Source organism: Phlebotomus papatasi, chromosome 1, assembly GCF_024763615.1.
Source record: "Phlebotomus papatasi isolate M1 chromosome 1, Ppap_2.1, whole genome shotgun sequence".
Lineage (NCBI taxonomy): Eukaryota > Metazoa > Arthropoda > Insecta > Diptera > Psychodidae > Phlebotomus > Phlebotomus papatasi.
In genome coordinates, this window is record NC_077222.1 from 31,778,137 (window position 1) to 32,066,494 (window position 288,358).

Genomic DNA, 288,358 nt, shown 5'->3' on the forward strand with positions numbered 1-288,358 from the left:
AGATCTTAATACATATCGCTCCTTGGAAATTACAAGGGGCCATCTCAATCTGAGTCATTTTTCAGGAGACAGCATGAAAGATTCAACTTTGTATAAATAATTATCTTAATTAAGTATGTGAATAAAAACAATTTAGTTCTTTTCTATTTGTATGAGCATTATTATGCCCAACGCACAATAACTTTTGTTTAGTAAACATGTTTTTGACATTTCAATAAGAGTGAGTGAGATCTAGATCTAGTCATCTCGCTCATTCTCATGGGAAATTTTGAAAACATGTTTACAAACAAAAGTTATTGTGCGCTGGTCATTATAAACATCAAAACATACATATTTTTACCTTTCAAAATATGTTTTTTTATGAGTTTGCTTTTTGTCATTCTAAATGACAAAGGATCAACTTGCTTGAGTTAGTCCCTTGTTTCACAAAAATTTGAACGATAAATCTATTTTGTGCCCCTTGACTTCAAACAAAACCGCGCAAGCAATCATAAAGAATAAAATTTTGAAAAACTTTTCTAATAACGAAATTTATTGACTCATGTCATCTGAAATTTTATTAAATTCTCTGTCTGAGTGCATTGAAATCTCAAAATCGCCAAAAAGTGAATTGGCCCCTTGTAATTTCCAAGGAGCGATATTTAAAGTGATTATTTTTTTTTGTTCGAAGAAAGTATTTCAAAATTGAGGACTAATAAGTGGTTCACTGCAGTACTTCGTTACAGCATTCCGCAAATGGCGGGAAATCTTCAGCTCATAGTTCTTGATATGAAAAAAAAAAAATTAAAAAAAAAATTGAATTTTCATGGGTGTTCTTCATAGTTAAACCAAGAAAAACCGGAGAAAACGATAAAATTAGATAGTTTTTAATGACTTTAAAAAAGCATATTTTGGAGCAAAATTTTGACTTTAGCATGCTGTAAAACTTTCCAAAAAAAAAAAAATTAAAAACCATTTAGGTTCTAAATGAGAATTTAATTCTGTAGGGAAAAAGTACTAAATTTATTTAAATTCGTCCATAAGTTTTATAAACCTCAAACTTCATAGAGAGAGCAGTACCTATATATAATCTCTCGGTTGTTTCACCCCCCAAAATTTAATTTTCCAGTCCCCGTCTCCGGACACCACTCTTCTCAACATAACGTAATCTCCGCGTTTCGAACGATTTTTAAGAAATGTTGTTCCGCTCTTTGTCCATCCGCTCGACTGTCGCCAGCTCTAGAGGCCAAACGGTTAGAGATAGCTACTTGGAAGGGTCGGGAACCCCTCATAAGTCGATCCAGAGATTGTTAACATACCCCTCATTTTCATTCTCGAAAACGCTATTGTGATTTTTTCAATTTTGTATATATACGTTTTATAGGTCGCCTAAGCGGACATTTCGTTCATATACGAAAATACCGTTGAATCATTCCTAATAACAGTTTTTTGAGGACAAAAGTTAAAAGGGTTTTGGAGACCGTTTTTCTTAACCGAATGAGTTCATGTTGGGCACGTTGGAAAGGTCTTAAATTTTCCTATCGATTATGCAACCGATTATTATCGATTATTCCACCGATTTCAATCAGTTATGGATCGATAAGTAATTTTTATTCGAAATTCAATTATATTACTCCTAATCTATTTTGGGGAAAATGTTTTGACTGATTTATAAATCGATTCAAATCGGTTGTGAACCGGTAAACTTAATAAGAAATTGCCCAACTGGAAAGAAAACTCTCCGAAATGCTTAAAATCATGAAGACTACTCTATTCCTTATGAATTAAATAATAAATAACTTTAACAAAGTTAAGTAGTCAAAGTCACTAGTACGAGCATTTTGCAAAGCTTGGGATGCTTTACCACTCTTTGCTATCTTTTCCGCAAATTCGAACAAATTGTGTTTGCCTTAAAGTTTGCAAATCTGTTCGGCGTTACTTTGCTCTCATCTCTGAATCTTTGAAGAAAAAAATACTTTGAATTGACTTAGATGTTTTTAGATAGTTCATCTATCAATTTAAAAAATAAAAAGTACAGTCGAGTTCCTCAAATTTGAACGACAGTTGAGTTCAAAATGTAAAATTTGAGGTTATATGAATAAGGTTTTGCGTGGAGACTGAATTAGAACTATTTTTCTCTGGTGTTTCTTCATTATTATCTTATTATATTAACTTTCGCAACAAATTCCATATATTTCAAAACAAATTACATTGATATATTCTCTAAAGTTATTTATCTTATTTTAGGGAAAGTGCAGTTCACAAGAATTCCGTTACGCCTTTGAAAATATTGTTCAAATTTGGGGAACTCTACTGTATGGATTTCTTTTAATGTTGTAATTAGGGAAACCCCCTTAAGTGTTATACTTGTTGTAGAAAAATATATTTTTCAAAAAAATAACAAGATTTTTTTTATAAAAATTTGAAATGAATGGATTTTTTACTAATATAATTTTTTTATTAACTTCGAGCTAATTTTTTTAATTAATAATGGACAAATTTATTTCTTTTTTTTTGATTCAATTCACAACTACCAATTGCACGATATAGCAATTTAAAAAAGTTTTTTCTTTTATAAATAAACAAAATAAAACCGATGTTCTTCTAAAATTTTTTTCAAATGAGTTTATGGATTTTATGAGATCGTTTAATGAACAAGAAGAACAAGAAGGATATTAAATATCTTTAAATTCGAACAAAATAATCTTTCGAGATAAATTCGTCATTCATTATGCTAAAAAGTTATTTAAAATTTTTGGGAGGTCCGTGGTGTAATTGGTAAGAGCGTCCGGCTCTTTGGCGGTGTGGTCCCCGACTCGACAGACACAGTTGTGAGTTCGAATCCCGCCCGGTGCAAATGACTGAAGCGTCTGAATGGACATTTTTCATGAAATATTGTAAACTGAATAAACAATTTGTAAAGTGAACAACGTACATAATGGCAAAAATAGCCCAGTACATAAAAATAAATAAAAAAAAATAATATTTAAAATTTGCTAAAAAAAATTTAAACTAACCTCAAATTGGGTTCGCGAGCTCTGTAGCAGTACTTCATTTGGTCCACTCGAGGCACTGGTCGATGTTGAATGTCTTTAAAATCGTAATCCTCTTCGCAATTTCGCAATAATTGCAATGCATCTTTTATCTGTGGACAATCTTCATCCTCATGTTCATGATGCAAGTTCATTGATCTGTTTTTCTTTCGTCTGCCCCTAAGGATGATACGCTTTGCAGGCGAGGTACGAGAGCAAATTGTGGTGATACTGGTATCACTATGACTTAATTGGTCACCACTGAAAGTTCCATTGCAACAAAATGTGAATGACCCAGATTGGTTGCTGCTCATTAACTGGGAATTTAGTGAATTTTCACCATCATCTGACCCAATGGAATTGATTGGGCGGGCGCTTACGATGGCTTCAACAGGGTATCCCATTTGACCATCTGGATGGACATTCAGGGAGAACTTTACTTGTTTCATACCGCAGACGTCATTGGAACTATGAGAACAAATTGTGAATGGCTCGGAGTTGCTGTTCATTAACTCAGGATTGTCTGAATTCTTGAATTCATGTGAAGACATTGAGTATGTCTTGAAGTTAATTTTGGGGATATTGAGTGAGTCAGGGGATTGTGATTCCATCTTGGAGTGGGTGGCGAAGGAACCTCCAGGGCATCCCAATTGACCATCCGGGCGAGTTATGTGGGATAATTTAACAGTATCACCGTTCTTGATGGCACATCCTGTTAAATTAATGAGTCCACCTACGCATTTATGGTGAGAATTGATCAAATTACCATCTTGAACATATTCAGGAATTCCATCTTCGGTTACAGCAAAGTACAAATCATCCTTCTCAATGCTATCAATCCCATTATCAGCACTTCCTCCGCCATTCCCATTTGACACTCTGGTCACGGTGAATCCTAATTTAAAGTGACCTATCGTAAGTTCATGTCCCACAATCGGAAGTGTGCATGTGAAATTTTTACTGGTAAAATCTTCTTGGGAAATTTCTTCGCTCAATTCTGCAGACCATGAAAGAAAACTCTCACCAAGTATTCTGCCATGTTTGCTGAATTTAAACACAACGGGATGTTCCAACAAGAATTCCTTGTCCTTTTCTTCAAGCTCTATTTGGAAATCGAAATTTTCATGCAAATTTCCCAAATCACTTTCAAGAATTTGCCGAATTACAGATTTTTCACAAAAACCAACGTCCACTTGAAGCAAATCATCTGATTGTGGTGAATCCTTAATGATTCCTTCAGAACAGTCCGAAATAGTGAAGAAGAAGTTTACGGTCATGGATGAAGGAAATATCTGCGTTTCTCGTCCCGATACTGAATAACTTCGTCTCAAGTAAAATAAAATAATTTAAAAGCTTCTGCGATAAAACGCATAATTTTTAACGAAAAAAAAATCTATCAAGAAATTTTGTATACTGAAATTCCCACACTGATCCTGCTAATGTTACATTCTCAAATACTAGGCCTTTTTGCCAAGTTATCCTGAATGTAGGGCCTTTGTCAGACCAAAGTGACAAATAATGTCTCCCTATAGATAAAATCTCAATATTAAATCTCATGCAAATTCCCTTCTTTGCCAACAAAACACACATTTTCTTCCCAAAATTCTTTTCCATTCAAGGTTATTCTGCCATTTAAATAGGAATTTGGTGTGTTTTTTCTCGTGTAAGCCATCCTTAACTCCTTTACTCTTTCATCACATTCGATGCGAATGGAAAAATCTATCCTAACCACATTTATTCAATTTTTTCCATATTACTAACAATATGAAGAAGAAATGAAGTTTATTCCACATGTGATTTTTGTACGAGGTACATTGTAAGCCTACCTATGTAAAAAGCTTGTTTTACCTTATGCGACATGTGATTCTTTCTTGGAAATCCACATTGTAAGCCACTTCAGGTGTAATACTTCGAGTGGCAGCTGTTTATAGACATTTCATTGATGGATTTTCAAGTAAATCCTATTACTGAAAAAAGGTTTGAAAGCAATTATGTTTGTTCAGGAATGATTAGTTCTTGGTACATCGCTTTAGTCAGTTCTTTGAACAAAATTTGACGATATATGAAACGAAATTTTGGTTTCCAAATAAAAGCTGAACTCAAGAGTCTGATAACATGAGCCCATCTTAGTATTCCTCCTCATCCTCCATGCTTTCATAGATATTTGAATTCAATAGATTTATGAAAATGATCACACAGTACGACTGCAACAGTGTGAATGCATAAAAATTGAAAACATTATTAAGGGGGGAGTGTCAATTAAAAGTCAAAAGTTGTCTATATTCCTTATTGTGTAAATCGATAAATAAACTATCTAAGAATATACCATAAATATTTCAGAAGCTTATTCAAAGTATTTTCGAAGATACAGAGCCGAATGCAAATGAGAGCAGAGCAGATTTGCATGCGCTCTATAGCACATCCTAAACTTTGAGGCGTGTTTTTACGACTTTTCATTTTTGAAATTTTAGAGAATTGCGGGAAAGATTAATAAGAAACTTGTGTACCGAATGAAATGAATAAAAGCTTATTCTCTCCAGCATTAAATTTTCTTCTAGTTGAACTAAACGAATTGTTGAAAACCGTTTATTCAATCTTTACCGTGGTATCACTAGAGAATTTTACATTAAAATTTTAATGTGATTCACATTAATTGTTGTTGATATGTGTCCTAATGTGCAATTTTCGTCAAGAGCTTTGAGAAATCGATTCATTTAGTAATAAAAAAGTGGACTCGAGTCACAAAAATTGGTTTAAATAGATTAAAATAACATAAATACGATTGATAATTAATGAGCAAATTAATGAGAATTGAGCAAATTTATGAGCAAAATTTGCTCATTAAATTTTCATCAGATACTACTTTATTGCAGTCATTCGGGTAGTTTCTGTGCCACAATTTTCTCACCAATTTATTCGTGATTAAATTGTGATAAAAAGTAGTGCTAATACCTACTATTTATCGCGCACGAGATGGAGAAAGGACAAAATACCTTAGAAAAGATCGGTGCATAGGATAAGTAAGAAAAAAGCTAAACAAAAATATGTTCGATGTACATTTTATATTCCTTTATAAACTTCTAGGATTTTGTGGTCAAATGAGATGGTGGCCGAATTAATTGAGGCTCTGCATCAGGAATCCGTCATTTGGGACTACAACTGCCGGGAATACAAAAATAGAGACAGCCGATCTGATGGTTTTCAGGCCGTTTGCGACAAATTGAGTCACCAATCCCTGGAACACACACTTCAGTCGGGATTTGGGTGATATTGGCTCCCTCATTTTCGTAGTCTTCTTTTGAAAATAAAGCCCTACGATTTGAAGCAGCGCTTTAAATTCCTCCGAAGTCATCCGGAGAAAACTATTATGTCCAAAAAAATCGCCCCAGAGATTTTCAACGACACCATATGAAGATCGCGTTAGGAGCCAATCTCTCGCCTACAACCTCCTTCTTCTCGCTTAGTGGGTCCTTTTGCACGACATAAAAGTAGCGTACAGGAGGAAAACTTCCTCTTCTTCACTAAAATCACACATTTTCGCTCAAACGACTGAAATACTTTAAAAACAAAAACATTCATCTGACAACCCGTGTGTCATCGTGACATTGAGCAATTCTAGAAATGTGTCCTGACTAAATCAGCGATTTCGAGAGGTTCTAGAAGTTTTAATGAGCAATTTTTCACTTTAACTTTAATGTGAAATGTTCTAGTGTGATAACTCCGTTACAGTATGTTAAAGTCAAAATTTTGTCCCAAAAATGCATCTTAAAAAAAAAAACCTTTAAAAAAGTTCCGAGTTCACGAGCTTCTTCAAGTTTTCTTAGTTTAACTATGAAAAACACTAATTAAAATTGAATTCTTTCTCAGACGATAATTACGAGTTGCACATTTTCTGCAAAATTGTGAGTACTGCGACGAGACAATCCATTACACTACGAATTATTCCGCCATTTTGTAATATACTTTCTCGGCATGTCTTCTTAAAAGAAGACATGCCAAAGCGTTCCAGCTTTGCGGAGTTCTCGAACTCACGAGAAAGAACTCTTCGTGTACTATCTATTCGGATAGTTTTTGGGTGCATACCGGTTTACTACCGATTAAATTCATTCATAAATTTAAAAATAAAAACTATTCCTAAATAAAGCATAGGTAAAGAAAAACGCATTTTAAATATTTTTGCATGAGTAACAAACATACGGACCAATAAAAATGTAAATTCGAGAAAGGTATATTATTTATATACGGGCATTAAGTATATCAACTTATGACCGATTAAGTACGGTTGTAGCCTGGTTGGAAATTGCAAGATCTTTCAAAAAATCCAAATTTAAGCAAATCGGTTGTTAAATAAGCTCTTTAAATTTAAAGTGGTTAAACTTCGACCTTAGAAAATTCGATATCGAAATGTTTTTCGAACATAGGTGTCTAAGAACGAAATATTCACATTGACTAGCTTTACAACATATTGGATAATAAAAAAAATTCTAGGAGCAGTATTCGAAATAAACCAGATAATCAAAGTTTTAGAACCGAAAAAAGGGTGGTAAGCAAGAAGGAAAGAAGCCTGTCCTAGATAATATTGATTTATGGGGGGGCGGTTTGTCGATATCTCTTACCGTTTGGCCTCTAGCCGCATTACAAGTTAAAATAAGTGAATTACATAACTAATCTCTCTTTGAGTTTGAGCAGCAAAAGGGGTGGCAAAGCATTCGAGGCTTTGCGAGCTGCTCGAAAACTCTTGTGAAGGAGTGCTGCAAATATATTCACTTTTGAAAATTTTTTGGATGCATAACAATTTAATAAAGTTTAAAATTTGGCTACAAATCAACATAAAAGCATTTAGAAAATAAAATTGTGCCGATATTGCAGCGATTCATTACCGATTGGGACCGATGCATTTGGCTTTAGATTTTCAATACCTTTCAAAAAATCCAAATTTGACTAAATTTGACCAAATCTTTTAAAAATTAGGCCCTCCAAGGTACTTGACCTTTGACGTTGGAGTAATTCAAGATCGTGATTTAACCAATGAAAGGTGTCTCTGAATGAATGTTCAGTTGGACTAACTCAAAGCATATCCAAAAATCATTGAAAAAGCTTGGACTAATTTTCAAAAAAAGTTTAAAAAAAAATCAAAAGAAAGAGATTAGTCTCAAGGTAGTATCGTTTTAGTAGGGGCCATAGAAGACGGAAAGTCGATATCTCTCTTACCGTCTAGAAGCCAAAAACGTGAAAAGCAATGGTGGTCGTAGCAGTTAAAAAACTTCAGTGTTCTATTGGTCTTTTTTTAAATCGAGAAATAAAAAAAGACATCGAAAATAAATTTTTAAACCTGAATTGTAGAGTACCAAAGATAGTTGAATTTGATTGCGCAGTTAGTTATTTTCAGAAGCGAGGAAGTTATAATATACTCAATAAATACGAGATCGATCTGAGATGTTTCACTAAACTGCAACATCTCAATAGCTGTGATTCTGAAAGAATTACAGCCGAAAACCAGGAAGATACTTGCGTCACATTGATGGGGTCTGCCGAGAACTAGAAAACTGAGGACATCAGTGGATATGAAAGTGAAAAGGGATAAGGCATCATCATGCCTTTGCACCACTCTATATGATAAAGGACATAAATTGTGGCTTTGTTATCAAAGGCACCACGTGTGCTGCAGGTAAATATTTTATCGGTCATTAGCTTTCCAGGGTATCCTCGTAAACTCACTCAGGGGTGAATGTTCCAAATGGCGACAGACATAAGGGCATCCACAGGAGCCACTCCCTGTGAATTAGCGTGTTAATCCCGTTTTGACTTTATGTTTACCAAATATGCTACATCTTCAACCTCTTCAACCCTAGAAATCACGCAAAATTATACCCTTACATATCCTTTTTGCGAAGAATATTGTAGAACAACAACATTATGCAGATATAAGCAAATTCTCATGAAATCCTAACTACCAGACTTTGAAACTTCCAACAAGTTCTTTTTTTCATTTCTCGCACCAGACAGATTATTTACCGGAGGAAATGTTTGGAAATTTGAGTGATTCTTCTCAGAATGAAAGGATCTTTCTGAAAGTCTTTCGAATTGCTTAATGAAAAATCTTCTTAGATACTTAAATCCTTTAATTCTCGAGACAGCCCAGTCATTGATTAAAATTAATGAAGATTGAAAAGTTGCAGAAATAAAAGGATTTTTAATTCAAAAGTTTAACAGTTTGATGGTGATTTTTAAGTTTTAATTACTCTGAGCTCAAATTAAAAAGGTGTTTTTTGTAAGTCCTGTAAATTTCACGAGATAAAATCATTATCCAAGTTTTCAGCACGGGAAGAGCAAATACTTGAAAGATAATTGTTCTTTTAAATTAAAGTCAATGTTCCGATTACTTGGTAAATACTCTTCAAGTACAGGAAGTTCACGTGGTGCCAAAAAGCCGGTATTTAATATGATGCCATCACGTCACCCGCGTCACCTAAATTAGAGGCAGAGCAGTTATTTTCATACAGATATTGGGCTCACTCACTGGTTTAAATATGGTTTGAACAAGAAAAGTTAGAAAAAAGTAAACGTTAATAAATACCACGTGCAAGATGAAAATATTTAAACAGTGAATTTGAATTTTACTTTTCAATTAAAAATATAAAAAATATAAGAGATAAAATCTTTATATTTTGAAATAACAATTTTGCAAAAACAAAATAAATACCTATCTAAGAAATCCAAGATGTAATCAGACAAATGTCTTAAAGGTCATTAAATTTAAATTCTTTATATTTATGCCATTACAGGTACCTACCATTTATTAATATAGTGTAACTCTCAAAGAAAATAATTTGTCACCCAAAGTTCAAAACGGGAAAGAGGATGAAGGAAAATATTATCAAAAATGACGCGATATCAAACTTTCCAAGTGTAAAATCGTCCACACACATTGCATAACTTTTGGCGAAGCGAAACAAGTGCATTTAAAGACATTTCTTTCTCTGTCATCGACATAAGCCATGACAGACACGTCAAGCTATATTCCCACGTTATTTAACGTATAAAGGAAATAAAAATCCTTAATCGGTACCTGTTCGGATATCAGTTCCGCAGAAATTATTTAATTAAAAATTGTCTAGTTTGTGTATGATATATCAAGCCGTGTGTATAGGGTCCCGGTCAAAATTCCGAAAGTCACCGGTGGCAGCCAAAATCCCGAAAGCCAAAATCCCGAATTCTTAAAAGTGTCATAGCTACTCCCACAATTGCACTCGCGCTTTCTGGAGGCAAAGGGAAATATTCTGTGTCTTGGGAAATTATTCTAAACATTTTCCTCCATATAATTTCATCCCTTTCAGAATTTTGAAAATTCGGAATTTTGTCTTTCGGCATTTTGGCTTCCGGGATTTTGGCTGCCACTGGTGTGTATGATATACGATATAGCTGATATACGGATATTCGTATATCGTATATCGGGTTTTTATCTACCGCGAGTTGGGAGGATCTGCTATGTCTATTTGCAGACCGCCCAGGAACGCTTGCCCCGAAAGTGTGGATGCATTTTCCGTGCCTCCGGAGTTTTTGGGAAGAACCAGTGCATTTTTTTTCCATTTTATTCCATTTTAAAATGTCTTTTTCTAAACATTCAGTTGTTGTTCAGAATTTTGATTATTAAACTCAGCATCTTAATACTTGGTTCATTTTTTTGGAAAATTTGTTGACAGACCTCAAACCGAAGTTTATTCAGTCAAAAACAAAAAATAATTGAACTTTATAAAATGATCTATCTCATTTTCAATTTAATTTTATAATTTAATTTAAAGTCTTATCATTATTAACGTAGATGCTGGTGACTTTGCCACTCTGCTTTTCATAAGCATTTCTTTAATTCTAAGTTACTTGTGTATGACGTTTACCGTTCTGTATACGGATATGGTAGACAGGATAGGTGTCGACCATTCTTAAGTGCTAGAATTAAGGCAAGGCTTTTAAACAGCAGGAAGACAAAATTATCCGTGTAGAGGTACTTGTATTGGAGTCCTGATAAACTTCAAAATCGGATAAATAATAATAACACTGGCACAACATTCCATAAAGGAACTAGGCCTTCCCTGTAAGAGGAGTTCGAAACATGCATTATTTTTTTCATATACACTGAAAAAAAGAGGGTGCGATTAACTTTTTTTCCTCATAACTTTAACACTTTTTAGGTGTAAAAATATATCAACATTTTTTAATGTTAATTTTACGCCTTTTTTATGGTAAAATTAACATGAAAAAGGGTAACTTTAACCCCCAATACACCTAAAAAGGGTTAATATTTACACCGATTTCGGATCAATACTGCAGGGTAAAACTAACATTTCCGGAATGTTATTTTAACTATTTCGGATTTCTCTCATTCAGTGTAGAAGAATGGAGTTTCCTGTTCCATATTCCAAGGAATCAAGAGCATTAAAGCTCACTGGATGCAACTCGATTATCTTTAATGCCAGAAAAAATCCTGGTGACCCAAAGGGAATTCGAACCCGGAGCACTTGCATTTTATGTAAAGCGATCACTTTATAAAATTTAATAATTTAATGATAATTTAAAAAATATTCATTCTTTGTCAATTTATCATACAATAAAAGCATCGCAAATACCCAGCTTTTCCGTATATATTTATTCAGTCAAAGGAACTTCAAGTGTGGCAAGAACTTAATAATATGGAAATAAGACGATCCCAACTGGGTCTTTTCTCAAGGAACACTCAAGCATTGACGTAGATGAGTGAAATGTGCATAAAACACCAATAAATTGTCTCTTTTACTGCTGTTCATGTCGTACTTAGTGCTACAAGATGTTTTCAGAGGAAGCTCCTGGGTTTAGCAGTGAGAGGGAAGCCTTCAGTCATTTTGTCTTCTTTCCAGTTTTAAGATGAAAAAGGATTGTGAATCGCGAAGTGACAAATTGCTATTTAATTAATTAAAATGAGTGACACAGTGGTTCAGACTTAGATGCCAAAAAGAGAGTCGCTAAATTAATTTGCTTCCATTCTAATTACCCACCCGCATGATAGTCTGGTATCTAAGAAGAATATGCAAGAAATTATTGAAAAAACAAGAACAAATCTCCGCAGAAACTTGAAATTTTCTCCATGCTTAACTAAGAGTTCAATTACATGAAACACATATCTTAAGTTTAATGAAGTTCTTTGCTAATTAATTGCATAAAATAACAAGGGGCACGTCAATGACGTAAATTGTGCTGGAGTATCATGATAGTTAATAATATATTTATTAGTTTATTTTTACATAATGAGCATATTTATCGATTTGTATGGTACATTATTATAAAATTTAATTCTGTCAAATTTGTTGTAGGGTTACATCTAAATCTGTTGTATCTGTTTTTGATAACTATTCTAGAAATTATACAGTTACAATTTTCGTTGAAAAAATTGTTTTCTTCGTATGCACATATAAAATACTAGTCGTTAATTAAAAAAAAATGATATTACATTGGCCATTGCCTCTGCAGGGGGCGTGGCCTAATTTTTTCTGTACGTTGCGTAGAGTATTTATGAAGTTATAATATACTAAGGTGGGGTAATTGGATCGTTTTCTGAAGAGTGCTACTTACACGCTCATTCAGAAACATAATATAAAAAAAATTATCAAAAATATTAAAGAAAATTTATAAAATAATGATAATACTGAAATAAGTCAGCATGCACTAACTGGGTCGCCTTTTCGCTAATTCACTTTTAATTAAACCTTTGGATTTAAAATACTTTTTTTCACAAGGAAAAAAACAATAAATGTTTTCAATCAACCAGCTGTCATTAGCGAAAATATCACTGCTGGAAAATTTTTAGTGCAGAACCCAGCTGGTACAAGATTGAAATGAGTCGATTACACTCACTTATTTAATGGATAAAAATATTATTTTTGCTTTTTCTCAAACTTGAATAGTTATATTATGTTACTGTAGTGACTATATTACGGAAATAAAAATAAAAATATTATTTTAAGTGGATTAGTCATAAACGATCCAGATAGCGAAGCGCCCGGATTAGCACAGTGTAAACTTCTGCAAATTATTATTATTATTATTTTTGATTAAGAGGGTTAAGAAGTAAAGTATTTATTGTTCTATGAATAAACAATTATTCTATTAATTTTATTTTTTTCGTTATTGACTTTATATCTATTATAGGGTGTCCCATAAATTACGCAAGATTTAAATGAAATAAAAAATACATTTTTTTCAATTACATTTTTTTATAAATTGAAAAATAAAGTTCATAAGATAGGGTTTGTGTATTGAATATCGCATCAAATAATTAACCTCCATAGCTCTTCTGGCATATGAATCTTTTCGTCGTCGAAGGTTTCCCTGACATTTTTCCACAAATGTGCCTAAATTTCGATGATGCAGTATTAAAACCTCTCTTTTAATGCACGTAGGTGGATGTAGGCCTGTTGACTTAGACTTGTGACTTCGAATAACCGAATAAAAAAAATGTAATGGTCTAGAATTACATGATCTAAGGGACCAATTCTAATCACCAATAGAGAAAATTACAATCAGGAAATGTCTTATGCAGGAATCACATTATTTCATAGGCTATATGACATGCCACACTATCATGCTAAAGCCACATGTCCTCAATATTAATGAATTATCATAATTAATTAATTTATTATTGAACAAATCCTCCAATTTAGGCTTCATAAACTTGGTCATCATGTCGCGATATCGAACGCCAGTAACAGTAACGCTTGATCACCTTTATTTTCAGATAATACACTGCTTCAATATTATTAATCATTTGAAGGGCTTGTTCTTGGATGGTAAGTGTATTTAGCCTCCAAAATTGATTGATTTCTGTGAATTTTTCAATGCGACTCTTCATAGTTGACGAAGTTAAATCAATTTTCTGACTAATTCTCGAACCAAATTATTTAATTATTTTTAAAATATTTTTTTAAGAACAAAAAAGCGTAATCTATAAACTAATCTATAAACTGTCACGTAGTATTTTTATTATTCGTTGCGGAGCTTTATTTCAGAATGTATAATCTCCTAATAAAATAGCATAGAGCCTCAGTGGATCAGTTGGTAGAGTAGTGGCTCTATGACTGTGAGGTCTCGGGTTCGAAACTCGGCAGCTGCAGATTTTTCAGCAGCCGTATCGAATTAGTCCAGTGAATGGATGAAAAAGTAATGCCTAATGCATTGACAATGAACTGCCTAAACAAGAGAGGCTGGTACAGAAACGATTTCGGCATAAAGAGATCTGTCGATACAAATACACATTCACTGCAACTGATCCAACCAAGGCTAGTCTGCCGCAATATAGAAACGGCACTGTGTATGTACCTCAGGCATATAGAAGCCGAGATATGGAGCTGGAGGACCGCCTTGGGACTTAAGATATAATGGAATAATGAGGAGTGCATTATGGGCCCAAATAAGTGGCCTAAATGCAGCGGAACCGATAAAGGTTTAAGCCGACCCATAGACAAATCTTAATCTTAATAAAATAGCATAAGATAAAATTAAATTAAGCAATATTAAATTTGTAACATTTTTCTGATTTTAAATTACTTTGAAAATCCTTTTTTTTATTTTTGTGAAAATTAGACAATAAAGTGATAATTGTTTTTTTTTATTTGTAAAAGGGATGGGGATATGTGTTAATAATTAAATTTTATTTGTTGCCATTTTCAACCATTGGAATTGACGGAAATTTACTGGTAGATTCACAATGCAATTATATACTATTGCCATATTGGAGAGTGCTATTAATTCAGGCCAGTTGATGAAAAATTGCTCATAATAAATCTCTTTGATTTTTTCATTCACTTTGATGAGTCACAAACAGCACTGAATTAATTATTTTACCCACAGAAGTGCTGGCAGTGAAATGTGACGAATATTTTGTTTTGGTAAATTGAAAATATGGAATGAGAATCAGTTTTAATCACTGAATAGGGCTAAAAGTTGTAGAAAAATTTATGCTGTGGATAAGGATTGGTCAGGAATTTTAGTGGAAAGGGGACAAAACTTTCTCAGGAAGGATGACAATCTCGCAGAAATGGAAAAAGTAGGTACAGTGGAGGGGCTCCAATTGTGTTCCCGGACTTATTTTCTATTCATCCCACTCCTTGACATTCGGTCAAGTGATCGTCTATCGTGGAATTTTCCTGGATTTCACACCGCACAGATAATTGGAAAACTTCGACTTATAGACTGAAAGTGGCACTCGCTCCTATATGCATAATTCACGGATGAAAACTTTGATAGGCAGATAAGGAGAATCAGGGTGTTGCCCAAGGAATGAGGAATGAGAAATAAATGAATAATTTATCACAATCTCTATTCCTCAACTGTAAGTAATATAGCAATGAAAGCAGCTTGATGGAAACAAACACCTTTTGGAAAATTTGATTTTTCATCATTTAACTTTTTCCTGCGACACATAATACAAAAATTCTTGATTGTATTATTTTCTCATTTATTTTCAGACACAGTCTGACTGGGCTATTTGCTAGATTTTACCAAAAAGTCACTCTCTAATATTGATGCTGGGGACAAAATAGTAAGACAAAATTAAATTCGTACGATTTGGCTCACATATTAATTTAGACATTCGTAGAATACTTCTAACACTAATTTAATCAAATATCATGCAAATTTAATTTTCACTTTGTCGTATTGAAATGAAATAGATTAATACTGGTAAAACCTAGAGATAAGCTCTAGTTGACTTGTGAGAAGTGTGATTTTTTCTCATTTGAAATCCAATTTTGGAGTCTAAGTCTAAGATTTTCCATAAGACCTTTCCCCAATAGCTTTTTTGTTTGTTTTCAAAACTTATGTGCTGGACAGACTTATGACTTAATCCGAGAGACGGCTTAACGTAATAAAATCAAAATACTGATTAGACTACATTCGCATCAGTTTCTCACTAAGTCATCTCTCAGTTTAAGCTATAAGTTTGTCTAGGGCATTAGACATTTTTCTCTTAAGTTCCGTTTAAACCAGCGTTCTCGTCTAAATAGAATAAAAATGAATTTAGGGTCGAAGGAACACCTCTTCGACAGAGAATCCCTATTGACACTTTTGTCAAAATCCTGAAATTTATTTAAAGTATCTAATAAAATGTAAATAATATGACGTTTTTTCCTTAGCTTACGTTTTCTAATAAGGATAGGTGTTCAAATTTCGTATTCCAAATAGTACAGAGTAGGATATCGATAAGTCCTGACAAGACTTCTTAAAGTGTCAATAGGTGTGGCTTGTTGAATCACCTGTGGCTTGTGGAAATTTTAGTGGAAATTGTAATTCAGAATATCCGTCCAAGTGGTATGTTTAATCTTTGACTTTGTCCCAATTATTCATTATTTTAAAATTAGTAAGGAATTTGATTAAAGATAACTAATTAATATAAAAATAAATTATATAAATGATTTGATCAAGTGACTTTAATATAGCCTATATTAGGAAGTATACAAAGCGCTATACTAAATTTTAAAATAATTTTCTGAATTTTTAAAGTTTTTGAATGCCTAAAAATCAAAATATAAAAAGGTGTCTCAGATATGCCAGCTCTCCCTTACTAGATTTCTCCTCAGGCAAATCATTCTTCCCGCAGTGTCTTTTTAAAGTCTTTATAACCTTAAGTGAGCATAGATATCCCTCAAAGTTTCCCCAGATACTAATCTCAGTGTCTGGGAATTTCAAAAATGTAAAAGAATTGGGGACTTTTGCTTGTCAATAAGATTTCCAGTCGCAATTCCCTACATTCTTCGACATTTATTTTGGGTCTTACTGAGAGATGTTTTTTTTCCCGCGTTACTTTCATATTTTTAATGAATAGCTTTTATTCTGATCAGGCATTAGCATTTTATGGAGTAATCCCTATGGTACTAGAACTTCGCTTAAGTACCACAGATGCCCTGAAAATTTATGCAATATGGCTTTGACACCTTCTTCAAAGACTAATATTTACTGAAGAAGGTTCTCCTTTGAATACTAAAGGAGTCAGTTGCCCCCTAAACCTAGACTTAAGGTATTTTGCCGAATATGTTTATGCAGGGAATCAATAGAAGGGTTAGTGAGTTAACCGTGAGTACCAGATCGGATGATAGGCGCTTATCATCAGTTAATCTTATCTGCTTATTGTGCTAATAAGTCTTTAATTTCTAAAATCGACTTATCAGGCTGACGATGATTGACAAACAGGTAGACTCAAGACTCAACTCTCCGATATCTGGATGATAAGAGATGAAAATGATCGGTAAAATTACATAAAGGGAAATTTTTAATGAATATCTCAAGTATTTGATAGCTGTTATTCGGAACTCAGAGAATCGTGTGTATGTGGTCCTTACTATCCATTTGGTTTAGCTAAAATTTCCAGGAGCATCGAACAAAAATTCTTTGAAGAAAAACAATTAAAAAACAATATAAAAAATTCGGTGATAAATATGTACTATACTACCATTGATATTATTAAACGACCCATAGGGTAAAGGCTCATAATTTTGTCCAGTTTCTTATTTTGGACACTTTGAGGATAAAATTGGACACTAAAAATAAATTGATTGAAATTATGGATTTTTATTCCAATATCTCAATATTTGTTCTTTTTGTAAGATTTTGACACTAAATACGTTAAATTTTGAATATGATTTGATTTAAAATTGCTTTGTTGAAAATTCAGTATGAGCAATTGCTTACGAGAAATATGACAGAACTTCGTGTTTACTTCAGTCTTATTTAGCTGTGGTGAAGTACTAACAATGTTTCTTCGGTTTTTTTGGGTGATATTATTGAATATTCATTGAATATTGTGTTGATTCACGTTATTGGTGATTTGTACATTTGACCTGAAGTGAGATTTGCATTGTAAATTAGATTTTTCGTGTGAAAAATGGGAAATTTTCTAAGAGGTTCACCAGTGAGGTGATACTCCTTATCTTGGACAGGTGTCTTTCTCTCAAAATTTCGTGAATTTTTTTTTTGTGATGACTAGGTTGGACAAATGCCTGTAGAAACAAAGGATCATCATCTCTACGAAAGAGATGTAGCAAGAATGCCTTGAAAGGCTCCCGGAAAGGCCAGGGAATGAGCGGATCCGCACGTACTTGGAGTACCGAAGTCAACTCATGAATGATATGGAAAGTTTCCGGGCTTCTTGTGACATTCTACGTTTCCCTTACATGAACAGGAAGAGGACTTGGTAAGATTGGTTTATGAAATGAAGAACAATGGGAATCCTGTTGAGGCGGATTAGCTGTCCAAATCTACAGCCAAGTTGTCCAAATTAATAACCACGTTGTCCAAAATTTGAGTCAAATTCACCTCTACATATCAATTCATTTTTAAACATATTAAAACTAATTTTAGTAAAAATGAGATGATAAATAGCTTGCCAAGTTTCTAAACAACCAAAGAGAGTAACAAAAGAAAGTCAATTAGTATCGAAAATATCGCACTTCAAACTTGGAACATCGATGCTTATAAGCAGACTGGACAAAATTATGAGCCTTTACCCTACCACTTCTGATTTTAAGATGTCTACACATTGGGAGCAATTTTCATCAAAAATCGCATTTTTGATGAAAATTGTTTACACTGCTGTAGGTGAAAACGTTAAAATTCTGTCAAAAATGTGATTTTTGACAAAAATGATTCCCAATGTGTAGAGGCCTTTATAGAAGTAAGCACGGAATAGAGTTTATAATCGAAAATCAGTCTTTTGGAAATATCATCTTATAGGATTGAGTTGAAGTATACTGAAATTCGATATATTTTACTCCTCGGCTTCTAGAGTAGTAGCAAACCGACGGAAAACCGAATTCAAAAATTTTATCTAAATAGTATTAGTCCATCACGGCGAAACCAGTCAAATGAACAGCTCGATCTGAGCACTTTGAGATACAAAGCCAGTCTTTTACAGATTCCATTTTGATTTCATGCAAGCGCCTGGCAAGTTGGCCTTTTTATATGGAGCTATTTGAAGCCAATTCCTAAATTGATCTCGGACTCAGCTCACAGTCCTCCAAGGAAAAAATTTATTTAAACAAAAATTTAGTATATTTATCCCTCGATACGGAAAGTTATAGTGTAATACGGAAAACTTCTCACTTTTTAAATATTTAGCATAACAATCACGAGTGCAGAAAAATTCCCATACGCATTTGTATGTGAAAGTAAGAAATTGGCTTCAACTTTGAAGGCCACTCGCTGGAGACTAGATTTCATGCAATAAACAAGAATGGCTTTTCATACTAAAGATGGTGGTGTCTTACTATATGATAGTAAATTTTATTAGTTGGATATTTTTGCAATCAGAAATATTCAAAAAATATACTCTAAAGGTATGAGCTCAATCCGAGACGAAGTTATTAAACAGAAGCTGTTGCTACGAAATAATCACAACTAATTGAAGTCGTAAATTAGGTGTCTCAAAGAGAACAAAGAGTGTGTAGACTAAAGTTCAAAGAACGCTCGTTTTAGGATACATGCAAATTGTTATAAACTTTATTGTTAATGGTAATATAAGTGAGATAATTTGACTGAAATGGATGAAAATCCCTTACTAAATGGAAAACCTCTCTATCCAATCACATTAATATCCCTTATCTTAGCACTGTCCAACTCTGTTTGCGAATGTGCGCAATGGGAAAAGTCCTAACGTCTCTGATGGACCATTTTCAAGAATATAATTCCGTGCCAGTGACTCTGCCGAAATAATTGGCAATTTTTGCCCTCAGACAGAAAGGTGTCACTCTTTTCTCCTCACCCCAGGGTATACTTTTGTCGACAACCTGAAGAAGCAACAAAATCGATGGACAAGGTGGTAGGTTGACTTGGTGGTGCTTTTGGTGCTCAACCTAGGTGTTAACAGAATAATTTAATGATAATTCAACGTGATGATGAGATGTGAAAATATTTGCTCTTTGGGCCTCTGTTGACAGTGTCAGTGGGTGATGGGAAAGAGGGTCAACATGAGACATGGGACCTATATAAGTTACATGATAAAATATCCGTGACATGGAACGCTAAGGAGGAATGACTCCGTAAATACACTGAAATATCAACTGTTTATCTTTGTGAATGGCTTGTACTAAAAATATTTGTTCAACTTATCAATATCAATGATGCGAAGGTAAAAGGTCATCCTTGGGGATTTCTTATACTGGACTGAACCCATATCCTTATATAAATCCACTTAAATTGTATTATATGAAAGCCAGAGACTCCTTGTAGGGGAAGATAGGATAGTTCGGAAAAGGCCAGGTTTGATTTACTCATACATTTGCGTTGAAGTAGATGAATTAAAACCAAGCGCCTGGCAAGTTGGCCTTTTTATATGGAGTTATTTGAAAAAAACATAAATTTAAATCTAAGTATGAGAAAGTGGCTTCAAATTTCAAGCAACTTGCCGGGGGCTAGATTAAAACCCTTTTGTCAAAAAAAGGATTTCAGCTCTTGCATACAAAAATTCTTAAGCAATGTTTTTAAATAGTAGCACGCTTTAATGCCATCTGAATTATATAAAAATTTTCATTGGAATTTGAAAACTGCAATAGAAAGGAGTATAATTAATAATTACATTATCATATCAACTGTCAAAATTTCAAATTCATAATCATAAATACGATTATAGCACCTTGTATCTGAACCAAATTTTTAACAATATTATTTTAAAACGGATTTTGCCGCTAAAAACGACAATGTACTTTTGGCCTTTCTTCTGGAATAAAATCTGTCTAACTAATCTATCTATATTACTAAAATCATATAACAAAATGCTTACAGAACAAAGGTTTACTTAAGATTTATTACACCGTATTCGAGGATTTTTAAAATTTTGCCATTCAGTCCTCTCTCCAAAACTACAAAATTCAATTCTGTTGTCTGTTGTTATTATTAAAAATTTAACTTAAATTTTCTTCTCATTATAAAAAGAATGATTATTATTTCTTCATGAAACTTTTCTGCAGACTAATTCAAAATTCATGGAAACTACCCCAACCTCCCCTATTTTATTCGTGTCCTACCGCTCTTTCTTACAATCTTGGGATAAAGAAGTGCGTCCAGGAAGACAATTGCTATATTTTATGAAGCATTAATTTATAATTTTAGGACATATACATCACTGAGATTTACAACCTCGGCAAAAAGCAACTGACATAATCAAAAGTCCATAAATATTCACTTACACCCATTGGGATAATTGTATTTGCTTAACGTACAATAAAATAATAATGATACAAAACTGACAGAATCATTGCTACATAACTTTATGTGCTCGGAAAATGAAGTTTAACACACTCTCTGTCACAAAATTTCGCACTATAATAAAGTGAGGGAGTGCAAACAGTCTATTTAATTATTCATTTTCGAGGTGGGGACTTGTCTCTGATATTTGTTTTATTATTTGCTCGAGTCATTAATCAAATTTGTATGACGATCACTGGCGCTAAATTTCCTGTCTCACAATTCCCTTCATTTTGGCATTTTAGACTTTGAAGCAATTTCCCAAATCAAATTTACCGCGCAGTACTTTCTTGACAGAACAACTTTAAGCTCTTCAAGTAAATTTGTAAGATTTTGTATAAAATTTAAATTTATTGGCTCTGCTTTAGCCTTTAGACCAGAAAAAATATCGTGAAATAAAAGTTTCTCATCATATTGTATACCTATGTATTTCTGTCGTTTTCACACTGAAATCTAAATTGAATTTAGGCAACGTTCAAGAGATGAAAAATAGATATTTGCTTGTGCTTGCATTGTACATTAGATACACTGAGAAAAAAAGAGGGTGCGATTAACTTTTTTCCTCAAAACTTTAACACTTTTTAGGTGTAAAAATATATCAACATTTTTTAATGTTCATTTTACACCTTTTTAAGGGCAAAATTAACATGAAAAAGGGTAACTTTAATCCCTAATACACCTGAAAAGGGTAATATTTACACCGATTTTGGATCAATACTGCAGGGTAAAATTAACATTTCCGGAATGTTATTTTAACTTTTTCGGATTTCTCTCAGTGTAGAAATGAATGATCATTTTTGATTTCATAAAACTTTCCCGGTCTAAAATGTAGGTCAGAGGCTTAGATGCTGGAATTTTGATCGGAATAATCCTGTTTTATTATATCATTTATTAATTGATTTAAAAAATGCCCGTGCATCATAAAACTAAATGCTAAGGATTTAAGAGTTTTCATGGCTCTAGCATGCCTTTTATTCAGAAAAAAATCCTGAAAATAAAATTCAGATCCGTTTCTATCGCAAACGAATTTGATATGTATCTCTCTTTTTGGAACTCAAATTGGATTTAACAAAATTGAATGTATTGTGATGTTCAAAAGAAAAAGAAGACTGCAAAAAGAGTGGGATAACATATTCATAACGTTTGAGAAAGAACAGTCTGTGAATTTTGACTTCATAAAATTTTACTAATCTAAAGAGTGTACTGGAACGTTTACCACTTTAACACCTTTTGGTATCTAGTCTTTAACCAATTTTAATTTAAGATGAGTTTAAATGGTCACACATCATGTAAAATGTTTTCTTAACTTTTTATGACTAACGCTAGAGAATCTAAATTCAAAAATTCAGAACCTATAAATTTAGAAATTAAAATTTGGAAAAATCTTGTATCGGTGTTGGCCAAAATCTTGAAAGCCAAAATCCCGAAAACCGAAATCCTGAAATCCAAAATCCCTAAAGCCAAGATCCTGAAAAGCATAATTCCGAATGTCATAAACCCGAAAGCCAAAATCCCGAAAGCTGAAAGAAGAGACAAAATTCCGATCCCAAAAGCTAAAATTCAGAATGGGCCAAAATCCCGACTAGCCTTAACCCTGAAATGCCGAAATCCTGAACGCCAAATCACGAAAGCCGAAGTTGCGAAAGTAAACATCGTGAAAATCAAAATCCTGAAAGTCAAAATTCCGAAGAGACAAAATCTCGGATAGGTCGAAATCTCGGATAGTTCGAAATCCCGAAGAGACAAAACTTCAGATGTGTCCAAATGCCGAACATCCGAAGTCCTGCTTGGACCAAAATCCCAAAAAGTCAAATTTGCGAAAATCCAAAATCTCGAAAGCCGAAATATCGAACACCAAAGTCTCGAAAACCAAAATCTCGAACGGCAACATCACAAAAGCCAGACTCTCGAACGTTAAAATCACGAAAGCCAAAACTCCGAATGGTCAAAATCCTGAAAAAGATGAAATTATACGGAGGATAATGTATAGAACGATTTCACAAAACATAGAAAATTTCCCTTTGCCTCCAGCAATCCCGGCTGCAATTTTGGAAGTAGCTATGACATTTTTTAGAGTTATGGATTTTAGCTTTCGGTATTTTAATTTTCAGAATTGTGGCCCATTTAAGATTTTGGTTCTTCGGGATTTCGACCCATTTGGGATTTCAGCTTTCAGAATTTTGGCGTTCTTGATTTTGACTTTCGGGATTTTGACTTTCGGGATTTTGACCTTCGAGATTTAGACAGGGTCCCTTCTTTTATACTTCTGGTCTTATTATAGATTCTTCTCCATTTCCTTTGGAAAATGATGTGCTCAGAGTATTCTTCTTTGACCCTTATCTTCCGATTCATCATCATCTCAACTTCGAAAAGTTTTCTTAATTCCTCATTGACCTTTTTAAATAATTCAACAGAAATATTCATTTTGGAAAATTTCTCAATTGATTAGATGAAAAAAGAACAATTTGCAAAGTATAATAGTCTCATATCGAAATCATTTTCTCAGATCTACAATAATCAGATACATATATTTTATTACTAAAAATGTTTAAATTTCTACTAAAATTTTTCAATAAAATATTATTGAATAACAACAGCATTAAAATTTACGGATGAACTCTTATAAATTTTTCCTAAACTTGAGAAAATGCTCAGAACATTTTTGCATAATTTTATATAATAACTTATGAAAGTTCGAAAATAAAAACTTTGGTGAAACTTTGAGAAAGAAAAATAAAGAAAACATTTGATACTCTCGGACTTAAGGGACTATTACAGGTTGCCAGTTTGCGTCGTTTTCAGCATATATCTTGAAATTGTAGAGAGAATAAAATTAATTAATAAACTTTTCTGGTTCCAAAGATATTTTCCATGGTGAATATTTTCACAATGGCGTTATTAATTGAAAGAAAGGACAAAAAAAATATCAAATGAGAATGAGGGAATGAGGAATTTAATTAACTTTTAAAGACAATGTAATCAAGACCGTGTTTAATAGGGGTTTGTGGGACATGGGAGTCAATGTCAAATGTCTTTCAAGTCATTTACTCTACACACCGCGACAAATAACGAAGGATTCAGCCAGGAGATTTACCTGAAGGGCTGATGATTCACCTTGGATTAGCTCGTGATGATGAAGAATCATCTTTGTCATCATTTGCTAACAGGTTTTGGACTAGGGATTATAAACATAAAGGAGCGTTGTCCTATGATTGATAGACATGTGTCCGCCTTCTCACCTCACCATTGATCCCTTTTGACAGGATATTTCATCTCCGTGGCTCCTAATTAAATCCCGTCGTCAGGTAAAGGAATGTCATCAAAATAATTGGAACAGTTTTTGAACACAATATCTGAATTGTCAGCGAGAAAAAGTTAGTGAAATGTGACAAATCCCAAAGAATTGGAGAAATTTCATCAGGATAGATTTTAAAGGATTCAAAAATTGGCAATTCCCAGTAACGAAATATCCCTTTTGGTGATTGTTTTTCTATCAAACAAAAAATCCAATTTCCATATCAATTTCTTGGGTCACAGAAAGGGTTATTCAGTCACTGTATAACATTGCCCATTTTCAATTCTAATTCATAATTCCAACAGAAGCTTCTCAGGAAAGGAAGACATTTCTATCTTATAACCACCAATGAGTATGCAAAGTATCACTTTTATGTTGATTTTATTGTAAATTCACCCATGAAGTGACATTTTATACATTCTCTGTATTTTTTTTTTTTTTAGATTTTTTACGAATGCCTTAACAATGCCAAATTGTCGCGATAACGCTAGTAAAATTTGACTTGTGACAGAATATAAAAAGGGATTTATTCGTGATACTTCTTGAGATATCCTCTGATCTTAAATCAACTATAAAAGGGAAATTTTATTGTATTATGTAGAAGAACATCGCGGTGTACTTGAAACATAAGGATATATGATTTTTTATGTTATCATAGGAATTTTACTGCAAAATTAAAAACAAAATATCTTAATATCTGAGAGAAAAAAACAGAACAAGGCTCATTGACATTTATTTTAATTAATTGTTATATCCTAAATTTTATTCCGTGGTTTCGTATTCGGTTACTGTTTTATTTATCTTTGAGGTATTGAAGGGACTCAAGCGGTACACACAGAAAAATGGAAAATTCTTAAACAGAAACACCCAGGAATTTAATTTCAAATCCCATTCAATAAATGCCAATGCCCTAATCCTAAATCCTTAATCATTAATTTTAATTTTAATTTGCAAATCTCAAGACATTTTTCATGTTTCAGCTAATTCTGCACTTAAACTCTCGATCTCTTAGCGTCAAAGAGATAGGGATTTTAGGTCATTTCATTGGCAAAAAGCTCCTGAATTTAAACGCCTCTTCACTGAGAGAAATCCGAAAAAGTTAAAATAACATTCCGGAAATGTTAATTTTACTCTGCAGTATTGATCCGAAATCGGTGTAAATATTACCCTTTTTAGGTGTATTGGGAGTTCAAGTTCATCTTTTTCATGTTAATTTTACCCTTAGAAAGGTGTAAAATTAACATTAAAAAATGTTGATATATTTTTACACCTAAAAAGTGTTAAAGTTATGAGGAAAAAAAAGTTAATCGCACCCTCTTTTTTCTCAGTGTTGGATTCACGTCTAATTTAACTTCCCGGAGTCTTACAATATTCTTAAATTTAGAGTCAAAATTTTTCTGTGTGTAAGGCATGTTCACTATTAGGCTGTTAAAGGTTCATACCCTTACCTTCAACTTAAAAGTCTAGTCCTAAGCACAAGGAACATTGGCTCCATTCAGTAATAACCTTTCGAAGAGACAAAGCCACTCCAAAGCCAAGCCAAACCCATTCGAAAATCTACCGGAAGCCTAAAGTGCAAGTTCACGTACTCGTCGCTTTAGCGCTGATTGTTCTGCCAGTTCGAATTTCGATATTCTTGACACTTCAATCGACAACAATGTCAACAACAGTGTGCAAAGTTTGCTGCAAAAAGTGAATTTTTGTGTAGTTTTGTGGAAATTCAGGATGGCAGAACGTCTTAATTGCACTTTCACTCAAATAGATGTGCTTTTTAGGAACTTGCTCATTTTTGTGTAACTCGTCGGTTTAAACGTTCGAACTTCCAACGGGTTTTTAGGTAAGTTCTCTCTGATTTACCTTTGAATCGGTAAAGGTAAAACCTCTACCGGAGAGAGCTCTCAAATCGGGAAGGTTATTACTGAACGAGAGGATTGTGTACCAAATCAGTCTCTAGAGCCGTATACACACCGAACAATTAAAAAAAAACCTTTTTTAAAAAAAATTTCCCCAATCATTGTAGGCAGAAACGTCACTTTTTTTTTAAAGGACAATTTCTGGCGAAAATTGCTTCTAGTGTGTCGACGCCATAAGAATTCGAGATAAAACCAGAGCCTTTAGTAGCGGAACCATACGATTTTCGTGGACGTCCGGCCGACCGATTTCCGGTTTCGGCGCGGTTTCCGGCAAGGGTTAAATATCGGGTGGACGACATCCGGTGGTAATGTCAGATCCATGCCCCCATCCCCCTTCCGCCATTTTGGAATACCCACAAATTTTGTTTTTTTAATAGCTCAGCCCCTATGGCATGGATCGGGCTCAAATTTTAGTATGTTATAGCTGGATCTAAGAGCTTTCGATTAAAAACAAAAGCCCTCGCGACCCTCTGACCCGAGCTAGATTTTAGTTTTATTATTTTTAGTATTTTTTTTAGTATTTATTATTTTTTTAGCTAAATTTTATCTATTTCGACCGACAAGGACAGTTAACTCGACGCGTTTCTTTACCCCAAAAAATTCAACTTACAATCGAATTTTCAGGCATTGCGAGTTGCAAGCACCCCGAGTTGCACGCATTCCGAGGTCACCTATAAAGAATCTCAGCTACGATAAGCTTATCTGGGCTTGTCACTGGTTTTCAACCATCAATCACCGGCTTCTTGCAGATCTGCAGCAGTTCCAGCCTCTGAGGTCGTCGTCTCTATCATCTATTCATCTCCAGTTGAATTGAATTGATGGTTACATTACAATACCACGGTTTTCGTAATGAACGTTTAAACCGTTTAAACCAGAGGCGTGCAAGAACCGTTAAAATCGAATAAACGTCAAATGAAACTTGTACGCCAATGGTCAAAACGCTACTATAACTAACTTATTTTGACGTTAATTCGGTTTCAACGGTTTTTGCACACCTCTGGTTTAAACTGTGGTTTGTCTGAATACGATATTCGATGTAAACTGGTATCATCACTGACTGAGCCATAGGCCGGCTTCAGACTAGAGCTTTAGCCCAGTTCCCGAATGTCTCAAAATCTCAAATTGCGAGCAATATTATTGCTTTTTAAGAGCCTAATAGGTCATTAGTCATTAATAATCCAATCCTAAGTTAATTTTTTCAAAAAATCGTATTTGATAAAAAGTTATGCCATATAGCTAAACCTTAGGTCTGAAGCCCGTAATAGATTCTTCTCAAAAGACGGGTGTGAGACCTAAGATTTAAGATGATGTGAGACCTAAGATTGGCGTCCTTGGGTTCTAGGATAATCAATTACCGCTTTTAGGAGCCCAAAACACGGTTTTGATTATTTTATGAAAACGGACTCCAACAAGATTTGTAAAATTCTGACTCCCATTTTCACTTCCAATTTATTAACACAACTGCTTTTAAGCTAGTGCTCTTGAAAGTAATTTTGACAAATATAAGGTTCTAAAGAATTTTATATTTGAGTAATATCGGCCATTGTAGTCTTATGGCCTGCCTCTACACATTCCAGAAAATTACGTCCATATTTGACAGTTTTTCTCACACATGCATAGGCAATTTGCTTCAATATGGACATAAATTTCTTTAGTGTCGAGAGGCTATTAAGGTTGGTGAGCAATCTCACCCATTGTAAATTTTAATAAGGCAAAAGAAGAACATTGAAATTTTCAGATGAAAATCCTTATGAAAAATAATGTAGTTCTTTTTTAAGATTGCAGCATTTGTATTAGGGTAAGTGTACCAAATTCCGTCCAGCTTGCAATTTCGGCCACATTTTTTGTTCCCCGAATTTCCATGAACTTTTAGATTTTACGTAGTCTATACAATGCAAAAAATAACAAAAAATGTAGCTTCGACAAATGAGATGACGTGAAAAAGATATTGGAAGAATTCCCGAAGGGCAAGGAACTATGAGAATGTAGGTGGCCGAAATAGGGTAACAAAGCTATGTCTATATTTTTATTCATTTTAAAATGTATTAAGAACGATTTTAGAGTAAATAAAGACGGTAAACTCCTTACAAGGCTCCAAGCAACACACTTTCAGAAGAAGGAATAAAAAAATCAATTTGTATTTAAAATATTACATTTCAAACTTGAGACTTTGACGCTTGCATGCAACTATGCCAAAATTTGGCACACTTACCCTAAATATTTTTAAAGTGAGAAATGATGAATAAAACTTATCACTAAAATAGCTTGATTTGATTCAAGTCTGTCGTGTTGAAGTCTTCGTTCAAGCTCCCTTTTGAAATGATAGCCCTCTAGAATTGTTTTATAGCAATGAAGATGGGAGAATATAGTGTTAACTTGATGAACACTAACGTAATCTTATAGCCCGAGAATTCCACATATCACAAAATTGAATTAGGCTTCACTTGACCATAGGCATTAAATTTAGTTGAGGCGGTACAGTTTCAAAATCACTCTGTCTTAAGGATGATAAAATAAATATAGGATTAGGGGAAGGCTTTCAGGCTTTGCACACACTCTGGCTTCGAACCCTTCATTTCTTTTTCAATATCCCTTTAGTGAATCTGACCTTTGGTATTATATTGTAATAGCTAGTGATAAATTCCTGAAAAAAAAATGGTCAGATTCATTAAAGGGATATGGGAAAAATATAAAGTGTTCGAAGCCTGAAAGCCTTCATCTAGTGTAATTTCATTACTGTCATTATACGGTATAATATTAATTCAAAATTGAATATTAGTTTCTCTGAAGTCAATCCTGGCTAAATCAATAATCGTATGCTTGAGAGAGTCTCAATGAAACGTTTACTAACTATGCAGCCTCTTTGAAGCCTCATCTTAATTCGATCAATTGCAGCTGCATACATTAACAGCATCAATTGATGCTTTATGATTTCCTGCAAGTCAATCGCACTATTTGACCTTAATGGGGTTACCCATGTGTGGATCAAATGAATAAGAGAATAAGTGAAGAATTGATTCAAATATTGTCTGGCAGGAGGAAGACTCTGAAGCAGTGATTCTTAGGTCACCTCACGCAACATCTAGGCACCTGTGGAGCTTCATGAGTTACGTGGGGGGGCATCATTGATGATTTTGGTGGGGAATCGTATGAGAAATTGCATGTGACTTTCCCCAACTCCAGAGGGGAACTTTGTGCTTCTGCGCGAAGATGATGTTCGAAAGTTGGCTCAATTCTATGAAGACGAAAGGATGCCCGCCAAATACTGGCTTCCAACGTCTTCAGTACTCAACAAATATTTCTGCCGACAGTTGTGAAATACCACACCACGGATACTAAGCCACAGATAGCTTACATTTTGGACAATTCGGGAGTTAGAGTGGTCAGTGATTGTTCTTATAGGAAATTGTTCAGTGATATAAATTCATTAGATTTGGAATGATTTTTGTGAAGTGTCGAGATGGCCTATAATTTTTAAAATAAAAATTGAATTCTCAAGAAAGAAAAAAAAGATTAAATTGTATTCTCACTGGGAGTGTGACCTCGGCAAAAAGTTCTTTCTCAAAAGAATATTTAAGTGCGGGTTAAAAATTGAATTGTGTAAGATAATTGCGTTTCTCAATTCAACCCTATTAACGTGCACTCTCACTACCTTGTCTTCAACCGGATATTTAATTTCTTACGTGCCGTACAGAGAGTCTGCTTAGCATATTTATGCTTCAAAGTTGACTCTCCTGTCTCTCCATGCTTCCGGTGGACGTTTATCAAATCAATGGATCAATTAGTGTTCAAAAACCCGACTATTCTCTATCAACAAATTGGCTCACTTTCCGCCCAATGAAACCTTTCCGAGCAATGTATTTTTCACCACAACTTGTCCTTAGCCAAACATAAAAATGTACACTGCTAAAAAAGAATCACAATAGTTGGATTTTTTCTGCAACACGATAATTACTGAAATTATTTATTACACTCAGAAATGTTTCCAATTACACTTCGAAGAGTGTTGGTATTGTAATCGAGGGTTTAAACTAACCCTATTTTCTAATTTACACAATGGGTTCAGTGGTAAAATGTTTTGTAATATCAAGCAAGTGACTTGATTCCAATTTTTTTAAAGTCACCAGACATTTTCTGGAAATAAAGGAAATTATGTTGGATATGCATTGCTTTTAACGCAACTGTACCAAATTCCGGACAGATTTCAACATCGGACACTCGTTATATTTCTCTAACTTGCATAATTTTTTCGTTCTACGAATGGGATGCTGTGGAAAGGCCATGAATGTGTTCAGAATTGGCAAAGAAACTTTAAGAAGCCTTGTGTCCGATATTTTGCACAAAGTAATATTTAAATTTTATTCATTTTTAAATGTATTTAAAAAAATGACAAGAAAACAAAAATGATAAAGTGCCCTATAAGGCTCCAAAAAATACTCCAAAAAAAGAAGTGACAAAAGATTTCAATTTGTACTAAAAATATGACGATTCACATTCAGAACGCTGTTAATTATATGCAACTTGTCCGAAATTTGGCACAGTTCCCTTAAATGGCTACGGAGATTGACAAAAAAATAAAATTGGAAAAATCCAAGAAAACCTCGATGTTTTTGGAAATATTTTGCTGCATAATTTCTATTATTATGATATTTTCCCAAGGATAATTCTGAATAACAATCTCCAGAATAAACGATATGTCTCCCACAATAATAATTATCTTGATCAACATTTTCAGTTCAACAACGTTCCAAAAAAAACCGTTTCAACTAAATTGTGAAAATATTTTTGATATATCAAGAGTGTAATATTACTTGCATTCGATTGTGAGGCATTAAATTTTTCATGCTCATATTATGTTTTACATAACTGAGTTGATAAACGTGCCTCAAGACACTGTATCATGAAATAGTGCGTACTTTTACTATTTTCGTGGAAATATCTTGGGATTCTACATTGATTAAAATATTTTGCAGAACATTTTCATCTATTGAGAAGTTAGTAAAAGTTTGTACTTTGTAAAACAAAAATCGTTATGTTTAGAAATTTGTTCGCAAAGTTTTGCCAGATAAATAATAATATACAAACAAATGACAAATTTAACAAAATCACATTTTTTATTTATGAACAATGTTTGTGAAAAAATTACAAACTTTTACGAACGTGTTAGAGGGTTATTCAACTCACGAAAATTCGATAAAGTTTTACAAAATTCTCAAAGATTCACGAGATATTGTGAAAAATATTGTTTTACGTAGGGTCGAATGAACACATTTTCGACAGGGAACCCTTATTGACACATTTGTCAAAATGTTGAAATTTATTGAAAGTATCTAATAAATGTAAATTAATATAACGTTTTTTCCTTAGTCTACGTTTCCTGATAAGGATAGATGTTCAAATTTCGTATTCCAAATGATACAGAATGGGGTGTCAATAGGTCCTGACACGAGTTCTTAAAGTGTCAATAGGTGTTCCTTTCACCCTAGTGTGATTTAAAAAAAAAAGCTTTACAGCCCAAAGCATGTCCTAAACAGATTTAGTGAATAAATTAAACGACGATGGTCAGTATTTACAATAAAATGTTATTCTGGAACATAGTAAAAGAGGTAAAAATTACACAAAGGTATTACACAATACTTATGCATTACACAAAAATTACACAATAATCGGACAAAGTCAAATCCGTCATAATTCAACGCTTTTTTTAACTGTGTAAAACATTCCACTCTTCGTCATGCTGTGCGATAACAAGAACCTATACGCATATTAATTAATAATTAGAATGGTGTGTTACAAAAAAAATGTCTATAGGATATCTCTCCATCGTGCACACTTCAATGGATTATGCTGTGTATATTGTCCGATTAGCCAAACAACAGAGCAAGTTAATTGGATCCCAAAGTGCGACACACATTTTCCCCACGGTTAATCTCAGGCCTTAGAACCAGGTTGAAAATACACCTGGAAAATTGTCAAGTCTGTATTGTGGGTTGTAGAGGGAGGTATTATGAAAATTTTAAAGGTGTACGGCCTTGGTTTTAATATACGTCAACCCCAAATACTATGGCCTTCCTCATCAGGGTCAATTCAGTACCACGGATGAATGGATGCGTTTGGGCTATTTAAGCAGTCATCCCCATTCTCCTTCTCTCCACCTCAAAAGTTGTCAGAGTTTGCCATTAAATTTACAGGTGTCGATCCCTCAAAGGGTGCACCTTTACACAAAAAGCTCCAAGGTGGAAACTTTAAAACAACCCCCATACATTGGTTCGTTCACCAAATTGCGCTACTTCAGCAATGCTCAGGGGCTTTTTCGCAGTCTCACATAAAAAAAAAAGAACCACCTCGCACAATTTACGCTCAACTTTTCCATCCAGCCAAAACATTTTCCCACAGAGTGTGGAGTAAAAATCGCACGGATTGTTTTCGTGGTCCTGAGGGGCTCATAAATCTTCACCCAAGACGATCATTTTGGTAGTTTTCAATCTTCAAAATGTTTCTGTCGGTTTTGATTTTTCCACAAGGGACGAATAACTATTCCATTGCAGTGTACTTCTTGACCTCAAGTGATTTAGAGAATGTTGAAAAGTTTGACTAGAGAGAGAGTATTTATTGATTTTATCCACACTTATCCTAATTTCTTACATCAAACCTTGTTATTTTAACCGTATACAGTAATTTAAAATTGTTTTATAGATGGGAAATGTTCCCAAAAATAAAACTTTCTGAAATAACCAAACTGGTAATTACAAGATAGTTTGTTTTGAAAAATTTCCTTACAAAGTACCAATTAACTATTTTATATTGTTTTAAAGACACGGAGAAAGAGAAAGTGAGTAACAACTTAATCTATATTTGAATATTACGTTTCTCATAATTCCAAGTAAAGGATGTGAGTCATTCATTGATTATAATATTAACAAAGTTAGTTTGTGACTTAAAATGAACAAAGTTGATGAAGAGATAGCAAAATATACAAAAGTTGATGAGAACTTAAAAAAAATGGGAAATCTCGATAAATACATAATAGTAGGTTAAGTGTGCCAAATTCCGGCCAGCTTGCAATTCCGGCCCCAATTTTTTATTCCTCGAATTTTCATGATTTTTTTAGTTTTTACATACTCTAGAGATTATACAATGCAAAAGAATAACAAAAAATGTAGCTTTGACAAACGAGATGACGTGTAAAAGACATTGGAAGAATTTCCGAAGGGCAAGGAATTATAAGAATGAAGGTGGCCGAAATAGGGCACCAAAGCTATGTCTACATTTTTATTCATTTTAAAATGTATTAAGAACGATTTTAAAGTAAATAAAGACGATAAACTGTCTACAAGGTTCTAAGCAAAACTCCTAAAATAGAAGAAATGAAAAAAAAAATCAATTTCTATGAAAGATATTACATTTCAAAGATGAGACTTTGGCGCTTGCATGCAACTATGCCGAAATTTGGCACACTTACCCTATCTGGAAAAGTCCCAGGATATGCGAATTGCTCGAACTCGTCACTGAGATGCTATACCTCAAAAGTTCTTTTGCATTATTTACCGTTTACCGGTTCTCAGCCGATTTGAACCGATTCATAAATCACTCAAAACATTGCCCAAATTACTTGAAAGTAATGTAATTGGATTTCGGATAATAATCAGTTATCGGTTACGAACCGGTCCATTACCGGTTGATAACCAATTGCAACCGGTTCAGTTTTCACGACCTTTCCAACAAGTTCACACATAATATCATTCGATTGTAAAATACTCTCTCTAGAGCCTTTTTAACCTTTGACCTTGCAAAACCGCTATTATGAATGATTCAACGGAAATTTCGTACAAGGCCGAAATGTCTGGCTTAGTAATCTCTAAAATATATCCAAAAATGAATTAAATCGCATAGCATAGGGTAGTTCTGCCAAATTCCGGCCTGCTTGCAATTCCGGCCACCTTTTGTGTTCCTCAAATTTCCACAAATTTTTAGTTTTTACATACTCTAGAAATTATACAATGTAAAAGAATAACAAAAAATGTAGCTTTGACAAACGAGACGACGTGAAAAAGATATTGGAAGAATTCCCGAAGGGCAAGGAATTATGAGAATGAAGGTGGCCGAAATAGGGTATTAAAGCTATGTCTACATTTTTATTCATTTTAAAATGTATTAAGAATGATTTTAGAGCAAATAAAGACGGTAAACTGTCTACAAGGTTCCAAGCAACACTCCTTAAGAAGAAGGAATAAAAAAAATCAATTTGTATTAAAAATATTACATTTCAAACTTCAGACTTTGACGCTTACATGCAACTATGCCGGAATTTGGCACACTTACCCTATTCTCGAATGATTCCAAAAAGAAAACATGATATTGGTAGGGTAGCGGAGGTGTGGATAGAGAATGTGGATGGAGTCTAAGTCGCTATCTTGGCCTCTAGATCTATTAATAATTTTGTTTATTTAAATCTTAAAAACAGATAAAAAAAATTAAATTTCTAAATTGCAGTTTTTTTTTAAATCTTTCTATGTTTGCCCAATGGAGAATGACGACTAAACATTTATTAATTTATTTCATATGTGTCTTTTTTTAGAGTGTAAAATGTAAAAAATCGAATGGTTTTACCTATTAACTTTTTTCCAATTTTAATTTATAAATTTTCATGAAAAATAATCAAGTAAGATAATTCCTTAAAATTTTCCCAGAAAAAGTTAAATTGTAAATTCCTGTAATCGAATCCTTTCAATTACTTATGCAGAAATACGTAAACATCCCAATATAATTTTCAAGCTGTGAATTGTAAAATTACAAACTTATGTACAATACACCCTTCTTATTAAATATTAACCTCTTGTGTCCCCAGAAAAGTCGAGGAAAACTAGCAAAGTGTCACGAATTGGTGTTCACAAATTCGCATTAAAAATTCAATTGGCGAATAAGTGAAAGGGAAAAACTTTATATTAATAAAGTTAAATCAATAGAAAAGTTTGTGATATTATGCTGTGTCACACCCTCATAACCACTGGCGCTAATACTTAAATATTCATTGTTTAAAGTTAACAGAGAAAAGAAATAATTGAGGAACTTCGCGGTTAGATTGCGAACTTTTAGTCTTAAGAAAAGTGTTATACGGGTTTGAAACTGGAGGTTAGGCCCATTTTCCAAATGTTTTGGAATTATATACAAGCAATTTTAGTGTTTTTTTTTAATCTAAGGGGATTTATTAGCGATTAATATTTAATCTTAAGTTAAAATTTTTACAAAAATCTTAACTGATAAGAAATTAGAGTTTGTCAGAGAATCTCAATTTTTGCATCACGAGACCCGAAAAACCCAAGAATTGCATCGCGAACAAATGGGAATCAATCACCCTTTGCCTTATGTACAAATCTTTTATTGGGTTTGCCGAATTATATAATAGAGAAGTTAAACGGTGGCAGATAATAACTTCAGTTTCGTACTCTGAAAGGATTATTTCACATTTTAAATGGAAGAACAGTTTTTGGACAAAGTTTTGATACCCAGGATTATGAATAATTTATTTAAGATTTAGTTATTAGGTTTTATTCGTCAATAAACAAATCCTAGAACCGCTAATATAATTTAAAATATTTGTACCAATTCTAAGTCAGAGTACTCAATGGGTCAAGTGGTAGAGCACTCGCTCTATGATGCAAGTGTGTCGGGTTTGAATCTCCTTTTGGTCACCAGGAATTTTTTTTTGGCGTTAAAGGTGTTCGGATTGTATCAGATTAAGAGCTTCACTGCTCTTAAATCTACGCAACATGGGACTGCGACAATCTCATCCCGCATAAGAACAAATAATAATTCATGTCTAGAAAATCCCCTTGCGGGAAAGCCTAGTTACTTCATGAATGTTGTGCCGGAATTATTATTTATTAATTCAAAACTTTGCAAAATTAAGTTTTCTGGATTTTGAGAGCTCATATCCGGGCTTGGCACTCTCATTAGAAAATCGATTTCGGAATCTGAGGTAAGAACATTTCTAGTTCTCGTCTCAACTGCGTGGTGGCTTAAGTATCTTCTTATCGAATTTCGAAGTTTCAAAAGTTTCAAAACCACGAGCTTCAAAAGCAGAGAGGTAACGAGCTTAATAAACAGTGAATCTAGTAATTTCTAACTTTACCCTATAAATATTTTAGAAATATTGCACCGTGAATCAAACCAATTTTCTCATTAATTCTTGAACGATCTTAGCGAGGATTATGAAGTATGTATTTTTATATAGATTTTAATGAAAAATTGCGAAACACTTCAAAATGATAAATCAATTGGTTTTAGGAAATACTTGTCATTGACTATATTTACAACTGAAGTTTAAACAATCCGAAGATCGGTTTCGAAAGCCAAGGAAAAAACTTTACTTCTTTTGTCGTCTGCAGGGTGGTAGAAGTATTTCTTGTTCGAATATCGAAATATCTCAAGCGAGAAAATATATCTGTTTTCGCTTTGTTGTGGGGAAAATCAAAGCAATAAAATTCATTTTTAATATAATATTCCTCTCTCAATCACTGAGATCACTGACGAATTACTTTTAACAGTTTCTTAATGAGATATCTCATAATTTTTTCTTACCTTATGCAAAAATTTAGTTTGAAAATTCGAATTTAATTTTGAATTCTATGAACAGCAACGACTTTTTGTGAAAATAGAATTCTATCTATTTACCTTTTATCCAAGATACTTTTGGAAATGTAAATGTTTTATTTATGTCGTATGTAAAAATTAATCATCGGTACCCTTACTCAAAAGTGACAGTCGTCACACTTGTTGAGGAAATCAAAACGACGTAGCTTTAAATATTTCTGTCCCATTATTAAATTACTTCATTCACCTGTGGAGTTTAAAAAATCCAAAACCGATTTCGAAAACAAAAGGAAAAAAAAGCATTTTGCTTCTCGTTTCACCCGATGGTGGCTGAAGTATTTTCGGTTAGAATTCTTCAAAGTGTCTCGAAAGATAAAATGTATCTGCTTTTGCTTTATTGTTGAGAAAATCAAAGGTACAAGGCTCTTTTCCATTATATAAATCTCCTCAAAATCATTTTTATCGTTCATAAATTTTCTCTACCATGTGCGAAAATTTAATTTGAAAATTCAAAGTGAGATTGAATTCTTCGCACATCAAGAACATTTTGTGCAAAAAGAATTCTATTTACTTTTTAGCCAAGGGATCCCCAAAGAGCATTTTCTGACCAATTCGAAAATTTGACTAAATATTGCCGAAATACGCTCGACAGATTCAGAGATTTCGATATAATTTCGACGATTTGGTCAAGTTTTGCTTATTGAGCGACTTTTGGAGAATTAAACTCGAGCTGTGAATGGTAAAAATCCATTCACAATCACTAAGCATGTCCTCCCAGCGAGCACAATTAGCTGAAAAGGTAGCGTTTTCAGCATATTCAGCGTTCAGCAGTTCTCGAACAAAAAATGCTAACCAAATATATGAAATTGGCACTGCCTGGCGAGTTTCGTTTAAAGGTTATCAGAATTTAGCTGAAAATACAAATATTTTCAGCTGAATTGAAATCGGTTAGCATTTGGTGCTCGCTGGGCTCTGATTGCTTATTGTTCGAAAACTTGAAAATTTATTTGAATTTTTCGAACATAAATGACATTTTCTATAAATAGAGAATTATTTATCTTTACGCTTAGACACTTTTGGAGAATCAGTGGGTGACTTCACTGATTATCTTGTAAACGATTTTAAATATGAAGGAGCACCCAAAGCCACGAAATTTGGGACATTCTTTATGCAGATTTTCAAGACCAAAAATTCTAAAATGCCCTGAGTATTTTTTGTTTCTTTGGGTCCCGATCGAAATCCCGAACGCCAAAATCCCGAAAGCCAAAATCTCGAATTCTTAAAAGTATTATGGCTACTCTCGTGCTTGCTAGAGGCAAAGGGAAATCTTCTGTGTCTTACTGTGTTATCACACTTGCACATTAAAATTTTAATATGATTCACATTAATTGTCGCTGGTGAGAGTCCAAATGTGTAATTTGTGTGTTTGAATCATTTTATATTCAAAATTTGATCTATTTGTTGATAAAAAGGTAGACTTGGCCTGCAAAATATGATATAAATTGATTTATAGCATTAATGCGAAAACTTAATGCGATTTTCTCTTTAATTTTTTAATGTGAAAATTATTTATGCTTTAGGTAAATTTAAACTTATTTTTGCAGGTCAAGTCCACTTCTTTATCAAGAAATAGAAAAACCTCAAGTATTAAGTGACTCAAAGACACAAATAACATATTTGGATGCTCACAAGCGACAATTAATGTGAATCACATTAAAATTTTAATGTGCAAGTGTGATAACGCCGTTAGGAAAATATTTTAAACATTTTCCTCCATACAATTTAATCCCTTTCAGGATTTTGAAAATTCGGGATTTTGCCTTTCGGGATTTTGGCTTTCGCGATTTTGGCCTTTTCGGGATTTTGGCGTTCGGGATTTTGGCGTTCGGGATTTTGGCTTTCGGGATTTTGGCTTTCGGGATTTTGGCTTTCGGGATTTTGGCTGCCACCGGTTTCTTTGATATATCAGTTCATTGATTTCGAAATCAGTGTAAGTGTACTACTGTTGAAATCACATACGCTTTGTCACCCCTAATTATATGCATATTATACAATAATTTATTGATATATTAAATTTACGTGCAATGTTTAATAATAATAAATTAATTCACAGAAGAAGGATAATGAATATTGCTGAAATTAATATGTGGAAAATAATTGGTAATCAATTTGCATATGGATTTAATCAGTCACATAAAAATTATCCCGTATGATAAATTTATGATTCTTTATTACTGATATGAGCTATAAATTAATTGTGTTGAGCATTTCAAATAAGGTTCAAGAACAGATCGATTGTGACATTTTTTAATGCTTGGGTGAAATCAAGTTCAAGTTCAGGAGGAAGACGTTGGCAAAGGGATTGATAAACCCTCTCATTTGATGTTGGAGTGTCAGAAAAATTCACTGACACGAGTGGGTGGTGTCGGGTTGAGTGATAAAACCGTGAAATATTCACATTCTTCATTTCAACAGACTTCTTCAGTCTTCTCCTTGAGTATTCTTCGTAAAAGAACGCAGAACAATTGCCGTAAACACCAAAGTTGTATGTTCTAATTTTTACTCTATGTATTTGGATCGTTTCGATGAGAACCGAAAAATACACAATTGAGGTAAAATTTGTATGAGTGGAATAGCATGAGGAAACATTTGGCCATCCGAATATTTTTGGGATTTTATCTATTTATTTATCTCTGTCCATTATATCGATGTTTTACTTGCAATCTATATGTAAACATTTGAGAATTTCTCATCCAGAAGTCTTTAGAATGGTTCTCTAAAGACAAATAAGTGCTATTTTGGATTTGGATTAGATTTTATTCGTCAATAAACAAATCATTGGTTGTATGTTCTAGCTTTCCAATTTAGTTTTCTGAAAAAAAAATGTTAAGTTCTCTCTGATCTCCAAGCTTATCGCAAAATAAAATCATTGAAATTCAATGTTGTTTATTTCTCTTGACTGGTTAATCAGTGGACAAAGTTACTAGACATGCTTTAATGCGAAAAAATAAACTCAATTGATGAAAGATTGATTTGCAACACATGTGATTGGAATTTAATGGAAATTGTGAATTATTATTGTGTTGGCGATGTTTATTTATCATTGACTCAATTTCAAATTAATTGTATTTTCCAAAATTTGATTTATTTTTTCACCCACACTTTTCACGGCTGACGGGCGAAATAAATCGTTCATCCACTAAATTTTCACACATTTCCCGCAGTGGGAAAATTTACAAGAAGCCTATGCTCTCTGTGCTCCAAGTCAGTTATTAATTTCCGGCCATAAGAATTTCATTAAACACTCCCCATATCTGCACCACGGGAAATTGGATAAGATTTTTATAGCATGAGTGGATGCTTGAGACAAGAGGAACATTTTTTCCCAATGCCCCTCAAAGTATCTTTTTTCTGCAACCGGACTTTTTATAAATAGAAAAAAAAATTGCTGTAGCACAAGAGAATTGTGTTGGTATATATCCGCAAAATTTAAAACTATTTGGATTCCTTTTTATGTTGTACAATAAACATAAATTTCGTAATGAAATAACGTAAATTTAGCAGCAAAAATTGCATGAACTTGAAGAAATAAAACACAAGAAGAGTATACATATGTTATTCGACACTTAATCTTAAACTAACAATAAAATAAACTATTTAAATATAGAATTTTATCTGTTGATCGTTCCATCGTATTACCCCATACTCTATCGTTGGTAAAGGTGAGACCATATAAACAATACTTCGTGGAATGCTCGAACATGCGAGCTTAATGCTATGCCCTGTAAAATGGTTTCGTATTATTTACTTGTGTGAATAAAATGGACGAATGGACGACACTAGACTTGCGAAAAGAGTCCAAAAAAATCTTCCAGCATCGATTACGAGACCAAGAGGTAGACCACCGAAAAGATGGTACGAGTCTTGGACATCAGAATCACAACTCCGGCTGATGCTCAGTACCATGGCACCTTCAAACACTCAATCACGATAAATAATCCGTAGCCCTACTGTGGGAAAAACAGGCATTTGCCTAATTAAAGTAGAAGAAGAAGAAGAAGAAGTGAATAAAATTGTTTAGCTTATGACTAAAGAATTATCTTCGAAAATTCGAATATTTCCTCTCCTTTTTCTCATTTTTTGGTTACCAAATTAATTTCAGGATCAAAATTCAATATCTGAAGTAGTTTTGGCTATATTCTGGCAGATTTGATTAATAGATTTTCCTTAAAAAACGAAATCTACGATTTCTAGCCACAAATAAATGAAGTATTCATTATAAAGGGTCAATTATAAAATAATGAATTATCTTTGAATGTTAAGCATATAATAATATTGTGATCAATTTTGACTGATTGATTTACTGACCAAAAGTGGAATATTCTGTCAGTTATTTCACATTTTATACTCATATAATTTTCACTTTCTAAGGTAAAGTGCCCTCAGTCGACCAGTTTCTCGACTCAACCGATTGAGTTATTTATTCAATTATTTATATTTGCTATAATAATTTAGCGTATGATCTAAGATTAATAGGACAATTATTCCATAAATAATAAGAACTAGTGACAATTTCAAAGAAATTTACCATCAAACATTCAGAAATTGATCCACCGGCACCAGTCGAGTTGAGTCGAGAAACCGGTCGAGTGAGAGCATTTTACCCTAGGTACCCGACTAATGGATGCAAATATTGTGGTTATGTTTTTCTGAAATATCAAATTCTTCTATCTTGTTCTATCCTATATTTAACAAGTATCTATCCCATTCTCTGGTTTAGTTTTGTCTTTTCGCCATCAGATGTCAGTACTTTCGCTCAAAAGACTTCTTAATTAAGTACTTAATAAGGACTTATTTTATGCACTTTTACTAAGCTATCATTTAAGAGCATAATTAATGAAAGTATTGAGCTAGTAACAGCTTACTTTCTGTTAGCCGGGTATTTTAAGCAATTTTTTCTAAATCATATGGTCATAATACTGGAATAAATATTTTTGTTAAATTTTTAAATTTTTATTTTAATTATGTAGTCGAGATTTTCCACCTGATAGCGAAATAGAGCCCGGCTGGTGGATTCCCTTCCCTGTTCGCGGGAAATTCATAATTCCCGCCTCTCGCTCCAAGCAATGCCTTTTACCGGTGGTATAGTTCTGTTGCCCGCCGTGTGGGGGATTGTCTGACAGGCGACACTGTCAGTCAGTCGGTAACATGGCCTGGAAGAGTTCGGATGGGGGCACAGAGCTGGGTCGCTGCCGGGCAATTGGCCGCGATAAGCCTTGGTCTCCTTAAGGAATCTTTCAGGGCTAAAGCCCGACTACAATTATAATAAAATTTAATATTAAATTATAATTTAATAATAATTTATTAACATACATTTTTATGGTTTTCAATACTTCTTTTTGTCCTCATGGCCCTTTAATCTCCTTGCTTAGGTGTTAGGCCTTAGGCTTATTTTGACCGATATCGTGTCCAATAAAATACAGTAGACTCTCACTCAATCGGCTCTTTTTCAATCGGGCGTCAAATTTTGTTGACAATTTTCACGCTTAATTATGAAGCTAATTAGCTCAAATTCGCTGTAGTTCTTCCTGTTTTATCGTGAATCTTTATAATTGAGCGCTTTTTGTGGAATTTACAAAGGCTTTGACGCCCAATTCTATCGCTAAACCGGATGACATTTCGCCCCATATTCCCGATTGAGAGAGAGTCTACTGTACTTAAAAAGGATCAAACTGTGAATAACTTTAAAAGATAAATGACCAATAAATAACGGAAACGGACTACAAGGCACTTAAAATCCACTCATATGAGAGAATATAGCCAGACTACTCAGTTTTCAATGCTATGAATACTTATTTACCACGAAAAGAGGTTAAGTTATTTTATTATTAAATTTGTCAAAAGGATATTTTACCATTAAAAAAATGTTCGAAAATTTATTTGTCAAATTGTTAAACAACATCTTTTTGATTAAATTCTAACTGATCAATTAACAGTAAAAAAAAACAAATTTAGTGAACATGAAATTAAATTTCATGTTCTTTGGCAAAGGGATAATTTAAGAGGTTTTTATTTTACCTGGGAACCGTCTTAGATGTTAATTAAATTAGGCAAAATCTTTTTGGTCAGTAAAAAAATTCAAATTTGTCAATAAAAAATAAAATATAGGTCAGTAAAAATCAAATTCTGTCAGTAAAAAATAAAATATGGTCAGTAAAAAATTAAATTTGGTCAGTAATAAATAAAATTTGGTCAGTAATATAATAAATAAAATTTGGTCAGTAAAAAATAAAATTTGGTCAGTAATAAATAAAATTTGGTCAGTAATATAATAAATAAAATTTGGTCAGTAAAAAATCAAATTCGGTCAGAGAAAAGTCAAATTTGGTCGGTAAAAAGTCAAATTTGCTCAGTAATTTTTTTTAAATCAGTAAAATGTAAAATTTAATCAGTGGAAAATTAAATATGATCAGTGAATAATAATTTAGTCAATAAAAAACTAAAAGGAAATCAATAAAAGTTAAAACTTTGCATATCCGGATAAAAAGTATTGCGCATTTCGTATTGCGGAAACTTCGTATTTTAGTACATTTCGTATTTTACCATTTCGTATTTCATATTTCGTCTTTCCTAAGTTTTGTACAAAAATTAAGCAGATTCTACTGATAATTTTCTAAAGCACAGAAAATTTCCCTTTGCCTCAACAGGTGCTACTGATATCTTCCCAAAACACATAAAATTTCCCTTTGCCTCAACAGGCGATACAGATAACTTCTCAAAGCACAGAAAATTTCCCTTTGCCTCAATAGGCGGTACAAATCACTTCCCAAAGCACGGAAAATTTCCCTTTGCCTCAACAGGCGATACAGACAACTTCCCGAAGCACAGAAAATTTGATGTTTTACTGACCAGGTTCTTTATTTTTTACTAACCATTTTTAATATTTTACCGATCAAATTTCATTTTTTACTGATCAATATTGTTTTTTCTCTGACCAAATTTTATTTTTTTACTGACCAAATTCAACTTTTTACCGACCGAGTTTGACTTTTCTCCGACCGAAATCGATTTTTTACTGACCAAATTTGATTTTTTACTGACCAAAATATACGCTGATAAAATTTGATTTTTTTACTGACCACATTCTTTATTTTTTACCTACCACATTTTATTTTTTACTGACCGTATTTTATTTTTTACTGACCGTATTTGACTTTTTACTAACCATATTTATTTTTTACTGACCAAATTTTTGTTTTTTACTGACCAAAAAGTCGCAGCCATTAAATTATACTGATCTTACCTGTAATTTAGATTATGACCAAAATGTAATATTTTACAGACCAAATTTAATTGTTCATTGATTGAAATTGATATTATCTTGCGGACAAATTTTAATTTTTACTGTTTGTTTGTTTTTGCCAATTTTTAAAGGACCTATAAGTTGGTTATTGGTTACGTTATAAACCATTTCGTTCAAATTACACCAAAATATAAACCAGGATTACATTACAATATAAAATATAAATCTTGTTAGAATTATCATTTAAATTACTTGTTATTGAAGGCCTATAAATAAACGTCCTAATTACTGAGCTTAGAATTAGTAAAATCGTGTAACTTCTAATTTATTAGCGCGTCTTATAATTTGCAAAATCGTTAGGGTTATATCGATTGATTAAGGTTTAAAATGATTTTATCCTTGTGTGTTATTTCTGAAACAGTTGCTTGAATATGAGTTACTTAGAGATATTTTAAGTTAATCGCAATGATTCCATTGTGGCTACGAATTTGATTAATAATCCCATTAAATCTAATTAGAATACTGTATTTTCTAATTAAATTATTCCCCTGTAAAAAAGTTCATTTATATAAATTCAATGCTAATTTATTAATTGAAAATGGTTATGTCAAATGTCAAAATCTGTAATCGGTTCATTACTGATTTATCACCGGTTCATAACTGGTTTAGACTAGTCAGTCTGTAACGGAATTCTGAGTACTTTCAAGTAAAATGAAAGTCGCCCAATTCGGCTGGGAATAATCCTTTCAGAAATGCTTAATCCTCGACTTAAAAAAATTACTAAGAATAAATGGGTCAATGTATATCTTTGGACAAAATGTCCATTTGGATAACCTGTCTGTCTAGCCTGTCTAAAAGGAGTAGAAGAAAATAAAGTGATTACTAGTAGATGAATTCAGTAACAGTATGACAATGTCATATGACAAATTTTAACATTTTCATTGAGTAAATTCGGGAAAACTATTCAAAAGTGCGATTCATATGAATCATTCAGAGCTTCATAGAGCTCCTTGTCATGGTCGTTCAGTGCTCACCGGCCTTTAACATTATCCTGCTCCCGAATTTAACCATGAAAATTTGTCATATGACATTGTCAAATTGTTAAAGAATTCTCTGATAGGACTAACTTGTAGAGAGCTTTTCGCAAACATTAACTTGAAGTCCTTAACTTTATTTATGTTGTCAATAAGTTAGTCAATAAAAATAATTGAAAAAACGAAGGACAGTGACAAAGTTAAAAAGGATAAGTATTTATTATAACTCATAATCGATGGATTATACATACTACTTTCCCAGTTTTTGGATTCGAGCAATAACAAGGGGCGTGTGCTTAAAAAATTGTTGAGTCATTTCATTGTTTATTTTGTAAGAAATCTCGGCAATTATGCTCCAATTAGCAGAGGATTACTAAAATTGCTATATCAGACAGGATATTTTATGAAGCCTATAAAAATGTTATCACATCCAATCATCAACTGTGCTAGAAACATAATTTATATAGAATTTTTTTTTCAATAAAAGACGCTGGAATTTTGATGTTCCTTCGTCTGGAATTTATTTGGAATTTCGGAATGTTTTTTTATGGGAGTTCTAGAAGATATTCACAACAATCACTTATTAAATGTTTCTAAGAGTTCCAGTTATGTAATGTGAAATGAATCTATTTTAAGTTCTTTTACTTTCAGTATTTGCTTAAGCAAAGAAAACCAATATCAAGATTTCACTCAACGCAAAAGATTAATGACAATACAAAAGGAAAATTATATGGAATAAATTTTGAATACAAATAACTTAATCTGCACGAAATCTTCCGGTAAATCTGAAATGTTTGCCTCTTGTTGCGTTATGTTAAGCACATCAGTGTTCATTAATTTCTCCTATTTCCTGCAACCCTCTATGTCAAGGACAACTGCTTTGTGAGGTAAAACTCATAAAATGCTCTTATACTTCTCTAGGACATAATTTTTCATTCACGCAAATTACAATTTTATTGCGTGTTCTTCTTATTTTCTTGCTTTAACATTTCTTTGTTCCTTTTCACGCCGATATTTTCCTTCCATCCTAAAAAGAAATCCAACCCCAAGAGGAAATTGCTCGGTGGGATTTGATGGGAAAAGTGAGAAAATTTCTGTGATAATTTGTGTAATAATGTAATACAAAACTTTCTTTTTTTCTTCCAAAAGTTCCAACATCGTGGACAAGAGAATCGATGAATTGTGTATTTGTAGTGCTTAATAAATGGTATTAAAACACGAAAGTGCGTAAGAAGGTGAACAAGACGTCATCTCAGTTGTAAATCAACCGAAAGGTGGGGGTGTTGAAATGCACGGAAAAGCTCTGTGGTGATCCAAGGTGAAGATTGTAGGGAGCTCACGAGGAGTATGTGGTTGAATGTTGAGAAAATGCGAAGGAGATTGTTTTAACGGCTGGGCCATAGTGTGAGAAAGGATCACGTTCCGCTAGGAAGAAAATTGATTAGCTGTCGGAGAGTGTCTCCTTATCATCTTGGGCGGGTTGAACAAGGACACAAAGGCGAGAAACAAGACACCAAAATGGGCTATATCTACTCAACAGCGGACTATCTCAACATCTCTGGATTGTACGAATACGATTCATCCTTCTATACAGACCGTGGCAATGACTCTTACTACGAGTATACCAATTTCAGTAGTCTACCACCTCACCTGGGAAACCATACGTGAGTCATTTTATTGTTTCTTGTCCTATTTGTCACTGTGTCATCATTATTCTTCATGGAAATGTGCCAAGAGTAATTGAATTTTATTGATAAATGAAGATTCCTTCAAATTAAAATACACAGTACTGAAATCTGGAATTTAAAATTAAATTTAAATCAATAGCGGAGGAAAGCTTTTACAAGGTTGAGCACTTCGCAAAATTTCCTTCACCATTGGTTTTCAGAATGATCCGGTTAATTTCTAATTTAAACTTTGCATAGAATTACCCATAAAATTCAATTAGCAGTAAATTATCGATTTACGATTGAATTGAAAGTGATTCAAATTGCTTCACTGAGAAAAAACGGGGGTGCGATTAACTTTTTTCCTCATAACTTTAACACCTTTTAGGTGTAAAAATATATCAACATTTTTCAATGTTAATTTTACACCTTGTTAAGGGTAAAATTAACATGAAAGAAGGGTAACTTTAACCCGTAATACATTTAAAAAGCATAATATTTACACCGATTTCGGATCAATACTGCAGGGTAAAATAAACATTTCTGAAATGTTATTTTAACTTTTTCGGATTTCTCTCACTCAGTATTTTAATTTTAATATCTTTTACGTAAATTGTGTCTTATGTTTTGAACTTGAAAAGGCGTGTAAAAATTATTAGGGTCATTTATTGGCCAATATGAAGAGTTATTTATGACGAATTCTATTTCCCATAGGATACTTTTTTAAGAAAATCGAGACACCTGTCACATTTCGTTTTATTTTCGGAATTTTATTTGTGTTAACTGTAAAGTGAACCTGCAAAAGTTTAAATAAGTACTAAAAACCCTAAAAACTAAGGTAATAATTTAAATTCTACATAAAACTATAAATTCTGATATCATGGTAGTTTGAAAAATATTATATGAGAGTTGGTCAGTCATAAAACAAAACTTATAAACTGTAATTTACTAAAAGTCATATTTGTGCTGCTAATGGAAAAATTTAGAAGTTATTAGCCATCTTAAAATTTTCGGTTTGACTGACATAAAAGAATTTTAGAATTTATTTCTAGTTTTTGACTGACCAAAATTTAATTTCTTATGGATCACTGTTGAGTCATTTATCTACCTACAGATAGACTTGATTTTTTTCACTCAAAGAATTGCTAATTTCCTAACCAAAACTTTTTATAGAAAAGCTTGCTAGAAAAGGTATTCGTAGAGCAAGCCCTATCTATAGGGTAACGTGTGGTATTTCAGGACACTTTTTAGCACTTTCAAATTTTAACCAGCTTAATGACCTCTCAAATTATTTTTTTTCTTTGTTGATACAAGTATTTATATTTCTTATTCTATCCAGAATAAGATTCTTACCGAAAAATGTTGAAAAATGCATAATTTTTTTATTCAAAATAGCAAAAAATGTAAAGAAAAGAACGGTGTATTTTGGGACAATTGGGTATTTCGGGACAGACAAAAATCGCTATTAAGCAAACAAATGTCACTGAGCTTGACTATTTACCTTAAAGTAGAAGGTCTAAATTTCACTCTTTCATAAAAATTTTGTTTAAATTTCACTTGTAAAGTGGCTTAAATCGAAAGAAAAACTCAGCACTGTTTGTGTTGACATCTGCAAAAGACCACACTGAAGGTTTTGTAAAAAGTGGAATGTGATACAGTGCTGTCTCTCTATATGCACATTCTCTATATGCACAGCTTTTGTGTCGGTTGCATTCAAAATCAATTTGTTTACATTTTGACAAAGTAATAAAGACAATTATTTTCTTGGTAACTAATTTTTCTTGTTTTTAATTTTCTTAATTTTATTTTTTCTGTCTCATATTATATTTAAAATAACACGGGAAATTCTAGAACAATAAAAAAATGATAATTTATTAAATGAAAGAAAAAAACAGTTGGGAATTTCAAAAAAAGTTGTGCATATGCAGAGAGAGAACTGTCAAAAAAAGTACCCAAACTGTGCATATAGCGAGACAGCACTGTACTTACAATTCGCGCGCATTTCACACTTTAAATTAAATAAAATTTCAGAAGTTTTATGTTTATCTGATGCGTAAAGAGCTTAAAATTTCATATAAAAATAATAAGAAAACAAATATTTTTAGAATTTTTGATGGGTCCAGAAATTCCCATTATGTCCCGAAAAGCACATTGTCCAGGAATACTACACGTTACCCTATACAATTAAACGTCTTTCCCCTCTCAGGAGTAACTATCAAAAAAGTAGAAATCTTCGTTTTCAAGATTTAATAAGGAAAATTTTTTAAATGTTAGGTTAGTACGTAAAGCACAAAAACTATTTCCATGATTAAAAAAAAATCCGTAGAGTTTAAACAACTGTATCGCCGAATTAAATTGACCCGAAGGATTCGTGTTATAATTTTCTTTCAAATTTTAGTAAGTTAAAGTTGAGACAACGCTACGTGCGAGTTGAATTATTTAAACGGATATCAGTGTATAGGGGAAGGCTTTGATGTTTCGCACACAAAAATAATGATGTTCAAGTTTAGTGATTTTTCTGACCAAACTAAAATGTGACTAAAACACTTCAAGCGAGAAGATCGTATAAGTTCCACCAATCCTCTACGAAGCCGGATATGCTCAAAAACAACTTTGAATGCACACCATTGAAGATTCCAATGTCCCCTTCCTCTAGCTACAGGAATTGGGATTTAGCACCGAGATTGAGGTTCGGGGGGTGAACAAGCCAAAATTTTCACAAAACAGTCTCTCACGGACAATATTTTTTTTCAAAGATGCTCAAAAAACCAGTTGTAAGCTGTGTGAGCTTATTGTAGATGTGATTCTGTCATTGCACATTCAGTTTGTGAAAGCTTGAAAAATATTTTTATATCAAAGAAATGCAAAATTGTTTTTACAATTATTCCACTTCGTCCTATTTGAGTCAAATTACGTCTTTTTTACCCACTTTAAGGTTCTTAAGTTTTAAGATTAAGATTAAGATTAAGATTTGTCTATGGGTCGGTTATATTCCTTGCGGAATCGCTGCACCCAGGCCACTTATTTGGGCCCATTATGCACTCCCCATTCTCCTGTTCTATCTTAACCCCCAAGGTGAGTAACCTGCTCCATATCACAGTGCTCTGTGTGCGTTCTGATTCTGATACACACAGTACCGCTTTATATCACGGTAAACCAACCTTGGTTTGTGGATCTGGGCGGGCAGTGAATGAGTATTTGTATTCGACTGAACTCTGCATGTCGAAACTTATTTCCTATACCAACCTCTCTTTTTAGGCGGTTCATCGTCAATGCATTGGCATTACGTTTCCATTCATTCACTGGATGAATTCGAGACTATTAGGGGAATGTAGGCATGGTTCGCACAGAGTGAACCTTCAAACAACGTAAATTTTCTCTTTATTTGTAAAGAGCTAGTTCGTCATTTCTTGGTCATAAGATAGATCATTATTAAGTTCATGAAACGATATGAGAAATGGTAAGTCAGCTCTTTGCAAACAAAGAGAAAATTCGCATCGTTTGAAGGTTCACTCTGTGCGAACCATGCCTACATTCCCCTACAGCATCTGAAAAATCTGCAGCTGCCTAGTCTCGAACCCTAGACCTCACAGTCATAGAGCCACTGCTCTATCCACTGATCCACTGAGGCCCCTTCTTAAGTTTTACTTTTTACTGAAGGAGAAAATCGGAAACTGTTTATATTATTGAGCAATAATTAGGTTTTATCCGTTATTAAAATATATCTTTTAATTAAACTTAATTAAATTTAAGGCAATGTTTAACACTTTAAGGACGAGTGGGACACTGGTGTCCTAAAAACAAACACAAATTTTTTAACTATAGAAAATTTTTTTGTCCTCTAAATAAGCAGAAAAAATCGTTTTTGGAACACCGGTGTCCTATTCGTTCTTAAAGGCTTAGGACAATACATAAATTGGTTGAACCGTGAACCAGATTGTGAACCAGTAACCATAATAAAATCGAAAACACTTTGGTTAATCCTCGAACTCGTAAATGCGATTCTTTTTCCTGTAAGCAACGTTCTTTATACAAATCGCTACTTGTAAAAATCAAGGGATCAACTAATCTTTTTTAGGAGTTCGAGATTTTAATGTAGGTACTTAGAAAGAGAATTTGATAAATTTTCTTGGTAATATAAGTCACTATTTATTCTAAAATCTTTATTTCAAGATTTTCCTCTTTCTTGATTTATTGCGCAATTTGTTTGAAGTAAATGGGCAGAAAAAAAGATTTATCGTTCATATTTTTGCGAAACAGGGGACTAAACTTATACATATACAAGTTGATCCCTTGTTTTTCTTATTCCAGAAAAATTTGCCCGTCACTTAGAATAACATGGAATCAATTCATAAAAAAAACGGTTACAATATCTTAAATATGTAAAAACGAAAGTTTCAATGTTTATATTAATGCTTAGACAAGTAGAAATGATATAAAAAGCTTTTGTTCAGATGATAATGTGAGATGATTATTTCTATGTGTTCTTTTGAACAATGGCTTAGGATGAATTGACCCCTTGTAATTTCAAAACAGCGAAACAATGAATTTTTAATTATAGGGTGGAGTAACCACTTATCGCCACTTTTAGGGAAAAACTGAAATTAATTTAATTATAATTTTTAAACCCTTATTATAAAGTAACTCAAATTTGACACAAAGTTACTTATATATGTTGTCTATAGATATATCAAACTAAAAGTCCCGCAATTTAACGGTGGATTACTTAAAAAAATATATTTTTATTTAAAATTAAAAAATAACCACTTCTCGCCACCTACTTGAAGAGGCCCAAACTCCATTATTTTGGACAATATTAATAAAAACTATATTCAGCGTTGCTTTTTCGTCCTGATATCCTTTTTATTACTCATATTATATGATTTTTCTTCGATTTAACTATAGGTGGCGCGAAGTGGGTCACTGGCGAGAAGTGGTGACACCACCCTACAGTAATTGTTATGGAAAACAAAAATAAAATCAGAAGTTTAAGCATTAAGCATGATAGCTTTCCCATCCCATCTCTTCTTATTACACATAGAGGGTGAACATTTATAAATATTTTTCGGATCTCCTAGCACACTGAATCCATATCTTGAATTGTTTAAATTCTTTATTTAAGCCATATAAACGATTACCATTGTTGAGACATTTAAAACCGCTATTTATAATGATTTTTTCTACTTGCAAAGAACGTTATTTAATTATATAATTCCACTCTTTATTCTATTGTTCATTTCTTTCTCACTCCTTAACTTATCAACATTTTTATTTATATTCCCTGAAAGCTTAATTAAAATAACCCCATTCTTCACTTTTTTTTTTATAATTGACCTTGCTCTTGGTCCTCTGGTATTGTTGAAGCCACATAGAAAATATTTCATGAAATAAAAAGTATTTTCCTCACATACTTATGAATTTTGACGCAAAAGAAAAAGAGCGGTCGGAAAAGCCCCAGCGACAAAAATGGAAGGTGAAAGTGAGAGAAAATTTATCTGATTTTCGTACACAAAAAGAGCTTGTGCAAAAATTTAGGTGTTTCTAAAAAAGAGTTGACATCAACAAAAACACCTCAAGCTTAGGGGATTTTCTTTCGTTTCTAGTCATATTATGCCCATTTTCAGAAATAGCCGACGGAAAATATGAAATGCATAGCTCAAGATTTTGAGAAGCCCATTGTAATGTTTCCACAGTCAAATGTCCATTAAACTGAAAGTGGTATGTGAATAGAATGTTAAATGAAGATATTTTCCTAGGATTCACGTCAACACTTCAATAACTTCATTGAGACTCTATTTGGAGTGTTTTATGATAGATATATGCGAGGTTTTTCTAATAGAAAAAGCAGAGAAGAAAAAGGGAAAGCTATTAGAAATCACAAATTGGCTTATGTGAATTAAATGTTTCATCTCCAAGGGAATTTATCGCCTATTTTGTCTCAATTTCTCAATCATGTAACAATAAGTGGATTTAATGTCTGATACTTTTGCAAATAATTGCCGATGAAATTGTGGAATTTAATGCAGTAATATGCTGGATTTACCTAAAGTAGATTTGATTCAGAATGTTAACCCGAAAAATGTTAAATTTGGAAATAAATAGAATTATCTTATTTTAGGGCTTGACCTTCTAAGTAAGCTACACTCATAAATAATATTTTAAGTTAATTCTCAACTGAATAGTTGTAGACAATTAAATTTAAAATGTAAAGGAAAACGTGCAATCTTCAGACGACTCAAACTTCGAACAACTCAATTTTTTCTATATTCTTTAATATATTTAATTCACGTTTTTTTTTCAGAAAATATGAGGCATTTACCGCTTTAAAATATAATATCATAACGGATCAAATTTATTAAAAACATATTGAAAAATTATTTTAAATAAATGGTTTGAGTACAGAAGACCAAAAATGAATTATTCGAAGCTTCAGTCATCCGAAGCTAACGTGCTTTCCTGTACGCTTCTGTAACAATTTTATTATTAAAATCCTACAAATCTGTCTAAGAAAACCATTATAAGATTTTGTTTTCTAGCGGGGCTCGAACTGTTGTGTTCAATAAAAATATAGGCCACGCCCCCTTAACATTAAACCTACGGACCGTTTTTGATCGCTTTTCCTAGCGCACTCGCTCTCAAATGACAGACCGCGGTAGGTAGGAAACTCAACAATTTTTTCTTAAAAAAGAGGAAAAAATTAAAATGTAAACACTGAAAAATATATTAGGGGAATGTTGGCATGGTTTGCACAGAGTGAACCTTCAAACAACGCAAATTTTCTCTTTGTTTGCAAAGAGCTAGTTCGTCATTTCTTAGCCATAAGATAGATAATTATTAAGCTAATGAGACGAGATGAGAAATGGTAAGTCAGCATATTTTACGAAATTCATAAAATTTGATAGCGACATTGTACCGTTTAAATATGTGTTAATTTTAAAAAGTTTTTAAACCGAGCCATTTGATCGATCTTCGTTAGTGCTAATTAAATTTGTAAATTTCCACATTTTATGGAAAAAAAAACTTCAATATCGTGCATTTGCGACGATATTATTTATTCCTTAGCCATTCATGGTAGTACTAATTATTTCTTTTCGTTTTTCCTGCATAAAAATTAATTTTATTGCATACGTGACAAAAAATGGAACTTTGAAGAATTCGGAACTCTAGGGGGTATAAACTGGTTTGTCGTTCACGGTTCATCTTGACTGCCAATCGGTGCACTAAGAGAAATCCGAAAAAGTTAAATTAACATTCCGGAAATGTTAATTTTACCCTGCAGTATTTATCCGAAATCGATGTAAATAATACCCTTTTTAGGTGTATTAGGGGTTAAAGTTATCCTTTTTTCATGTTAATTTTACCCATTTTACCCTTAAAAAGGTGTAAAATTAACATTAAAAAATGTTGATATATTTTTACACCTAAAAAGTGTTAATGTTATGAGAAAAAAATATTAATCGCACCCTCTTTTTTTCTCAGTGTGGGATCATGGAGACTGATCTCTGGAGCAGCGCGATCTTGGAGTCTGATTAGCGAGATTTGCCGATCTGTCATTTACGACTCAAAAATGACTGGTTTATGGTGTACAAGAAATGGTTAAAAAAATTACTCCTAATTGGAATCTTAAAAATTAGTCGTATTAGCGTTGAATTTTGGTCACAGCATTACTCAAGATTGAATTAATAATATAATCGGTATTTTACGGATTTAAAATTTACTCTGCCATGCAGTAACAAAAACGACTCCGAACAACGGTATTTTTCTGTGCAAAAAATGGCGCGACAAAAACAATGCATTTGGCGTCCTTCTCTACCGCATATGTACGAAATCGACATACGCACTTTGAATGAAGTCGTCAGGTACACTTCACAACTTTGTATTGAACTATCACCGTAGACAGTATTTTCTCAACAATTCTTCACATTTCTTAAATTTATCTAACTTTTCTCTAACTCACTACTCACATTTGCAAAGATTTTTTCCGTTCGACTATTGCTGAAAGAGACATCCGACATGTCGAAAATTTTCCAACTGGATGGCAACTCTCAAAAAAAAAAACTTTTAAAATTTTCACTAAATAGGTCTTTTCGACACAAAATTTTAATCACAGAATACTCCAGAAACTGGAGCAAACTCGTGAGCCACAAATTTTCATTTTCCAAAAAAATTTTCCGTGTATTTATAATGCATAACACTGCCTAAATTTCGTTTAATTTTTGTCGACACTGTCTTTTTATGAATCACAATACACTTCTCTACCGGAGAAGCTTTTGCTCCCAATGTACAGTATAATATTATTGAGAAAACATGCGAAAATATCAAATACTTTGCGAATTCACTGCACTTAGTAATTCTATTTGCCATTTGACAAGTGAAATTTCCCCTCAGATATACCCAGTGAGGGGAAATTATTTTATAGGGACACTGCAAGTCACTGGAAGTAGGCGTCATATTTTAGTCGTGGGCGGGTAATCTCAGAGTTATTATGACACCAAATGTCTTCCGTAATTACCGTCATATTATTCCCCACTTTCCGTCATTCGACTCTCTGACGACCGTTATAGGACCCGTTTTTGGAATCCAGGATACATACATCCAACGGTAATCTTACTCCAAATTGCTGTTTGGGGCTGGCAAGGGGGCCTCAGTGGATCAGTGGATAGAGCAGTGGCTCTGTGACTGTGAGGTCGAGGATTCGAGACTAGGCAGCTGCAGATTTTTCAGCTGCTGTAATAGTCTCGAATTCGTCCAGTGAATGAATGGAAAAGTAATGTCAATACATTGACAATGAACCGCCTAAAAAAAAAGAGAGGTTGGTATAGGAAATAAGTTTCGACATGCAGAGTTCAGTCGAATACAAATACTCATTCACTGCCCAGATCCACAAACCAAGGTTGGTTTACCGTAATATAAAGCGGTACTGTGTAAATCAGAACGCACACAGAGCACTGTGATATGGAGCAGGTTACTCGCCTTGGGGGTTAAGATAGAACAGGAGAATGGGGAGTGCATAATGGGCCCAAATAAGTGGCCTGGGTGCAGCGGTTCCGCAAGGAATATAACCGACCCATAGACAAATCTTAAATCTTAATCTCTTGGGGCTGGCAATCTTATCCAGCCCCTGGGCATGGTTTATTCGTTTAAGGGCAAGTTTCTTCAGGTTTAACACTTAATTAAAATTAAAAGTGGGCCTTATCCTGGGAGTACCACAAAATTAGCTTTTTTCGGATTTTGTTTAAATTAATTCACTTTATTCATTGTGATTTATTTTCATTTATTCTTTTCCACTACTCTGAAAAAAATGTTTTGTTAAACGAACAAATGGATTTTGTTGAAATTTTGTCAAAAGGATGTTATTTACCAATTTGACAAAAAATTTTCTTGCATTTTATATGGAAAAACATCCTTTTGACAAACTTTTAACAAGATCCAGTTGACCGCCGATTTGACAAAACTTTTTCATATTGTGTATAGAAGAATATCCTTTTTACAAACTTGTCTTGTTAATTTGACAAAACATTTTTTTCAGAGTAGGAGACTGAAATCAGACTAACTCCGAAAGACTAAGACAATTTTTCAACCCTGTTACATTTCATCATTAATAAATTGTTAATCTGCATATATCATAATTATTCGAATTAGATCTAATCTTCAATGTATTTTTCCCATTTTTTATTTTAATACACAACTATTATAAATATAAAAATTTGTATCATTTAAGCTAATTTTGAAAGTAAAGAGCCCCAAAATGTGCTTCCTTTCTACTTCGAGGTGTTTCAGGTAACTTCCGTTTTTCGGTATGTTTACAATAACTGAGATTTTTGGATCATACTTACACAATTTATAGACAATTTGAAATTGTATTTTAGCTCCAATAAAGCCCAAATTGACAGAATTTTAATGGTTTTCAACAACCATTAAATTGAATATTCGATGAGATACTCAACAATACCCATTACATGCCAAAGGCTTAATAAATCATTTAATTTGAAATTATTTATTCAGAAATTCTAAATTATTCGAAGATATACTTTGATACCGTGTTCTGAATAAGAAAGGGAATTTAATATGAAAATTATATTTGAAATATATTAATATGAATTTATATATTATGAATTTTAAAACTTTAACAATTTTTTGTTGATATCATCTCTGTGAATTTCATAACTATATTCTCATTTATTTAAACTTATATTTTATTTAATTTGCATCTACTTTATTTAACATTTTGTAAAAGTTTGTTTAAAATCCGATTAGTATCTATTTAAATGTAAATTACGGTCTATTCAAATCAATCGATTGAAAACCTGAACTTCTGATGGACATTTTGCCAATACCATACTCCTAGTAGATAAAACCACAAAATCGAATTTCAAGCCGTGATATTCAAAAGCATTTCTGCATCCAACTTATATTATACACAAATGCTATATACAAATTCACGCTCAATTTCCATCGAGACAGTGAGAAATGGGTAGCTTGAAAATGCAAAGGTGGCGAAAGTTTGTGTGAAAGTTGTTGAAGATGGGAATTTTGGGAAAAGTTCTTGGAGAAATTTTACTTTAACACTTCCATTAGAAACACGAGACAGATTGCAAGTAATTGAGTATGGAAATTCCACAAGTTTCCCCAGAATTTCCTTCCTGTCAAAAATTATTTCACAATTTGAGTCATAATAATTCATTACACTTATTATGTACCTTAAGTGCTGTGGAAATTGCCATATATAATGCCAATCTTTAGAATTTTCTACTTGTTGAATAATTCAAATTTAGTGGAAATTTCTAATCTGGGAAGCCTATAGGGGAAACATACTTCGCACTTACTCTGATTTCGGACAAGTCATATTTTTTTCCATAGTCGTTTAATTAATCTGTAGCCGAATTTTACAATATCAAATTTGAGAATGGGATTTTCAAATTTGAGAATCCTATTCTCAAACTCAAACTACTCAGAATACTCACATTGATTTGAGAACGTTTTGTTTGGAAAATCGCACGCAAATCGCACAATAAGATGCTCAATCATATTGCAATATTCATAAAAAATAATAAATAGCATCATTTTAGATGTTTTTGAACATATTTGTTTTTAGTAAATGTGAAAGATGAAAAGGTTCAGTTTCCTCAATTATCAAACTCAAACTTTTTTGCTCAAACTCACACAATTTTACTCACATTGAGTTGAAACTCAACTCACATTGGAGACGCTCAGAGCAAGACTGGTCTCCATTGTATGCCATTCCCTATTAAAACGGTCTACTTTTGCTCTGAGCATCTCATTGTGCAAGTTGCATGCGATTTTTCGAACAAAACGTTCTCAAATCAATGTGAGTATTCTGAGTAGTGTGAGTTTGAGAATAGGATTCTCAAATTTGAAAATCCCATTCTCAAATTTGATATTGTAAAATTCGGCTACTGACCTATTTTTTCAGGAAATGTGTGACTTGTCTAGCTATTAAAATATATTGTGATAGGTTAGATTCATTAAAGAAATATGGGAAAAACAAAAAAAAACGAAATGTTCGAAGCTAGAGTGCATGCGAAGCCTGAAAGCCTTCTACTAGTTCTTTAAAAATTTTCATTTAAGCAAGAGAAAGTTTTATTTAAATCGATCACTCAGAATAAGAAACGAATAACTCGCAAAGGGAAATTTTACAGAATGATTTGAAGCTGAGATTTTACATGAAAAGTATAGGAGATTTAAAATCCCTGTAACTTTGAAAAAAATTATTTGTCTAGTAATTCACAGGGAAGGTCGAGAATATAAAGAAGTATTCAAAAATCGAGTTGATCGATTTATATTCCGAGTCGTCAATATACAAAATTTCAATTTTAAAGAATTTCGGACAAATTCTTTAAAATTCAAAATGTAAATTGAAAATGTTTAAAATTCAATTCTTATAGCGCTGGTACACCTTTTCAGTTGAGTGAATTTCAACTGATTGAAATTTTACCTCTTACTCTTTCCAGAGTGAAATCAGATATAAGGTGTCGTTTTCTGTCAAATGAAATTTAAAATTGAAATTGAAATTCAATTTCGAATTTAATTTTCATTTGACAGAAAGAGACACATATATCTTATTTCAGTTTGAAAAAGTCAGAGGTAAAATTTCATTCGGGTGCAATTCACTCAATTGAAAAGGTGTGCCAGTGCCATTAAAATTGAAATGTTTAAAAAATCTGCATAACTTTCTGACTGCTCTAATTCTTTTAGTACATTTCATTTGCTTTAGTCCCTTTCTAAAAATTCTATTTTGTTTAAGGTTAGACTGACAGAAAAATCAGATTTAATATTAAACACATTCACCCATTCGCATATATAACATTATACGTATAATACGGAATTTAAATAGGTTTGGATCATTAATTTCGAAGGCTTTTTAGTTACATTAGTTCTTCAATGACGTAGGAAAAGAGAATAAGCAGAGTTAGAAATAGATATAGTTGCCTTATTCTGACTTTGCCGAAAGTTATACAAAAATTGTGTTCAAAATTATGCATGAAAAGTTTGCATCCTTTTTTATTGCTCGAACTCAAAGAAAGAGTAGTCATATAACCGACTTTTGCAACCTGTCACCGTCCTGAAGCTTAAACGGTAAATGATATCAAGTTCCGGTCTTCTGGGACCCCAACAAAAAAGAAGTATCTCCAGACATTTTTTTTTTCTTTTTCTCACCCCCTCCAAAACCATGTTTTTTGGTAAATTTCGAAAACGGTCCTTAAAATTTCTTTTATTTTTGGATATGTTTTGAGGGTAATCCAGGCGACCATTTCGTAAAAATATATCCATGACCTAAAAAAATCACCAATTTGAATTTTAGTCATGCAATTTCCAATCCGATTGCATCGATCGTAAACGGTAATGAATCAGTTAAGTACCAGTAAATGACCAATCTTTTTTTTTTAATGTGTGTATTCTTTTTTCCGTTCGTAAACTTGTAAGCCATCTAGAGGTTTAACAGTTAGAGATATGAACATTAAGTCTTCGGTGACCCGTAATAAGTCGAAACAAGGATCATTATTATGATTTTTATTTTCTCCCTCCCAGCCGCCACCAACCTCACCAAAATTATGTTTATTTTAACTTTTTTCGAAAATAGCTCCTACGATATCTTTTATTTTTGGATATCTTTTGGAGGTGGTCCAAGTGAACATTTCGTCCAAATATACATACAGTGGCGACAATATAAATAGCACACCCTATAAGAAGTGATAGTTTTCGGCTTCTACCCAGCGAGCACAGTTAGCAGAATAAAATAGGATTTTCAGCATTTTTTTGCTGAATCGGTCTGCTGGCCAATCAGCAGCTCTCGAACAAAAAGTGCTAAGCAAATACATAAAAATGGCACTGTTTAGCGCTCGCAGTGGATGATGGCAGAACTAAACACTGTCGGCAGATGACGCTGGAAACGTGGAAACCATTGAGCAGATTTTCTCTTTCATTTTTTTTTCTTTTTCTCTCAAAATGAACTTGGAATTTCCCCTGAAATTATTTATCAATTTGGGGGATATTATAATCACGATTTTTATTACTTATATTATTATAGGAATTATGCTGCGGTATGCTGCCTATAGAGAATGGTCAAATAAGAGTATTAAACATACTCCCGACCAAAAATGTTGCATTTTTTAGTGAATTGCGTCATTATTTTCCCGTGAAAAAAAAATATTTTTTTCTGAGGAAATATTCAGTCGGGGGTTATAAAATTATTCATTATTTATGAAAAATTTGTTTTTTCTTTTGCAAAAAGCATATTTTCCTTAATTTTCGCAATTAAATATTGGCATCTTTCCTGGAACAGCCATTGATGTATTATGCTCACAGTCGGTCACAACTATTGTAATTGATCTTGAAACAGGATTTTTCTACTTTTTTAACTTTTTATGGTAAATAAAGTTGCAGATGCATTTAAAAAAATCCATTTAAAAGTTGTGAGTCCCCCACTTAACTCTTTCGCCTCTTTTGGGACTCTGAGTACACAAAGCAGCATATGAATACTTTGTGGAAAACAATGTTTTTTTTTTATTATTCAGAACTGATAAAAATCCTATTCTTGTGAATGATTACAAACTATAAGGATGTCTAAATGTAAAATATTTTTTTGTAGGACCTCAATTAATTTCTGAGCAAAGATATTTTTGATTTAAAAAAAAAGTGAAATTGGCTTACAGTATATGCTGCGGTCCGGAAAGAGTTAATGAGTTCAATAATGCCTTTTAAAAATACTACAAAAAAATTTCTATGGATACTACAAAATAAAATATAATTGTTTTATCACAATTTAAGTTGAAAAATTTACATAAAAGCGTTTTTGTTTGTTGCAGCAAATGCGGAAAATATATTTTTTTATGTTATAAAATGTTTTATATTTTACAAGTGAAATAAATGTATGATCCGTGCACGATGCATATGCATAATGTATAAGGTAAGAGAAGTATACATCGGCCATGTACCTTGTATCGGCCAGCTTGCAGAAGATATCGGCCACCAAGATAAAAATGAATATTTAAAAATTACTAACTACGTTTTACCAATTATCTAATACAAAATATATTACGTTTGTTCATATATGATCTTCTGAATTAAGTTTTTCGTCGACTTTTTAACAAAATATAATTATTCATCTAATTAATTGAATCACTGTGTCAGAGTCTTAATCAAAAAGTAGCCATTTCTCAAATTCTTATGATTTTATAGTAGAATTTCAGTGACACAAAATAAGGAATTATACCTTATTTAAATTATTTACGAAAATGTCTGAATAAAAAAAATACTACTCAATTATTCTACTTTTAGTATCAGAACACTTTTTAATTGTCTCGCTACGCATAATTTGAATTAATTTGTTAATTGAGAGGAAGTATGTTTTGTTCCAAGTACAGAGCTCACCGGCCATTTTTCATCGCATTTCGATGTCATGTTCGCGAGCAGTTGAGGTTATGTCAGTAATGTTTTTGTTGTGAAAAAGGATTTCCTCAGTGTGAATTTCGCATTTTATCAATGTTAAACATCTTGAAGGAGGTCTTTTAAAAACTGCAATATCAGAGAAAAGTTTGAAAAATGTGCTGGATGTCATGACGGCACGAGAATCTTCTTGAAAATGACTGCAAAGTATGGAGTGTCCAGAATGATCCTGAATGATAAACTTTCCGGAAGGCATTCAAAAGGGAAATCACTGGTAAGCTTGTACTACGTAAGCTTGTGAACCGGAGGATCGTGAATCAAGCCGAAACTGGATTTCTTATCCTTAAGTCCGAGCTCCAGGATTGGATCAAAAATATGGTGAAAATGAAAAGATGCAGACAACCTTCACCAAAAATCTCCCTGGAAAGTGTTAAAAAGTGGTCCTGATGGTTGGGTTCTGGTAAGGGATGGATGTCAGAGGGTGTTTCTTCGAGTACAACGTAATCAATTAGAAAGATATTCAAATTTATGATATTTTTTTTGGGTTTTATTTTCCGGCCGATGCCTGCTACACTCCTGGCCGATATCTTCCTCATCTGCTTTTATATGGCCGATGCAATATGCGCAGTGCATGATTGCAATTTTACCATTTTTTTAACTAATTTCTCTAAATAGTAAGAAATCAAATGTTGATATATAGATAAATGTAATACTGGAGTTCCAATTGGCATATTTTAGAATGTCAAAAACTGGTTTAGATCATTTATTTTAAGCGAATTATGGAGTATTTTTCTTAACTGGCCGATACATACCTCCCGTACCTTATGCTGCACTTTTCTATTTATAAATTTTCGATTATAAATTTTCTAAAGCGCATTTTTACGCAAAAAACTACTTTTATTATCGTGGTAAAATAACAAACCAACAATTATCGTTTTTTTAATACTGTACGTATTCTTTTTTAAATGAAAAATTTATTCAATTTGATGATTCATTTTTTAAATTAAAATGATATGCATTTATATTTTTTAGAAGAGAGTTTTTAAATACCTTTAAAGTCAGGAAAATATGCTAATTTGTTGGAAATCATTTCAAATAATTTTGAGTAGACTGTGTATACCATTAAATAAAAATTATAGAGGCTCTAAATTCTATATGTTCTTGATCTTCTTGGTATTTCCATGAGGTTCCGAAGTTTTTTCAATATTTCTCGAATTTAGAATTCATTAAATATCAAAATATCTTGAGAATTCCCAAGAATTTCTTGGGTTATTAATTTTCTAAAATCACAGCGGACAAGAATTCTTGGCAATGCAATTTTAATTTAGGTGTAGTATATTTTTTTATAAATGAATTCACAATATTTTTTGATAAAATTAGACAAAAAAAAATTAAATTTATTGGTCGGAAAAGGTTTAAGAATACATATTATTCAAAATATATTATAAATATGATTTTTTAAAATTTTTGTGAATTTTAAATTTTTTTCTTTATTTTTTAATGTCAAATGTGGTTATTGTAAGAATCATAAAATTGTAATAACGGAAAAGGTTAACCTTAGCTTCTACTCAACTCAGCAAAGACAAAAACCAAGTGCATTAAAGTCTCTCACTCGATTGGGGAAAAAGAATAACTTTGACTAATTGCCACTACGATCGCTAGTGTAACTTCGAGGTCAGCAGAGCTCAGCTGAAAAAATATATGTTTTCAGCTGATTTGAAAAAGCTTAGCATTTGGTGCTCGCTGGGTACTGCAATTAACAACTTACGAATTCTATTTGAAAATTAAATTTGGATTAATTAGTACTTAGTTAAGTAACTTTTGGAAAAAATGAGCGCTTGACAGCGAAGGATCATTAAGTAAATCAGGATTCGACACTACTCTAATGTGATTATATTTCATGTAGTATGGATATCTATTTAAAACTATTCCAAATTAGTCACATTCGAGAGGTTTATCTTGAGGTAAATCTTGTCCTTTAAATTCAACAGGATTGAGGTCCTTAGACCGTCCTGGCCATTCCAGAAGGTCTATTTTGTTCTTATTGAACCACTTTTAAAAACTCTTGGCAGTGTGTTTGGGATCATTAGCTTGATTAAAACATAAAAACCAAAAGCAAGTCGCTTTCGATTTTGAAGTACATGTCTTGTCCAAAAATATCCTCGTAAACAAATTGGTTTATATTGGGTGATATTCCATATACAGGCCATAATCCACTTCACAAAAAGTAACCCCATATTAAAAAATTACCACCGCTAAGTTTTCCGTTCTTAGTTATGTATCAAGGACAAAATTCTTGACCTTTGGGACATCTAATATTTTATTATGTCATATCCCGTGATATTAAACAAGAATACATCGGTTCAACGAATATTTTTTTTTTCAGAATTACAGGTCCTTCTCCATATGCTATTTAACAAAAATCAAACATCAGGTACGGTTTCGTTTAAATACTAACTCAGTACGTCTGGCAACACTTCTAAATTGGGTATTTTTACATAATTGGCTTTTAGTAGTGCTCACATCAGTTACTTTTACAAATTTTGCTCAATTTGTTTCTTTACTTTTGGAACAGCGGCAAATAAATGCAGGTTTACTATAAGAGAATGGCAGAATCTTCTCTAGAAATTGTCATTATTTCTCGAAATTTTTCATGTTTTTGCGTGATTTGTAAGTTAGATTATAAAAAAAATTATTGAATTAATGGTTCTCTTCCCTGAACAATGTAATTTGCAAAAAAATTGTTAGTTATCCTGAACTCTTTTACGTAAAGCCTATAAATCTGCGCCAAAGGCTCTATTTACATGATTTTTAGTTCTCATAATTTTAGTTTACGAAAATTTGCGGCATTAATGCCTATAAATGATCAAAAATAAATAAATATCACGAATTTTAAATTAAAAGTTAATTTCAGGTAATATTCTCAAAGAAAATGAAAGTGTGCTATTTAAATTGGCCGCACGAACTATACCTAAACTCATTAAATGCCAAAAACACATGGTTTCAACTAATACAAATATTAAGTAATTTTCATTTTTATTTATAATGGGTATTATATTATCTAAAAAATAAAGAATAATCAGGTATAAAGATTGGTATTGTATCATAAAACATCAAAATAGGAAAATCGCTGAAGGTATGCTATTTATCTTGTCGCCACATGATCTAAAAAAATCACCATCTTGAATTTTTGTAAGTAAAAGTTCAACTGGTTTGAATCGGTTAAATATTTGAGAATGGCTTATCTTTCTCGTGTTTACGTTTTTTCTTTGTCCGTATACTTGTAAGTCATGCCAGAACATTCTAAAATGATCATTTCTTTACCAATTTTTAATTTTGAAATGTTTTTATGATTTATAAATCATACGAGAAAGTAATTCACGGAGAGCTCTATCTCGTGAGTTCGAGTACTCCACAAAGCTGGGACGCATCAACTTCTCTTTTTTTTATAATTTCGATTTAATTAAACAATAAAACATATTTGTGGAAATATGACTAAATATCCAGTTAGAATTTATCATTCATTCTATATCAATTAGGGTTTGATTAAAAATGTCATTAAATGAGGTAAATTGTGGACATTGGCAAATATTTGTTCAGTTTCTGTTGGCAAAATTGCTAGTGGACTATTTTAACATTAGCGTACGTATTCAATTTATATTCAAAACTGTATTGATTACTGGTTACTAAATGTAAAGAACCATTTTGTGGCTTCAATTGAAATTCGTTTTGGCATTTTGGGAACTAACGTGAATAATAGGGAATCGTAAACAAGAATTCTAAGCACTGAAATTACTGTCAATTTGAGATAATATTTCAATAGGGAAACCACAAATTTGCTATCCATTTGTAATATAATTTAAATATTTCAATTTTATCACTGTAAATAGTCCTCTGCATTTCAAATCTAACGCAAACATTGAATTAAATTTTGATAAGTAGGGTTTTTGCAATTTTTAGGACTAAAGAGCTTTTTAAAAAAGACTTCGAACTGAATAGAATTTTATATACCGTCGAGACTGCATAAATGAATTTTAATACAACAATAAAATGTTCAAAATATTCATGGGTCAGGTGTAAAAATATAATCAGTAATTTGAGAGGTATTTCCTAAAAAAAAACCTACCCTGGGTTTGTATAAATTTAATAAGAAAAATACCTAATAAAATATGGATATAAAGTTAAAGTAATTCGTCTGCCGGTGAAAGTGTCTGATGAGATACTCCTCAATTTTCGTGAATGCCGAAGAAGAAAAAGCGAGAGTGAGGAAGTTGATTGTGAAAGTCATAAAAAAATCGTGTGATGAATTTTTCTAGACGAAAATGATGCAGAAAGAGGAGAGACTCTGATAAGGATGAATAATGATAGTTAATAATTTATCAGTGGATTGCTGTGCACCAGCTGAGATGTTCACTTGGAGGCACAACTTGATTGTTGAGGCAGAGAGTGTGAGAAATTGGACAATTAAATTGCAATAAAAGAGAAGACAAAAAAGGCAAATTGGCTAATCGACTGTTCTTTGTCGCTAAGAAATTGCTGCTCTGTATCCAAGATCCACCCACGCATTATTTATGGAAGTGGTTCTAGAGACCACGAATTACTTACGAATTTACTTTCTAGATGAAAAATTGGAATATTCATTAATAATTTCATAATTTTGGTTATTTTTCGGGTTAATGATTATTGTAGTGAGCATTATAAAGCTCATAAAGTAAATAATATAAATTGAAATTTTTGAATAGTTTTCTCGAATTTACTACACAAAACTTTTAAACTTTTCCTACCTCATATTGCCATACTGTTATAGAATTTTTCTGCGGGACACATTTAATAAAAAGAAAGGCTAATTTAAGAGGTCTCTTGTCAATTGCACAGTCATGTGTCGAATGACCGAAAAGCCAGACTAGTTGATAACGGATGGAACTAGGGTTGGGGGGTCTTCTTGTGAGAATCTTCTATAAGTCAGTGGAACCGAAATATGGCCCCTATTATTTTTATTTTCTTTCTTATTATTGAGAAAGTATCTTGAAGAAAATATCTTGGTCAATCAATATTAGTATAGTATGGTCGAAGTAACACCTATTTGGTATGAAATACTTGTTGATAATTTTGTTATAATATTAAGATTTTTAACTTATCCTATAAAATGCAAATATTAATATGAAGTACTTTCTTAAATCTACCTTTTCTGTTAAAGAGAGATGCTCTAATTTCATTTCGTTTAATGATACTGAAAGGGTGTCAAAATAGGTCACGACAGATGTTCTTAAAATTCCAATACGTGCTCCTTTTGGTGCGGGTCTGAATCTCAAAAGCAATAAATTAGTAAAAACCCCGAAAAATCAAAATCCATAAAAACCAAAATCCCAAAAAGCCAAAATCCTGAAATCCAACCTGAAAGCCAAAATCTCGAATGCCAAAATCACGAAAGGGCTAAAATTCCGTAATAGAAATATCCGAATGGTCAAAATCGTGAAAGGGACGAAATTATAGAGAGCTTAATGTACGGAATAATTTCTCAAAACACAGAAAATTTCCACTGGTCCCCAGCAAGCTTGGGTGTAATCGTGGAATAAGCTATGATGCTTTTAAGAATTCGAAATTTTCATTTTCGGAATTTCGATTTATTCAAAATTTTGGCCTATTCTGGATTTCTACATAATAAAGATTTTAACTTTTCAGGTTTTTGGCCATCGAGATTTAGCTTTCTAAGATTTCGGCAAATTCGAATTTTTGGGCTTTTAGGAATTTTGATTTTCTATATTTAGACCGGGACCAGTTCCTTTCAACACAAAACAAAAAGGTTTATTTGTCTGATAAATTATAAACCGATTAAGACTCCTTCTTGGCTGCTGATATCAACCAATTTTGTCTTTATATCCCCTTGATTTCTATCTGACTATTTTTTGGTATTCATATACATGACAATATGGCTATGAAAGATTCTTTAATTTTACTTTTTAATATCAGAGGTATTTTTTCCGAAAAAATCCCACATTTATATCAACATTAACCAATTTATATCAATATAAATTCTAATTTCTTTTTTCTAATTAATTAATTTATTTATTTATTTACTTTATTTCATATATTTAAAAAGTGGAACTGCCTTTGAAACTGTGCGTCTCTTATAGAAGCATAATCACAGGCAAGAGGTTTATGCGTCCACCGCTGTCTTAACGTTAGTGACCAAGGTGACCAACCTACCCCGGCGCCAAAAGCTGGAAATGCTTCGCTATCAATAAAATTTCTGTTACTGATCGATTTAAAATTATTTGAGAAACTACTAATCTTGCGTGTTTATTCATTTCTAATACTAATATATGTATGATTGCTAGTAAATTTCGAAAATTTTCAAGGAATTACATCTAGATAAGTATAAACGCTTTATTTATTTTTTAAATAATTAATAACAACAAAATTACATTAAACGACAAACACTAAAAGTCGAACATAAAATAAATGCCGAACAGCTAACTAAGCTAATTAATTAATTCAGCTAATTAATATAAGTGTGGGAATGAATTTGGAATTTGGAATGATTTAACTGGGAACGTAGTACCCGATCAGTAGAACAAATAACATTATAGAGTTCTGTTCAAGGGAGGAGACGTGATGAAATTACATAGTACTGAATTAAACCATTTATTAAATTAAAAGGAGAGTTTTCCCTCGATATCCTCCTTTCCCAAATCCTACATGGGGGCTCAACCGGGATGGAGAGGAAATATTGATGGGAAAGACGAAGAATGTTGAGCATTGAAGAAGCTGACGAAAAACGTTGTAAGAAGAATTGAAGACGAAAGACGGTGCAAAAAGCACAAATAAGTGTTTTAGTGAATAAAAACCCCAAAAACGACGAAGGACGAAAGACGGTAACGGCGCAAAGTTGCATAAGACGACGGCAATAGTTGCATAAGACGAGAGCAACCATTGCATAACGACGAAGGACGGCAATTGTTGCATAACGACGAAGGACGGCAACACTGCAAAAGACGACGAAAATGGCATCTGTTGAAGAATTGCTGGAGAATTTCACCAAGAAAGGCTTGATGACGGAGTGCGCAAAGAGGAATTTGGATTGTGAAGGCACTAAAGAGGAGCTAGCACAGCGTATTGTGCAATTTGATGACGATGCAAATGAAACGCAAAGTGAGAGTGCAAGTGGTTGCAGAACCGATGTTGATGATGTTCCAGCAACAACTATTCCTAATGTTCTTGCTTCAAATGTTGGTTAAGGACAAGGATGGAGACGAAACTCCAAATATGGAAAATACGAAGGAAAAAATCTTTGATGATGACAATTGGATTATGCAGATTCGATGTGACGAATATGTGAATGATAAGGAGAAATTGGTTGATGAAGATGAAGCTAAAGATGTCTACGACGAGTATGAAGATGAAACTAATAAGACGGAAATGAAGATACAGCTGAAGACGAAACAGCGAAAGAATGGAGAAACTTTGAATATTTCAAGAAGGAAGGACACAAAACAAGTAATCTACCGAAAGGACACAAGACCGTTAAACATTACCAAAATGGACAGAAGACGAAAGAAGAAGTGGGGAGTGATCTTTTCTTGCTTGGGAATTGCTGTAACACCATGCAACGCTGGAGACTCGATGATTGCTCTTGATGATGACAAAAGTTTAATGAGGATTGACTCTGAAGTTGTCCGGGGGTCAACTTATTGTCAGGAAGGGCCGTGTGGGAATGAATTTGGAATTTGGAATGATTTAACTGGGAACGTAGTACCCGATCAGTAGAACAAATAACATTATAGAGTTCTGTTCAAGGGAGGAGACGTGATGAAATTACATAGTACTGAATTAAACCATTTATTAAATTAAAAGGAGAGTTTTCCCTCGATATCCTCCTTTCCCAAATCCTACATAAGCTAAAATTTATATTGAAAGAGTAAGTGCAACACTGAGCAAAGGGGTTAGATTGTGTGCAAAGTACGCATTACCTAGGGAGAACTGGGGCAGTAGTAGACATGGAGAAATTTCATTCACTGCGATTTTTTAAATTGAATTTTAGATTTCATGCGACGAGATTGATATGAATTCGTTGATGCTATAGGAATCCTTGTCCACTGAAGGAGTGGTTGATAAGGGTCGAAGTGGTGTAGATGTAAAAAATCAGTGTTTACAACTACCCCATGTTTACTACTACCCCAGTTTTCCGTAATCGTAAGTTGATTATGATGTTTAACAGGTAATTGCAGTAATTTTATAAAATCTGTTAGATAAATTGCCATTTATAGTACGTAATCCTCAGTCAAAATTTTCTTAAAAGACTTGTCTATTAAGAAATAAAAGAAGTTGAACCTGATATGGATTAACTTTAGGTTTGAAGACTGTTTGACCACTAATTAAAAAGAGGAAGTAATAACAAAAACAAAAATCTGTGGTTAGATTTTTAGAATGGCCTAGAAGTTGAACACTTATGTCTTAGACACACTTACGACTTATGCCGATAGACGGGTTATCGCACATATAATCAAAACAAGCCGTTTCTAGGCTTAAGCCGAGAGACAGATGAGTTAGAAACTGATGTAAATGTAATCTGATCTTTATTTGGATTATAATTACTTAAAGCCGCCTCTCGGCTTAAATCGTAAGTGTGTCTAAGGGCCTTGACATACCTGAGGATTAGCCTAGAGACAGCTTAGTGTAATTATATTCGAAATAATGGTTATATTTCACTTTCATCATCTTCCACTCAGTCGTCTCTCGGCTTAAGTCGTAAGTGTGTCTAGGGCATAAGGCATATAAGACATAAGGCATAAGGCACCTAGAGTATGTCTAATCGGAAATATAGTCAATGTGGGCTTTACCTGTGTAAGAATAATTCCCGTAAGAAGAAATCCCAATAAGCCAGAGTTAAACACCCCTCGGTGATTACAACCAACCTGTGTAAGAATAATTCCCGTAAGAAGAAATCCCAATAAGCCAGAGTTAAACACCCCTCGGTGATTACAACCAACCTGCAATAAACCACAACCTTTAAGAAATATCCGGTCGAAAAGACCGATTTCTGCAGGTTGCTGGCTTCCGGATGAGTGACCACGGCAGACTCCCAATCTTGAGGATTCTCCTGTCGCACTCGAAAGTCCAAAAGCTTCAGACACAAGCGTGGTTTGGCCCCCTTTGCGTGGGACAAGTGTCTCAATCGCCGGCTGGATGCTAAGCAGAGATTCTCGGGATGTTTCTCGAGAAAAACTCAACATCTTCTTTGATATCCTATATTTCACGAAACACTCTTACACTAGACTACAAATTGACAACAAAATTGATTCTCCTGAAGGGATTTTAACAGATTTTCTTATAGATTTCCTTATTCTTCCACGCGTCACTTTTCCTATACACAGCCACACTTTTTTCTTCTACACAGTGAAGATTTTACAAAAGCGTCTTACAAACCCCGTCGCTCAGTCCGCTCAATTCAAATGTTTGCGACGGTTGGCCTTTTGTTCGTCTTCATTTCCCACATTTTCCCCCTCTTGAGTCCTGGAGGGGCTCAAGAAACCGTCTGTGGGCAGCCAGGCCAAGGTATTGACTGCCCGTTTTTGCATGCCGTCGGATGTCTTCACTGTTGCGACCCGAACGATGTCATCTTTGCCCGGATGGACAGCAGTGACTCTTCCCATTCTCCAGTAAGTGGGTTTGAGAAGGTTATCTCGAAGCAGCACTAAATCTCCAACACAGAGGTTCCTCTTCTTCTCGTACCATTTGGGTCTGTGTTGAAGCGATGTGATATACTCCATATGCCAGCGCTTCCAGAAATGTTGCACCATGCGCTGAAGTAGTAACCATCGGCTTAAACGGTTGGGATTAACTTCAAGCAAATCTGGGCCAGGGGTCAGATTCATGGCGTGTCCGACCAGGAAATGGCCGGGTGTCAATGGTTCGTTGTCATCTAGGTCCGAAGACTTCGCACAGAGTGGGCGTGAGTTCAGGCACGCTTCTATTTGTGCCAGAACTGTTGCTAGTTCCTCGAAAGTCAGCAGACTTTCCCCCAGCACTCGTCGTAGATGAGATTTCACACTGGAAACCCCACGTTCCCAAAGACCTCCAAACGTGGGTGAATGGGCTGGAATGAAACTAAATCGTGTTCCATTACCTGACATCTCTGAAGTCACCTTGTGCTGGTGGGTACGGATTCCCTTGAGCCTTTCTTCACGGGATGTCCCTGATGCTCCAAGGAAATTGGTACCATTGTCACAGAATATTGTGTGACAATGCCCTCTACGTGCAGTAAATCTCCGTAGACTCGCCAGGAAAGCGTCAGTGGTCAGATCACTGACGGCCTCAAGATGCATCGCCTTCGTGGTCATGCATATGAATACACATATGTAGGCCTTCATGACCGGAGCCTTCCTCAGCTTGGATGCGCGAATCTTGATGGGTCCCGCGAAATCACAACCCGTCTGGTAAAATGGCCTGTTCTGTTGGACTCTAGCTGCAGGCAAGTCGCCCATAAACGGTGTCTCAGTGGTTGGTTTCGCCTTGATGCACTTCACACACTTCCTGGTGATGCCCTTGACAAGATTCCTGAGCCCAAGAATCCAATATTTCGTGCGTAAAGTGTTCATCAGAATCGCCGGTCCAGCATGAAGATTCATCTCATGGGTGAACACTATCAGGTCTCTCACAAATTTGTCAGTAGATGGCAAGATGATGGGGTGCTGTGTGGAGTAATCCATGTTTGAGTTTGCCAGTCGGCCCTGAACCCGCATCAGTCCATCTTTGTCCAGGAAAGGAACAAGTTTCAGCAACTTGCTCGATCTCGGAAGAGGGTGTCCTTGGCCACAGCTCTTGTATTCAACCGGAAATGCTTTTTGCTGAATGTGTTTGAGAATACAAGTTGTGGCATTCTGCAACTCACTAACTGTCAGGAAACCCGTCTTTCGCTCTTCTTTCTTAACCCTCAGATTTCCAATATAACGGAGCCAGTAAGCTAGGTACCGTACGGTCTTCAGGTGTCCGGAAGTTCTCTCAATCAGCAGATCAAGAGGGTCTATTTGGTTTTGCGTCACGAGGGAAACTGCATGGGAGGATCTCTCTTCGCCTGTTTTCCCCCTCTTCACCTTGTTCTCTGGCCACTTCTCTTCACTCTCACTCAGCCATTGTGGTCCATGCCACCACAAGGGATGATCCAAAAGATCCTTTGGGGATACTCCTCTGGAAATACAATCTGCCGGATTTTGTGCCGTAGGCACATGGCGCCAATGAGTGGGTGGAACGACTTCTTGAATAGCGTAAACACGCCTAGCTACATAATTGTTCCATGTCCTGGGTGGTTCTTGAAGCCATTGAAGAACGATTGTTGAGTCAGACCACGCATGAACTTCCACCATCTTGTTTCCCAGAGAATCTTTGACCTTCGTGACCAGTTGTGTAAGCAAAACAGCAGCATTAAGCTCCATTCTTGGGATTGTGATTGGTTTTAGGGGAGCCACTTTGGATTTGGCAATCACAATGTTGATCTCGATGTTCCCATCAGCATCCATTCCCTTCGCGTAGATGACAGCTCCGTACGCTCGCTCTGATGCATCAGCGAATCCATGAATTTCAATCACATCCTTCTGAGTTGGAATCGCTCTCGGAATGACTATTTTCTGAATTAAGGAAAATTCAGTCTGCATTCTCTCATAGGCTCTCGCTGTATCATCTGACAGTTCATCATCCCATTTAAGGTTAGGAATGAGCCAAAGAGATTGGAACATCATCTTCAGATTTATCGTGACAGGGCAGATAAATCCCAATGGGTCAAACACCTTCGCTGCAGCAGCACACAAATCGCGTTTCGTCCTTACCAGAGGTAGAGCATCAATAACCAAAGAAAAGTTGTCTGGACCTGGTGACCACTTAAGCCCAAGGGCTGAGATAGATTTGGTGTGTGCTTTGACCTCGTCGGGTGTAATAGCTTGGAGATCAGGCGGAACTTGATCTAGAACCTCACTAGAGTTAGATGCCCATTTTCTAAGAACAAAATGTCCCTTGCCTAGAACATCCTGAATCTCCTTTTGAAGTTTCTTGCTTTCTTCGATGGACTCAGCTCCACATAGCAAATCATCCATGTAAAATGATGTGGAGATAACTTCACAGGCCTCTGGATAATCATCCTTGTAGTCCATAGCAATTTGATGAAGAACTCTCACAGCAAGAAACGGTGCACTTGAGGTACCATACGTCACGGTGCAAAGTCGAAAGATCTGAATCTTCTCCTGAGAACTTGTCCTCCAGAACACTCTTTGGTAATCTCTGTCTTCACTTGCCACCAGAATCTGCCGGTACATCTTTTCTACGTCAGCGGACATAGCTACTTTGTACGTTCGAAAACGCAAAAGCAACACAAGCAGGTCATCCTGTCGGGTAGGACCAATCGCCAGTATATCATTGAGCGAGGGATTGTTCGGGCGAGTAGTTGCTGACGCATCAAAGACAACTCTCAGTTTGGTTGTCTCACTTGTAGGTCTGAGAACAGCTTGATGTGGCAAAAAATACAACTCATTCTCAGGTTTCAGATCATGTCCAGTCACTAGTTCCATATGATTCAAGCCGATATATTCCCCCATGAACGCTTTGTATTGTTCATGGAAGTCTGGGTCTCGGGATAGCTTCCTTTCCAAAGACTGGAAACGAGCCAGCGCTGTTGAGCTTGAATTTCCCAATGGTTTATGATCCTTTTTGAACGGCAATTTGACGACATAACGGCCTGTGTCGTCCCTTGTGTGTGTTTGTGTGAAGTGTTCTTCACACATGGTCTCTTCCTCTGTGAGTAGCGGTTGTTTGTCGAGATAGCTTTCCTCAACCTCCCAAAATCTCTTTAGCATCTCATCCAAATTGTAATGCGTATGCAGTGACGTGATGCTGTTGAGTGGGCTATCGATCCGACCACCCACAATCCATCCGAAAATGGTAAGCTGAGCTATTGGCTGTCCAGAGTCTCCTTTGAGTGTTTGCGGCAAGTTGATCTCAAAAGCGTATTCAGCCCCAAGAATGATGTCTATCTTCCCCGGAACGGTATATTGAGGATCAGCAAGCTGCAGGCTCTTGAGATGATCCCACTTAAATCCTGAGAGATCCATGGAAGGCAACTTGGAAGTAACCTTCTCCATCACATAAGCTTGGACCTCGATTTTGTCATTCGGATCATATCTTGAGACGACTTCCAGGTGGACTAGCCCTTTTGTGTAGCCTACATTCACTTCTCCAGCTCCATGAACAGCAATCCTAGCTTTGGATCTAGGTAAAGCAAGTCTCTGAGCGCACTCTTCTGACATCATTGTGCACTCTCCTCCGCCATCAATAAGCACTCGACAAGCCTGATACTTGCCGTAAACATCCCTCACGTTGACAACCGCGGTTGGCAGCAATGCCTTGCGTTGAACTGCGGAGTGATGAGTAGTGATGGTTGAAGAAGTAGTTGGTGACTGTTCAGGAGTCTTCTGTGTCTGAGGTACAACCTCCTTTGCGGCTACTGGTTTCACATGAGGTTTCACAGGTTGATCAACCTCTTCCTGAACTGGATCCATCTTTGGAGGGTGTAGTAGAGTGTGATGCCTCCTACCGCACTTTTGACACTTCCCCTTGGATTGGCACTTGGCAGCTGAATGATGTGGTTTCATACAGTTGTAGCAAAGATGATGTTGTGCCATCCTTTCACGCCTCTCGTAGAGCGAAAGTGCTAGGAACTTCTCACATTGCGGCAAAGCATGTTCACCCTCGCATTCCGGGCATTTTGTAGCATTCGTGTGATGGGTCTTGAACCCAGACTTGTTTGACTTGTTGGTAGTCTTTTGCACTGAAGGTGGGGCAGGAGAAGTGCCATGAGAAGCACGTTCCATAACATCAGTCACATCACTCATAAATTTGAAGAATTCATCGATTGTTGACATCTGATCTGCACTTCGTCCTTTCTCCCACTCCTGCCTAAAGTTCTCGCTCATATTCAATTTCATCAAATAAATAAGCCACATGTCGAGCGAGAAGCACTCAGGTCCCAAAGCCCTGAGACCATCCACGATCTGCTTGTATCTCCTACTAGCAGATTGCAAATCTGACGCATTTTCAACCTTCTTTTGAGTTTGTGCCATAAACTGTTGGATGTATGCATTCACGAGGTGAACCTTTTTGTTGTACTGAGCCTTCAGACTGTCCCAGGTAGATTGATAAGTCTGATTGGATATCGGTATAGTACTGATATCCGCAGCTGCACCTCCGGTTAGATACATCTTCAAATATTGCATCTTTTCACTATCTCGTAGAGAATCATTGTTGTGAATGGCATTCTCAAATGCGTCCCTGAATTGCGGCCAATCTATGTATTTTCCATCAAAAGACGGAAGGTTCAATTGTGGCAGTTTGGAGCGTGTTGCACTACTCTCAGAATTGGTTGCTCCTGGGCTAGACCTCTGCCACTCAGCGATCTTATCCAAAAGATCCGTTTGTTTCAGTAGAACATCAGCGATGCTACTGTCCAAAGCCTCTTGCGATGGAATATTTCCGCTCGAACTCCCTTTGCATGTTTCAGCAATGTGCCCAAGTTTGAGTCGAAGATCCACGCATCTGTTGTTGAATGAGTCACCCTCATTCTCTTCGTGAACTTTCAATTTGGGATCGTCATCAACGAAAATCTCAATTTGTGTCTGAATTGGTGTAAACCTATTCAGTGTAGACTGGACTTCGCCAAGAAATACATCAATCAATTGCTCAGTGAAGCTTGAAGTCTCAGAGACTCTTCTCTCAATGTTTGTGAGCATCCTCTTGCAGATACCTCTTTCGATATGGAGAGCTTTCAGCTCGATACTCGCCATCTTGAAGCAGTGTTGACGAGGGCAGGTGTAGAAGGACAAGCAATTCAATCCTTAGCAAGGAGCAATGCCGACGTTGGCGAAGAAGGATTGATTCTCGATAGTCCTTAGCAATGAAAGGGCGTCTGCTTTGTCGATGATTCTGTCCAGTTCCCTCGAAGGACCAGTAATATGTGGGCTTTACCTGTGTAAGAATAATTCCCGTAAGAAGAAATCCCAATAAGCCAGAGTTAAACACCCCTCGGTGATTACAACCAACCTGTGTAAGAATAATTCCCGTAAGAAGAAATCCCAATAAGCCAGAGTTAAACACCCCTCGGTGATTACAACCAACCTGCAATAAACCACAACCTTTAAGAAATATCCGGTCGAAAAGACCAGTAATATGTGGGCTTTACCTGTGTAAGAATAATTCCCGTAAGAAGAAATCCCAATAAGCCAGAGTTAAACACCCCTCGGTGATTACAACCAACCTGTGTAAGAATAATTCCCGTAAGAAGAAATCCCAATAAGCCAGAGTTAAACACCCCTCGGTGATTACAACCAACCTGCAATAAACCACAACCTTTAAGAAATATCCGGTCGAAAAGACCGATTTCTGCAGGTTGCTGGCTTCCGGATGAGTGACCACGGCAGACTCCCAATCTTGAGGATTCTCCTGTCGCACTCGAAAGTCCAAAAGCTTCAGACACAAGCGTGGTTTGGCCCCCTTTGCGTGGGACAAGTGTCTCAATCGCCGGCTGGATGCTAAGCAGAGATTCTCGGGATGTTTCTCGAGAAAAACTCAACATCTTCTTTGATATCCTATATTTCACGAAACACTCTTACACTAGACTACAAATTGACAACAAAATTGATTCTCCTGAAGGGATTTTAACAGATTTTCTTATAGATTTCCTTATTCTTCCACGCGTCACTTTTCCTATACACAGCCACACTTTTTTCTTCTACACAGTGAAGATTTTACAAAAGCGTCTTACAAACCCCGTCGCTCAGTCCGCTCAATTCAAATGTTTGCGACGGTTGGCCTTTTGTTCGTCTTCATTTCCCACAGTCAACATTAGTTGGATTTCAATATACTTGAGTTTCATCAAGTATTTTTGCAGAATACCAAAGTCATGCTGTGTTGCCAATAAGAGCTCTCTTGTCCCTTTGATATGTAATGCCAATCTCTATGATTTATCTATGAACTGTACATGTCACCCATTTGAGATGACTAAATAGGATTCTTGTTACAGTGATGACTACAATTTCACACTGCCACTGTGGCGTCAATTCCTGTGGAGCATTCTGTTCGGTGGTATGGTTATTGTGGCCACGGGAGGCAATCTAATCGTCATATGGATTGTACTAGCTCACAAACGGATGCGAACGGTCACCAACTATTTCATAGGTAAGGCGAGTTGTATTCTATTTTAGCGTGACATCTTCAATATCCTCCTCAACTGAGGTGGTCCATTGCTAGCCACTAGATGTCACGTATTGAGTGGCTTTTGATGCAGGAAGCTCACTGTGGGATTAATTGAGGGTTGCCACGTGTGGAGCATCTGTGTGACTTGTTCCCGCATATTCTCAATGGACACTTTCACTTTTTTTTTCGTTCATTCAGTGAATCTCTCCATCGCGGACGCCATGGTCTCTACACTCAATGTGACCTTCAATTACACGTACATGCTGAACTCACATTGGCCTTTTGGCACAATCTACTGCAAAATCGCACAATTTGTCGCAATACTCAGCATATGTGCATCCGTCTTCACCCTCATGGCAATTTCCGTAGACAGGTAAGGTGAAGTGTTAATTTTTAAAAAATTAACTTTATATTCATATCTTGGACAGCATTATTAAGTTTGTTGAAAAAGTTGTTGAAAGCTCTAAAAGTTTCCAACCCGACAGCATCGATCCCGTTAATAAATCGGTAAAGCGTGCCTAAATGATTTACATGTCCTGAATATTCCTTCAGGTCCTTTTTGAGAAGATCTTTATGGGAACTCTGTAATAATATGACAATCTCATAATATGACAAATTTTCGTGGTAAATTCGGGAGAGGTGTTAAATTCGGTGAGAATCGAATGTTTATTGCAAGAAGCTCTATCCAACTCTTTTAGTCACGCCCCTGGCAAATTGCCTAAAATTTGAAGCCACTTTCTCATATTTCGATTTAAATTTATATGAGATTTTTTTTGCACTCGCGACCGTTACGGTAAATATCTAAAAAGTGAGAAGTTTTTCCGTATTGTAAGATACCTTTCCGAATGGGGAGATAAATTATGCAAAATTTTTGTTTAAATACATTTTTTCCTCGGAGCACTGTGAGCTGAGTTCGAGATCAATTTAGGAAATTGGCTTCAAATAGCTCCATATAAAAAAATTAACTTGCCACATGCTTGCTTTTAGTAACTGATATGACTTAAATTTTCGATTAGTTTAACCGAATTTACCACGTTTAATATTTTTATTTTGTCATATGACATTGTTATACTGTTGCAGAATTCCTCTACTGAAATCGTTATCTCTTACCGGATAATCATGGTTGAATATTTGTGTCGATATTCCGGTGTTCTATGATTCAAGATGTGAAACTTATAATTTTTTATTCAATGCTATATTTCTCTATTCCTAATTATTCTATTCGAGATTCTGTTTGTTAATGTATTCGAATTTCGCAAATTTTAAGTACTACCGTGCTGTATAAAGTTAATGGAACACTTGATCGTAGAGGACCTGTGGTGACCCCAATTGAGGCCACCTTGTTGCCTCTGGATCCAGTTGATGTTGTTTCACAAATACACTATTTTTTTGAGTTTCTATACTTTTTATTAAGGAAGATTATTACACTGCCCAATGGCATGGGCCACGTTTACACAGTGACTGAACCAACCTCTTGAATCTAGCTACTCTTTTTATACTAAAATCCTCCACTCGCACCCTAATTCTATTCGACATTATTTCCCGTGGGAAGGTGTCCAATTAGTGATTCAGGACGAACCTCTAGATAACGATCGTCTGGAGACGATCGTTAAGTGCCTTTCAAAATATCCAACTATCCACTTTCGCTATCTCTAGAGTTTTCTCCAACACTTTCTGTATCCTTAAGAAAGGGGATGCTTAATTAAGATGACCGAGGACCACACACCTTTTCGATCTTTGTTATCTTTGTCCCTATTTATTTTTACGCTCTTATTTTACGACCGTCTCGAAGAGAAAGTAATCTTAAAAGCTTGTCATCATAGATCACCCACTTTACGAGTTTTCCAGGAATAGAGGGTGCCTTTGTTTGCTTAAGCCAACAAATGCACCCTCTTTTTGGTCACTCATATCTCGCCCATCGTGATCTGACGAACACCTGCCTAATGGCTTAAGATGTTACTTTGTCTCTGGGCTATAAATTTCGTAAGGATAATTGGATAGAAAACTCTCGCGGCGCTAGACATGATCTATCATGTCTCTTCTTGATATTTCACGAAAGAACCAGCGCGATCATGAATATTTGAAAACCGAGTTGTGATGGACAAAATGCGTCACAACAGACCAATCGATCGTTAATTAACGATTTTGAATCCATTTGATTCTAAGGTTTCTGTAATTGATTCCATATGATATTCTAACAAAAATCTCTGATAATGCCATGAATTCTATGAATTCTGGTGGAAGAATAGGTTAATATCCACAACTTGAATGAACCACGGCGTTTTCCTAACATACTATTTCTAGGTTAAAGATTTCACTGTTTTACGAATGCTTTGAAGCCTTAAGCAATTAACAAATGTGTTGAGACATTTTTACCATTAAATTCTTTGTAGCTTACACTTCGTTGCAAAAATTCTATTATTCGCGAACTCAACGGAAATTCTTTTATTCTTCAAGAATTTCATATACAATGATTTTAACTAGGCTTCTCGCTGGCATTATTTGAAAAGAACTGAAAACACAAAGGACTTGCAAAAAGTGCAAAGCTTCCCGGTTTTACATATAGTCCTGGAATCTATCCCAAGCCAAGGGAACGTTATGGAATATAATTAAATTTTCACAAATTGAATAATGCCTTCCTCTTCATTGCAATTACAAATTATATGCCTCGCTATTTTCCTCATCTAGAAGTATCCTGAGGAATTTTCTGTCCAAAATAGATTTTCATGTTGCGAGAGAAGGGGTTGAGCCATATATATTTGACTTTACGTGAAGCCATTAGGCAAATTCTGATTTATTCTAAAAAGTAATGACCTCTCACAATGTTTTGGGGGGTAATTTCAATGGAGTTTGATTTCTTGATAGCCGTCTGGTGGTGTGACTTTCTCAAAAGGCAGCACGTACCATTACACTTTATTTTGGCTACAATCACCCTCAATAGAGTGTCCAATAACTTCCACTTATCTACGTAATTTTATCAAATTATCAGGGCTCATTTAGCGCATTCATTCGTAAGTTTTGGGGCGTGAGCTTCTTGAAACTGATGGAAGAGTGTCAGTATACCCTTTGACCATCACACTTCTCGGATGATTATCTCAGAAAAGAAGTAGGATGGAGGCTTCTGAGGAAGTAGTCAAGTGAAAAGTGTTTCGGCAATTTGCTTGGTGCGTAATGGAAATTTATGACCGGCAATCTCTCTAAATTGATAAGCCCCTAATTCGTCTAATAGCATAGCAAATAGGGAGATTGAAGACATCAACAAACACAATGTCTATATAATTCTGAGTATATAAACAATTTTTTACAGACACTTTGAGAGGAGCTTCCAAGAGTTTATTTGCCGGAATTAAATATTGGATGCCTCATGCGAAAATACTTTGATTTCCTTTTTTTGTTACAGATACATGGCCATCATGAATCCTTTGCGACCAAGGATGGGAAAACGAACGACTCTGGGCATTGCAGCGATTATCTGGCTTGTTGGTGTCATTCTGTCGTGTCCCATGCTGGTCTTCTTCACCACCTTCGACCAGATCCTACCGGAGGGCGGTGTGAGGGTTGTGTGCTATTCAGAGTGGCCGGACGGACCTACAAATCACAGCTTTCAGGAGCACGTGTAAGTCTGCCTGGACAATTCCGCACAAAAATCACCTCCTATACACTTTCCCATGAAGATATTGTTTTTGCACAAGACAGCAAAATTCCACCTCAATATTTTATCATAAAAAAGACAGTAGACATTTACCCCTAACATTTTTTCGTACTCTCGACACATTTTTTTGTCCACAGTTGAGTTGAGTGAAAGAGTTGCAAATGTTTAAGATTTAAATACGTAATAACTACTTAATGAAGAGTTATTAATAAATTATAGGATCATTGAGCCTATTTACACCGCCGCATTAAATTGGGATTAAACCGTTTTAAAATCGGACTTCGAATCATTAAGTCTCAATCTAAGGCCGCAATCTAAACGGTTTCATTGAAGCCATTTAGACTGTCGCATTAGATTCAGACTGAATTGTCCCAAAATCCGATTTTGAAACAATTCAATCTCAATCCAATGCAGCGAGCGGTGTAAATGGCCTCATTGTCTTAAATGAATATTTTAAGACTACTATTTTTTACTACTATTTTAGGGCTACTTTTGCATTTTTGCCCAAAAAGCTCATTTTTGACTGATCCTCAAATTATAAATTTTTTAGCCCATGTATTTTCTCAAATTTTGTTTAAAACTGTTCGTAGGTTTATATATGAAAGTATTTCAGTCAATAGAACTGTATATTACAGCGTTTTCCCGGTCCAAACCAGGTGTTTTTAAACTTACGAAGGGTGTATTTAATGTTTTGAATGGTACTGTACCTTTAACAGTGAAAAACTTATAAACACATGTATACATACAATGTATTAATTATTCGAAAAATTAAAACTAAAACGTTTTATTGAATTTCCTAAACCTTTAAATTTTACATTTACTTATCTTGTTAATTAACTAAATTTACGATTTTGCTCTGGTAGTTTTTCTTTACAAAAATGTTATCTCTTTATTAGTTTTGCTACAATAAGTTTTTTTTTGTTTGATATTGTTATTTCATGTGTTTTAAGGTATTTCATTTAACCGTGTAACAGCTTTTTCTTAAAGGCAAACCCCTAATCAAAAATCAAAGTTCCATTACTTCATTTTTAGTTTGTCAATCAGTGGACATGTCCTACCTACAATTTGAAAAATTAAATAAATTTAGCTTTTCTAGAAATGTATATTTTTCATTTTCCTTCAATTTATTCGGAATGTTTATTATTTTTTTTTGGAAAAAAGTAATATTATTATATAATGTATATTTTTTAAATATTATATTAAATTTAACTATAAAGATAGAGGATTTCCGGGCATATGTTATGTAAAATTGAAGCTTTGCGGTCACAATATTTTATGTCTGACAAAATTATTTGAAATAAAAACGGGTATAAATATAAACTTTTATGTTATGTCATTTTGTTCAAAATTTAAAATGCGAAACGAGGTTTTAAATTTAATGGGTGTAGCAGGAAGTGGACGTAAAAATAAAATCATTCATGATTTTATTTTTTCGTTAGTTCAACATTATTAATATTCTCTTAACGTACAGTTTAGAAATGTCGTGCGCGAACGAATATTAAAAATTAAGAAAGGTTTTTTGCCCATGTCTTTTTTAGCGTATTTTCTCTATTTTTTAAATTTTATATACAAAACAAGAACCTTTAAACTATATTTTATTGAAATTTTCAATCAAAATAATTTTAAAAAATCAGCCATTGGGAACAGTTTTTCGGAGAGTTTTTGAAAAAAAAACTTACTTTACAAAATTATAGAGTAGGTTCATCTGAAGGCAAAAAGTCGAATATTCCTTATTGGCATATAAGTAAAAGCCATACTTGAACAAAGGATTAATTGTTTTCTTGTTAAAGAAAATCCAAATTTCATAGATTTTCAAAATTTCGTTGCTTAAGTATGAGTTTAACACCTCTGCTAACAGAACGGGAATTTCTTTGACTTCAGATGAATCTATTCTAGGTAATCTTTTTAACCTCAAAAAGATCTCCTTAAATCAGGTCCCATCGACTGAATTAAAAAGAATAAACAATCAAAATTTTATAAACTAGTTTAAATGCAGAATTTTTATACGTTTAAGAGCTTGAAGTAAATAAATATTTTTTATGCTGAAAAATTTAGAAAATATATGTTGTTTTCAAATTTTCGTGACACCCGTACGCGACATTTAACATAAAATAATACAAGTAGATGAATAAGGTTAGGTAAAACTTTGTTTTTTTTCTATCATATCAATGTTTTGCAAATTCCATCAATCACTGAGAAAAAAAAGAGGGTGCGATTATTTTTTTTCCTCGTAACTTTAACACTTTTTAGGTGTAAAAATATATCAACATTTTTTAATGTTGATTTAACACCCTTTTAAGGGTAAAATTAACACGAAAAATGCGTTAATTTAACCCCTAATACACATAAAAAGGGTAATATTTACACCGATTTCGGATCAATAATGAAGGGTAAAATTAAAATTTCCTGAATGTTATTTTAACTTTTTCGGATTTCTTTTAGTGATAAAGCTCTAAATGATGTCCAACGGACAATAATTCATGTTTGTGAACAAGTTTTTAAAATTTCAGTGAGAGTAAGCGAAATGACTAGATTTATATTTCACTCACTCTCACAGAAATGTCAAAAACATTTTTACAAAACAAAAGTTATTATGCGATGGGCATAATAAATTAGGTAATATTTTCAGTGCCCTTATGCCCAGAGCACAATAAATTTTGTTTGTAAAAATGTTTTCAAAATTGTCTATGAGAGAAAGCGAGATGACTAGATCAACATTTCTTTTAGTCTCATAGCAAATTTTGTAAACATGTTTACAAACAAAAGTTATTGTACACTGTGCATTATGTCCAACGTACAATAAATTTTATTTGTAAACATGTTTTCAAAATTTCATATGAGAGAGAGTGCGATGACTAGATGTCGCTTTCACTCACTCTCACTCAAATGTCAAAAACATCTTTACAAAACAAAAGTAATTGTGCGTTGGACATTATACCCAACGCAAAATAACTTTTGTTTTGTAAACTTGTTTTTGACATTACAGTGAGAATGAAAGAGATCTAAATCTAGTGATCTCCCTCACTCTCATACGAAATTTTGAAAACATGTTTACAAAACAAAAGTTATTGTGCGTTGGGCATTATATATGATGCGCTCAAAATTTTCGTATTATAAATTTTTACAAATAGAGTTGTTCCCAATGACATAGAACTTTAGTACATAGCAATTCAGATTGTAAAGCAGTAATTTCATAACTAATTGGAAACATGATGTTATATTTTTCAATCGCATTTTGTGTATATTTTATTCTAACATAATAACTTTTAACCTAAACTGGACAATTATATTGATTTTGTTCATTATTGATATTCATTCAAAAAGCAACTAACATGTGATACTAAAAATTGCACAAGAAATTAAAAAAAAGTTTTATCAAGTTCCTTTTAAAGACTTTAGAATGCTTTAACATAAATTTGTCGTTCATCTGCAATCTATCAAAAAGTTAAATCTACCAGTCTCAAGAGACGCCTCTAAAAAGAGAAAAAGAATGGTGAAAGTGATCAAGCTTGACAGTTTCCCTATTCACCAAGAACCTAAAGAATTCTTTTCAGTCTCTGCTGTAAATTTATCCTCAATTCAGATCCACCCTTCTTGTCTTTTTAAATATGGAATAAGAAACATCCTTTTCTTCTTCTTGTGTACCTTCAGGTATAATGTCGTTTTCATGTTCCTAACGTACTTTCTGCCCATCGGCTCGATGACATTCACATATGCCAGGGTCGGGATTGAACTTTGGGGCTCGCAGAGCATTGGAGAATGTACTCAGAGGCAGCTGGAGAATATCAAGAGCAAGAGAAGGGTGAGTCTGCTGAATAAATACTTTGTGTTTTTCCCGAGATTCTTCTATCCTTATATGCCTTATACCCTCATTTCCAAGAAAAGAAAGATGTAGATATTTTCAAATTCAACATCCTCCACCAATTTGATTTCCCGCTTTCTGTTTTTTTTTGTGGCGTTTGAAAAATACTCTGACGTATTTGTCTGTGAATGATTATTCGCCCAATATGTTTATTTTGTAGGATTTCCCTCAAACCCTCTTTCAGATAAAAGGATTTTATTCATACATTTGAATTAATTATTTATGTGAGATAAAAATTCGCAGTACATATATTTACTCAGCATTTTGTTGATTCTTTCATTGGTTAGTGAATGCCGAAATGGATTCGTCATTCAAATGCTTCAAAAAATAGTTTTTCTAGGCTTCCATGAAACCAAAAATATGAGTACACAAAGGATTATTTTAATACAAGTAACATAGTGAAGCGAGTATTAGTCTTAATCGGATCTGTGGATATAAATATTTTATCAGAAATCATGTTTTTTTCTTGCGTAATATTTCAAAATGATAAAATTGATTTAATACTTTAAAAGTTTTTAAATATCGAATTATTCCAAATAATAAATTTAAAAATAAATGTCTTGGAATTAATTTTCAATTTGAAATTTTATTAAGTATTAATTATTCGCGATATTCTCTGCACAGAAAAAAAAATTGTAAAATTGTTCGTAAATGTTTGTGAATTACTACTGGAGACTTACGAAATACTCCTGAATCGATAACCCACAAAAAAGTTCGTAAAAGTTTGTACTTTTCTCACAAACATTGTTCGTCGAATGATCATTTGACGAACATTTTTTGTACTTTTACAAACATTTGTTCGTACATTTCTTTTTATCTGACAAAAATTTACGAACAAATGACTAACCTTTACAAATATTCTTTTTTGTGTTTACGAACATTTGTTAAAAATGTTTGTAAAAGAATAAAAAGTGAAAAAGAATAAAAAGAGTAAAAAGTCACCGCAATGACAATTTACAGACATTTATGAACAATATTACGAAATACATATTTTCGTTTCTGTGCATCTCAAGAAAATATCTAAAGCAAAAATTATTGAAATAAAAATTTAGGGCCCATAATGAGTGGTTTAGCGCTTCTTCAGTAATGCAAGTGACCTGATTTCGAATTTGGTTTGAGTCTAAAGAAATTTTCTGACATTAAGACCGTCTACCAAGTCGTGGCTATGTATTGAAAAAAAAAAAAGAATTTTCAAGAAAATATATTGTTTTTTTTTATCTTCGTAACGCACGTAACCCCTCGTTAAGTTACAAATCTGCGGTATTATTCAAAACAAATTCCACATATATTTTAGATTAATATTACTGGACTTTGTAAGAACATCTTAATATATAATATTTTAGGTTATGGATCCCATCATGCGATTTACACAAATTCAGAAATAATAATTTTTTTATTTTAAGTTTTGGATATTAAAATACTATAATATTGAAAAAAAAAAAACAGTTTTAGTTTAAATTACGAAAAATCTGTATAATATTAAACGTAGAAAAATAGACCACGCCTTTTTCAGTAAAGTCGCATATAAAAATTTAATTCTTAATGCAAAATTTCTTATAACTTCTTCATTTTTTAGACATTTTCACTAAGAAAAATATTCTAATGAATAGACATAAAATATATTAGGAGGAAATGGGGTACTTTTGTAATTGGACTTTTTTTCTCCAATTTTTAAAAGGAAACTGATCCTTATCATAAAATAATTTAGATCCACGATTGATTTATAGATCTAAATTATATATTGGTCAGGTCCAGTTTCATTTAAAAATAAGAGGAAATAGCCCGATTTCAGAGGCGCCTCATTTGAAAAGTGCCCCACTTACCCTATTGGACGTATTAAAATGCATTTTAAATAGAATAAACAAAAATATTTGCTTCTCAATGATAAAAAATGTATTGTGTTCTGATTTTTCCAAATCATGCCTAACGCAAGTGCTATTTTAATATTCTTTTTATAAGAGGATTCCACGTTCTATAACATATTCACCACGTTGCCTATAACTAAAACCACTCTACATGAAATTTTTTTCATCAATATAAAACTTTTTCATTGGAGTTTTCCTCTCAAACAACTGACAATTATTAGTGAAACTTTTCCAAAATATATTCACCAAAAATGTCAATGAGCAATGGAATTGAAACATTTTCAGAATAATGATGGGTTGAGTGAGTGCTTTTTCCCATTCACATATTTTATTTTTCAAAATAATCCTCCTTTGAGAGGAAATATGAATAAAAGTATGTATATAAAAGGCGATTGCTATCGATCAAGATGATTTTCCTAAAAAAAAATATTTCCATGTCTGATTAATTGATTGTTGGGACAAAAATAGACCGTTTTTGGAAGAATTATTTTGAATTCAACCACCTCAAGAGAGTGCTGTCGGCATTGATTGAAAATACTTACGATGAGTGAATTTATCATAACAATTCAATGGGATATTTTGTGGGACTACTCCATCTGTTTGCCCAATTTCGCGAAATAGCATTTTCCTCTGTGGTAGAACCATCTGAAAATGAAATATGGGTGTTGTCCTATTAATTTAATTCCCAAAGAATATCTCTCGGATGGAGAGCAATCAATTGTCTCAGTGTTATGGCAGATTATTACCACTTGGGTTATTTTATCCATTTTGGTTGGTCCATCAGTTCGCCCACGATTTTTTCACAAATAACAAGAAGAGATACATAGGCGATAATGCCGAACAGTAATGACAATGGTGTGTTGTGTGAGTTATCAATGAGAAAGGCGCATATTTTTCTGACGATCCAATTTTTTTTCACTTTAACCCTGTAAGGACGATAAGGAATCTGCGCAGACAATAAATGAAGAAAAGTTTTCTTTCTATTATCTACAATCGTCCCGGAAAAAAGATAAATTACTATTTACGAACTTTTTACAGTGTTCGAAAATCGCCGTATATTGATCGGTATAACTTGGTAAAAATAAAGCTTTAGAATATAATACTTTTTAAGAAGTTACAGTAAAGGTATCGTATATTAGAATTAGATTTTCAATAAAGAACAATAGGCAGAAATGTATGGGAGCTGGTCCAACCCTTCGCCAGAGAAATTCACAACCTTGAGGAATTCACTAACTAACTAATTAAATAACTAACTTCTGAAAATTCACAATTTTGACATTTTATTTATAGAAAACGGCTTAACCAATCTTAATGAAATTCGGCTCAAAGACGATGTATGATTTAAGCTTTGAACAAATATTTTTAAGCTGTCTACACATTAGACAAATTATTGAAATAATAGCATTTCAAAGTGACATTGAAAAGAAACTTCAATATTGAAGCGAATATTGAAACCAATATTTCAATAATTGCCTACACACTGAACAAATAGACTTCAATATTAAAACTTCAATATTAAAAACACCAGTCTAGTCAGGGATTCACAGATCTTCTGGGATTTTTTTCCGCATTTTGTCAAGAACACCCAAAAATACCCAACTTGGTCAGAAGATTTCTCGAGCTTCCTCCAGGAAATCCCAGATCTTCTGGGATTTTTTGGTTCATTATGTCCAAAGCACTTTAGATACATTCTTTGGTCAGAGGATTCCTGGAGCTTCCTCCAGGAAATCCCAGATCTTCTGGGATTTTATTGTATATTATGTAAAAACACTTCAGATTGGAAACAAAAGCCAAATAGAATTAATAACTTGAATTCTCACAGACTTCAGGATCATGCTTCGTATCATACCGTAGGAGAGTTTACCATCGCGAGCAAAAGGACTGGATGGCCACAACCACAAGCCTTCGTTCCCTCTGTAGGATTCCAATTCGTGTCATAAAATTATACTTATATGAAGTGCTTTAGGCATAATGAACAAGAAAATTCCAGAAGATTTGGGATTTCCTGGAGGAAGCTCCAGGAATCCTCTGATCACAGAATCCCCTACTTCCCTCCCCTACTTCTTCCAATAATTACGTGAATTCTCATTCATTATACCTGCCTCAGGTATTTCTTAAAATATTAGGACGTAATCACCGCAAAAACAACAGAAATATAATAAAAATATTAAGGAATTCCTTATTGCGATAATCTAGATTCTAGAAGATGTCTAATTTACTTGTTGAATCGTCTTATTTTCCAACCTTTGTTAATTCATTGGTATTGAATTTTCCTCTAAATTATCAATATGAGCTACAAATTATTTTCCCAAGGAAAACTCTTCTAGTACTCGTCCTGCAAGGGTTAACTTCCCAAGTTCTTTTAAGGATGTTATTTATAAATAACCCCTTTTTTGTGCAGCAAACTTTTCACTGAAAAGCATCATCCCTCATAGCTGTCCTAATTTAATTCTCTTTTATGTTAACGTCTCATTTTATCACCGAAAAGTTCTCATTTCGACCATTTTATTTATATGATAAATTCACCAATTTTCTGGAAACACACAACATTTCAGTCAGAGGCCCCGTGGGGATTTCATATAAAAAAAATTGGCCTCTGACAGATATAATAAACATTAAAAAAACCCTTTTATGGGTATCATTTGAGTTGAAGCCTTTGCTTTCAATAAGCGTAAACAATGGGTAGTAGAGGTAATAGATGAACTATAATTAAGTAATATCCATAGCAGGAATTTAAACTACAGAAAATCTGTTTTAAAACTCTGTGCTTTAGGATATTGCTAAAGTAATTATGTGTTGAAGACAAATGCATTACTTTCACACTCCGGGAAAGTTTTTTAATTATACCGAACTATTTCAACAATCTTTCTTCAAAATTTAAGAGCAAAAAGAACAACTCAGTCTTGAGTTCATATTTCAAAGTTCAGTTCAATTAAATTTTAACTTTTAATTATTAACTCTTTTAAAATACCTCTTGATAAGAAAATCATTAAATTTACACAGAAAAAATAGGTACACAAAAATATTCCATCGAGATTCGTTCATGTTTATGAACCATTTATTTTATTTATTAGAAAATCATGATATTTTTAAATTTTATAATAATAATAAACGCTGTTTGAGCAATTTTTTTAAATTTATTTTTACTACCCCATAATACTTCAATAATAATAAAAGTAATTGTAAAAAAAGCTTTAAAAAATAAAATATCGCAAATCAGCACTAAAAAACATAAAAATATATTTTAGAATTTTGAAATATATTTACAATTTCTTGTGAGCTGTTAGCTTAAAAATCTTGTGTGAAAAAACTTTTAATGTTGATTTTAATTTTATTCATGTACTTAATATTATTTATAATTTATATAACAAAAACAGGAACATAACAAGAAAATAACATTTTAATAATTTTAGTATTTTACTTATTATCATACCGAGAAAAATTTGGATGGTAAAATTTGTCACCCTCCATATAAAATTTTAATGGCCGGATAGTAAAAAAGGCACCCAGCAAACACGAAATTAGATCATACTGTCAAAAATTGTAGAAACTACGTGCTTGCCTTTAGAATTTACTATCCCATGGATAATAAAATTTTTATAATTTTTTATAGATTTTACTATCCGTATAGTAAATTTTACTGGCAGGATAGTAAATTTTACTAGCCAGATATTAGAATGAAAAATCTTGGAAAAAATATTTTTTCCTATTTTAATTAATTTTTGGTCATTGTTTGAGGGCTTGGGGGCCCTTCCTGATTGATATTCTCTGTATTTCAAACTATTTTGGTGCGTGAAAATCTTTTTTCAACATTGACGACTGCACCGAGATTTGAACACGGAACCTTTATGATGATAGTCGAGTATCTTCCAGCTGTGCTAAAAATTCCTATAATGTATAGAAAGCATATCGGGAACTGTTGTATCGTCATTTATGATATTCCAATATGGCATTCTAACAGCAGGATAGTAAATTTTACTGGCTTGGATGGTAATTTTAATTCAAATTACTATCCTCCGTTAAATTTTACTGTCTTCCAGTTAAATTCTAAGATCTAATATCTGGTTAGTAAAATTTACTTCCCGGATATTAGAATCTAAGAGAGGTCAACGTAAAATCTAAAGGAGGATAGTAGATTTTACTATCCGGCTATTAGAATTTACTATCCATAGGATAGTGAATTTTAAATTTCCAAGACATTAGATTCTAAAGGAAAATGTATTTGGAGGATGGTATTTTCCACTATCTTTTCAGGCAGTACAATTTAAAGACACGATTTGAAGATAATACCATCCATACGATCCATACCATCCAAATTTTTCTCTGTAATTTCAAACCATATTAGCACAAGTTTCAATTAACTTTAAATGACATCTACATTTTGTTTTTTTTTTCTTTGTAAAAATATAGCATTTGCATATTGGTACTATTTATATGCGAGTACTTTGTGCAAGCGATTTAATTAAAACAAAATTTATTGATACTTGATACAACATTTTCATTTTATTGAGGCTATTGAACCCTTAAGAGAAATTACATTTTAGTAGTATAACACTCAGAAAAGAGATCTGCGGAAACGGCTCTTAATTTAGCTCTTAAAACAAGAACGGTCTTAGTTATTCCGTTTTAGAAAACAGCTCTTAATTCATAGCAAGACATGTTTAGATTAATTCGGCTCTTAAAATATACTTACAGACCAGAGCTTTTTTTTTGCAAATTCCATACAAAGTTAGAACAGAACTACTCTTTTCTGAGTGAAAAGTTAGTTTTGCTAGAAAAATTTCCTCTCAATAAAAGTTTTTCAATATCATTCTTTTTTGCGTTCTCAGACTTAATACTATTAAAGTATAATGGGTTTTATTTTACAGTCTGTAATATTTTTTATAATGTGTATTTAATGGGTCCTAAAAGAACTGACTATAAATTTTGTTAATAAGGTTGACATTATTGAAACTCTCAGTACTATCACCAGTTGTAGTTTCTTCATAAACAAGTTTACACGAACTTTTGCCATTAGTTAATTATAGAGGACAGTTTCTAAATCAATGATGAGTTCTGAAATTGAAATAAACCGCGGAGAAAATGATGTTATAAGATCGGAAACTTTAAATATTGTTAGAGCATGGATCACTAAGCATCCGAGAATTATAAAATGCAGAACTGATGATGAGTTCTTGCTAAGATTCTTGAGAACAAAAGATTTTTCAATCTCTGGTGCATGTGCTCGTATTGAAAACTATTTGACAATTCGAAAAACTCTTTCGCACTTATTTAGTAATCTTGATATGGAAAGTTCCGAATTTAAAACTGTTTTAGGCTTTAAGAGTGTTTCTGTACTTCAGGAAAAAAATAAAAAAGGACGCCTTGTGTGTTACATCGACATAGGAAAAATTGACTTAGACAAATGTTCTGCTGTAGATTTAATAAGGACCACAAATTTGGTCTTTGAAAGTTTGGCCGTAGATGAACGATCGCAGATTAATGGGACAATCATTGCTATAAATTATACCAATGCAAAATTAACCTTTGCTGCTATGTGGACACCAAAAAGGATCAAAGAATTAATACAATGTTTAATTAAGGGTGTGCCATTGTATTTACAAAAAATCTTCTTTGTCAACGTACCGTGTGTCCCAAGGACTATGCTGCAACTTATTATACCTTTCCTCAATTATAATCTCAAGAGACGTATTACGGTAACATCAAAAGTATAAACAAAGAAATGCAAATTTTAGTTTTTAATTTTTTATAAATTTTCGCAGATTGTCGATGGTTGGAATAAAGTATTTGAAGAGTCAGGATCTGACATTTTTCCCGAAGAAATTGGTGGAACGACTACAGAATCTGAGCAAGAAGGGCTACTCATGAAATATCTTAGTCAGAATCGTGAACAAGTTCTCACTCTAAGCGATCTAGATATTAAATTGCATTTGAGTGAGAGTTTAAGATTTTGAAAATAGTTCGATTAACTTTTCTATAGGTAGCTTTACTAGGGGAAAGTGCCTATGCTTCGTACGATCCCAAGCTTCGTAATGACTGCATTTTTCCTGAGCTTCTGAATAAATGTGACTCATAGCACCCATATTTTAAAAACTAAAGGAAAGTGCCAAGTTTGTAAAATAAATTGCGGAGTTACATATATTCAGAAACATAGAAAAAATAGTCATTAAGAAGCTTGGGATCGTACGAAGCATGGGCACGTTCCCCTACTAAAGTATCATTATGGTACTTTGGTGAAAATTAAGTGACTAAATTTACAAATCATAAAGCAGACTTATATGAGTTTCACACTTAAGGCATTGCTTTATGGCCTAACTTCTTTAATTTCTTATCAATCAAGTTCTTTTGGAAAATTTTGACTTAGGATAGGATTATAAAATACAAATGAATTATTCAATTTTGAAAAAAAATCAATTAAATAGGTTGCGTTGGTTGCTATTTAGGATTGTGAGGCCTTCGAAAACTGGGCTAAACCTTTAGTCTGAAGACAGCTTTACTTATAGAAATAGGGTAAAGTGATATAATTTGGAATTAGTGTTACAAGTTGGACAATTCGCCGGTACAAGTTGGACATGACTTTTTTCGTGATAAATACAGTACAAAATTTGTTTTTAAACACAAGGAACCAAATTATAAAACTAAAGCATTAAAAATATACAAATAAAAATGAAGTAGTAAATTTATCAAGACAAAAAGCCCTGTACAAATTGTACCACTGTCCAACTTGTACCACTTTACCCTATGTTAGAGGGAAATATTTCCAATATTGCAATCATCACAATTCATAAGAAAAAAAAATCTTAAATATTGTACATAATTTCTTGTTCTATATGGCCACCTTCCCCTGTATAAGTAACATAAAAAAAAACGATTTTGCTCACTTGCATTAAATAAAATGAAAAAAACACATTAATTTAGGAAAAATAAAATAAAATTAATAAAAATTGAATCTTTTTGTTGTATTTCTTCAGTTGTTCATTAATGAGTAATAAATTTTAACTAACAGTTTTATGAGAATTTAAAATTTTAACAAGATTGAATGTCATCGTCTGGCTCACTAGTATAAATAATTTAGGAAGTAAATGAAGGTAAACGAAAATGGTCAAAGAAAATTAAATGTTAAACATGTGCCTACAAAATAATTGAAGTTCTTTATTGCTATTAATGGTTTTCATTTATATACTCTTACTTTTGCTTTGTAAATAATTTTTTTTCACAAAAGCAATAGGGAAGGCTGTCAGGTTTCGCAAACACTCTGGATTCGAACGAAGCTTGTATAGTCCATATTTCTTTAATGAATCTGACCTATTGCAATACATTTTAATAAGTCATATTAAGCCTTACAAATCATGACAAGAATCAGTCAGATTCATTAAAAGACTGTGGACTATACAAGCCTTGTAATTAAGTAAATAAGTTATTTGCTAAGAAATACGAATTATTTATTTGAATCATTTCATTTCACTTGAAATTGAGGAAAATTCTGACACAATTTTTGATTTGGTTTCTATATGAATATTATATATTCCTTTCTATAAGCTCTATATGGCATTATGGTTATTTATCTCCTTCCTCAGGTACTGAGATTATTAATTGAGCAAATCAGGTCAGGGAACTTCACTGTTGCTACCTTTGCACAAAATTCTGAACTAATTTATACCTTGACAGTCTAAGTACGTAATTGACCTTTTGAGTCTGCATTTGACCATCATCAAATTTGTCTAGAATTTTGTGCAAAGGTAGCAAAAGTAAGGCCTCCTGACCCAATTTATCCAATTTAATAAACTCAGTACCTGAAGGAGGCAAAAAAACCCTAAACCAACGTATTGTGATTACAAAGGAATAAATGTAAATCAGGTCAAAATTACAGACTTCAAAACAATTTTTAATTTCTAGTTTTCTAATGTACTACTACATGATAAGGGCTTTAATATTTAACTGAATCCATGATCAAGGAAGTTTCAAGGTTTTGGTATTTATTCTAAAATCAAAAAAATTTAAGATGTCTAATCTTTCAAATGTCTTGAAATCGTTACATCTAAAAGACAGACCTTGTGGCTTTCAAGATCTGCAATTCTGGAACTATATTGTGAGATTTCAAGAGGTCAAATTCTGAAATAATTCTAAGGCCCTGAGTGGCATTTAATAAGGAACATTTTTGGAAGAAAGGGTTTAATAAAGAATTTGGTGTGAAAAACAGTACATTTGCTCAAATCTTTCATATATTTCAACAAATGTGTATCAGAAGTACAACATAACGCGAAGGGTCCTGGTCCAAATCCCGAAAGCTAAAATTCCGAACGCCAAAATCCCTAATTGGGTTAAAATCCCGAAAAGCTAAAATCTGGAATGGGCCAAGATACCCAATGCCAATGGGTTGAAATCCTCAATTGGTCAAAGTCTCGAAAAGCAAAAAAGCCCAAAAACCAAAAATATCGTAAGGGTCAAAATCCCGAATTTTTAAGTGTCATAGCTTTCCATACTTGCGCTTTCTGGAGGCAAAGGAAAATTTTCCGTGTTTTGGGAAATTTTTCCACACATTATCCTCGTACAATTTCTTTCCTCAAGGATATGTACCATTCTTTGATTCCAGGTTTCAGGATTTCAGCTTTCGGGATTTTTGTTTTCAGGACTTAGGTGTTCGAGATTTTGACTTTTCTGGATTTTGGCTTTTCAAAATTTTTACCCATCCGGGATTTCGATCCGTTCGTGATTTTGGCTTTCGGGATTTCGACCCATTTGGGATTATATCTCTTCAGGATTTCGGGTGTTTGGGATTTTGGTCAGTACCCCCTGAAAACACCTACTAATGAATAACATCTTGCATCAGCGATTAGGGTTTATCACAGATCACAAGTTCTTATTTGCATTTTTATTATTGATGTTTAATTTAATATGATGTATTATTAATATTCTTATTTTTTTTAGTAAAATTTTAACAAATTTTGCAATGAAATAAATATGTTTGACAAAAGAAGTGTTTTGATATATTTTTTGTAAGTCCTAAAAATATTCAGCGGCTTAAGATTTTGATCTTGATCTTAATCTCAGAATCAAGGTTAAAGCCTATATTGAATTATAGAATAAATCAAGGAGTATTTTAACCCTTTAACTTTTTACACACTTTTTACGGACCGAAAATCAACAATAAAAATTTAACCGAAAAACAAAATCAATGAAACGTCTTACAGCTGACTTTGGAAATTCCAACAGATTCTTATTCGATGCATTTTTTACCTCCACGAGCGATAGGGACAAAAATAGCCCAAAAATTTAAGTGATTTTTCTGACAATACCAATGAATAATAATTTTCAGTCTAATGAAAATAATAACATAGAAATATTGTTGTTTCTTTCTTCAAAACGGTTTGGCTTGAAAAAAAATTAGAAGTATTATATTATTATTAGAAATTATTATTAGATATTATTATTAGAAGAATTATTATATACAAACACTCAGACGCCGGTGGGCGCAAAAGAATACTTCCTGACCACATTTATTTATTTATTTATATGTTTATTATTTATATGTATCTCTGGAATTTTTTTGTGTATTAAGCTTTCAAGAGTGCAAGCTCAAAAGCAATATTGAATAAATTGAAATTGAAATTGAAGTATAAAAAATAATTAAAATCATTTTTCAATATGAGTATTTAAAAATTCGTGATTTTTAAGGTTAAAAATTTACTATATAGCAAATAGTTGGAGACTTGCAAAAAATATCCTAGATTCCTATAATCTTCTACTTTGCGATTACGTACAAACATAAGAAAAAAATAATTTCAGGTAGTTAGGAAAAATTATTTTCTTTATGGGACACTGGTGTTCCAAGCGTTCTTAAAGGGTTAAAGTCAGTAAATGCGCAGCATCCCAGGCCTTCTTGTAAGAGAGATTTTTAAACATGTTTTACTATATTTCTTATACAAGGTTGGAGTTGTTAGTTCTGAATCATATTGATTTAAGCCAGGAAAGCTTTACTCGGTGCGGTTTAGTCATCTTTAGTGTCAGAAAATTTGTTGTGACGCAAAATGAGATTCGAAATTCAAACCTACGATGTTTGCATCATAGAGCAAATGCGATCAAGAAACACCGTTGATATAATCCTGTGAATAACTCACTGACATTCCATAACTCAGGTCCGTATAAATCTAGCAAGTAATTCGATCTATCGTTGAGGGTTTTCTAATTATTTTTGAATTTTCAAAAAGAAAAATAGGTAGGATTATGAAAAAAAATAATTAACCTAATATATTCAACGTGAAAATCAAGTTGAGTTATTAAGGAGAGTTTTAGCATTCAACAAGGTTTTTCACCCCAGATCACAAAAGCTGGTGATTGCAAGGACCCCAGCAAAAAAAAGGAGAGTCCTTTAAAAGGGTAACTGACTTTTCTACATACAATGTGAATTTGACGATTCTGTAACTAGGGGATTTTTATTACATTCTGGGAGTATAATTAAAATGAAATTTCATGGTGATGAAAAACACCAGCTCAACATTGTGGGTTTTAGCGGGGTTATCAAAGGGTTGGGTATGTTTGGTGAGAAAGATAAATGGCATAGCTATTAAATCAAGTGAGAAATATTTTAATTCTGAAACTTTTCTGCAGGTTGTTAAAATGATGATGATGGTGGTTCTTATCTTTGCCGTCTGCTGGCTTCCATTCCAAGTCTATTTCATCGTGACGTCATACGATCCTGAAATCACCAATAAGCCCTACATACAGGAAGTTTACTTGGGCATCTATTGGTTAGCCATGAGCAACTCTATGTACAATCCGATAATATATTGTTGGATGAACTCAAGGTATGTACTAAAATCTAATTTTTTTTTCTTAATTAAATAGGTAAAATGTGTAATGAAAGTGATAACACCGTTTTGTCTCACATAAGTTTTCATCTCCCCTATCTCATTTCTTGGAGTCTTCCTCCGCCTCTTTTCATTTTTGAAGACAACAAGAAGAAAAATGACAAAGTACTCAGAATGTAGCACATTTTTAATGACTACCCATAAAAATCCTCGCATTTTTTCCTACCGCCTTATAAAGTCTTTGTTAGGGGTTGACTTTGACAATGAGTGTAGAATTGGAGTGAGTAATCGTAAAGAATTTTTCTCCAACACCTCCAGTAAAGTCCTTCCACTCCATTTTCCATCACTGAGATGCTATTTGTCGAAGCTCCGGAAAAAAAATGAAGCACATGCGAGGGAATACTTAATGGAATGCATAGCACTAAACCTTTTTTAAGTGCTTACTAGCCACACAAAAGCTCACACCACCATGTCACATAAACTACACGCAGGCGGATACTCAGTTTCTCCGTTTTTTGGCTCCCCAAAGTCCATGGAATTGTTACACGTGTCCTGCAGCATATTGTCTGCAAATTCAATGCAACAATGACGTGATTAATAATTTAGAATTTGTAAAGTTAGTACAGCAAGAGTTTCCGTGCTTTTTCATCTTCGGTCATGCACAATGGTTCTGTCCTGCTATATTCATATTTCATTTATGGTTTTTACTTCTTAGAAACTTTTCTCGCTTTCATTCAGTTCCATATACAGTTTATCACGTTTCCGAATATTGCTGAAATACAACTTTTAATAACAAATTCCATAAAAAGTAAAAATTAAGGGAAGATGAAATTCATAAGGGGGGTTATCCAAGTTGAGAATACTGATACATTTTATGCTAGAATCCATAGAATCTAAGGAATCAATTAAAGAATTCTAATAGAATCTTAATTAGAATCAATTAAACTCAAACTCAAAACAAAATCAAAGAAGAAACAGAATCCTTAGAAATAGAGTTACGTATCCATAGATAGAGCTAGTACCGCCTACGGAAACGGTTACTCATCGACACACGGATGAGTGCTCCATTTGGCTGAATACGACAGCATTTAAAATTCGTGACAAATACAGTGGACTCTCGCTAATTCAGCTCCTTTAACATTGGGTTACTTTTTAATTCGTGCAGCAGTTAAATTTGAAAAGAGTTTGTTGACATTTTTCAAGTTCGATTGTGATTATCGAATGAAGTAAATATGCCCAAATTTGCCATGCGTTGCATCAGTTTTAATGTGATTTTGCATTATTAAGGGGCTTTCGTAAAATTTACAATTAATATGAGCATGTAAATTTAATATGAGTGCGCATGTAAACAAAAAATCGTTGCATTTCAAAAAACTTCATGTCCGAATTTCTCTCTAATTCGGGTGACATTTCGGTCCCAAATGCCCGAATTTAAGAGAGTCTACTGTACAGCAATGTAGAGAATCACAAATGGAATAATTAAGAACCACAGAATAAGGGTGAACTTGCATATTTGAGATACATGTATTTTGAGAAGCGGCAGATTAGTCTTTGATTATTTAAATAAATGTGGCAAGATCACTAATCAAGTTATTGTAATAAAGTGTATTCTAGTATGTATACTATAAGCCTTATGCAAAATCCCAAGATAATATTCTGGGTTTTGGAAATAGTTCCTTAAAGTTAAAACATAAAAAGTGTCTCAAACATGCCGGTTCTACCCTACAACATGGAATTATTAAAAGAATTACACAATTGCAAGGGGGAGATATTTGGGTGAAAATGTGTACACTACTTCCAGGCACTTCCACGATTTGTATGGAAGAGACCTTCGCACTTCCAAAACTTCACAACACTATCGAAAATAATGCAATACTTCCAGCACTTCTTGCACTTCATGCACTTCTTATACTTAGAAATGAGTAATTTATTTATTATGATGAAAAATCTAATTAAGGAAATTCTAAAAAAAAATCTCAAGAAATTTATTTTTACACATATTTTTTAAAATTTTTCTTATATTTTGAATTTCTTGTGTCAGATATTCTTGCATACTTTCAATATTTTAATATTATCTGCGTTTTACGAAGGGATATCAACATATTTTGAATTTTCCTAAGAAGCTTTGAAGCTACTTTTGGAAAAATACGTATTGTCGTTTGTAATTGTTGAAACTATGCTGGAAAGTCTGTAAGAGTTTAAAAGTACGAGTGCAACAACAAATTCAGCACAAAAAGTCACAAATCGAAAAATTCAAAATTCAATATCTTCCAAGGTAAAAAAGATAGCGGCTCAATTTTTTTTATAGATAGCCTCTATACACATTCTTCAATGTCGTAAGTTTCTTAGAATTCGAACAAGGAATTTAGAAAATAAAAAATATCACAATTTTTAGCCCTATTTTTGAAATATTAGGTGAGATTCTTAACAATCTCACCTACTATAATCCTAACAAAATTTCATGTCCTCCGATCGCGCTCAAACTTGGCCAAAATGTGTTTCGCCACTTCCTGATCACGAATATATGGGGGGCTAAGTTACGTTCCCGGCCGGCCGGCCGGCCGTCCGGCCGGCCGGCCGTCCGGCCGCTCTTTGGAGCTTAATAGCTCCTAAACTAAAAAAGATATCGACTTGCGGTTTTCGGCAAAGGTTAAATATCGTATGAAAATTGCAACATGGTGCATTGACCCCCCACCCCCCACCCCTCCTTCCGCCATTTTGAAGACCCCCCTTTTTTTGTTTTCTCAATAGCTCCGGCCCTATGGCATCGAGCGGGCTCAAATTTTAGTATGTTATAGCTGGGCCTTAGAGCTTTCCATCAATACCAAACTTAAGGTCCCTCGACCCCCCTGACCCGAGCTATAAGGGTCCAAAAAAAATTTCTTAAAATGGCCATAACTCCGGTTCTAATTGTCAGAATTTAAAAAATGAGGGCTTTTTGGAAAGCTCTCGTGAAATGCCACTTCCTCTTCTAACATCGCAAGTTCATAAAACCACCGCTAGGGGCGCTATTATTAAAAAGAAAATTTTTAAATCTTAAAAGTTAAATAACTCAAAAATTCCTTATGCAATCGGGCTGAAATTTTAGTATGTTGTAGCCGTTGATTATACCTATCAAACAAAAAAAAACCTTAAGTCGATCCATAACCCCTGACCCGAGCTATAAGGGGTCAAAGTTCGAACATTGACCGGCCTTTATCTCCGGTTCTAATTAACATAGCGACCTAAATTTTACCTTTTTGGTTTCGTCTCGATGAGCACTTTCAGATGGAAGTTCAAAAAGTCACCACAGGTGGCGCTGTGATAGCGTCAAAATTCATCGAAATTCAAAGTCACTTTTCTCAAAAACGGCATTGTGCAAATTAATGAAATTTTAGTATGTTGTAGTCCAGTCTAGGACGTTTCCAAAATGGTGCGTATGTGCGCTGTGGTTTCAATAGAACCGGAGATATGAGGGGTCAAAGTTCACGAAATTCAAAAAATCATATCTCCGGTTCTATGTGACCGATTTTGATGAGTGAGGGCTTAAACGAAAGATCTCACCAAATGCTACAACTTTCTAGAATGTTTGAACTTCGTGGGACCAACACCAGGGGCGCCACAGTCGAAAAACCAATTTCAATATCACATAACCTCAATTATCTCGACTGTCGCTGAACCGATTTTGATGATTACTTCAACATAATTGTAGAGCACATTTGTCTCTACATTTCGTCCATACATCATTTTCCGCTCAGACTACGCTATCACTCCGATTTTGCCGTTTAAGTGTGAAAAAATTGATTTTTCCCATAATAACGCTTTGAAATCACTCAGATGCCAATTTGACTGCCTCTACTCCACCAAGACACTTAAAATAGGGGTTTAAATGGAAAGTCCCGCAAAATACAACAATTCTTTGATTTAGTTGAAGTTCAACAAATGAACACTTGGGGCACTCTGGATGAAAAAACGAGTTAAGAAACAAAAAACCTCGCTTATCTTGGCTTCTGAGTAATCGATGAGTTCAAGTTCTACGGCAAAATTATAGAGAACATTCTGGTCTACATTTCACCCATATAACACTTTTCTGTCAGTTCATCCAAATCCTTGACATTTTGGTTCAAATACAAAACTTGTATAATTTCACGAATTTGATTCAAGATAACTGAATGGCGTCTCCCTACTTCAGCATCAAATCGAATTTGCATGCACTCCGAGTTAGCTCACGTTAAGAATCTCACCTACATAAGCCGGTTAGGATTATCTGTCCCTTTTTCTTGCAGAAGATAGCAATTATTACCTACTTGATACTACTAATTGATGCACTACTGGTGAATATTTCCTAAATGACTTGAATTTTTTAAATATGAAACCACTATCTATTTTAGAATTTTACAAAGATTCTTTTCTCCAGAAATCCTTTTAATAAAAATGACCACTTGGGGTAAAAAGTAACAAAAGGTATGGAGCAAAAAGTAACAAAGACCGAAGCAATTTCTGATGTCTCACGGCGAGGAGAAACGTCATTTCCGCGTCTCGCCGCTTGTTGTTTGCATTGGTCAAACGATTTGCAGTCTTTTGTGTGTTTTTTTTTTTCTAAAAGAGCTTGAAAAGTATTTTTATCATCGTTCAGTTAGAAAAAAAAGTGTTTTACAAAGGTATAGAGGAATAAATTTCCTATGAAAATATGTTATCTAGGTATTTTTTTTTTAATTTAGGGAATCCCGTAACAAAGCGATTCAAAGTGTGATAATATCCCATACCTGGTACTATTTGCCCCAACATTTTTGAGAATAGTCACAAAATTACCTTTTAGAAATCGTTTCGATAAACGTATTTCCTTACAAAATGGATGAAAATGACTTTCACAAAGTTGTAGAGCGGTAAAGTTCCTATAAAACTGCGCTAATTAGAAATTTTTGAAGCGCTCGAGTAGCTTATAAAATAATAAAATATCCGTTTTGTGATTTTTTGCCCCAGTCTCCCCTACTTACTGAATTATAGAGAAGTTTCATTTTCAACATTCCACTATTAATTGTTCAAAGTGCAATATTTCACTAGCTATTGTTGAAATACTCATGTAAAAAATGCTTTAAATTTCTCTAAATTTAGATACATGTAATTCTCAAAATTGATTTAGTTTTAGAACTTTGTTGTTAGAACTTGAAGATATATGTACTTAGTATCCTTAGAATTAAGAAGAATTCATTGCGAACTTGCAGCGCAATTTATAATAGCATAAATATATATATACTCTAGATAACTAGTGTGAATTACAGAATAATTAACCAACACCAACCACATGATTATTTCAAGCATTAATTACTCTTTCATGCTTACAGGATTCCTGTACCATTAAAGCTAAATTTAATTAAAAGCCAGAATGTTTGACTTCAACTCACTGAGAAAATTGTACATTTGAAAGATGAAACAGTTTTATTCTGTGAACTATTTTCTAATTATTTTTGCATATCAAACTTAAGGTTTTCAAATAATTTGCACCAGGAAATTACCATCAAGAGGCGGTGAGGTAGTTTAAATTTGCTGAATTATTTGACAAATTTTTAAAAATTCATATCAAATTTAATTTTATTCACATTAATTTTATTGTTCCAAATTTCCATGTTTTCAAAATTCAGTGCATTTACAAAATTGTCCACTTCCTCTATGGAGCTAATGGCTCAATTAGATCTGAGGCTTAGTAATTTAACTTCTTTTCTCGAAAGTTTGAAAGAATAGTTGAATCATAAACATTAAAATTGTAAAAATATAACCTGAAACTTGTGCAACTCGTGACTATAATTAAAAAAATAATCGTTTAATTAGTTCCAATCATTGTCAATCTTTATATTCACTATAACCATAACCCTTTGACCCCTTTATAACCCTTTGAGGACGAATAGGACACCGGTGTCCCAAAAACAAAAACTAATTTTTGGACTATTTAGAGGACAAAATAACTTTGTATAGTAAAAAAAAAATTGTTTTTGTTTTTGGGAGACCAGTGTCTTAAAGGGTTAATTGCCTTAACAGCACATAGGTAATCACGGTAATCATCAAAAACTATATACGAGACATTAATTTTGTTTTAGTTTTTACCAAAAATTCTCAGTAATCTATATCATTTTAATTTCTATGTCAATAATTTATTAATTACCAATTTGAATAAAACACTTCCCATCAAGCTTAATTATAATAATTATAATAATTCCCCGGCCCATCAAGCTTAATAAAAAGTGAAGTCATTTTTCAGTTTTCCTTATGAAACTTTTGCTGATATTGCACCACGATTTAAACAAATTTGCTCGTAGTTCTTGTATTATTTCGGCGAACATTATAAAATATGTATTTTTAAATAATGCACGATTTTGAAATATATCAGACTGATAAGTCAAATCTTTTTAGGGAAAAACTTGCCATTAGTCTTCAGTGCATTTATGCTAAAATGTATGGAAAAATAAAATGTCGAGAGGCCCCTGGTCGAATAAAAAGAAAGAGACCACTTCTTGGTCAAAAAATGCTTCTTAATATTTAAAATTCTTCGACAAAGTGAATTTTGAACGAAGTAAAAGGTCTTAAAAAGCATAAAATTCCTAATTTAATAATAGTCTACGTTAGCTGTAAGGTATGAATAATACGATTACTTTTAATGTTTTTCTTATCAAAGTACCGCATTTTTTTAAACAAAATTTATAATCCTCAAAATATAACTGAACAAAATAATATTACCAATATTCTTCAAAGCAAAAGTTATGAGTAAGACTTTAAAAGTTCGGCAAACAATATCATTCATCAAATATTTACGAAGAATGAATGTTATCCTAAATAGTTCATTGAGAAATAGTATAGAAATCTTACTTATATTGTAAGCTTCATCTTAGGATTTATATATCCTTTACTCAAATTCATCAACTTTCCCTCAACGCTTGGGATTCTTATCCCAGTTCGAGCTGAATGCTCTATCGTACCAGACGTGCTTTACCACTCGTTCTGAGTAAATTCGATTTGAAATGTCTTTCTGTAGTATTTGCAATACTAAAGTTGCGCGAGAGGATCTTAGCAAAATTAGCTGCAGTGTTTGCCTCAGTAAGTTTCACTTATCGTGCTTAAAATTTACTGGGGATGAATTAAAAGCAGTGAAAGCAAGTGCGGCCACGTGGAAATGTGCACAATGCATGACCAAGGAGCGACGGATTTCAACGGGGAGCAGTGCGTCATCTGTTGGAGCCAAGAAAGTTGGAACTGCCAAGAATTCTTCACTGGATGAATTTCGTAGAGTCTTTGAGGTGAAAATGTCCGAAATGACTGAGAATAATGGGAAAACCACAAAAGTTCTGGATAAGATCTCGTGCCTCATTGAGCAGCTCAAAGTGGACACTAATCAGTTAAAAAAGGATGCTGCGGTGCTGAAAACTAAGACAGAATATTGTGAATCACGTGTAAAGGCTCAAGACAGAATGTCTGAGTTATGTTCTGTGGAAATTCTTGATGTTCCTGCTGATCTTAAAGGAGATATTTATTCTAATGCATCGCACATGCTCACGACTGCGCTGAACATCGATATACCGGAAGAGGCCATTGCTGACTGTCACGTGATAAACCTGTCCAAAAAAAAGGCAAGAAACAAGTCTGGTGATAACGTGAATCAGGGCAACATTTGGATTGTGCGTTTGCTGTGCAAGCGTACAAGAGATCGAATTCTCACCAATGTGCGCCAGAGAGGGAGAGATGGCAGCTGGAAGCTGAACTGTAAGACCATGGAGGGACGTGATTGCTGTGTCAGAGTGAAGGAGAGAGTATCCACTTACACCAGAGAGCTATACAAGAATGCAAGAGGAGCTGCTGCTGATAACGGATGGAAATACGTATGGATCAGGGATGGTAGAGTATTCGTGCGAAAGAAAGAGGAGGATAGAGTTTCAGTTGTGAACTCTTCCACTGATCTCCTTAAGTTGATTGATGAGCATTAACAACATTTCAATGAATTATTCTAGCTCTACCAATAGTTTTTTGACTAAAAGCATAGCAATTGTGGTGCAGAACATTAGAAGCTTTCGTGCTAATTTTGACCACTTTGTAACTCACATTCCATCTTTACCTAATATCCCAGACCTGTTCTTCTTTACTGAGACATGGATTCGTGATTTTGAAGTGAATAATTATTTTTTGAATGACTTTGTAACTTTTGCCAATTGTAATGAGCGTTATAGGTCAGGTGGAGTTGCGGCTTTCGTGCGAAATAATATTACTGTCAATGATCACCGTAGTTATCATATGAATTCTGCTGACTGCCTTATATTAGAATGTATTATTGATAAAGTTCTTTTGGTATTTGTTTGCATTTATCGACTTCAGTCCATACCTATTCCTATCTTTCTAAATGAAATGGAAATTCTATTAAATATATTAAATGATTATGAGAATGTATATTTTCTTGGTGATTTCAATATTGACTTATTGAAAAATAATGTTGAGCGGGATAATTATGTTTTTCTTTTATCCTCCTTCGGATATGAATATCTGATCGACGTTCCTACTAGATCTTGTGGTAATAATTCATCCTGCATTGATAATATTTTCGCTAAAATAAATAGTCGTAAGCTTTTAACTTTAGTGATGTTATTCACCTTGGTATCACTGACCATTCCCTGTTGTCTCTTTTAATTGAAGGAGTTGAACCTTCTAAGTGTGTATTACCTTCTGAGGAATCTACAGTGATCTCATTTAAAGTCCTTAATGATTTGCTTCTTCTGGAAAATTGGGAGACTGTGCTAGATATCTCTGACCCGTCTGAAAGCTTTTCTCGTTTTTTACAGATTTTAAAAGAAAAAATATCTTTATCGTCGCACGCTATTAAAAACCATCACAGTAGAAAATTAAAACCATGGTTATCAATTACTCTTTATAAAAAAATTTCTTTAAAAAATAAATTATATAAGTTAACTAAAAAGCACCCTAATAATATTCGGTTGAAAAGAAAATATAAAAGGTTGTGTAAGTCTATTGTTAAAAATATTAAAATTGAGAAAAGCAATTATTACATTAAAAAATTTAATGATTCTAGGAAAAATAGTAGTGCTCAGTGGAAATTGATTGAAGAGCTCGTTGGTTCTAGCAGAGAATCAAAGGCTGTAATTGCCAAGATAATCTGTGATGATACTTCTTTTGACAAAACTGAGGACATCGCTAATATTATGAATTCTTTTTTCATTGCTGCGCCAATTGCTATAATTGAAAAGTCATCACTACATCTAATGATCTTTTTTCTATGCCTTTACACTCAAATCTTGGAACTAAGAATCTATTTCTCTTTCCGGTTACTAGTTTGGAAATTTTCCGTGTTATTAATAACCTAAAGAATAATAAATCAAAGGCCTTCGATGGTATTACTACCTCATGCATTAAAAATATAAGCCTAAACATTGTTGATATTCTTGCAATCTTGATAAACCGTTGCCTATTACATGGAGTTTTTCCTGATTGTTTAAAACAAGCTGTAGTCATACCAGTACATAAGAAAGGGTCGAAAACGGATCCCAACAATTATAGGCCGATATCCCTCGTCTCCGTGTTCTCCAAGATTTTTGAGAAAATATTAAAATCTAGACTTGAGGGATTTTTGAATAGTATGAATTTTTTCAGTAGAGATCAATTTGGATTCACTTCTGGGTGCAGTACGGAAGATGCAATTCTAACTTTTGTAAATGAGGTAGATCTTGCTCTAAATGAGGGTGATTGTGTTAGTGCCATTTGCCTTGATCTCACCAAGGCATTTGACACTGTATCGCATGATATATTACTAAGAAAGCTCTTGGATGCCGGGGTTAGGGTGTGGCTCAGTCTCTTTTTAAATCTTATTTGTCTGATAGACAGCAAGCTGTTCGACTGGGGAAATGTCTAAGTGAATTTAAATCTCTAAAACACGGGGTACCACAGGGTACGGTCTTAGGTCCTCTGTTTTTTATTATTTACCTCAATGATCTTCTCAATATAAATTTAAGTGGCAGAATTTTAGCATACGCGGACGATTTAATGATCATTTATCGTGCAAAATCTTGGCTCGAGGTGGATGCTATGATGCAGAATGACCTTATTATTATAAGACGTTGGTTAAACAGTAACCACCTAGTTTTAAGTAGCAAATCTACTGCTATTCGTTTTCACGGACCTATTCCTTTGGATAACAATAGCTCTATTATATGTCATTCACCAGTTTGTAGCTTAAATTGTAGTGAAGCCTGCGTTAGAATTCCTTACGTAGAGGAGATTACTTATTTGGGTTTGATTATTGATAGTCGACTCACGTGGAAGCCGCACCTCCAAAAAATAACTAACTCCCTTGCTCCTGTTATTGCTAAGGCATTTCAAGTTGGAAAATATTGTCCAGAGAAGGTTGCGCGATCATTTTATTTTGCTTGTGTTGAATCAAGAATACAATATGGGATCACAGCCTGGGGTGCTGCGTTCCGCTCCAACTGGAGATCAGTGGAAATGGCTCAAAGAACTGCTCTCAGAGCTCTTTTCCGTAAACGTAAGTTTGATTCCTTATTTCAAACGTTTATTAAATACCATATCCTACCAGTTACTTTCAGTTTTAAATTTAAAGTCCTTCGTATATTTTTTATTAGGGGTGGTTACCTTGCATCCCGCAGAATTAGGTCATCAAGATTAGGTCCATCGATTGTTGTACCTCACCCTAAAACTGAATGGTTCAAAAAAACTTTTGTTTATTTAGCTCCTACCTTTTTCAATTCATTGCCTGATAGAATGAAGGTTTCAACTTTAACACGTAATGCGTTCCTTAAGAACTTATCGGTACTTCTCTGGAAAGAGTTTGAAGCACTACGTCTACCTGTTTCTGCTGTGCGGCAGTGAGTTCCGTGCCTACTGATCGCGCGATAAATTGGTTCCGATGTGCTCTTACAGTTTGAATAATCTCTATTGACCTGTTCTTTTGATTTGCCCTTTACTAATGTTTTTAGTTTTTGCTTGGCGACTTCTCCAATGGTGGGATCTCTTTGGGGCCTTCAGCCTTTTCTCTGCCCAACCACTTTGTAAGGGGTTGTCGCATGCACATTCTGAATTCTACTTATTTTTTGCTTTAAATTATTTACTACTTTTAGCTCGTACATATTTCTTGTGAGCTGCTGTAAGAGTGTCCCCGGTTCTGATTTTTTCGGTGATTTTCTGGCGCGGACCTGCTTTTGCCGCCGAATTGGCTATGCTTTTATTTTTATTTTGATTTTTCTTTAGTTTTTTTCTACTTCGTATTTTTCCGTTTTTGCTCTTTTTGCTTCTTTTGCAAAGAAACTCTTCTCAAGTTCTCTCACACTCTCGATCTCGTCCCCTCTCTGACTTTTTTCAGTTGTCTCTCTCTCCACCCAACTTAATTACCTTGAAATTCTAATATTTTGCTATTGCAAGTAAAACAATTTAATGGTTAAACCATATACGTTCTTGTATCCCAAAACTCTTAAAACACATATTCCATTGTCTAGATAAGCTGACGTTTAACATGTTTTATCATTGTAATATATTCTGTCTGAGTCAGAAAAAGAAAACCATCAATAATCGCAACCAATTCAAGTGCAAGGACTTTTCTTCTTGAATATCGACAAAAATCAATTAGAGTAAAGTCATGCTCAATCTCTAAGTAAATTCAAGAGTTAGAACAATTTTCTTCCATAGCGGTAAAAGGGTCTTTGTGTTCCAAATGCATCTATAATCCTTGAGAAATAATAGAAAGAAATCATTGACCTTTTCATTCGCAGAGGTTTTATTCTCTAAATTAAAGCCATAAGTTACACATGGTATTAAATAAGTTGTCAGATAAAGCTTTCCCAATTAAATTTGATGAACAATATATCTTGTGTTATTTTCCTGTCACTGAAAGAATTTCACATGACACAAAATTGTATTTAATAGAGAAAAGAAAAATAATATTTCTTCTGCGGTTTTCTAAGCAATCTTTCTGTGTCCAAGAATTATTATTTTTTTATTCTAAACATGAAAAAGTACTTTGTGATTTTTCATGCTAGTGTGGTCTTTGAAAATGAGAAAAGGGGATGCAAGAGTGTGGGAATATTGTAAAATTTGTGCTTTCAATTTCATCTCACTTCTGACCCACCACACTGAAGGAAAACACTCGTCTCCTCCATAAAAATGGTCATGAGAAAAGGAAAATGTGTCATGAAGACTTTTTTATGGCATCACGAAGTTCTCCAGTGAATTGAAGAAGCTGGGAGACAATAGTTAAAAACAAAGCAAGAAAAATAACCTCAACTATATGGCCCAGGAGTACCATACTACATCACCACCTGGTGCAGTATTTTAGAATGTTCAAGAAAATCTATAGTGATAAGTTTGTTTCAGCTTGAAGAATCTATGATTCTAGAAGTGTCTGTCATATTTTTGATAGTGCTTAATCATTTATTTTCACAAATAGTTAATTTCTTCAATTCTAAACCACGAAATCAAGTCTAAAAATGGGAGGAAGTTTAACCCTGGACGAAAGGGTCAAAATTTGTAGGTTAAAAAAACTCACTTTTTCTGATTTCTTGGAACTAAAGATAAGTTTAGAAGGCCGTAGGAAAAAAATTGTTGGGACACCGGTGTCCCTATTGTCCTTAAAGGGTTAATTGCTGCATATTGATTTCAATAAATCAAGACAAGGTCATTATAATATTAGGGGAGGCTGGCGCAAAAGTCACAAAACGGATATTTTATTTTTTTACAAAGTACTCGAACGCCCCAGAAATTTCTACAGTAGACTCCTACTCAATCGGCTCTTTTCAATCGGGCGAAAAAATTTGTTGACAATTTTCGCGTTTAGTTATGAAGCTAATTTGCTCAAATTCGCTGTAGTTCTTCCTATTTTATCATTATTCTTTATAATTGAGCGCTTTTTGTGGAATTTACAAAGGCTTTTACGCACAAATCTAACGATAAACCGGATGACATTTTGCCCCAAATGCCCAATTGAGAGAGAGTCTACTGTAATTAGCGCAGTTTTATAGGAACTTTACTACTCTACAACTTTGTGAAAGTAATTTTCCTCTATTTTGTAAGGAAATACGTTTATCGAACTTATTTCTAAAAGGTAATTTTGTGACCATTCTCAAAAATGCCGGGGTAGATAGTATCAGGTATGGGATATTATCATATTTTGATTCGCTTTGTTATGGGATCCCGTAAATTAAAAAAAATACCTAGATAACATATTTTCATAGGAAATGTATTGCTCTACACCTTTGTAAAACAACATTTTTTCTAATTGAACGATAAAACGCTTTTCAAGTTATTTTAGAAAAAAAAAACACACACAAAAGACTGCAAATCGTTTGACGAATGCAAACAAAAAGCGGCGAGACGCGGAAATGGCGTTTCTTCTCGCCGTGAGACATCAGAAATTGTTTCGGTTTTTTTTTTACTTTTTGTTCCATACCTTTTGTTACTTTTTACCCCAAGTGGTTGTTTTTAATAAAAAGATTCCTTGAGAGAAGAATCTTTGTAAAACTCTGAAATAGATAGCGGCTTCGTATTCAAGGAATCCAAGTCATTTAGGATATAATCATAAGTGGATAAATTTTGAATAATAAGTAGGTAATAATTGATATATTCTTCAAGGAAAATATTTCAAAAATAGGGCTAAAATTTTGATATCTTCTATTTTCTAAATTCCTTGTTCGAATTCTAAGAAACATGCAACATCAAGGAAGGTTTATAGAAGCTATCTGTGGTAAAAATTTTAAGTCGCTATATCTTATTTATCTTGGAAGATAGTGAATTTTGAAATTTTCGATTTGTGACTTTTTGCCCCAGTCTTCCCTACTATTGTTATTTAATTTAAAAACTTTGTTAATACTGCTTTTGTTCTTTTGTGCCATCAAGATGATAGATTTGAGGTTATTTTAAAACATTATTGTTCAAAACACAAAATACTACAACTTCAAAGGTTTTAGAATTTACAATTTTTGAATATTTCAAGAAATTCTTCATATTGTATATCAAAAGGGATTTTATGTTGTCGTAGGTTCCGTCAAATATTTTTTTTTCAAATTCTTGAAAAAAATCGTACCATGAGTGCATGCTTCCTAGAGTGTCGATCTTGGTCCTTGCTGTAAAATGAAAAACAAAACGCCAATACAATAAAAAATAATTGAAAAAATGCCAAAGTAATCAGCTAACTAACGAACTCGGTTTTAAAGGTTTTGTACATTTCGGAATCAGGGATATTTATTTGAAGTTTCTGCCCTATGAAACATTCTACAGAACTGTATCTCTAACAAAAGCTGTGATTGTGAAAAGTAACAATCGAAACGTGTATAGAGAACGTAAAGAACATACCGTTGCACATGTTACAATGAAATTCCTTATGGTTTTTCCATTCTAAAACTCTGAATTTACATTCAGTTTCATATGTTCCCGTCTCTTTCCACTTGTGAAGGTTTCGGCGGGGATTCAAGCAGTTTTTCCGATGGTGTCCCTTTGTGCAGCTTACACCGGAAACACTGACGAGACGTGAAGTCGTCACCAAATACTCCTGTGCTGGATCACCAGAGCACCACAGAATTATCCGCAATGGTAAGTTTTTATACCTCTGTGTCCTTTAATATTATTTTACAAACAAGGGGCAAATATCTGCAGGACATATTTCTCTTTTATTTGCGAAATATTCAATAAATATCTATCCGTACTTTTATACTACAACGTCCTTGTTAAAGGATATAGTACACCAAAATTCCATTGCAATTTCTTCTTTGAGGCACTTCCTCATATATGCAATTTCGGTTTGAGCTGTTTGTTTGTTTGCAATTGTCTGAAAGTTCATAAAATACACCAAGAGGGAAAACATTTCTTCCAATTTCAATTAAAATATTTCTAGAAAAAATGGTATTGCAATAAGTAAATATATAGCTATGATTGCTTTTTTAATCCTGTTCATCCTGTTATTATTTCAAAACAATTTATGCATCTGTTTATTAAGATAGTATTTCGCGGAACTTAAACTTTTGATATTACAGCTCGTCTAGCTCGTAATATTTGCAAAGCAGAATTACTCATCAAAAGTTGAACGAATACTAGCTTTCGATTTGTGGAGTCTAAGTATTGTGCAAGTTAATCTTTTTCACAATCCTTTTCGAGACAGCTTTTCAGATAGCTATCTATTTTTCGTGTAATATCTATCCCTTCCCTAAATCAAAAATTAATAACGATTATTATAATAATAAACTGATTCTAAGCTACGAGAAGAAAAAAATATCTATAATTTTAATTGAAACTCTTTACGGTTACAGTAGTTATACAATCCACTTTTTGAACTTGTGACACGGCTAGAGTCCAAAGGGTCCGAAATATCAATTACCGGTCTTCGATGACCCCGCGTAAGTCAATATCAAGCGCCTGGCAAGTTGGCCTTTTATATGGAGCTATTTGAAGCCAATTTCCTAAATTGATCTCGGACTCAGCTCACCGTGTTCCGAGGAAAAAATGTATTTAAACAAAAATTTAGTATATTTATCCCTCCATACGGTAAGGTATCTTATAATGCGAAAAAACTTCTCATTTTTTATAGCGTAACGGTCGCGAGTCCAAAAAAAAATCCCATATTAATTTAAATTGAAGTATCAGAAAGTGGCTTCAAATTTCAGGCAACTTGCCAGGGGCTTGGTCAATATTACCTAGGACAGTCTTTTTTCCTTTGTTCCTCAACCCCATTTGCCCCTTCATAACCATTCCTTTTTAGGTTTATTTCAAAAACGCCTCCAGAATATCTTGAATTTTCGAATATGTTTTAGAGGTAGTCAAAGTGAATATTTCGTCCTTGGAGACATATGTTCGAAAACATTTTCGGTATCGAATTTTCGTAGATCAAAGTTTAACCCCTTTGGAGGGCCTATTTTTCAAGTGTGCTGAAATTTGGACTTTTTTTTAAGATCTTGAAATTTCCTACCCGAATGCATCGGCCTTAATCGGTAAAGTAACTGTATATGATAGGGGAAAGTACTCTCCCTTCGAACGTTCATGCCTTCGAATAATGTGAATTTTCTTTTAGTTTTCTTAAGAAACTTACACATTTCTATTAAATATTAGTTGGCTTATTATCAATTGTTGATAATTCCGTGATAATTCAGTGTAAATCTCTTACGAAAAACAAAAGTAATTCACATTATTCGAAGGTATGAACGTTCGAAGGGAGAGCACTTTCCCCTATACCTTCCTCGAATTTTCTTTTTTAAATATTTGTCCGTATGTTTATTACTCATGGTAATATATTCTAAAATATACTTGGCTTAAGCTTTTTCTTTATTTGAGAACGTTTTTATTTAATCTATGAATTAATTTAATCGATAGTAAACCGGTATGCACCCAAAAACCATTCGAAAGTATAATGCTCGAGAAGGTCTTTCTAATTAGTTTGAACACTCCGCAAAGCTGTGACGCATTGCCATCCCTTTTTTATGTTATAATATTTTAGAATTATAATTAAAAATACTGAACAAATTATTTTAATTTTGCGATCATTCAGAACTGCGATATGGGAAATCTTACAAATTTATTCAAGATGACATTAAATTAAGAGTGGCATTAAGTGGTGCTACTATCCTTAAAGACAATTTGTCCGCGATTTTTACCTATTAAACCACCATATGATTAAAAGGGGTGGCAAAGCGTCCCAGGCTTTACGAAATGCTCGAACTCGTGACTTAGATGCTATACCGCAAAAGTACTTTCGCATCATTTACTGTTTACCGGTTCTCAACCGATTTGAGTCGATTTATAAATCTCTCAAAAGATCTCTCAAAATAGTTTTAAATGTAATAGGATTGATTTTCAGATAAAATTTTTTATCGGTTATGAACCGATTCACTACCGAGTCAAAACCGATTGGAACCGGTTCAGTTTTGTCGGAAATTCCAAGATCTTTCGAACGAGCCCAAAGCATGACTCCATTTGCTTGATAAATGCTCTCTCTACTGTTTTTTTAAAGTTTGACCTTGAAAAACCGTTATTAGAAATACTTCAACGGTATTTTCGTATATGGACGAAATGTTCGCCTGGATAATTTCTAAAACATATCTAAAAATGAAAAAAATCGCACTACGCGTTTTCGAGCAATCCCAAAAAACATAGTTTTGGAGGACTTGGAGGACTTTTACTCTCTCCGTTGAGTTAGAGCAGTAAAAAAATGACTAAATTCCCAATACGTAAACTGTCCGTATGGTTCGTATCAATTAGGTCTACCTTATTTTAAGAAGTACTTATTAAGTAAAAATATTAGAGTACTGTTTTAAAGTACCCATGGCTGAAAAGAACACGAATTTCTGTATATAGTACATCATATACATATGTAAAGATTTAATTAACTAGCAGGCAATATTAGGTGCACTGCAAATCGATATTTAGAAATATTAAAAGATAGGGTGAATTTAAACAATATCCCAAGGGGAAATTCAGTGATACGGTATAGTGATAATTTGCCTTGAATTTCAATTGGGCTCAACATCCAAAGGTCCAAGTGTTGGCCTGAAAATTAAATGTGGAAGTCGTATTGCCCCAACATAAAGATTTCAATTAAGATTTCCCACTATAGAGGAAATTCAATTCAATCTCAACTAACTCGACACCAAAATTGCCATATTCCCCAAAATACTTCTCCACAAGAGTCCCCTAGATATTGCCTCTTGTTTGCCTAATATTATTAGACCTAAATATTTCACTGAAAACCAGAACTAAATTTTGTGTAGAATGGGTTTTGGAAATTATAACTTTTCACTTGCTCTGTTTCTCCATTTCAACACTTTCACGTGAATTGATGCTGTTTTGTGGAAATGGGTTCTGTTGAACAAAAAAAAATGTCAAGACACTCAAAGATCATTTCTCTACTCATGTTCAGGATCACCCAAGCACCTCAATAGAACGAGTGGTAAGTGTTGATTTGATAATTTATCCTTATTGCATTGGACAGTTCCTTCGTAATCCCTTTGCCCATTGAATTCCGCTCGTGTATCGAGAGTTGGAGGACTTTGGAGTTTAAACAGAACAATTTATTGTTATTTCTCATTGTGGAGTGCAAGAGGCACCAGTATTCAAGTAGACAATAGAGACAATTGGACGCACTAAGTATATCTGTACATTACTAGTGAAATGTACTATACAGGAAGTTGAGGAGACAATATTTCTGCTCGAACTCTATATAGATAGTGCAATAATAATAATAATGCCAGGGCTTTTTAAAACTCCTAAGCTTCGGTCTCCCTTCGCCTAAGTCGTCATTAGTTCAACGCAAATTTTGCGAAATACGACAACTGAGAAAAAATGATATTAATCTGTATTTTCGTCTGACTGTTACCAGGACTTCAATTCACAAACGTAATCATGCCAAATCGACCATCAGAGTAGGGGAAAGTACTCTCCCTTCGAACGTTCATGCCTTCGAATAATGTGAATTTTCTTTCAGTTTTCCTAAGAGACTTACACATTTCTGTTAAATATTAGTTGGCTTATCACCAATTGTTGATAATTCAGTGTAAATCTCTTATGAAAAACAAAAGTAATTCACATTATTCGAAGGTATGAACGTTCGAAGGGAGAGCACTTTCCCCTATAAGTCGAACAACTCGATTTTTTATTCAAAAATCGTTTTATTCGCTTTTTCGATACTTCTTTTTGTCCTTTACCTTCCCTATGAATATTATTCTTGAAAGATAATTATTTTCAAAGTTAAAGAGATTTTAAATCTCAAAAATCCTATAGGGGAAAGCGCGCTACCTTCGGACGACTCAAGCTTCGGACAATTCAATTTTTTCTCTATGTTTCTTATGGATTTCACCCTTAGCTCTTTTCTGAAAATTTGAGGCATTGGACTAGCTATTAAAATATAAAATTATAATGGCACAAATTCATTTATAACACATTGAAAAAAATAATTTGTGCGAAGCATAAATCATCCGAAGGTAGCGCGCTTTCCCCTACTCAGCATGCAAAATCTTAGCTTCGAATCGCTCTCTTGTAAAATTTGCCTACTGCGAGTTATTCGTTTCATATTCTGAGCGGTCGAAATGTTCTTTGGGTTTTAGGATTTTGAGGCGGTGTACTTCGTATGCTAAAAGATACTATCCAGGGTTATATCCCTCTAAGATAAGATTAGAATCCCAAAAACTTCCAAAATGAAGTCTTTTATTTTATTTAAAAATTGCAAAAATTATAGTCAAGTACAGTAGACTCTCTCAAATTCGGGAATATGGGACCGAAATGTCAGCCGAATTAGACAGAAATTCAGCCGACAAATTTTTTGAAATGCAACGATTTTTTATTCATTTGCATATAGATTTTGACTTCACACACTCATATTTATTGTAAATTTCATGAAAATCCCTCAATAATGCAAAATCACATCAAAACTAAGACAAACCATGCCAAATTTGAGCATATTTGATTCATTTGGTAATCATAATCAAACTTGAAAAATGACAACAAACTTTTTTCAAATGTAACTGCTGCCCGAATTAAAAAGTAGCCCGATCTTAAAAGAGCCGAATTAGCGAGAGTCTACTGTACATAAACATTAAGACCGGAGGATCTACTACCTAAACAATCAGTTTCAAAGAGATTAAAGATATTTTACCTAGTTTTTGATTTCATTGTAATCAAAAATTAGGCTTGATACAGTATTCTTAATGACATGGAAAAAATCGAGTTCAAAAGTTTCGGAAAGTCTTTTACTGAAGCTATTTTACCTATTCTCAATCTATTTAGATTACATTAAAAGAAATCCCAAAATTTGTTTAGAAGAAACTACTAATAACTCGAATAAAACTCAACTATTGGTTCATAACCAGTTTATTTACGTTTAGTAATTATTTAAACTTGTCTAGAATACCAAGACCTTTCAAATGAATCTACACTTGTCTCAATCCATTGTGAAATTCGCCCTGTTTAAAGGTCTTTTATTTTTAATCTTGAAAAATGCATCGTTTTCTTTAGCCCATCTGAAATTTTATGATTTTCAACTGAGTAAAAGAAGCGAACCCATGAGAAATAACAACTTGGAACCTTCAATGCTGACTTTAAAATCATAAAGTTATCCTAAAATTTATCTTCACTCTTTTTTGTTGGTAATATGCTTTGCAATCAATTTTTAAAAAGCTTTCAAGGTTATCTAGGTAATCATTTCGTCCATATACAATTAGCTCAAAGCTCTGTTGAACGTGATTTTCGATCGATAAGGTTCGCATTTTTCTTTTTAGTTATTTAGAGCAGCTTTTGCGAAGATTTTAGATAGAATCTATTCAAACTGGTTGTAAGACGATGAATAGACGAAATTAATAATACAATTGGAAAGACTTACAAGAACTTTAACAGCACCGATATTAAGCCTCTTGAGGTAAATCCATAAACCTCTATTAAATCAAACATTCAATATGCAAAAGCAAGGAGCTCAGCTTTAGTCTCACAAGTTCGAGCATTCAGTGAATTGTTGATCACTTTATCATCCCTTTTTTTTTAAACCTAGCACAATTTCAACAATTTCCAGGGTGGAATACAGAGAGTTGTTTCCACTTAAATTACCACAGAGATTCACCCACCCATCTTAAAGCATCGATGGGTGTCAGAAAAGCTGTTCCAACATGAGACAATGAATAGTTTTTGAATTTGCAATTGTAATGAAAGTGAGCTGCTAATATTGTGAGCACCAGGCAACATTGAGGATATTTTCTACCCATTTCATCATTCATTTATGTACGACAATAAAATACACCACATAAGAATGAATAAATCTCTTCCTCTGGCGCCACAACTTCAAGTCTATTTTAAGCTAGGGGAACACTGCAGGAAGGGGTGGTGCTAGGGGAATTTATGGATAAATTTGAACCCGTATATGAAAGAATAAGCCAAGTGCCATTCTTTAGCGGTGTATGCGCAGAAAAAAAAGCTAAATTAATCACGACAGCTTTCATGTGACCTGTTGGAGAAGGTTCACGTGGAAAATTTTTCATTGCAAATTTGTTCGCAATGTACAGAAATAATCAGAGTTGAATAAAGGCAAAAGATTTAGTTTAAAGTTCAAAGTTAGAAGTTAGTGTGTCAAATGATCAAATGGTAGCTGATATGTATTTAGTCAGAGTGGGTTAAGTTTCTGGTTTCCCGGAATAATATATAATATATGGATTCTCCGGTTTCCCAAAAATAATATCTATTCCCCAGGTTTCCCCAAAAAATATAGATACCGTAGATGCGGGTGACTTTGCAGCCCTGCTTTTCGAGAGCTTTGATTTAATTCTATGACTTAAGAATGGTCCAGGGACCATAAGCGTACTTAATAATAATAACAATGCTGGCACAACATTCCATGACGGAACTAGGCCTTCCAACAAGGGGATTTCTAGACATGCATTATTATTTTTTCTTGTACGGGATGAGGTTGTCAGTCCCATGCTCGTGGAACCAAGTGCAGTGAAGCTCACTGGATGCAATCCAAACATCTTTAAAGCCAGAAAAATGCCTGGTGACCTAAAGGGGATTCGAACCCATTGACCCATTGAGTGCCCTAAGCGTGCTTAAAGGCCTAAATAGACTTAGGCTGATCCTCGAGAATATTTAGCGTATAAAATTTGGTAGTAAAGGATTAGGTAAAGGAAATCTATGCAAAGGATCTCTAATCGATGATCGTAAGCCTTCAGTCCAGAGGTATGCAAGAACCGTTGAAACCGAATAAACGTCAAAATAAGTTTGTTCTGATAGCGTTTTGACCATTGACGTATATGTTTTATTTGACGTTTATTCGGTTTCAACGGTTCTTGCACGCCTCTGCTTCAGTGTATGACAGTTTCGGATAAATCTTTACTACAAATTTTTACAAGCTAAATATTCTGGAGGATTAGCCTGAATCTATTTGGGCCCTAAGGATGGTCTAAGAATCATCCATAAGTGTTATAATTAGAAAAAGCTTACGAATAGAAGGGGTGCAGTGCAAAGTCACCCCATTGTGCAAAGTCTCCCGCATCTATCATGAGTTCTCAGTCAGAGATACTTGAAAAACTATTTAGATGGGTTTCCCGATTTTCCCGAAGAAATATATGGGTCCCGGGGATCCGCGGCATAATTGGTATGAGCATTTGGCCCTTGAGCGGTGGGAGCCCCCGCTCGACTGTCACAATTGTGAGTTCGAGTTCCGGTGCAAATAATTGAAGCATCTAAATTAACATTACTCATATAACATTGTAAACGGAATAAAAAAAGGAAACTGAACAATGCAGAAAATTGCAATAAAATCCCGATACATCGAAATAAAAAATTCAGTGCCGCTTTCTAATCCGGATGATTGGGAGACAATATGACAGATGTTCGCTTCGTAATTCGGATGGATTTTTTGAATTTGTTCAACGTCTCGAAAATATAATACAAGTTTTTTTTGTAGAATTAGAATAAAAGTTTTAAAGAAGCTTAAAAAGACATTATTAGAAAATTCTGAACTATTATACTTGATTTATTAAACAAAAACATCACAGAATACTTCATTTTCATTGCTGAACACACATGCATACATGACCTCAAAATTATTTTGAATGTAACCGTCGATAACTCATCCCGATTACGCCGATCCCGATTAGAGAGCGGACACTGTAATAATATATCGGTTCAAAGTTTACCCGTGAGTTCCTTAAAAAAATAAACGGGTTATTTGGGTTCCTATAGTGTACCGGGTTTGTTCCTTCGGTTCCCCGTGGATTCCCTGGTTTTTCCATGGGTTTTCTGACCAGATTGACTCGAGTTCTGCGAAATGAGTTAGTTCTTGTACATGAATGAGGAACTAAGACATTTCGATATTTTCTCAATTAGTCACACCCATAACCTTTTTTTCGAGTTTCTACTGAAAAAAACATTGGTAAAACATTTGTACATTTGGATGCAAATCTGTAAGGGCTTTGACAGACTTGAGGATTAGCCGAGAGACGGCTTAGTGTAATTATATTCGAAATAATGGTTAAACCGCATTTCTATCATTTTCCACTAAGCCATCTCTCGGCTTAAGTCCTTAGTGTATCAAGGACCTAACTTCATGACAAACTTTGGATTTAGAGGCTATGATTTGACATATCAATAATGTAATTTAATTCTATTGCAAACAGGGCTTTGCTCGGTTTGGAGGTAAAGGTTTGGGCGGATTACAAATCTTTCACACCTGGAAAAACTTGCTTGTATATTAGTTTGTAAGTCCATTTCTCTGAAAAATTGTATTTGTAACCGGTGTTATAGGAACACCGGTTGGCACTTTAGGAACTTGTGTAACAAGTCACGACCTATTGGCACACTATTTTGTATGACATTTAGGATATGAAATTTGAACATATATCCTTAAGGAAGAGTTTAGATTGATAAAAATCTGACACTTTACTTGCATTTTATTAGATATAATAATTAATTCTCAATATTTTCATAGAAAGGCCAATAATAAGTGTTTTTTGCCGCAAAAGTGTTCCTTCTACCCTTATTTTACTGCTCGAACTCCACGGAGAGGGCGGTATATATTTATAATCCCTCGATTTTTTTACCTCCCAAAATGTCCACCTTCCACCCCCCGGAGACCACTTTTGTCAACAAAACTTCACGTTTCAGACGATTTCTGAGAAATGTCGTCACGCTGTTAGTCCGTCTGTCCGCCCGACTGTCGCCAGCAGACCAAACGGTAAGAGATAGCGACTTGGGACCTTCGGGGGACCCCAGCCCCCATAAGTCGACCCACCATGTTTTTTTGGGATTGCTCGAAAACGCGTTGTGCGTTTTTTCATTTTTGGATATGTTATAGAGATTACCCAGGCGGACATTTCGTCCTTAGACGAAAATACCGTTGAATCATTCCTAATAACCGGTTTTCAAGGTCAAAAGTTAAAAAGAGACTAGAGAGCGCATTTATCAAGCTAATGGAGACATGTTTGGGCTCGTTGGAAAGGTCTTGGAATTCCCGACAAAACTGAACCGGTTCCAATCGGTTTTGACTCGGTAATGAACCGGTTCATAACCGATAAATAATTTTTACACGAAATTCAATTAAATTACTCCTGAGGTGTATTTTGAGAAATATTTTGAGTGATTTATAAGTCGGATCAAATCGTTTGTGAACCAGTAATGAACCGGTTATTTACCGATAAGTAATTTTTGTTTGAATATAATTTATATTACTCTTCAAAATATTTTGTGGAATTTATAGAGTGATTTATGAATCGACTCAAATCAGTTGACTACTGGTAAAAGGTAAATGATGCGAAAGTACTTTTGAGGTATAGCAGCTAAGTCAAGAGTTCGAGCATTTCGCAAAGCATGGGACTCTTTGCTACACTTTTCGTTAGACATTTTTGTTAAATTTTACAAAAAATAAGTCCGTTTTTGTGGAACTAAGTCAAAAATTTAAAATTTTTGTATTACTGAACTGCAGCTATTTTTTTTATTTTAATTGAATGTAACTTTATATTGAATTATATTCTCGGTCTTTTCTTGATAATCGAGTCAAAAACCATGGTAGAGATAGACCTTTTTAAAGCTTCTCTTATATAGTAAGAGGAGGAAATAGCAAAGTTTTAAAAAGGTCTATACCGTGTTTTTTGACTCCAAATTAATTGAGTATATTTGAATTTTGAATAAAAATCACATTCACAAAGATTATCAAAAAATCAACGCTAAAATCTAAAGGTTTTTTCTCTTAATTTTATGTCTAGCGAAATATTATGTATTATTTTAATTCAGGAAAGGAATTTTAATTCAAATTATATTCAAAATTCAACATATTTAATCTTAATATCTTCTAAAAAGAATAAATATTTAGATAGAATACATAAATACTGGATTAAAATTCCATAATTTTAAACAATTCATTTGTAATGTTTAAAATCACTAGCTGTCCCAAATTATTAGTATTTCCGCTAACTAAATATTAAAATATAATTCAAATATTTTAGTACTATAAAGTTCTCTCATTAGCTAGAACTTCAACTGCTTTAAATTTAAAAACTTCAAAACTGTATCCAATCACAGGGTCCAAAGGGAGTAAAATACTTTATAGAATTAAAATAAAAATGCAAATGTGTATTCTGGTCTAGCATACATGATAATTTCAACTCTGATTAGGGACAAAATTGGCCTGTGTTCAGAATTCGCGAAAACATGGATTCGTGGCCAACATGAACTTTTGTGATGTACAGAAAATAACGGCACAATTGCTTATTCTTATATTCTTGGTGTCCCCATGAACATTTCTCGCAGTGCCAGAATAAACACAATTTATCAAAAAAGTCAACACAATAAATTTTATCATGGAGATCTCATAGCAATCACCTAATTGTATTTTAGCTCTTACTTTCACGCAAAAGTCCACAAACACTGATGATGGGGATACTAAGAAAATGGAAATTTGCTCTGGAGAGTCTTCCAATGTTTCCGACAGGGACATCTTGAGTGTCCTTAGACGCGTTTTTGCTCTTCTGTTATGTCGATTCTGGGAATTTTGGGACAACTTAAACAGGATAAAATGTGAATGCCACGGTACCATAAGAAGCATTAATTCGAGTTCAAACACTCAAAGTGATGAACAGTGAAGGGAGCAATCTCTCAGCAATTGCTATCACTAAGTTTTTCCGAGGGAAAGTCAAAAAGAAAACAGAAAATTGTGTTGTCCTCGCAATTGGGCGGATATTTTGTTGTCGTTTTCGCTAAATTATTTCGATTGTATGAATATTTCCGAGAAAAGAATGAAATTATCGGAAAAACTAATTGGAATACATTTGATTGAACAAATTTATTTTCCATGTTAATTTTATTATTGTTCAATGAATTTGCAAGTTGTTTGTATTTTTGCATATCCTGTTACATGTGAATGCGTAACATCATGAAAATATTGCTTTTATTCAATCTCACTTCAATTAAGTGGACTGTTTTACATTTGATAAAACGCACCAATTGAGATTGATTGAGATATAGAAACAAATTGTAATTTACAAACAGTCAAATAAATTGCTGATTTATTTCACGGTTGTTTCTGATGCTTATGTTGAACTTCTTAATGAACGCAATAAGTTCATTAGGGTGAAAAGGGTCAGAAAGATAACAATGAACTCGAAAATTTCACAGACAATCTCATTTGATAGAGGAGGTTTAATAACTTAAGCTTCATCACGATATTTTTTTTTATTATACTAAAATGCAGCAAAATTGCACTTTTGATCATTGATTGACTAAATTTGATGAGTGCATATAAATTCCACGTCAAGTGTACGCAGAATTTAATTTAGGAGTGTGATAAAACCTCTCGAAAAGCTTTTTATTCAATTATTTGAGTATTTTCAAATGATTTGATTTAAATACCAGAAATTTTATGTATGACAAAAATCTGCTCTCGGTGTATCATTAATTTTTTTGTTCTGTGAAAAATTATATTAAAGCATTGGAAATACTTTGACTTTCTTTCGCAATTGATTTTTTTCTTCAATTAAAACTTCTCTTGCGAAAATGTCGAAACAATCGTACACAGAAAAAAATATTTTGTAAAAATGTTCGTAAATGTTTGTCAATTCCTATGGGGGAGTTACGAAATGATCGTGAATCGTATAACCCACAAACGAGTTCGTAAAATTTTGTACTTTTTTCACAAACATTGTTCGTAAAATGATCATTTGACGAACATTTTTTGTACTTTTACAAACATTTGTTCGTACTTGTTCGTAAATTTTTGCCAGACAAATAAAAATTTACGAACATTTCTTTGTGTGTTTACGAACATTTACGAACAAATGTTTGTAAAAGTACAAAAAATGTTCGTCAAATGATCATTTTACAAACAATGTTTGTGAAAAAAGCACAAAATTTTACGAACTTGTTTGTAGGTTATACGATTCATGATCATTTCGTAAGTCCTCCATAGGATTTCACAAACATTTACGAACAATTTTACAAAATATTTTTTTCTGTGTATATTTTTTTTAGAGATATATTTATTACAAAAAGTTTTTCTTGTGTTATTTAATTTCATTCTGATGTATAAATTCTTGCCCAAAAAATACACCCTCTCGTGCGTCTAAAAATAAAGCACGATGTATACTGAATGTTTTGTTAGAAAACATTGGAAGGCATCTCTGAGACGTATTTAGCCTACAGTATAAGTGTATTAACGAAAAAACTCTATTATGTAAATATTCATTTATACATGAATAAATTAAGATCTGTTGAATGTATATTAAACAATAAAAGTTTCAGGGATGGAAAAGTGCCTTTGCTTTGCGGAATGTTCGATATTTAAGACATAGACACCCCAAATGAAGTTTTTCATTGACTGGATTAGTAAACATGCTTAGTGGAGTCTGCCGTGGTTCAGTGATTTAGTAAATCGAGCATTTGGCCAAGGTTCTTCCACTGCGTAAGTTTTTAACCTGAACAATGGAGGGAAAGGCTCTCAGGCTTCGCACACACTCCATAAGGAATATGGAAAATGTATGAAGTGTTTGATGCGAGAGTAAAGCGTGTCCACGACAAGATTGTTCCAAATGATTTGATATTTTTATGACAGATGTCACTAGTTCCGCATTTTCGTTGTGTGTAAATATTGTAACACAGCTATAATAACAGCTTTCTTTTGATGAAACTTTCATCAAATTCTGCTCATTTTTCACTGAGATACGAAATAATAATGGAAAAGAGAAGGGAACTGATCGTGTACACGTATCTAAAAAAAATCCTGTAATCAATTACGCGGACCTTGGAAAACTCACAAATACCTCACGCTAGACCGTCCGGAGGGTGATTCTTCGATTCCTCGACAGTAAAACCACTGCCCAGAAACCTGGTTGTGGAAAAAATCGGGTTATTGGAAATCGAAATTTGGAGAAAAAGTGATCATACGCTACAAAAAGAATCTTTCGACATCTGTGAGGGATATGGCTAAAAAACTTAAATGTTCTCCCAGTCTTGTGCACAAAATCAAACAGAGGAATGGACTGAAGACTTTTAAGGCCCAAGTAGCCCCTCATCGCACGGATGCACAAAGTCAGTCAGCTAAAACACGAGCTCGAAGGCTGCACGATAAGATGATGTCTGGCTTTAGTGGGTGCATCTTGATGGATGATGAAACATACGTAAAAGGAGACTTCAAACAATTACCAGGACAGCAATATCACACCGCAAAATCTCGCACAGGATGTAAGAAAAAGTACAGGTACAAAAATTTTGAAGTTTCTAAAAAAATACAGTAGAGTCTCCTAAATTCGAACGCTCGGGGGGTATTTTTGACATTTCTCACCTCCCAAATTCGAACGATTTTTTCAAAACTAACGAAATTTGTGTGAGATTAAATTGTACTTTGAATCAAATTTCCGTACTTTCTCGCAAGTTTTAGTGGTAACATACTTCCTTTTTATTTTACACGACCATAATGTATGTAAACATTCAGGAAGAAGCACATAAATATGATTTTCATTCACCAAGAATACGAACTTTCTAACATAACCTCAAAATTGACATTTTGAATCCAAACGGCGTTCGAATTTGAGAGATTCAGATTTGAGAGACTCTACTGTACATGGTTTGGACAGCGATCTGCTCATGTGTACGTTAGAGCAAGGCGTTCTTCATGCACGGCAACATGAACTCGTCAATTTACATCACGGAGTGCCTCCAAAAACACCTGTTGCCTCTGTACAGATACAATAACATAAGCCCCGATCTTCTGGCCAGACTTGGCGTCGTGCCATTACTCAAAAGCAACCAAAGAATGGTACGAGGAGAACGATGTTCGTTATGTACCCAAGGAGATGAATCCGCCAAACACTCCAAATCTCCGTCCAGTTGAAACATATTGGGCTATTATCAAATGCGATCAGAAGAAGGCTAAACGCGTCGAGAACATCGAGGACTTCAACAAAAAATGGAATGAAACAACCAAGAATCGGGGTGATTATTTTGATGGGAGGATTGAAGAAGAAGACTCGAGATTTCGCCAATCAAATACTTGAATAAAAACTAATATATCTAATGAATTAAAGTTTCAAAAAATATTTTTCTCTTTTTTAATATTAAGTATGTAAACTTCATTTTTAAAGCGTTATTCTTGGGAACAATCTTATAGTGGACACGCTTTATCTGCGAAGCCTGAACCTCTTCCCCCACATTAAATACTGGAAATAAAATATTTATATTAGAATATAATGCAACTAGAAAATCTATTAATCCTCATAGATTATTAGATGATTATTGTGCAAAGAAAAAGAAATTAACTAATAAAAGGCGCGGAGAAACGTAATGAAGCCCTGGTGTTAGCAGTCACTAAATTTAAATTCTTTACATTAAATTATTTAAAACGCCATTTATTTATATAGTGTAACTATCTAATAAAATAATTCGTAACCTGAAATTCTAATCCAAAAAGAAAATGAAGGAAAATATTATCAAAATCGACACAATGTCAAACTTTCGGTGCGTAACTTCGTGAGAAAATTTCTCGTTACTTTACACGAAGCGAGAATAGAACAACTAGAGAAATATTTGTCCATATTGAAGGAAAAACTTTTCAATATCAGCATAAATTTCTCTAGTGTATAGAAACCATAACTTTAAACAGTTTTCTTAACCTTTGACTTTGAAACGCGATTTAAAATATATTTCAAGCTCATTTTTATATATGAATGCCCTAAAAAACAAACTAAAAAGAAATTGCACTACACCCATTATACTTTATGACTGATCGAACAAATAATGGAACTTACGAAGGATAAAACATAAAGAAATTACCTATACATATAATTTACTCAATATTATTTAATAGAATAAATTATTAATTTCATTAATAATATTTTATTAAACAAAATATTGATATTGATGTCAATAAATTAATTTGAGCAATAAAATATTAATTTAAATTCATAGCAGATCTAGGTTTGAAATACCTCTCGTTTATTAATTAAAGCATCCCAGTTTTAAGAAGTGCTGGAACTGAAACTTATGACTTAGATTGCATACCACAAAATAACTTTCACAAAATATCCCTATATTAATAAAGTTCTTTAGAGGACCAATTCATAAGAGAAAGCTTTTAGCATTCACAAGTTTAAAAATGTCGCAAAGTTGTCCCCATTATGGAATTAATACCAATAAAAAGCTCAGCTAAATAAAAACAATAAAATGCAGAGAAACTATAAAAAAAATAAAATTCTAAAATTATAAATCGTTAAATTGCGATTAACGTTGTGGGATGTGGAATTTTATTTATAATGAATCCATGCGTTCTATACCATACCATGAATATTTAATTTTAACAAGCCCAAAACGGATGCTGTTTTCACGAGGAAGCATTAAAATTTTTTGTGTTAAAAGCTCATTTCATTGTTCAGAGATTTCACCCCACAATTTTTTATAACTTGATTTTATCCTACTCCCCAGTGAGTATAATTTTTGAAGGAATTTCCCGAATCTGAGTTCAACTTGTTGGGAATCAGTTAAATTCACCGATTGTGGCTAAATATTCTCGGGGATCATCGTCTGTTCATTTGGACCTTTAAACAAAACTTAAGGGGGCTAAGTCACTTCGTAATGCCTTTTGTTTAAATTCTGCAACTGATTTTACTATCCATCAAAATTAAAAATGTTAAAGTAGTTTTTTTTTTAGTAATAATTAGTAATAATAATAATATAACCGCGAAGGAATATCTGCTCGGCAAAACTTCTTTGTTGACAATTTAGTCAAAATATTCATATTTATTTAATGTAAAAGGAGTAATAAAGCTTCCCAGGCAGGGTTGTGCCTTTACATAGTAAAAAATACTTTTTACATTTTACATATAAAAAATATGTAAAAATGTAAAAAATATGTAAAATGTGAAAAAGGAAAATTAAGCATTTTTGATTCTATTAAACATTTCATGTAAGCAATATCAATATTGATTTTGCTTACGAGGAATGTCAAGAAAACATAATTGGGAAAGCCATAAACAAAATTTTGTTATGAAAACCTATTGATGTGAAGTAAGTCAACGATTTTGTACACATAAAACATACTCTTTGTGGTAACATAACGTTACTACTTTCTAATTAATCGTTCTTCTTAAACAGATAGGTATTTCAGAATGTTGCCTGTATTAAATCCTCAACATGTTGATTTTGTTTTACCTTTAACGTATAACAGAACCAAAATTAATATTGTTAGTAAAAATGTAAAACAATGAGACATAAAAATACAATTTTTCCGCTATTCACAAATAGGGAAATATTTAGTATGACTTGGTCAATCAATTTTTAAAATCTAAAAAAAAATACATTTTAATAATTTTTTATAGTAATATACATAAGTTATTTTTAATAGACATTAGCTGTTAAAAATATAAATAAATTTAGCTGTTTTTCTGTATTGAAAAAGCCAATCAAAACTCCAGGAGAGCAGGAAAAATTTAGGACTTTGTGTTCTAATACTTAATTAAATTAATCTTTATTAAAAAACGATCACAATTCTGCATAAAACTCGCATTATTAAGTTAAATATGGTAAAAGTCCTAGAATCAGCACTGCTTCAGCACAAAACGGTTAATACTATGTTCAAATCCCGCACAACTTCATTTGTGTGTAGTACACTCATAGCTTTAACATGAAGAGGTTAAAAAATTGCAAATAAAGAGCACACATTTGCAACATAAAACGGTTAAAATTGTATATAAAATCCTCACAGCTTTCGAACAAAACGTTTACCAATTTAGATCGTTTTCACTCGGATTCTCTGCAGATTTTATTAAAAATCGATATAATATCATAATTTTTGTGTGAATTTTTGTTTAATACGCTAGTCTCATTTTAATAATAAAGCACGATGCTTTTTAGAATTTTACCACAAAAATATTCATTACCGAAGAATCAGTGTTAGTAAGGAGACACTGATTCTCTTCTTGAACATTGTTTTTCTGGAACGTGATGTCTTGGACAAGGTATATAGCAAAATCCCCCAGAAAAAAAAAATTATTGTTATGAAGAGAGCAGGAAATAAATCTTAATTACAATGATTTTTACAATATTGATGATTATTAGAAACCACAGAAGAATTGGAAAGCTCTTTGAGTATGTAGATATAGAAGTTCAAAAATTATTATTCGTTTAGATGGTTACTATTATATTGGTTCAACAGGGTAGTAGAAAATTTGAATTGGAATTGCCAGTAAATTTCATCATGCATTTTAGACGACAAGCTTTACAGCAAAAAGGCGCAAAATATTTTACTGATTACAGCGAAATCTTTGATTGAGTAAAATATAAAAAAAATTAATTTGATTTTTGATGGGTATCAATCAATTTTACATTTTTTTACATTTTAACTTTATACATGTTAAAAATGTAGCACATGTTAAAGGCTTTTTTTTACTATTTAAAAAATGATGTAAAATGTAAAAAATTCGCCAAACCCTGGTCCCAGGTTTTGCGAAGTGCTCGAACCCGTAACTTTGATGCTGAAACCTCAAATATACTTTCACATCATTTACCGTTTGCCGGTTTTAAATAGATTTGAACTGATTCATAAATCACTCAAAATTTTATTTTCGGACAAAAATTACTTAGCGATTCATAACTGGTTTACAACCGATTTAAACCGATTCATATTCATATTTATATTATAATAACAAAACTGAGCCATATCATGTTTTTACTTAAATTTACTTACTCAATTTTACTTAAAAATAGGTGAAAAATCCTAATTTCAAAGGTGCCCCACTTCCAAAGGTGTCCCATTTCCCCATATAGGTATTTGACAAATTTTAACGCAACTAATATGAAATTTGTATAGGTGCAAAGAAGGTCGTGTCATCCCTTAATTAAGGCTAAGTTAAGGGTTTGGATGACAATTAATTCCATCACAAAGTTCGTTAAGGTATCCGAACCGTTTAAGAGGAGTTTAAGTTTAAAATTTTGGTGTCCAAAATAACCTCGCTTCTCTTAAATTGTACAATATCTCCTTACTTTCTAAGCAAAGTTCAGGCTATTAAATAGTAATTTACTGAGGAACAAAATGAAAAATAACAAAACCCCATAAACTTAGCAGGACATCGAGTGTATCAAGACTTTTGGCAGCAAAAATAAAGCGCTTCTTATGTTAATTTCAAATTGAAAGTTCTACCAAATGTGCTCCACATTTGAATATGGAGTGGAAAATTTGAAAACACCGCTTGAGGAAAATTTTGGTGTTGTAAATGGAAAACTTTCTCAAGTTTATTGCTTTTTTTCCTACTTCTCCATAAGTTTTGAATAAATTAAACTATATCATAATTCTCTTTCTCCTCATCTCACAATCTCATAAGGCAAGAGACATGCATTTTTCATTAAACTCTCCCAAACTCTCAAGGTTTCTACCACCAAAAATTGTAATTTCTTGGGTGAATTGCGGGTGGAATTTTAGTATTTTTTTTTTCAATGTTCTTAGCACATAAATCACTTTTGATGTTGTATACAAAATCATGTAACTCAGGCACCATCCTCAAAGCCACTCAATATTTTTGAGGATGGGCTCAAATATGGCTGGAAATTTTTCATTTTAAGCACAATTTGCTCGAGAGTTCCTTCTTGTGACAACGAAAAGTGGAAAACGGGGGTGTTAGAATGAAAGAAAAAGCTCCGGAAGGGATGAATTTCCATACGGGAAAGTGGTTAGGAAAACGGTGCAGTATTGTATCAAAACCTTATCATTTTTTCGTCTTTTGAAATAGAATTTAAAGGCACGAATATGATAAATCAATCTCTCTTGGAACATTACGCTATGACGCAATAGACGGTCTTAAGATACAATGACTATCACAAATGAAAGAGAAAAACGATCATTTTTGCCGGCAATTGTTTATTCTGGCACTGCGGAAAATTTTCACCTCAACGAGCATCGAGAAAATGGATGAAAGAACAATTTTAACAATCTCTGGGACAGTTTTATCCATCTCCAATCATTAAAGCGATATTTATTGTTTTTTTCCGCAGCATTGCTCTTATTGCTCATCCCGATTTCTTTTGCATTTTAAGAACAACTTCTAAAATTGAAATTATAATTTCTTTTAATGAATTTAATTACGCATTGAGCTATAGTTGAGAAAATATTTCTATATCATTATAGGGGAGAGAGGGGTGAATTTGATATGCTATGACAGACCATCAAATATTAAATTTTGAAGTTCTTCAAAATCATTTTTTATCAAAAATTGAAAAGTTCTGTATTGAGGCCATAAGTAATGCTGCAACCCTACAGCATATATTAACAAATTAAACCTTTTTGCAATAAACTGTTCCAATTTCAAAATTACATTAGGGGAAACTAGGGCACCACCAAACACTGCAATTTTTTAATAGGATATTCGACTTCAGAGGACAAGACTTATACAAATTTTTAAGCATTATAGGGCTGCTTGTCGACTGAAGAAATGGTCGAGATAGTCCAAATAGTTTAGAAATAAAAATTATTGTTTGGTGCTACCCCGTGTTTGGTGGTGCCCCAGTTTCCCCTATAAATAAAAGAAAACAGGAAAAATGCTTTTTTGAGAAATTTAAAATTTTGAAAATTATTTAAGTATTATACATATGCGACGAAATGTCTGATATAGGGGAGACCGGGGAGGTTTGGGACACTTTTTCGTGTTTTGACTTTGAGACACTATTCCAAAAAACCGCGATAGTGTATTACAATTTTATGCGGTCTATATGATACTTATGGGTATATACTTTATAAAAAGTACTCGATAGAACTTGGAAAACAACTGAGTTTTCTTGGAGAAGATAAAACATTTTACTTGACGCTTTGTCCCAAACCTCCCCGATGTGGGGCAGTATGGGACGCAAAAGGGGATGTCTGGGACCCGTTTTTTCTCGCATAATTTGTATTACTGAAACACGTTAATTAATTTTAAATACTAGATTAAAAATATTTCTGATAGAAATAAAAATGTTTCATCTTTTATTTACACTTAGAAATTAATATCAATTTTATTTGTACAGTATAGTCATTTATTGTCAATCAGTTATTTAAAGTATTTCCTTCTTATTTTCCATCTACCTATCTTTGCTTTTTTATTCTAAATATTGCAATCATGATTATCAAATTCCTCAGGCGAGTAGTTTTTTTTTGCAACTCTTAGTTTAGAACTCATTGATGGATTCCTGTTTGATTTTATGACAAGTACATTGTACCTGTTTTCTCATTATTTCTCTGAATTAGCTCTCGCCTTGCCTTTTCTGGAGAACTTGTTCGAGAAATTTTCGAAAAAAATAGTTTTTAACTAGATTGAGCAAAGATCGAATATCCTCTGAGAAAGAATTATTGATTCCCAAGATATCGATGGTTTAATTGTCCCTGTAGTTAGAGAAATCTGCTCCACTGACAAACTTTGCACAAGAGGAGGGAGATTTCCAGTAGAAACTGGGCATTACTCTTCATTTTGACAATAAACAATTGCATGCCACCTACAATATTGTCGAAAATCAACGTCCCATTCATCCCCTTTCAGATGTCCCAAACATCCCCACGTGTAGTTTTGGTATTTAAAACCTTTATGTAAAAAACAAGAGCGTATAATCTCTGAAACTTTTATAAATATATGTTCTCAGATTACACTGCTACCTAATGAGATAAAAAAGTTTTGATTATATATCGCTGATATAAAATACAAAGAGGAAAACTGAGACGTCAAAATATACGATTTTTATCAATTTTTAAAAAAAAGTTCATAGAAATAAAACAATAAAACTGAGGATATCCATTCTGTTAGTCAAGATACATCTTAATATTGCCTACGATACAGTAATGGTTAAATCCCATTTATTTCAAAAATTAATTGGAAAAATCGCCTTGTCCCACACTACCCCTGTCCCAAACCTCCCCGGTCTCCCCTACATGTACTTCATGTATGACGTGAAGTATTCTGAAGCAAGATTGAAAAAAGTGCAAATGCTCAAATACAGTAGTTTATATTTATAAGAAATTAAATTCATAAAAAAAACGAAAATAAACTTATTAGCATGCATTTCAATAAGGTAGAATTCTATTAAACGCCACTTTAGGTAATTAAAGACAAGATTTCAGTATGATAAAGGTAAAAGTGTTCTAGTGATTTTACTTAACACTTAGTGGTTCATATCTTTGTCTGCTAAATAATTAACCCTCAGGATTCTAAAATATACCCTCTTTGTGTTACAAAATTAATTCTGAAATTAACTAAAATTAACCCCCACGTTACTAAAATTAACCCTTGAGTTACTAAAACTGACTCCGCAGGTTACTAAGACATACCTTCATTATGTACTAAAATTAAACCTGGAAGATAATAAAATTTACCCTCGAATTACGAAAATTAACCCTCAGGTTACTAAAATTGATCCCCTCGATATTCCTAAAATTAACCATCCAGTTACTAAAATTGACCTCCGGTTTACTAAAATGTACCTTCATTGTGTACTAAAATTAAACGTGAAAGACACTTAAATTACTAATTTACTAAATTCAAATTACTAAAATCAACCCCTCTTGTTACTAAAATTTATTCTTACGATATTCCAAAAGCAATTCGGAAAGTTACTAAAATTAACCATCTAATTACTAAAATTGACCTCCGGGTTACTAAAATGTACCTTCATTGTGTACTAAAATTAAACGTGAAAGACACTAAAATTAACCCTCGAATTACTAAAATCAACCCCTCATGTTACTAAAATTTATTCTTTCAATATTCTAAAAGCTATCCTGAAAGTTACTAAAATTAACCCTCTAGTTACTAAAAATTGACCCTCTCCTGGTTACTACACTGTACTTTCATTATGTTTTAAAATTGATCCTGGAGGTTACTAAAATTAACTCTTAAATTACTAAAAATAACCCCCAGGTTACTAATATTGATCCTCTCTATATTCTAAAAGCAATCTTGAAGACTAGTAAAAGTAACACCTCAGGATACTCAAATTTATTCTCTCGAAAGCAATCCTGAAACTTACTAAAAATAACACTCCAATTACTAAAATTGATCCTATTAATATTCTTCAAATAACCTTATTTTTAACTATTATTCACCTGTAATATTCTAAAATTACGTAGAGTTTAGAAACTTTTCATCCACCAGTTAAATAAATTAACCCTATGGCCAGTTAGTCAACTTTTAGTAATTTGATCTAAGATCAAGAAAATTACTTGGGGTAAAATTTACCCTAATTTTAGTAGAGCATCAGTAAAAAATTCTTAATTTTAGTCGAAGATTTCTCTACAGAAGAGAAATTTTAACATTTCTTACACCGGAATTTTATTAGGTTTCATAAGTAAATTTGCTATTGTAATAAAAGAATAACATCTTCAATAAAATACACTTACTAATCTTATCACAAACTTTTCATTAGGCTATACATAATTTTATAAGAATTTTATAATATTTTTTTATAGTTTCTTTTTTGTAATATTCTTTTTTGTCTGAAGACAGTTATCTTTCAATGTCTACATGTTTTTATTCAAGTTTGTTGACTAAATTATTGAAAATCAAAATTGACTTTTAGTTGCCTTTAATATACAGTGGCGGCCAAAAAAAATAGAATCAACTTAGCAAAGACCACTATTTTACCTTTAACATTTTTGTTTATTCCAATTTTTTGAAATAATTTTGATATTGAAATGTTCAAATAATTACCTTACGTCAAATAAGTATTGATTTGACCGCTAGACGTCTCTATTTTTCGCAGTATAGATCAATAGTGAAATTTAGTTTGAGCAACACGATAGGACCACTTTTATTTAAATTAAATAATGTGGTCTATAAATCGAATAAGTTTAAATAAAGCCATAATTAGTAACCATAAATGACAGTTTTCCAATTTTTTTGGCCGAACTGAATTTCACTATTGACGTATTCTGTTGACGTAAAACAACCCTTATCCTACGATTCTAATAATTCGAAGATTTCCACTTCAGAATTACAGTAGGTGTCAATAGTTTGTTGCCTTATTCATGTTTGAGAAATCAAGTGAAAAAAATGATAGAAAAAAATACTTTTTCAAATTTTTTTTATTGAAGATGAGTTCCGTGTAATTTTTATTTTTTATTTATTGTCTCTAGACAATTCCCCATCTTTCAACTTTTGTAGTTTGTCATTTTTAATCTAAATTATTATGAATTATCAAAAAACAGATTATTTCTTATTATTTACCATCATTTTTATATACATATATTTACCATTTACAACCTTAAAAATGTACAAATCCACCATTTGCCTTTCAAATGACATAAGCTCAAAATGTAATCGGTTTACATTAAGTTGGTTGAATGTTTTGACCATTTTAAATTAGTTTTTAAAATGAGGCCACAAACTCTTCATTTTTCAAAAATGACAAACTTTTGGAAAACAATTATTTTTGATATGAAATAATTTTTTTTTTGAAAAATATATAAATATATAATATCCACGGATTACAGGGAACTTATCTGCAAAAGAAAAAATTAGAAAAGTATTTTTTTCTATCATTTTTTTCACTTGTTTTCTCAATCTTGCATTAGGCAACAAACTATTGACACCCACTGTATACCAACAAATTGGGAATAAATACAAAAATTAAAAAAAAAATATAAGCTTTGCAAAGTGATTCTATTATTCTGGGCGCCACTGTAAAATAGAATTCTAATTAGATTTTGCATGTGAGAAACTGAAAAACCAAAGATTCCTTTTAATCGACCTCTCCTGGTGATAATTTATCAACACAAAAAGGATTCTTAATACAGGAAGGCTTTTGAAAAAGCTCGTGGGAGGAATGGCAGAAGAGGTGTGAATAGAATATTCCAATAAGACTCAATTCATCATTCAATTTGCTATACTATTATATTGATTTACAAACATTAATTATATCTGGCACTTTCACAGCTTTTTGGTCAAAAATATCACCTAATTTATATGCATACTTCAGAGGAGAGAATATTAAATTTGATTTATATGCTGAGCGTCTTTCCTCTCTACACCCACGGAAAAGGCCATTAAATTTGGGGAAAAAACATGGAAAGAGGATGACCTGAAGTGGGAAGGGGAACCCTCACAGCCTCGAGAAGCCTCTATTCTAAATTCTATTTGTATTGCGATCAGCTATTGTGCAACGACGTTGTTCTTGGGGGATGGTCTGGTGTCGGCCTCCTACACGATTTTGCCATTCTTCTCGAAAGGGGATAAAATTACTGAAAACTTATGCATAAAGAGGATGATTTATGATGGGCAAGTCAGGCAAAGTGTTGGATTTTTGGTGAAAAAGAACGACTAAAAAAAGGGGTAGAGAGAAGCTTTATTAATTTTGCTGTGATTCAGTAGAAGCAATACCTTAGACGCCTTATACGCTTCTTGGCCATTAAGAACCCAAAACCCAAAAGAACCATTCAAAACCTTGCTGTTTACGAACATACAATTTCATACCAGTGCATACTTGTGTATTTAAATGCACAATTAATTAAAATTTCAAAAACTATTTTCTTGTACTCAACTTGCAGAAAGCAAATAATTCAAGAATAATGTCAATACCGCGATGTTAATATAAGTTAGCATAAAGCAATTTTAATTACTTTTCGCACTTTTCGTGTAATAACTTTCATATGAATTTACAGCTTTCGCCTGTAAAACTTTATTTAATAAATGTTTAAATCAACATCTGGAGTTCCACTTCCACGAACATCAAATTCGGCATAACTTTACAATGCCGCTGGAAACATAAGGTACTCTTTAAAATAGTTTTAGAACGTCTTGAGTCTTAGGAGTGGTTCAGTTTAAAAATAATTTAGTTCGGTTTATTATACAGCTCAAGCCCATCGTAATATAAATAGAAATAACAGAACAATATAATTAGAAAACTTCTTAAAAGTAATATTTCAATTAATAACTATTCTAAGTCTTTTTAGCAACTGACGATAACTCAAATTAATAAAGCGCCATGGAATAGATTTGCATATGCATATCTCCCTTCCATCTTAAAAAAAATTTCACAACATTTTAATTTTAAAGAGAAACTAAAATAATAAACTAGAATATTAATGAATATAAAATTAAGAAAAAGCAAAAACTGAAAGAATAACTAATCGAAGACATTTTTCAATTAATTTCCATCTAATTTTAAATCTATGTGGCCTAAGAAATATTAGACATGTTATAATGAAGTTTATTTCTCGAACTTCAGTTATTGTATTAGTGAAGAAATTGAAAAATCATTAGAACCATTCTTGTGAGAACGATACCGGCCAAAACCCCAAAAAAGCCAAAATTTTTAACGCCAAAACTCCGAAGAACTAAAATTCTAAATGTCAAAATCCTATAAAAGAAAAAAATCCAAAAACTAAAAACCCGAAAAATCAAAATCCTGCAAAGCCAAAATCTCAAATGGGCCAAATCCCGAATGATCAAAATCCTGATTGGGACGAAATGATACAGAGGATAATGTGTGGAATAAATTTCCCAAAACCCAGAAAGTTTCCCTATGTCTGCAATAAGCTTGGGTGCAATTGTGGGAGTAGCTATGACACTTTTAAGAATTCGAGTGTTTGGCTGTCGGGATTTTAACTTTCGGGAGTTTCGCTTGCGGGATTTTGGATTTCCGGAATTTTGCTTTTGGGTTTTCGATGTTCAAGATTTTAGGCCATTCAGGATTTTAACTTTTCGGAATATTGAGCCATTGAAAAATTTCATCGGAATATCGATCCCTTTAGAATTTGGCTTTCAGGATTTTGACCTTTTCGGGATTTTCGAGATTAGTACTTTAGGAATCGGGTTTTTTAAGTTCAGGATTTTGACGGTCGCAATTTTGGTGTTCAGAATTTCAGCATTCGGGATTTCTGATCATTATTATTACTATTATTTATTTTATTTATTCTAATCATTATTTGATTTTATGATCATAATTATTTCAATAAAAAATGTGAATGCTAAAGCCTTGAAACAAGTAAAAAAAAAAATTATACACCCAGCTGAATTCAGATAGGGTGAAAGGAACGTCTATTGACACTTTAAGAATTCGGGTCAGCACCTATTGACACCCTACTCTTTACCATTTGGGATATGAAATTTGAACATCTCTGTTTATTGTAAAAGGTATATTACCGAAGAAACGTTATATTACTTATATTTTACTAGATGCATTAAATAATTTTCAACATTTTGACAAAAGTGTCAATAGGGGTTCCCTGTCGAACAGACGTTCCTCCGACCCTATGGTTATTTCTTTTTTTAAATTTATCCGAAAAAGAAAATCCGAAAAAGTTAAAATACCATTCCCGAAATGTTTATTTTACCCTGCAGTATTGATCCAAAATTGGTGTAAATATTATGCTTTTTAGGTGTATTAGGGGTTAAAGTTACCCCTTTTCATGTTAATTTTCCCCTAAAAAAGATGTAAAATTAACATTAAAATATGTTGATATATTTGTACACCTAAAAAGTGTTAAAATTATGAGGAAAAAAAGTAAATCGCCCCCTCGTTTTTTTCTCAGTGGGGATAGAATAGCCTAATTCAAAACCTGATCCAAATGGAAATTTTTACCAAATTCGAATGAAAACATGGAATAATAAAAAACAATACTATATTATTATCTATATCAGAATATTGTTATTTGATTATTGCGCTCTATATAAAACAAACATCTTTTTATATTGATAAGCTTTAATTTAATTTATTTGGGGTAGGTTGCGAAAAATTTATTTTTTAAAACTGCCATAAATTTAATTATTCTCTATTCCCGTGAAGATCTAAAAGACTAAAATATGTGAATTCTAGCAATTTTAGGATTTTTTTTTTTAAATTGAGTTTAGGAAACGTAAAAGCAGAGATATTAATACTACATTTTCGATAAACAAACATCCCTTTCGTATCTATGTATATAAATAGAGTTAAGTCACGTCCTGTGAAATCAATTCATTCACAATTCATTTAACTTCAATTCGCATTCAATTGTACTAAAAATTGTGATAATTTCTTGGAACTCTCAATTGTTATTATTCAAAGGGGTTCACGTTCAAAAATAACTGATTTTCCCAGGAATTTTTCCGCTAGAGTGAAAGTTCGCTGAATGTTTGACAATGAGGTTTGCATATAAAAGCAAGACCTTAAGTCTAGACCTGGCTTTTAATTAAAATTATGGGTTTAACTTGCCTTTGTCTTGAGTTTATATCACATAATAATGAATCTTCAAATATTTGGGCTTTAGCCCTTAGTTTCTACAGGCTAAGCTTATGATGTAAAATATTATTTACTCAGTAACCAAAGTAAAGTTGTTTTTGCAAATAAAATCTTTAAGAATAAGGGATGTTTTAAGGTAAATATTTAATAAACTTTAAGAATTCTTAGAAATTACTCCTTTATCCTAAAATTTTATCCAAACAATTGCTTTTTTGGGACAGAAAGTGTATTTGAAAAGGGGTTAAAAGGATATACTTAGTACGTTCAATACTATATTCAATCCATCTTGTTCAATCAATAACGCTTTCCATTTAATATTATCAAAATTCTGACCAATGTTACATGTTATATCATCCGTTATATTTTCAGGATCAATGAGGACACCTATGCAACACTCATGCACTCCTGCCACAAAGACCAGCTACGTGGCAAATACATCCGGAATGATCACACTCAATTCCCTCAATAATGATATTCCCATGACTAGAACAGGGGGCAGTCAGCGCTGGACATCTCGTCGCTCAGTTTCCTGACAATTGTCTGGAGGTAGCGAAGGGGGTGATGGTATCCCCTACAATGGTATCAGTTGCAACAACAACGAGACCACCCAGCAGACCATTCTCGACAGTCCCATCGAGTCGGCTGGCGGAACGCGCCAAAGAAGGACGTGGATATGAAAGGAGACCCGATGCTGAGCCCATCAGCATCTCCGGGAGTCCACGAAAAGACTGTGAACATGTAGATTGAATTTAATTTAAGGGAGAAGGAAGATATGTTACTGAAATCGTGATGTGAAATTAACCTGAGAGTTCACAACAGCATAAGACAGGACTATTTTCATTTTTGGATTTTAAAGATTTTTACAAAAATCTTAGGTATTCAATTTTTACAATTTCAAGATGTCTGCCGCCGTCTTACCCATTACCATCCATTGGGTAAACGGTAAAAAACTTGACTCAAATGCTAAACAAATATTTTCAAAAGTAATTTTGCATTGCTCGATATTCTTGAAACCTTAAAAGTCATACGTGTAAATTTTAATTTTGCCTAAATTAGAATTCAGCAGAGAGAAACCAATAAACTTTCTGAAAGACTAAAATGGAAGGTGTTTTGCAAAAGCAACAACCGCAAGGAAATAAATAATTTTTGATGAAACCTTCTGGTAAAACAGGAAATTAAACATCTTTTTTTAGAATTTCTCACCATAGAAATATTTTTCTTGTAAATATTAAATTGCCATATATATATTTATATTTTGAAAGTAAATGAGAAAATGTATGAAGCGAGAAAGTGTGCTAGGTAAGCATACCCTTAAATTTTTGTGTAATTGGCGAAAAAATAGGCAGAAAGCCGATGATTTTGCTGTGGACCAACCCAGGCTCAATGTTGTTTTCTTTTTTTTTCTTCTTCTTTTTTGATGAGGAAAAAGCGATTTATTTGCAATAAAATTGGGCCACAGAAAGACAAACACGCAGTGCTTGAATATAAATCACGTTAGGAGGAAGTCCTGGGATAGGATGATAAGCTCAGCTAATTGACACTATCTCTGTTCCTGTTGATGTGGTGAGAATTGAACAAGAAGTACTCTTTCACCTCGGTAGCCCTTTCCCAAAGTCATTCTTGTGGAAAGTATGGCAAAAGTCCAATGAGACATTTCAATTTCCGACTGAATGCTGATATTTTGTACATTGAAAAGTAGATGTGTATTTAGGGCATCAATAGAGATAAAATCAATGGTCCATTGATGGACGATTCAGGGGGTAAATACGAGGGTGGAAGTACAGTCACTGAAACTGTGAACCATCAGCAAAAATATCAAATAGAAAGGAGAGAGGGGGAGGGGTATCCATGTGAATTGAAATTAATCTTTCTGTGGTGGAGATGAATTGACGTGAAAAAGTGGAAATCTACATAAAATGGTGCTTAAATGATTATCGATTTAGTAATTAAACAGATATCTCCAAGATTTTGGCTCCAAAATTCTCTACCAAAAGATAATATTCTTCATGTCTTTTCACATTATGCAGAGTTGAAGAATAACTGTAGGAAAATCCTCAAGAAATAAAATTGTATAGGGGAAGTGTGCCAAATTTCGGCCAGCATCTAATTTCGGCCACTTTGAGTATAATTTCGGCCATGCAAATAAATTAATTAGAATTATGTATGTAATCTTCGAATAGTCAATGAATTCATTTTGCTTTTAAATATTTATTCATTTTAGGATGTATTAACACAAAGACCGTTAAATTTTATGTATGATTTGAATTTAAATTGCGTTGTAAAAACTCAGTGTGGAAAAAGTCTTACAAAAAATGTGATAGATCGATAGTGTTTCTAGCAGTCTTGTGATTTGTGGTGAAGTGCAGAAGGTTTTCCTTCGGTGTTATTCATGACAATTGTTGTTTTCATTAAAGATTGTTTCTGTTTATGTTAATAGTGAATCAGTCTTTAAATTTCGGGTAAAATTTCCCAGCTAGATCCTGTATTTCGCGTAAAAAAGTATATACTTTGTGAGCGTCCCTCCGGTGAGGTAATGTTGCCTATTCCGGCAACATCTTTTGCTTTCCTAAATTTCTTATTCATTTTATGTTTCTTTTTTTCAATTTCTGAGTTCTACAATGTCCAAAGAAAAAAAACCATCGCTTATAAGAAAAAGATGATGTGGAAAAGGCATTGAAAGAGTTCAGGAAGGGCAAATTGCTACGGGAATCTGCGCATAAATTTGAGATGCTACTCTTCAGGTCTTCAGGATAAATTACACGGAAGATCTCAGGGTTTGTGGGTCATATAAACGTATTAAACTAAATATTAAACTCGTTCCGTTTGACGTTTTGAAATTTTCTATGCGTTGCGTTACAAAAGATGGTCAGAAAAAAGGTGCCCGGTATTTTACACAAAGTGGCCGGAATACTACCCAAAGCAGTGTCCATATTTTTATTAATATTTCAATATTTTAGGAAGTGATTTAAAGAAAACAAAGATGATAAACTAATCTTCAAGGTTCCACACAACCCTCTTGAAAAGGAAGTAACAAAAATCAATATGAATTAAAAATGTTGCATTTCAAACTTAGGACTTCGGTGCTTATATGCAATTATGCCGAAATTTGGCACACTTACCCTAATATATTTTTGGTATTAAATTCACTAGGATTTAAAAGAAAATTCCTTCAATTACTCATCCCTAATCTTCATCTACCGTTCCTACTCTGGATTCTTCAAGAGAAATATTTCATTTCTTCAGTGGAAAATCACGTGTTTTTGCAAGGAAATTACACGTTTTCCGCTGAATTGTTCCATTAGGAAAACAGTCACAAATTTCCTCATTGTCACAGCATCTCCTCCCTCTCTCTCTCTAACCGCGTCAACCACTCTCGAAAATACGAGGTTTTATAAAGAATAATAGCATAATCCATAAAGAAGCATTTTTGTCAACTTTCAAGGAGGACGGTTATGTAGTGGCCTCAAAAATCACCAATTTTCTTTTATTTGACTTCTTTCCAAATTGCAGGGAGTAAATCATCAAATCGAAAATTGAAATAAAATTCTCATTTTCTTATGGGGAGTATAAAAATTTTACGAGAGAACTTTTACTAACAAAAATAAAACATGGTTCATTGTACTACAAATATTGGCCAGAATCATTACATACTCAACAAATTATAACGATTTAAAAATCCTTCATTCTTTTAGGACACATAACAAACAGGAGAACTTTGCAATCCTAACTAATTCTTTTAGGGTCTTATATTTTTGTCAATGAAATGTTAATAATATTTAGATAATTTTCCCAAAAAATAATTTTAAGTTACGCCTCTTTTAGGGCAGTAGGGGAAAGTGGCCTGCCTTTGAGTGCGGCAGCCTTTGAATGCTTCAATTTTTCTCTTATTTACCAAACCTAAAATTCCATTTTGTTAATCGAAGTTAATAGAAAATAGTTAATAGTATTAACTATAGTTCACAAAATAGAAAATTTGCTTTGAGAAATAAAAGAAAAATTGAATTTTTCAAAGGCTGCCGCATTGAAAGACAGTCCACTTTCCCCTACGACTATTAATGTGTAATACGGGCTTCAGACCTAAGATTTAGCCATATGGCTTAACTTCTCTAATACCTTATCAGTCAAAATATTTTGGAAAATTTTGACCTAGGATTGGATTATTAAGGGCAAATGACCTATTACATTTTGAAATATCAATAAAATCGCTTGCTGTTTAGGGTTTTGAGACCCTCGGAAACTGGGCTAAACCTCTAGTCTGAAGACGGTTCAAGGTTCCCGTTTTGTTATTTATTGTTTTTCCTCAGCATTTGGCAGATATTAATTTTATTGATCTATCTACTATTTATCTACTTTTATGGATGCTTTTAGTTTTTAAAGAATTTTCAACATAGGATACTTGTCGTAATAGGCCTAAAGGCCTAAGACCTTGGTTAGGGGGGAGTAGGTGAGGGGGGGAAACAAAAAAAGTCTCTTTTAAGAATTACAGTCAAATTCATTTGACATTTTGTAGCTCCAAATTGTTATAATCTCGCAAGGAACCTGCTAACCTATTGCAAGTATCCTCAATTGGCATATGATGGAAAGGAAGACGATGCAACCTTGTAAGTCCAGAAAAACACTGCATTGTGATTCTTCTTGTAGTAAACTTTGTTTTACTTCAAATACTTTATTTTTTGGGAACTGAGAAGATCTTAGAGACAGAGATCAATTTGCTGGACAGACCTACGGCTTAAGCCGAGAGACGGCTTAACGTAATTATAATCAAAATAATGATAAGACTAAATTCTCATCATTTTCCTACTATGCCTTTTCTCGACGAATTAGTCAAAAACTGATGAAAATTTAATTTAAGTATAAATTTAATTAAAAATTACGTTAAGTCGTATCTCAGCTTAAGTCGTTACTGTGTCCAGCACATAATGCAGTCTTCAAACCTAAGCTTTATCTTATGGGTCCCGGTCAAAATCCCGAAAGCCAAAATCCCGAAATCGAAAATCCTGAAAGTCAAAATCGCGAACGCCAAAATCCCGAATAGGCCAAAATCCCGAAAGCCAAATTCCCGAATTCTTAAAAGTGTCATAGCTACTCCCACGATTGTACCCGCGCTCGCTGGAGGCAAAGGGAAATTTTCTGTGACTTGGGAAATTATTCTAAACATTTTCTTCCACATAATTTCATCCCTTTCAGGATTTTGAACATTCGGGATTTTGACTTTCGGGATTTTGGCTTTCGGGATTCTGAACATCCGAGATTTTGGCTTTCAGAATTTTGGCCTTTTCGGGATTTTGGCATTCGGGATTTTAGCTTTCGGGATTTTGGCTGCCACCGAGTCTGAAGCCCAGAAAAGGACACAAATAGACTCAAGCTATTCCTGGAGAATATCTAGCCTGGAAAATTTAGCAGTAAAAGATTCGTAAGCTTTTCTTTGATTCTAATATTTAAAAACGGTTCTCACCGATCAGACATGGTGGATTGGATCGGCAAAGACCATCCATAAGTTCTAGAAGTAATTAAACAAATATTTTGTAAAAAATGCAGTTCTCTCGGTATTTGTTCTTAGTCTACAAAATCAATTTTCTCGTCGACTTTTTAGGATGATTTATTACTATTCATTTAACTAACTAATTAAATTCAACAAATCAATAATAAAAATCACTTTGTCAGCAAATTTTAGACTTCAAACTCCCATTTATTATTTATTCTCTAAATGACTATCCGTTCTTCATCTGAATAAGGGGTTACGTGGGTCAAAACAGACTGAAAAAGCAGTACTTTTTTCTTTTTTAAGTTATAATAAAAAATTATTTAATTCAATTTCTTGAATGTATAAAAATACAACATTTAATCAAATTATATTTCCTAAATTTTCGTTTTAAAATTTTTAAAATTCAGCTAAGACTTTTAGAGACCATTACAAGAAAAACTGACTTTAGTTATCTATCTTCAAACTTGTAGGGGGAATTTTTCAAGTTCCAACGGATGAATTTTCAAAATTTTGAAATTAAAATTTCAGAAATAGCTTTATATTGTTAAGACCTTGAATTACAAATTATATCTATTTTTTATTAATTTATCTATATTATAAGAATCTAAATGCTCAGATATAAAAAAAATGGAATACTAAAGCTCCAATTAGCTTAGGGGAAGAGCTCAAGCTTCGTACGATCTCAAGCTTCGCAAGGACTAATTTTTTCTATGTTTTTGAATAAATATGATTCTGCAATGTATATAATAAAAACTGGGCACTTTCCCCTAGTTTTTAAGATATGCGTGCGATGAGTTACATTTATTGAACATATGAAAAATTTAGTCATTACGAAGCTTGGGATCGTACGAAGCATGGGCTGGGCATTTTTCTTTTTGGTATACAAGTCTAATATTTTATACAAATATTGAACATTTTTCTTAACCTAATGATCCCTACTTCAGTCAAAAGTAAAAGAATTAAATTCGCAGAAAATGTAAGTTAAAATAAAAATTAAACAGATTTTTTTACGTTTGTCGATTAACAAGCAATTTGAAATGATAGATCACCTAAAAGATAGCCAAAATAAATTCAGATTTACGAAAGACATAAAGGCCTTTCTAACGAACACAACCTTGCTGCAATCGAATCAAATTGACCAGTTTGTCTTTCGATCTTAAAAAAGGGTTTTAAGGATAAATTCAAGATTTTTTTAAATACGGAACGAAATAAAAATCTTTCTATTTCATATACCTTCAATCAAATAAAATTTGAGTCAGTGTATCGGAAACATAAATTCAGAAAGCACCGTTTTGACGAAATGGCTTTTAAGATTTAACCGATGCGCACCTGAGTTTTAAGAGCTAAAGCGTTATAAAAAGAATTTTGCAAGATTTTCTTTTGCCCATTACATGACCCTCCTCCCTTAAATCATATATCTTGAAAATTCAACGAGGCAGCATTTGTACTCTCGGTAGTTTAAGCACATATCATCAAGGGAAGATAAATTGGAGGCAAAATATTGCTTTTATGAGACAACATTGCTGTTTTTTATGTTTACTTTTACTCAATGAATGGAATGAGTAAAATAGAATACAAAATGCAGATAGAGGCTCAAATTAAACCACCAAATATGAGCTGAAAACATTTCGAATTTGTCGTATATTTCAAGTGAATTGCAATGAAATGCTTGTGGTCAGACAAGCAAAAATTCGATAAATATTCGCAAAAAGAGCTGTGTTAAATATTTTCGCGTCAGTGAAAATTGCCATAGGATAGAAGAAAAAAAAACAAAATCTATCTCGTGCTACAAAAATGAAATAAAAAAAAAATTATACAAAATGTGTACTCTCATCTTTCAAGAAAAAAAGTAAATTAATTATAATTGTGTTCCTGCTGCGGGCAAGAAATGAAGAATTCAGTGTAATTTACCAAAGTAATAGAAATAAAAAGAAGTCCTTTTAAGTTTTACCATCATTCCTTCTTTCACTGACATACGATTATCCTCCTGGAATGTGCTGAGATTAAAATAAAGAGGATAAAAATTGTAGATAAAAGCCCACCCAATGGGATGAAGAGATTTTCACACAAATTATGCAAAATGGAAGAAAATGCAGGAAAAAATTTGTTACAGCGACTTTTCATTGTGAAAAGAAATTTATCAAAATGAAAAAAAAACAATGTGTTACTCCAGAAGAAAAAGTTTATCTAATAAATATGAAATTAGTTTTATGCAGTGAAGAAATGAAGAAAAATAAATATATGTTTTATAAATAAATATATAGTCATTTTGCTTTTTCCCCGCAAAAAAAAAACCATTGAAAAGCGAACAGGAAGTCACCTGCAGAGAGAAAATTAATTTAAAGAAATAACGAAAGGTGAGAATTGTTAATTCCCTGGATTTCCCATGGCTCCATTCACTAACAACTAAAAACCTTCACTATATCACCAAATTTTTTGCAAGAACGATACAGAAAAAACACTGTATGGAAATAATTTTGAATTGAAGTAACAACAGGAACTCATAGGAGCAGAAAAATCGGGAATCCCAATTAGTATCCAGCAAGTTGTACTTTTTCCACTCACTGAACGATAAATTTTCCCCAGGTAACCTAGGGAGAAAAAAAAAATCCCTGAATCAACCAAAAGCCAAATAACCCTCGTGTTATCAGTACAAATGGAGAATACGCATTTGGTAAACTAAACGTAAAATGATAATTTGATAGTAAAGCGCATAATTGGGAACTAGAGTATAATCCGATGGAGATAGGAGAAAAAGTTTGATCGTTTGGGAAAATGAGGCAATTTTGCCGCAATTATTGCGAAAATCGCTGCCGGCGAGAAAGTGTGCAGAAATTCCATGGTGAGCATTCTTCTACATAAAACAATCGACAGTATTTTCTTCGGAAAATTTCCTCCAACCTGCCACTTATCGAAAATTTAGGCGGGAACTGAGTTGAAACAGCACAAGTGACATATGTATCTTCTAGATATGAACACTACCCAGAGGAACAGTAGAAAGTATAGTTTTATTTATTTCATTGGTGTAGGGTAGAACGGGGATTTTGGGACAGAAACAGTTTCGGACAAGACGATTTTTCATTTATCATGATAATTATTAGGATTGAATCACTACTACACAATTGTAAACGGTTTTAATCCTTCAAAAACTAATGGGACACCGGTGTCCTAATAATAAAACTAATTTTTCATACTATTTAAAGGACAAAAAACTTACTATAGTCAAAAAAATTGTTTTTGTTTTTGGGACACCGTTGTTTTACTTGTTCTTAAGGACCTTATATCCACCAGACTTTTTTTTTTCCTTTTTATTTTTGCGCTTTATGACGTAAAATCATATTAAGAATGATGAAGGATATTATTTATTTTAAAAAGAATTTTTAAGTGTCCAAAAACGACGAATACAGTAGACTCTCGCTAATTCGGCTCTTTTAAGATCGGGCTACTTTTTAATTCGGGCAGCAGTTACATTTGAAAAAAGTTTGTTGTCATTTTTCAAGTGTGATTAAGATTATCAAATGAATCAAATATGCTCAAATTTGGCATAATTTGTCTTAGTCTTGATGTGATTTTGCGTTATTAAGGGATTTTCATGCAATTCACGATATATATGACTGTAAACTCAATATATGTATGCAGATGAATAAAAACTCGTTGCATTTCAAGCAATTTGTTGCCCGAATTTCTCCCTAGTTCGGGTGACATTTCGGACCCAAATGCCCGAATTTGAGAGAGTCTACTGTATTTGAAACATTCCGAACCAGTGTATTTTTCTCGAAACCACTCTTTCTATCACAGCTATAGCACTAAAACTAGAGTAGTTAGCTGAGATACTTTACAATCTCAGCTTTTGTGATCCGAAGTGAAAAATGACCTCGTCAGATCACGCTCAAACTTTGTATGTACACGTTTTGACACTTCTGTATCACGAATATGATGTGCGCTAAAAATCGATTCACGTGGACGTCCCGTACGTATCGTTCGTCGTATACCCACTTCTGGAGGGAAAACGGAGAGAGATATCGAGAAGCGGTTTTCGGCAAAGGTTAAATGTCGATAGAAACTCAGAAGCTGATGATGTCAGATCCATACCCCCCCCCCCCATCTTTCGAATAAAGAAAATTAAGCCCCTCCGACTTCTCTGACCTGAGCTATAAGAGGTCAAAAATTTGATTTTCAATTAGCTATATCTCCGGTTATAATTATCAGAATTTGAAAAATTATAGTGATTTGGAAACTCTCGTTAAATGATACGACTACTTGAACACTCTACATCTGATTTAATCGAAGGTCCGATTAATTGAAAACTGGATTTTCGAAAATTTGATTTCGAATATTTCGAAAAGATGATGCTTTTTCATTAAATTTCAGTATGTTGTAGTTAATGTCAATACCTTTCCAATGGTGGGTCACACTCCTCCTTCGATATTCCCTAATCTGAGCTATAATCAAAAATGTCTTGACCGGACTCAATTTTAGGTGTTTATGAATGGATTTCGATGAAATTTTAGTATAAATATTGTAGCTGAAATCGAGACCTTTCTAGTTTCTAACGATAGGTCCTATCCATCCCTTTCCAAGCCATTGTACCCCGACCCTTACTATATCCAATATTATGTCATAAACCGATTTAAATGATCTATTTTTCTTTTTGTTGGCCTTCTGCACTCAGACTATTTACTAAGTCCTCACCTAATTTATGAATTTTTACAAATATATGGCAGTCGCGACATAATGTAGTCTACCCACATGAGGAAAGTTATGTTTTTTGGGAGAAATGTCAAATAAAAAAAAATGTCAAATTCAAGATGTTAAGTTTTGTGCTAAAAAGCAGAGGCCCAATTTTTGAAACTCTCACTCGCACCCGCGAGCTCTTTAGCGGCCGAGAGAAATCCACTCGCACACCCCGTAGATTCAAATCTTTCTGTAACGACTTCTTTATAACATAAAGTACTCGTAACACGTACTCAAGAATTTCTGGGGTGTGCGAGTCAATTTCTCTCGGCCACTAAAGAGCTCGCGGATGCGAGTGAGAATTTCAAAAATTGGTCCTCAGTATTTGCGGGTAGTGCTACATTAGGACTATAACATGAGAAAAAATTAAGTTGTATAGAATTTCCATTCTATAAGACCTCTTAAAAATAAGAGACAAAAGACAGACGGTTGGATTTTGAACATGCATGGAGGGAGAGAGAAAGAGGAAAAAGTGGTGAATGAGATCAGCTGGAAAGAAAGTAGGGGAATAAGGGGAACGAGTATGGGCATTACGTAAGACTTGATTTTGCAAAGAGACGTGAGGAGAGAAAAGTTATAAGTTTATTTTGTGAATTATAAATTAAATATTAGTTCAAACTACAGAAAAATTTACGTGACGTAGAGTTAAACGTGTTCAGTGAAATCTAAGAGGAGAATACTTGTAAATAAAATAATTGGTGAAGGTGAAAAGTGTGTTTCACTGCCTCAGTGGATTTGGAGAAGGGCATTTGGCGGTCATCGAGGAAACGTCTTCTGGAAAATCCAGCCGCCTACGTTCCGGATCACTGTTGAAGACATTTACTAAAGGAATATATATTTCCAGGTACGTGAATATCACAAACGGTAGAAGGAAGCCCAAGAAACACACAGTCCCTGACAGATTTATAACACCACAATATATTTATAGGTAATTCTCCACAAAGTAAAGCACGCCATTTTGCTAAAATAACCTACAGAGAACATGGATCATCGAAAACCACCTGTGAAAATCGAAGAATAGCATCGAGTGAATTTTACCCATTTCGGCCGCCGAGGACAGTTTGCTTGACGCGATTCTTTACAGTTGTAATTGTAAGCTCCCTAAGTTGCACGTTTTTTTTTAGGACATTTTTTTGAGGACTCCCTCAAAAGAAATTTTCATACAAAGTATCTAAATCTAAATGTTTGGATATTTTACTAAAAGAGACTTTAACATTCGCAATTCGCAGCATAAAATTATCTCTAATAAGAGGAATAATTTCTAAAATTCTTAATCCAACTAAAAAAAAACTATTCTTCATCATCTAAGTAAATTTCTATCACTGAAGAAAACGCAGACCGTATCAAAAAATGAAGAATATTAATGACCATAGGATTTTCTTCATAGTAAAACTACTTTTCCCTTGACCGGAAGGTTGAATAAGATTTTTTTCACTTACCTCGGGCCTGGTTGATCATCTGCTACTGCCACTGGAGTCTACAAGAAAGAAAAAAGAGCATTATAAGCATTAGAAGTTTCCCGGAAATTCGATCTAATATTATCAAAGGAATTCTTTAAGAAATCACAATTATTTTTCAAAGATAAATAGAATTTCTTGGGGACTCACCAGGCCTATTGGAGATCCTCGCTGGAGATGATGGGGAATTCCCACCAACAGCTCCCGATGATCCTGGTTCTGCTCCTTCTTGATGGTACTCAACAGCGATCTCCAAGCACTCTTTTATGCACATTACACTAAACTTGATTAAACTGGCTTTTACATTTGAGACATATGTTTTCCGGAGACCACGAAATACTACTATTGGAGCCTCAGGAGGGCGTGAAGATGGAGGGTATCTCTTTTACGTCCTTCGCGACGAGTTCCACTAACCTCACTTTGATTTATTCATATTCCCGGAAAACCCGCAAAAGGTGCTTACTTTTCTTATTTGGGAACAATTAAGAGCACTCAGGATTGCTTTTTTAATCACAAATACACTACACTTTTCCCTGAGATCCAAAGACATCCATTCACAACAGAATTTTCCGAGGAAAACTGCAATTTGTTCACATAGAGACACTTTGCACTCTTTTCACTGAAACACTTTATTCTTTGCTCTTATCACCATTTCCCCCGCAGAAAACACTGAACCCCCACATGCATGAGATGCCCAAGGAAACCCACTCACGCGAATGCTATTGAAAATACTGGGAAAATCCGCGGGAAAGCCACGAAAAAGCTTCTAAAAGCTTTTCACGCAGCGAAACAGTGAAAAAATGAAGATGGCTCAACGCACAACAGAAGGGGAAGAGCACCGTTAACATTTATTATGCTTCCTCAAACTCGAAACCATTCAAAGCCGGTTTGGGGTCTCTTTGAAAAATGATTAACAAAAAACTGCGCGTAAAATTTTTGTTATTCACACACAAATTATTTTTTCTCTACAAAATAGCAATATCTCTTCGACCCTTCCAGATTTTTTTCACTGCACTGGTGAAATATACTTAAAAACCTTACAAATGTAATTTTTTATATGTTTCATGTGTTTCATAAATTTTCTTGCTTAATTTCCACGAAAATGCGCCCAATAGATTTTGTGAATGTGAATTACAGTGTGAAATCTAATTACCGTGTGCAAAAATAAAATTTTACACAATTTTTGTTATTCCATTTTTCAAAGGGATCCAAACCGGCTTTGAACGGTTTCGAGATCGAGGAAGCACAAAATAAACACAATGGTGCCCTTTCCCTTCCCCTTTCGATGCGCCATCTACATTTTTTGACTTTAGTTTCACTATGTGAGTGTGAGAAGCTTGGAAGCTTTTTCGAGTCTCTCTCTCGCGTTTTTCTACTCTTTTCTGTTTTTTTTTTCACGCGGGTTTTTCCTAGTTTTTCAGTGGCATTCGTGAACGTGAGTGGGGATCCTTAGGCATCTCATGTATGTGAAGCATTAGTGGTAGTTTCTACGGAGAAAAAAAAGTAGTGAGTGAGTTCAAGAAATAAAGTGTTTCAGTGAAAAGAGTGCAAGTGTTTTTTGTGAATAAATTGCAGTTTTCCTCGGAAAATTCTGTAGTGGATGGGTTTGTGGGGATCTCAGAAAAATGTGTAGCGTATTTTTGACTAAAACACTGATTAACTGACTAAAGCAAGTACCTTTGCTGACTTTCCGGGAGCGAATAATCAAAGTGAGGTTAGAGGAACTCGGCGCGAAAGGACGTAAAAGAGATACCCTCCACCTTCACGCCCTTATCCACACGCTTCTAAGGCTCCAAAAGTAGTATTTCTTGGTCTCCGGAAGCATTTGTCTCAAATGTAAAAGCCAATTTAATCAAGTTCGTGCATAAAAGAGTGCGTGGAGATCGCTGTTGAGTACCATCAAGGAGGAGCAGAACCAGGATCATCGGGAGCTGTTGGTGGGAATTCCCCAGCATCTCCAGCGAGGATCTCCAGAAGGCCTGGTGAGTCCCAAGAGATTCTATTTATCCTTGAAAAATAATTGCGATTTCTTGCTTTGATACTTTTGTTTTGGATCGGTTTTCCGGGAAACGTATAAATGCTCTTTCTCTTTCTTGCAGACTCCAGTGGCAGTAGCAGATGATCAACCGGGCCCGAGGTAAGTGAGCAAAATCTTATTAAACCTTCCGGTCAGGGGAAAAATAGTTTCATTATGATGAAAATGCTCTTGGGGATAAAGCAGGGCCTCCGTATCTCAATCATTTTATATGGAGCAGAATGAAGCTCTTTCGAATTCCGAATACAGTAGACTCTCGCAAATTCGGCTCTTTTAAGATCGGGCTACTTTTTAATTCGGGCATACGGTTGGTTTGTTGTCATTTTTCAAGTTTGATTATGGTTATCAAATGAATCAAATATGCTCAAATTTAGCATGGTTTGTCTTAGTTTTGATGTGATTTTGCATTATTGAGGGATTTTCATGCAATTTACGATATATATCAGTGTGTAAACTCAATATCTATATGCACATGTCGCCCGAATTTCTGTCTAATTCGGCTGACATTTCGGTCCTATATGCCCGAATTTGAGAGAGTCTACTGTATAAGGCACAAGGGGCACAAGTAGCGCCAACGGATAAAAGCTAGTGATAAGCCTAGATCAGCTTATAGAAGTGTGATTCCTTCATTGCAAATTTGGATTGTGGCAAACCCGAACAATATTTATTCATAAATAATGCAAATTTCGTTTAATAATTCTTAAAGTGTATGAAGCATATTACCGTTATTAATAAGGAAAATTGGATGAAAAACGCATAAACGCATCTGAAATACTTTAAAGTCGATTTTCTCGGAAACTATGAGAGATAGAGGCCTCAACTTTACATTAATTGAGAACCTCTGTCAGCGACCCGAGAAAATCGCGCCCCGCGAAAATCCGCGAAATAATTCGCGCCCTGCAAAAATCAGGAAAAAAAATTTGCGCCCCGCGAAAATCATCTAAAAAATTCGTGCCCCGCGAAAATTCGCGAAAAAATACACGACCCACGAAAAATTACGCGCCCCCTCGAAAATTCGCGAAAAAATACGCGACTTGCGAAACTCCGCGAAAAATTACGCGCCCCGCGAAAATCCGCGAAAAATTTCACGCCTCGCGAAGATCCGCGAAAGACATCGCGGATCGTGAATTGTATATGCCACCTTACAAATCTTCGAATATAGACTCACTATGTAGAAAGAGAGAGAAAGAGAGAGAGTGCTATATATATATGGAAAAGCTTGTCCAACGCTACTTCTCCCGCTTTTTTCCCGCCTGACGCTATTAGCAAATTTTTTTTAAAAATTGAAATCTTTAAAGTTAAATATCTCAAGAACCGTTCGACGAATGCCTTGCTTTTTTTTAATTTGGTCTAAATTTTCTGGACTAAACGTAAATATAAAAAATTCAAAATTGCATACCTAGATTTCGAGATAAACTACAAAACGTGATTTTTAACCGGTTTAGAACCGGTTTTTCAAAAAACTAATAGCACAGAAATCGTCGTACGCGCGCGTAGATATATTAAAAAAATGAAGATATCTCTATCCAATCCAGAGATATTACGTACTACGGACGGCCGGACGGCAGCCGGACCCGAAATTGCCGGCTTATGATTTTCGGCATCAGGGATGTTCAAAACATATACCCCGTGAATTTCATCTTGATCGGAGCACTTTGAGAAAATCCGAAGATTGCAATAGGTGTGATTAGAAGGAATCACACCTAATTTGCGTCGAGCCAATGTTATTAGGTGAGATTCTTAACAATCTCACCTACTATAATCCTAACAAAATTTCATGTCGTCCGATCGACCTCAAACTTGGCCAAACCTCAAACCTCAAACTTGGCAGCCGTTGATTATACCTATCAAACAAAAAAAACCTTAAGTCGATCTAAAACCCCTGACCCGAGCTATAAGGGGTCAAAGTTCGAACATTGACCGGCCTCTATCTCCGGTTCTAATTAACATAGCGACCTAAATTTTACCTTTTTGGTTTCGTCTCGATGAGCACTTTCAGATGGAAGTTCAAAAAGTCACCACAGGTGGCGCTGTGATAGCGTCAAAATTCATCGAAATTCAAAGTCACTTTTCTCAAAAACGGCATTGTGCAAGTTAATGAAATTTTAGTATGTTGTAGTCCAGTCTAGGACGTTTCCAAAATGGTGCAAATGTGCGCTGTGGTTAAAACAGAACCGGAGATATGAGGGGTCAAAGTTCACAAAATTCAAAAAATCATATCTCCGGTTCTATGTGACCGATTTTGATGAATGAGGGCTTAAACGAAAGATCTCACCAAATGCTACAACTTTCTAAAATATTTGAACTTCGTGGAACCAACACCAGGGGCGCCACAGTCGAAAAACCATTTTCAATATCACATAACCTCAATTATCTCGATTGTCGCTGAACCGATTTTGATGATTACTTCGACATAATTGTAGAGGACATTTGTCTCTACATTTCGTCCATACATCATTTTCCGCTCAGACTACGCTATCACTCTGATTTTGCCGTTTAAGTGTGAAAAAATCGATTTTTCCCATAATAACGCTTTGAAATAACTCAGATGCCAATTTGACTGCCTCTACTCCACCAAGACACTTAAAATAGGATTTTAAATGGAAAGTCCCACAAAATACAACAATTCTTTGATATAGTTGAAGTTCAACAAATCACTACTTGGGGCACTCTGGATGAAAAAACAAGTTAAGAAACAAAAAACCTCGCTTATCTTGGCTTCTGAGTAATCGATGAGATCATGTTCCATAGGAAAATTATAGAGTACATTCTGGTCTACATTTCACCCATATATTACTTTTGTGTCAGTTCATCCAAATCCTTGATATTTTGGTTTAAATACAAAATTTGTATAATTTCACGAATTTGATTCAAGATAACTGAATGGCGATTCACAATTTCAGCTCTAAATCGAATTTGCATGCACTCCGACTTAGCTCACGTTAAGAATCTCACCTACATAAGCCGGTTAGGATTATCTGTCCCTTTATTTTGACCACCGATTCTTAATGCTTCCGGCAGACCTTTCAGAACGGGAAAATTTCACGAAGTCAAAATTCTGATTCCTTTCTTTGGCACATGGTTTGCATAATGCCTATCTCATTCTTTCGCACTCTTCCTCTTCTTTTAAACATCACTCCAAATTTATTTTAGCTCAATCGAATTTGATATGCGAAAGAATGAGATAGACATATGCAAACGTATGAGAAAGAAGGAATGTAAATTTTGATTTCTCATAAAATTTTCCTGATCTAAAAGGTATGCCAGAGCCATTAGCCCCAGAATTCAGATCGCAATCGAATTTTCACGCATTCCGAGTTGCACGCATTTCGAGGTCGCCTGGAGGAATCTTGGCTACCATAAGCTTATCTGGCCTTATCATTGGTTTTTCTAATTTCGGGTCCATTTATGTTTATTTTTTTAATCGTCCAGCCTTGGTATGGATTGAATTTTGTTTAACTCATCCAAAAACAAAGAAAAAAGCCATTTTAGTCAATTAAAATTCTGCCATTTTTTTAACATTTTATCTTTGATCTCAAATCTATAAAGTCATCAACTCTGCATGAAGTTAAATTTTGGGTTTGGGAACTCCTGAATTTCCCTGCAAGCAGTTTTCCCCGTATAAAAACGCCCTAGGAAAAAGAGAGATAGCGATTTTTCTGGCGTGTGTACTCATCAGCAAAACCAGAAAAACATCCCACCCCTCACATGGATACCTGGGAATGGGAAAATTTTCTCCTGGCACGCACTCACAACTTTTACTCGTTCTTGTGACCCCCATTTTTTTGCGTGCCACAAACTCCCGCAATCATTTGAAATCATTTTATTTTTGCCAAGAATGCTCCGTGATTGACGTCCTTGCCGTGTTGCCACATTGTCTTTTGTCCTGAGAGTTTGCTCGATCAATCATCTTCCGGCAGGCAATTAAAGAACATTTAGAGAACTTTAGCAATTTTATTTAGACTTAGGGCGCTTCTATAAGAACAATTTTGGCGCTATTTGGAGTAATATCGGAGTTCGACTCGACCTTCCCGGGCATTTATCATTTCCCAGCAATTGAGCTGCAGAGTTTTTCTGTCCATGACATCCACGAAAATCGTCCCTTCCAGGTGGTCCATCTCGTGTTGGGCAATCCTGGCATTCCATCCATTCAGCTTTACTGTCTTCCGTGCACCATTTTCATCGAATCCTGAAAGTTCTACCCCATTGTACCTGGTCACATTCGCTGTAAAACCTGTCATGCTGCCACATCCTTCGGGAAAAGTGTTCTTGGAAAAATCCGTGACTTTCAGCTCAGGATTCACCAGTACCTGTGGGTGAAATGGTGATAAATTCTCCTGGTTGAAAGATTAATTTGGCACCATTTGCCCCCACCGTAAGTGGTAGAAGTTGCATGTTTCTCGTCTTTGCCACTTCGTTGGTGTAATTCTCCAGAACAGCCTTGGGGAATTCCATGGCGATGACACGAAGAGGTATTCCCACCTGGGGAGCAGCCACTCCGACTAATTTGAATGACTTCATAGCAGAAATCATGCGCTCAAATAGAAATTTCATTGCCGGACTTGAAACCTCTTCCACAGGCAAACTTCCGGCCTTTTGCCTCAGAATCGGATCTCCAATTTGAGTAATGTGCTTGTAGGGTGGCTCCACTGTTTTTGGCACCCAGATTTTAGGCATAAAATCCTTCAGAGACTTGCATTTCCCTGAACAAATGTACAATCTTCTCCGGGAAAAATGTAAACAATCCGGTGAGGTTATGTTGAAAAAGCTTCTTGAACTTTTCGCTCTCAGCAATGCACCACGCATTGTTTTTAGAGTATTATTGCACAAAAAGGTACTTGATTAGTTCTATTACTGATTTTCTGACACTTTTCACTTTACAATTCAGGTTTTCTTTGTGTAAAACACCGCGGAAAATTGGTCAAAAATTCACTCTCTCTTGACTATTTTTTTTTTGCTGCATGAAAGTTTCCGAATTCCGAAACATTTTCATGGACATTTGAAGAGTTTCTTCGGATTTCCAAAATGGCGTTAAAGGGTTTACTTTCCCACCATTTTTTGAATTAACGGAATTTTGCTATGCTGGATCAATTCGGATCAAAATTTGATCAAAAACTTCAATACACGCTAGTGATAAGCCTAAATCAGCTTATTGTAGGTGAGATTCTTAACGTGAGCTAACTCGGAATGCAAGCAAATTCGATTTAGAGCTGAAGTTGGGAGACGCCATTCAGTTATCTTGAATAAAATTCGTGAAATTATACAAATTTTGTATTTAAACCAAAATATCAAGGATTTGGATGGAGTGACAGAAAAGTGATATATGGGTGAAATGTAAACTAGAATATTCTCTATAATTTTTCCCTAGAACTTGATCTCATCGATTCATCACAAGCCGAGATAATCGAGGCTGTTTGTTTCTGAACTCGTTTTTTCGATGGCCCTGAATACTGAAGTAATTATAAATTAAATGAGTGAATAAACAATTAAATAACATTGTTATAAGCTTTTATTTATTCATCGCGACTCCTCTTAACACTTAAATGACTGCACCGGAATTTTTGGCAAATTTCTCTTTTTAATATAATATTTTACTACAGTAAAAAAGAACTTAAAAAAAACCCTTTGCATTTATACTAATTCAATTATAAATACATATTTATACGTATATAGATTTTCTCATTTTCTTGTGGTTTTGTATAAATTTTCTGAAAATTGTCAAATAATGCGAAAGTGAATTTTCAGAGATTTTTGTAACATAAAGCCAAATACCAGTTAATTTTTCTTTTTTTAAGTAATTTGACAAGGATTATCTTCAATATTTTCTCATTTTTTTTGTTTTTTTTTTGTGATTTTTCAAATCAATTTTCGATCTGCAAGGCATATTAAATGTTATGAAGGTTACGAGTTTTCGCCAAGGAAAGTTTTCTTAGCGGCTAATTAGTTATTGTTTTCGGATTTGACGAGTATTTTTGTAACGAGAACCTCGACAAATATTCATGATAGTTTCGCAATGTTTGATAATCATTTCGAACTTCCGCTATTTTAATGACAGTTTGAGGATTTTTTTATTTTTCGATTATTACAGAATTATTTCAGAATTCGGTTTTATCTCTATAAGAACACATATAAGAACTATAGTCAATTTAAGAAAAATACAAAGAACATTGAAAATTTTAAATTTAGTAGATACTGATATACATACAATCACTCAAGAGTAAAATTCTAAATTGATATATGTTTTTCTCGGAAAATTCTAGACATTATCCGTTTTATTTTCTATTTTACATGGAGTATTTGAAGGAATTTTCTCGAATAAAAACTTTATTAACCTAAAGAAAAGAGTTTCAAATATTGTAATTAGTTTTTCAATAGAGAAGTAACAATTTTTCTTAGATTGCATGTCGAATAAAAAAGGATAATATAGATGCAAATTTAAAGAATCTCACTCAATTTATCTTTTTCCTAATTTAAGGAGGAACACGTACATATAAAAAAAATGTTTTGTTGACTTTTGAGATCTAACAATTTCAACTTAATAAAAAAGACCTTGTTCCTGATAAACTCCCTATAAATTATGCGATCTTTTTTCTCCAGTTTTACTTAAAACAAAAATTAAGAGTTTTAAAGAGTTCATGCCCAAGTAAACTTCTAAAAATGTGTTCAATTTCACATTTATTAAGAATATAAATAGATTATTCGAAGATCTAATCATTAAATGGCTACAACCGTTTTCTTATTCACGAGAGCTGAAACAAAATAAAACTAAAATAATAAACAATTTGGAAAATGATTGGTATCAAACTAAAAAAAAAATAAACAAATAAAAACAGATAATAAAAAAAGCTCGAAATGCCTGGACAGTTTATAAAGAAAAAAACTTAATTGAAATTTATAATAAATATACGGAAATTGTATTTAATAATTGAAATAATCATTTAAAAATCATTTAAAACTTTAAAAAATGCGATATTTTAATTTATTTGCTTATTTTCTATGTAAATTAATCAAACTCACACCGGGAATACCCACAAAATGAAAGTTGATCGTCAAATGCAGATCATGGTGTTCACATGCTCTGGGTTATGTGAAGTGGTAGTAAAAAATCCCTTTGTCCCGATTTATCCCAAGTATCTCCATACCTGAACTAGGGGACAAACATCCCAGAAACACAGTGTGAAGCTATAGAAGGAATAAATTCGAATCCAGGTCATAATCCGTGTTGTTAAATTTCCATCAATTATAACTGACTGAACACTTTCTAATATTTTTTGTTTGATAGGCATATTCTGCGGCTACAACATACTGAAATTTTAGCTCAATAAACAAAGGAATTTTTGAGTTATTCAACTTAAAAAATTGAAGTTAGCTGCAGTTTTATAAACTTCCGATGTTAGAAGAGGAAGTGATATTTCATGAGAACTTTGTAAAACTCTCTCACTTTTTAAATTCTGACAATTAGAACCGGAGTTATGGCCATTTTAAGAATTTTTTTTGGATCCTTAATTTTGGTATTAATCAAATGATCTAAAGCCGAGCTATAACATACTAAAATTTGAGAATGATCGATGCAATAGGAGCGGAGCTATTGAGAAAACAATAAAAGGGGGTATTCCATATGGCGGAAGAAGGGGTGGGGGGGGGTGGGAGACAATGAAGCCGCATGTCGATATCTTCCTTAGTTCGGGAGCTATTAAACTACAAAGAGCGACCGTTCGGCCAGGAACGTTACTTACCTACCCATATATTCATGATCAGGAAGTGGCGAAACACATTTTGGCAAGGTTTGGGGCCGATCGGAAGATATGAAATTTTGGTAGGATTATAGTAGGTAAGATTGTTAAGAATCTCACCTAAAACTATCTGATTTACAGCAAAAGAATCAACATCATTAATTACAATTCGCATCCATTTAAGTTTAAATAAATTTTTGTAGGCTTTCAATTCGGTGTCTAACTTAGTTCTTGAACTTGTAAGCTTAAAATGTAGCATATCTCAGGCAATGATTTTTGCCATCAATATTCCTGATTAGAAAATTACAGGAAGAATTTTGGCAGAAATTTAATTCAACTGGGGTGCATGATATTTCCTTACGATTAACCACAATAGGAAAGAGATTATTAGGAATCACATATACTTGAAAAAATCTATTTTCAGCAATCTCCTCCTCCACCAATAGGTAGAATTTCCAAGACAATTAATCTCAAGATTATTCTCCATCCAAAAGGACTCTTTTAATACTCTTCCAAAAATCTGATTATACAAAAGGCATCTGTTCTACATAAATTAATTCATAAATTAAATGCATCCCACGTCGCTGGAATCACACATCTTCCATTCCCTACAGCTCTGTCGTCTCCAACTTCTTGGCCAGGATGTGAGCATTGGTGAGCTTGTCAATCTGCTGATACACGTTGAATTGTCGATTGATGTCATTATGAGTATTAATTTGCTTATTCTGCTTCGCGTTGTATTGATCGTTGACTATAATATTTTCGTCTATAGAGTCATTTCCTCCGCTACCTTGACTAAAGTTGTCATCATTCTTGAACCATTCATTTTCGTATGCCTTCAACCAGATTGGATTGCTACCCTCCATGCTGTGTTTATTCGTATTTGGCACTCTTGAAGCAATTCCGCGACCTGCAAGATCAGACACTCCAGGACCTGGAAGGTAGAAAATCAAAGTTACACTGAAGAAATAGGATATTTTTTTATCAAGATACCAACCATAAGTATTGACCCTTGCTGCCCTTAATTGCCTCTTGTAGTTCGATCTTTGGGACATGCAGAGTCCTAAAACGATGATCAGAAGAGCCCCTACAATGAGATTGGAAAATACCAACCAGATGAGGAAGGATTTCCCGCTCATTTCGCTGGTTAGTAGTAAGGCTTCGGCAGGTTGAGTGTCCAGTACATTGAATTCTTTGAAAAGATCATCCAGTTTCTCAATATTCTGATCAATGAGTCTGAGTACATCACCCACTTCAAGAATTGAATTATCCATGGGATCCACCAGATGAAGGTATACGTCAGTTTTTGTTTTATCCACAGATCCATCCTTGTTTTCATGGATTCGGAAATCATCCACGTTCACAATGGCATTAGTTACTTTACCCAGAACACTACGGAAATCCTCAACTTTGTTGCGAACTTCTGGTGGTTGTTGCCGTAGAACGATCTTTACGCGTTGATCTGATCTCAAGAGGTAGATAAAGACATGAGCAACATCCTGTAGACCATCTGTATCATTGGCAATAACCATGAAGTCAAAGTATCCTTTCATGCCTTTCAATGGGTCAAAGTTGAGCTGGATCTCTCCAGTATCAACATCAACCAGGAATGGTGGTTTCTGTAAATTTTCCAAGCCCTCCGTAAGGGTTTTTTGGATTGATCCTATTTGGTAGTACGTGATCTTAGCATTTTTCCCATCATCCTTATCGATAGCTTTGACTTGCATAAATTTCATCCCAAAGTCTGCAGCTGTGGTAACTCCCCCCGTAAATACTTTGCTTATAAATTTTGGAGCATTGTCGTTAATGTCATTGACAAAGACAGTGACCCTCACGAGGGTGCTGTCTTCCGACAGCAAAGCTCCACTCTCCAAACTTTCGTAAATGGGATCCCTGAAGTCTTCAACTTCCTCTTCGATGCTTCGTAGATTCCTCGAGTGCTTGAAACGATCGAAATAGTCAACATATTTGCTGCTGAAGGTCTTCGTCCGGATCGGTAGTGTCCTGTTTACTTCAGGAAGCTGTCGTTTTATTGGTGCAGACATAGCTCCTCCAACGCTCAGAGCTTTCGGAACATTAATGCAATCTTCAGTGGCTTTTATGATAAGAGTATGATTGGCTTGGATTTCTCGATCAAGTTCCCGGGAAACTGTGAGAATGTGAGATTCAGGATCCAGTTGGAAAGTCTTATCCTCATTCCCATAAACAATGTAATAGCAAACGACACTTGGAGGATCATCTAGCTCATCAACTTCATCCCGATCAACTGTGTCTGGGAGTTTTCTCTTTTCGGTTCCAGGATGAGCATGTTCGGTAAAATTGACTGTGATCTCCTCCACTAAAAACTGAGGCTCGTAATCATTAACATTCCGAACGTAAACTGTCAGGTCTAAATCAGAACTAAGTGGAGTAGGAATTCCTTGATCGTATGCTTCAACTCTTATCTCATGAATTCTCTGTCTTTCCCGATCCAATTGATGCTTCAGTGAGATCACTCCTGTTTTGGAATCTATCTCAAACATCCTGTAACTACCGATAGGATCGGGTTTCAAGCGATACAAAACAGCTGCATTCGGTCCAACATCGTCATCTCGGGCAACAACTTGGATTATAAAACTTCCTACTGTTGCATTTTCTGGAATTCTAATGGTAACATTGTTAGCTGGAGATACGAAGATTGGAGCATGATCGTTAAAATCGGATACACAAATTTCAAGTTTTCGCGAGACTACATTGGCTGGAGTACCAAGATCTCTAGCTGATATCGTGAGTGTGTAGTTTCCATAGAATCCTTGAAGAGAGTTTTTTGCAAAGATTGCCGCTGACCATGAATCAATCTTAATGATTTTGAACAAATCAGCGCTTTCATTGGACAACAACTCAAATTCCACAATTCCATTTGGAGTTTTTGGATCATCTGCATCAGTAGCTTTAATCTTTGCTACGAATTCTCGAAGATCGTGGTATTCGGTTATTTGCACACATCCCACGGGAAAGTGAAGAACAGGCGGTGAGTCGTTCTCATCAATAATCTTAATACTGAAATGGATTATATACATACATATTTCAGAAATTAATAGTTAGAGTATATTCAAAATTAAACTTACAAAAGTTGCTTGAAGGTGTTCCGACTCTCCCCACTGAGATAACCAAATTGATAGTTGTCCCAAGCTTCAATAACGATCATGTAGTCATCCTTAACTTCCCTATCGATTTTGTCTGCAACAGTAATAACCCCTGTATCAGCATCAATGGTGAATTTCCCTTGGGAACTGATCCTGTCCATTAAGTAGGTGATCTTCCCAAAATCTCCAGAATCTGCATCTTCAGCTCGAACAGTTGCTATCTTAGTTCCAATAGGAGCATTTTCAGCTACAGAAAGATTTCTCATATCTCCCAAGAAGTATGGTCTGTTGTCGTTTTCATCTATAACGTCCAGAAATACATCAACGAGAGAGGATCGACTAGGAACCCCTGAATCTGTTGCTTTTACAGTAAAGTTTAGCCACTTGTGTACTTCATGATCAATCCTATTGGCAACTACTATCTCTCCAGACTCAGAATCCAGATGTACGAGATTCGTGATATCTGAAGGACCTTCCAGGGAATAGGTTATTGTGCGATTTTTATCAACATCGTAGGCCACAATGTTAACTATCGTAACACCATTGGGGCTATTTTCAGTAATTGATCGTTTATAAAATGGTTTCCTAAATTTCGGGCTGTTGTCATTTTCATCTTCAATCACTATTGATAGAGTTCCAGCTACGGTCTGTCTTCCTTTGGCTGCTGCAATATCTTCAACCGTGAACCCTAGTTTGATCTGTTCAACTTTCTCTCGATCTATCAGCTTAACAACCCTAACTAGACCATCAACAGGATTAATCTCAAATGCGCTAAGGTAGTCATATTCAGATAGCTTAACAATTGCTCCTTCTTCAGATCGTGCTTCAGAAGTTGAAGTATCAACGCTATATCTCAAAAGTGGCTTAGCGTCAGGATCTGTAGCCATTAACCGGTATACGTAAGTTCCAACCGGTGTGTTTTCTTTAACAGAAACTGTTCCAGGATCTGCAAAATGGGGTGGTTTGTTGTTGACATCGATTATTGTAATATTAACAACTGTTGATGTCATTAGTTGTTGATCTCCTATTCCACTGTCCAGTGCTACAACAACAAGCGAGTATTGATCGATTTTTGGATTGGTGAGATCTGGATCAAGAGATGCTCCAGGTGCTATTGAGATAATCCCAGTATCGCTACCGATAACGAATTTGTCACTTGCACCCTTCTGAATTCGATAGACTACAACATTGTTGGGAGCAGATCCATCCTTATCCGAAGCTTTCACTTCCAAAATTGAAGATCCACTGGGGAGGTCTTCATGTATAGCTCGACGATAGTAGGAGTGTTGAAACTGTGGAGCATGATCATTGATATCGTGAAGGTAGACTACAACGGGAACCCGAGCTGACAGACTAGGAATACCTCCGTCTTTGGCATTAACTGTGAGATAGAGTGGACGTATGTTTGAAGATCCTCCAGCGATTAGTTCAAAATCCATAGGTCCTGTTGGTTCAATGAGACCAGTTTTCGAATCGATAGTAAAGTTATCTCGAAATTCTCCATCTACGAGTTCGTATGTAATCTCGCTGTTTTTTGTTCCATTAAGATCATTATCTTTAGCTTCGACAATTAAAGGAGTTTCGAAAGCCACCTTGTTCTCCATCAATCTAACTTCATATTTGCTTTGGACGAAGACTGGAGAGTTGTCGTTGACATCCTCGATATTGATGATCAACTGAACCGTATTCCTATTGCCTTGTCCTAAATTGTCTCTAGCCTCAACGGTTAGGTAATGCCTAGATACTAGTTCACGATCGAAAGAGTGTCCGCCAGGGGATTTCACAGTAATTACTCCAGAAATGGCATTTAAATGCAGTAGATGAGCTATTCCTCCTCCCATGTTTGTATATCTAATCCCGCGAGTTCCGTAATTTCCTGAATCCAAATCAAAAGCATCTACTTGACCCACCGTAGTTCCTACGCCGCTGTTCTCCTGGATTGACACTTCGTATATCCGGTTCGCGAACTCCGGGTAATTGTCATTTTGATCCCGAATATGAATCTTAACTGGAACTGCAGTCCATCTGGTCTTATCAGCCACTTCCCGAGCTACAAGGGTAAAGTTCAGTTGGGTAACTTTTTCAAAGTCCAAGAATGTGGAATCCTTAACGCGAATGAGGAATGTTGCTTCATTTATTGCTCGGCTAGGTGTGACTTCGAAAATTTCATTGGGCGGGACTAGGGCTAGATCAAAGGTACCATTGAGGCCCTGATCATGATCAAAGACTTCGTTGATTAAAGAATGTCCAAGAAATGTAATAGGTGTATTTTCTTGAGCATTTTCATTAACTTCGCATTCGTAAGCAGTTTCCCTGAAACGTGGTGTTTCATCATTCACGTCCGTTAGGATGATGGTAATTTCCGTTTTAACGGATGGTGGTGGGTTGACAATTTTGGAATTTTCAGTAGCAACAACCTCCACAATATACGCCCCATTTATTTGATTGTCGGGATTCTCTCTGTCGAGTGTCTTAACTGTAACGATAACACCTGACTTCTCGTGAATACCAAACAGCCCAAAGCCATTTCTCATAGAGTACCGAATTTCATTGTTGACGCCCCGATCACCGTCAATGGCTTTAACTGTAAGATGAGAGAAAACGCAGGAATTAGCATTTTTTTGGTGTTGTTCAAGAAGCAGAAAATTGATGCAAATTTCACTTACCGTGAGCAACTTTTGAACCCGCCGGAATGTCTTCAGACACCCGTATTACCGGAGTCACTGCGACAAATTCTGGTGGCTGATCTTCCATATCTTTGACTTTGACCAAAAGAGCTGCACTTCCCGTGTTAACTTTGCCTTGATTTGCTCGATCAACGGCCAGGATGCGCAACTGGTAGAGGCTCTTGCGTTCGTAGTCGAGGTCTCTCATTAGGCGGATTACGCCCTTTCCCTGAGTTGTTGTGATGGAGAAGACATCGTTATCACCATCTAATTCTTGGAGGTAGTAGATGACTTGGCCGAAAGCACCCTCATCGCTATCAGTTGCCTCGACAGTTGTAATAACTCCTGGACGACTGCCTTCCGGGACTTCCAGGGCAGCTTGAAAGGGTTTGAAGACAGGTTCGTTGTCATTGACGTCCTCAACCAGAAGTAAGAGGCTCTGTGTAACGAAATTTCCATCCCCCAGGCGATTGTCCGTCAACGTTAACACTATCGAATATTCATCTTTGGTCTGGAAAATAAGAAAATTTAGTTGTCTTTCCAAGATCTTCGTATCAAAATCTTACTTCTCTATCTAATTCCTGAGCAAGGAATAAATTTGCTTGATTCATCCCGACATTCTCTACTCTTAGAACTTCACTTCCTGGAATTGAATCCTTGATTCCAAAGGTGAGAGGATCTCCATCTGGATCAACTCCTTTGAGGCGATAAATTAATGATCCAACTGGTGTGTCTGGGCCCTCCTTTAGCCTAAGTACGATTTCGGAATGTCCGTCTATTAGAAACCTGGGAGGATGATTCGCAAGGGTCCTCCCGAAACACCCAAAAAATTCCAGTATCCAGAAAAGTCCAATTAGGTAGTGGATTAGTCGACTCTTTCGTGTCTTCTGGACATCAATCACCCCTTTTAAGCGCACCTTCTTAAATGTGCTGCACCAATTTGCCAAATGGCCCATTGTTGTAGATAATGTTCTCATCCTTGGCATGCACGTGCTTAATCGTTGTTTTCTGTATTCTTTGCGTTGTGATTGATGAGTCTGTCCATCCAGATATCCATCATAAATTTTCCCACAGATGGTCTCCCAATTCATACAAAATGCTCATTTTGGTGGCATTCTGTCAAAAGGAAAACATAACAGAAATAAATGATTTAGAACAATTTGTGCACCAGTTTTTCCGGGCTCATTAACGGATTTGGGTGTATGAGACAGTTGACCTAGTAAAATGCATCTAAAGAAAGCGAACAGTTTAATGTGTGAGGAAATTTCTGCGAAATGGTCAGAACTTTATTAAAGCAAATAGTAGATGAGTTTAATTTAAAGAGCAATGTTCCAAGTGTCTTGAAGCACGTTCCACGGAAATGTAAGCAGAAAATTTACAACCAAACACTTCACGGCTTGATGGTTTTCGTAAGAATTTCCAGAAGAATGGGTCAAGTTTGAGAGAAATGGAGACAGAATAATAAATTTTCTTGCAAGAACAATGCCATATGTTTAATTGGTAATTTAATCTACAAAACTCAATGGGAGGAGGTTACCGAATTTATTACACACCTCTAACCATTGAGTACTTTCTCGCGGAAAAACTAAGTAGATGCAAATGATATTTAGCAAAATTTACAATTGCGGAAGTGCAATGTCTTCGAGATCTTCCAGGTATCTTGCAAAATAAATTCACGAGAAGGAAAGCAGCATTGGCCAGAAAGAAGTGCATGGATATCTCAATTTCCATCCATTCAGACTTTTCTCTAAAAAGTTTATATTATTATTATTGTTTACACCAAAGTACTTGAAGGTAACTAACACCTCTTTATTTTACTTCTCAGCGTTGAGAGACAAAACATTGGGCAACTTGCATCTCTTCTTTTAATGAATTGCTTTGTTGAAGAATCTTATCTATCATTCCGTCAAGTTTATCAGCGTCAATCTCAATATATAATTATGTAATTGTAACTCTTATTGCATGATTCAGTGCGAAAGTGCTTCAAAGTGCCATTTAAAATGCTAAAAGAGGCAACCTTCAGACCATCTTTTGGGCTATAGCTTCAAAATCACTCTTCCGTGTGATGTCACCACAAGGGAATATAAATAGGTTTTGCAATAGACTAATATATCACAATTTTACTACCTTTGTTTTACAAATTCATAACTCGAGTTAGTTTCATTAACAAATTGTCCTGCACAAAATGAAAAATGTGCCTAAGGGAAAACCCATTCATGTTAAGGGGATACGAAGGTTAATAGCAATAATAATGCTGACACAATAGTCGATGGAGGAACTAGGCCTCCCCGCAAGAGGATTTCTAGACATGCCCTATTATTTTTTTCTTATACAGGGATGGGGTTGTCAGTCCCATGCCTTGTGCAATCTGAATACCTTTAACGCTAGAAAAATTCCTGAGGACGTAAAGGGGATTTGAACCCGAGACGCTTGCATCATAGAGCAAGCACTTTACCTTCTGACCCATTGAGTATCTTTATGAAGGGTAGGAAAGCTAAAAAACAAAACAGCTTATTTTCCCTAATTGTAATTTTTTAATTTTTGTTTAAAAATTTCACAAAACAGACTTCAGGATCAAATTTTCGAAATACTTTTTGAAAATACTTTAGAGGACAAGATTACCTATACACACAGAAAAATGGAAAATTCTTAAACAGAAATACCCAGGAATTTAATTTCAAATCCCATCCAATGAATGCCAATGCCCTAATTCTAAATCCTTGATCATTTAGTTTTAGTTGAAATTTGCAAATCTGTACACTTTTTTCATTTTCCAGCTAAAGCTGAACTTAAGTTCCCGATTTCTTAACTTGAAAGAGCTAGGGATTCTAACCCATTTTTTTCGCTCAGAACTTCTAAACTTAAACGCCTCGGGGATTCACGTCCAATTTAAGTTCCCAGGATCTTATATATTCTTAAATTTAGAGTCAAAATTTTTCTGTGTGTAGATTCCATAACAGATTCATTGAAATTCAAAAAAAACAAAACATTTCCTGATAGCAGATTAGTTAAACTTGTACTTGAACAAAGGATTTAAAAAAAAAATTTAAACCTTAATTTTTTGGAGAAATTAAAAAAAAACCATTCGCGGTGTATTTTTCACTACATTTCATTTTGTAAAATGAGTTGTAATTCATGTTCAAGTCAGAGATTAACTCTTTCTACTTAAAAGAAATATTTGGTTTTCATAAATCTGACTTCAGTTGAACCTGGTTTGAATGATCTTATCCACCGCAAAGTAAGTTTTTTTTTCAAAAAGATCTCGGAAAGTAAGCAATGATTGAATTTTCAAAGTTTTTTAATGAAAATTTCAAAGACTTAAAACTTTTAAATAAATTTGGAAATTTAGGATAAAAAAGCTTAGAAAAAATGTTTTAAGTGTTTCAGTCTTTAGTCCACTTGGTAGTGTTTCTGTCAAGCCTAAAAGGGATAAAAACCATCGACTTAACGGATTTCAGAGATGAGATAAAATTCTCTAAAATCATTTTTTAGATCTTTTTTTATTTCTAAAAAAAATTAAAACTTCTTTACAATACTGCAATTTCTTTTTTTCACTCTTAGGATGGAATTATAATTTATTGGCATATATACTGATTTAGGGGAGACCGGGGTAGAATTAGCCACCAAATGAAATTTTTCATTGCGTATAATTTGTACAAAAAATGCTTGTTTGTGCATGATAAATATTTCAATTGAGAAATTGTATTTGAAACCATGTTTCTCTAAATGCGAAATAACAGACATTATGTTTGCGTCCATTGCCGTCTCAGCGTTGATGATCAACCTAGTTCAAAGAAGGGAAACGGTAGAAATTTTTTTTCTCAGGTTGTAAGAAGCTATGGATGGGAGCAAAAATGCAAAAAATACATAAGAAAGAACTAAAAAGAAGAAAATTTATTTATTTATTTTAAAAATAAAAAAAGGTACTAAAAGAAGATAATTATAGGTTTAAATGTTTTACTGTTTTTTAATGGGCTTTTGATAATAATAATTGAAGGCCCAACTTATTATTTATTGATTTGTTCAATTTAAAAGTTATTCCTTTTTAATTTTTTTTCAAGTAGGGAAAGGCGCGCTATCTTTAGACAACTCAAACTTCGAACAATTCATTTTTTTTTCAATCTGTTTTATATTAATTTAGCCTATTAAAATATTACTTTAATAGTTGGTCCAATTCCTCAAATTTTCAAAAAAGGGTTATGGATTAAATCCATTAAGAACAAAAGAAAAATTGAGTTGTCCGAAGCTTGAGTCATGCGAAGGTAGTGCAGTTTCCACTACTTTTGTTTTTAAGATACGTAGATGGCGTAGATGGGTAACTGATAAATCTATTTTCCACTAAACTCCACGAAGGCTCTTTAGATGCTCTCAAATTTTCTGCTTGGGTGCACTTAAATCAAAAATAAATTTAATAAAATGCTCATGTAAGGTGGTCTTATATTTCAACGTCGAAATGAGAACCATAAGGTCTAAAATACTTTTGTTTCATTTAGGATAATACTTCATTTTTAAGTGAACTATTGAATTTGATGGTATCACTACTTGAACTATATTCAAAGTCCTTAGGAAGTCACGCCGATTTGGGTACAATATCCGTACCCAATGACTTATTTTGGAACAGGCAATCTGTAATTCTCAAAATATTTTCCTTAATTAAGACTCCGCCCCCTCATCAGTGGTTTGCTTTCTTATGCTATATGTTTTGGGAATTTACAGGGCACAAAAATTGAAGTACTGAATTTCAATTTCTGGATCTGGATATTTTAAAAACAAATTTTTGGATAATTTGAAAATCCAATGTTCCTCTTCAGGGATTTATTTGTGATACTTAATACCCTATACCTAGACAGACTTAAGCGGTCTTCAGACTAGAAGTGTAGCCCAGTTCCCGAAGATCTTAAAATCTTAAATAGCAACGAATTTTATTGCTTTTTCTGAATTAATTAGGTCGTTTGTCCAATCCTAAAGTAAATTTTTCCAAAAAATCTTGATTGTTGAACAATTGGAGCAGTTAAGCCATATGGCTAAGTCTCAAGTCTGAAGCCCGTAGTACGGCTTAAGTCGAGAGACGGATTACTGGGAAACTGATGGGAATGCAGTCTAATAATTATTTTGATTATAATTACGTTAAGCCATCTCTCGACTTAAAGTCACAGGTATATCCTGCACATAAAATTTGACCATTGAATTGAGAAAGGCTTAGAGCCGAAAAAATCAAAATATTCTATCCTGCTACTTCTTCTCCCGAGGCTCGTGGGTTTTTTCATTGCAATATGGGATAAGGTATTAGTGTAACTGTGTTATCACACTTGCACATTAAAATTTTAATATGATTCACATTAATTGTCGCTGGTGAGAGTCCAAATGTGTTATTTGTGTGTTTGAATAATTTTATATTCAAAATTTGATCTCTTTGTTGATAAAAAGGTAGACTTGGCCCGCAAAATTTGATACAAATTGATTTATAGCATTAATGCGAAAAATTAATGCGATTTTCTCTTTAATTTTTTAATGTGAAAAATATTTATGCTTTAGGTAAATTTAAACTTATTTTTGCAGGCCAAGGCCACTTCTATATCAATAAATAGAAAAATCCCAAATATTAAGTGGCTCAAAGGCACAAATAACATATTTGGACGCTCACAAGCGACAATTAATGTGAATCACATTAAAATTTTAATGTGCAAGTGTGATAATCCCGTAACATTAGTGCAATAATGGATAGAGCAGATATTGAAAAATGTAAAATCCCTTGAAGAAATTTTGTGAAATTAAAACAAATAATTCCGGTCTTATTATGGGTGTGGCTTGTTTTATTTCTGGTATTGAAAAGGAAAGCAATATATTTTTTGCACTACCGGATCCGTTGATATTCAATTACATTTAAAGGAAGTTAAACATTACTATCTAAATCTTATTAGATTTTATCTTGTATTGCTTATTTAAAGCCATAATTTATTGCTTAATTAAACTTGTAATTTCAATTTAATTAACGAAGGGGTAAGGTTGGACTGGGAGCAATTTTTTAAATTGCTAAATCCCTAATCTGAACAACAAAACATTTCAATAAAAATCCTAAATTACCATTGCTGCATTTGTAAAAGAGGTAAAAGAACTTTCTCAAAGAAATGGAGATTTCCCTCAAGACAAATAAAAACTTCTTAGCGACTAATTGACAATCATTTAACATGGATTTATTCCCCTCACGCATTTCTTCTTCAAGAAGAAGCTGCTACTGGTAGTTGCTAAATTCCACAGCTTTTTCATTTTATTCCACATCATTTCTCAAGAAAAAGTTGCATTGTGAAAAAAAAGTAAATTCAATTTCATAGGCAATTCCAAATGACGCGTGACTCATACACAAAATTGCATTGGAAAGATTGATGATTGAGGAAAAAGTGGACTTGTGTTTCCTTTCAATTTCTAGTTCGTACTTTGTATTCTCGGCAAATCATTTCCTTCAATGTCTTTTTGCTATGACGTGCTGGAACAAATATTTCAGACACTTCAAGTGATAGTAAAATCGACGCATAAAAACCTTTATGTAGGTTAACTTATCCCTCAGATATCTTCATCCATGATCTCTCTTCTACAGAAATACTTTTAGTGCGATGCATCAAAGAAATAAAAAAAACAAGGTGAAGCACGTGTAGACGTAGTTTGTCGGCAAATCCACATGCATCTTCTGCATCCCAGGTGTACCAAAATGTGTTGCAATTTTATGATATTTTACTATCTCAGCACGGCAATTCAGTAAAAAATTAAAATGCCGTGTAAAATGCAATTGTTGACATGCTAAATTCACCTTTTGGATCACGATATGAGAAACTCGATAAAATTTAAATTAGATGGTTCTTGGTACAATTTCTCCCATTTCAAATTACTATTGATACATGAGTCTTACTTTGAGATCTTGCACTTGACTTGCAATTTCAATTGCCTGGGAAAACGATTGAGGCAAAAGATATTTACCTTTGGCAGAGATGCTGCAATTATATCTTCTCACTTCATATCACCTTTCAGTGACTCAATTATTCTCACAATTGTCACACATTTTCCCATCATCTGCAATGCTAAGAATTACCATGAAATCGAATCTCTTCGTACCATTCGACATTTTTTTCTTCAAATATTTCACAGGCTAAAAGAAGTCTTTGGTGTTGCACGTGAAAAACAGAGAAATGATTAATTGTGTGGTCATTGCACGCTGTGAGATGAGAATTTTTGTGTTAAACAGTCACGTCTCAATGGTTTTGATTCTGAAATCTCAACCGTTGCGGATGATTTTCACACAAAAGATTTTAATGTTTTTTTTGTATTTTTTATTTTCTGTGTGGAAAGTGAAAATTTGATGAGCAATTGCATAATTGGTATTCAGCAACTTCCCAGATTTCCATTCTTATGGGAGATGAAACCTTGAGCCACTTTATGCATTCCCCATAAATTAGCAATATTGCCTATATATGCTTCATCCCTGGTGGATAGTTCATCTCATTACAACTTGAATGCACTCACCGGATGTGACCACAGATTCATTCTCACCTAACGTTGTTTCATAGAGACTGAGTTATGGTTTTGTGAGCTTTATGACCAAATGTCGTTGATTGTACAGACATTTAGTATTTGAAAGGAAATTGTTTCAAGTGGGAATCATAATCTCATTTAAAAAGAAAAATTCTCAAAATTTAAGAATTCCCAAACGTTTTCGTCTTTGCCATAAGCGAAAAGGAAAGAGAACGTCTAGATGAATCTAAAACATACAATCTTATTCCTTAATCCTGAGATGGCTCTTTCAGCGTTAAATCTTTGAATCAACATTATGCAGAGTTGTATTCTCTCTTTATCTCTATCTTATCTCTCTTTATCTCTATCTATTTTTATAATATGTTGTCTGATTTTTTTTTTTTAATATTCAACGTTCAAACTATGTACCGGCTCAGACCAATAATTCGCTATGTTCTGCCGATATACCCGATGAGGTCGGCTGTGAAATCAGCGGCAGACGCAGATAAAAAAATAATTTTATTATTGTTATTATTAAAAAAAAGCCTGAAATACGAAAATTTTGAGATGCCCCTTCATTTTAAAATTAAAAACTTTCAATTCTTTGTCAAAAGCCAATGGACGCAACATCTTTTTCAAATTTGACTCAACATTTTCTGCATTTAAATGTTTAAAAGATGGCCTATATCACCTCCCAACAACCCAACCTTTGAAGGCCGAATTGAAAATTTAGTGCTTAAAATTTTTTCTCAGAATTGCAGAGAAGATAAGATCAGTTGAATTCGTCATCAGCTTTGAACTCAGAACTGGATTTCTTTAATTTTGAGCCTCAATTTTATTGAACCTAAATTTTTAAGCTTTCTTTATCTCAGTTTTGAGGGGTTACAACCGATCTTCAAATGTCTTTTAACGAGAAATTCTTGGTAAATATTTTCGTTGATGCTTCTGAGCAGGGGCCTCTCGACATTTCATTTTTCCATACGTTTTTGCATAGAGGCACTGAAGACTATTGGCAAGTTTCTTCCTAAAGAGAATTGATTTATCAGTCCGATATATTTCGAAATTGTGCATTAAAAGCTATCTAAAAATACATATTTCATAATGCTCGCCGAAATAATACAAGAACTACGAAGAAATTTGTTTAAGTCGCGGTGCAATAGATGCAAAATTTTTACAAGGAAAAGTGAAAAAGGGACAGATAATCCTAACCGGCTTATGTAGGTGAGATTCTTAACGTGAGCTAACTCGGAGTGCATGCAAATTCGATTTGATGCTGAAGTAGGGAGACGCCATTCAGTTATCTTGAATGAAATTCGTGAAATTATACAAGTTTTGTATTTGAACCAAAATGTCAAGGATTTGGATGAACTGACAGAAAAGTGTTATATGGGTGAAATGTAGACCAGAATGTTCTCTATAATTTTGCCGTAGAACTTGAACTCATCGATTACTCAGAAGCCAAGATAAGCGAGATTTTTTGTTTCTTAACTCGTTTTTTCATCCAGAGTGCCCCAAGTGTTCATTTGTTGAACTTCAACTAAATCAAAGAATTGTTATATTTTGCGGGACTTTCCATTTAAACCCTATTTTAAGTGTCTTGGTGGAGTAGAGGCAGTCAAATTGGCATCTGAGTGATTTCAAAGCGTTATTATGGGAAAAATCAATTTTTTCACACTTAAACGACAAAATCGGAGTGATAGCGTAGTCTGAGCGGAAAATGATGTATGGACGAAATGTAGAGACAAATATGCTCTACAATTATGTTGAAGTAATCATCAAAATCGGTTCAGCGACAGTCGAAATAATTGAGGTTATGTGATATTGAAATTGGTTTTTCGACTGTGGCGCCCCTGGTGTTGGTCCCACGAAGTTCAAACATTCTAGAAAGTTGTAGCATTTGGTGAGATCTTTCGTTTAAGCCCTCATTCATCAAAATCCGTCACATACAACCGGAGATATGATTTTTTGAATTTCGTGAACTTTGACCCCTCATATCTCCGGTTCTGTTTTAACCACAGCGCACATACGCACCATTTTGGAAACGTCCTAGACTGGACTACAACATACTAAAATTTGATTAACTTGCACAATGCCGTTTTTGAGAAAAGTGACTTTGAATTTCGATGAATTTTGACGCTATCACAGCGCCACCTGTGGTGACTTTTTGAACTTCCATCTGAAAGTGCTCATCGAGACGAAACCAAAAAGGTAAAATTTAGGTCGCTATGTTAATTAGAACCGGAGATAGAGGCCGGTCAATGTTCGAACTTTGACCCCTTATAGCTCGGGTCAGGGGTTATGGATCGACTTAAGGTTTTTTTTGTTTGGTAGGTATAATCAACGGCTACAACATACTAAATTTTCAGCCCGATGTACAATGGAATTTTTGAGTTATTTAACTTTTAAGATTTAAAAATTTTCTTTTTAAAAAAAGCGCCCCTAGCGGTGGTTTTATGAACTTGTGATGTTAGAAGGAGAAGTGGCATTTCACGAGAGCTTTCCAAAAAGCCCTCACTTTTTAAATTCTGACAATTAGAACAGGAGTTATGGCCATTTTAAGAAATTTTTTTGGACCCTTATAGCTCGGGTCAGGGGGGTCGGGGGACCTTAAGTTTGGTATTGATGGAAAGCTCTGAGGCCCAGCTATAACATACTAAAATTTGAGCCCGCTCGATGCCATAGGGGCGGAGCTATTGAGAAAACAAAAAAAGGGGGGTCTTCAAAATGGCGGAAGGAGGGGTGGGGGGTGGGGGGTCTATGCATCAAGTTGCAATTTTCACCCGATATATAACCTTTGCCGAAAACCGCAAGTCGATATCTTTTTTAGTTTAGGAGCTATTAAGCTCCAAAGAGCGGCCGGCCGGCCGGCCGGGAACGTAAATTAGCCACATATATATTCGTGATCAGGAAGTGCTGAAACACATTTTGGCCAAATTTGAGGTCGATCGGACGACATGAAATTTTGTTAGGATTATAATAGGTGAGATTGTTAAGAATCTCACCTAATAGCTTCACTTTTTATTACGCTTGATGGGCCCCTGATTCTGAGTGTAAGCCTCTTTACTTATAAGGAGATTTGTGGCTAAATAAAGATTCATATAAATGAGATTTATGAAAATTCCACAATTTTGGGATAGATTTTCAAGCTTTAAATTTTTTAAGCGTCAATTTTCTTCAAGGTTATAGATTAAAACTCAATAAACTTTATTATATTAACAAAGCAGCGATGGAAATGCTAAATTTGTTTAAGTTCATAAAGTTTAAAGCATATCGTGAGAATATTCAAAATCTTTATGATAAAGTCTGTTGTAAACTTTCAATCAGATTTCCCTCTGACTTAGAATTGGAATGGAAATATGTGACATTGTAATATCCTTCAAGCTTTCTTTACATGATTCTATAATGTTTTACAATAAGACAATATTAAGGACAAATTTTTATTTTGAATGTTCCGAAAGGAAATATTTCCCACAAAATTTTTTTTTTTGCATGAAAAGATGTAGCAATGGCAAAGCGTCCCATCTTTACAGAATATGATGTTGTGCTATAAAAATAGTTTCTGTGTCAATTGTTTCGATGAAGAAAGTTTTTAGTACCACTTTACCCAACTCATAGGTATCAGGATTCGGATTAATGCTTAAAGGCCTCTACATACTAGGAGAAATTTCTTTAAAAAATGTTTTTTTAAGAAAATTTCCCCTATCCTAGTAGGCAGAAATGCCAGAATTTTTTAAGAAAGGCAATATTTGATGAAAATTGCTTCGTGTAGATACCATAAGAATCCAAATTTTTCGAAAAGTTTTCTTCATTGTATCCTTCTTTAATGTCTTTATAGATTCTAAATTAATTCAAACGATTTCTTGATACTAACAAAATTTCGTTAAAAATATTTTAGAAGAAAATTTATAAATCCGTTTAATTATGGGTTCAAATCCAGCTAAAGCCACTTTAATTAAGTCCAGGGATTCAAAACATTTTATATATTCATACTTTTTCTATTCGGTCAAGAAATACGTTCTCTTTAACATTTTCCTTGGAAAATCTGTAACAAGAATGATACAAGGGCATTGTCCTACATCGAATCAAGATTACGACGTGCGATTTTCTGGCTATTTTATTCCAATAAATTTACTACATTATATTCAAATGTTATCTCTATATCTTTTTTATATCAACCTTCACCACTGCACTGGATAGATCTCTTTAGGAAATGTCTTACGAAACTTAAGAAATGAACCATCAATTATTAAAACATCTTCATATAATTATTATTAACATCAGAGATCACACTTTTGATATGTAAATTCTAACACTGAGAAAAAAAAGAGGGTGCGATTAACTTTTTTTCCTCATAACTTTAACACTTTTTAGGTGTAAAAATATATCAACATTTTTTAATGTTATTTTACACTTTTTAAGGGTAAAATTAACATGAAAAAGGGTAACTTTAACACCCAATACACCTAAAAAGGGTAATATTTACACCGATTTTGGATCAATACTGCAGGGTAAAATTAACATTTCCAGAATGTTATTTTAATTTTTTCGGATTTCTCTCAGTGAAGATATAATTGTTTTTATCGAAATAGAAATGGAATAAAACTTGTTAAATATTACAAGATCACACACCAAATTTTGTTGAAAAGTCTAAGTATCAGTATATGTATTAGGACGAAATGACTATCCAAACCACTGTTCTTGGCATGATTCTTAAACTTATTAGATCATAAACAGATTTACAACGTCCCTAAATACTGAAGAGTGACTGTGAATAATAAAACTTACATCTTAAAGTTTTATCAGATGAAATTTCTTCAACATTTAAAAATCGAAGATCTCAAAAATATAGTAAAAGTTAAGTTTAGGTTAATAAATATGCCTAATGGATGAGATGTAGAGTTATGTATGACGCTCTTAAAAATGTTCGTTTCTTTGTGAGGAAAATTTTTGATATACTAAACTGATTAAAAGAGATAACGTTCACGCAATTGATATGTTGACTTATTAATAAGAAATTTCTTCATCAAGAAAATAAGTAATAAGATATTTTTAAAACTTCAAATTATCTTAAAAATAGAAAACGCATCAATCTTTATTTTAAGAGATTTTGAAAGTCAAAGCAATAAGAACTAAAATTATAAAAAATAGTACATAGAAAATTCAGCAAGGTAATATTGGTAAAAATAGTCAGTAACTATAAATTTCCAAATATCAAATACATTATGCATTTTAAGTATAATATTCTGATTAAACGGGAAAAGTGGAATACCGCTGTCCTAAAAACAAAATACATTTTTTGACTATAGAAATTTATCATATCATCTAAATATTCAGTAAAATGGTTTTTGTTTTTGGGACATCGTTGTCCCACTCGTCCTGAAAGGGTTAAGTCATTTTTGATTATATTTATACTTATCAGAGTAAAATATTTTATTGATCACGATTGGTTTTGTCAATAAATTAGTAAATAAGAACTAATTAAGTATTTCACGAACAAACCAAGAAAGAAAATTTATTTATTTTTCGTAGATAAATAATTTTTACAAAAAGGTTTATAGAAAAGATCTCTGATAGTTATCCTTTAACTGAGATCCGGAAAAATTAAATTAGTTGTGCATATCATTTAATCTTTAATTTGAATTCTTACAATTTTAAGACAAGCTTTCAAAAATTTTAAAATTCAAAATGTTAAAGGCAAAATTTTTTCTTTTCCCTTCAAATTTATTAAAAAGGTCTCCGTGGCGTCAGATGTCTTCCTGACTATTAGTCATCAAATTGAAAAGTAATATAACCCCTTTTGTAATTTGTAAACAGGAAGGAACACTATGAGGAAGTTACTTGATTCTTCGCTGCCTGGAGACAGAGAAGGCAAAACTCATCGAAAGGGACAGATAATCCTAACCGGCTTATGTAGGTGAGATTCTTAACGTGAGCTAACTCGGAGTGCATGCAAATTCGATTTAGAGCTGCGAAATTGTGAGTCGCCATTCATCTTGAATGAAATTCGTGAAATTATACAAATTTTGTATTTAAACCAAAATATCAAGGATTTGGATGAACTGGCACAAAAGTGATATATGGGTGAAATATAGACCAGAATGTTCTCTATAATTTTGCCGTAGAACTTGAACTCATCGATTACTCAGAAGCCAAGATAAGCGAGGTTTTTTGTTTCTTAACTTGTTTTTTCATCCAGAGTGCCCCAAGTAGTCATTTGTTGAACTTCAACTATATCAAAGAATTGTTGTATTTTGTGGGATTTTCCATTTAAAACCATATTTTAAGTGTCTTTGTGGAGTAGAGGCAGTCAAATTGGCATCTGAGGGATTTCAAAGCGTTATTATGGGAAAAATCAATTTTTTCACACTTAAACGGCAAAATCGGAGTGATAGCGTAGTCTGAGTGGAAAATGATGTATGGACGAAATGTAGAGACAAATGTCCTCTACAATTATGTTGAAGTAATCATCAAAATCGGTTCAGCGAGAGTCGAGATAATTGAGGTTATGTGATATTAAAATTGGTTTTTCGACTGTGGCGCCCCTGGTGTTGGTCCCACAAAGTTCAAATGTTCTAGAAAGTTGTAGCATTTGATGAGATCTTTCGTTTAAGCCCTCATTCATCAAAATCGGTCACATAGAACCGGAGATATGATTTTTTGAATTTCGTGAACTTTTACCCCTCATATCTCCGGTTCTATTGAAACCACAGCGCACATACGCACCATTTTGGAAACGTCCTAGACTGGACTACAACATACTAAAATTTCATTAACTTGCACAATGCCGTTTTTGAGAAAAGTGACTTTGAATTTCGATGAATTTTGACGCTATCGCAGCGCCACCTATGGTGACTTTTTGAACTTCCATCTGAAAGTGCTCATCGAGACGAAACCAAAAAGGTAAAATTTAGGTCGCTATGTTAATTAGAACCGGAGATAGAGGCCGGTCAATGTTCGAACTTTGACCCCTTATAGCTCGGGTCAGGTGTTTTAGATCGACTTAAGGTTTTTTTTGTTTGATAGATATAATCAACGGCTACAACATACTAAATTTTCAGCCCGATGCACAATGGAATTTTTGAGTTATTCAACTTATAAGATTTAAAAATTTTCTTTTTAATAATAGCGCCCCTAGCGGTGGTTTTATGAACTTGTGATGTTAGAAGGGGAAGTGGCATTTCACGAGAGCTTTCCAAAAAGCCCTCGTTTTTTAAATTCTGACAATTAGAACCGGAGTTATGGTCATTTTAAGAAATTTTTTTTGGACCCTTATAGCTCGGGTCAGGGGGGTCGGGGGACCTTAAGTTAGGTATTGATGGAAAGCTCTAAGGCCCAGCTATAACATACTAAAATTTGAGCCCGATCGATGCCATAGGGGCGGAGCCATTAAGAAAACAAAAAAAGGGGGGTCTTCAAAATGGTGGAAGGAGGGGTGGGGGGTGGGGGGTCTATGCACCAAGTTGCAATTTTCACCCGATATATAACCTTTGCCGAAAACCGCAAGTCGATATCTTTTTTAGTTTAGGAGCTATTAAGCTCCAAAGAGCGGCCGGCCGGCCGGGAACGTAAATTAGCCACATATATATTCGTGATCAGGAAGTGACGAAACACATTTTGGCCAAGTTTGAGGTCGATCGGAGGACATGAAATTTTGTTAGGATTATAGTAGGTGAGATTGTTAAGAATCTCACCTAATAGGGGAGAATCCCTCAAAATTCTACTGACCCCTTGTGTACCTTAATATCATGTTTATTCCCCATTAATATTCACATGAGAGTCCATCGCCCTTGTCGCACATGAAACTATTCTACACATAAATTCTGGATATGCTTCCCTGACCATATTGTTCAGGGAAGTGGAACGCTTTTGAGACTTATGCTGGTTCTCATTGGATTCTCATACAAAAGTCGAAAAATTCGCTGAATAATTTTATATGAGGAATTATTCAATTTCAAAAAAGCATGCAGGACCCGCAAAAATTAGTTGACTTTATCTGGAAATTGGGAAGGTAATGGACAATGCCAAGATGGGGGTTTGCTGTCTTAAGATCAGAATATTTCGTGTATTATTTCCTAGTGCTTCCTGTCTTTGAGGTTGATAATAAAATTCAATGTCACAATGCCTTCCAAATGTCTCCATTTCATCTTAAATGCCTTGAGAGTCTTTTTGTGTTTCGGAACTGTAACGCATAAACTTTCAGTATTTTTGTGTGATATTTGTGAAGTGTACTGGATTAAAAATTCTTCAACGCATTGATGACTCCTTTCACTTTGAATATGCGCCCAAAAATATTACCTTCTATTTGATGCCTCAAACTACACTTTAATTGTTAAGTTGCTGACTCTAAAAGACCCTCATTTCATCTCACACCAAAATATTGTATTTACTATTCTCCGAATGACTTCCGACTTTTTTCCCCCTTCTTATTATTTATTTTACTTTAATTATGCCATATCAACCGAAATGACCAGGAATATAAATTTTTTCATGGTCAATTATCTTTCATCATTGCTCTTTTATGGCGAGACTATCTATGGGCCAGCAGTGAGAGTAAAAAAAAAGTTCCCATTGAGTACCCCAACATTTTTTCAGTCAATCAATTTCCTCTTTGCCATGTACCATAAAACACAGGTGAGTCAAAGAAATTCAACAGTTAGAATTGTGTCAACCTGTGGATCACATTTTTTCTTGCTTTATGGGGACCTGACATTGCTGAAACATTTCTTTTATTGTCGTACGACGTGAGCAAGAGTGACAAAGAAGCTACGAGATTTATTGCAATGAAGAAAATCACAAAGGGAATTACAATTTGTCATGGATTTGTGCAATTCAACAAAAGATATCAGGTGAAGAGAAAATTCTTGCGCAAATTGCTGGTTCTAGCCAAATTGTGAGGTTCAGCACTTTGGTATTATGGACTTCACGAATAATTCTTAATGACTTTATTGCTCAATAGTAATCAAATCATAAACACACTGTAATATTCTCCAAAGCAATAGAATTAAGAAGATGATACGATATTTAAATTAGGTTTTATTGAACCCGGAAATATCTCACACTGAATTTTATTAGGTGAGATTCTTAATAATATTTATAATAATAATAAACAATAACACAGATGACTCAAGCTGTTGGACAGGTCTTCGCTCGCAAAACAAGATTTCTATATTGCACGTTGTTACATTGCGTGCCCAAGAAATTCTTAATAATCTCACTTATTTCACTTTATATGATTAACTAAAATTGCAAATCTTCAAATTTATCATCTTATGTCCTAGACACACTTACGACTTAAACCGAGAGACGACTTAGTGGAAAATGATGGAAATGTAGTTTAATTATTATTTAGAATATAATTACGCTAAGTCGTCTCTCGGCTAATCCTCCGGTCTGTTGAGGCCCTTACTTAGAAGCCAAATTAATCATAATTTCATGAAAGTAGTATCGACGGCTCGGAATATAAAACCAAAACGAATAAGTAGCGAATGGCCATCTTTACAGGAGAGCATTTTGAAGCTGAGATTGTACACTAAGTATATGATTTTTAATATTTGAAATCCCTATATTTTTGGGAATAATTAACTTTCCAGTATAATGTTCACCTGGAAGATAGGAGTACCCGAAAAACGAAAAACTAATTTTACAAAAAATCGACTTATTCGACTTTTATTCTGACAAGTCGATATGAAAATCAAGGTAAATAGAAGAAATAAACATTTTTGGTCAGCTAAAAAATATTTCTATTCAATAAGAAAGCAAAATCTTCAGTAAAATCTTACAAGCAGAAAAAAAAAGATCAAAAATTGTCTGCAACAGATTGAGCAGTATTTTGATAATAATGATCAGTATAAAATAAAATTATATAAGTAATGAAATAGGAGCATTATCGGCAAAGGTAAAATTTATTAACAGGTTATGGACCACTTAGATTTTTACTGGTGAAATTAGATTACTTTACTTTATAAAATTGAATTTTTAACTGACCAAATTTACAAATTTACTGATCAAAAATGTTTGTCGCTTTAAAATTTATGAATAAGTTTTAAATTATTTTACTTATGGAACTTGATTTTTACTGATGGCCATTTCTACTAAATCAGTGCTAAATCATTTACAGCCTTATACGGGCTTCAGACCTAAATCATAAGGTTTAGCCATATGGCTTAACTTCTATAATTTCCTATCAATCAGGATTTTTTGAAAAAATAATTCAGATTCGACTATTAAAGGTAAATGACCTATTAGGTTCCCAAAAAGTAATAAAATTGCTCGCTCTTTATGATTTTGAGACCTTCGGGAACTGCGCTAAACCTATAGTCTGAAGACCGCTTTACATATATTTTTTGTCACTAGTGTTATAAAATCAATAAGACATCATATTGATCAATCATCAGTCACTGGTAAAAATAAAAGGGTCAAATTGACCCTTTTCCAAAGGATGGATCATATTTGACTCTTTGAAAGGGTCACCAGGTACCCTTCGAAAGGGTCACGGTTTTGACATCTATTTAATTCAGGAATAAACGAATAAAAAAACAATGAAAAAGTGATCTTTGGTGTTCGCTCAGATAAGAGAAATATGATATCAGTAATAAGTTTACAATAAAACATGATTATTTTCGTGATAAATGTGCATACTAAATTTCAAGAGATACAAAAGTGAACCTTTCAAAGGGTCAAATACGATCCATCCTTTTGAAAAGGGTCAATTTGATCCTTTTATTTTTACCAGTGGTAGTGGCTATAGGCTCTCTTATCCTTCGGTAGACAATTGCTTCTTTGACCCTGATAAGCATTGAAAGAGGGCCAATTGTAAAAATCGAAATGAAAAATAAATTAATTAATGTGAAATAAACTTATTAATCCATGCCATAATAATTCTTTATAATGAAATCATAATTGGTCAAAAAATCAAGCTCCCTAATTCCATAAGTTAGAACATAAAAAGTGAAATGATTATTTGAGTTTTCGTGAAAAGTTAGTAAAAGTTTTCGCTTTGCCTTATAACTATCAGAAATTTATATTTAAGAATATAAAAGGAATATTAAATTTTTAAAGTTTTTTTTTTTAATTTGCAGGGAGTCGTTTGCAGGAGGTATGTTTACAGTAATCGTTTGCAGGGGGTCGTTTGCAAGAAGTCGTTTGCTGGAGACAGTTTTCAGGAATTCGTGTGCAGGGGGTCGTTTTCAGGAGGTCGCTTGGGAGGATTCGTTTGCAGGAAGTCTTTTACTGGGATTCGTTTGCAGGGGTTCGTTTGCAGGAGGTCGTTTGATGAAATCGTTTGCAGGAGGTAGTTTGTAGGGCTTCGAGTGCGAAGAATCATTTGCAAGGGAGTTGTTTATACGGGGTCATTTGCAGGGAGTCGTTTACAAGAAGTCATTTGCACAGGTAGTTTGCAGGAGGTCATTTGTAGAGGTCATTTACAGGAAGTCGTTCTAAGTTTGTTACTTTGCATTTTAATTTGGAAAACAATTCTTTAAGTTTAGAATCTTAAAAACAGTCTCTTAAAGCTATTTTGAATTCTACGACAAAGATTGTTTAATTTTAAAATGTAAAACTACTTTAAGCTAACGTATTATCGATGTGTGTAACTAAGCTTATCATCCCAAACAATATTTAAGTCCCATCGCATTTCTTTGATTGACTACAGCTTATAAGCTTTGGAATACTTTTAAACTTTAAGCTAATCAATCACAGAGCACGATGGGTCTCAAGGGTCTCAAAGGGACAGATAATCCTAACCGGCTTATGTAGGTGAGATTCTTAACGTGAGCTAACTCGGAGTGCATGCAAATTCGATTTGGAGCTGAAGTTGGGAGACGCCATTCAGTTATCTTGAATCAAATTCGTGAAATTATACAAATTTTGTATTTGAACCAAAATGTCAAGGATTTGGATGAACTGACAGAAAAGTGTTATATGGGTGAAATGTAGACCAGAATGTTCTCTATAATTTTCTCATAGAACATGATCTCATCGATTACTCAGAAGCCAAGATAAGCGAGGTTTTTTGTTTCTTAACTCGTTTTTTCATCCAGAGTGCCCCAAGTAGTCATTTGTTGAACTTCAACTATATCAAAGAATTGTTGTATTTTGTGGGACTTTCCATTTAAACCCCTATTTTAAGTGTCTTTGTGGAGTAGAGGCAGTCAAATTGGCATCTGAGTGATTTCAAAGCGTTATTATGGGAAAAATCAATTTTTTCACACTTAAACGGCAAAATCGGAGTGATAGCGTAGTCTGAGTGGAAAATGATGTATGGACGAACTGTAGAGACAAATGTGCTCTACAATTATGTCGAAGTAATCATCAAAATCGGTTCAGCGACAGTCGAGATAATTGAGGTTATGTGATATTGAAATTGGTTTTTCGACTGTGGCGCCCCTGGTGTTGGTCCCACGAAGTTCAAATATTCTAGAAAGTTGTAGCATTTGGTGAGATCTTTCGTTTAAGCCCTCATTCGTCAAAATCGGTCACATAGAACCGGAGATATGATTTTTTGAATTTCGTGAACTTTGACCCCTCATATCTCCGGTTCTATTGAAACCACAGCGCACTTACGCACCATTTTGGAAACGTCCTAGACTGGACTACAACATACTAAAATTTCATTAACTTGCACAATGCCGTTTTTGAGAAAAGTGACTTTGAATTTCGATGAATTTTGACGCTATCACAGCGCCACCTGTGGTGACTTTTTGAACTTCCATCTGAAAGTGCTCATCGAGACGAAACCAAAAAGGTAAAATTTAGGTCGCTATGTTAGTTAGAACCGGAGATATAGGCCGGTCAATGTTCGAACTTTGACCCCTTATAGCTCGGGTCAGGGGTTTTAGATCGACTTAAGGTTTTTTTTGTTTGATAGGTATAATCAACGGCTACAACATACTAAATTTCAGCCCGATGCACAATGGAATTTTTGAGTTATTTAACTTTTAAGATTTAAAAATTTTCTTTTTAATAATAGCGCCCCTAGCGGTGGTTTTATGAACTTGCGATGTTAGAAGGAGAAGTGGCATTTCACGAGAGCTTTCCAAAAAGCCCTCACTTTTTAAATTCTGACAATTAGAACCGGAGTTATGACCATTTTAAGAAATTTTTTTTGGACCCTTATAGCTAGGGTCAGGGGGGTCGGGGGACCTTAAGTTTGGTATTGATGGAAAGCCCTAAGGCCCAGCTATAACATTCTAAAATTTGAGCCCGATCGATGCCATAGGGGCGGAGCTATTGAGAAAACAAAAAAAAGGGGGGTATTCAAAATGGCGGAAGGAGGGGTGGGGGGTGGGGGGTCAATGCACCATGTTGCAATTTTCACCCGATATATAACCTTTGCCGAAAACCGCAAGTCGATATCTTTTTTAGTTTAGGAGCTATTAAGCTCCAAAGAGCGGCCGGCCGGCCGGGAACGTAAATTAGCCACATATATATTCGTGATCAGGAAGTGCTGAAACACATTTTGGCCAAATTTGAGGTCGATCGGACGACATGAAATTTTGTTAGGATTATAGTAGGTGAGATTGTTAAGAATCTCACCTAATATTTTATTGCATTAAATTATATATTAGTTACATTAGGATAAGATGAGAAATACTAGACTTTCCTTAAAGTAAAATCAGCTTTAGATGTACTTAAAACGCTGATGTGGAATTGTAATGTATAAAGTATCATTAATTTCAAACTCAGAATAAAACTGTGATTTTGACAATAAGTCGTCAGCTTAAGCCTTGGCTTAAGCTTTTAAGTTTTATTTATTTCAGATTTGACAAGAAACATTTTTATTTTTTTGGCCAAGATTTTTAAATTTCTTATTAATAAAGTTGAATTGGTTCATACTCTAATTTTTAATCTCAAGTTTGTAGAAGATGTTACTAATAAAATTAATTTACTGTTCATGTCAAATGTTCAACGCAAAGAGCAAAAACTTTCATAAATAGAAAGAAATATATTTAAAATTTATCTTCATTCAATTTATTATGACAATCGCATAATTCAGCATTAGCAATAAGATTTATAACACTAAAATTCCTTTTAAATCTGAGACGCAAAATCTTATCTCTGAAAGATACATCTGTAGTGGAAGACTCAATTAACATAAGAAGCAACACTTCCATTATATATGATATCTCATTTAGTCTAATTAAATATGCAAAAACAATCAAAAAGCTATAAATTTTTGCATATAATTTTGAAATAGCAAAATTAGTGAGCAATCGAAAGCATTTCACCCAATTCTCAAATAAATTAACCTCAGTGTTGTGCTTTTAGACTCTGAAAAAATTTGCATAACGAAAGTATGTCTCACCAGTCAGTGGTGATCTTGGTCTGAAGCACTAATTCAAAACTTTGAAGATGACCAAGGCAGAGATTCAAATGACAAGGTTAGAGAAAAATAAAACATGGGTGCACAAAGAGGAAGTGTGTAATTAAAAATCATCAATCTCCAAGACACAAACATACAACATTTTCCCACGAGATCTTCCGAGGGCAATTTTTAGGCGCAGCAAAGTTCCTCCACAAGAAGCTCCATAATAAAATCTCATTAGACACGTTCACGAGGTGCTTCAATTAAAAACATTGTAAAGAAATTTCATAAAAAAATAAGCAATAAATTTTTGAAAAATGCCTCCAAGCCCCATTGTGGAGCACTTTCCATTTTTTTTCGCTGTACATGTGCAAAGTGCTTCTACATGGGAGTTACATCAGAAGAATTTCCCATTTACCCAGCAAATATTGTCACTATTATGGTGTTGTTTTCACAACACGGAACAAAACCACAAAATTTAATTAAACCGCTACAGTGATTTTCAGATACTTGGATAGCGAAGGAGGAACAAATTCTGCATATTGAAACTTTTCCTCATAAATTTCTTGATCATTACTTTTTTGCATGATTCTATCGAAACGTGAAATTAATTAGATATTGCATAAATGGTAAATTTGCAAAAAAAAAAAACCTTTCTGACTGATTTATAGGGAAGACTTTCGATTGCAATTATTGTGGGTTGTAAATCTAATACCGGGCTTCAGATCAAAGGCTTAGCCATATGGCTTAAATTCTTTTATTTGTATTGTATTGTAGGGAAAAGTACTCTCCCTTCGAACGTTCATGCCTTCGAATAATGTGAATTTCTTTTACTTTGTCTAAGAGATTTCCACATGATCATCACATAATTATCGATAATTGATAATGAGCTAGCTAATATTTAATAGAAATGTTTAAGTCTATTAGGAAAACTTAAAGAAAATTCACATTATTCAAAAGCATGCACGTTCGAAGGGAGAGTACCTTTCCCTACTGGCCGTGTAGTATTTTTACGAAAAATTTGAGATAAGATTATACAATGAGAACTAATGATCTCTCTCATATCTTGTAAATCCAATAAAATTGTTTGCCATTTTGAATTTTAAGACATTCGGGAACTAGGATAACCTTTAGAATGAAAGACATAATATTCTGGGCAGATCTACAGCTGAAGCCAAGAAATGCATTAGTGTAATTATACTCAAGATAGTGATATAAGATTACAGGACAGTCTCATTAGTTTCCCACTAATCCGTCTCTTAGCTTAAACCTTAAGACTGTCTGTGACGATGTGTAATGGCTTCTACATACTGGAGAGATTTATGTTTATATTGAAACGAATTGCTTACGTTTGTGGTGAAAAAACTGTCAAATATGGACATAAATTTCTCTAGTGTGTAGAGGCCATAACTGTAAAGTTAAACGTTTTAGTGAAGTTAAATGGATTTTAAATAATTTTCAGTTTCTTAAATTGACCCAAAGAAAGAGAGCCACACCAAAGGCCAAAAGCTCTGGAGAATAATTCAAATGTTTTATTTTGAAAGAGTAAAACATTCTGACAATCATCTTAAACGTCTTAAGACTTCACTGGTAAAAATAAAAGGATCAAATTGATCCAAATTTCATCCTTTTGCAAAGGATGGATCAAAATTCATACGTTGTATGCACATTTATCATAACAGAACATGTTAATTTGAGACATCCTTTGTAAAATGAGCAATTTGAACCAGTTATTTTTATCAGTGTTCAGTAGAGTATATACATCTTAAGAGACTTCATTAAAAGAAATAGTATACCTCTTTTTCTGTGAACACAGTTCTATCTATATACTAAACAGTATCTACAAATTTTATTTAAAAAATATTTCATTTCCTTTTTTAATATCTCGTTTTTCTAAGAATTTCGAAACACAATCAAATTACTATATGATTATAAATCAAAAATGCATTATATTTCTCTAAAATTCTAAATATACTTATAACTCTTTATTGATCTGTTCATTTAATAACGCTTAGATTTGTCATATATTTTGAAGTGCAAAAATGTTTAACTTTTCAATATTTCAATTTTTATGCAAACTCATGCTCATTAAAGACGAACGAAAAGAAAATCAAAATTTAATCAATAGGGGTCAATTTTGATGTATTTTTCCAGAATTGTTTAAAATTCCGAAAGCCATGTCCCGAATAGGTCAAAATTCCAAATTGGCCATAATCCTAAAAAGCGAAAATAACGAAAGCCAAAATCCAGGAAGCTAAAATTTGGAGCGCCATAGTCCCGAACTCTAAAATTCCGAAAAATCCGGTCAAAATTCTTTAAGGAACGAAATTATACGGAGGATAATGTGGGAAATAATTTTCAAAATTCGGAAAATTTCCCTTCACCTCCAGCAAGCATGGGTGCGATCGTGAGAGTAGCTATGGCACTTTTAAGAATTCGGGATTTTGGCTTTTTGAGATTTTGGTTTCCGAGATATTGGCGTGCGGGATTTTAGCCCTTACGGAATTTTGACTTTTGGGTTTCTGGCGTTCAGGATTTTGGCGCTCGGAATTTTCTCTGAATTTTCACTTACTACTAACTATAAATTTTTAGAAGAGCAATATTTCAGTAATTTTAGTACATCGAAATCATGAAGTATAAGGAAGACATTAACTCTGAAGAAATGTGATCGATGTACTGAAAATACTGAAATATTGCTATGTTTCCTAAAATAAGAGGAAGCGAGGCACCTTTGAATTGGGGTACCTTTCAAATATTGCTTTTTCCCCCTTTTTAAATAGAACTCGACTTTTCCCAATCTAGCTTGATAACACAAACTAATTGCGAAGCAAAATTACATTATAACAAATCATAATTCCTTCAAAAATAGGAAAAAATCTCCCAATTTCAAAGATGTCTCACTTCCCCCTAGCTTTTATAGTGAGGCTAGAGCTAGTAGTTATTACTAGAATCACTTCAGACTTGCAGCCCTATTTTTAAACAAGTATCTTAGGCTGTCTACACACTATGAGCATTTTTTAAAAAAATTCTTTAAAAAATAACCCTAAAAAGGTTTTTAAAAAGAATCTGCTCTACACTAGTGAAAATTTTTGTAAAAAAATGGATTTTTTAGAGAAATTTGCCTAGTATGTAAGCAATTTTGTAAAAAAAACCGACCCATTCTTATTTTTTAAAAATTTTTTTAAAGAATTTTTTTAAAAAATGCTCATATGTGTAGACAGCTTTAATGACAAAATTCGTAAGTAATTGAAATTCATATTCATTTGTAGGCGGATGAATTTTACTAAAATTGAAATTTACAAAACCGAAAAGGTGAATAAGCGGTATACAAAAAATAATAAAACTCTTAAAATTACGATATCTATGACATCTATAAATATTGACTTTTGTTTATTTATTCCTTAATACTTTAATACTTCATCCAAATAAAGTTTTAGAAAGTATTAAAAATAGAAAAAAAATGATTGGTCAGAGAAGATTTTTCTTTAAATGTAAAATATGAGGATTTAATTGTTTATTGAAGTATCACCCACACGTGACTAAATTTTTAATCCGATTAATTATTTTAGTCTAATCGTTTTATATGATTGGCTACAATTTGAAAGTATATTATGCATTAGCCAAATATGAAATGGTAAGATTCAATTATATTTTACGGGATTAATTATTTAATTACAAATGAATATTGCTCAACAATTTGAATTAAGCAACAAATAAAAAAATTAATAATATTGTTAGTTGCCAACACCTAACTAAGTTCAGAAACTTATCAAAGTCCCTTTCCGGTCATAGATATATTCATTCTTTCCTTGAGTTGTTTTATTTTTGTTTGGGTTCGTTTTAAAATTAACGTCAAAATTAAAATAAAGTTTATTATAGTTATTTTATTCGCATAAAACACCTGATTATTGTATGGTTTCACCGTTCTCTACTCGGATCATCGACAATAAGGTTAGGATAAGATATTCTATTCTAATAAGTATTTCTTTGGTCTAAACATACAATTTTAACTACCCATTTATGTCGCAAAAATAATAAAGAAGAAAATATGTGTTTTTAATTCAAATTTTTCAAATTTCCATAATAAAAACCCTGTTATAAAAGTGCACATTACTTAATCAGTATAGTATATCTTTCTATTTTTATCGCAGTGCATGTAAGTGTATTTAGCAACAAAATGCAAATATAAGTACAATTTCTTTAGAATATCATTGCAAAATTCCACCGAAAGAGAGTGTGTTTCAATTAAATTTAATTAGAAGCTTCACTTGAGCAATTTCGCAAAAAAAATTCAAGTGGTCACTCTTGAATAAATTACTTCAAAATTATGTGTATTATGGAAGTGTCTCAGATTAGTCAACCGTTTATTTATTCTTCTCGTTGTGTGAACGCTAAAATCATGCTAAATTGCAAGAAAAATTCAGCGTGTAATACCCGTATTACTACTTAGTAGCTACACTTTTTAATATAAATATTTATAGATAATTATCACTTTGATCTCAAGAAATTGTATAATACTTTTGATGAATTTTCTATGAATTCCAATTTTTGGTGCATGGCACCAAGTATGGCACAAATTTGGTGAAAAAGAGCCTTTTCAACCCACAATGGATGGAACAAATTGAAATTTTGTGAATGTTTCACACTTTAGTGCATATGTTTTGGGTGCTAAAAGGTCTGAATTTTAGAAACCAAAAAAAAAACCAGCAAAAGAATCCATTGTATTGAATGCGTTTCCCTTCTTGAGTGCAATTGTGTGGACGATTGTGAAAAGAATTGGCAGAAAATGCGTTAAATTTCAGCCAAAGTGCCGTTTTTGAGGGATTCTTCTCCAAGTTATTGTGAAAATGCCTTCCACTCCATTGATGAATTATCCACATGGGATTGTGCATTAAATGTTGCCGAAAGAATTTGCATTTGACCGTGTGTGGGAGAAAAAATGGAGAGTTTTTCCCGCCCATTGAAAATCTCAATAAATCTGAACTGAGCACAAAAACAATTGGTTCAATGTTAAGAAAAATTCTCTCTGCCATTGAGAAGATGTGAGAGACATTGCCAAGATAAATCCAATTGTAAAACTATGTCAAACACCTTTGAACACAACAATTAATGTTTTATTTCTCAATCTCGCTTTAAATGGTTGGGATATGTTCAGTTGATGTGAACGTAAAGGACTTATTTTTAACTTTTGGTATCACGTGCATTTCATAAAATGAATTAAACCTGTTTAGTCGTCAAAGGTAAGATCGATTAAATTTAATTTTATTGTAAATTTTGTTTTGAAATTGTCCACAAAGAGGCAATCGCCGTTTTATTACTTTAAACTTAAAGCTAAGCGATGAAAAAATATTTTTTTCGCTAATTTTAATAAATGTTCGTAAAATTTTCTTTATTTCTAGAACTTAAAGATGGTCTTTACCGATCCGATCTACCATATATTATGGGTAAAGACCATCCTTAAGTTCTAGAACAGAAGAAAAGCTTACGAACAGGGGGTGTCAAAGTCCGGTGAAAGCTAAAATCCCGAAAGCCAAAATCTCGAATGTTCAAAATCCGGAAAGGGATGAAATTATATGGGGGAAAATGTTTAGAATAATTTTCCAAGACACAGAAAATTTCCCTTTGCCTCCAGCAAGTGCGGGTGCAATCATGGGAGTAGCTATGACACTTTTAATAATTCGGGATTTTGGCTTTCGGAATTTTGGCCCATTCGGGATTTTGGCTTTCGGGATTTTGGCGTTCGGGATTTTGGCTTTCGGGATTTTGGCTTTCGGGATTTTGACCGGGACCCGTCAAAGTCACCTACAAGGGACAAAGTCACCCGCACTTACGGTACTTTCCTATAAAATTAGAAAAATATATCACACTTTCGTGAATTTTTATTCAATTGGGCAGAGTTTTCAACTAAAAGGGACAGATAATCCTAACCGGCTTATGTAGGTGAGATTCTTAACGTGAGCTAACTCGAAGTGCATGCAAATTCGATTTAGAGCTGAAGTTGGGAGACGCCATTCAGTTATCTTGAATAAAATTCGTGAAATTATACAAATTTTGTATTTAAACCAAAATATCAAGGATTTGGATGAAGTGACAGAAAAGTGTTATATGGGTGAAATGTAGACCAGAATGTTCTCTATAATTTTCCCATAGAACATGATCTCATCGATTACTCAGAAGTCAAGATAATCGAGGTTTTTTGTTTCTTAACTCGTTTTTTCATCCAGAGTTCCCCAAGTAGTCATTTGTTGAACTTCAACTATATCAAAGAATTGTTGTCTTTTGTGGGACTTTCCATTCAAAACCCTATTTTAAGTGTCTTGGTGGAGTAGAGGCAGTCAAATTGGCATCTGAGTGATTTCAAAGCGTTATTATGGGAAAAATCAATTTTTTCACACTTAAACGGCAAAATCTGAGTGATAGCTTAGTCTGAGTGGAAAATGATGTATGGACGAAATGTAGAGACAAATGTGCTCTACAATTATGTCGAAGTAATCATCAAAATCGGTTCAGCGACAGTCGAGATAATTGAGGTTATGTGATATTGAAATTGGTTTTTCGACTGTGGCGCCCCTGGTGTTGGTCCCACGAAGTTCAAATGTTCTAGAAAGTTGTAGTATTTGGTGAGATCTTTCGTTTAAGCCCTCATTCATCAAAATCGGTCACATAGAACCGGAGATATGATTTTTTAAATTTTGTGAACTTTGACCCCTCATATCTCCGGTTCTATTGAAACCACAGCGCACATACGCACCATTTTGGAAACGTCCTAGACTGGACTACAACATACTAAAATTTCATTAACTTGCACAATGCCGTTTTTGAGAAAAGTGACTTTGAATTTTGATGAATTTTGACGCTATCACAGCGCCACCTATGGTGACTTTTTGAACTTCCATCTGAAAGTGCTCATCGAGACGAAACCAAAAAGGTAAAATTTAGGTTGCTATGTTAATTAGAACCGGAGATAGAGGCCGGTCAATGTTCGAACTTTGACCCCTTATAGCTCGGGTCAGGGGTTATGGATCGACTTAAGGTTTTTTTTGTTTGATAGGTATAATCAACGGCTACAACATACTAAAATTTCAGCCCGATTGCATAAGGAATTTTTGAGTTATTTAACTTATAAGATTTAAAAATTTTCTTTTTAATAATAGCGCCCCTAGCGGTGGTTTTATGAACTTGCGATGTTAGAAGGAAAAGTGGCATTTCACGAGAGCTTTCCAAAAAGCCCTCATTTTTTAAATTCTGACAATTAGAACCGGAGTTATGGCCATTTTAAGAAAATTTTTTTGGACCCTTATAGCTCGGGTCAGGGGGGTCGGGGGACCTTAAGTTTGGTATTGATGGAAATCTCTAAGGCCCAGCTATAACATACTAAAATTTGAGCCCGCTCGATGCCATAGGGCCGGAGCTATTGAGAAAACAAAAAAAGGGGGGTCTTCAAAATGGCGGAAGGAGGGGTGGGGGGTGGGGGGTCAATGCACCATGTTGCAATTTTCATACGATATCTAACCTTTGCCGAAAACCGCAAGTCGATATCTTTTTTAGTTTAGGAGCTATTAAGCTCCAAAGAGCGGCCGGACGGCCGGCCGGCCGGGAACGTAACTTAGCCCCCCATATATTCGTGATCAGGAAGTGGCGAAACACATTTTGGCCAAGTTTGAGCGCGATCGGAGGACATGAAATTTTGTTAGGATTATAGTAGGTGAGATTGTTAAGAATCTCACCTAATATTGAACTAAAGAATTAAACTAAATTAAGAATTAAATTGGAAATAGCGTACAGCGCCACTTGCGGGAAATAACAGTGCCCTCTCGCGGAGAAAGACGTTCAGACGTTGCAAATTTCAGTATGTGATACACAATTTGATTTTATTTAGAAATATCATTTTATCAACAAGAAATCATTTAGGTCTCTTAAGATGGAAATTAAGATAATGGATAATAGTAAAAAAATAATGTAAAATAATTAAATTTCAGGAAGTCAATGGATAATGCCCATCGCAGAATAACTTTCGTTTGTAAACATGTTTTCAAAATTATCATTCACTCTCATTGAAATGTCAACAAATTTTTTACAAAATAAAAGTTATTGTGCACTTAGAATAATGCTCAACGCACAATAATCTTTATTTTGTTAAAATGTTTTTTTTTAACTCTAACAACAGTAAGAGTGAGTGAGATCTATATTTAGTCATTTCGCTCACTCTCATAGACAGTTTCGAAAACATGTTTTGTAAAGATTTTTCTAACGTTTCAGTGAGAGCGAATGAAATTTAGATATAGTTATCTTGCTCACTCTCATATGCAATTCTGACAACATGTCTACAAACAAAAGTTATTGCGCGTTGGTCACATAAATAAATAAATAAAGAAATAAAAATAAAGAAATAAATAAATAAATAAAATAAATAAATAAATTTCACATGAGAGTGAGCAAGATTACTAGATTTAGATTTCATTCACTCTCCCTGAAATGTCAAAAACACGTTTACTAAACAAAAGTTATTGTACGCTGGCCATAATGTCCCACGCATAATAATTGTTGTTTTTAAACATATTTTCAAAATGCCCTATGAGAGGGAATGAAATATAGATCTAGTCAATTCACTCACCCTCATAGGAAATTTTGAAAATATGTTTACAAACAAAAGTTATTGGACGTTTGGCATAAAAATTTTCATTTATTTTTTGCTGATTCAAAAGTAAAGTTCTTCCGATCTTCTTAAAATAAATGTTGGAATTTTGAATCGTTAGTTATATGTTATACCATAATGAGAAAAATATGTAACTGACATGTAATTATTTTAAAATCAAGGAAAATTATTCAGTTTTAAATTTTATTTTTGACTAATTAAAACTTGAAGTAAAACAAATGTGTTTTTCAATTTAAAACATTGTAATTTCATCATTTCGTTAGGTTCTTTTCATTTAATTTAATTTATTTTTTAGTTTCAAATGAGTAATTTCTTACTTTTATTGAAAAAAATAATTAAAAATTAAATGAAATAAAAGAATTTAGTTAAAATTTTTGATAAAATTACAAAATTAACCAAAGTTTATAAAAAAAAAATCTTTGGATTTTAAGTTTGTTCCCTAAGAAAATCAAAATGGTTCAAGTAAAGACTAAGTGAAAAAAACTAGATCATTTTTCAACTAGATTTCAAGAACTGTACGGGAACTTCATGTTCTCGAGGGTCTCAAAACCTAAAACAATAACCAATTTTCTTAATTTTTCAAAATATAATAGGTCATTTGCCCTTAATAATCCAATCCTAAGTCAAAATTTTCCAAAAAATCTTGACTAATAAGATATTAGAGAAGCTAAGCTATTTGGCTATAAGCCTTAGGTCTGAAGCCCGTGTAAGCCTCTAGTTTGAATCCCGTATTAGATCACAAGATTTAAATCAGTAATATCATTTTGGTCAGTAAGACTGCTTTCTGTTCACAGAATATTTCATTATTTCCCTTTACTGAAATTTCTAAAATCTATAAAGAGCTTTTAAAAATTCGAAATGATTAACTTTTCAGTTTAACTATAAATTTAGAAAATATCTTACAGTCTTATACAGTGCTATGGTCAATACAATGTTCGGCTACAATTAAATTACTTATGTAAGTAAATTCTTCATACCAATTTTGATCAATCTAGAAGATCCAAAACACTCTCGTTTTTGATTTGAAGCCAATTTCATTAAACCACAAATTGAAGCCCTACAAGCACACCGCAGAGTTACAAACCTTTGCCCTATCACTGAATTACTCATCTCATCTCATGTGTTTTGTAAGTAAATGAAAGTACATTCTCGAGAAAAGTCATCAATTGAGATTTTTTAGCGGGAAAAGCTAAGTTGAAATTGTTGCAAAAAGAGGCGTTTGCTTTTCATATAAATATTGAATTATTTCCATTGAGTTTTTCAGGTAACATAAAAAAAACGCATGAACTTTTTGTGGCCAAAGTGAGAGAGAAAGAATAATAGCTATTGTTGGGAGTGATTTTCTGCAATGAAGTGATTACTTTTTCCTCCATTTCAACAACATTGCGATTATTATTTATCATTTGTCTATTTATGACTCCTACGAATAATTATTATTGAGGGAGGGGTGAAAAGTTATAAACCTAAGATACAAGTGATCGTAAAATTTATGTAAATAGCAAGAAGTACGTTGATACTTGCAATAATTGTTGGTTGCATGGGTAAATTTCACTTGAAAATCTCTTTCATATTCCTTTTGAAACTAAAAGTTATAGTCAATACGTCTCGTGTCGTGATGATATTTTTTTTTAGTACGGAATTATTCACAAATTTTATTGTGTATACACTTTTCGGTAGAAATAGAATTGTATCCATTCACTGGTGGTCTGATTTTTTTTTTATTGCAGCACTGAATAGAAAGGTAATTTAGAATTTCATTCTGAAACACTATAGACTGGTCAGTCAACTGAACAATTCACTGTTTGATGAAATGAATTTTTAACTATTTTGCACATTTACTCTTTGTCTCTATCAACTCTCGTTTTTGTCCCTGATGGACCAACACACCGCTATATATATATCACAGCGATAGAGGATTGTTTTTCATGGATTTGAAACACCTCGCGGGAAAATGAACGTCCGACTATGAGCAGACTTCAAAAGCAACTAACTCACCTGGCATGTTTGGTGGATTAACAAGTGTTGGGAAGCATGAAAGTGCTTCTTTGGTGTGTCAGCAAGTCAACCATGGAGACTCCAGAGAGGTGCTCTCTGCCACTGAAAACATACCCACCAGACTATGTTCTCCCTCTTTTTGTCCCAAAACACCAAACCCTGCCACTTCTTACAAATAGCAAATTAATTTTCGACACATTTTTAATGGACTCTCTCACGGATTAATTAATCAGATCACCTCATTAATCTCTTCAGACTCTTAGAGATATCGGTGATTACATTTATACACTAATAAATAATCTGAGACCAACACTCTTCCCGGATTAAAACTGTCTGCTTATATATGTCCTTTCACTCGGCTCTAGATCTTTTCAGGAATTGCAAAATCTAGAGATCAAACGGTAAGAGATAGCGACTTTGGATTTTCAGAGACCCTTTCCATGAAACCTTGGGATCAAAAGATGTAGATTGAATGATTCATGTCTAATGATATCTACGCCTACATTTTATACTAGCCTATCTGAGAATTACTACAACATTTTAAATGATCATCAGTGGCTGGAATAAAAGATATTCGTGTTTTTCTATTTAAAATCTTTTTTTAATTTTCTCAAATCTACAATTTGTTTTCTGAGATTCGCTCATAAGGGTACCTTTCAGGATCCCAAACAGTCGGAATTCCTGGATCTCCATGAGAATATTTTTTTGAATAAATTCTAAAATTGTTCTAAAGTTTTAAAATTTATTTTCTAGATATGATTTATCATTTTTTTTAAATAAGAGCGTTTATCATTTTATGTCGTATACGTCATTTACCTTCTGTTCTGGTTCTCACCTGAGGAGGAATAGAAGTACAGTCGAGTTCCTCAAATTTGAACGACGGTTGCATTCAAAATATAACATATGAGGTTATGTGAAAGAAATTTTGCATGGAGTTTGAATTAGTACTATTTTTCTCTGGTGTTTCCTCAATATTGTCGTATTTTATTAATTTCCTCAACAAATTCCACCTATTTAACAATAAATTCAATTGATATAATTCTCTAAAGTTATTTTCTCCAATTTAGGAAAAGTGAATTTAACATGACTTCCGTTACGTTTTTGAAAATATTGTTCGAATTTGAGGAGTGAGAAATGTTATCTATACCCTTGTCTATACCCCCTAAATGTTCAAATTTGAAGAACTCTACTGTATTTAGAATAATGTCTTATCCCAGCCTTGTTGCCAAATGACCCGAGTGGAGAACAGTGTGACCATATGAAAATGTTGCTCTTGTATTGCACGTAAATTTGACAAAATATTTTGTTATTGAGATAATTAAAGATGTCAGCAGATTTAAATGACACAAAATATTTGCAAAATATGGATAAAAGGATATTAAATAGCAGGTCGTTATGTACAACAAACCCAATTTTTTATCGGATATCTAAAAGAAAACTATTTGTAATTCTAGGAAATATTTTTTAGGGGAGGCTGGGGCAAAAAGTCACAAAATGGATATTTTATTTGTTTACAACCTACCCGAGCCCTCCAGGAATTTCTAATTAGCGCAGTTTTATAGGAAATTTACCACTCTAAACTTTGTGAAAGTCATTTTATTTTATTTTGTAAGGAAATACATTTATCGAGCTGTTTTTTAAAAGGTAATTTTGTGACATTCTCAAAAATGCTGGGGCAAATAGTATCAGGCATGGGGTAAAATTACACATTTTGATTCGCTTTACTACGGGCTCCCGAGAATTTAAAAAATACCTAGATGATATATTTTCATAGGAAATTTATTCCTCTACAGTCAACATCTTTGTATAACAGAATTTTCTCTATCTAAACGAGAAAAGCGTTATTCAAATTAATTTTTCAATAACTATTTTTGCCAAGAAAATTCTATTTAACCATTCTGAAGGGGCGAAAATGGCGAATTGAGCGTGATGAATTTGACAAAATCTGCCGAAAAGTTGCCGAGTAAATGTCACTTAAGTGTAGAATATAAACCAAACCTCAAAAAAGTAATAAAAAGAAGTGTTTTGTTTTCTTTTTAAAATAAATATCTTAGATTCAGTAAAGTCGACATAATTTTTATACTCCAGAGTATACATTGCACTGTGCGTGTTATTTAATTTTTTCGGATCTGCATCGCCATCACTGTCAACAACAAGAGACGACATATGGCACTGAAGTTTCTTTTCGCCGTGAGATATCAGAAATTGCTTCGGTTTTTGTTACTTTCTGCCCCATGTCCCTTATTACTTTTTAACTCAAGTGGTAATTTTTAATAAAATGATTTATGGAGAAAACAATCTTTGGAAAATGCTAAAATGGATAGCGGATTCGTATTCAGAGAAACCAAATTATTTATGAAATATTCTTGATAGTGTAAAATGATGTCCAAGGTTTGCGATTATTTTCTGATTAAGACACAAACCGAAGAGATTCTGCCACTATGACAAAAAAAACTGTCTCACTTATTAGGTTCATAATGCCACCTAGAATAGTTCCTGGAAACCCTCAGATTTTCTTTAAGAAGAAAATGGAAATTCAGTAGCGATTTTTATACAAGTTGGGTCCGGAGCCTTCCTGTATAATAATTGGTTTGACAATTCGGAGGCCCATTTTCACTGCAAAAATTTCACCATATACAAAAAATTGCACATTAATATTTAGACGGAACTCTATCTGCTTAAATCGTTTGTACGACTGGTTATTAGTTTTAAAATCACTTTTATGTAATTTTTCTAAGCCGTGTTTTTATGACATTAGGGCGCTAGCGAAAACCATTTTTTCACTTGAGTCCATGAAAATGTCACTCTGTAGCCTTAAAATTCAGGCAACAGGGTTGAAGGTTATGTCGATTGTCGATAAAATTGGAGGATTACAATAGGTGTAATTATGAAAGAATCACATCTAATTATAGAGTTGACACATTAAAATTATCATTCATGGACCCATCTTAAAATATAGGTTGGGCACAGGTAGAATTTATGAATTTGCCAACACCCACAAAAACTATGTCCCCAAGTAAAAATATTTTTACATAAATATTAGTACTGATGAACCCTCTATCTGCCTATGATAGTAGTTTTCGTGAACAGCGACATTAATTAAAAAATACTTATGAAATATCATGTATCGAAATTACAGTTTTGGACCTATTTTTGATTTTTGCTTCCTGAAACTCGGAAAAAAGAGCTAGGATCCTAATTTTTTAAGGAAATGTGAGGCTTAGCATCAGCTATTGAAATATATTTTTGTGAGTCATAACTATTGATTAACATAGGAAAAAATAGTTATTAAGCTTGGATCGTATCATGCATAGGCACTTTCTCCTACAGCCGGGTTTAGAATTTCAATACCTTTCCAAAAAATCCAAATTTAACTAAATCTGTTGAAAAATGGGCCTTCCAAAGTGGTTGACTTTTGACCTTCAATAATTCAAAATGGCGAATTTTCCGGTCGTAAGTATGTTAGGGTGAAACGTTCGCCTGAACCACCTCTAAAACATATCCGAAAATCATTTAAAAAGCTTGGGACAACTTTAATAAAAACCAAAAAAACATGGTTTTTGGTGGGATATAGGGGGGTGGGGAGGGGAAAAAACGTCGAGAGATATTGTTTTTTATTGGGGGTCATCGAAGACTGGAAGTCGATATCTCTTACCGTTTAAGCTCCAGAACAGTGACAAGTTGAAAAAAGAGACGATTATATAACTGCCTTCTCTTTGAGTTCGAGCAGTAAAATAAAATCTAAAATTAGGATGAGGCAATGGCCGTGGAATGTATAAATTTAATATTCATTTTGGATTAAATTCTCTTGTTTTGTGCATATTTTGAATTTTAAAATAAATCCGAAAATATAAACGCGTCCCCTAACTCATTATTCATGGACTTTTCTTAAATTAAATATTCATCGTCATATCTCTTAAAGTTTCTCATAGTAAAATTCGTAAAATTTATGTGGTTCAACTATTTAAATTAGCGAATAATTTGGAAATAAATTTCTCCAGGAAATTTGACAAAAAGTCCGCCAATATTTCTTTGACCACATAAAAGCCCATATAGTGCTTCCTCTATTTTTTGCAGTGTAAACTTTACGATTCATTCACAACATTTACTATCCAATCTTTCCCCACTCTTCGCGATGCATTTCATTCATAAAAGTTCCCACAGAGGTGAATGAGGCACAGAGAACAATTTTATGGCTCTTTTTTGTTCGGAGGCAACTCTTTGATTGAATTTCGATGGGCTTTTCATGCATCGGATACCATTGGATATTTCACGTGTTTCACATATTAGGAAATCTTTTACATGTCTCTCTGATATACTCAAGTGGTTGAAAAAAGACCACCTTGAATTTCTCACACTTAAGATATTGATCAAATAAATTACGAACATTTACAGGGCTAATTTTGTGTGGTTTTTAGAGGCGACAAAGAAATTTCAAATGGTAATTTAGTGGAAAAATGTCGATAAAGATAAAAAGAAATCTTATACCAGAGGGTTAACAAATGAAAATTTTGAAAGGCAAATCTGTAAGGGTAAGTACAATTGTCCAACTAAAGAAACCCTTTCAATTTCATGTAACAATCAAATAAAAATTAATTAAAAATTTATTATTTTTATTAGTACTTTTTAAAAATATTTAATCAAAATATGTTGAAGAATATGCTTTTTTTAATTAAATAAAAAATCTACATTTTTAGGTAACATTTGAAAGGTTTAATTTTCTGAAATTAAACAGCTTCCATTTCTTATTTATCGGAAAATTTCAGTAAGCAGTAGGGGAGACTGGGGCAAAAAGTCACAAAACGGATATTTTATTTTTTTACAAGCTTCCCGAGCGCCTCCAAAATTTCTAATTAGCACAGTTTTATAGGAAATTTACCGCTCTACAACTCTGTGAAAGTCATTTTCTTCTATTTTGTAAGGAAATATTATCAAAAATGCTGGGGCAAATAGTATCAGGCATAAGATACTATCACATTTTGATTCGCTTTATTACGGGATTCCGTAAATTTAAGTAAAATACCTAGATTGAATATTTTCATAGGAAATTTATTCTTCTACACCTTTGTAAAACACCGTTTTCTCTATCTGAGGGAGAAAAGCGCATTTTGAGCTATTTTACGAAAAACTCACAAAAGACTGCAAATCGTTTGACCTATGCAAACAACAAGCGGCGACACATAGCATTGACGTTTCTTTTCACAGTGAGACATCATAAATTGTTTCGGTTTTGTTACTTTTTGCTCCATAGCTTTTGTTACTTTTTACCCCAAATGGTCGTTTTTAATAAAAGGATTTCTGGAGAAAAGAATCTTTGTAAAATCCCAAAATAGATAGTGGATTCGTATTCAAAGAATATTCAGATAATTTGGGAAATATTCACCAACTAGTGCATTATATTTAATATAAGTGGCAAATAATTGATATCTTCTGCACGGAAAATATTTCAAAAATAGGGCTAAAAATTTCGATATTTTTTATTTTCTAAATTCCGTGTTCAAATTCTAACAAACTTACGACATTGAAGAAGACCTATAGAGGCTATCTATGGAAAAAATTTTAAGCCGCTATCTTATTTATCTTGGAAGATATTGAATTTTAAAATTTTCGATTTGTGACTTTTTGCCCCAGTCTCCCCTACTATTTTAAATCTACGATAGAATTATGATGGTACCTTCAAAACTTTCAACGATCGTGTGACAAAAGCCAATAAAATGTTTATAGCCATTTGTATTCTTTATAAATTTTAATGCAATTCTGGTAAAGTACCATATTACGATATATTGTTAATAATTATTTTGATGCAAGGTTGTTCGACCATCTCTTCCTGTTCAGCAATTCAAGATTCACATAATACTCCACGGCTGATGATCAATTCATATAATGCTCACTGACGTATTAGTTGTCTACCCCTCAGTTCCCAAAATCAAATTAAATGGGCATGAAATAATAAATTTCAGCATCTTTTAATACAACATTTATTTCTCAATCATTAGAAAATAGTACAAATATTTGGAGTATGAAAAGACACGAATCTAACCATAAAATAGAAAATCTATCGTATGTGTATTTGTCAATAGAAATGCTTGCAAAATAAATACTAGAAAATTGTTATTTAAACTCCAATGGCACTTCTGCAGATGGAAATTAGGAGTTAAGTTGGATATTAATGTAATCGTGATTTTGATGATGTTCTTGGACTTTGGCGCATGTTTCACGATGGAGATCTTCGTTGCATTCTTTGATGGTTCTGTTGAAGTTGCGGATGGTGGTTTGGGTCTGGAGATCAATTTCTGACAGATTGATTTCCGGGGTAACGTCCCCGTCTGGAGTTTCTTTGGCATTTGCCGGAGAATCTTGTGATGGCTCTCCATTGGTTGCTGGTGGTGTTGTAGCTCTGAATGATGTGCATAGATCGTTAGAACCTTTTTGGCTCTTGCTGTACAGTGTATCACTCCTTTGGATCTTTATAGGTTGAACTGTGACAGGAAAGTCTGTCTCTTTGGCCTCTTCAATGGTATTTAGTCCGTTGAAGTTCAAATAGTCGTGATTAAAAGATTTCGAAGCATCGGATGGTGATGCTGTAAAGGCAAAGAAATAAATGAACTGTCTACATTTGCGCATTTCATCCTTACCTGCGGAAGGCGAACCATAGACAGGTAGATTTGACGGGAAGATAACGTAGTGATGATCAGGTGGTTGGGAAACAACCCTAGGTGCAGGTGGTACAGAATAGTTCTCCATAAGACTGCCAGGAACGCCCACGCGGCAGTTGTACATTTGACGACGATCTTCATGATCTGAATGTGTCCCACTATCTCCAAGGCTCGTTCCACTGCAAACACTACCCGTACTCATGCGTCCTGATGAAGAAGAACTAGAAACGCTCTGGAGGCTAAGACTACTTATAGGCCTTTGAGTGGTAGATCCTCCCGAAGCTTCCCTTTCTCTCTTGTCTTGACTCTTGCTTCGTGTGAACAAACGCTTGAATCGTTCAAAAGGAGTAGGACTCTTCATAGTCTCCTTCATACGACTTTGAAGTCTTTCGTACTCGTCTCGCATCTCCTTTAATTGTTGTTGCTTGTCCTTGTAACTCTGTTGTACGTCATTGCGATTCCTCCAAGCAGATACCAACTGCTCAACTTCATTTATGGTAAACACGTTGTTCTTGAAATCATTGATAATCTCTAGAAGTTCCTCATCAACGCTGACCTTAGACGTGTCACTACCTTGCCGCTTTAGGGTCCCACTTCTTGTTCCATCATCGCGACGTTTGAATGTGAACCTCATGTGAGAATCATAAGGGCTTGAAGCGCTTGAAGGTGTCTTTGCATTAGGCGAAGAAATCGCGTCGTTAACATAGCTTGCTTCAACGGGTCTGTTCGAAGGGTGGGTCAAGTAGTTCGGGAACTCCTTCTGCAATAGGGTAACTGGGCGATTTGAAGGATGAATTAGGTAGTCTGAGACAGCATCTGGACAATCAACGACAACACTTTCTAGCAAGTTTGAACACTCCTGACTAAAGTCGTCTGTTTTATTGGAATCCTTAGACTCATAGTACGCAGGTTCGTTGATCCTCAGCTCATTGGTCAAGACTTCATCATCAGTTACCCTCATTCCAGAAATTCCATCACAAACATCTTCACCACTGTTTGACTTGGTTTCTACGTTGATGTAGTTTAGATTCGTTACTGCATTTACAGGGCCGTAGGAACCATGATCGCTTGAACTACTACTACCCGTCATTTCCATATATTCAGGCACTTTGGTGGGAGTTTCTGTCTTTTGATGCGTTGTTGATGTAGACCTTGATCCTTTAATTTCACTCTTAAGATCAACGATAACCTTATTAGTTGTAGAGTCAGTAATACCCTTGAAGTAGTGATACATCGTTGTAAACTCGTGCATTTGAGTGAAATTCTTTAGAATCTCAACAAGTTTGGTGTGTTTCTTGAGTTCAGCTAGATCCAAAGGAGTCTTTCCGTTAACATTCCGAATAGATGTTGCCACATCACCCCCTAAAGATTAAGAAAGGAGTTCAAAAACGGATAAATGTATTGTCATTTGTCTAGTAATCTTACCAGGACAGTCTAAAAGTTGCATGGAGAGTTTTTCAAGACCCCATTTTGCTGCAAAATGAAGCAGGGTTGGATACTCTTCTGGACTGTTTTCTCGGTTAACCAAAAAGCCACCACTGTGCTCCCCGGATAGAAGATGGAAATTGGGCGGAATATTTTTCTGGAACGCTTGGACAAGATTCAAATCTAGGCGTTCTCGATCAGCTGTAGAGATTCCAAGGGATTGACAGACAAATTCAATAGGAGACTCCTGTCCTTTTAGGATCTGCTCTAATTCTCTTAAACGACTTTCACATTTTATTTCTCGACTACCAAGATCCAGTCCATTCTTTTCGATGTGAATCTTTATCATCATGGACACTTCCATGCATGATTCGGGAACATTGAATTGCAAAGTGTAGGGATTACGTCTCTTAATGCCCGATACTTCGAGTATTTCCTCACTTTTCTCAATCTTAACGATAACGGTATCCTCTCGTTTTAAGGGTTCAGTTAGGAGAGCGACTACCTTATTTTGCGACACTCTTAGCTTCTTAGGAAGAACAGTGAAGGCATCGTGGCATGATTGAGGGATTACGGAAGAGATCGAGTTGCTTAGTGGTTGGTCCCGAAGGGCTGCCCCCAATATATCTGTTGCTATCCCTAAGACCTTTCCCACAAAGGACTGGTCGTCATTTCTAACAACACATCTCTTCCATTGCTTAAAGTTGGGCAGAGCCTGTTGATGAATATCGAGGACACGCTTCTCGTCGATCTCCAGCAGGAGTCCCAGAACTTTCTCAGGCCTCAGAATTGCTGACAGCTGTGCCATTAATTGGGAGTGTGGCAGTGCCAAGAGTGATGGGCAAATTATGACAATTTGTAGCTTTGTCGATAAGCATCTGCTAACGATGTCCGTTGACAGATTTCCATCCTCTATCTTGACATGGAGAAAACTGGGTGGAAAATATAGAAGGGTTAAATATGAGTGATTTATTGCTGGGAGACAGTCGCCGAATAAAAACCTTCAACTCACTTGAATGGGATGCGTCCTCGTTCTTTGGTGATTTTGTCAAAGCGCGTCTTGAGATGATTGGCCCATAGGATTGCTGATTCACTCTGGCGCGTTGTAACAATCAGTATGTCATCCATATTTCTTCCACTAGTGCTGCATTTAGAGCCTGTAACCATAAAATGCCATCTCAGTGATGTATAAACACTTCCCAACTCATTTGAAAGAAATGACTAATTATTTGCAGAAATATTGAGAAGAAGAACAGTAATTTATAAAGCAGTTGGTGATGGATTTTATAGCTTTTGAAAATTAAGGTTCAACTCATACTCGAAATAAAATGATATTTAAAAAAGTGATATTTATTTCAAATTGAGATCCGGGTAAACAAATTAAGGATCTAAATTCTAAAAATTGGGTTTTACATAATTTTGTTTGGCTCTATAATCCCTTCATTATTTTTTATCGATCCCGCTTCTCAAAATCTTTCTAATATTTATAAATATTTGAGATTATTACGAGTTCAGATTTCATGGGAAATTTTTATTTTACTTTTGTCTGCAGAGAACTGTACCAAATTTCGGTCAGCTTGTAATTTCGGCCAGCTTGCAATTTCGGTCAACTTCCAACTTCGGCCACTTCTTTCGTTCCTCAAATTTCAAAAAAAAAATTCATTTTGAAACTCTAGAGATTATAAATGCAAAAAAGGTGAACGAGATGATGTGAAAAAGAATTTGGTAGAATTGCGGAAGAACAAGGAACTATGGCAATCAAGATAGCCGAAATATTACCCAAAGCTATGTTTATATTTTTATTCATTTTAAAATGTATTAATTAGTTTTATTAGTTCCCATTAACACCCCTTAAAAAGAAGTAACAAAAAAACAATTTGTATTAAAAATATCACATTTCAAATTTAAAACTTTGGCGTTTGCATTCTACTGTGTCAAAATTTGATACACTATCTGTAACCAATTCTGAGTTGAGAATTTAGAGATTTTTGAAAAAAATCTGAATTGATTAAAATTTTCGTCATTGTCATGTGCTGTGAAATGTACTCAAGAAGTGGGTCAAGTACTGCAACTAAAAGTCTTAAGATTGTCAATTGTCACCCCATAAAATTCATTCAATAGTGATGCTTGGAATTTTCCTGACAATTTATCGTATTTGTTTTTTCTAAATTAATTCTCAAGACATTTTAAAAAGAATATAAATATATAAATTTCTTTATTAGCTTCCATTATGGACCTATTAGAAAATGCATTAGTTTTTACATTGTCAACATCGGTATTTTTGTTTGCCTCCAAACTTCACAAAATTATATATAAAAAGAATATAAATATAGACATAGATTTGAGTAATATTTCGGCCACTTTGATACTCATAGTTCCTTGCCCTTCCGGAATTTTTCAGAAGCCTTTCAAATCATCTCGTTCGTCGAAGCGAAATTTTTTGGAAGTGTCCGAAATTTCAAGCTGGCCGAAATTTGGTACAGTTACCCTACATTAAATAAATTTCAACATTTTGACGAAAGTGTCAATAGGGGATATCTGTCGAAGAGGTGTTCCTTCGACCATACTCCGGCTTTATGTAAAAATTTTAATAAAGCCTAGAGTAAGATGAGGTAATTCAGAATCATGTCTATTTTGGAATTTTGAGCTTTCCTCATTGTTTTAGGTGGTCAATGAGAAAAAGAAAACCACGGAGAAGTACAAGACTTTATTCAAGATTCCTAGTTGTTTTTTCCTTTTGCCATATAAAACTGTTAAGTGATCTCAAAGTTCCAAATTAGACATGATTCCAAATTACCCCATCTTACCCTATTCCTGGGTATAAGAAATTCCTAAAACATTAAGATCTCAAAAAGAAAAAAAATATGACAAGAAATACTGCCTTCAAAACTATTTGATGGTGAAACTTTCAACCCTAAATTCGGTTATTATAAAAAAGTCTTTCAAATGATCTTGCAAATCTTGCAAATTAACATATAGTTATTCTTACATTTTACGGTCAATAAATATATTTTGTAAATCAATGTCATTAATTTTATTTAAGAACTAGAAGAAAAATGCTTTTCCCACAAATTTTCTGGTGAGATTCTTTCTCAGATTTAAATACAATGCAAGATCATTAATTGATAATTTTGTTTTCAAAATAAATCATCTGAAATTTTATCTGGCAGTTTATGGTGTCTCGCAGCGAAATTTAAAACACTATTACGATCATAGTTTGTAAGGCAGAATGAGTAATAATGCCTCGCTTTATCGCTCGATTGTTTATGCTTCTGTTCGTGGCATAAGCAAAATGTGTCTCCAAATAAATACAAATGTCTGGGACAAGGCGTGAATTGGCCTTGATATGTTCATCAATCTCCGTGACAAATATAAAATATTGCAATATTATACAAATTTGAACATGGGTATTTTCACTGTAAATTAAATTTTCTTACTATAGGGGGTAAATTTTGAAGCACTTGAGGGTGATTTTTTTTCACTTATGAATAGGAAATGTTTGCACTTCTTCGGAAGTTTTGGTTACACAAAAGAACTCATCTGGGAACTATACTCAAGACTCCGAAACAGTCGCAACTAAACTAAGAAGCTTCTTCTGAAATTTGCAGTCATCCACCCGTTTGCAGTAATTTTCAACAATAGCCATTTCGTTTTCTCCACAAGGGAAGTACATATGCAGAAAGAGGAACATTAATATAAACCGCGCGCGCAAAATCTGCTCGTACAAGAGATATGACATGAGGGAGTGTATGGAAGGGAAGTGGGCCCGATAATGGAACGACAGAAAAGCCACATGTGAGATGTAAATAATTCTGGAAATATTAAAATATTGCATGAGGGAAAAAAAGGCCATGGAGCAAATTTCATGTCTTCCTCTCATTTGAATCTTATGGGCTCGAGACAATAACCACAAAAAAACAGTCAAAGACTTTTGGTTTCTATCATGGTTTTCAATGAACCGAAAAATTCTCTCCCAAAAAATTTATTGATACCGATAAGAAAGTCGTTTTTTTTCAACACTAATTTCACGAATTGTTAAACAGGAACTATGGTTAGTTTTTGTGGGAAATTGGTAATTTACAATTTACCATAGTGACACATATTTTGCTAAGTTTCGTGTGAAACATGCTTTATGGATTGAATTAGAGTGGGAACATGTGACCTAATTCTGTCTTGAAATTGGAACAAAAATAGCGACTTAAATTGACCAAATTAATAAATTGTTAATTGAATTAAACCAACCCCGCGAATCCCACTTGTTTTGATACAGCCACTAAATAAATTTAAAAGAAAAGGTTTAGAGATTAGTGGGCTGTTTAATAGGGCTGTTTTCTTAAACTTATTAATTTAATCCCATAATTTTTAACCTCATTCTTTCAATTTTTTTTTTAAACCAATGAGTGATTGGTGTTGAATATTCTGATCACATTTAATTGGTTTTACATTATGAAGTTTAGAATATTTTAACTATTTACTATTCCTTACGTTTTAGTTTTACAAAAGAATTTTTAACTGTAGGGGAAAGTAGAGCACTTTTGAAATTGAGATTTTTCACATATTTTTAAATAAAATTGAGCCTTATCGTGATATAATTTAGCTACACATACTGATTGAGAAGCAAAATTACATTATGATATAGAACAGTTCTACTTAAACATAGGAAAAAAAACCCAATTTCAAAAGTGCCCTACTTCCCCCTAAATCAAGTTTAGAATATAATATTTTGTTCAGTATTTCAGTATATTTGGTAAGTAAAAAGCAGATTTGGTCAATTATTGACTTTTAATTCATAAAAATTGTCAAATATACTTTCCACAAAAATAATTTATTTAATAACTAAAATAAAAATTTTACCATCCATAATGAAATTTAAAAAGATAGGATTTTTAATTTATCAACATGATTCTTCAACCTAAATGAAAATTTACTGTAAATACAAAGCAATATATAGGCGATATAAGCCACATTTGAGACAGTTTGCAATATCGGACACTTCTTTTTTTTCTATAAAATTCCATAAAGTTTTTTTTTTATTTCAACAGGTTGTAGAACAAGATCTTGTATAAAAATCTTTAAAAGAGTTCTGGAAGGGCAAGGGATTTCAAGAGACTTTGTGCCCGAAATAGTACATAAAGAAATGTCTATATTTCTTTCTAATTTTAAATGCTTTAAGAATAATTTTAATAGAGATGTAAAAGATAATAAACTACATTTAAATAATACAAACAACATTCCTAAAAAAGAAATAACGAAAAATATCAATTTGTATTAAAGATTTTACATTTTACTCTTAGGGCTTTGGAGCTTATATGCAACGTGTTCAAAATTTGGCACAAATACCGTGTATTTAAGTTAATATAAGGCTTTCATGATTTTTTCCGGTTTTAATGCTAAAATTTGAAATGCCAACATCTAGAGGTAATCCAAAATTGTCTGCGTACTTTCGTTCAACTACTAAATCTCATAAATAATCTATATTTAACTCTTTAATTGGGAGTTTAACTAAAATTGAGGAACCTGCTGGCAATATTCATTTCATGAGCTCATTCATGAAATAACCAACACTTAGCTCTTTAGAAATTACAGGGGCCCAATTCGATTTTTCACGATTTTGAGATTTTTATATACGGTTATATAATGAATTTTTTATTGTCTTGTTAAGTCTCTAAAAAGCCTTGTTAAAAATATTTTTCAAAATGTCACACTTTTTTGCTTATTTGATAATAACAATAAGTTTATTGGTTCATTCCCAGAATACAAAAGTAACATATAGGACTTTACATGTCCTACATGTAGGAAAAAAACACTACCTCTGTCCGAAAAAAGACATACCGACGTTTGGGGACAACTTTGGGATTACGAAATGATTTCTTAGGAAATATTTTGTATTTGTTAATATTCTTAAATGTTCATACATGAAGAATTTTCACAACAATTAACCTTAACTTTAAAAAATCCTTAATTATCAATTATTTTACCCGAAAAGAATAAATTTCATCGGAATAAAAATGTTCCAAAATGTACGATTTTTTGGGAAGGAGGAAATGAATTTTTAATGGTACAAACACGAAGGAAAAAGTTTCGATGTTTATAATAGCATTTTAACAATAAAAAAAGAAATAAATAGTTTTACTTCAAAAAATCACGTAAGTTGTTCCCTTGCAATTTCCAAAGATCGATTCAAACTTATTCCTTTTTTTATGAATTTACCAAAGAATCGGCTTTAAAAATACGTACTACGTATAGTTCCATAAGGTTTTACTATTTTTTTGTGTTTAAATAATTTATTCATATAGGCAAGTGTTTTTTTTTTACAATTAACATAAATATTTACTTCAATGTCCCTCAAGTACTTTTGCTCTATGCAAAATACCTTGTTTTTTTTTCATTTTATGACTCTGTTAAAAGAACAAAAAGAGTGTCTTTCCAGTAATTAGAGCAGAGGAAGGGTTAGTGTTGCTCTTTTAATAAGGGACCAAACGTTAAGAAGTTATAGTAACTCAACATGTCGTGGATTTCTCTCCTAATCCCTTATTACTATGGAAGCTTAATCGTCAAGCCAGGATCAAATATTGCATTAAAATAAATATTAATCCTTAAAAAAAGCCAAAGAAAACAGATAATGATATCTAAATGCCTCATTCTCCCTTATTTATAAAAGTTTATCCCTTTAGCATAAATTGTTGTGAATTAATATGAATACTTGTTGTGTTTTGTTCCTAAATTGATGAAGAGCTGGAGCGAAAAAGTATGTTGCGTCCAAAGTGCATAACCAGGCGAAACTTCCACATTATTATTTAATAATAAATTTAAAGAGATAATAGAGTCAACTAGTGGCTTCCTGTCTTATAATTCCCGTCTGTTGGGTTATTTCTTCATTTTCTTCCTCTGTTTCATCTTAGCGCATCTTTTGACTCTCTGCATCCATTTTAACATATTGTTCTCTGGATGATTTTCATAAGAATTTATCACTTAATTTTCCGTTTCATAAAAAAAATAAACGTATAAGAGGCTGATGCATCGCACGAAAAATAGATCTTAAGATTTTGATAAATTACCAAGAGGAATTCTTCTCCAGTGGACATAGAATTTCCATCCTCTTGGGCAAATCTAATCGTGGAAAGAATGCACAAGGAAGTGGAAGTTCGTTGAACAGTTTTTTTTTAAATTCTATTTTTAAAAAGAAAAGCCGAGTGTGTCTAAAATAATTAAATATTGCTCAGAACATGAGGACAGGCCACGGAAAAAAGTCGTGAAAGGCCTCAAACAGTCGCCCAAAAATGGGCGGTTGATCAGTTCTTATGCCGGAAATGATTATTCCTCGGTGATTGACATCCAGCGGTTTTTTTTTTGGTTCCCTTCTACAGCGATTGTCTTGGGGTGCACGTGCTCCAATCATAATTACCACAACATAGTGTAAATCTTACTGAAGAAGTTGATTGATTCACGACTTTTCTTGACGAGGTGAAATCAGAGGGAGAAATGTGGAGGAACTTAACACTCTTGATATCGTAGCATCGTAAAGTTATATTTGCGGAGTTCATTTGAAATGTTCAATAGGAACTATATAAATAAATTTCAATACAGGAAGTGGTTGTTAAATTGATGCACCGAGGAAGAGCGGCTTTCTTGGAAGAATTGGTCTCTTCCATTGGATATTTCACAGCTATGCTTCGGCACAATCAATCATTTGGACGAGCCTAAACCACAAAGGGTTAATTTATGATTAAAAATTTTCTAATCTTACGACCTTCTTTCTGTTTCTTTGATTTCTTTTGATGATGACTCAATCTTTGTTTTGATTATCTCAAGTGGAATAATTTTATGGAAAATTGATTAAAATTTCTATCTACTTCGAAGAAATTTCGCATTTGGCTGGACACAGTGGATTATTAATTTGCTTGTTGACTGAAAAACAAATTCAGTGATATCAATTTCTGTAAGAAGAAAAGATGCCGCATTTGGCGGCTTCTGCTTTTCAAATGACGATAAAAATTCCCCTCTTTGCACCAAATGCATCTCAAGTGAGATGAGACACTATCACTGTCTCATTTAGGAATCATTTCTATTCTTTTTTTAATATTTTGTTCTTATGACAAAATAAATACAGAAAAGAGAGAAACAGAAGGAATCCCAAATGGAATAGAAAAGAAACCTCTGACGGATGAAATGTTGGAATTAACTGAAAGACAATCCAAAAAGTGATTCTATTTGAGAATTTGTTTACTCCCGGCATAAAATATTTTCATTAAAAGGTTTATTGTTATTGAAATCACGTCAATCTAGCTGAAAAGATGGGGGAATACGTATCAGCGTATCGTAATAGCGTTTCAGTAAACAGATGACTAAAGCCCAGCCTCATTTCTTTCTAGGCTATCGTAGCAATTTTCATCCCATTTATTTATTTTTAAATATTTAAAATAGACGATTTTTTGTAAATTCAGAAAATATTTCTTAAGATTTCAGATCGGAATTCTATAAAATAATATAAAAATTCTCAGAAACCTTGCCCTGTATAATGATGCTATTCCAATGAAAAATTAACATGTTTTTTAGTACTTTACTGTTCTAAATTTCTTCTGCATTATCGACTTTTCTTTGTCTTGGTTCTTGTATCGACTGTTTTCCCCAGGCTTCGCTGTGTTCTAAAACCAGCAAAGAGCTGGCACCAAAGCTATGTCTACATTTTTATTCATTTTAAAATATATTAAGAATGATTTTGGAGTAAATAAAGACGATAAACTCTCTACAAGGTTCTAAGCAACACTCCTCAAAAAGAAGCAATAAAAAAACAATTTCTATTAAAGATATTACATTTCAAACTTGAGACTTGCAAGTTTGGCGCTTGCATGCAACTATGCCAAAATTTGGCACACTTACCCTACGGTATTTTCGTGTATTTTTAGAGGAAACTGGGGTTTAATGTATGCAATTTATCATTAAAAACATTTACGGAACTAAATAAAATAATTGTAGGGCCCAACTTCCTTTAGAAATATACGGAGAAATCGTATTTCAATGTAGCCCCAAAGCTTAAAATAGCCCCGCCTCCCCCTACGGATAGCTCACATTTATGAGTATTTCATGGTCTAATGGAACTTTATTAAATAAAAATGTCTGCATTTTAAAAATCTTTTATAAATAAAAATTATTGCTAAAAATTAGTAACAAAAATAAATATACACAAGAACCAAGTAAAAATTATTACAAATGTCAATAGAATATAAGTCTAAATTGTAAATCTTAACTTTTTTATTTTTGATATTAGGCACTCATGCATATCAAAAAAATCTAATGCTTTTAGATAAATAATTTTGTCGTATACGATCAATCAGGTACTAATCAAAAATCAAAATACGTTACTAATCTATCATAAAAAAATTGTTTTTTTTAATTAGGTTTTGAATATGTATAAAAAAGAATATAAAAAGTTGATCCAGTTTCCTAAGAAAAAGATGTTTAGGATGTAACAGATATTTTAGGCATTATAGTTCGATCATTAGTTACCAAATTTGTAATAGAAGTAATGTAAAACAGGGCAATAGGGGAGGTAGGGTAATTTAGCGAATGACACCCTCATCCCGCATAAGAAAAAATAATACCGCATGTCTTAAAATTGCCTTCCGGGAAAGCCTAGTTCCTCTTTGGAATGTTGTACTAGCATTTAATAAAAAGTAAAGTGTAATAATAAGAAGGGAAGTGGGGCACCTTTGAATTGGATCACCTTTAAAATTTGGCCTTTTTCTCATATTTTCAGATGGAAATGGATCATAGGGTGGAGTCTCCACTTATAGATGTTATACACTTATGGACAGCATGCAAAAATCTTAAGTTCTTACTTTTCGAAAAGACATAAATAATTAGTTTGTGAAGTGATTTACAATTTTTTTTTGAATATTCGAAATTTATTTCATGTAACAACTTAAGATTTTTGCACACTGTTCATAAGTGTATAACATCCATAAGTATAGACTCCACCGTATCATGATATGATTTAGCTCCACAAATGAATTTGGAAGCTGCAATATGATAAGACTCATAACACTATGACATTATGGTTTAAAAATAAAAGAAAAAAACTCTGTTTTAAAGGTTCCCTTATTGCTTTTTATCATTTATTTGCCTATGTTTTTTTTAATCTTTTCGATCATTTACTGCACAAGCCTAATAATTGCGAAAATTATCTAACAAAATTTCTTATTTTTAAATATACAAAAAAAAACAACGAACCCTTTGACTAAGCAAAACCGACCATTTTAAAGATTTAGGGTAAGTGTGCCAAATTCCGGCTAGCTTGCAATTCCGGCCATATTTTTTGTTCCTCGAATTTTCATGAATTTTTGGTTTTTAAATACTCTAGACCTCTAGAGATTATACAGTGCAAAAGAATAACAAAAAATACAGATTCCACGAACAAGATGATGAAAAAAGACATTTGAAGAATTCCCGATGGGCAAAGAACTATGAGAATGAAGGTGGCCGAAATAAGGCACCAAAGCTATGTCAACATTTTTATTTATATTAAAATGTATTAAGAATTATTTTAGAGTAAATAAAGACAATAAACTGTCTACAAGATTCCAAGCAACGCTCCTTAAAAAGAAGTAATAAAAATTTATCAATTTTGTATTAATAATATTGCAGTTAAAACTTGAGACCTTGGCGCTTGCATGCAACTATGCCGAAATTTGGCACACTCACCCTATACTGTGAGAATTTAATAGGCACATTATCTGTCTCGTAAAAAATAAGGAATATTTTAACGAAACCTTCGATGTATTATCACGAAACAGATTGAGAACATAATGGAATAGAATCTTTCGATTGTTTTGCTCTTGAGAACGTTTTCAATATAACAGCGATGGTCATATATTATGATGAACATGAAATTTAATTCATATTCTATTTCTTTTTACAATTATTTTGAAAAAAATTTAAAAGTTTGATTAAAATATACCTTACGATAAATTATAATCATGTGGCATAGAATTGTTGGTTCATTGCATTTTGTAGAGGATACAAAATACGATAATCTAGTCTATACAAAAATAATTTGGTAATTTAATCTAAATTGAACCACATGATAAATGGAAATCGTTTATGAACTTATGCAATCACCATTCCCTCAATTTTCTGACAATACACTCCTCGCCATCCTCTGGTCTCGCAAAGTCCGTGGATTTTTTTACTGTATATTTTTTTTTAATTCAAAAAATAGAAATATTAATCATTGATTTTTATAGTCTGTAATAATTTAATTCTTTTGTGCCATTTTGACATTCAATGAACCAAAAAAAATCTCTTCTAAACGAAGAACCATATCAGAAACTTTGTATTCAGAAAATGGCAAATTCTCGACACGTGAATTTATTCATTTGATCAAAATGAATGGATTAAATTCATAAAGCTACTGACATAAATTTTATCCATTGAATGCTGAACAAGTCCAAATTTCAATGGGATGCATTTTGCGCCTTCGTCCAACGAAAAATCCATAGAGAGTGTTTGGTGAATACAAAATTATATTTTATTCTGACACTTTTTCTTCTTTTTTTCTCTTCTAATTTATGATGTTTCTAATTTAAGTTTTGTACAACTGTGAGGGTGATACTGTGCCCCTTTTCCGTTTTCGTCTTCCTCTGAACAGAGTCTTTGGTTATTTTTTTTTCTCAAAAGTTGCTCAAAATTATTCCAGCAAAAACACACGATTACCATTTGCACATCTGGATCCCTCCTCAATTTGCACCATTCTTGAGCCATTTAAGTGCCTTGAAATTCAGTAAAAGATATGCAATGTGCTTCATTCTTGACAATTTTAATGCCTATTGGTGCGCCTGTCGGGGTATATTTTTAGAAAAAATTCCCTTTCCAAAAAAAAGAGCCGAATAAACTTCTCAATGATGGAAGATGCATACACTTTCCACTTTCATTCACATTAATTCCACTCACTTCAATTGCACGTTGATTCATGTGAGAAGATGTAAAAGAAGGCAACTTTCTTGGTGTATTCCCTTCTGAATTTCCTCAAGAGGAATCACATTTTTAGCTCTTCGAATGCACATCACAGAAATAAAATACAAGGATTAATTAATTCCTAAGTAAGAGACACTTGAGATTTTTCATTAACATTTCCTAAGAGGGAAAGAGTCAATTTGATAAAGAGATCTTTCTTGCATTTCACTTATTCACCAAATTCACGTCAAGTAATGGTTCTTTTCCAAATCACACTTAAATTGATTGATTTAAATTGGTATTTGGGAAGATTTTATTGAATAAACCTTCAAAATGATGGGTCTGTAAAGGATTTGTAAAAAGAAAATTATTCATAATTATGAAAGACAGTTAAAATCATTTGAATTCAAATTTGAATCCTTAAAAAAATTCTTTTGTCCTATATGAGTCCCTTAAGGCAATTAATAAGAAAAACTAAAGAATAAAGACCTCACAAAAATTAAAATAAATCACTCATTGAGCAAAAAACGTAATAAATGTTTTATAAATAAAGGAATAGTCATTCAGCGTACCACAAATATTCCGAATTGCAATTGAAACTAATCTGTTGGCACACGAAGCACTATTCACAGCAAAAGAAAACAAACAATCGGTAAGACGTCCACAGCGGATTTGTTAATTCTGCCCGAGAGTCAAAAGTGAATTGAAGATTGGGTGACAAATTAATATTTTATGAGCGTGTTGAGGGAATCTTTTTTTCTTCTTCTCTGGCTAATCCCAGTGTCTATGGGATAGCAACACCTTCCTCGATTTGTGTCTTGCACCTCAATGTTTTGTCTACCTGGTGGACGCCGAGGGAGTCTCGATGGAGGTGTCTTGAAGTCAAGAGAAGCTGACAAGTGTTTTTGTTCCTTTGGACACAAGGGTGTGTGATTTTCAATTGTTTGTGGTTTTGGAGGGGGCTTAGCTGAAGAGTGATAAATGCAATTATAAGCTTGAATTAGCTTATATGTCTTGTGATTCTCTTACTAGAAATTATATTTGTAAACCAACGTTAAATGAAGTAGCAATCATCTAAAACCACTTGGCAAATTTTAAAACACGACCTCGTTTTGGAACGTTCTTAATTGGGTTTTTAGTCTATTGAAGGAATAGTACAATTTTTTCTTAATGTGCTAAAGAGCATAGAACAACTAAGGAAAATCATGTAACTTTTTTCAGAAGACCCTTTTTAGAAAACAATTATAACTGATTGATAACAGTTTGGAACATTTATTAATGATAATTTATTTATTTCTGGCCAACATTAAAAACATGTCCAAAAAATCCATAGGAGTAGGGTACAATTGGGTAAATACACTGAGAAAAAAACGTGGGTGCTACTAACTTTTTTTCCTCATAACTTTAACACTTTTTAGGTGTAAAAATATATCAATATTTTTTAATGCTAATTTTAGACCTTTTCAAGGGTAAAAAATAATATGAAAAAGTGTAACTTTAACCCCTAATACACTGAGAAAGCATAATATTTACACCGATTTCGGATCAATACTGCAGGGTAAAATTAACATTTCCGGAATGTTATTTTAACTTTTTCGGATTTTTCTCAGTGTAGGAATTGAACCTAAATTGGAACTTTTAAGATCTTTCTCTAGTGCAAGGCTTGTACTTCTTTGTATTATTTTCTTAGGACAGAATGTCCATCCGGTGAGCGGCAGTGTTATTGAGTGCAATCCAAATGAAACGTCAGGATATTCTGTCGTAAAAAAATAATATTATCATCCACCGTCGGTCCATTGTTCTGTATCTGTATTTCTTCGGAATCGTCTATTTCTCTTTAGCCATCTGCAACTGTAAGGAAATCTCAAAATTCCAATTCAGATCCTATTCCAAATTACCCGATTGTACTCTATGCTTACAGATCTAAGATAATTTACACGGAGGCATCCAAAATCCCGAATGGCAAAATCCCGAGTGTTCAAAATTCTGAAAGGAATGAAATTATATGGAGGATAATGTATAAAATAATTTACCAAGCCACAGAAAATTTCCCTTTGCCTCCAGCAAGCGCGGATGTAATCGAGGGAGTTGCTGACACTTTCAAGAATTCGGCAAGTTTGGCGTTCGGAATTTTGGCTTTCGGGATTTTGACCGGGACCCAATTTACAATATGTAGTACATGTACATCTGCTTTGGAACTCGGGATTATAGTGCACAGTGCATCCTGTCTAAACGTACATTCTTCATAATTTTGAAAAAAAAGTCTCTTGAAAATATGTCAACGGATTTACGATTGCGATAGTGCTTTAGAATGGAATCAACAATATCTATAAGGTACTAAAAGCGAAAAAAATTCTTATTTGATTAATCAAATAAGGAACTACAGGTGTTAGGTATCTGAATGTAGGTGTACGAAACCTTAAATAAAAAAATGTATTTATAAAAATCTTTAGGAAATTTTCTATATTTCAAAATTTCTTTTTTAAAGCTTTTGAACATTTGGACATAGTTCATAGTGTGTTCTTGTGAATTCTATCATCAATAATTTAATTTCAAGTTTATTTCTTTATATCTGCATATTCGCATATTCTCAGTTCTCTAATTACAGACCAAACCTATAAATCGATCTTATTTTTAAATATAGAAGTTTGCTCATTTCGAAGATTTTGAACACGCGAGTACAATCGTTGAAATAACTATTACACTTTGAAGAATTCGGGATTTTGGCTATTAGGATTTAGGCCTTGTTGGCCTTTTCGGGTTTTTGACTTTCTGGATTTCGGCTTTCGGGATTTTGGCTTTCGGGATTTTGACCGGGACCCATTTTTAGCACCTATTTTACACCGAGTATAGCAAGATCGTATAAATGATCGTTCCTTATAATACAAAAATTATACATGCCTGGTAGAAATTTCACTTAAGGACGAGTTTAGTACTAGAAAATAGGAAATTGTGGAATGTATGCATTCGCTTTAGAATTTTACTATCTTTTGTGTGTTATAGGAACACTAGTAAAAATAAAAGGATCAAATTGATTCAAATTTTATCCTTTTGAAAGGATGGATCAAATTTTGAACTCTGAATGCACATTTATCATAACAGAACATGTTTAATTTGATCCATCCTTTGCAAAAGGCTCAATTTGATCCTTTTATTTTTACCAGTGAAACAATTGCCTGAAGCGCTAATTTTACTAACAGATTTGTAGAATTCAAAATCTAGATTGTAAATTTTACAGTCCTGATATAAATTTTCATTTATTTCTCCTAGACTTCTACTTGAATTAATTCATAACTTTGATGGATTGAAATTTGATTTTTTTAAAGCCCTTTAAGTTTTTAATTAATCGAATAGAATATTATTGAGAAAGGGATGTCTCAGTTTTTTATTTAATAATAATAATAAATAAATAAATGAATTTAATGTCAATATGGCGGTTGTATAATTAAAATTACAAATCACTCCTTGGAAATTACAAGGGGCCAACTCTATCTGAGCCATTTTTCATGAGACGGCATGAAAGAGTCAACTTTGTATAAATAGTTATCTCAATTAAGTATATTAATAAAAATAATTTAATTCTTTTCTATTTGTATGAGCATTATTATAAACATCGAAACATACATATTTTTACCTTTCAAAATATGTTTTTTTATGAGTTAGCTCTTTGTCATTCTAAATGATGCGCAAATTTTTATGAAATGAGAATGACACGGGATCAACTTGCTTGAGTTAGTCCCTTGTTTCACAAAAATTTGAACGATAAATCTATTTTGTGCCCCTTGACTTCAAACAAAACCGCGCAAGCAATCATAAAGAGTAAAATTTTGAAAAACTTTTCTAATTGACTCATATCATCTGAAATTTTATTAAATTCTCTGTCTGAGTGCATTAAAACCTCAAAATCGCCAAAAAGTGAGTTGGCCCCTTGTAATTTCCAAGGAGCGAAATTATATCATCAATACGTATTACCAATTAATCATATACTATGCACCATTTTCCTTTAATCAGACATTTTCAGGTATTTTAAATAATTAGGCAAGGTTCGATGTATTCAGGAATAGTGCCTTGTCGATTAAATCTGTCCTGTATTAAATTTTCTTGTATCGAAAATTATGTTAAATTCTAGAAAATATTTTAATATTTCGACCAGCTAAACCGATTTTGCATGATTATTCGGAATAAGGGTTGATATACAAACTTGTGCCCTATGAATATCTGCCACGATATGAGGTAAATAGAAAATGGTTTACTAAAAGTAGAGGCTTTACAATAGCAGTGACTATATAAAAGAACCTCAGAAAAAAATTGTAAGGAGACTCAATATGATAATTACATTAGACAAACAACCATCTTAGGCACAATAAGTATATTACCAAGTTAGAAAAAAAGAGGAAATGTTGTGTGATGTGCATCATGAGTCCATTCTATCTCTCTTCAACAGTCTTTTAACTCTTTCCACCTTTTCGATCAGCAAGTGGGAAAGGTGAAAGAGTACACAGAAAGTCCAAGAGGAAGGAAAGGAAATAAACATTCAAATCCAATAGTGTACGTGCCATAATTATTTATTGTGGACAAATTTTCAGGAGGGACTGAAAATTTCGCCCCTTCTTTCAACACTTTCAGTCAATTATGCCCGGAAAGAGTGTCTCTCCCAGAGGTCACAATTAATTTAATCGAACCCGGAGAAACAATAATTACCATTACTCAATACAAAAGTTGTTGATTTGCTGCAAAAGGATGTCAATACCCACACCAAAAGTTTCCCAATTGCATTGAAATTCCGTGGGCGTAGAACAATTGGCGCCAAATCATTAGATTGTGTCTTTAAAAGTATTACATGAAAATTGAGTATTTAATCATTAAATTTTCTACGCCACACAAAATATTGATAAATGCTGACTATATCAACTTCTCTCTCTCCCTGGAAGTTTATTGCGCAAATTTTTATCGCAAGCAGAAACTTTGAGTCTTTGTCAAGAAGGAAACACTTAAAGACGTCCCATTATCATCAATTTGCTTCTTGAATTCACAGCATCTTGTTATGGAATTAAATTGTTACAAATGATAAGGCATTTGTGGTAACGAAGGCAATAACATGCATTTAAAGATATAATCACAGACTTACCCTTTCGCAAGGTGGAACGTTCTGAAGGGCTCTGGTTACTGGATGTAGGTGGTTTTGGAGCTGGCATTTTTGGAACCTAAAAAATCAAGAATTCATAGCTAATAAACTTTATCTCGGAAAGTAATTAATAAAAAATCGCAAATGAAGAACACGATTTACATTCGTTAATAAAAAACTAAAATTGATCGACCAAATTAAATTTGGTCAATAATGGCTCGGCACACCTTTTAGATCAGGAAAATTTCATGAAGTCGAAATTCCAATCCCTTTCTACCTCACTCCTTTTGTATATGTCTATCTCATTCTTTCGCACTCTTCTTCTTCTTTTAAACATCACAATAAATTTAATTTAGCTCAATGGAATTTGTAGTGCGAAAGAATGAGATAGACATATGCAAAACTTTTTTATGAATGAAAAGTATGTGAATTTTGATTTCATGACATTTTCCGGATCTAAAAGTTGTGCCAGAACCATAATGGCTTCGGTACATCTTTTAAATCAGGAAAATTTCATGAAGTCAAAATTTGCATTTTATTCTTAAACTTATTGCGTATGTCTGTCTCACTCTTTCGCACTCTTCTTCTTCTTTTAGCACCACAACAAATTCAGTTTAGTTCAATTGAATTTGGGGTACGAAAGAATGAGATGATATACATGATATACATATGAAAAACGTTTGGGAGCAACATGAATGTGAATTGTGATTTCATGAAATTTTCCTGATGTAAAAGGTGTACCGGGCTATGACAAATTAAAATCAGTAAAAAATCAAAATTTGTCCGTAAAAAATAAAATTGGTCATTAAAAAGGTAAAATGGTAAAAGAAAATTATAATTAACAAGTAAAAAATTAAAATTAGTTAGTAAATACTAAAATTGGACAATAAAAAATAAAATTGGTTAGCAATGCCTCCGATAGACCTTTTAGATCAGAAAAATTTCATGAAATCAAAATTCACATCTCTTTCTTTCTGAAACGTTTAGCATAAACCTGTTTAATTCTTTCGCACTTAAAATTGTATCGAACTAAATTGAATTTGTTGTGATGTTTAAAAGAAGACGAAGAGTATAGAAAAAAAGGGACAAGGATATGCTAATCGTTTCAGAAAGAAAGAGATGAGAATTTTGATATCATTAAATTTTTCCAGAGACATAAAAAATAAATTTACTGAGTAAAAAATTAAAATTGGTCAGAAAAAATGAAATCGATTAGTAACGGCTCCGGCACACTTTTTAGATCAGGAAAATTTCGTGCAATCGAAATTCACATCTCTTCCTTTCTCAAACATTTTACATTCTTCTTTTTTTTAAATATCAGACCAAATTAAATTTAGTTCAATCTAATTTAAAACACGAAAGAATGAGATGAAGCAGATGAAGATATACAAAACGAGTGAGAAAGAAAGAGATGTAAATTTTGATTGAATGTAAATTTTCTGATCTAAAAGGTGTTCCAGAGCCATAAAAAAAGTAAAATCGGTAATTTTAATTTCGGTATACAATAAAATTGACAAGCAAAAGTCAAATTTGATAAGTAAAAATTGCAATTGGCCAGTAAAAAATTAAATTGACCTGTAGAAAATTAAATTTGGTCAGTGAAATACCAAATTATGCGCAATAATAAGAAACAAATATTTATAAAAATGGTCCAAATTTAAAATTAACATTTAAAATAGTTACAGATAGAATAAAAAATAACTTTACGATTTAAGGATTTTAAGGTTTTAATTGAGTGCTGCTCAAATTTGATTTTTTACTGACAAAATTTATTTATAATTGCTCATTTGTACAGTGCACTAAAATTTAAAACAGAGTAATATTAAGTTAGATTACTTAATTAATTTAAAAAATGAAAAATTTTGGTACACTTAGAATTTGAAATCTTTAAGATTAATTAAATCCTAATTGAAATTAGTTCAAAAATTGAATTTCTACTTCAGTTTAACCTCTGATAGATCTTTAATAACCGTGAAAAGGAATCAATAAGGGTCTTTGCTTAAAATGCATTAAAAACAAACTTCCCTTTGTTATTAAAAGCATAAAAGGGTATTGTTCCTTTATGATATGGTGCATTTCAGGGAAATTTTAAAATTATATATAATTTTAAAATAACTTAATATTTGAAAATACCAAACATTCAATAGGAACGACTGCCCGTTTTTACATACTTGTATGAAGTACAATTTATTTGACTTAAATGGTTAATTTTATTGTGTATTTTTTTAAATTAATTTGCGATGAAATATTATTTCAATTATATTAATTTCGAAGAGGTAAAATTTAATTGGTTAGTATTTTATTTAATTGTGGTTAACATAATTGATTTAATTGTTTTTCTGAGCTGTTAAGCAGTAAAACCTTTGAAGTAATTTTTATTGTTATTTATAGGCAAAATAAGGTAAAGTGGTACAAGTTGGACGGGGCTTTTTTTCTTTATAAATTTAGTACTTCATTTTTATTTGTATATTTTTACTGCTTTAGATTTATAATTTGGTTCATTGTGCTTAAAAACAAAGTTTTGTACTGTATTTATCAAGGAAAAAGCCATGTCCAACTTGTACCGGCGAATTGTCCAACTTGTAACACTATGTCCAACTTATATCACTTTACTCTATTAATCTCCTATAATATCTCAAAATTTATTGAGTATTTATAGAGTTTCTTTGATATGAAAATTCCAGGTCAGAATTAATGAAAACATTTTGCCTTGCTCACATCATTAAAATAAATATACAAATCAAAAGCCGTTAATATCAATAATAAGGATTATTAATTCTAATTGAAATACCCAAAAATTTAATCTTGAGGGGAATTAATTCTCAGAATCTCAAGAACAACAAATAAACAATTTACCACAATTTAACCAAAATCAACCAATATACTAAATTTAACTGACCATTCATTAAATTGACCTAATTCTAAACCAAACGATGAGTAAACTCACCTCATCGGAAAATGAACCGCATCTCGTGCGTTCCTTTTGAGTGAAAGTCCCAATGGAGTGGCGTCTGAGGCCAGAGGAACTGCTTCCGTCTGTGACACAATCCCCCACACGTGGGATATGAAAGTCGATCGTGTGGAAATTGCTACAATGGAGATATTTTTGGCACCGGAAAGAAAACACAATTTTCACTCTCCCGGAAAATGGTCCAAGTGCGAGAAAAAAAAGAAGTGATACTAACTTGTGACGGTGATCAGGAAGAAAGACATCGTCGCTTCCGCCGTAAGAGATGGATTCATTGTAGGAACCAAGGCGATGGCGGAAGTGGGTGGGATTGGGCTGACAGGGCCTACACTCCCCCAGGATGACGCCCTGGGAGTAAGGAACGCTTGAAGATGTTGAGCTCTTTGAGCGGTTCAACGACCAGTGGCTGCCCCTTCGACTTCCACCCAGGGAAACTGTATCTGACGATGGTGTTTGGGAACTTGGAAAAACCTTTCCTTTAGAAGGTGATCCCGTGTTGAGCTTCGATGTGCTGCTCTTTTTGCGAAAGAATGAAAAGGTTCCTCTGCCCGGCGATTGTGGGCTTTTTGAACATTCGCCAACATTATTGAAGTAGTAGGGATTATCTGCAAAGATCATGAAAAATGAGGTGGTTTAGCATTTCTTCATCTCATTTGACATAGGCATTCACGACAATTTCCCTACTAATCGCTAAGATGAATTGATAAATTGCAGCACATTAGTTATAAAATTATTTTTAAACGAGGAAGGATTTACACGTTTCTTTTTATACTAACCTTCTGCTTCTACTTGTACTAAGTTTTATTTTTAAGTTTTAACCACATTCTCATATGCATTACAACCCAGATTTTATCTTGAATGAGAAGTTTGTTGAAAATTATTGTTTCTAATAAGCTTTTCTTCTTCTTTAAATTATGCACATTGTTATGAAATGGTGTTGGCAAGATGTCTGTTCTAACAATTAATGTGTTTAATGTTTCGTTTATTGCAATACCATTTCAACTGATGAGTTAAGATATAGTTCAAATAAGATGTTTTTACAAGATTTTGACCCTTTAATGGAGAGCACGTTATATTTGATGGATAATATTATTATAGTTGAGATTTTTTGATATTTTTCTCACAAATAATATTTAAGATTCTTTTCATTTTTATTATCGTTTTAAAGAAAAGTGTTTAGTCATCTCTGCAAGCTACAAGTCCTCAAAATTTGAAAACCATGAAATTTTGAAAAATGGTGGGTAATATAGTATTATTCCAATATAAATGAAAAGCGAAATTCTTCTTTTGATCATTTTTTTTAGTACATTACTGTCCTTATGAGCTTTTGCGTAATATTCCTTTTTATGTTAGTCCCGGTCTCGATTGTTTGGCGGTTGTAGAACACGACGAGGACTTGCCAGAACAGTCGTGACAAGAACCAACAGAAAGAAAAGTCGATAACGCAGGAGCACATGAAAACAGACATGTAAATTGAAAAAAACATGTTCAGAAGAAAAATTTCCCCTTGTGATTTTTAGCTTTGATTCTTTATTTTCATTGGAATAGCCCTACAATGCTCTAATTTATTTTCCGATACATTTTATTTTTGAGAAAGATAAAGTAAGATAAAAGAGCCATACAGTAAAAAAATATGTGTAAAATTTTTACACAATTATGGGGTAAAATTAGACTTTTAATTTTATATTTTGTGCAAAATTTTCCACTGTTTATCATTAAAATTTTAACAAAGTTGAGTAATTTATAATTTTTGGAATAATACCAAAAAAAGCTATTTATTACGGTTTGATTATTTTATGACTCCTCACGCTGTTATAGTGTAAAATTCGAGCAGTACAAACACAAATATGCGTTTTTTTGCCACAAGATCAAGTAGTAGTAACCTTTATTATAAACCAATTAGACATTTTCATACTATTATTGTAAGAAAATTTGTAAATTTTAACCAAAGTAATTGAATTTTCAACAAAAGATATTGAAATTTAAACAAAAATTGTGTAAAAGTATTAAATTTCAATTTAAAACGTATACTTCAGTCGAGATACATTTTATTGTGTAAAATACGTACAGAACATTAATTCAAGATAATTCAGAATTCAAGATAAACAATGTAAACAATTATAAAAAATCAAAAAAAAATCCAAAACACATAAAAATCAAGAATTTCTAAATTAAATCTTAGACTTCTTATAAAAACATTCTGACTTTAAATTCAAGAACATCAAATTCATAAAGTTGAAATTACACTCAGTCCCGGCATTAAGTCCTTCGGGATTATGCACCTGACGGAATTATGCACATACAATTATGCAAGTTTCCCTACCCTTGGGAGTCAATTTATGAAATCATTTTTGAAATACGCCTGAATGTATACTACCTTGCGGCGCGGCAAATTTGAAAACATTTTGCTACTTTTTCAGAATAAAACTTTAATTTCTTTTATTAAGGTATTTTTTTTAATATTCTAACCATTTATTGAAGAACTCTGGCCAAAAAGTACTGTTTGTTAATGCATTTCTATTAAATAGTTGAATCTTTTTGTTTGAACTACTTTTACTTCGCGCGAAATTCGTTCTACGGCCGATTTATTCAAAAGAAAGCCCCTGCAGGTATGCAAATTTTCTCGATGCATAATGCTATTTCGCGCGTTTTTTTTGGTCCCGAAAATGTGCATAATGCCGGGATCTAGTGTAAACATGTTCTACCGAATTTAATGCTATCATAGTGCTAATGCCACAGTTTAAGCCGAGAGACAGATTAACGTAATTTTGTAATCAAAATAATGAATAGACTACATTCCCATTAATCTCCCACTAATTAATAATCCTTAAACATTTCTATTCGAATTACCTTTTATAAATAATTTCATATAAAAAACTAATGTTTTTAAATTTTTTATCTATTTGTTTAAGTGCAGGAACTGAAATTTGTTGAAGAATAATCGACATCCTGAATGAAATCATAACAATAGAACAATATCTTCCTTTCCAAGCCCATTTAGGTCTTTCATCTAAAGCCTTTCTTTCACAAATAAAAAGTCTAAAAAATGCATTTCTTTTCAATGCTATTTCATCTGAACCCCTTTTTTTTGCAATTTGAGATTTCTCAATGACTCTCTTTAGCAAATTCCCAGCATTTCTCCGTACCTTTGACGATTGCACAATTCATTGTATTCAAGGATACGAGACTCATTTTGCTGCCTGGTGAATGTGTCTGTAAAACCTTCGTCTTTGGCACCAAATTCACATTTTAACACCACTAAATGCCAAATAAATGACAAGAAAATCGCTTGCACAGATGCACAACACCACGGGGAAATGGAGAAAAATGAGACTGAAGACTTCAAGTGATCTGAACGGATGGAAACTGTCGAGTGAACTAAATGAGTGTCTATGTGGCCCCTTCAATAAATATGCTAGAGATGCTTCCAAGAGTTGACTGTTGATTTCTGGATGAGCGGCAGCAGCAGAAATTACATCGTGGCTTCCCTTTTTCACCATCATGGACTGGTGAATCGAGGGAGCAGGGTCTGGGATTGATGATCGGGAAAGAGATAGGGACAGAAAATCCTCAATTACTCTACACGCATCGTTGCAACGAGAAATATGCTTCTGGATGGAACCTCATTTCATTCATTTATTCCTCCACTTGGCGCGCTTTTATTGAGTTTCATTGACTCGATACTTGGCACTATTGTTCAACCAATTTCACTTTCAGTCTCCTCGAGAGATTCATTGGACGAAAATTGTCCAAATCTTTTAGTATGTTGTCTGCTGTAAATCCGACAAGATATGTCAATCAAGGGGTGGATAAGTAACGGAAATATTTCGATAATCTTTCAAGATATAAAAAGTACCCTCGATAATTGGACGATATGATCTTGGTTTTGACTTTTAGTAGCGTAAAGTCACCCCTTTGGACAGTTTGAATTTTGGAAATATTTTTATCAGAGTTTGCATCAATAAATGTTGTATTTACTAAAATGCCAATGAAAGTGTTACAGTTGAATAGTAATATTAAAAAGCATACTTAATAAAATTTCAATTTTAAATGTATAAAAACATGATTTTTAAATAAAATATTGCCAATTTCATCTGGCAACACGGAATATGCAATTGCCGTATCTGACATAGTTTATAAGAATTACTGTCTTCAGTTAGTAAGCATTTTGCCATGCTACATACCTTGTTACACTTTAAAAAAATACTGAAAATTTAGCAAAATGTTTGTTTATTTTGGTTATTTTAAATTTCTAATTCTCCTTTACATCCCAGCGAGCACATTTAGCTGAAGCAGCAGCGTTTTCAGCATATTTTCGCTGAATCGAACAGCAAAACATGAATCGAACAAAAAAAAAGGTTACCAAATATATGAAAATGGCACTGTATCTTCCGTCAATGTCCTTTTAAGGTTATCGGAACTCAGCAGAAAATACATATATTTTCAGCTAAATTGAAATCGGTTAGCATTTAGTGCTCGCTGGGATATTCTAATTCCATTGGGTAATGGGAAAATGGAAAAGGGAAGTTGCAATGGACTTTTATTTATGATCGAACTACTTTTATTTTTTGGGAATTTCTGTTTTTGGTCTGACTAAGCCCTATCTCGGCTTTTGGCCAAGAATCGGCTCAGTTATGGTGTCTACATACTAGAAGTAATTTTCGTCAAGAATGGCCTTTTTAAAAAAAAATCTTACGTTTCTGCCTACAAGGATAAGGGAAATTTTCTTTAAAAATGCATTTTTTAAAGAAATTTCTACTAGTGTGTAGAGACCATTAGTGAAAAACTGATAGGAATTTAGTCAAATCATCATTTTGATTATAATTAGGTTAAGCCGTATCCGGTTTAAGTCGTAAATGTGTCTAGGGCATAACTATAGTTAATTTTGTTACTGTTCATTTTCTTATCTTAAAACAATACATTTCCGCACGAAACAAAAATTATCTAATAATTTTCTTATTTTACAATGTTTTGGAAATTTCGAAAAATAAAAAAAAATACTCAAATTTCAAAATTTCAAAAAATAAACGCAAAATTACTTAAATTACTCTTTATTTTAATATTTAACACAAAAGTATAATACTATATTTGTATCATATGATGGCAGGACACGAGTATCCTCACGAGTGTATCATTTGTATTAACATCTCAAAACTCTGTAATATATAAATCGTCAGTTAAAACAGCATTTATCGTAACTTCATTTTTGCGATTTTGAGGTATATACATATTTGAAATCAGCGTAATTGTTTTTATTAAACGCACTTGAGAAAAAGAAACTTTTATAAGCCCATTAAAAATTATTTTAAACAAAAATTATCGTAAGTTGTCTTAATTAATAAGAATTTATGAGAATTTGTTGTAACTACCATTTTCGGTAAAGTTACGATAAATTTTCATACAACATTTTCCCTAATCAGCATTTTCTGTAATTTCTTTTGCTCGTTTACGTCGCTTGTAGTTTGTAGCAAAAATGTAATATTTCTCATTAAAACGTTCACAAACTCTTCCAAATATCCAAAGACAGTGCGAATAATGTAACATTAAATCATTTTAATTCAATATTTGAGAGAAAAAAAATGAGAAAAATCCTTACCCATCTGTAATTAATTCAAAACAAAACAAACGACGCGGCGCACAAAATTTATTCAATAAAATTTATTAAATAAAAGCTTTTAGGGACAGGGATAAAAGTTTAATTGACTAGTTAAGTCAAATAAAGGTGCTTATTATCACTAGAATAAACAAATTTGATATAATGCATTTTTGAAAATTGTCATAACTTCCAAGATCTCCATACATTGGAAGTTACGGCTTTATAAACGATGAAAGTTACGAAAAAATCTTATTGTGTTTCTTCTAACATATATCTCAATATCTCAGCTTTAAAATAGAATATATAGAATATAGAATATTTATTTGGTTAATGCCCCGGTTGATGAATGCAACAAGTTGGGACTATACATTTTATAAAGATTTTTCCGAGTTAACTTACAGTGTATTAGTGCTACTTTCATTATTTTGAATTAAAAGTATCGCATTCGGGGCTCATTTTTAAGAAAAATGAAGCTGAACTGAAAATATCGTCTCCTGAAAAGCTGTCAAAAGGAAGTTACGACAAATGCTGATTTAACTGACGAAATGTAGACGTTGATAATTACAAAATGGTATTAGGAAATTGATTAAAAATCATTCTGTATATCAATTAAATATCTATATGATTAAAAATACTTTAAGCATTTGAAAACTAATTAGGATAAAGCCGAAAATTAAAAAATAAGTAAACAAATAAATTGGAAAATAGAATTTAAAATTCAGTTCAGTTCTAGCAATTCTGGTTTTGAATAAAATATTTAGGATTACGTTGAAAGATTCTACTATACGAAAAGTTTATGGGTAGCATATGTAGCAAATTTCTGAATTCCAGAAAATGTGTGAAAAAAATAATTAACTCTTGAACTTTAAAAAAAAAAACAATTTTTATCAACAATTACTTTTAAAACATGAAAGTTTGCAATTTTTCAATGATAAAAAGAAATCCTAATCTGCTTGTGTTGTCCTTAGAACCCGTCTTTGTAGTGAAATAGAAATTAATTATTCACATTAAATTGAATGAAATTTAACCCTCTTTATGTTGAAAGTGGCGTGACTACCATAAAGTTATTTATTTGCTTAATTATCCGCCCCAAAAAATAAATCCAATTGAGAATTTGGTCCAGTGATTACCCAGAGTGAAGATAAAAAGGATAAATTGGATCTCTTCCTTGTAACACCAAAAGAGCCTTGACACGGATTATTCCAGGCTTAAAGGGACTCACAGAGAAAATAATCTCCCTGAGTCTCTGTTTTTTTCTATCATGCCATGGAGATCTAGAACGTATTATCACTTGGAAATGTAAATAGACAAACACACCCCGAAGAGGACTATAGTATTTCGAAATCTGCCCTGTTCGTGTGATATTTATGTGGAAATCATATTGTAAGTCCTCCATAAATCTGTTTAACAGATGTCCCTTTTTCCTGTTTATTCTCTTGTTTATTTTATTTCCATCATTCTCTCACTCATCGTTTTTTTTTTGCTGGGTTCTTTGGAGCCCTTCCCGATGCAGCGGCAAAGAGCACGCGTCAGTGAAATCACATTTGTCGACCTCCATCGAGGGTGGATTGGATAAACAGACAAGAAGTCCATCAAAAAAATAATCACATCATTTCCGACACTAACGTAAAACTTCAGCATTAATTTCGCTGAACACCTGACTCGAGGTATCTCAGAAATTTTCTGAAGTTATCCTCAAAATTGGCCTATTTACGAAATTACTTCCGTTTATAGGGGATATATGAATGTTTCGAAATGTCTTAATTAGAAATATTTAAAATATTCATAGAAGTTTTCATTTTCAACACCTTTTCTCAAAAATTCCCAGGCTTTTATGGGACGATCGGAACGCTTGTAGCATATTTTATGACTGTTTTAAAATCTTAGAATGGGAATTATTTCTTTCACAAATTTCTATTGCATTTAAATTTTAAGATATCAATATTTCGGTATATTTGAGAACAGTTTTCAAATTTACAATATAATGTAGAATTAACAAACGAAAATTTCAGATTACCAAAAACATTCTTATGTAATACAGGGTTTACTGAATGACATTAGAACGTTATAGTGAGGTTATTATTACTTATTTATGGAATTATCGGACCTTTGCCGGAATATCTTCAATATGACGTCATTGCTACATCAAGTAACTAAAATGTAGTAAATTTATTAACAAGGAACATCTTAGTTACTTAACGTTACTATTTTTGTGCAATTTAATTAAATCTTTGTCCATTGGTTTAGATACACTGGTAAAAATAAAAGGGTCAAATTGACCCTTTTCCAAAGGATGGATCATATTTTACTCTTTGAAAGGGTCACCAGGTACCCTTCGAAAGGGTCACGGTTTTGACATCTATTTAATTCCGGAATAAACGAATAAAAAAACAATGAAAAAGTGATCTTTGGTGTTCGCTCAGATGAGAGAAATATGATATCAGTAATAAGTTTACAATAAAACATGATTATTCGTGATAAATGTGCATACTAAATTTCAAGAGATACAAAAGTGAACCTTTCAAAGGGTCAAATACGATCCATCCTTTTGAAAAGGGTCAATTTGACTCTTTTATTTTTACCAGTGTAGGGTTCGATTTTAAGTCAAACTCAACAAGGATGTTTAAAATTAAATTACAAAATTTTGGAATAATTTTGTTCAAAGAGGTAATAAAGCATCACAGGCCTTGCGAATAGCTCGAACTCGTGACTTCTATGCTATACCTCAAAAGTACTTTTGCATAATTTACAGTTTACCGGTTCACAACTGATTTAAACCGATTTGTAAATCACCCAAAACATTGCAAAAAGTTCGAGTAAAAAGCTCTATTTTAAAGGAGCCTCAATTCAAAGGTATCCCACTTATCTCTATACATCGATAGCAGCATAAAGCTTGATCCCCTAGCTCCGGAAGAAGTACATTACTTAATTCTTATTAAAGTATAGGTAGAGTGGAGTCTACACTTATGGATGTTATACACACTTATGGACAACACAAAAATCTTAAGTTATTACATTAAACAGATTTCGAAAAGTCAAAAAAATTGTTAATTACATCATAAACTAATAATTTTATAACTTTTCGAAATCTGTTTTACGTAAGAACTTAAGATTTTTTCACGCTGTCCATAAGTGTATAACATCCATAAGTGTAGACTCCACCCTATTAGTCTTTTTTTAAATATGTAGATAAAATAAACAAAATTGGTCTTATGAACAGATGATTTTTCAAATATAAATAAGGGAGGTCGGGCAATTTTTTAGCTAGGAGGTTACATTGATATACGATTTTTCTGCATATATTTAAAAGATGTTATAGGGTAAATCAAGCTAATTCAAAACCTGCTCCAAATGGAAATTTTTCGCTATTCCAAATGGAAACGTCACTGTTTTCATGATAAATACAGTACTAAATTACTATATTTATATATTTTCTATATCTCAGTTTCATTACTTAGTTAATTTTGCACGAAATAAAGCGAAAATCCATTCATATTCACAAATTTTAATTTATTAAATTCTCAGAAAATTTAAAAATGTACCTTTTTACCATTGAATTTTTCATAGATCGACCATGTTTTCCAATGAAAAACACAATAAAGTGACTGTTGTTTATTCGTTTTGTTTAACATTTATGTTATATTTCTGGCTAATTTTAGTTGAACGAAGTGCTAATCTTTATTGTTAACGGTACGTGAAGTTTCTAAATGAAATAATTACCTATTTCGTGAACAAAAAGGTTTTTTTTTAAATGTCTGGAAATGCTTCAATAGAAAACCCCGGAAATACGATTTCTCTAGAGAGATTTTCTTATTGTTTTAAAGGGGAAAGAAGAAAAGACCAGGAATAAGAACAAATCCTGCACTCAAGAGCAACTCAGCAAGGTTTTGGAAGCCTCTCGTCGCGGTTTCACTTACACTGTTTGTCTTCAATTAGAAACTTTCCCTTGTCTCCATTTGGATTAATTTGCTTCCAATAGAAGCATTTTACACTCGCGTATTTTTCTTGTATTTAAGAAGTTTTCAAATTAATCTCAAGAATTTTCACTAAACAGTAACATTCTAGAAGAGTCAAAGAGCAAATTTATGTAATTCTCTTCAGAAAAAAATATGAACTTAATGCGTTGAATCTTCTGTCAAAGTTAAAGCGTCTGGAAATGGTTTTGAATTAGGACATTTACGCTAGGGCTTACAATTATTTTATTTAATTCCACAATATTTTTGCAAAAAAAACCCAATTTCTTTTGGAAATATACGAAAAAATTAATGTCAACGTAGCCCCACTGGCTCAAAGTAACCCCACCTCTCCCTACTTAATATTGAAAAAATACAGTAAAACTTGATCCTTGACTTCTAAAAAACATATTAATCATATTATTAAATAACTTTTTGTAATTAGTACCAAGTGTTATGATTTCTGTAAGGTAATCATCCATATGCATTAAAGGGTTTATGAAAAAAATGCACTGGTTACGAAAATTTATTATTTTGCTTTTTTTGTTATCGATGGCACTTTATATTACCTTTTTGTTTTACAAGAAAAACAATCTTAAACAGTAAATTTTCGTTTTTAAGGGCAGAATCACATATGACAGTAAAATGCTCACTGTCAAACCTTCACCGTATTTCGTTAATTTACGCATTTTAATTGCAATTTTTACGCAAATTCTCAATTACCGTGTTACATTACCTCATACTCGGTGCCACTAGGTGAAAATAATATAAGAAAACTGAAGAAATAAAACGAAAATGCGATAAACGGTGAGCAAAAAAACTGTACGAAAAACTGTAGCAAAAAAATCCTACAGTTTTCTTTGTTCACCGTTTATCGCATTATCGTTTTATTTATTTAATTTTCTTATACTATTTTCACCTTGGGCCACCGAGTATGAGATAAGGTAATACGGTAATGAAAAATTTGTGTAAGAATTGCAATGAAAATGCGTAAATTAACGAAATACGGTGAGGGTTTGACGGTGACGGTGAGCATTTTACTGTCAATGTGATTCTACCCTAAATGTAAAAGGAAGATTCTTAAGAGCCGCAACTAAAATTGAATATTCTCAAAAAAATATTTTCCATTATTATATTTCAAAAAACGGTAAAGAAGTTATTTGAATGGAGCTTCAAATGCTTAAAATGATATGCTATATATTTTCAATAGTGTTACAGCCTTGTGTTTTAATTGTAATATATTATAATAAAATTACTTGATAGACTTTATAGATGGCAAATTTCATAAAATTTCACGTTTTTCCGCCTATTGTAGATGGAGACTACGGTGAAATTTCATGAAATTTGCCATCTCTTTATCTTTAAAATCTACATAATTTAATCTAGATGAGTAAAAAAATCAGAATTTATATTTCCAATTAATTAAGTGATCAATTTCTTATTATTCATTTACCAGAGTCCTTAAAGCCCTCTATACACTTAAGAGCAATTAAATAAAAAATCTTTTTCAAAGATAATTTCTGTAATTGTAGGCAGAAAAGTAACTTTTTTAAAGGATAATTTTTAATGAAAATTGCTTCTAGTGTGTAGATGCCATAAAATAGAAGAAAGAAAATATCAATTGAACTGAATCCTTTCTTATTCTATAAAATATTAGTCATTTAATCATAATTCTTTTTCTACAGTTGTCTTCTTTATTTCAAGAGTGTTGTATGTGAGTTTAAAACAACGAGTTCCAGTAAATAAACATATCTAAACAATAAGAAACTATTCATCTATTATCATGAATATTATATTTCCTACCAAATAAATAAGAAATTCCTGCCAACTGACCATTATTTCTTTCACTTCATTAATATAATATCTATCAAATATTAATATAATATTTCGGTTATGAGTTCTATTGCTTCACTTTCACTATAAATTTACCCTGCGTCTACGATTATTTAAGTCTAGATAGCTCTCAAATGAAACTTATGTGAAATTTTCAGTGAAATTTAATTCCTTTTGAAGGGACTAGGCGAGGGTGTCAAACCAATCTGTTGAAAAAAAAAACATTTATAACTTACCCACAGACATTTCTGACTGACTACCGATGGATGTGAGAAAGTCTCTGGATTCCTTATAATTGGCCTCACAATAACTTCCGCCGGAAAATGCTGCACCGTGCTGAGATTTTCAAAATATCTGCCAGCATTGTTCCAAAATGAAAAGGAAATTTTAGTGCTCAATTTTATTGCTCTCTCATATTTATTGTATGCAATAGCAGAAGAAGCATTTTCTCCGGGAATGTGCTATATGGAAATCTGCATGCGTCAGATGTAAATTCATTAATGGTTCATTGAACGGATAGTTTTGAAAATGAAAAGCCTTTAGTGTTTACAAGAGTCAGGTCATTGTGTAAAATTGCTAATCGTAGGCAAGATCGCGATCGACGAGGATGATGTTTAAGGGGAAAGGCTTCACTCTATAGATATTCTCGATATTCTCATGGGTTCTCTTCGCATTCTATTTTCTAGTTCCTGTGCTCACGCAGCGGAGTTTTCAGCATGAGGGGATCATTTAAAAATGGAAAAGCTATTCTTTCTTTGCGCATATTTTCACGATGGCACGAGCCGAGGAATATGTGTTATGGCCAAGTGAGTTAAAGCGACTCATTTATTTTCATAATGGAAAGTGTTGTATATTTTTCATTGAAGATGAAAAACGTGCATATGAGAAAATGAAGGAGTTGAATTGGAGGTTTCTTTTCTTCATCTCTGCCTTTACAATCTACCCGGTGAGTTTCGGTAGAATTCTAATTTTGGACTTTTCACTACACATGCCTATAAATGATACACCCAGAGAATTTAGGGTGCAATGAATCTACTCTCTTTAGAATATTTTATTGCCTACAAGAGTTCTTTTTTCTTTCTTGATCATTTTAACTGTTTTGAGAATTGTGTTGCAGCAGACCGAAAAAAAATTATGCAATCGCAGCTTTAAAATCTTTCGGACATTGCGAACAAGAGTCTCGATCGGCTGGAATTCATGCAAAATTCGCACTGAATACTGATGAGGAAGAAAAATTCCATGTTTTCTACATTCTTCAGATCATTCTTTATAGCAATGATTTTATTGCCTCAAAGATTACCCGAATGTTGCATCTTTTTATTTGCTCGAACTCACAGAGAGAGCGATATATTCCATAAAGTTCTCGATAAATACTACCCTTATATTTACAATCGTAGAAGTCAAATAGTATAATATAGTTTCTTATATCTATACCATAGGTTCGCCTTATGGATCCCTGTCAAAATCCCAAAAGCCAAAATCCTGAACGAGAATATACCGAAAGCAATTATTTCGAATGGGTCGAAATTCCAATAGCCAAAACCCGGAATGGGTCATAATCCACAGTATGACCTCTACCTGTCCTTTACTTCTTGTCCTTTACTTGAGATTAATGTTTAAATTAAACTGATAAATACTTTAATGAAAATAGGAATGTTTTCCTAATTTTATACCAAAGAAAACAACAAGAATTTGACAGTAACGGTACGGATTGAGGATCTTGAAAATTATAACACGGTTTTATTCATGTTTCTAAATTGAATCTACAGTAGAGTCTCCTAAATTCGAACGCTCGGGGGGTATTTTTGACATTTCTCACCTCCCAAATTCGAACGATTTTTTTCAAAACTAACGAAATTTGTGTGAGATTAAATTGTACTTTGAATCAAATTCCAGTACTTTCTCGCAAGTTTTAGTGGTAACATACTTCATTTTCATTTTACACGACCATAATGTATGTAAACATTCAGGAAGAAGCACATAAATATGATTTTCGTTCACCAAGAATACGAACTTTCTAACATAACCTCACAATTGACATTTTGAATCCAAACGGCGCCGGCGTTCGAATTTGAGAGATTCAGATTTGAGAGACTCTACTGTATAAATTAATATTGCTAATTTCTGATACGTTTTGTGTTATATTCAAACAAATAATATTTAATAATTATTTCTTCGTGTGAGAAAATAAAAATTAATTTCAAAATATCTTGTTTATACATGCCAATGACCTTGAGACTTCAATCGTTCCATTTAGTGGTTTTTCTGAGGTTAAATGTTAAGTACCAATTCAGCGCTGATCGGCCAACTAATAACAAGGAAATTTCAATTTATCTGAAATGTCTTCGGATCTAGGGGGAAATGGGGCACCTTTGAAAATGCGGCACCTTTGGAATTGGGATTTTTCACCCATTTTTCAATAAAACTGAGCCGTGTCGTGATATAATTTATTTAAAAATAGGTAAAAAACCCCAATTTCAAAGGTGCCCCACTTTCAAAGGTGCCTCACTTTCCCCTAACGGTCCTATCACACTAAGATTTTCACAATTTAATTTTAAATTCAATTTAGCCAATTTAGCATTAAAAGATTTCTAGAATTTGCTTGAAAATTCTCAGTCAGGACACATTTTGCAAGAAATTTGCTCAATTTTAAATAGTGCCGCGAGATTTTTGATTGTGAATGGCTCCGCAAAATATGTGATAGTACTTAAAATGTCTTATAAATCACTTATCTGTTATGCAAAATAATCCCCAAAGCCAGAAGAAAGGCTTGTAGGCTAGGGAGCTCATGAATAGACTCTTATACGGGCTTCAGATCTAAGGCTTAGCCATCTGGCTTAACTCCTCTAATTCTACATCAGCCATCATTTTTTAGGAAATTGTTATTTAGGATTGAATATTAAGGGCAAATGATTCATTAGATTTTGAAAGATCAATCAAATTGCTTGTTATTAAGATTTTTGAGACCTTCGGGAACTGGGCTAAACCTCCAGTCTGAAGCCGGCATTATACAGTTTTGTTGAAAATCTGTATAAAGTCATCCCAACTACGATTTCTTGACACAACAATTTCCTTAGAATTGCTTTGAAGGAACTCAGCAAATTATTCCCGATTCTGAAGTTTTGCTCGCGTACAAGTTTATCACTAATCACCGTACTTATCTTATTTCTTGGCCACAAATAATATAAATTACGAGTAAATAAATTTAATATGAACAATATTCTTCAAAAGGCTACTTGTTTAACTGCAATAAAATTGAAATTAATGAGTAATTTCAACATTTTAATTTGCTGAATTCAAATTTAATTGAGCAACCACATTTGTGCTATTTTAGCATGTTTAAAAATGTTTTGTTGGGCAAAGTATTAGTTTATATCAATAAATAAATAAAAATCTATTAATTTAAATTATTTTTAATGCAAAATAACGCATAGGAACAATTCATTTGGAAAATTAAATTGAATTTACAAATTGAAAAAATCCTAGTGTGATAGCACGGTAAGACAAGTTAGTATTTTATTAATTGCTAGTGAATCATCAGTTACAGTTACCCAAAAACGAAAACAATTATTCTGATTATATTTAGTGCTTTTACATAATCAAGAACCTTGATCTTTGTATTTGGGTCATCGGTGACTTTCTGGTCCTTAACTCTTTCGCATATTTTGTGAATCTGAGTACCTATGGAAAATATGGGTATTTTGGGAAAAATAATTTCTTTGGAATATTTTGAATCGATAAAAATCAATTCTTGTGGATGATTAGAATCTATAAGGGTGTTTAAGTATAGGCTATTTTTTGTAAGACCCTGATTAATTCTTGAGATAAGATATTTTTAATCAAAAACTCGTAAAATTTGCTTGAAAAAAATAATGGGTTGACGAAGATGCAACTGGTTATCGAATGGTAACAAACCGGTAATCGACAGGTCGTCAAGTACCTTGAAAGTTCATTCAAATCATTTATGAACTAATAGTAACAAAAAAGACTTCTCAGAACGCTGAAACCTTGGCTGAATTTCATGCGTGTGGTCCAATGAACCAAACAACTTTCTTCTACAAAATTAAAGATTTAACGATCCCAGTTTTACGGAATGTTCGAACTCATGCTACAGAACCCTGCTCGAATTTTACTTTCCCACTAGTTTTGGATCTATACCGGACCTATTGGGAATGAGTAATTCATATTTTCAGAAAACCATGCAAAAATTACTTAAATGTAATATCAATTTCATTATCTATTCAAATTCAATTACTGATTGATTACGGATTCACATAGGATCGATATGATAGGGTTGATAACTTCAAAAGCCTTCAACTATTTTTACTAATATTCAACAGAAAGATTGACAAAATAAGCTCTAATGAGTGATTTAATTTTGATTTTGTAAAATTAAAAAAAAAGTAAATTTTTCGGTCATTGATGCCTATGGACGAAATAAGGGTCTAGACCACCCCCAAATCATAACCGTAAATTCAATCATTAGATCCGTTTTTAAGTAAGCAAAAAAAAGTATTGCGTTGTATGAAAGGGAAAACTAACGTCAAGAGATTAGTGGAGGGTCACTAAAGTCCAGGAGTCGATATCTCATTCCATTTGGCTCAAGATCGGATACAGAAACAAAAATCATTAAATTTTCAAAGCATTTGCAATTTATTAACGAACCCAAGCATTCCGCAAAGCGTTACTCACTTGGCCATACCTTGAAGAGAAATATCCTTATTTTTCCTATTTTTCTTTCAAGGAGTGTTTGAGAAATTTGAGACTTTATTTCAATGAAATGCAGTCCTTCCCTTGCCCTACAATATGTGCCCTTTTTCTCATTTCAAAAACATCTCACTTGTGTCCAACATGTGGCTGGGTAATGAAATGCGTCTTGAGAGAGAATTTCCCTCCAAAAAAATATTTAGCTTTCTGCACATTCTTAAGAAACACAAAGGCTTCAATGAGAGACTTTGTATGAGTAGATCGATAATTATTCATGAAATTTCTATTTGGTGAAAATGACATCATACAGCGCTATTTTTGCAGGTACAAGACTAGGCATACATTGAGAAATAATTGATCGCGATCACTTGAGAATTGCTTGAAGATCGCGAACACTTGCTAGAGAAAAAAAAATACACAAAAATAAATTGTGAAATTTATGGAATTGACACAGATTATTGTGGTGAAAAATCAACTAAAGATCACGGTGAAGATCCCCATTTTCTCGTGATCATGAATCTGTCACTTGTATATTTTTGCAACACAGAGATGAACAAAAATATCGCAAATTTTCCATAAGCCTAACTATTAAGGTAATAGAATAAATATAATAATAAATGGGAGATGAAGAATAAAAATGCAGATCGGGCGTTTGATCTGACGAGAGAAGCACTCACAAGATAAAGAAAATGCTGATGAAAATGATCACAATTTAAGTTTGATAGGGTAATTGGTTTGACTCAGGCTAATAGATCCCACGTCCATTTGATATAAAGCTATATCTTTGCGATCGCATACGATCCGCGGAATTTGACGAATGTTAAGCACAAAGATAAATTAATTCACCATTGATGTTTGAATGTGGAATTTATAGTAAGATCTTCACACACATAATTCACCCGTTTAGAGGATCACAATTAATTTATTCATGATGCGAACGCTACAAAGTATCTGGATAAACTAAATACTGCCAACAACAAATTAAATCTGTTTTCCCCGCTCTCGGCAAATACTCAAAATTGTTTGTGTCGTCGTTCCTCGAGACTCTCTGCCCTCCTTGTCTTGCACACTGCCTGGTACCAGTCGAAGTGTAGGAGTCGACTCAGAATGATCATGTGTGTAAAATATTTTTTTTTAAAGGAAAAAAAAGATGCGCGCTTCAAACAGTGGCATTCACAGAACTTTACCCAGCTTCTGCAGGCTGTACAATCTCGACGATTTGGATGAACCTGCGCTATTCCATTGAGAAGGGAAGAAGATCAGCATAGTGTCTGGTCTCCTATACAATCGAATGTGAGGAGAAAATGTCTAATTTTACATTAGAACACTCTCTTTTTCGTATTTGGCAGTTCACTGAACGTATCTTCTTTTTTTCTTCATGAAGAAACATATGCCATTTCTCGAAGATCACCATCCAAGAGTCATCCTTGGAGAGCAGAGAGTCGGGGAGGCAAAAAATCACAGCCTCTTGTCACAGTGTCTGTCATCAAGTGATCTCATGCTATTTTACACTTATCTGTCGAGGGAGACAAAATTTGGCGCTTGAAATTATGTTCTTTTTATGCTTCAAATGACGTCTCACATTTAATTGAAATGTGTGTTCTAATTACTAAGCTTATTTTGCGATTGAAAATTTCAAAATGTTTAATTTCCAAAAGAGTATTTTTTGATGATTTAATCGAAATTTATAATCATTCATGTATTTTACTGTGTTATCACACTTGCACATTAAAATTTTAATATGATTCACATTAATTGTCACTGGTGAGAGTCCAAATGTGTAATTTGTGTGTTTGAATCATTTTATATTCAAAATTTGATCTATTTGTTGATAAAAAGGTAGACTTGGCCCGCAAAATTTGATATAAATTAATTTATAGCATTAATGCGAAAAATTAATGCGATTTTCTCTTTAATTTCTTAATGTGAAAAATATTTATGCTTTAGGTAAATTTAAACTTATTTTTGCAAGCCACGTCCACTTCTTTATCAATAAATAGAAAAACCCCAAGTATTAAGTAACTCAAAGACACAAATAACATATTTGGACGCTCACAAGCGACAATTAATGTGAATCACATTAAAATTTTAATGTGCAAGTGTAATAACGCTGTTAAGAAACCAGTATAACAAGACCTACGCACTGTTATACGAACTCCAGACCCAAGGCTATGGATCAACTGTTCTAATTTCTCTTGACGCATATTTTTGGGAAATCTCTTGATTTTTCACTGAATATTGTAAACCTATTTCCAATGAATTGTATAACGTTTGCAAAAATCCTGGCTGTTATAAACTTACTTACTTAAATGGCTGCAACGTTTCCTTAAGGGACTGGGTCTCTCGCACTAACTTCCTCCAATCCTAGCGACTTTCCGTCAACTCACTCCAGTAAAGTAGTATAGGTCGCTGTCGAAAATTCTGTCCTATCGGAGGGTCCTTGCGAGTTTTCGTAACAATCTTGCTTTTTCGGGGAGGGGTTATTAGCTCCTCGCCCAACATTCTCTAGAAGGACCAGATCACTTATTCGTTAGCCTCAGGTTCGTGACTGGGGTTGGTTAACCAATCTTTCATTAACTGAGGGGGTGAGGCTATGTGTGCAATTACCCCCCACGTTTAGACCCCTGTTATAAGCTTTTATTTAAACTGTTATAAGCTGTTATAATCAGAAACATTGATCTTTGGTTTTGAGTCATCAGTGACTTGCTGGTCCTTAACTCTTTCGCAGTCTGACCACCTTCATGTGCACATTGTTCATTAATGTAAATGTGATAGTGAATGAATTCCCTGACACCCTTTTACCACCAATTTTCATTCCTGAGGAAGCAGGGGGTAGCCACTTTAATAAAAAATGAAGCTATTTTTTACTTTACCCTTGTTAATATTTTGCAGATTTCGCACATCGATTTAAATAATTTGCTAGTAATTTTTGTTGGGGATTATAAAATATGTATTTTTGAATAGCTTCTAATGCAAAATTTCGAAATATTTCAAAACTAGCTCCGAAACGTTGGCTAGAGAATAAAGGAGCAGAAGAACCAGGTCGAAATTCCGTGTTTTCTCTATCTGCTATAAACGTTGCACTTCAAATCCGTTCATGGGCTTCTTCCAAACCACTTCGGTGTCATTGCGTTCTGGGTATGTGTCACTGTACCTATGATTTGGAGACCCGAGAGAGTCAGTCCTGTCTAGAACGTCAGAGAAGAAAGCCGTGTGGACTATGAATGTGTGGCGGCTAGTTATCTTAATAGAGCCCATTTCTTCTTAATCCTTCCAACTTGTGAATCCGACCGTTAGTTTAATTTAATTTAATTTAATTAATTTCAAAAATCCACAACAAATAGGGTACAACCCTCTTACAATCGCGTGGCAAGAAAAAAGAATTTAAAAAGAAAAAGAAAAAAAACACAGAAAAAAGAAAAACGGAAAGAAAATAATAAATAATAGAGAAAATAGAAAGCAAAAGAAAAAAAATAAACTAATCAGTTAAGCCCAGTTTGGAAATGTTTCTGAATTGCCCATTGAGAGCTACGTACCTCACGGGGAAATGAATTATATAAGGCAACTCCTTTTACAAAAAGAGTGAGGTAAAAAAGATCTTGCTCCGTCCTAGGCACCAAATATCCCTGAACTCTAGCCGAACCCCCCCTTCGTCAAGAGGGAAGCCAGGTAACCAGGTGATACAGCTGTCACCAGGCGATGCAGAAAGAGAAGAGCACGCATTTAAAGGAAGGACGATAAATCGCAACCAACAAACACGTCTCCTATGAGGAGTAATGTGATCACGGGGACCAAGCGAGCAGATATACCTTACGCAGTTGTTAAAAGCTACTTTTAACCTGTTAATCGTATCACTATCTGCAAGGAAAAAGAGCTCAGCTCCATAAGAAAATATAAGATTACAATATGAAGAACAGATGGAATGATCCACTAGATTTTTCAAACCATTTAGGATTTTGAATCTTCCAAGGACTGGGCTAAAACTTCATTCTGTGTACTTATTATTATTATTAATCGTGTCGAGGCGTAAGATACGCATGTCTTGCCCAGAAAAGGGCCACGTCAATGGTAAGAGGACTTACTTACTTACTTACTTATCCGGCGCTACAACCAATTACTGGTCTTGGCCTGACTCAGGACCCGTCGCTACTCGAGCCTGTTACGCGCCACTGTTCTCCAATTCCGCACCCCTAATGAGCTGGCGTCCTGGTCCACACCGTCGGTCGATCTGAGGCTGGGTCGGCCTCGTCTCCTCGTAGCATAGAGTCCGCCCCTAAAGACTTTCCAGGCTGGGTCGTCCTCATCCTTGCGAACCAGATGACCAGCCCACCGGAGCCTATTGAGGCGTATTACGCCATTTCTCAAACGATTGAAAGACTTCCAGGTCATCCAGTTTTAGTACCACCAGGAGGAAGTCCGTTCCTTAACACTTGGAAGGACCCTAGTGGCAGCCGCTGCCAATTTAGTTTTCAATTTAATTTTTTATAGTGAAGAATATATCATTTCGCCTGGCCGCCTGATTGAATGCGTGCAGAATTTATCTGGCTAATTTTTTGTTATAAAATTTTTAATAAAAATTAAATATTAATGTAAATATATTGCAAAAACAAAAAACTGCACTCGGAAGGACCAAGTGGCAGATGCTGCCATATGCATTTTATATGGGAGTTTGACGTTCTGCAGATGTAATTTTCTTAATTGTTAGTGTATAAAAGCCTTAAAAGAACAAATTGAAAGTGTTTTTGTAAATAATTGAAAAGAATTATGGGAAATATTGAATTGGGAAATATGAATAATTATGGGAATAATTCAATTTTTCTCTTATTTACCAAAGCTCAAAATTCATTTTATTAAAGCGAAGTTTATAGAAAATAGTTAATAGTATTAACTATTGTTCATAAAGTAGAATTTTTGCTTTGAAAAATAAGAGAAAAATTGAAACATTCAAAGTCTGCCGCATTCAAAGGCAGACCACTTTCCCTTACTTCATTATTCTGATAAAGATGAAAACATAGAATGGTTAAAAATTTTTAGATAGAGTACCCGCAGATGAAATTTCTGATTCAGACACCAGAAAAGAACTGACTAAAACTCCAATGTTTAAATATAAGTAAAAATATCAAAATATTTTGTAAAATTCGATAAATGGCAGCGACTGGCACTTGGTCCCTCCGTGACACTTTTAGTTAGAGTTCTACGAAGTGTTAATTCGGCAAAATCTGATGGAAAGGTTTCCTTTCACAGATTAAGTCTAGCCTCCTCCGGAGAAATGTAAACCGAGCTAAAACCTTTTAGAAACTTTTCCACGTTCGATAAAGCAACAATCATCAATCCCTTAAACATCGTGAAATTAAAAAGTTTCATAAGGGTTCTTCCCGTATTTTTGCGTCCTTTTAGCTTAGTATATCATGTGACTTTCAATAATTTAACTTAATATTAGTAAAAATAATACAGCACGAATTTAAATTTAGCAGATAACTGATAGGGAAGGTGATTTCAAGCGAATGGTAGAGTATATTAAATCGTTCCATAAAAAACATCCGTAAAAAAAGTTCTATCGAGTTTATCGATTAGAGCAGCTTCTTAGACCTATTTAAATTTTCAATATATCATGTTAACATGAAGCTTTTACAAAAACCTGTTCAATAACTGCCCTAACTTACTTTCAGGACTAAAATTTTTAAAAATATTTTTTTTTATTTTTGCTCATGTGAAAGAGAGTGAGGAAATTTCAAAATTTAAAATTAGATTCAGTTCGAAATTAGCTCAATGTATCCTGGGGTGGAATGATAACGTTTCGACTTTGTAATTACGTTAAGCCGATATATAACTTCAGTTGCTCTAAATTTTATGAAAATAAGAAATCATAGGAAATTTTATTTTAATACGAATTGTTAAAATCAAATAAAGAACTTCAACGAAATATGTTAAGATCTTAATTATTTTAATGAACATAGGGCCCGTACTTGTACTAAATCGGTTAAGTTGATCATAAAAGTTGGATAATATTTGTTCCTATATAAAGTAGAATAAAGGGTCCGTTCAACTGTTGTTGGATATCGAATAATTAACAAATGATTGAATTAGACTAGAAATTAGAAAGTTTTAGTTAAGTTTATCAATTAAATGAGAACCGATTTTACAATTATTACCGATTTTACATTTAAAATTCATCTTTATTATATTTTTTTTTCCCAAAAAAGGTCTATGTGAATAGAAACAAAGATTTTAGCCAAATTTCTTTAAAGAGGCAGGAAAAACGAAAAAAATACAAACTATACCTTTGCAAAACGAATCCAATCACCTTAATTCAATTAAAAAAAATGCAAGGCGCAATAATATTTTCGAATTAGAAGTTCTTATTCTATTGATTGCGATGTTATTAATTTCTAAATAATCTTTTAAGCGTCTCTAAAGTCTAGCTATAAATAAAATTGACTTATACTCGCAAATTATTAAATTGAGGAATCTCATAAATTCCAGAAAAAATTGAGACAAATATTTGATTTGATTTGTTAGAACAGCTAAAGATTTAAATCTGAAAATCAAGTTTACGTAAGAATTTTAAATAAATTACACGACAACCACATATTATATTTTCACGGATATTCAGAGGGCAGAATTTCTAACAATAATATATCGTAAAATCTTACCTTATTTATTATCATGCAGCAGAAATGACTAAAGTTCAGATACCAAAATACCTCCTGAAAATTCCACCGAGGATTTACGATGTGAGGGCAAAAAGTCATCATGTGGGAAGTTACAAATATAGCAATTATTTAATATTGTTGTGTTTTACAAAAAAAACAATAAAGAAAAATAATAAAGAGTGAATTAATTGTAAATTCTGGAAGAAACACCGTTAACGTACAGTTGGACACGAATCTCTATGTGGCTGTTGGAGATTTTGGGACTTTTCTGGCGAATCGGCTGAGTGAGTTAGGAATCGCTGGATGGCTGTGTGTGCTTGAGAACCTGCTCCTGGAGTTCATTGGGCGTGAACACGCCCTTCTCCGTGATTATGCCAGAGATAAGAGCGGCTGGGGTGACGTCAAAAGCTGGATTCCAGCACGTGATCCCAGGAGCGGCAATTCGATGTTCGCCAACGTGCGTCATTTCGCGATCTGGCCGCTCCTCGATGATGATGTGGTCGCCGCACGAGATCTTGAGGTCGATGGACGTGAGCGGGGCTGCGATGTAGAATGGTACACCGTGATGTTTGGCCACGACAGCAATCTGGTACGTGCCAATCTTGTTGGCAGTATCACCATTCGCAGCCACTCGATCGGCGCCCACGACAACTGCGCCGATATTGCGACAGCGGAAGAGTGCAGCCACCATACTGTCCAGGATCAAGGTGGCCGGAAGCTTATCGTGGACCAATTCGAAGGCTGTGAGTCGGGCACCTTGATTATATGGACGTGTCTCAGTGCAATAAACGTGTTCTGAAATACAAGAAAAATATCAGTAGAAAAGATTCCTCAAAAATATCAATTAAATTCACAATGAAATTTAAACATTCATTTTTTCATACTGCATAGAGGCACTGAAACCTAAAGGCAAGTTTTTCCTAAAGAGAATTAACTTATCAGCCTGATATATTTTGAAATTGCGCAATAAAAGCTATTTACAAATACATATTCATAATATTCATCAAAATAAAACAAGAACTTCGAGCAAATTTCTTTAAGTGGCGGTGCAATATCTGCAAATTTTTTACAAGGAAAAGTGAGAAATGGCTTCACTTTTTATTATACTCCCTCCGTCCCAAAAAAAGTCGTACGTTTGGGGAAAAATTAGGGATTAAGGAATTGTTTTACGGAATGTTTTTGTTAATAGTAAATATCTTACGTATGAACTATTCTCCATCTTCAAGTAGTAATATTGAGGTCCACCTACCACGGTAAGATAAGGAACTGGTGTCTTGAAGATTTATTTTTTTTTCACTTTTTTTTCGAAGAGCTCCGGTCGATATGTAACTTTTGAAAATTCTACTGCAATTAACATATTTAACTAGAATTTCATTTAAAAATTCTAAAGTGTACCAAAATACTAAAGTGTAAAATTCTAAGTGTACCAAAGAAGGGATTTATAGTTCTTTTCGTTATGCCATAACAATGGGTCTAAATTTACAAAAAGGGCAATAAAACCAATCTTGCTCTTTTTTTTCCACGTTCTGTGATACACACAGAAAAATATGTACACAAAAATTTCTGTACATAAAAACAATAACTTTTTATGCACATATTTGCTACACCAAGAGATCACGAAAAAGTGTACACAATGATTTGTTCACCGAAAGGAGCTAAGATCGTGTACATTTTGTTACTCTGGCACTTTTTCTCTCTCAGCGGGAGAGAAAAGAGAGAGAAATAGTAACTCACTTGGCACTAAGTACGGAGAGTTTTGCGCAATATTCTCAATATCTGACAGTTTTCGGGAATCATGGCGGGTGTTACGCGTGCTGTGTCAAATAAAATGGTGAGGACACGTGGGTAAGCGTAGATTTCTGTGAGAAAAAGTGTTTTTTGAGTTGGAAAAGCAAGTAAATTTTCCGTATATCAGTGAAATTCTTCAGAAAAATGGTTTATGGTGTCTTTTTTGTCTACAGCATGAGAATAACTCTGAAAACCTGGGGATATTTTATGAAAACAGCATGAAACTGACGCCGGCAACCTCCCAGAATTTGGAAATTTTACATCCCTTGCTCCACAAAGTTGCAGTGAATTGGAGGTCACCGTGGAGGAGGCTCCTCCAGATCTGGTAAAATCATCAGAACTTTTTTACGAGCTCATTTGTAATCATTTGGTAATCCGCCACATTTTCTAATTTTCTTTGTTTCTTTCAATAAGATTTTATTTGCCAACTTCCTACTTTTCAATGCTCTAAATTTAAAATTTGCCCTATTTGAAGTTTTCAATTCAGATTAGGTTATAATGGGGGCTGTACCTTAAAAGACAACAGAACTGAAGCCCCCATTTAAGCTTCATTCTGTCTAAATTTTCAATTAATGCATTAATTAGGCATGTGAAAATTTCAAGAAAAAATTGAAACTTTTCAAATATTTAATTGAATAATTATTTCACTTGAAAAGAAAACGAAATTCTATTCTGCAAAATTTATTGTATAATATGTTTAAAATTTTAAAATTAAATAAATTTTGTCATTACTAAAATAATTTTCTATCCCAATTATTCTTCCATTTAATATTACTAATAAACTGAATGAGAATTAAGTTATTCTAAATAATTTTTTCAGAATGGTCTCCAAAAACATATGAGTTTTTGAGTAACGCTTCTACGTTCAACTGGAAGTGCCCATGGAATTAAGCGACCATTTTGTTTAAAAATATCCGAAGGAAACTTCCGTGCCACTTTTCACAAAAATAATTAGTGTTTTTTAAGCATGATTATACTTCTTTTACTTACTGTGAGATATAATGAGACTGAAAACTGTGAATTTGAATTGCAAAGCTTTAAAGCATACTTTCTATAACTTTTTAACATATTAAAAAAAATTATTTAATTATTAAAGTAAATTATTAAACATTTTGAGGTACACATTAAAACTATATTTTTTTAAAATTTTCAATCAGAAATTTTAAAAATTCAGCCTCTGGAACGTGATTTTCTAAGACCTTTTTGGAAAAAAACATGCTTTTCTATGGACAAGATTTCTTCGAATTGGTTCATCTGAAATCCAGGAACCAAATATTTCCTGATCAAATAGACATAAAAATCTTCATTCAAGGACTACTTCAACTCATCAGCTAACAAGCACTATATGGTTTTTGGACTTCAGATGAATCAATTACAAGAAATCTTGTCCACCGAAAACTTTTTTCTTTCAAAGGAAAAGAAAATCCAAAAAAAAATCAGGTAACAATGGCTAAATTTTAAATTTTTTAAATGAAAATTTTAGAAGATATTGTTAAAATCTTGTGCTTCTATAAGCTTAAGAACTTTAATTAAATATATTTTTTAATATGCTGGAAAAATTTTGGAGAAAATATTTTGTTTTTTTTAAGTCTTCCTGACCCACGTAACCCCTTAAGATAAAAATAAAAAAAGAAATTACTGTAAACACTGTAAAAGATGTTGACAAAATTGAACATAAGAAATATTTCTCACTTTGCGTAGCTCACTCTTCTTATTGTATAGTTTCCAAAAAAAATATAATGTGTATGCAGATAAATTCTTATATTTCAGTTTTATTAAAATAAAATATATTTAAAAATTATTAAAATGTTTCTCCTTGGGATAAGGCATACGACGGAGGCTATAATTTACGAATCAGAGTTCTCATTAAAAAATACTGTTAGTGTACATAAAGAAAAACATATTTTGTAAAATTGTTCATAAATATTTGTGAATTACTATTGGGGACTTACGAAATGTTCGTAAATCGTATAACTCACTAAAATGTTCGTAAAGGATTATATTTTTTCGCAAACACTGTCCGTAACAAGATCACCTAAAGAGGATTTTTTGTTCCTTTGGTGATATTTGTTCGTGAAAGAACAAAAAATCCTCGTTAGGTGATCTTGTTACGGACAGTGTTTGCAAAAAAATACATTCCTTTACGAACATTTTAGTGAGTTATACGATTTACGAACATTTCGTAAGTCCCCAATAGTAATTCACAAATATTTATGAACAATTTTACAAAATATTTTTTTCTAAAATTTCCTCAAAATGTTAACCATGGTTAAAAAAAAATAAAACAAGAAATACACAAAATGTTAACAAATGTTAAAAATTTTTGTACCAAATGTTAAAAAAAATTTACCAAATGTTAAAAATTTGTGTACCAACAGTTAAAAAATTGTGTACCAAACACTTGCTTAAAATTTTACCAAACACTTTTTCAAATCTGGACAGCCCTCGGTGTAACAATTTTGTGTACAAATTTTTCTGTGTGTATAGGTGCTGAATGGTTGGAGATAAAGATTTGGTGTCTTTGGACGACCCCCACCCCCTGTAGGTCAACTTTTGGATTTTCAACATGTCCCCAGTTTCTCCCCGCCCCTCCTCTTCCTCAGAAAAAAATCGCACTATGTGTTTTTGAGCAATCTCAATAAACAATATGGTTTTTGGAGGGGCAGGGAGGGGGGGTAAATGAGAGGTAGGGTAATGATCCTAAGGTCGACTTACTAGGGCGCCGCCGAAGGTGCCAAGCTTCTATATTCAACCTTTTGGTACTTAAATTTTACTAAAAATATTCAAAAGAAAGATGTTTTTAAGACATTGTTTTCTTATCTTACAATCGTAGGTGGACCTCCATATTACCCATTGAAGATGGAGGATAGTATGTATACAAGATATTTCCAATAGACAGCATTTCTACTTTACACCGTCTCTTCCTAGCGATATTCTTCCAAACGTACGACTTTTTTTGGGACAAGAATTTTTCTCAAACGTACGACTTTTTTTGGGACGGAGGGAGTACTTAATAGGCCCCTGATTTAAACGCTTTTTACTAGCGAGGGAGGAGTTTAATAGGAGATTAAACGGTAAAAGAAAACGACTTGAAGTTTTCGGAGGATGTCCCTATTACTGAAAATGTTAGCAAAACTTTTATATTTTCAGTTCGTATTCTAGTTTAATCCTTTAAGGACAGTTAGGTCACCTGTGACCTACAGAGAAAATAATTTTTCGTAACTACCTAAAGTTATTTCTTTCTAATATTTGTACGTAATCACAAAGTAGAAAATTGTGAAAATCAAAGATATTTTTTGCAAATCTCCAGCTATTTGCTGTATAGTAAATATTTCAGTTCGAAAGTGACTAATTTTCAAAGTACAGCAACGATGGATGATTTTTAATATTTTTTTATATATCCAATTTTTTTAAGCAAAACTCTTTTGGGAATAGGAAGTTACCTATACTCATACATAATATTTTCATTTAAGTGAAATTTATCAACGATTGGCATTGTCAAAAAAATTACTTTAATTTTTGGGCTACTTTTGACTCTATCGTCCATAGAGTTAAAAAATACATCGAATCAGACTCTGTTGGATTTTCCTGGGTAAAATGTAATAATATATTTTATTAATTTAATTTTTATTACTGATTTTCGATCAGTAAAACACGTTTCATCCTTAACCCTTTAACGACGAGACACTTCTTACGGACTAAAAATCAACAATAAAAAATAAACTGAGAAACATAATCAATGATAAGTCTTACGTCTAACCTTGGAAAGTCTAACAGAGTCTGATTTGGTGTATTTTGTGCATCTATGAATAGCCCAAAAATTTAAGTAATTTTTCTGACAATACCGATGAATAATATTTCTCGCTTTAATGAAAAATATTACGTATGAGTATTGTAGTTTTTATTGCCAAAAGGGTTTTGCATAAAAAAAATTAAAAGTATAAAATATAAATAAAATAAATTATGAATTTGAGAATTTAAAAATTCGCCATTTTTGAGCATAAATATTTACTACATAGCAAATAGTTAGAGACTTGCAAAAAATATTCTAGATTTCTTCAACCTTCTACTGTACAATTATGTACAGACATAAGAAAAAAACAACTTTAGGTAGTCAGGAAAAATTATTTTCTTTATGGGACACCGGTGTTCCAATCGTCCTTAAAGGGTTAAATGGTTAAAAATGCCTCAAACGATTTACTTTTTATTTCCGGATACTAGTTTGAAATTTTACCAGCAAATATTCTATTTTCAGAATCTTAAATTTGCAATTAATAGTTGTGCATGATGTGCTTCCATACCAATTCCATCAGAAAAATAAAATTGAATACATTTAAAACGGTCTTTCTCTAGTATTTAAATTTAGAAATTAATGTTCTTATCGTTCTTATCCCTTTAGAAAAATTTAAAAAACATCAGGAAGAAACACTTTTCTGATTTCTTAGAGCAAAACCATAGTCCAAAGACAATGGCAAAACATAACTTTACAAGGCCATGGGAATTTTTTTGGGACACCGTTGTTTGCTTTGACAAAACTGTTTTTACTACTCGAACTCAAAGAGAGAGCACTTATATGTATAATCGACTTTTTTAAATTTGTCAGCATCATAGAGCTTAAATGGAAAGAGATATCAACTTACAGTTTTCGGAGACCCCCAATAAAAAAACGATACCTCTAGACGTTTCTTTTCTTTTGTCCGCCTCACCCCTCTCCATCACCACTAAAACCATGTTTTTTTGGGGGTTTTCTCGAAAACGGCACCTACGATTTCTTTAATTTTTGGATATGTTTTGGAGGAAATCTAGGCGACCATTACGTCCAAACATACCTATAATCTAAAAACATCGTCATCTTGAATTTTTGAAAGTCAAAATTTAACTAAGAAATCGTAAGAATTTTACGAACTTTAGTTCAATTTTAATTTAATGTTAATGATCTTGAAAACATTAATCAACAACTTGAATATCCGAGAATGACTTATCTTTCTCATGTTTACATTTTTTGTTTGTCTGTGCTTATGTCTCATGCTAGAACATTCTAAAACGATCATTTCTGTACCGATTCTTGGTTAGCTGAGATTCTTTACAATCTCAGCTTTTGTAGTCACAGGTGAAATCCGACCTCATCAGAAATTTTGGATTTTGCCCAAATTTTGGATTTACACGTTTTGAAACTCATAGATCACGAATATCATATGCGCCAAAAATCGATTTTCGTGGACGTCCCGTCCGTCCGTCCGTCCGTTCGTCCGTCGTATAACCACTTCTGGAGAGAGAACGGAAAGAGATATCGACAAGCGGTTTTTGACAAAGGTTAAATGTCGATGTATATTATAGAAGTTGATGATATCAGACCCACCCCCCCACCCCCCCCCCTTCCGCCATTTTGGAACACACCCAAAATTTGTTTTCTCAATAACTCAGCCCCTATGGCATGGATCAATCTCAAATTTTAGTATGTTATAGCTGGACCTAAGAGCTTTCGATCGATACCAAATTTAAGGTCCCCCGACCCCCCTGACCCGAGCTATAAGGGGTCAAAAATTAAATTTTTGAATGGTCATATCTCCGCTTCTAATTAATAGATTTTGAAAAAATTTGGTGTTTTAGAAAGTTCTCGTCGAGTACTATAACCCTTTTAACACTCCAATTTCATCCGATTTAATATAAGGTTCGATTAATCGAAAAATCGATTTTCGATTAATCGGTCTCGAATATTTCGAAAACTAGTCGATGCTTTTTCTTTAAATTTTAATATGTTGTAGCTGAGGTCAAGACCTTTCCATCGGAGTGGAATTATTACAGAATCTGTACCTCAAATCAAATGATATTCATCATGTTCGATCTTAGTCATAGAAGTTAAAATCTGACAAGAAATATATAATATTAGACTAAAGGAAAGTGTAAGCCTTGTTGAAAATGATCTTTTCGTAATAATTGGTAATAATAAAATTTTACGTTTCTGAATACTCTGCAATTCCACTTAATAAGAGTAGACGTATTGACAAAAATAAATTAAATAATTGAGAATAATAAAGCAACAAATAGAAGTAGGGAAATTTTGAATTTTGGCACGAAAGTTTTCATGAAATATTGAGACATTAACTGACGACGAACTAATGCCTGACAATAATTGAAGGCAAAATTATAAATTGACTCATTTGTGCATAAGAGCTCAATACGATTAAATTTTTTTGTAAGTATCACCCACATTGCCCATCAACAAGATGTCATTTCGAGAAATTCTTTGGTATGAGATCCCCACCTGTTGATGACATCGAGAGAGCTACCGAAGTTCGCAGATCGTGTGCCAAAATTGCTAATTTAATCATAAAACCATGTGCAATCCTCCTGTCACTCTCACATCTTGTCTCCTATATCTCATTTTCTAATGCATTTTCTCAATACACAACAATCATATTCCCATACTAAAGTCACTTTATGCCACTTGAATCAGCAATTGTACTATCAACTTAGGTTTTTGTGAAACAGATAGAATAATTGAGGATTTAAGTTTCTTAATAACAGACAAATCTTACCTAATCGCTTCAGTTCATGCAATTTTCTCACAACTCCCAGTGCTGTTCCATACCTAAAGGCCAGGGCCATACAAAAAGAAAAGAAGAAAATTAGAAAATTTATATGATGACAAATGCAATAGATTGTGAATTTTTAATTGACATTAATTATTGTAAATCGCTCATTACCCGGCAGTCGCTAATGACCCCGTGTTGCAGTGCGTTAAAACACGGATTGGTCCATCGCCAGAGACATTAGATAAAATTGCAGTTGCACCATGAGTGCCAATCGCCATGTTATCTGAAATATCTTTCTGAAGCATCGCCTCTGTGGCCGCCAAAAACCTAAAATTAATGACAAATCGACATTTTCAGTCCTTCTTCATTTTCTCCCCAATAATTCTCTCACTATGCGGTCATTTTACCTCTGTTTCATCTCCGATGCAGACACTGAGTCATCTTTGGCCAAATCATTGGCTAAGGCGATCATCTCTTCTGCAGCACCCTTCATATTAACAGCCGTTGGTCTACTGGACACCAGATAATTGAGTTTTCCCTCAATCTCCTGGCGCAGTGTCTTCTTACTCTCATACTCCTCAGGATAGATTTCCACAGCCAAAGAAAGGCACCCAACAATGGCAATTGCCGGGGCTCCGCGAACCTAGAAATGGTAGGAACGCAAGAGCTCAGTCAGCTTAGTCATCGAAAAAAATAAACAATCAAGAATATTCGTAACATAAACATTATAAACTGTTTAACATTAAGAGAATATATTCAAAATCGATAAAAGTATATGTACCGCAAGCATAACATAGTATAGTTGAGATGACTAAAAGAGTTCTTTACGGCGTTATCACACTTGCACATTAAAATTTTAATGTGATTCACATTAATTGTCGCTTGTGAGCGTCCAAATATGTTATTTGTGTCTTTGAGTCACTTAATATTTGGAGTTTTTTCTATTTATTGATAAAGAAGTGGACTTGGCCTGCAAAAATAAGTATAAATTTACCTAAAGCATAAATATTTTTCACATTAAAAAATTAAAGAGAAAATCGCATTAATTTTTCGCATTAATGCTATAAATTAATTTATATCAAATTTTGCGGGCCAAGTCTACCTTATTATCAACAAATAGTTCAAATTTTAAATATATAAAATGATTCAAACACACAAATTACACATTTGGACTCTCACCAGCGACAATTAATGTGAATCATATTAAAATTTTAATGTGCAAGTGTGATAACACAGTTAGATTATGGTAAGACGAGATCAGTTTATTGTAAGTAAGCTTTTCAAAGTAAATTTGAAGTTGAAAGACATCATATGGATTCCCAATTAAGCTTCTCAATAAGGGATGGCTTTCAGGCTTTGCACACACTCTGACTTCGAACACTTCATATTTTTTCCCATATTCCATCAATGGATCTGACCTTATGCCAACATATTTTAATAGCTGGGCTGTTGACCGAACTCTCATCGTGCATCCGTTAAACTTTCTACAGCAATAAAAGACAAGTTTAAGCCTTTGGCTAAATTATCGATTTTCAAAATTATATTTAGTCCTATTCTCAACTTATCATGAGATTTTGGTAATGACCGACAGGATAAGATCACGTGTATAAGCTGTTGCGAGATGAAGTAAACTGGGCGGTGAGAGGAATTATTTATACAGATATCCAATAGGGGAAGGCGCGCTACCTTCGGACGATTTATGCTTCGTACAAATATATTTTTTCAATGTGTTATAAATGAATTTGATCCATTATAATATTATATTTTAATAGCTAGTACAATGCCTTAAATTTTCAGGAAAGAGTTAGAGGTGAAATCCATAAGGAACATAGAGAAAAAATTGAATTGTCCGAAGCTTGAGTCGTCTGAAGGTAGCGCGCTTTCCCCTAAAGAACGTAGCTGTTCATGACACTGAGAAAAAAAAGAGGGTGCGATTAACTTTTTTTCCTCATAACTTTAACACTTTTTAGGTGTAAAAATATATCAACATTTTTTAATGTTAATATTACACCTTTTTAAGGGTAAAATTAACATGACAAAGGTTAACTTTTACCCCCAATACATCTAAAAAGGGTAATATTTGCACCGATTTCGGATCAATACTGCAGGGTAAAATTAACATTTCCGGAATGTTACAGTAGAGTTCCTCAAATTTGAACATTTGGGGGGTATAGATGACATTTCTCAGTCCTCAAATTTGAACGATATTTTCAAAAACGTAACGGAATTCATGTGAAATGCACTTTCCGTCAATTAAGATAAACAACTTTAGAAAATATATCAATGTAATTTATTGTGAAATAAATTAAATTTGTTGCGGAAGTTAATATAAAACGATAATATTGAGGAAATACCAGAGAAAAATGGCACTCCACGCAAGACTTTCTTCACATAACCTCAAATGTTACATTTTGAACTCAAATGTCGTTCAAATTTGAGGAGTTCAAATTTGAGGAACTCGACTGTATTTTAACTTTTTCGGATTTCTCTCAGTGGAGGAACTAACAGCTGAATGTTGAAACGAAAAATAACTTCAGGTGAAGTTCAGATTAGCGTTAGTCGAGAGTTAAAATTAAGCTCAACTTAACTTAAACAATAAATGTTTTCAATCAACTAGCTGTCATTAGCGAAAATATCACTGCTAGAAAATTTTTAGTTAAGAACCCAGCTGGCAAAGATTGAAATGAGTCGATTATACTCACTTATTTAATGGATAAAAATATTATTTTTGCTTTTTCTCAAACTTGAATAGTTATATTATGTTACTGTAGTGACTATTACGTAAATAAAAATAAAAATATTATTTTAAGTGGATTAGTCATAAACGATCCACATAGCGAAGCGCCCGGATTAGCACATTTGACTGCAAATATTTTTTCGAATGCAGAAACGTGGAATAGTGCTTTGGCGTATAAGCTGTTTTTCTCATACGGCAACCCCATATTTTGGCTTTTCTGGCATACCAGAAAATGTCAATTTGTCAATGTTTTCGTTCGATTTAGCAAGATTCCACGGATTTTTCTCGTTATTTTATAATCTTGCACCACCAAACTTGCTAAAAATTCTCTAGAATAAAATAGGAATTAATATTTTGGATGTGAAAGAATGTGCACGTTTTCGGGGTGCAAAACGGCGCGATTCCTGTGACTCCTGCTCCAATGGCGACTCATTGAAGTCGCGTATAGTGGATGTTTCTTTTTATTTCAGGCAACATTGGCTTTCTAAGAAGCCGTAAATAGAGTGAAAACCTTATATCTTTTCCTTAAATCCACTAAAGTGCAAATTATATGAATTTGGTATCATTTAACAGTATTTTTGAGAAGAATTCACGGATAGAGGTGGACAGGTTTATTCCATCTTTAAGCCAAAAATTATGCCTCCGAAATCGGGGGTCTAATTTTTGGCATAAACGTTAATCCACTGTTTAAATTTATTCTATTTCTCATTCAAACATTACAAAACGGCGGATTATAATCGAATTATCTTTATATTTCGATTCAACATTCAGCTGCAAGGACCCAAATAGACTCAGGCTGATCATCGAGAATATTTATCCTGTAAAAATTGTCAGTACAGATTTGCTCCAAAGTGTTATACACTCTAAAGGAATTCATCGTTTAGAAGTCCTTTGCATAAATTTCCTTCACTTAATCCTTTACAGCCAGATTTTACAAGCTAAATATTATCGAGGATCAGTCTGAGTTTATTTGAACCCTTATGCCCTAGACAGACTTAAGTTGAGCTTATGGCTTAAGCCGGAAGACGGTTTAGTCAGAAACAGATAGAAATGTAATCTGGAGCTGGACTGATAATTATTTTGACTACACGTTAAGGCGTCCCCCGGTTTAAGTTGTAAGTATGTCTAGGGCATTAGGGTCGAAGGGCTGTTTCCTTGTGGTAACAGATTACAACTCCGATGGTTTGTTCATGTTTAGCGAATAAGTGAAGAAAGCTTCCCCAGAAAACCCCTTAGGGGAAAGTGCGCTACTTTTGGACGACTTCAACTTCGAACAACTCATTTTTTTTCTATATTTCTAATGGATTTGACCTATGGCTTTATTCAGGAAATTTAAAGCATTGAACTTACCATTAAAATATAATAAATAAAATTGGTGAAATTCATTATAAACTTTTTGAAAAAACTGAGTTATTCGAATCTTGAATTCGAGTTCGAAGGTAGCGCACTTTCCGTTTCAAAGAAGAGTCAGCTTTAGGGCTGACCTAGGACTAGATGACTGAGACATATTGAGGATCTGGCTTGGGACCATCTTGGGAGCGATCTTAAACATTTTCATGAAGTAACGGAGGCGTGGGATAGTAGGGGAGACTGGGGCAAAATTTGTCAAAACGAAAATTTCAATATTCACTATTTTCTAAAATAAAATAGACTGAGGCTTGAAATTTTTATTATAGATAGCCTTCATGAACCTTCTTAAACTTGCAGAGTGTCAAGGGATTCGAGAAAGGATTATGTAAAATAAAAAATTGTGAAATTTTGATCCCCATTTTTGGAATATTTGGCTTACAGAAAATATCAATACTGATTAGCTCAATTTAAGCACATTTCTCGTTAAGATAGAAAAAAATTGTCTTCGACAAAGTTGTAGATGAATAAATTTCCTATAAAACTATGTCTATTTGTTATTTTTAACGTTTGCGAGAGTAAAACGTCACAAATTATCCGAAGACTGACAAAATTTGCTCCAGTAATTTTGAGAATCTCCACAAAATCGACTTTTAGAAAATGATTCGAAATTCACATTTCTTTCGAGATAGAGGAAAATAGTCTTTTGCAATGTTGTAGAGCAGTAAATTTCCTATAAGAATATGCTCATTATAAAACGTTTAAGTTTTCTCAAAGCTCGTAAAATAATTAAATATGCGTTTTGACAAATTTTGCCCCAGTCTTCCCTAACCTGAGCGTCTCAAATTCACAACTTCAATATAGATTAGTGGTTAAAAAAAATAATGAACAAATGAATCTGTGATTTTGAATTCTGACAAAAAGAGGTGACAAAGTGTTCCAGATCGATCTCTGGTAAAGTTGGAGTCCGAAAAAAATTACGAAAAAACTCATTGTAAAGAAAAAAACTGAGATGAAACAATTGAAATTGTTGTTGCCAAAAGTTGTAAAAATTGTTAAAATTATAAGAAAGGTGTCACCATTCTTTGCCTATGCCCGGTCCAAACTATCCTGACGATTCTGACCAAATTTAACGAATCTCAGGAAACAACATAAAGATTTGAGTTAGTTTTGTAAAAAAAGTTGTATTTTTAAACTTATGAATACAAAAGGCTCGCTCTTTATTTGTTCTAGCCTCTGATGAAGACTTGGAGCTTGAACAGAAATCTTTGGAAAAAAAATAGTGCATTATCCCTATGTAATTTCCACTATCCGACGAATTCTAGACTTTCCATCGATATGAGTAAGAAAAGACAGTTGCTATTTGAGGAATACTTGACTTCATAAGTTTGATACCAAACTTTGAACATTGATTTCCCGATGTTTAGCTAAAGGAAGTAAAATTGTTTCACGAAATTATTAAATTTTATTCCATGACTTCGAGTATGCTGCGAAATTGTTTTATTTCGACACATTTTTTAACCGGAATAAGACGAATAAATAAGTTTTTATTTACTGAAGAATAAAATACTTTTTGGGAATATAAACCTCAACGATAAAAACATACAGAAGAAAAATTTATAACTTCCGGTATGAGTGATCAATCCCGTAGAAAAAAATCGTTATACTCCGCATTAAGTGTTCTTAAGGTGAAAAAGCTACAAAATATCTGTATTTCTGAATTATTCCTGAAATAATATCATTGCCTCAAATTACCGGTTAAGAAAAATTCGTTGAAATTGAAAAGTTAAATAAACCTTTTTAATTATTTAACACTTCTATGCAACCTTATATTATTGTTAATATTGTTCTTATATTAGTATAAGAAACTTCAAGATTACACCAAACCTACCGACCGTTTTTGGTCGTTTTTTCTAGAGTGCTTGGCCAAATGACAGACTGTGGTAAGTAGGATACTCAACAAATTTTTCTTGGGAAACAGGAAAAAATTAAAATTAAACACTGAAAAATATATTACATGTATATTTTAAGAAATTCATAAAGTTTTATAGTGACATTATGCCGTTTAAATACCTGTGTTAATTTTAAAAAGTTTTGAAACTGGTAAATTTGACCAGTCTTGGTAGGTTTAGTGTTAAAAAAATACTTAAAATTGAAAGTATTTATTTTTGTACAGAATAATTTTTCTTTCTTTAAGTCTAATATGTATTTAAAAGTATTATTGGAATGTACGAATATAAATGGAACACATAGGAGAAAATACTGTCCCTTCGAACGTTCAAGCCTTCGAATAATGTGAATTTTCTTTTAGTTTTCCTAAGAGACTTAGACATTTCTATTAAATATTAGTTGACTTATCATCAATTGTTGATAATTCCGTGATAATTTAGAGTAAATCTCTTACGAAAAACAAAAGAAATTCACTTTATTCGAAGGCATGAACGTTCGATGGGAGAGCACTTTCCCCTATGTTCCATCTTTGTCTTCTTCTTTATTTTTTTCATAAATCAACGTTGCGGTTAGGTTGTCCTCTTTCCTCCGATAAGGAAATCACTAAGAAAGAACTTATCACAAAGATCTTTGCCCTAATTTTTGGACTTCGTACACTAAACACTCGTTGGTTGCGGCTACCTCTGTCGTATCTGCATTTGTTTTGTATCTGCATTCGGAGCAACTACAATACAGACGTCCCCTCTTGCGTGAAATACTGACACAAAAGAAATGCAGATATAGGACAGAGGTAGCCGCAACCGACGCACTATCAGCAACCACTCAACAAAGACTGAGTCTTTCAGTAGAATTTGCACACATTCCGAGCTCCACTAGTAAAAACAATCCCATCCTTTGTAAAAGGATGGATTATATTTGATATTTTGAGAAGTTCATCAGTCTTTCTTGAAATTTTGAGCCAAAGACTGATCTTACGATCTTACACTGATTACTCACGATACAGTAGACTCTCTCTCAATCGGGCATATGGGGCAAAATGTCATCCAAATTATCGAGAGATTCGGGCGTCAAAGTGATCGTAAATTCGACAAAAAGAGCTCAATTATAAAGAATCACGATAAAACAAGAGGAACTATAGCGAATTTGAGCAAATTTGCTTCAAAATCAAAAGTGAAAATTGTCAATAAAATTCTGCGCTCGATTGAAAAAGAGCCGATTGCGTGAGAGTCTACTGTATATAATATTGCTCACACTTGAGCGAACGCTAAAGATGATGTTTTCGTTGTTTCATCGTTTATTCTGTACACTGGTAAAAATAAAAGGGTCAAATTGATCCAACTGGTAAAAATGAAAGGATCATCGAGGATCCTTTGAAAGTGTCCCTGTTTTGACGCTTATTTACCTCCGGAATAAGGGGAGAAAAACAGTGATAAAGTCATCTTTGATGTTCGCTCAGATGAGAGAAATATGATATCAGTAATATGTTCGTGATAAAACATAATCTTACGTGATAAATTTGCATACAAGATTTCAAGAAACACTAGTGATCATTTCAAAGGTTAAAATATGATCCATCCTTTTGTAAAGGATGGAGTATAATCTAATTTGATCCCTTCATTTTTACCAGTGTAATTTAAAAAATGTGAAAAATCGATACTTTTCAGAGTGTTTCTCGTGATCTTTTTGTTTTTACCAGTGTCGCCTTGTAAAGAATCTCATCTACCATAAGCTTATCTGAGTTTATCACTGTTAATTATTTAATAAATAATTAACATAATAGAATAGTCTGATTACAGAAAAGGGACATAAAACAGAAATGTTCATAGAAATCGGTTAATAAATGCCATTGACAAAGTTCTATCAACTTCAGTATATAGGGTACAATCAGGTAATTTAAAATCGAACCTCGATTGAAATTTAGAGATTTCATCATTTGTTGTAAAAGGAAAAAACACACAAAGAAAGACCATGAAGAAGCATAAGCCTTATGCCCTAGACAGACTTAGCGCTTAATCCGAGAGACAGCTTAACGTAATTATAATAAAAAATAATAATTTGACTAAATTCCCATCAGCTTCCCACTAATTAAGCCTAAGCTTAGGAACATCGATTTGGGGTTCTTTGCATTATTTTCCTTTACTAAAGGCATCACTACCAAACATTATAGGCTATTCTCAGGAATCAGCCTGAGTCTATTGGCCCCTACATTTAAGTTTACTTCATCGTGATTTTTTTTCTTTTGTCCATCCAAAACAGTGATGAAATCACAAACTTCCAATTTATGTTCATTTTCAAATTACCCCATTATACCCTCCTAGCATGTGTGAGGTTATTAAGTGATAAGGGGCACAAGAAATCGCTGGATAGGTTCCTACTTCAGAAATAATGTGCCAAAATTTCCCCAAAATCGGTTAATAAACAACACCGAAGATTGTTAACTACCGGTCGGATTCTTAGGTTAGAAGGCTGATATAGCGAATAGGCTCGGAGTGAGAAAAGGTAAACATACAAAGTTTGAGCTCGATCTGACAAGGTCGAAACTGCGATTGCAAGGAAATAGTTAAACATCTTCTGGTAGACTGTTCATTGCCAAAAAGTTTGTCTAAAAGGTAAGTGCCTAATTACCGTCATTATGGCTTGTCAATTGTCTCTAAACCATTACATTCTTTTTGGCCACAAATCAAAACAATAAGTGTCTTTTTTATATGTTTAAAATAATATTGCCAAAATAGTATTGCTTTCAATTTGTCAACACTCGATTGACAATCATTAGGTCCGTTTTAGTGCAATTTATTTACCACAATATCGTTTTGTAAAAAAGATACATGCAATAAGGCACAGAAATCTTTCGTCTAGTCACAAATCTTTGCCTTACCATAAATCTTAAAAGCTAATTGCTTTCTGTATTTGCTAAGATTTGCTTAAGATGAAGAAACAATCTCTTGGAATTGTTTGACAGACAAATATGACAAGATGTGAAATAATGTGTTTGAGTTTGAAAATGATAAGGCTACTTTGTTGCATTTCTAGGTCTCTGTCATAAGTTGTGTGATATATAGTCTATATGGATTATACCTGCATTTTATTAATCACTCTCCAGCCATCCTCAACACCTTTCACAGCAATGTACTTTGACTGAACGGGAAGAAGTAGTTGATCCAGAATTTCCAGACTCCCTTTCTCATATCGAATGGACTGAAGAGTCATTGTCTGTTGAAGATAAAAAATAATGTTAAAAAAAATTTAGTTAAAAAAAACCAATAATAACTGTTGAAAAAATCCAAAGTCAGTTGATTCACCTTTTGGCTGATACAGGAGAAAGAATGAAAAATTAATATGTTCACACTCGACAGATATAAAATTATATCTTGTATGATCGCTCACAAAAATAAATAATTTTCACGGTTGGATAACTTGCTGCTATAAATAGTTCATTTATGCAAAGCACACATATTTTTTAAAGCTACTGTCAAAGTAAATCAGCCGGAAGAATCATCTTTCGAACAGACACATACAACGGGATTGATTGAGAGTGAGATTGCCGATTCGGGTAGGGAAGTTCCTCGCACTTTAATTCACACCGAAAAAAAAATAAAGAAGAACTTCAGTAGAATGTCACTCAAAAGTAATTGCAACAAATAGCCGTGTTCACGTTTCTTCCGAATGATAACACTAAGCTCTGTGCAATAAAGTGGAGCACCACCGAGATGGGCGATACTAGTGATAGCAACACGGACGAAACATCTGATAACATAGGCACGCAAATTGAAACTGCTGTGGTGCGAAAAAGGGAGAACCAAAATAAAATCCACCGACTGATTGTCACTCTGACGATGAATGAAAACGGAAACACGTGTCTATGTCGGTTGAATGTCGCGCGAACACAGCATAGAGGGAACTACTGTTTTGGCGCCAGAAATGTGAACACAATGCCAAGGGGCGAGCAATCTTGCATTGATTGCATTGATTTTTAGGATACGAAAATATTGGATCTGTAAAGAGGTTGCACAAATGGGTTAGAAATTGTTAGAAAGGAGCAGGAAAAGATTCTTAATATTTTATGACCTTCCGTCATTTTCCTACGTCCGTACACTAAGAAAAAACCTAAAAAGTTAAAACAACTCTATGGCAGAGTTGAATTAACTCAACGAATATCGATGTAATTGTTACTCTTTTTTGTTCTAAAATTTAGTAAATAAGAGTTGAAACAACTCTTCGTGCGAGTTGAATTAATTCGTCGGATATCGATGTAATTATTACTCTTTTTCGATGTGAAATTTCATCTCGACTGAAGTATATGCTTAAGTGTTTTCATTTTAAGAATACAGTAGAGTCTCGCTATAGTCCATATTTGGTTTCAAATTTGACACTTGGGTCGCACTATAGTCCATGCAATTTTTTAAAATTACCAACGATTTTTAGTATTGAAATTGCTCGACGGCTTCCACTTTCTTTGCGATTGTGGTACTTGTTCTTGCTCTCTTCATTGTGGATCACAATTATCACAACTACTTAATAAAGTTTGCCAAAAATGTTAAAATAATTATGCATGTCGCATACTAAAAAACATAACCTAACATAAAATCAGTGTTTTGAAATCAACGGTCGATAAATTGTGGACTATAGAGCGATGGCCTATAGCGAGACTCTACTGTACTTCAGTTAAGAAGATTTTCGTGTGACAAAATTCATATGAAACATCAACTAGAAATATGCCTAACAGTGTTTCATGAAGACACGTGCGTGAATCATTCATTATATTTCGCTCGGAATATAGGGAACTTGAGATCAAGAAAATATTATTAAAGAAAATGATAAAATAAAAAAAAACATAAAATTTCAAAATCTATCCATTTTGGGATTTGAAAGAGCTATTTGAACTCCAAAAAAGATTTTTTTTAAACTCTAGGAACGGGTTATTTTAACTCTTAAAACGAGTAATTTTTCTGAGTGTACAGTCGCGGAAGGTTAGATGGATAGTATGTATGAATAGAATAAGAAGTCATAGATAAAATATCAAAGAAAATTACTGCTATTACTGAGGAATTGAACCCTTACTACGAGTAGAAATTCCTCACCGTATTCTGTAACAATATGACAAAGTCACATGACAAATTTTGATCGTAAATTTGTTAGCAGGACAACATTTAAGGACCAGTGATCATCGCATGGCTATTGCAAGGAGCTCTGTGAAGCTTTCTGATATGAATTGCATTTTTTCGAATAGTTGTCCCGAATTTACCACATAAGAAATTCACAATTTGTCACATGACAATGTCATACAGTTACAAAAAATTTCCCTGCTGGACAATGGGTTAAATGGTAGAGTATTTAAACGTTTCAACTATTGGATGATTGCATAAGTTCTTAGGAATCTCTAAGACAAATTCAACAGGTAGGGTGGAATCCACATTTCTTGCCAGTGTGCCCCACTTCTCGCCACGTATATTGAAATCGCTATTTTTCACGATTTATGAAATAAATGAGCCGCAAAGTTACTTGTATTTTTATTGCTGCTACGTATAGAGTCGAAAAAACACTAATTTTTTGTTTTGAATTTAAATGTTTGAGCATTTTTTAGAGAAATATTTTAAGCAAGTGCATCGAATCCAATATTTCTTACCAAATATAGTAAGTGTCATGAAACTTTGTTTACTTTCTGCAATAGTCTAATAATTTGATTTGTCAAATAAAAGTGAAGAAAAATCATTTAATAAGAATAATAATAAGGTGAACATGAGGGAGAAGAAATGCTGGATGTATTCTTTGCATAATATTGCTCAAAATAATCGAGTTTGAACTTTTCCAAGTGGGTGGCGAGAAGTGGTTACAGAACTGGCGAAAAGTGGTAAAAAGTGGCGACGAAGTGGTTATTTTTGGATTGTTAATAAAAATCAGATTTTTAGGTACTCCCGCGTTAAATTGTAGGACAATTGTTTTGACGAATCTAGAGCCAATATATCTAAGTAACTTTGTGTCAAATTTGAGTTATCTGATAATAAGGGGTCAAAAGTTATAATACAATTAATTTCACTTTTACCTAAAAGTGGCGAAAAGTGGTTACTCCACCCTACTTTCTTTTAGAAATATAATTTGTATATTCATTGATATAGTCTTAATTGATCTTAACACTTGTCCTCTAAAGATTTATAACCTTATCAATACCATTTTTTAAGAAAGAGCCTTTTTTTAAGAAAATTCGTAAGGTCATTTAAGACCGCTTCCAAGGAGTCGATATTTTTGGGCAGAGGCACCAATCTATTCTTTAGAGAGATTGGAACAAATGATAATCTGAAGGGTCAATATCTTGGTTCCGGGGAATTTACAAATCTGCTTTTACAGCAAACTTAGCTGTTTTTCCGTGGACCTTTTCCACTATATGTTGTTGTTAAAGATCCATTTCTCATCACATGTCACCAATCGATCCCGAAAAGCTTCTTCATCGCAACATATCAGGAGAGAAATGACTAAATTCCTTACAATCATACGATTCCCCTTATTCCTTTCAGTCAAAAAATTTGGCACCCATTTATTGAGTTTTTAAACATATCAAAGGTTTTCTTAATAATGAAATATGATCAAATTATTGTTGTCCAACATCTTAACAATCAATTAAATTGTTATTCTCAAATTTTCTTCCACTAAGAGACTCACAATATTGCCATCAATGTTAGAGGCCGTTTAAAATAGAGTTGATATTTCGAAGCATAAATCCCTATTTCAAAATTTTCCAAGGCACCATTTAATCATCCTAAAAGCGAGAATTAAATGCCCTAAATGCTTTTTTGTGGAAGTCCATCACTTACACCTTTCCAAAATTCGCCTAAGATTAAATGCTGCAAATGCATATTTTTGTTCAACATTTTGGAAAAGTCCTCGAACATATCGACTTATTTGAAGGATACTTGGCATTAGAGGGATGTAAGGGCCTTGACAGACCTGAGGATTAGCCGAGAGACGGCTTAGCGTAATTATATTCGACATAATTGTTAAACCTCATTTCAATCATTTTCCACTAAGTCGTCTCTCGGCTTAAGTCTAAGTGTGTCTAAGGCATAAGACACTATAATCTTTCCAGTACAAGTAAAAAAGTATACATAAATGGTGGAGGTAAGCTATGGCATAACCCATAATAACCTGCGTGAAAAAGTCCCACGAACTTATGCAATCATCCAATATAAAAAAAGTGTCCTAGGCTCGAATTATCAGAAATTTCCTTGCATTAAAGAATCCTAATTCCTCTACAAGATATGGTGCCCGCATTATTAATTCATTTTGAATATAAAGAACGGAATTTATTTTCAAAGTTCCTCAAAAACAGTTTGAAAAAATATTTGGGTAGATCAGCTGAGACACCATACTAGTAAAATATGCGAATTTAACTTGATATTCTAAGAACACCGTAAAAGTGGATAGGATTCTGAACCTAATGACGCAGAGATCTTTCGTTGGAGCGACGGAAAACTGTGCCTAAGTGGTGACAAGAATTGATCGGCAGGACGCATAGTTTTAGGTGTCCTTGTCTGACTCTGGATTGGATAACTTACTCCAGAGGCGTGCAAGAACCGTTGAAACCAAATAAACGTCAAATGAAACATGTATGTCAATGATCAAAACGCTACTATAACAAACTTATTTTGACATTAATTCGGTTTCAACGGTTTTTGCACACCTCTGACTTACTCCATATCAGTATATCTGTCATCTCTCCAGTCCGGACAACGAGATCTATCCAGTTCCATATCATATTCGATCTGCCCTAGTTCATTAGGAACAAGGACTCAATTTACTCACTTTCACTTTCAATATTGGATGCCCTGAATGGCCTGAATCTTTTGAGAACTATTCTCAAAGACATGCCACCAATATAACTCTGACTATTCAAAACAAAAGTGATCTCAGAAGTATTAATACGATCTTCAAAAAATAATAAAAAAAAGACTTCAAGAGTTTAATTGCTCAACAATGGAATAAATTTATTTAATCAACGATTAAATCGTGCCACAGCTACAACATCCAGGTGTTGCGACTAATATTGCTTTTTTAGAGCGATCTTAAGCGCTTTAATCTTCTTCAGCCGTGAGGATGGCCTTGAAGCTGAAAGGTTGGAACAGGTATCCAAGACCTTCGTAGAACTTGCTCATGAACTCCACCCAATGAAGACGGAGTGTATGCAGGAAAGCAGACAATCCTTCCATCATGACCAAGATGGCAAGGGTGAACAGAGCCCAAGCTCCAAATACTACGAAGAGCATGACAGCTCCTACGTAACTTGTTTGCCTGAGACCCATTTGGAGGACCATGTTCCACAACACCTCGGAGAGTTCTGGAAATCAAGACATGAGTTAAAGGAAAGTTTAACATATTGGAATTTTGAGTAGATGGTGAAGAAGAGGTACTTACGTGCGTGGGCAAGAGACAAAGCCCACAATCGAAGGTACGAAGCTGTGTGAGAAATAGTACTCAGCACGTACTCAATTGTGTGAATTGCTTGGTAGATGAAGAGCTCAGACATTGGCTCATCATCATGACCGTGGCCACCACCTGATGGTGCTGCGGTTGATGGTTTGGGCTCCTCTGGCTCAGGAGACATCTCCATACCTTGGTTGACATCACCATTGTGACCTGCGTGAGCCTTCTTCTTCCTCTGTGACATAATGTAGAAAGGTTTGCCCAACAGCATAACAGGAATGCATAGTAAACTAATGAGCACCAAGACCATTTGTAGAGTTCCTTGCCAATCAAACATGAACTCTTCGCAATTATCCAGGGGACTGCCTTCCTTGAACAACATCATATTGATGAACATGATAAGAATTGATGGAGAACAACCCGCTGTTTTGACAAATGGTGCATCTTTGTAGCCATAGGCGACCCACTTGAAGAACATCATGAACACCATGTAACCGAACAGTAAGACCAAGAAGATGATTTGAGGCAGGAATTCCAGGAGAATACTAGAGCGTCTGCGGAAATGATTGAAATTGACAACGCTCATACATACTCCGAAGATCATATGGATGACACCAAAGATGATGGACAGTTTCATTTTGTAGGTATTGAGAAAGATAATCTTATTAGTGGCTAACATCCAAGTTGGATCCAGACCAATCGGATAGATGTTAGAATCGTAGTCCTCGTTGGCAGGATTAAGCTGTAGATCAGGATTTTGCATAACAGTTGATGTGTTGTAGTTGATTGTCCAGCTTGAACCAAAGATGTTCATGGCTTTGGAGAAGATATCGTTGTATATGAGACCAGTGTACATGGAGAACAGACCCATTAGCAGAATGATGTAACGACCGCCGAAGAAGATGTTCCAAATCTCACCAGCTTTCTTGTTGGCCAATTTACCCTCCCAGATCACCATCCAGGCACCAAACATGGCCATAATGACACCGTGTCCAAGATCACCAAACATAATGGCGAAGAGGAATGGGAATGTAATAATGGTGTACAAGGCAGGGTTAACCTCCCTGTAGGAAGCAACTCCGTAAGCGTCAATCAAGTTCTGGAAGCCACGAGTGAATTTGTTGGTTCGATTGAAAGTCGGTGGTTGCTCGTTGGTCTCAATAACGTTCAAGAAAGATGGAATTGTACTGCCAACAGCTGCTGATCCATCAGACAGAGCCTTCTGGACAATCTGAAGATCCAAAACAGGAACCCAGCATTCTCCGATCAAGCATTTCTTAGTGACGTCCATATTGAAGAGATTGAGTGTATGATAGATTGCCTTCATCTTACAAACCATGACACTCCATGTTGGCAACTCCTTGGCCACACTAGCAAGGACACGTTGACGGTGGTCCTGGGTCTGATTGAGAACCATGTTGAGGTCCTCAAGTCGAGTACGGACACCCTTTACCATGTCCTCGCGTTCCTCATGGCTACTTGGGCAAGGGTATAGGGAAGCATGGTATCCGGAGCATACTTTCTTGATGCGGCTCTTCAACTGCTCACCCTGGAAGAAAGCCACGAAGACTGTCTTGTACAGGGGATTTCCTGTAGAAGGATCCTCAAGTGGATGATCAAGTTCTGCTTGACGGAGAAAAACATTTCCACGCGAGATACGCCAAAGCATGCGTTCAAAACCAGGAATCTTCTCTCTCTGGATCACTCCAGCGATGAATCCAAGCCTTCCTGCCTGACTGGCTTGAGTTCCAGACTCATCACCAATCAGGTTGCTCTTCATGCTGTCCAAATTCAGAGATTCCTGATCTGAGAAGAACCCCTGGGTTTTCTCCAGCACTTGGCGCAATTCCGTAAGCTCGAGGAAGTTTGACTTCAAATTAACGGCATTCTGCGAAAGTTCCAGTATCTCATTTTCCGTCTTCTCGAGGTGAGCCTCCAGATCTATGATCTCACGTGGATTTGGTGCTCTCGGAGCATCTTCAATTGGTAGATCAGGAACTGAAACACCATCTTTCTTAAGTTCAGCCTCGACGTAACGCAGTTTGCGTTCCATTTCATCGCAACGGCGAACTTCATTGACGAACTTGCGTTGGAAAGCATTTACGTCCGCATTTAACTGTTAAAAAAAGTTAATATAATTAAAACATATTCCCAATTTCCTCTTCTATAATATACATTTTATTGACTATTGGATAGTGTTAATTTTACTACCATGGTTGATTAAATATTTGACTCATTCCCGAATTGAATTTTATCATGTGGATCACGTGAGTGACATCATAATGTAATTCATCTAAAAATAGCAACATTTCAAGCAACAAAAGTCGGAATTTTGAGTTTCTTTTTAATATGCATGTGTAACAATTTAAAAAAAAAGGATTTTTATTTTAAAGTGCAATATGTTTTGTACTGAGACGTTGACTTGAAGTTTCCACAAAAGCTCATATCATCGCACGTTTGAAAATGAAACTACAAAAAATGTTAAGTATTTGTAGTTCTTTCATACATTTTAATTAAAAACGTGAAATATATCAGCTGGTTGCGATAAGACGTTACGGAACGGAAGGGGGAGGGGGCACTTTCACACAGCTTGACATTTTTTCACGACTCTTTTGCTGGACTTATTATAATTCAAGATAATTGCTATTTGCTATTTATTTCATTTAGCTATTGACCAACACCATCGTATGGGAAATCATGTGAAGGCATTTAGCATTAATCCTGTTGCAGATTTCTACGAACGTAGGACAGTGGAATTAGTCCCATGATTAGAGGATTGGGTCCCGGTCAAAATCCTGAAAGCCAAAATCCCGAACGGGTCAAAATCTCAAAATACCAAAATGCGCGAGGAATTTTGGCTTTTCAGGATTTTGGCGTTCGGGATTTCAGCTTTCCGGTCCTTGTCTTTCGGGATTTTCGTTTTCGGGACTTTGGTGTTCGGGATTTCGGCTTTCGAGATCTTGTTTTTCGGAATTTTGGCTTTCGGGATCCTGATTTTCGGGATTTCATGTGACACCGAAGAGGATTATACGGTCTTTCAACTTAAAATTTAGCCATTAGCCTAACATTCTCTAAACTCTTATTAGCAAAGATTTTTATAAAGTGAAAATCTTGACTTAGGACTGGATCTTAAATGTAAATGATCCATTATATCCTAAAAAGCCAAAGAAAAGCTTGTTATTTAGGATTTTGAAACATTTGAAGCTTGACTAAACCTCTAGTCTGAAGACTGCTTTAGTCCCATGATCTTTTAATGCCACTTTAAATAAAGAGGAATTATCCGTCAATGTTACGGAACTGAAACATTTGACATGGTCCTAAGCTGTGTTACCGATGTCACCAACTTATTTATTACACTTACTAATTTTGCAATTTCTTTTAAAAATTATTTGGAAATTTTGGTGTTCACACTATTAAAATCGCTCTTATAATAATAATTAATTGATTATCCAAAAAAAAAGAACTTGAAATATTTATTTTAAAAATTCATTCATGAGTGAAAATACCGTATCCTAACCTAAAGACAATAAAAAAACTGGTTGATTTGATGACACTGTGCAACAATTTCAAACTTTTTTTTTGTCCCTGGGTTGTCATGCTATTTTTTCTACTGCTATTGCTAGGGTCAAATGATTTACGAAAATACTTATCATTTTGATTTCATATTGTTTTTGAGCCTGGAATCTAGGCAAAACCTTTTTTGCCGTTTTTTGTTACCTATATCTCCGATTCTGCTGAACCGATTTATTTTTTGATATGGGAACATTTGTTTTCCTTTAGATGCCCGATAATCCTTTGAAGTGCTCTATTTTCGTTTGAATCTCAATTTCGAGGTTAGAAAACGATCTGAGAGAAAAGTTGTATATGTATGAAAATGTAGCTAATAAAATTCTCTATCAAATCTACAAAACAGATTGTTAGGAACAGTCCTAGTTTTCGAGATATTTTTGATTAAAGTTGCTAAAAAGTTCGATTTTTCCATGTTTTCTGACATTTATGAGACTACAGCGCCCCTGGTGTCAGTTGCATGAATTCCATCTGTACAAAGGATTATCGAGCATCTAAAGGAGAACAAATGTTCCCATATTAAAAAGTAAATCGGTTCAGCAGAATCGGAGATATAGGCACCCAAGTATCAAAAAACAGCAAAAACGGTTTTGCCTAGATTCCAGGGCGCAAAAAAATGAAATCAAAATGACAAGTATTTTCGTAAATCATTTGACCCTAGCAATAGAAAAAAATAGCATAAGAACCCAGGGACAAAATCACTGTTGCACAGTGTTGTGAGCTAAGTAGGTTTTTGGTATAAATAATCGAGTCTCTGTTTTTTTTGTATTTTAAGTGAAAAGATTGGTCTACTAATCAAAGACATTTTTATCCCTAAATTTCAGCTGATAATAAATCGATACTTATTATACACTGAGAAAAAACGGGGATGTGATTAACTTTTTTTCCTCATAACTTTAACACTTTTTATGTGTAAAAATATATCAACATTTTTTAATGTTAATTTTACACCTTTTTAAGGGTAAAAATAACATGAAAAAGGGTAACTTTAACCCCTAATACACCTAAAAAGCATAATATTTACACCAATTTCGGATCAATACTATACAGGGTAAAATTAACATTTTCGGAATGTTCTTTTAACTTTTTCGGATTTCTCTCAGTGTATCCTGATTTACGAACCAGCGGTAGCGGAAGTTAAAGGATCATAGATAACCATTAGCTAATTCAGGCTTATCACTGATTTTAAGATATGGAACTTACATCACGAAATTGAACTGCTCCAGTCTCACCCAGCTCGGAAACGGACGTATAGGCCGCTTCTGGCTGAATGAACATTTGGCACAAGGCCATTTCTTCGCTCCGGAACATGGCCCCCATGTTGGAACTGGCTTGAGCTTGTTCTCCTTGCTGGACTGTGGAGATAAAAAAAAAACAAGAAGAACATGATGAGTCTGCCGCTCACATTTATGCTCAATTTATTCTTCTGCATCAACTTTCAATTTCTTCAATCTTATAATCAATATTACTTGGAGAATATTCCTTCTTTTTCCCTTCATTTTTCGGCATTTTTCACCCACAATCTCCTATCAAAGATTCACTAAATATCTTTTAAAGATATTAACAATGTATTTCAAGTGATTCAATGAACAGTAAAATGGAAAATTGAACGGATTTTCCAGTAAGATTCAGGTGACACAGTGTGGCGCCCAAAGTGGAGCCAACAGAACTGAGTAGAGAGCTCCAAGTAAATCGAAGCCGCGATCGTGTTATTTGTGTAGAAGTCACGAGAAGAAAATCATCGCAGATTAAATTTTTTCCATCATCATTTCGTGGTTTACTGTCGCCTTTTTGTGGCTTCATTATTTTTTTTTGTATAAATATGGAACAAATTCTTAAAAGTGTTGAGACATTTTCCATGTCGTGAGATGTGTATTTGCAATTTTAAACCATTTTCAGCCTCTTTTCATCCCACCTCCAGCTTCGTGATCTACGTCTGTAGAATATAATTTATTTCGAATGAACTCTCTCATATATCTTATCATTGATCATAAATTCATATCGCGACGATTATAGCAATATATGCGTGGATTTGTAAATGAAAATGTAGGTGAGAATGGATGCTCAATTAGCTGTGAGGTGCAAATAAACTCACTAATTGCTGGATAGATCCTCTCTTGAGCAGTATTATTGAGTTGTGAATATATTTGTGCTTTTCATACAATTCTCTCTCTATCTGCTTTTCTTTGGGCTAAATTTTCAGAGAGCATTTTTCAAGGTGTTTGCAGAGGCTGAGACTCCAGTTAAATTACGCAAGTTCATTGCTGTAAAATTCTCTCGTAGAAAAAAGAATTCTTAATGATGTTGAGAAATAAGAATTCAATAAAAAGATAAACTATTACTCAGACAACGGAAGGAAATCTTCAAATGAAATTTTTCAGTTTATAACTTGAGACTTAAGACAAATAATTATAGAACAATGCTTAAGTACTTGGTCGTTATCTAAGCTGTGCATTATGAATTTCTATTACTGAATGCACTTTATTGCAGTTTTAATCTTGTGTCATACTAAATTCCTATTTTATGACTTTTTAGAAATTTCTAATACAATTTAACTATAGACTTTAATAGACTTTTATACAGAGAAGTATGCATGGAATTTAATGTGAATAGTGACACTGACACTGGAAATTGTGGTGTGCAAGAAAAACGCAATGATCTATAGAAACAGACAAAATATCATTAACTTAAAATAAATTAATCTTTATGAGAAGTTATGTTAAAATATTTACCATCACAAGTCTTTGTAATCATAGAAAAAAACAGTAAAACTGTTAGGGGGAGGTGGGGCTACATTGATATACGATATTTTCGCATATTTCTAAAGAAAGCTGGACCTTCCCATAATTAAATTTAGATCCACAATTACTTTATCTATCTAAATTACATGACTTTAAAGCACAAGTTCCTTTAGAAGTACGCGAAAAAGTCATATATCAATGTAGGCCCACCTATTAGACACACCTGTTAGGTGCAATTAGGTGTCATTCCGTCATAATCACACCTTTTTTTTTTAAATAAATTTACGTTGATGTGCATCGAAACCTCAAAACCGCAGAGAGCGAATCAATCCTCCGTAATTTTTAAAGGAGAGATATGATTGGCATGATTGGCAATATACTGATCATTTTAGAATAATTTATTGACAATAGAAAAAAATCTGTTCTTAACCACAACTAATTACACAATGCAATTATTTTAAAATGATTACCTTAATTTCATTGTAATGCAGAAACTAGAGAAAACATTAATTAATAAAAAATAAAAAAAATAAATTTAGATAATTATAAATTTTTAAAAGACTTGAGATAGGTATCGAAATTTTAGGAAATTAAAATAAATTAATTTAATTTCATCTAAGGTGCAATCACATTATGTGCTAATCATATTAATTAGACATTATTTTTCTGACATTGCCAGTGTCAATTAAAAGTTAAAATGGTCAGAAAAAGATATTCTAATTTAGTCCAGGTTAAAGCGAATTTAATAAAAAATAGGGGAGATAGGGGTATAATTAGCCAGCAAATGAAGCTTTTTTTTCGCGCGTGATTTGTGAAAAACTGATAAGGTTTGTCTAATGTTTTTATATTTCATAAGTAGCATTAGGATATTGGCTGTATGAAATAGTGTAGTCCAAGGCTCTAAAATCGTTGAGTTTTTCTAGAGAGGATAATGAAAAAAGTATGACACATTGGCTACATTTGCCCCGGCCTGGGAAGATATAGCCATTTTTGGGGTGCTAATTGCCACCAGAATTCCAGACGAAATTTTAAACTGGAGATACCAAATATTGTTTCGCTTGATACACTGAAGCCCACTGATGCTAAATATGTCATTTAAACCTAAAAAAAGGCTTTAGCCGACTTTTTTATGACATTTTTGTAATTGCGGCAAAATTGATGAAAACATCCTGAAAAAATCTATTTCACAAATTGTTCATCCGAATGGCAATATTGCTTGGAATATCAATAGTACTTTTTCGTCTAACAATCAGTGAAAAATCATCAATAGTTTTAACCCGCCACGGAAGAGTGGCTACAACTGCCCCGAGGACTGTTTCAGTGTTTATCATCTTATATAAAAAATTGGATAATTATTATCCAAGTGAAAAATATTTTTTAATTTGGTTTATTGAACCAGAAACGAGGTAAAACTATGAAATCTTGACTAGAAACTCAGAAAACCAAATGCTGGTGCAAAAACTGTACCATCAAAATTACAATTTTATACCCATTTTATAAAAATGCTTCTAAATTGTAGGATAACAGGATCAGAGTTATAAATATTTCTGACAATAAGGGGATGTGTTCCTACTTTCATTAAAAAAATACTTTGCTCGATGTACATTTTAAGAAAAACGAGAAAAATCCACTGACTAATTCTACCCCTGGCTATAGTTACCCCGGTCTCCCTTACCTATATTTGGCCTATTAAATGCTTTGTACAAATAAAAAGTAAAACCTTAAATTCGCTAAGCAAAAAAATCAAATTTGATTGGTATCAATTCAGGATTTTAAAATCTATGAAAGAATCAATGTATTTTTTTTAAGTAAAATAAAACAAAGAGTTTTTATTTTAATTCGAACCACGTTGCGAAAAAATTGGATGGTAATTTCTACAAATCGTATCTTTAAATTCTACTGACTCAAAAGATAGTAGAAAATACCATTATTCATAAACGCTTTCTTTTAGAATCTACTATCATGAATATTTAGAATTTACTACCCAATTGCCGGATGGTAAATTCTACTATATTCCTTTAAATTTAACCTCCAGCCTGTCCTAGATTCTAATATTCAGATGATTCAGATAGTAGATTTTAGTAGCCGGATATAGTAATTTTTACTAGCCGGATTCTGACATTTTAGAGCAAAACATACCTTTAGACGGCCATAGGAATAAATTCAATTTTGAGTTACCAGTGACTCAATCATCCTTAAAGGATTAAGCTATTAAAATTTATCATCGTGCTGTTAGAATTTCATCTTGGAATATCTCAAATGATGCAACGGTTCCCGATATGCTTTGTATAGAGAGTATAGACGACTATAGGAAGTATATAGACCGTACTTTGTATAGCTATAGGCGTGAACAGAAAATCCTGAAGCATCATCACAAAGGTGCCGTGTTCAAATCATACGATACTGATAACTTCTCAAAACACAGAAAATTTCCCTTCGCTACAAACAGGCGATAGGGTAAGTGCTCATAATTTTGGACAGTTTCTTATTTTGGACACTTTGAGGGTAAAATTGGACACTAAAAATAAATTGATTAAAATGATGGATTTTTATTCCAATATTTGATGAAAAATGAATTCTATCTAAATATTTGTTCTTTTTGGAAGTTTTAGACACTAAATACGTTAAATTTTGAATATGATTTGAGTTGAAATTGCTTTGTTGAAAATTCAGTGTGAGCAATTGCTTACGAGAAATATGACAGAACTTCGTGGCTTACTTCAGTCTTATTTAGCTGTGGTGAAGTAATAACAAAGTTTGTTCGCTGTTTTTGAGTGATATTATTGAATATTCATTGAATATTGTGTTGATTCACGTTACTGATGATTTGTACATTTGACCTGAAGTGAGATTTGCCTTGTGAATTATATTTTTCGTGTGAAAAATGGGAAATTTTTTAAGACATTCACCAGTGAGGTGATGATTCTTATTTTGGACAGGTGTTTTTCTCACGAAATTTCGTGAAGTTTTAGCTTTTGTGATGACTAGGTTGGACAAATGCCTGGAGAAACAAAGGAGCATCATCTCTACGAAAGAGATGTAGCGAGAAATGCCTTGAAAGGCTCCCGGAAAGGCCAGGGAATCAGCGAATCCGAGCGTACTTGGAGTACCGAAGTCAACTCACTTTAATGAATGATATGGAAAGTTTCCGGGCTTCTGTGACATTCTACGTTTCCCTTACATGAACAGGAAGAGGACTTGGTAAGATTGGTTCATCAAATGAAGAACAATGGGCATCCTATTGAGGCGGATTAGCTGTCCAAATTTACAGCCAAGTTGGCCAAATTAATAAACAAGTTGTCCAAAATAAGAGCCAAGGTCACCTCTACTTATCAATTCATTTTTAAACGTATTAAAACTAATTTTAATAAAAATGAGACGATAAATAGCTTGCTAAGTTTCTAAACAACCCTTCTGAAAAGAGAGTAACAAGAAATGTCAATTAGTATAGAAAATATCGCACTTCAAACTTGGAACTTCGATGCTTATAAGCAGACTGTCCAAAATTATAAGCACTTCCCCTACTGATAATTAGAACTTGAAGTTCGACTTTAAACTCAGAGCCGAGTTTCATAACGTCCTTGACCTTGTAAAACTGCAATTTTATAATTTTATTGGTTGATGCTTATGTGAAATGTATGGCAGACGAAATGTAAAATACGAAATGGTAAAATACGAAATATCCTAGAATACGAAGTTTCCGCAATACGAAATATGCAATACGAACATGTAAAATACGAAATGTACAGTACGAAGTTTCCAAGTCCCGTAAATATCATTTTTTTAATGTTAAACAATGAATTTTCAGTAGATGAAAATAATGAAATATAGTTGAGAAAGGGAAAGTTAAGAACTTATAAACTATCTTGACAACACGATATGATTAAAAATTAAAAGTAGTTTCTGAACGTTCTGAACAATTTTACCAATTTTACTGAATTCAATCAATTTTCTGGTAATTTTACTGATCATTTTATGTTTATTACTGGGATTCTATTTCTGGTCATACCTGAAAAATAGTTATTGAAACAAAATATAACATTAAGCATGCAAAATAATTTTTATAATTACAGAATTAATTACGTGTAATTAAATATTTTATGTTATAAAATCTTTTGGTATGATCATCTTCTCTAGTCAATCAAAAATAGTGATTGCTCTAAAATATTTTATAGACTTAATTATTTAATTGTGTAAATTTATAATGTTTAAGAATAAAATGTTGAAGGGGAAAACAGAGAATGATTTATGGATAGGGGAAAACGCGCTACCTTCGGACAATTCAATTTTTTCTCTATGTTTCTTATGGATTTCTCCTACATATACCACTTTTTTTAATAATTTGAGGCATTGGAATACCTATTAAAATATAATATTGTAATGGACCAAATTCATTTATAACACATTGAAAAAAAATGAATTGTGCGAAGTTTAAATCGTCCGAAGATAGAGCGCTTTCTCCTATGATTTGTTATTTTTGTCACTTCAGGAAGAATTTTATCAATTCAATTGGTAAAATCATTCATTTTTGTGAAATGCAATTTTATTGATTTATAGCTTTTCGCTGCACATTTTTGAAATCTTATAAATTTGCAAAAAAAATTAAACAAATTAAAACTAAGAATTTTACCGAAATAAAAGAATGATACTTATTTATCTTAGTGAGGATAATTTGTGATACAAATTAAATTAATTTTCTATGGGAAATATTTACTCGTCTATACACAAAATCCACTTGTTATGTATCCACGTCTCAACAAACATTGCACACAGGTGAGTCTTTCGTAGCGCCTAAAAGTAGACGGGCTAAAGCTTCACCTGCTCCGTCAGGTAGCTTTTCATCGAAGATGAGCAACTTTGGCGGGTTTGGCATGGCTCTGGGGAGTGATAGTGAGACTGAATGATTTTCGCGGGAGACTCAATCACGTGACTGGGAAATTGTGGGAGGTAGGGATTTTCTCAAGCATCCCTCCCACCGGTGGCTAGGCCTGCAGCAACCTTCACCACTGAAGAAATTGCAATTAATTTATTTTTAATTCACCACACTCAATGCAAGATCATGACACTGAACACACCATGAACAATTGCTCGTTTTTCTCTTATTAAATTTTCTCTCGGCTTTTTTATTCTTTGGCATCATTTTGGGTTAAATTTATATCTAGCCAGTAATATCGTATAGTGAACTTTTCACGTAAACATGGAAGAAAATATTTTCCAGATGGTTTTTTTTTTTAATAAAATACATTGGGATGGGCTTTCGTGAATGTCTTGAAGATTGGGAGATATTGTATTAATTGTCAAGTACCTGATTGCTATTATCACATACTTTCGCAGATTATAAATTGTCGAGGCATGTGATACTTGAGAGATGTCTCACAAGAAACAATACATATACTCAGCTGAAGGTTTTCTCTCCTCGACGACTAAAAGTCATGTGAGGGAGGCAAAACTTTCCTCAAATATCGAGGAGTCTTTCAGAGTTATAGAACATCGATTGATTCAATTATTTCAACCACGGTTATATACACGAATTAATTAACGAGGGCAAATTGATAAATTCTTAGCAGTTTTTCTCTGGACATCATGTGACCCCCAATTCTCAATAGGCCCTCATAGGGCTCTCGACTTCCACTTACATTCAGTTGTAACGGCTGTCCTTATTCAAATACAAAATAAACACAATCACTGATAATCCTAAGAACACAACTTTCAATTAAATATTTCAGATCCTTCGTATGTTCTTCAAGTGATTGGCACTTTGGAGGAAAATTTGAGCTTTTCCTCTTTCTCTGGGGCCCCTATGTTCCTTTCGCCGAGGAAAGCAACGAGTAACTAAACTGAAATATGAATTGTATGGTGGTCGGAACGAATTGTGTGCGTTTTATTTCAATGTGTTTCACCGTCATTTATTATTAACTTAAACAACTCTTCGTGCTTGAGCCTCTGAATTGCAAACACATATACTCTCAACATTCATATCTACGATCCACGATTCACTCGTAAGAAGCTCTCGTCACCTTAATTCTAATCATCCTAATCACTCGCCCAGTGACCGTTAGGGGTTATCACTATATAGTAACATTCGCACTTCCAGCATCTTCATCGAGAAAAAAACTCCTCTCAAATATCAATCAGCTGCATTTTCCTGTAAATCTCCTTATATCAATTACACAATCCTCCCCCTTATCCAAATACTTCCCACTCCAAACCATGTGAGCTGTATGAGCTTTTAAGGAGATCTTCGTGCTTCGCTAAATAGTGTGTGATTTTTATCACAGATACGATAAGAGGAATAAATGAGAATCTCGTCATATTTTCGACCCTCAATCCGCATGATCTCACAATCGTCCAATTTTGTAAATTTATTTGCGTTGGTTGTTTTGGGTGAAAACGTCGTCGTCGTGCAAATTAATACAATTAGCATTAATGCATGAAAATATTCATAGTTAAAATTTTCAGACAGTCTGCATGTTTTGTATTGTATGATAGGTGTCGTCTAGATTAATTTAGTTGGGTTATTTAATGCAAGCCCGTGGAAGATGCTGAAAATACCATCCTATTTGCATCAGAGTTGATCAAAGGAGTTTGAAATTATTCTAGATGAGATAAAGGTTTTATATTTATGATGATTTTCTATTTGAATTGTAATTTTTTTTATATTATTTCACTTGTTTTATTAATTTTTCTTTTTTCAAACTCATTTTTATTATAATTTTAATAAGTATTTTTGTAATTCATATAAATATTAGTATTAATTTTTTTTAATACATCAACCTATTAATTTAGATAAACAAATGTTTCTTGTATTAAATCGAAAAATACCTTTTAAAATGTTTACCTGACAAAAAATCTTAAAAGCAAAAATATTTGATATTTCCAAATCAATTTCCAAAAGAAAAAATGAGACGATTTCGGAAGTGTTCTTTGAGTTATTCCATGAATTTTCTAGTAACAAAAACAATAAATGAGGCTTTCATAAGGTAATAAAATATCTTTTTATTTTTTAAGTAAAACAAATTAGTAATTTTCGGAAATTGTATGGAAAAACACAAAAAAAATATATGTAATTAGATTAAAAAAGAATTATTATACTTAATTTTTGTAATAATTATAAGAAACTTAGAAGATATGACTCCTACAATCTATTGTTTATCACACTGTTGATCCCAATAAAATAGTACTCCCTCCGTTCCGAAATAAGTCGTACGTTTGGGAAAAATTCTTGTTCCGAAATAAGTAATACGTTTGGGAAAAAATTAGGATCAAGGGATAGTCTGTTGGTAAATGTTTTGTGTATCAACAATATCTCTTGTAAAGAACTATTGCTAATCTTCAGCACTAAAATTGGGGTCCAGTCTTGATGGTATTTTGAGGAACGAATGTCTTAAAAATGTCTTATTTTTGGCGTTTTATTTTCAATCTAAAATAGGTTCAGAATGGTGAGAGATACAGACTTGGGACCTTCGGGGGACCCCCCCATAAGTTGAACCTGGGACCATTAATATGTCCTTTATTTTGCCCCCACCCCTCCCCTTCCCCTCCAAAATCATCTTTTTAGGATTGCTCGAAAACACATCGTGCGATTTTTTTTTTCAATTCTGCTGGATATGTTTTAAAAAAAACATGTAAATGGTCCCAGGGTCAACTTATGGGGGGTCCGCTGAAGCTCCCAAGTCCCTATTTCACAACATTTAGCATCCAGATATTCGAACACATAAAAAAAGGATGTTCTTTTCATTGCTCATTCTGCAAAATTTGAGATATAAAAAATGTCATATCGGTAATAACTGTTGAGTTCCACTTGTGCATACTAAAAATTTAGAACAAATTCTAGCCTGTAATGTTAATCACAGTCCATCTTGTAGTAATTAACTATCTACCGGAGCTCTTTGAAAAAAACGCGAAAAATGGACAACTTCAACACATCGATTCCTCAACTTACCGTCGTGGTAAGATCCCCATATTATCCCTAAACATGGAGGATAGTTCATACATAATATATTTTCCAATAACAAAAACATTCTCTGAAACCATTCCTTAATCCCTAATTTTTCGCCAAACGTACGACTTATTTCGGAACGGAGGGAGTATTTGATCTATAGATCTTAAGATATTAAAAATTTGATTTACAAAATATTGAATACTTTGTTAAACAACTCTTTACTAAATA

At 33.5% G+C, this 288,358-nt stretch overlaps 8 protein-coding genes across 13 annotated transcripts in view; 2 read left to right on the top strand and 6 right to left on the bottom strand.

Annotated features, from left to right (window-relative positions):
• Positions 1-4,352, bottom strand: part of LOC129798803 (uncharacterized) — a 5,894-nt gene extending 1,542 nt beyond the window's left edge. Inside the window, exon 1 of the mRNA XM_055842155.1 lies at positions 2,997-4,352. Within this exon, the coding sequence (XP_055698130.1) occupies positions 2,997-4,288 (1,292 nt within the window). The 5' untranslated portion in view covers positions 4,289-4,352. The remainder of the gene's footprint in view (positions 1-2,996) is intronic.
• A 42,211-nt stretch (positions 4,353-46,563) lies between these two features.
• Positions 46,564-142,613, top strand: LOC129798813 (tachykinin-like peptides receptor 99D). The gene is made up of 9 exons (XM_055842172.1): positions 46,564-47,074; positions 78,045-78,199; positions 78,416-78,590; positions 81,618-81,833; positions 85,521-85,671; positions 98,205-98,401; positions 112,833-112,969; positions 116,250-116,312; positions 140,921-142,613. Exons 1-9 carry the CDS (start codon positions 46,929-46,931, stop codon positions 141,082-141,084), a joined length of 1,404 nt encoding a protein of 467 aa, XP_055698147.1. The 5' UTR covers positions 46,564-46,928; the 3' UTR covers positions 141,085-142,613.
• Positions 105,335-175,816, top strand: LOC129798827 (uncharacterized). Its single transcript, XM_055842217.1, has 2 exons — positions 105,335-109,845; positions 175,612-175,816. Exon 1 carries the CDS (start codon positions 105,397-105,399, stop codon positions 106,354-106,356), a length of 960 nt encoding a protein of 319 aa, XP_055698192.1. The 5' UTR covers positions 105,335-105,396; the 3' UTR covers positions 106,357-109,845; positions 175,612-175,816.
• On the bottom strand, positions 158,197-159,253 carry LOC129798831 (peptide deformylase, mitochondrial-like). Its single transcript, XM_055842222.1, has 2 exons — positions 158,637-159,253; positions 158,197-158,572 (listed from the first exon to the last, which is right to left on the bottom strand). The coding sequence occupies exons 1-2, from the start codon at positions 159,066-159,068 to the stop codon at positions 158,258-158,260; spliced, it is 747 nt and encodes a 248-aa protein (XP_055698197.1). The 5' UTR covers positions 159,069-159,253; the 3' UTR covers positions 158,197-158,257.
• LOC129798833 (cadherin-23) lies at positions 162,483-168,883 on the bottom strand. The gene is made up of 5 exons (XM_055842224.1): positions 168,353-168,883; positions 167,787-168,297; positions 165,103-167,704; positions 162,993-165,034; positions 162,483-162,929 (listed from the first exon to the last, which is right to left on the bottom strand). The coding sequence occupies exons 1-5, from the start codon at positions 168,875-168,877 to the stop codon at positions 162,604-162,606; spliced, it is 6,006 nt and encodes a 2,001-aa protein (XP_055698199.1). The 5' UTR covers positions 168,878-168,883; the 3' UTR covers positions 162,483-162,603.
• Positions 175,817-206,204: 30,388 nt separating the features above from the next.
• On the bottom strand, positions 206,205-245,419 carry LOC129798835 (phosphoinositide 3-kinase adapter protein 1). 4 transcript variants are annotated; one of them, XM_055842226.1, is made up of 9 exons: positions 245,304-245,419; positions 239,987-240,104; positions 228,586-228,973; positions 228,348-228,489; positions 225,404-225,479; positions 209,336-209,480; positions 208,324-209,255; positions 206,878-208,260; positions 206,205-206,823 (listed from the first exon to the last, which is right to left on the bottom strand). In XM_055842226.1, exons 2-9 carry the CDS (start codon positions 239,994-239,996, stop codon positions 206,390-206,392), a joined length of 3,510 nt encoding a protein of 1,169 aa, XP_055698201.1. In that variant the 5' UTR covers positions 239,997-240,104; positions 245,304-245,419; the 3' UTR covers positions 206,205-206,389. The 4 variants fall into 4 exon arrangements, with proteins under 4 accessions (XP_055698201.1, XP_055698203.1, XP_055698202.1 ...); XM_055842228.1 differs by lacking the exon at positions 245,304-245,419 and adding an exon at positions 245,135-245,282; XM_055842227.1 differs by lacking the exon at positions 245,304-245,419 and adding an exon at positions 244,443-244,839.
• Positions 245,420-251,213: 5,794 nt separating this feature from the next.
• Positions 251,214-269,327, bottom strand: LOC129798836 (methylthioribose-1-phosphate isomerase). The gene is made up of 6 exons (XM_055842229.1): positions 268,768-269,327; positions 268,544-268,678; positions 259,842-260,077; positions 259,606-259,761; positions 259,438-259,490; positions 251,214-251,905 (listed from the first exon to the last, which is right to left on the bottom strand). The coding sequence occupies exons 2-6, from the start codon at positions 268,673-268,675 to the stop codon at positions 251,400-251,402; spliced, it is 1,083 nt and encodes a 360-aa protein (XP_055698204.1). The 5' UTR covers positions 268,676-268,678; positions 268,768-269,327; the 3' UTR covers positions 251,214-251,399.
• Positions 269,328-273,418: 4,091 nt separating this feature from the next.
• The window catches only part of LOC129798837 (V-type proton ATPase 116 kDa subunit a 1-like), a 23,777-nt gene continuing 8,837 nt past the window's right edge, over positions 273,419-288,358 (bottom strand). Inside the window, exons 1-4 of one of the 3 annotated variants that reach the window (XM_055842232.1) lie at positions 285,825-286,027; positions 278,651-278,802; positions 273,872-275,996; positions 273,419-273,794 (exon numbers count right to left, since the gene is read on the bottom strand). In XM_055842232.1, coding sequence (XP_055698207.1) covers positions 273,532-273,794; positions 273,872-275,996; positions 278,651-278,767 — 2,505 coding nt within the window. In that variant the 5' untranslated portion in view covers positions 278,768-278,802; positions 285,825-286,027 and the 3' untranslated portion in view covers positions 273,419-273,531. Of the gene's footprint in view, positions 273,795-273,871; positions 275,997-278,650; positions 278,803-278,916; positions 284,480-285,824; positions 286,028-288,358 lie in introns of those variants that run through there. The other 2 variants (XM_055842230.1, XM_055842231.1) reach the window with 2 other exon arrangements.

Excerpts from the sequence above, each read along its gene's own strand:
- LOC129798833 (XM_055842224.1), bottom strand. The coding sequence starts at position 168,877 with ATGAATTGGGAGACCATCTGTGGGAAAATTTATGATGGATATCTGGAT. Across the intron at positions 167,705-167,786 it reads GGGTTCAAAAGTTGCTCACG|TTAAAGCCATTGACGGTGAT; the intron begins GTAAGTGAAATT and ends CTCATCTTACAG. Across the intron at positions 162,930-162,992 it reads AGCAAGGGTCAATACTTATG|GTCCTGGAGTGTCTGATCTT; the intron begins GTTGGTATCTTG and ends TCTACCTTCCAG.
- LOC129798836 (XM_055842229.1), bottom strand. The coding sequence starts at position 268,675 with ATGACTCTTCAGTCCATTCGATATGAGAAAGGGAGTCTGGAAATTCTG. Across the intron at positions 259,491-259,605 it reads GGGTCATTAGCGACTGCCGG|GTATGGAACAGCACTGGGAG; the intron begins GTAATGAGCGAT and ends CCTGGCCTTTAG. Across the intron at positions 251,906-259,437 it reads GCATGAACTGAAGCGATTAG|AACACGTTTATTGCACTGAG; the intron begins GTAAGATTTGTC and ends CTTGTATTTCAG.
- LOC129798835 (XM_055842225.1), bottom strand. The coding sequence starts at position 231,560 with ATGAGTCTCGTATCCTTGAATACAATGAATTGTGCAATCGTCAAAG. Across the intron at positions 209,256-209,335 it reads CGAGGACGCATCCCATTCAA|TTTTCTCCATGTCAAGATAG; the intron begins GTGAGTTGAAGG and ends TTTTCCACCCAG. Across the intron at positions 206,824-206,877 it reads CTATGGTTCGCCTTCCGCAG|CATCACCATCCGATGCTTCG; the intron begins GTAAGGATGAAA and ends TTGCCTTTACAG.
- LOC129798813 (XM_055842172.1), top strand. The coding sequence starts at position 46,929 with ATGGGCTATATCTACTCAACAGCGGACTATCTCAACATCTCTGGATTG. Across the intron at positions 47,075-78,044 it reads CCTCACCTGGGAAACCATAC|TGATGACTACAATTTCACAC; the intron begins GTGAGTCATTTT and ends TTCTTGTTACAG. Across the intron at positions 112,970-116,249 it reads CCACAGAATTATCCGCAATG|ACACTCAAAGATCATTTCTC; the intron begins GTAAGTTTTTAT and ends AAAAATGTCAAG.
- LOC129798831 (XM_055842222.1), bottom strand. The coding sequence starts at position 159,068 with ATGCGTGGTGCATTGCTGAGAGCGAAAAGTTCAAGAAGCTTTTTCAAC. Across the intron at positions 158,573-158,636 it reads TGCAACTTCTACCACTTACG|GTACTGGTGAATCCTGAGCT; the intron begins GTGGGGGCAAAT and ends TTTCACCCACAG.
- LOC129798827 (XM_055842217.1), top strand. The coding sequence starts at position 105,397 with ATGTCTTTCTGTAGTATTTGCAATACTAAAGTTGCGCGAGAGGATCTT.